We start from the raw sequence: 274,674 nt of genomic DNA, 5'->3' as shown, positions 1-274,674 counted from the left end.
TTTACGTTTTCTCTTATTTGGAGTCCCTCCCCCCTCCTTTTTCTTTCTTTCTTTCTTTTTTTTTTCCTTTTTTCGTTTCCTTTCTTTCTTTTTTTTTTGTGTCAGTATCGCCGGGTTCCCCCCAAGGCCCGGGTCCCTAGTTTCCGACTAGGCTGACATGGCCTCTCGTCGGGCCTTCTTCCGTCATGGCCTCTCGTCGGGCCAGAAATCTTTCTCACTCTTACAAAAAAGTGTTAACGCATAATATGAGACGGAGAAAAGTAAAACTGCATTACGCATAAGTACTAATGCCATAGGGGGGGGGGGTGATTTTCGTTCAACGCATGATTTCAGTTAAATGTAAGTTAGATTTTAAGTATTATTATGTTATGCTATTTTGTCGTTATCATTTTAAAGCTGAAACTATATAAAATTTATTCCTTATTTTCGAAATACGAAACGCAACTTCTTGACGTATGCGCGAACGAACTCGAACAGCAAAGCCCAATGTATGACGCTCTCAAGAAACTTATAGCTGGTGTAATTCACTATTTTATATTAGACTAGCTGCGTCGCCCGGCTTTGCCCGATCTACTTTGAAAATAAAAACTGTGTCAAGTGACGTATATTCAGCAATCAGGCTTAAACAAAAGAAAAAAAAAACATCATGCAAAATTTCCCCTCCAAACAATGATGACAGATATTAAAATATTTTTAAGATATTTAAATGAGAAAGTAAGATATTTAAATGAGAAAGATGGATTTAAAAAGCGTAACCATGGAAACACAAAGTATAATAAGTTTAAGAATTGAAAATGAGAAAAATGGAAATAAACAATGGATTCAAAAAGCGTTACCGTGGAAACGGAAAATAAAATGGTTAAAAACTTGTATAGAGAACAGATTTTTGAACTTCATTCAATTCGCTTGTAACTTTTTTCTAAAGGAGATAGAAAGTTAAACTTTCGACCATAGGTCGGGTTAGATTTGGAGTAAAAAAAAGCCGCTCTTTTCAGTTTTGTGAAAAAAAAAAACTGTCGGACACTTTTTATTTTCACAAAATACTTCACTTTTTATTGATAGATTTAATGAAGAAAGTAGTTCCTAAATTTCAGCTAAGCCTAAAAAAATTCGAGCTAAAAATGCAAATAACTCCCGTAGTAATTTAGATCATTGAAACAAATTGCGTAGAACGCGGAAAGTTCTACTATTTCCAACGATATATAATATTAATATGTGCAAGTAATTTTTCACCCCCATAATCGGGAATTTATGAAAAAATGGGGCCTAAATTGGAATAAAAAAAAGAACTAATTATCGAATTTTTTTTCGACCTGGTCTGCAAACCTTTTCAGGACTTAAAGGAACAAACTGAAAATTTCATCGAAATCGGCCGGGTAGTTTTGTGAGTTCAAACACACAGACGCTTTTTGGGGACTTCATTTTATACTACAAGAGATATATGAGCTAGATGGGTTATTTTTATTGGCAAGATTTTATCCTGCTAATGAGAATGATTTTTCTAATGTTTACTAGAAAATCGCCCGTCAAGATATGACGGGTGAAAATTGCTGCTACATTTGAACGAAGCAATTGCCTGTTTGGTGATATTTTGAGACTTGAAATTTTAGTGGATTAAGCCTAAACTCCAGTAGATAGCGCTCATTGTTTTCCACTTTTTCGTTTCTTCATTTCCCTGAAATGACAGTCTTACCAGTAAAACAGTTAAGCGGCCGGATCCAGTTCGACCTTGTCACAATAAAACCTTTCCCTCCATGTTAAACATTACCAAAACGCATTATCAAATTATCATGCCGTGGCGCGAGCTTCATTGTTGATGACGTCAAGAGAGTTACTCGATCATTGGCTATAATATATATATGAGGATAGTGACGAAAACGTTTTTTAAACTTTTCTCAAGCAAATGCAGATTTAGTTAGCCATGATGAAATTTGCTTCACGAATTCAGTTATATTACCAAGCAGCAATGAGTTCATAACGCTCTTCAAATGTCACGTTATTTGAAGCTTTTGCCTGAGTGAATTATTAGTCATGTGTGTACCTGAAGGAAGGGGAATGGTTGGTTATGGGTGGTTTACGTCATTTTCTTAATTAATTGTTCCTCTCCTCAAATTAACAGCACTTACAGCTAGTTTTTAATATTTGTTCTTTTTTTGTGTAATCGACGGTTAAGAATGAATATGAGTTTTGTTTCATGCCTCAGCAGAAACTGCTTGTAAAAATTCCAAGAGTTTAAAGCAGGATCGAATTAAAACCTACTACACTGTTAAAAAAATTTCCTGAAAATAACGGAGAAAGTACCGGCAGCAAAGTTGCCGTAAATATTACGTTTACGTTCAATGACTTTCCGTGATTTAACAGAAGTTCCATTTCTTATTTCTCCGTAGTTAAAGTTTTCCGTTTATAAATTTCCCGTGACTAAACGAAAATTCCATTTCTTATTTTTCCGTTCATTTACGATCTTTCTGTGTTTTAACAGAATTTACGTTCCTTATTTTTTCATTGTGATATTTTTTCCATTTCTCACTTTCCCGTATTTAAGTAAAAAGATTTTATTTTCAAAAAAATATTTAAAAAGTTATGTCAAATATTGACTTTTCATTTCATCAAAAAAATTTAGTTAGTTAAAATGATATATAATACAGATATAGTTAACTTTCTAAAATTATTACTTTTTTTTATTTCCATTTGTTACTCAAAGATTTTTTAAATTAACAACTGGACAGAGAACTTACCTAACATAACTTCTACTCCGAGCATCCGTGACCAAAACTTTTTATATCAACTTCAGATGAATCAAATTAATCAAATAGTACTAGCAGAAAAATTGATGGATTTGAATATGACACCAATTATCCCTGCTGATACTGTTCGATATTCCCTTCCTCGTACAGTGTCTGGGGTGGCATGGAAAAACATACATAAAAAATATGATATTTTTATTTGCAGAATATGTCAAATGAAATACTATTAAAAGCAGGTTGACGTTATCATTTAATAATATACCTGATAGAGAGTACCGCATATCTATTGTATTTAAAAACAGAATCATTGACATGCACGTGAAGAATTTTTGATTCAGATGCTGCATGCCCTCCCCCCCCCCCCCAACGATATCCCAATTTTTCACTCATTGGAATCGCAACATAGATTTTCAGTACATAATCATCATACTTAAGCATATCAATATCAATCAGTTCGTTTTACCTGAACTGTTTTTCCAAGAAACTTGCAATAATCTCAAATAAGTTGTTGGATAAGAGCCTAACAAATTGAATTAAGTACTTATTGTTGCCAAAACTTTCATTGTATTTTCAAAGATCATTAATACACCTTTATTTAGAGATTTAAAATAGTGACTTTCAGCATTCCAAACTGTGATGCGAAACCCCCCCCCCCCCCCAAAAAAAAAAAAAAACTAAGTGATTTTTCCTATCTTGCTCGCACACCTCTCCGGTAGATACGGCATTTAGCGTTAATGACTTTCAAGAATGCAATGCGTTAGAGCAATAAAAAATAACTTTATAATAGTTCAATAAATTCTAAATAAGCTAACATCGGAATTCTATCAAATGCATATTAACAAGAAAAATACATTTGTATATTAACATGTACAAAGATATTCAACAATACTTACATGTGACCAGCGGTGCTAAATTTAAGTATCTCCATTGCATCTGGATACAAGTAATCCAATAAATAGCCTTTATTTGAAATGGATAACACGAGATCCTAAAACTATTCTCATCGCTCTAGAACACACAATATGACTAACGAATAGAATTGTTCAAAGTAGTGAGCAAAATATTAAAACCACAAGGATATTCTAATACTGACTCAGTAAAACCCACATCAAATCACCAAGACGATCAAAACACATCTGCCAGTCTAAAAATGGCGCCGACATTTTTCCAAACCTACAAAGCTCAAAAGCGTACAAACAATTTTGACATACGAGTACTGTTACTCTCCAGACATGAAATAGCAAGCTATCAATTTTGTCTACAGCAACGGAGTTGTTATTCTAAATATGCTTTTAATTAGCAAAATGTAAAAGTGCGAATTATAAGCACTATCAAAAGTGATGTTTATCATGACTTGAAGGCTAATCAGAGCGAAGTACAGCACAGCGGCAACCCTAGAAATGGAAAAATTCTGTTTTCGTTACTTCTTTTCGTGATGTTTCTGTTATTATAAGGAAAAAATACGTTTTGAAGCATTACGGAAATATTCTGTTAAAATCAGTCAGAAAACCACCTGAATTTTCAGTTTTTTTTAACAGTGTAGGCAGAAGTTAAATAGATGAAGAAAAGCCAAAATTCTCAAGAGTTCTCTCAAGAGGACTTTTCAGGGAAAGAAAATGTGTTTAAAGGTAGGAACTTAAAACTTTTATTAGGTTTTACAATACAAGGTCAAAACTCATTCTTTAACACTAGGATTAAGGATGAGGATATTTGAGTATCCTGCTTTGGAATTGTCATACACAGATAGATTTCTGAGTCGATTCTTCCCTTTCGATAAAACCGTTTCCATAAACAGGATTAACGGACAGTCTCCGAAGCAAGACGAGTTTGACATGTAAGAAAGGCATCAAAACAGCTCAACAGTTTTCAAAACTTTTTCCACATGGTGTAAATTTTAATTAGTGAATTTTATTCATTAATTTTTTTACGAAATACCCTTTCTTTTATTTTATTTTAATATCGCTTTGTTTGATTCATTTATTTTTTAGTAAGGCAATTGACAGGTCTAAAGACGAAAAAAATTGGTTTAATATTTGCGAAACTTAAATATGAAAAGCCAAATATTCATTTGAAAATTGAATTCGCGCTCAATTTCTCAAATGTGTTAGTGAACTTAGAGTTTGAATCCCTTGTCTGAATCATAAAGTAACAGAACTTCTAAAGAAAACTCAAAATTATAACATCCTCAAGCTACAAAACCTAAACAAAATCAGCCAAAAATCAATAATTAATAAAAAGCTATAATATTTTCTTTGGTAAACTCTAGCAATTATATTAACTTGTATAACCCAGTCCGTTGTACGGTGTATTGTTTTCTCATTTATACAGATAGTAAATGAAATGTTCAAGGAAATAAAGAGAAAAGCTCTATCATTTTACAAGATAAATAACTTTATAATTCAATCTTAACTATTCCTAGCTACAAACGGAAAAAAATGCAATTCTTAACTAAATAACGAAGCGAACTCTTTCATCCTTCGGTAAACTTCGGACGCATCCAAGTGTTCCGTTTTTGATACCTTGGGGAATGGAATGAATCATAATTGATGAGGGAGCAATGTTTGGAATTCGAAACGAGGCGTGGGGCATTCATATTCCACCTGTCAGAGGAAAATTCGAAGTGCCTCGAAGATATAAATATTGACGGAGCTTCAAAGTGGCTCTTCGGAAAACTTAAACGAAATAAACGAAATTTCTTGGACAGTTTTACATTTTATCTTCAAATATCAATCAATCAATCTCTCTCTCTCTCTCTCTCTCTCTCTCTCTCTCTCTCTCTCTATATATATATATATATATATATATATATATATATATATATATATATATATATATATATATATACATATATCAGAGATTTTTTAGCACCTCTACAAGCATATTTTCCTATTGGAAAACAACAGGAATATACTTTAAAAATTTGGCTAATCCATGCTTTAAGTTTTAAATACAAATTTAGTATAGTTAGTATGGGAGGGGAGGAGAAACGAATTGAATTTTTTTAACGTTACATTCAGATGTTGTTATTTTTTAATCCGAAATGTCAAACATTCTAAATGCTAAAAACCAAAATAAAGCCTTCAAAACGGGCTTTCTTTTGGTTTTACGAAAGTGAATACGCGTTGTAAAATAGCGTATGCAGATTTTTTTTTCCAGCAGTCTGATGCAAATAAAGAACATAAAAATAGTCTCCCAGATAAACCATCACAATATTTGTAATAACACGTATAAATCATCATCAATGAATGTCTGAAACGCAAATATTAAATTTAAAAATCACACTGTACAGATTTCTGTAATCTTTTCTGTATAAGAAGCTAACCTGCTTTACAACTAGTACCTGAGGATTGCAAACTTAACACCTTGCCCCCGTTCCTCCGTTTTTTCCCCCTCCTGTCTCATATGAACTAATATTTGTCTGCTTCAAATTTGGCAGATTCGTGTAGAAACCCATTTTAAAAAAATATTTCAATTCAGAAATAGTTTGCAGACATTCTCAACAATCTGCGACGAGCGTCGCCGTCGCGCTGTTTCTGCTACCGGACGGTTTGGTACAATGTGGAAGAATTCGACTAATGAACAATTTCTTTCTTTCTGCTGTTTTGTATCAATTTCCAATTTTGTTACGATTTAAAATATTATTTATACATATTATTTTAATTATTGATGTAACAGTTGATACAATTATTGCTTCACAAACAAAAATATGTGTTTCAAACTTCGTTATTCCGTCATTTACTTTCTACCAGATTGTGGAAGCTTCCCACTACGACATTTTAGCTCTCTCTAGGAAGAAATACAAAACGTACTTAAAGCATCTATTTCAAAAAGAAAGAGACAGCATTTTTGTCTCCACTAAAACGAAACCGTAAAGAGCAATAGGAAAAAAAACGCATTGGGAGATTTTATTTCAAAGCACTTTTAGCTGAAAACGAAAATAGTGCTTAGAGAAGCTATTTTCTTGACACATTATGGATGGGATAACGTGTTTGGTGTCAGAATAAGTTTCTGTGAGAGCCTCCAAGACGCTTTAAACTATGGGACCATAAAATGAAGCATTAAGTACCTAACTTTCAGCAAGAAAATGATTTATAAAGAGAATATTAGTCAATGGTGTTCCTAGTGCAGGTGTTACCCAGGCACCGTCATTTCAAAATTTTCAGGAATGGGCGTGGAAGGGGGGCAAAGGGTATATCCTCAATACATTTTCGGGTGAAAAACACCAATATGCATGTAAAATTCATAATTCGAATGAGTTTTTAAAATCTGGGAGGCCAATTGACTACCCCCTGTTCGCCCAAATGACGAACCTGTTGTCTCCCTGGTGCTTTAAGAAAAATTTAATTTTTAAACAATCACGAACTGTTGGCTACTTGAGCATTCCGATTTAGGATCCGATACTGTACTCTATCACACGAATTTCTAATCCTGGGCAACTATTAGTGTTTGACTAGTTTTCATACAACAGTGTGAAAAGAAACCGGGAAATGCGATAATTTTCACATAATTAATATACAATTGGTTTGTCTTTCTGTATCCACCCTCTATCGTTAAACTATATTTTATTTTGCGTTCTTGTTATTTTTGCACTCAGAATAGAATTTCACTCTTTTATCATCAAATTGAAACACAACTCTACTTTTTTTTTTCCGTGATGATAGAGATATTTGGAAAGACTTCGAGAGCGGAGAATAAAAATTTCTCCCGCGTTAGATACTCATGAATCAGTCATACATTTTGTTTTCAAATACGTTCGAAGGGTTTATATTTGAAAACAAAGTCGGGAATAATAGAAAGAAAAATTTCACTGCACGATATTAAAAAAGAACTCGGATATTTTTGAACAAAAGTATTGAGCTTACATTAAATATTTATGATTTCAGCTACAGCAATTTCATGAGCAGATTTTATTTTTTAACAAAAATGATTTCATTCGAGTTACAAATCTTAGTGAAAAAACGAAAACCAGTACGAAGGTATAAATAATAATTATAAAAAAAATAATGATAGTGACGACGATGATGTTGATGATGAAATCTTAATTCAACTGGTGAAATGAACTTCAGTTTTTTATTCAGTGGTTCCTTTTTCTCGTTTGTAGGTTTCCCTCTCTCTCTCTTTTGTTTCAGAACTCAACAAAATGACTGTTTCAATAAAGTTTCATGTCTGTAACTGCAACTTCTAACTCATATCTGAATACTATTACAAACTGCTTAAAGCTGAAAGCTAACGCATATTTTGCTTTTTTTTCCCCTTACAATTCAATAGCATTTACTCGGGGAAGAACACTACTTATTGATCAATTTTATGATTAAGCGACAAACAATTTCATCGTAACAATAAAACGACTAGAAAATCACCTGCCAAGGTATGACGGTGAAAATTGCTTCTACATTTGAACGAATGCATTGCATGTTTGGTGATATTTTGATAGTTGAAATTGTAACCCTAACTCCAGTGGATGAATCCTAAACTCCCATAGGTAGCGTTCATTGTTGACCATTCTTTCGTTTCTTCATTCCCCTGAAGTGACACAGTCTTACCAGTAAAACAGTTAAGTTACCGGATCGAGTTCAGCCTTATCACAATAAAGCCTTTCCCTGCATGTTGAACATTATGAAAACATATTATCCAATTATCATGCTGTGGCGCGAGTTTCACTGTTGAAACTCGCAGGTCACTCGATCACTGGATATTATATATATGAGGATTTAATTCGAAGTCACGCATTATAATTTACAGAAAACATGGAATTTGGGAGCCTCCAAAAATGAAGAGCAATTTTAATGGTTTAAGTCATTTGAGATTGCTGTAAAACAAGTTGCTAGAAACTTTTCGTAAAAGTCGATGCAAAAAAAAAAAGAAAGAAAAGAAAAGAAAAAGTACAAACCCGTCTCTTGAAAATAAAAGGATCAGAGTAATGACAAAAAAAAAAAAAAAAAACACCTCGCAGCAGTGTTGCCAGATGGTCAAATCCAGATTTCCCCAATTCATTTCCAACTTTTCCCCAAAAAGCGATGTTTTCTATCAAAATTCCCCAAAGCCAAGAAGTATTTTTCCACTAATATTTTCATAAAATGAATCGACTTCCTCTAATATTTTTGTCTCTTGAAAAAAAAAAAAAAATTCCCCAAATAACCAAATTTTCTTATAAAATTCCCCAACTTTTTTTTTTCTTCCCATTTTCGCTTTTTTTTTTTTTTTTTTTTGTCTTCTTTATCTTTATCTTTACTAGTAATAAAGCTGAAAGTCTCTCTGTCTGTCAGGATCTCTGGGACGCGCATAGCGCACCGTTCGGCCTATTTTCATGAAATTTGGCAAAGAATTAGTTTGTAGCATGGGGGTGTGCACTTTTAAGCGATTTTTGAAACATTCGATTTTGTTCTTTTTCTATTCCAATTTTAAGAACATTTTCCCGAGCAAAATTATCTTAAGATGGACGAATAAATTACCAAGCTATCATAACGTGGAACCGTAACGTGGGCAAGCCAATTGGCGAGAAATTCATCATGCATGATTTGTAACTATACAGGGGAACCAAAAGACCTTTTAATTTTCTACTACGGGCAAAGACGTGCGTGTGCCACTAGTCATAAATACAAGCGCCTGACCGAGAGATAAGAAATAGTCAAATGTTTTATTTCTACTTGCATTTAACTACTCTGCTTCTGTATGTACATTTAAACTATGATTTTTTGTATATATTTATCCAAGAACATTCTTCATCACATTTATTTTTACCTGTTTCACATATCAACTAGTTACACACGCAGAACATTAATGCGAAATCCGTAGCATAATATTCCACATACGCGAAATGCGAATTCCATAAAGTTGAGCAAAGCAAAACTTACGCTGTTTGATACAAACAATGTAACTACTTCTTGACGTGAATCAAAACAAACAAAAAAAAAATATTTTTTTTCCCCAGAGGGTTTTTCCCCAGGTTTTCCCCAAGAAAAAAATTTTTCCCCAAAGAATTCCCCTCAAAACTCATTTCCCCCAAAATTTCCCCAGCGAGCACCAGATTTCCCCAAAATGGGGAAATTTCCCCCAATCTGGCAACACTGCCTCGCAGCCGGTAGGATTCGAACCTACGCGGGGAAACCCCAATGGATGTCAAGTCCATCGCCTCGGCCACGACTGCTTGCACAGGTGCGAAAGAAAATGCATTTGTGTCTAAAATTCTTACAAGCGTTGTGAATGCGAAAATTGGCTCGGCAGAAAGTCGTTAAACACTACACTGTTGAACATTGAAACTACAACACCAAGAAGGCGTGGTCATGAATTTATGCAAATTTCAGGGTAGACGCACGCCACTGAGTTACGCAAATGATGTGAATGGCGCAGCTCTCCAACGTCCGTGGTGGAACGACGCATCCGCCGACAAGCCACGTGTATTTCCATTCTGATGCATGTGCAAGACACCCTGGATTTTCCCATTTCAAAACCATTTCCCATCGATTGGATGCAAGTGCTAGCACTCACGGCGTCCGTTAAGAAGATTGCCATCCCCCCCCCCCACACACAGCATAGACGTCAACGCTTGGAATGGTGTCGTGCTAGAGCGACTTGGATGACGGAATGGCGGAACGTCGTGTTCTCTGAAGAGTCACGCTTCTGTTTTTCCAGTGACAGTCTCCGCATACGAGTGTGGCGTCGACGTGAAGACAGGTCTAATCTGGCAGCAGCTGTGAAACGCCCCAAAGTTCGACAACGTGGGGCATCATGATTTGGGGCGCTTATGTTACCACGTCACCTCTAGTTTGTATTCAGGATACTGTGACGTTCGAACGATATGTGCTGCGACCGGTGATAGTCCCTTATCTTCAGGTGATGTCCAATGCAATTTTTCTGCATGATAACGCCGGACTACACAGTGCAGGTACTCCCAACAAGGTATACAAGTCTCAACAAGGTGTACAGATGCTTCCGTAGCCACCGCACTCTCCTGATCTCTCACCAACCGAACACGTGGAGGATGTGATTGGACGCCGTTTGCAAACTCTGACCCTGCCTCGTTCAGAAGACGAACTCTGGCAAATAGTTGACAGGGAATGGAGAGCCTTCTCTCAGGACACCATCCGCACTCCTATTGACTCTGTATCTAGACGTGTTTCTTCGTGCATCACCGTTCGCACCTACATCCTGCTGAGTCGACGCCGTTCTCGTTCTATAATCTGAATATCGGTTCGAAATAATGATCACTTATTGTTTCCTGCTGTCTCTGTCTTTTTGCCAAATCTGAACTCCTCCGGACCACCCTTTCTTGGTGTTAGTTTCAATGTCGAACAGTGTATAGGGTCTGGTGGGGTAAAGTGGTCATAAAATCGTAGGTTTTCAACTTAGGTGGATAATAAATACAATAAATTCTTTAAACACTTCAACTTTTTTTGTTGTTATTTTACATTGCATTACTAAAGAACACGGTACATTGCACTTCAGGAAAAAAAAAATACTGCTTTAAGTAGTTTTATAACATTTTCATTTCCCTTTGTATTTATGACCACTTTCCCCCATGAGATGGAGGAAAGTGGTCATAGCATGGGGTAAAGTGGTCATAGTTTAAAAAAAACGGCAAAACCGTTACAAACAACCCTAATTTTGTATATTTCGGTTATTTTTATAGTTACAAATATATGTACGAGTATATACGGGTATACACGAGTATACTATACGTTCGTGTAGACATGAGTAAACATGTTCATATATGAATAGATACATGTATACATCAGATGCATGCACGTGCCTACTCAAGTATATACATGTATACACGAGTATATAAGCATGTATACGTGATAACCACAGGAGTGTATACGTGTCTACCCGAGTATATACGTATCACGTGTATATGCGAGTATATACGCGTATAAACGAGCATCATATGCGTGTTTTGCACTTGTATCTCGAGTATATGCGTGCATAAACGCGTATAAACGAACATCATATGCATGTTTTGCACTTGTATCTCGAGTATATGCGTGCATACCTGAGTATATACGTGTACAGTCGACGTGTATACTCACATATAAGTGTACATACATACTTATACGGGTATACACGAGTTAATTCGTGGATATATCCAGTGCGTGTTTGGTACGTGTCTACTCACGTAAATATATATGGAAGCACGAGATGTATGTTTACGTGTAAACACGATTATATACCCGTTAGACGTATATACGTGCATTTACGTGTATACACCAGTACATGTATCCACGTATATCCACGAGTATATCCGCTAATATACATGTATGCTTATAGAATGAATCCAAGATCTTTTGCAAAATCTAAGTGGTGTGAAAGGGGATGATAAGAAGCAAAGAATCATAAGGAACTTATGGTCGCTGACGCGCTACATGCAAAAAAAGGTTAGAAACTGACGTTAGCAAAACAGGTCACAAATTTGTTACACAAAGATGATTTTACCCGACATTTTAGTTTTTAAGAAATATTTAGAGCAGTTGTCAATAGTTACGGCCTGTAGTAGCTCTAATAAACGCATCGCAACAAAGGCGCAGCTACTAATTGGTGCATTTATGTGAATATATATATATACGTGCCTACACGAGTATATGCGTATGCATACGCATATACTCGTATATTTAATACTGTTTATTGTAAAAACAATACATATTAAGTGAAATTAATATTTAATTTATATCTGCCTTATACTTGAAGATTAAGTGACTTTAGAAGAACAATATTCGTTTAAGCCTAATATTATGACCACTTTACCCCATCTTACTTAAATTGTTCTAAAAAATTATTCAAAATAGATTCAGCTAACTGCAAATGAGTAAGAATTCTTGAGACATGTACACTGTTAAAAAAAACTGAAAATTCAGGTAGTTTTCTGACTGATTTTAACAGAATATTTCCGTAATGCTTCAAAATGTATTTTTTCCTTACAAAAACGTAAACATCCCGACGAAAACGGAATTTTTCCATTTCTAGGGTTGCCGCTGTGCTGTACTTTGCTCCGATTAGTCTTCAAGTCATGATAAACATCACTTATTGATAGTGCTTTTTAATCGCACTGTTACATTTTTTTACAAGCATATTTAGAATAACAACTCAGATGCTGTAGACAAAATAGATTGCTTGCTATTTCATGTCTGGAGAGTAATATACTCGTATGTCGAAATTGTTTATACGCCTTTGAGCTTTGTAGGTTTGAAAAAATGTTCGCGCCATTTTTAGACTGGCAGATGTGTTTTGATCGCCCTAGTGATTTGATGTGGGTTTTACTGAGTCAGTATTAAAATACTTTTGTGGTTTTAATATTTTGCTCAATACTTTGAACAATTCTATTCGTTAGTCATATTGTGTGCTCTAGCAGTGAGAATAGTTTAAGGATCTCGTGTTATCAATTTAAAATAAAGCCTATTGGATTAGCTGTATCCAGATGCATTTAGCACCGCTGGTCATATGTAAGTGTTGTTGAATATCTTTGTGCATGTTAATATATAAATGTATTTTCCTTGTTAATATGCATTTGATAGAATTCCGATGATAGTTTATTTAGAATTTATACAACTATTATAGAGTTATTTTTTATTGCTCTTACGCATTCTTGAAAGTCATTAATACGCTTAATGCCATTTCGTATCTATACCGGAGATTATCGTGTTGTGCGAGCAAAATAGGAAAAATCACTCAGTTTTTTTTTTTTTGGGGGGGGGGGGGTTCGCTTCACAGTTTGGAATACTGAAAATAACTATTTTAAATCTCTAAATAAAGGTGTGTTGTTGATTTTTGATATATACAATGAAAGTTTTGGCAACAATAAGTACTTAATTTAATTTATTAAGATCTTATCCAACAACTTATTTGAGATTATTGCAAGTTTCTTGGAAAAACAGTTCGGGTAAAACGAACTGATTGATATTGATATATGCTTAAGTAATAATGATTATGTACTAAAATCTATGCTGCGATTCCAATGAGTGAAAAATTTGGATATCATTGGGGGGGGGGGGGGGAGGGTGTAGCATCTGAACCAAAAATTCTTCACGTGCATGTCAATGTTTCTGTTTTTAAACACAATAGATATGCGGTACTCTCTATCAGATATATTATGATATGATTACGTCAACCGGTTTTTAATAGCATTTTATTTGACATATTCTGCAAATAAAAATATCATATTTTTCATGTATGTTTTTCCATGCCACCCCAGACAATGTACGACGAAGGGAATATCGAACAGTATCAGCAGGGATAATTGGTGTCCTATTCAAATCCATCAATTTTTCTGCTAGTACTATTTGATTAATTTGACTCATCTGAAGTTGATATAAAAAGTTTTGGTCAGCAAATGGATGCTTGGTATGTTAGGTAAGTTCTCTCTCCAGATGTTAATTTAAAAAATCTTTGAGTAACAAATGCAAATAAAAAAAAGGAATAATTTTAGAACAGTTAACTATATCTGCATTATATATCATTTTAAAGAACTAAATTTTTAATGAAACGAAAAGTCAATACTTGACATAACTTTTTAAAATATTTTTTGAAAATAAAATCTTTTTACTTAAATACGGGAAAGTGAGAAAAGGAAAAAAATATCGCAATGAAAAAATAAGGAACGTAAATTCTGTTGAAACACAGAAAGATCGTAAATGAACGGAAAAATAAGAAATGGAATTTTCGTTCAGTCACGAGAAATTTATAAACGGAAAACTACAACTACGGAGAAATAAGAAATGGAACTTCTGTTAAATCACGGAAAGTCATTGAACGTAAACGTAATATTTACGGCAACTTTGCTGCCGGTACTTTCTCCGTTATTTTCAGGAAATTTTTTTTAACAGTGTAGGAAGCTTCCTGTGCAGTCAATCTGTTCATAATTGTAACAAACAAAATTTCTCAAGGAAGTTAAAAAAGGTGTTTAGAATTTAAGAATTTTCATATTCACACAAAATATTTTTTTTTACCAAATAAAATTTTGCCAGTTGTAAAATTTTGTATTCAAAATATAGTTCCTAAATGCACTACCCTAAAATAAAATTTTCACATTCATTCGAACATTAATTTCCAAGCTATAGCCATTTATTTGAATTATGACCACTTTACCCCATTGACCACTTTCCCCCACCAGACCCTAACAATCGGTTCGTCCAGCCATTAGCGATCGTCAGGGTCCGATTGACCTCAAAAGTTAGGGGAAGCTCAGTCTCAAATTGTCCCGTTCTCCTCCCCCCACCTTTTGTAGGCGGTAATTGTTCTAAATTCTACACAAATTGAATTAAACTCACTATTGTTCATAGGCGGCAAAGGAAGTAACTGCCCTCACTTTCAAAAGTGAAGATCTTCACTTTTCTGATTTTAAAATTAACGATCGATCGAAAAACGATAAAAAATAGATCGATTCACGTGTTTAAAGAGAGACAAATTGACTTAATAAGTCTGTGTTTTATATTTATCTCATGTTATTATTTCACAAAAATGAAAATGGAGCTTTGAATTCGGAAGGGGAATCTACTTTGGTCATCAATCCCAATTTTTTTAAGCAGTGTCCTGACTTTTTTTTAGCTAAGTTTACACAACTTAAATCAATAGTGACGTTAAAATTTAATTCCTCAATTTTACTTTTAAAAAGTCATTTTTATAGGCGCCACTCACTTAACCTAAATTGGCTATTTTCAAAAAATAAGTAACATACTCATTTTAAAATAGACACTATTTCAAAAATATTAAACTGATTTAGTTAATTTTTCCACAAACAAACAAAGCAGCAGATTTCTTTTACAGCGCCATTTTTGAAAATCAAATTGACTGGGTTGACAGAGAAAAAGATATTTTATGTATTTTATATCGATATTATATCAATTTTATAAATGTGGGGGGGGGGGGGGTTCAAAAAGTAAGCAGAAATGAAAATCTAAAGCCCAATTTATGCAACTTTTAGATCATGTTTATTGTGAGTTTAAGGTGGGTACAATCTTATATACTTAATATTTAAATTCGAAAAGTTTTGATTTTTAAAGTGCGATTGTTCAAAAACCAGCATTTTTTTCAGCGCTCAATAAGTAGCTTCTGTACGCTACATAATAACTGTGTCGTTCATGTTACAATAATCCCATTCATATTTCATTTTATGTAACGAGCACTCGATAGTTTATGCATTGATTGTTGGAAATACTGAGACACCTACAAAAAGGGCGTTGCTGTATTGGCTCGTGGCTGTTCGAATGTTCGTCTGCCGTCGAAGTTGAGTTTGAAATATGCTGTTAAATGTCGAAATGAGCCTCTTTTGCTCAACCTTTTTACTGTACATATGTTCAAGTTTCTAATTCAAGTTCTAACAGTTCTAACCAGTTTAAAATGTTGAAATGTCGTTATTTCGTATCGAATAGAAAAACTGCTCTCCGAAATAACCAAGCTATTTCGTTGATGAATTGAACATTATTTTTGGTGCCGAAATCAGGCTCCTTTAGATTGTTGAAAGTCGAAAATTCGGAACTATTTGGATTATCGAAAATTTGGACCTTTCACTATTCTGTCAATCAGAAATTGGATTATTGGACAATTTGAACCCTAGGACAATTTTACTATTGTGCGATTCGGATACCTAAACAATTCTGGATGATTGAACTTTCTGAGAAAAGGGTAAGTAAAAATACCCACTTTTACGTTATTTGATATTTGAACTTGTTTTTCGCCATCTATTATGGATTTAAAAGCATTGAAAGCGATATGAACACCGTATCGAACACTAGCTACGCGCATTTGTAATAAATTAAAAGAAAAACTCTAATACAAGCACATCTATTGAGGACTTTGAGGATTTGAAAATTCAGTTAGACGAAAAAACTGTACTTTTGAGAGATTTAAACGAACAAGTTTTGCCTTTAACAGATGAAAAAGATATTGAAAATGAAATTTTCGGATGTGCAGAATACAGTGATAAAATGCGTACATTAAAGTTAAAAATTGATCGAACGATTTTAAAATTCAATAACAATAGCACCTCTGGTAGTCGAAATGTTTCGGGGTTTGAAAGTGAAATTTAATCAATACTGTGCACTTTATTCTTTTATCCATTTTTCACAAACCTCGAATTTGATCCATTAGTAGCCCTCCAAAATCAGAAGATTTCAGAAGTGGCTATCAGACATTTTCCCATCCGAAGAATTAACATTGCTTACTTTAAATTCAAAAAACTGACGAATGAAGTTCATTCAATATGATAGTTACATTAAGTACCAATATATTAATCGCATTATTATTGTTTATTTCTTTCTTCAAAGTATATAGCTAACTTTGAAGTGGCCATTACTGAAGCACTGGCCACTCCTGTGCGTTTACCTTACGTACCCCCCCCCCCCCCCACGTGTAGACAGTGAGTGCTAGTTTTCCACTCAGTGTTATAAAAATTTCTAAAGTTTTCTTCTCTTTTTCAGTGGCATCATTTCAGTCGTTTAGTCGCTATAATCATTCTGATTAAATTTTTATGCGTTCTCCTTTCCCTTTTTAAGCACACTCAGTGGAGTTGTTATTTCTCTTTGTGAAACAAGTCGGTTTCTTGTTTGATACTCTGTAGAGTCATCAAGAATTCGAATTCGGCTTGAAAAGAATGTTGCTTCCGATTCCCGTTGCCAAGCAACAGGATTAGTGTTACTCGTCTGGGATACAGGTGAAAGTAAATGATGAGACAAGTCGTTTCGAATCTGTCAGCAGCCGAAAACAGTTTAGTAAAATGGATTGCGTTTCAAAATTCAACTTGTTTGTCTAAGTGCTCCTTGGGGAAATTGTGAACATGAGTATTCGGTTTTTACCACAGATTCAGCTGCGTAATTTGGGTGAATATTTACTAGGGTTGTGAAAACGAATATGCTTTGCTGACAGAGTACACAAAATGAATAACTGTGAAAAACGTTGAATGGATGATTAAATAGATCTGTTTTTAACATTAAACAGTCGATTTTTTTACAGCTATAAGCTCCCATCTTTTTGCGCTGCGAGCCTCAGAGGTCATGTCGTCAGAGCGTTAACTTCATATACTTGAGGTAGCGGGTTCTATTCCCTGCCTTCCCCTTGGGTTCAATTTCCTTCAGTTTCAGATGTGGAGATGTGGATCTCTTCTGCGATGTCTTGTACGTAATGAATAAAGCAGTAGATCGAGTAAATAAAAATGTGTAAATACTGAAAATAAACAGCATCAATATACGTAATTACTATTGTCCTTATTATACGTAGTTACTATTGTCTTTAGGCGAAGCGCAGTCTTTTCTAAACGGTGCGAGTGAATTCTACTTAATGTAATGAAGTTTTTTTTTGAGCAATTGCTTATTGTTCTCATTTGACTGTTTTGAATTCCTATGATTTTATTTTCCCACCACCTCCCTCTGCCAGCACCACCATCGCGTCGACGGGCCTCACGATGCTGTTCCTCTTGCGAAAATCGTCTCCAGGTTGCGTCCATATCCTACACACACACGCATACACACACGCACACACACACGCACACACACACGCACTTATGCCTGCGCACAGACACAAACACACACTCCTACTCATACACACACTCATGCCTGCACAGAGACACAAACACATATGCCTACATACACACACACACACACACGTGCGCGCGTACACACACAGCATTGCATACACAGCACGCACACATACGCACCCACACACATGCACACACATGCACACACACGCACCCACACACATGCGCCTACACAAACACACACGCGCATTCATACACACACACGCTCGTGGTTGCGAAAAACATAATTTGAATTCAAGATGCCAAAAATTCAAATTAATATAATTTTTTTTCCATGGAAAAATCCTTTTTTGATTTCCACTGGCCTCCGCATGCAGGTGCACCTCTTGAATGAGGGCCAGGGAGGCTCCCCGTCCATCTCCTCTAGTATTGACTTTATTTGTATCCGACCCTATCGAATTGCAGCATCCAGCACACAACATTCAAAATCTATCACATGAGATCCAACTTTCAGCACATAACATCTAGCCTCCAGCCTACAACATCCAGCATCCAGCCTACAACATCCAACATCCAGCGCACAGCATCCAGCATCCAGCACACAACATCCAGCCTCCAGCACACAACATCCAGCCTCCAGCACACAACATCCAGCCTCCAGTACACAACATCCAGCCTCCAGTACACAACATCCAGCCTCCAGTACACAACATCCAGCCTCCAGCACACAACATCCAGCCTCCAGCACACAACATCCAGCATCCAGCATACAACATCCAGCATCCAGCACACAACATCCAGCATCCAGCACACAACATCCAGCCTCCACACACAACATCCAGAATCCACCACACGACATCCAGCACATAACATCTACTCTCCAACCCACAATATCCAGCATCCAGCACACACAACATCTAGCATTCTGCCGCGGACATTCATTTAAATTTTGACGTCTCGCAACTATGTTTTTCGCAATCACGAATTGCAACAGGACCCTATTCGTTGGGCTTTATGCTTCTACAAATAATGGCTCCAACATAGTGTAACGGATCCGCTTCGACTTCCAACTTTCTTGAAAGGACGACACAGTTCTTGATAAAAACACTGGAGCTTTATTTACACTATGTACAGAAGAAATCGTTAACAACTGCTAAATTAATCATCAGCAATTAAACAAATATCACTCAACACCGTAAACTCAACGGTTACACACGTATTTACTTCCAAATACGAAAACAACACAGCGAAATGCCTCGCAATAAACAGAGCAAATACGCTCTCAGTTCGAATTCTCAATCGAAACTCAACTTTTTATCACGCGGGACGCTTTTATAAACATCGAAAAAAGTTTCCACAACATTCTTACTGCTTCTCGAAATGCGTAGACCGTTATCAAATTTTATCAATGAAAAGAAAAGGAAATAGGGGGTCGTATACTTCAGCCGAATGAAAAGGGGTTGTATATTCATTACGGGAAACTATTTACAGGTTACGTTACTAAAATAATTAATATTTACAGAATTTGTAACATTGCCCCCTTGATAAGGACTGCACGTCCCGGGCAGTACAATCCCCAGAAAGGGTGCAAACTTCTATCACAAGTTCACAAATACACACATTATAAATAACCAATAATGCATAGGAAACACAATAACAAGAAATATTACTAAACATTAAACGCAAAAAAAATATCTACAACTTTTATGTTATCTACCATGGTTGTTTACGTAATACTCATGAACTATGGCCATAGTATGGGGCTAACCGATCATAATGTACAACCCTAGGTTTTGCATTAGGTGATTTTTGGATCCTCACTACGACGTCATTTAGTCGGTTAAGGACTTTGTAGGGTACATCCCAATGCGACTGCAATTTGGGTGACAGACCTTTCCGTCGGATGGGATTCCATAGAATCTCATCCGACGGAAAGGTCTGTCACCCAAATTGCAGTAGTATTGCATAACCAAACCTTGTCGCCTTCGTTGAATTCATGTCCAGTAGACCTTGTGTCGTATCGGGTCTTCATCTTCTCCGCCGCGATGTTGATTCGCTCTCTTGCGAAGTTATGAACGTCTTCCAACCGGGCCTGGAGATCCTGGATGTACTCCTCAGCCGATGCTGGCGCATCCGGAGGACGACCGAAGACGAGATCACAAGGTAGCCGAAGCTCTCGTCCGAAGAGCATCTGAGATGGGGCATATCCGGTAGTCTCGTGGACAGCACTGCGGTAGGCCAGCAGGAACCAAGGTAGCTTCTTGTCCCAATCCTGTTGATTTCTGGAGACCATAAGTGAGAGATTATTCAGGATTGTGCAGTTAAATCTCTCCACCATGCCGTCCGATTGTGGGTGTAGTGGTGTTGTCCTAGTTTTCTCAATTCCGAAAATTTGACATAGGCCCTTAAACACAGCAGAGATGAAATTCCTCCCTTGATCGGAATGAATCTGCAAAGGTGTTCCATATCTCGAGATCCAATGTTGGACTAGAGTCTCTGCTACGGTGGTAGCTTCTTGATCTGGAATGGGATATGCTTTAGGACTCGACCGATGCATCGGCCTGGCCGATGCATCGGCGCCGATGGTTCAACAATTTAGCCATCGGCATCGGCATCGGCGGCCGATGCTAAATTGCAAGAAACATCGGCCCATCGGCCTTAAAAACTTCGAAAAGCCGATGGAATTGGCCGATGTTTTTGAAAAAAAAAAAAAAGACCTTGGATGTTTTACCTTTTAATACAAAGTAAAGGTTGTTTTCATATAAAATTGTTTACTAAATTTCAGTATGAATTTTTACTTGAGTCACCCCTGAAAGAGTTTTTAATACTGCATTCAGGTACCAAACAAGTTAATTATTGCGTTGTTTCTTGCTGCTGGATGTACGTAGTATCTCTCATAAGTCATAACTCCAAAATGGTAAACTGTAGAAGGATAAGTTTTCGCGTGTGGGATGTGCGTACGTTCCAGTTGTGCACTTCCCTTTTTGTTTTCGATCGGGTGTTCTGAAAAGCCTGTTTACTCATTTTTTTGTGGCTATTAATTACTTAATGCAAAACTAAGATAGCGTCTCAGACTGACGGTCATTTGGTGATATATTGCCGAACTGGAGACCATGGAAACAAATATGAGATGGCAAAACCCCGCTATTCATTTTAAAACACTCTGTATTTTAAATCTGCCACTGCAAATCAATACAAACTCGGGTGTAAGTTTCGGAAGGGTTTTTTTTGCTCAATGTTTATGATTATTTTGAACTCTATTTTTTACGACTATTTTGAATTTCCGAGAACACTTGTGTGCCCCTCCTCCCACTCCCTCAATTTCTGAAATTAAACTCTAGTTATACTCCTGAGTTGTTTAAAACTAACACCATTCATAAAATTAGAGATTTTTTTTTCAAACTTTATCTATTGTTTAGAAAGAATTTAGAGCATTAATTTAAGAAATTGATTAAAGAAAGACGTTTTGAATGGTGACACAATTCGGAAATCGAAGGGACTTTTGAATTCTTTCTTCGGAAGTGCTGAAATAGTTTCAGAAACTCTTCCGAGGTGTTGGTTTTAGCGGTTCTGTGCTATAAATATTAGGCCGAGGTTGGGGCCGAAGTGTTAGTTACTGCAAAATCAGAGGGTGACCCCCCCCCCCCCCCACCTCCATTTCGTAAAGCGCCATCTTTTTTGTATCATTAATAGCGATCGATTTTATTTTCTGTTGTAAGTAACTATTTTTATGTATTTATATAAAATCAATGAATAAGTTATTTTCGTTTTTTATAGAAAAGTTTCAAGGATTTTCTATTATGCAATTTTTTAAATTTCAGAAAATTACAGTTAAATTGAACAATTTAATTTGAACTTGTTTGTACAGCTTCATAAAAGATTAAACAATCTAATTGTTCAATATTATGTATGCAAACATCAGATCAAGTTGTCATATGTATTCAGTTATTAACTTTGTGTAAATATTGATTTTGTTTACAGCTGCGTTTTAAGAACCTCGCTCTTTTCATGGCAATTTTTTTCCCAGCAAAATTTATGTCACTGTTTTAGTTTTTTGAAAAATGCAAAATTTTCTATTCATAAATTTTAAATAAGAAAACAATATTTCTTTTATGATTTAGTATTGTAATTTATCTGTTATCTTTTTTTTAATTTGATGACTAAAAAATGTCTGCGTGCAATCTTTCCAATTTAATTGCGTAATTTGTTAACGGTTTCATAGTTTTATTCTTAATTTTTTTTGAATGATTTAACAACATAATTTAATGTTTTTTAACTATGTTTAGTGAACTTAAATCCATACATCATTACAATATTACTGAAATCTTAGTTATATGTTCAATTAAAAAAAAAAATCAATTGTTTATTAAACAGTCTTTTTGTTTTTCTTCCTTTTTTCTTTCTTTCTTTCTTTTCTTTTCTTTTTTTTTTCTTTGGCTGTTGTTCTTTATCTTTCATTGTACAGCAGTCAAAAAAGGAGAAACATAACTACACCCTATATAGATTGCACGTATTACGATCCAAAAGTTCGGGACAAGCTGTATAAAACCTTACCCAGAATAGTTCACATTACAGAAGCACATTCACCTTCAAAAGTTTACCCTGAGGGACTATGTACTTCTGCAAGTGTTCATATAACTTTTGGAAACACTTCTGAAAGTCATTTTTCGCTACCTTCTATGATGCAGCTTTATCTTCTCCTGACGGAGGAAAGCATCGTCCATGCAAATGTTTTTTTGCTGGGAACAGGTAAAAGTCACACGGAGCTAAGTCCGACGAAACGTTATGTTATTTGTTTGTCATATCAGAGTATTGACCAATCGAACCGTGCATCCTCAACATGAAAGTCGCCTTCTTCCCTACGATAAAGTTAAAGCAGCAGCGCAAGAGGCCTTACAGGAAGTTGCGAAAATGTCTTCCAGGAGCGCTTCTAAAAGCTATACGAACATTGGCAGAAGTGCATAGTCGTTCAAGGTGACTATTTTGTAGATAGATTTGCTTCGGTAATGTGAACTATTCAGGGTAAGGTTTTATACAACTTGTCCTCTAACCTTTAGATCATACTACGTACGTATGAGTTTTCAACTTACTATTTCATAACGTTTTTGAGTGACGTAAGTTTACGCGCAAGAAGACATCACAAGAGAATTTGCGATAATTAACTGAGGAAGCGTTCAAAATGGATATTTCGGTCATCTACATGTTCTTAGGTACATATGCATGTACAGATGTGCCGAAAAAACTTGTGAAGTTTAAATTGGGTGATCGTAAAATAAAAATTTAGGTAAAAATCTGATTTTTTTTTTTTTTTTTTTTTTTTTGTGATTGCAATTCCTTATTCGTAGAAAGGAAGTAAAAGACAATTTTATCAATTTATTTCTGTTTGATTTTTTTTTTTCCATCGGCCAACGGCATCGGCCATCGGCCATCGGCAATCGGCCATTTGGAGGAAAACAATCGGCCATCGGCCATCGGCCATCTTTGAACAATCGGCCAACAATCGGCATCGGCCCATCGGCCAAAAAATGCCATCGGTCGAGCCCTAATATGCTTCCGGCCATTTGGTGAAGTAGTCGATGGAAACAAGAATGTATTTATTCCCATCAGCAGTTCTTGGTAGAGGACCCAGGATGTCGATCCCAATTCGTTCGAAAGGAGCTCCAACGTTGTACAGATGTAGCTTCCCTCTGCTTCTTTTCTTCGGTCCTTTACGAGCAGCACAGGCGTCACAAGAATGGCACCACTTCTCCACGTCATCCTTCGCCTTGCTCCAGAAGAAGCGCTCCCAAACTTTATTGAGGGTTTTCAAGACACCAAAATGTCCTCCAGTCGCACTACTATGTATTTCTTTCAGAACATCTGAAATCCTTGATCGGGGAAGTAGTAACTGACACCTAGACGTTTTGCCGTCATCAGATTCCCATTTTCGGTACAGCACGCCGTTCCGTAAATGGAGCGAGTTCCATAAAGCCCAGTATCTTTTTGTTGCAGGACTGAAGATGGAAACGTCCTGCCAGCTAGGTCGCCGACTGTCACTCTCCATGAACTCCAAAATTGGTTTTATATCTGGGTCTTCAAGTTGATCTTTTCGAACTTGGTCGTCACTCCATGGATCAGGTTCTGATGATGTTGGAGTCATTGTCACCTGATAGGCAGTAGGGATAGTCGTTCCATACTGTTTCTCGATTCGGGAACAATAATTGCAGTTCTCAGGACAGGGTCTCCTTGATAAAGCGTCTGCATTACCGTGAGAAAACCCTTTTCGGTGCTTGATCTCCATGTCATATTCCTGGAGCCGCTGTATCCACCTGGCTATCTGGCCTTCTAGATTCTTGAAGTTCAAAAGCCAAGTTAACGAGACATGATCTGTCCGAAGCAGAAACTTTCGGCCGTAGAGGTAATGATGGAAGGGTTCTACAGCTTTCACTAGGCAGTTCACTTCCCGGCGGAACAAATTACATTTGGACGGACTTAACTTCAGATTGGCTTCCTTAAGCTTTTGCAGCACCTTCCTAAGATTTGCCAGATGTTCTTCGAAGCTGCATCCCACGATGATGATATCGTCTAAGTAGACCAGACAGGATTCGTAGGAAAGTCCTCTTAACACTGTCTCCATAAGACGCTCGAACGTAGCTGGTGCATTGCAGAGGCCGAAGGGCATCACTTTAAACTGCCATAAGCCTTGTCCAGTTGTAAACGCTGTCTTCTCTCGGTCATCAGGGTGTGCCTCAACCTGCCAGTAGCCGCTCTTCAAGTCCAGGGTCGAAAACCACTTGTGTCCGGAAAGAGTGTCCAAGGTGTCGTCTATTCGTGGAAGAGGGTAACTGTCTTTCTTGGTGATTTCATTCAGCCGTCGGTAATCGACACAAAATCTAGTGGAGTCATCTTTCTTTCGGACCAAGACGATGGGAGAGGCCCAAGGACTGGATGAGGGTTCGATTACATCATTCTCCTTTATCTCTTTCAGGAGGGTCTCAACCTCTTCCTTCTTGGCGAACGGTAGTCGTCTTGGATGCTGCTTAATAGGGGGTGTTCTCCAGTGTAGATCCAATGCTACGTTAAATTCGTACCGCCAACATCCTCCGATGTAGATGAAAACAGATGCTTGAAGTCATCCACCAATTGTTCCGCAGCAGTTCTTTGATCTTTCGATAAGGGTGCACTCCCGATTAACTTCGATGTCAAGGACTCAGAAGACACAGTCTCGGGGGAATTGATTCTTCTAATGATGCAGTTTACTGGAGTACAAGTTGCTAACACTTCACCTTTCCGGATATTCCTTGGCCTTTCACTCACGTTGGCGACTCTCACAGGAATTACATCCTTAGAAAGGTCCACAAGCGTAGATGCTACGAGCACTCCTTTTTGGTTATTGCTTAGGTTAGGGTATTCAATGAGTCCAAATCGAAAACTATTGCTTTCTTCAATGGAGCCAGGTATTAATGATTCTGACCTTGAGGGAATTTATAAATCTATTTGGGCTATTATTTGATGAGCGGATTTTACATCATTTTCAACGTTGAAGATGGCTATGTCTTCTCTCATCGAGTGCAGTTCATTAGTCTTGAAGTCAAGGGTGAAGTCGTATTTCTTTAAAAAGTCCAATCCGAGAATGAAGGGGTCCGTGATATCAGCAACGAATGCCGTATGATGGTAGGTGGCATTCCCAAACACTATTTCCAAGTCCACTTTACCCTCAATCTCAATTTTGTCACCTGTCACAGTCTGGAGACTTACGCGTGGCGATGTCCACAACAGTTTCAATCCAAATTCACGAGCCACATCTGTTCTAACGATTGTCACATTGGCTCCAGTGTCGACAATCAGTTTGCAAGGATTCCCATTTACATGTGCGTGAATGAAAAGTCCATCACTGCCACTACTAGTAGAGGAAATCTGCAGAGCTCTGGTGGAGGTGATTTCTTTCCCTCGCGTAGCTTGGCGAGCAGGACAACTCCTTCGCAGGTGCCCTTCACTACCGCATTTCCAGCACTTCTGCTCTTGTTTCTTTTGGGCTGTAATGCTGTTCAGATGTCTTGCCAAGTCACCGAGTTGTCTCTCAAGTTCAGCGAGATGGGACGACCTGGAATCAGACTCATCAGCTTCCGGAGTTCGGATGGGATGGCGATCCACACGGGTTGCTTGCTGGGCGGCCTCCAACTTCATCGCATACACAACAGCAGAATTCAAGTCTTTGACATCCGCCATCCGTAGAGCTTTCTGGATTTCCGGATCTCGAACCCCGTCGATGTACTAGTTGAGTGCCTTGTTTCGAACATCCGCAGGACAGTCGCAAAAAGCAAGATGAGACAGTCTCTCGAGGTCCGCCGCAAGCTCTTGCAGGGTTTCCCCGGTTTTCTGGAAACGGGACTTCAACTGGAGTCGGCTGAAATCTTTCTAGCACTTCTCACCGAAGCGAAGCTCCAACGCAGATGTGAGGGCGGCGAAATCCAGGCACTGGCTGTCCGGAAGGGTCTGAAGAATGTCCGCTGCGTCACCTCTCAGGGATGCTGCAAGATGGCAGGCTTTGGTAGCAGAGTCCCATCCGTTCGCTTCCGCCACTATCATGAATTGGGTCTTGTACACCTGCCACAAACTTTTCCTATCAAATGTGGCCAGTTTAATTGACGGTCGAGCAACAGATGTGGGAGCGCCAAACTGTACAGAGCTGCTTTCCGCGGTCGCCAATCTCCTTTCCATGTCTTTAATTATTTCCTCCTTAAATGAAGTAAATTTCTTGTCTTCTTCTTCCAATTTATTTTCCACATTGGCGATACGCTCTTCCACACATCAAATTTTTCTTCCAGAGCATCAACTTTATCTCCCATGGCGGTTAGTTGATTCTCCATCATGGTTTTCATCGACGTTAGGTAACTTTTTAATTCATCTTGACTTGTAGTAATTTTAGCAGTTAAATCACTATTTAACTGTTCTTGGTTAGTCGCCAATTCATTTTTCAATTGTTCTTGGTTAGTCGCCAATTCATTTTTCAATTGTTCTTGGTTAGTCGCCAATTCATTTTTCAATTGTTCTTGGTTAGTCGCCAATTCATTTTTTAATTGTTCTTGGTTAGTCGCCAATTCATTTTTCAATTGCTCTTGATTAGCCGCCAAACTTTCGGTCAAGTCACTTTTCACAGCATTAATTGCTTCCAGAAGTTGTTTTAATTGGTCATCCATTGCGCGAGTAATCACCATAAAAACAAAGTCTATAAATTCAAACAGTCTTTATGAAAAAAAATGTCCAAAGTCACACTTACTCCAAGAAAGTCCAGAAGAAGCCCCACGTTGGGCGCCAATTGTAACGGATCCGCTTCGACTTCCAACTTTCTTGAAAGGACGACACAGTTCTTGATAAAAACACAGGAGCTTTATTTACACTATGTACAGAAGAAATCGTTAACAACTGCTAAATTAATCATCAGCAACAACAAATATCACTCAACACCGTAAACTCAACGGTTACACACGTATTTACTTCCAAATACGAAAACAACACAGCGAAATGCCTCGCAATAAACAGAGCAAAATACACTCTCAGTTCGAATTCTCAATCGAAACTTAACTTTTTATCACGCGGGACGCTTTTATAATCATCGAAAAAAGTTTCCACAACATTCTTACTGCTTCTCGAAATGCGTAGACCGTTATCAAATTTTATCAATGAAAAGAAAAGGAAATAGGGGATCGTATACTTCAGCCGAATGAAAAAAATTGTATATTCATTACGGGAAACTATTTACAGGTTACGTTACTACAATAATTACTATTTACAGAATTTGTAACAATAGTTTGAAATCAAGATATCAAAATTCAAATAAATGCCATGGGCTGGAATCTGGATGTTGTGTGCTGGATGCTCTATGCTGAATGTTGTGTGCTGGATCCTGTATGCTGGACGATGTGTGCTGGATGTTGTTCTTGTCTAAATAGGATTGTGTCAAGTGGAGTGGGTCCGGCATGAAAAAAGTCGATTCTGCATGAAGACCGCACAGAAGAAGAACGTGCTCGCGGAGGTCAGTGGGCTAGAGGAGTTTGCATTATAAACACAGAAAAGCAAAATCAAACGAGCATCAGTGGCATTCAAGTGAAAACAATAAGCAATCGTGATTGCTCAGAAAAGAAAAAGTGTCAGTACTTGGAATCGCGTAAAGAGCATGGAGTTAACTACTCAACTGTAACTGGTATTCTTGACTGTCAAATGAACATTCGGGGCCTCGGTGGCCGAGTGGTTTCGGCAACAGCTTTGTAAGCAGAGAGACGCGGGTTCGATCCCGCCTGTAGCTCTGCGTGTTCTTTCATTCTCTCATGTATTCGTAATTCCAGCGCTCGAATACGCTACCTTGCGGTGATTTACAAAATTAAATAAAAAGGTAAAACATATGCGTTCGACGTGTGTCTGTTGGTAAACATAGGCAGTTTGTTATGAGTATTTATTAACGCATTCGATATGTGTTAGATTGCTCTCAGCATTAAAAATTGTTTCGTCCCGTAATAGTATTCTCAAGCTTCTCAAAATAATGTTAGTTATCATTATTTTCCTCTAAAAAGTGAGTTGATTATCGTAAATGGCGAAAGCGTACACACAAGAAAACTCTGGATTAACAAACTTCGCATTTGCAGGAAATTAAAAACAAATGTGCTCGTCTGTTCGAAACTTTTTTTTTTTTTTTTTTTTTTTGAAAGAAGATAACGTTATACCAGGTAAAATTTTTTATTGTTTTGTGTGAATTTGTAAGAATAGGGTCTTTTTTTAGGCTCCAAAGAAGGATTTAATAACATTAGCAGAAGAATTCGAGCTTTCATCTCTGCCTAGTTTAAAAAAAAATTAATTTAACTAACCTTATTTTACTGCATCATTTAGTTGGAATGGACAGTATGCAAAATATTTTCTTGAATATATTATCGTAGAACGAAACGAAAAATGTTTAACCGAGAAAGAAATTTGAACTCGGAAAAACAAAAGGTGAGAATTTTCATTGCCAAAATAGTGCGCCAACTTTACTTTATTGCTTACATTCTCAGCTGAAGAGTTTCGCCAAAAACGTTTAGGGTTATAGTTTTAGTATCGTGCGAGCAAAGAGCCCTTGGCGAGATTTCGCATGTCAGTCAAACCATTTTTATTTTTTATCATGAGTGGAATAAAATGGTAGAAAGATTACAGAATTCGATAAATTAGAAGAAATAATGGTAGATTAATTAAAAAGAAAACTACCACCATTTATCCATGAGAATTTTGTTAGCGATTGCACAGCATGACAGAATTAAATCATAATTCAGAAATTAGAAACATACGAAACAGAAAATTTTAAGATTAACCTATTCTGCAATTTGAGAAAAATAACTCAGCTACAAATGCAAAACAATTAGTGCTAGATAAGCAAGGCAAAAAAGTATCATCTCCTTCTGATAATAATTCGTAATGTCATATAATTAAATTATCTAGCATTAGTTGTTATTCTTGTCAGTCTTATGGCCACAATGAAAACGTAGTTCCATCAAGAATTGATAAATATCGAATTCATTGTCGTGGAAATGGCTGTTTAGAACTACGAACTACGTAATTTGCATTAATTTCTGAGGCTTAGTAATACTTCTTGAATTCTCATTTCTTTCTACCTGGGCCAGAATATCCACAAGACTTTAAAAATTAATTTTAAAAAATAAAGCAAAAAGACCATGCATACAAACAAAAATTACTAGGCTTATTAGCATTTTCTACGCTACGGCATATGTTTGTTTTACCTTTTTCATCTGCTATTAGATGGTGGCTGCAGTGCCCCCTATAGTTTATTGGAGTTGGAATTGTAAATCTTTCATTTGTGTCCTGAGAATAAAATTTGAAATATATCATGCGTACCTTAAAAATTTGGAAAAGTGTGGCTACAAACCACAAATGGGAGGGGGTAGGGATAAGGAATGCCAATATATGTCATATTAAGCTCCTTGCTAAAACATCCTGCACCAAAAATGTAAAAACCATGGTTCTCCTGTTTCTGAAACATATTACACATTTTTGTGACTCACATGTTTCATATCTTGCAATTTATGTAATTTCGAATGCAGTATTTTGGAAATTATTTTGTTATTGCTTGCTTTTAGCATACTTCTTCTGCATATTGTCAATCTGTTTAGCATGGAAAAAAAAATACACTAGATCTATTCTTTTTCGTTTTCTGCCTCACTTGCAACAGAAACAAAGTTTTTGTCATGAGAAATCTATAGTTTCTTTTTTCTTTTTAATTTAAAATTGCTTCTCTTACAAAGTTAAAACTGGACTGTAAAAATTTACAATCAAGTACTAAAATATCAGAGACTGCAAAGTACAAATGAAGTGCGTTAAATAATTTTAATTGTTCTAGAGTCCTTGAAAATAATTAGATAAGTCTGAAAATCCTAAGCAAAGTGGGCTCCGATTTTATTTCTTATCAAGAGTATACATTATGAATTGTTCAAGTGGGCAGTATGTTACTCTCTTGTTACATATTTTCTGAAACTGTACACCATTTATTTTCAAGCATTTTTTACTTTTGAAATTCAATTCATTGTTGCATTTGTGGGTGGGCTGGAGGGATGTTTAAAACTAATTGTACCAAAAGCCAATGTGAGCAAGTAACAATCCACTGTTTTTTCTCTTCCCGCGCTCTTTCTCTCGTCAACTGCTGTCATTGATGTGTCGAATCAAAAACAATTTTTACTGAGTGTTATCTTAATTTTTTTTTTTTTTTAAGTTTTGTTTGTCTGTTTCTGTCCTGGTATTTTTGGTAGTTCCAACTACATCTTATACGGCTTCAAAATGCCAAGTTTTATATCTATTTTTTAAATTTCTTCCGGGGGAGAAACCCCCGGGCCCAAAGACAATCTAAGCTCCACTTAAAGGGGTGTCCTGAGTCACTCTCTTGATACCATTCCCCCTCTTCAGGTCAATCCAAACAGGACATCGGGGAAAGCACATTAAAACACAACACAACAAAGTGAAAGTATTGCTGTTTGTATCAGAGGAAAGAGACAAACATAGTAAAGAGAAAAAAAATCGCTTCTTACTCCACCGAGATAAACTTTGTTCAAACTACAAAAGGGGCCCTATACCTGAAATAGCTTAGGGCCCCGTTAAGTCGAAATCCGGAACTGGGGTTGAGACAAGGAAAAACCGCCTTCCCCTTGATATTCTGTATCCAAACCAGTATTGACCTGGTAGACATTTCCAGTCCGGAGGAGATAGCGTTGCCACACAGACGCACACAGGTTTAATACTATAGTATCCTCATGGATCTAGATTTTCAGTATTAGCGTACACATTAAATCAAAATATAGAACAAGGCATCGAAAGTCACCTCAGGTGTTACAGTCTAATACTTAAAAACTTTCCCAGGACAAATAGTGGCAGCCCTCTTATTTATGAAAGTGACTGTAAATGCCAACATCACTGGATCCCAGATTACCTCAAATTAATTTTTTAATATGCACAAAATTAAATTATTTGCTGTAAAATTAAATTCTGCACACAAACTATATTCGCATGTTCGTTTAATAATCAACTAATCAACGTTAGCTTCTAATACCGATTATGGTAGTGTACGGAAGATGGGGGCGTGAATTCACATCAGCGTTCAGAGGGGGCGCATAGTCGGAAAGGTTGGGATCCCTTGGTCAGTGGTTTTTGGTCAGTGGTACCCCTGTTCCTCGCCGTACACCCACGAAATTTTCTTACTTAAAGCGATTTTTTGCGTTTTTTGTGATTTTTTTTTTTTTTTTTTGGCTTAATTTTCTCTAAAAAATTCAAAAAGAAAATATATTATCAAATAAAGGCCGGTCATTTGGTTTGTAAGCTTCCTGCTGGCTGGACCAAATCCATTCACTGGACGAATGTGATCCGCAGGCAGTAGGTTAGACCACTATTGTATGCTATGTTAGCGTATGTTACTTCACTCTTTAGAAATAAGGAAAATAATTTAGCATATATCTCTTCCTCCTAGATAAAAATTTGTAAGCTGATTGTTAATATACTTTTCTAACTAATAAATAAAGTCAGCTGGCAGTAAGTCGAGGTAAAACTCGTCAGCTAGTGCATTCTAGTAGGCGATAGATGCTCCCGCTTTTTTTAACTCCTGCGTCAACTTTCAATGTACCAGCTGATCATTTTTCCACCGGAGCACAACCAGCTGACTTGTGTATTTATTCATAGTTGCATATAAGCTGTCATCAGGCAAATTCTTGGCTGAGAGGAAATCAATAATTTCCTTTTAGCCCACTTTCCCAGTAAAAGTCAGAAAAAGAAGAAAAAAGCATGAAAAAAGGCTTAATGCATCTTAAAAATATCGCGAAGAACAAAAAAAAAAGTCAAAAATAAATAAAATAATTAAATAAAAATCGAAAAAATTAGAAATTGGAAAGTAGGGTATTGAGATGGGAAAAAATGTCTGTCGGTCTCTCTGTCTGCCCCCCCCCCCCTAATAACTTTTGAATGAATAGTCCGATTCGAACAAACTTATTTTTTGTTCGAATGATCTCTGTGAGGACACCTCATTCCCATATTTCACTTTTTGATTTGAACTATTTTTTGTTCAATTTTGAACAGTTCAAAAAAACTTAACATTAGCGCCTACGGGGAAATTCAAGACAATTCCGAAATGTGAGGCGAATTTTCTTCAAGCAAACTTTGTAGGAAAATGCTTTTGACGAAAAACTTGTATATTCGGAACTCCAGCCCTCGAATACGCTACCTTGCGGTGATTTACAAAACTGCCGATGGAACTAAAACATTGCCACGTTTTAGTTCCATGTGTGTGTGTTGACGTAAACACAGGCAGTTTGTTCTGAGTATTTATTAACGCAATCGATGTGTCTTAGTTTGCTTTCAGCTACAGAAATTAATTCGTCCCCTAAGAGTATTCTCGAGCTTCTCAAAATAATGTTAGTTTTCCTTATTTCTTTCAAAAAAGTATTAAATGGTGGACGCGTAAACAAGAAAACTCTGGATTAACAAAATTGGATAACGTTATACCAGGTAAAATTTTTTATTGTATGAATTTGTAAGAATATGAGTTTTTTTTAATCTTAAATTAATTTAACTAATCATATTTTACAGCAGCATTTAGTTGGAATGGACAGTATGCAAAATATTTTCTTGGATTTATTATCGTAGAACAAAATGAAAAATGTTTAACCTAGAAAGAATTTACTTTATTCCTTTTATTCTCAGCTGAAAGGTTTCGCCAAATTTGTTTAGGGTTATAATTTTGGTATTGTGCGAGCAAAGTAGCCTTGGCGAGATTTCGCGTTTTTAGTTAAACCATTTTTAATTTTTATCATGAGTGGAATAAAATGGTAGTAAGATTACAGAATTCGATAAGTGAAAAGAAATAATGGTCAATCAACTGAAAAGAAAACTACCACCATATATCCGTGAGAATTTTGTTGATGATTTGCATAACATGACACAATTAAATCGTAACTCAGAAATTAGAAAAATCGAAACAGAAAATTTTTAAATGAACCGATTCGGGAATTCGAGAGAAATAACTCAGCTACAAATGGAAAAAAAATAAGCGCTAGCCAAGCAAGGCAAAGAAGTATCATCTTCTTTCGATAATAATTTGTAATGTCATATTGAATTTTCTAGCATTAATTGTTGTTCTTGTCAGGCCACAATTATTATTTAGTTTTATCAAGAATTGATAAATATCGAATTCAACATCATGAAAATAGCTGCTTAGAACTACGAACTACGTAGTTTGCATTAATCTTTGACGTTTAGTAATGCTTCTTGAATTCTCATTTCTTTCTACGTGGGCCAGAATATCCACAAGACTTTGAAAATTAATTTAAAAAGAATAAAGCGAAAAAATCATACGTACGAACAAAAATCACAACACTTTTAGCATTTTCTTCGTTACCATGTGCGTTTGTTTTAGTTTTCAATTCCGCCATTAAACAGTGACTTCAGTGCCCCCTACAGTTCGTTGGAGTTGCGAATAAAATATCTTTCGATTTGAACAATTTTCAGTTTAATTTTGAACAGTTCAAATCCTTTAACATTAGCGCCTACGGGGAAACTGAAAGTCAATGTAGATTCCGTACTTGAAGGCGGATTTTTTTCAAACAAATTATGTTGGAAATAGCTCTTGACTCCGACTCCGAGAATTTAGGGGCACCTGACTCCGAATCCGACTCCTGTGCCCGACAATTAATCGGAATCCGACTCCCCGACTTCGACTCTGCCTTCGTAACTTTGGCAAAAATTTAGACACGGAGGAAAAATGACAGACTCCGATTCTTGGATATTCGTCTCCGACTCCCAAAATGAGTCCACTCCTGTATCCCAAAATGAGATTGACTCCGACTCTGACTCCGCAGCTATGGTTTTAACTGTGAAATAATTATTGTTGATATGACTTGTTTTTATTTTCACGCTAAAGTTTTAATTTACGTATTCAGTTTTCGGTGGATAAACTCGAAGTCATTTATGTTTCTACATAGAGGTATGCGCAGACGATTTTTTTTTTTTTTTTTTTTGACAATGAAAAGCATTTCTTTAAGTTGACATTTTATTGTTTTTATTTATTTTGATAAGGGCATTAATTCATTTAAAAAATTATTTTTGGCAACAGGGGAAAAAGAAACGATTTTTTTTTTTTTGATATGATGTATTTATTTTAATGAGCTTATTAATTTTAATTATTATTTTTTCGTTTTGAAAGCTGTTAAAGAATTTTTTTTAAAGTGCATTAGCTGCTTTGTTTAAAAGGTGCTGCTCTTTTATTTGTTCGGTTTTTTTTTTTTTTTTAGATGAGTGAGGAATATTTTATTCCTAGAAATTAGCTTAAACTATTAAAAGAATATGTTTGAAATAATTTGTGATTTTAGCTATTTTTGAGTATATTGATCAGGTACTAGAAAGTAGTATGGGTATACGGGAAAGTAGCCTCGTATAGTTCTAGACGGAACTTTTTTTTTTTTTACATGTCCGACTTACCAGCTGACTCATAACCATTGAACTATAAGTAAGGTGGAATGACTGCTGTCGATTCCCGCTTTTGTTAAAGACGTAGTCCAGTTTTGAAACAGGTTCTTGAGGGTACTTGAGAGGTGACAGCAGTCTAGACGGGAAAACATAGCGTTTCTCGTATAGGAGCCATTCAAAAGGTTTGCTGATTTCATCCGAATTAGTTTATAATTAAGCCAAAAATAACAAAATAAAGTTTCAATGGAAGTTTTATAATAAAATACTGTCGGTCCTGCTTAATCGAATATCGCCGGTTCCTTAAAGCGGGGACATTTTTTTTACCTTTCTAAATTGACAACATTTGTCTTAAAATGTGATAATAATAAATCAATAGCTATGTAAAGGAAATAACTAATGTTATTGCGAACGAGTTTTTGAAATAAGCTAAATAAAAAACAAAGTTTAATGATTAGACAAGTACGTATGAAAATTATAAAAAGTAACTTACAACATGAGTTATGAAATCTTTGCTTTAGCATTTTTTTTCAGTACATTATTTTTTTAAAAATTCCATAATAGGGCATTGCTTGCTCAAGGTCTTTTGGAAACACTTTTCTGGCTCCTCCCCCCCCCCTCCCCTAGTATACCGTATCTTATATTTGATATTTATCAATTTATCGTCTAAAATGTGTATATTTGTTTGTGTCATTTAACTTAATTATCTACTGCATTATTATTATTTATTATTATTATTTTGTAATGACAAAAAACAAAAGAATTTGACAGAAGAGTGGAAACGTTTCCATGGAATATAAATGTTTTTTTCGCCCGTTGTCGGCGATAAATATTACTTTATATTTTAACGTCAATAGTTGTTCTTACTCAACTTTTTCTAATTGATTCAAAAATTTTCCCAGCAAAAATATTAGCGTAAGCTGATTAATATAATTCGATTATCAGGGGAAATTATTCGATAAAGCGGGGATCTATTACATTGCGTCTATGGGGAAATATTCGGTTCTGGGAGGTTTTATTCACATAAGCGGGGTATTCGTTTATCCGTTACTCGATTAAGCGGGGCTGACAGTATATTGTTCTTTATAAACCTTAATTTTGAGAACAAATATTCAACCTCATTTTAAAAACAGCTCAGGCATCTTAACTATTTCGCTTTGTCCCGCATTCCCTTACTATGAAAGATGGAGAAAATTATAGATGCATGAAAAATGTTGCATCATTATATATCATTGTATATAAGTATGTATACAATTTTTAATCAACAGATAGATAATAATTAATAATTCTTTGTTTAATCAAAATAATGCAAAGAGTAAGTTGTAAAATGTGTGATGTAATCATATGTCAAGTTAAAAGGAATAAAAAAAACTGCAAAATAATAAAATGTGTCATCAAAAGCTGATGTGAGGCTATAGTAACATAAACTTAGAACATGATCCTTTAACATTTCATTCATTTTTACGAACTTCGTAAATTATTTGTTTTGTAAACTTTCATACTACATGTTTACACGTTATAGTAACGTCATATCGTATGCAGAAAATTACTTTTTTTTGTTAACAAATGATTTCATCACAGTTTATTGTTTAAGGTATGTTAGAAAAAAATATTTTGCAGAATATTTTTCCCGCCTATTAATTGGCAGTACTTGGCCGTTATAAATAGTCGGCAAATTGGCCGATTAATCGGCACATCCCTAATGTATGGTCATCCTGATTTCTCTGATATATCTTCACTGTACAGAGTCCTGATTGAGTGTCAAGTTTAATAAAAAAAAAATGTTGTGAAATTTTAAGTGAAATCTTATGAATGTCGAATACTTTTTTGTAATTTCTATCTTGATTTATTATTATCTTGTATATGGAAAATTAATTTTGTGGAAACATAAAATTTTGCCCTCGGTGATACACTGTGATAGATGGATTTAAAAATTTTCTACTGTAAACACCATTATCATTCATTTTTTTTCACTTATTGTTAAAGTATAAAAGTTCAATTTCACAATTATAGAGTGTGTTACACATTTTTAAAAAAATTTGACAACAGTGCATAAAACGCATAAAACATAATTTCCCCTTTCTAAATATATTGAAAGATTTTAGAAAAAGTTCGGACCTTTTTTGGTTAAAATGAGGAGTGCTTTGTATAAACTATTTTAATATTCCATTTTGAACTATATTGAAACATATTTTTCAAATGGCTTACTAAAAGGAAATAAAATATTTCATTTTTGTTAAAACGCGAAATTATTTTAAGTTTGTTTGTCAAGCCAAACAGAATGAAAACTTTTTGACACTGTAAATAACTTGCGTTGTAATAATTTAATCAGTTTTACAAAACTCTTTCGGTAATATTTTCTGTAGATTCTTTCTTTCAAGGATTCTGAATTTTTCAATCCGTTTTTTTTTTTTTTTTTTACAAACTTATTTTATAATTATGTACTTAAATATCTTCTTAAAACATAAAAATAAAAACTTCATTAATGTTCTTCACTTTTCATTGTTTATTTAAGGTATTTAAATAATGATTCGAAAAGAAAAAACGGCGTGAATCGGTTCATTAAACAAATAGTTTGTTATAAAATCAAGATGCATTTTTTGCGAACCTAAGAGGGATATTATTTTAAATACTGGAGTTGTTCCATATTAATAAACTCCTCGGTATCTTGAGCAAAGCAGATTCCCCTAACCAGATTGTCTTGCCATCTAGACCCCTGTCAAACGGTGAGGAGGAATGCGGGCCTTTTTCGGACTGCGTTTTCTCTCTCAGCAGTCATTCCACCTTTCTTATAGTTCAATGCTCATAACCCATCGCGTTACGTCAGCTGACTTTGTATTTTCCTTCGAGGTATTGTCTTAGCTATAATTCGACAAAATTTCGGCTGGGAGGAAATGACTGACTTTTTAAATATTTTTTACATGATTGGGAGGCTACCGCCGCCCATCCCACCCACGGACGCGCAGCTGACTTTCACAAGGCGTTTTGATACCATTCCCTGATGCCTCTCACCATTTATCGTTCGAGAGGAAATGATTGACCAAATTTGTACCTGGCTCCCGGACTATAAGGGCACAGATTCAACCGGAAGCAATTCGGGAATCATTGTTCGCAAGAATTGCGAAAATTCAACAATTAGAAAGGTACTAGCCAAATTTGATTTACCTTTGATATTTGAAATCGAGCAACTGTAAGTTCATACTTGAAAGCTGTGTGGCTATAGTGAAAAACCTTTAAAGGTTTCTTCACTTTCTAAAATATTTGCTCATGAAATTCATTGCGCAAAACCTGAGATAACCAATGCGTATGAACTAACATTTTCTGAAAATGACTTTCAGTAAAATTGACCACGCTTCTACTAGGGTTAGATGGGGGGGGGGGAGGGGTCATAGCGCAGACTACGCCATTAAAGTTTTTAGGGGGAGTGTTTTTAGGGATATTTTTCTCATTTTTAGAAGGGCTCTTGCTTTTGGGGGGGGGGTGCACCTTGCTCTCAGGGGGGTGAGCACACCTGATTCTACGATCTTGTTTTCGGCATGACCGCTGTAATTCCCACATGCATTTTTTAAGTTTTTTTTTTCCTAGTAGGAATTGTGATTTATTTGTGCATCGCTTTCAGAGCCATTAACAAGGCACCCGGATTGATAACAAAGAACTGACACGTCTCAAATCTTCCGTGATCGAAATTTAAAGCGTTAATAGTACTAATATATCCATCAAAACACATCTATGCATTGAAGCACTAAGGTTGATTGAATCAATTTTGTTGAATCGCTGCTAACTCTTCCACCTTATAACAGTTCGACCTACCGAACCGAGAAAACCATTCGATTGCACTACCTTGCTTTTCGCTGTTGGCGCCAAAAAACAAATTATTATCAGATTTCAGCAGGAACCATCTAATATTTTTTTACAAGAATCTTTGCATTACTTCTTGAGATGTAAAAGTCAAGCTCAACGAAAATATGTTCGATTACTCCATCCATCCTTGTTGCGTTTCGCTTAAAAAAATTAATTAGCATCAATTCAGATGGAATACATATGTGTATCGAATTTCGTATGATTCCACCGATAACATTCTGAGTTAAAATGCACGTAAAAAAGGTGTTTACATGCGTATACAGAGATATTTTGTAAGAATAATCAAAATGATGTCGTCAACACCCGTTATAACGTAAAAATCTGTTAAAATAAAAGAAAGAGAAATAAAATCACGAATCTAATGCATTCTACAACATATCAGATGCAGAAGAAAGTAAAACTTACCTTTTAAAATTGGGGGGGGGGGGACATAAAAATCACTTATGATTACTCTACCCGATTTATGAATATAAAATGCCATTTCAGTGCTTATTGTTCACGATATAAAATCATTCTATTTGCTAGCAACAAAGTTATATTCGAATCTTTAATTTTTCTTCCGGTTCTATAATTACCATTGTTGTTACACCTGACTTCTGAAAACCCTATATCGTTTTACCACTACTATATGAAAAATAATTTTCTTTTTCAACCAACATCAGATTTCGTCAGAGAAAATTTTCGCCAGGCGTTCGCCTATTCAAAAAAAAACCTAAATAGCTTAAAGAAACTTTTGCGAAGATCAAAGTTTTGACATGTTGTTTATGAAGACGGATGCTTTTAAAAGTTTGTTTAGAAGAGAAAGCACGTTTCAGTTGAAGAGGGATTTTCACCGCCATACTTACCCTGCCCCCCCCCCCCCTCTAAAAAAAATAAATTCCTCGAAGCTCCTCAACGACTTGCATGCTGATTTTTTTCAGTCACAAATGCTTTTTCTCTTTTTATTCACGCTAGATATAGAAACGCTACGTCAAAAGGATTCTGTTGATAGCCTTGTTCGTTAAATTCAATTTCGAAATCATTCAGTAAAAACGCAGTACACAGAGTGCTAATTTAAAAAAAAAATACTTTTCTCTTTAGCGTGTTTTTTTTATGCGTCAATTTTCGTCGAAAATTTTAGTTACAACTATACGAAATTAACGTTGTTAGGCTTTCAGTCTGTCATTAATTTTATTTCTCAGATTTTTTTTTACTTTCTTGAACGAAGTAAAAGAAGTATTGCATTCACACGATTAATTTTCCACTCATATTTCAATCAAAATCTCTACTTTTATCACCATTTATTAATCTTTTAACATGTGAGGTTGGGTGTCTAACACTCTAGCAGAATGGGTTTTTTGCATTCAAACGTTGCCTATTTACTTTTTATGGCTTTATATGTACACCTAAACCTCTTTTTATGCGGTCTTTATTTATGCTTTTTTTTTTCCCCTTCATCTTTTTTTTTTTGGTGCGGGTGTTTTTTTTTTTTTTTGCGATATTTTTTATATATTTTGGGGGGGGGGGTGGAAAACAAATTTCAATCAGATTGGGATTTAATTGATGAAATTATTTTTGCACCCCGATAAGAAGTTACTGTAACCTCCCAAAATTTTCCTTATTCGGGAAATATTGTCCGAGAACTCATCAAAAATTATCCACTTGGTTTATTTTGATTTCGTATAAATATTATAATTTTGTAAATTTTTGGGTTATTTTTTATGTGAGACTTTTTTTATGCGGTCCCTATCCACCGCATACAAAAAAATATTTTTCAACTGTGTTTGCGAAAACAACTTTTTAAAGCGACTTGTGAAGTTTCGAACAATTTTTTTTATGTGATTTTTTATGCGACTCCTATCCACTGCATAAAAAACTGTTTGGGTGTATGTTGCTTACGGTACTGTTTCAGCTGTATAAATAAATTATACAAAATCATTGGAATTGTTCCTGCTTAAATTTGCTAAATTTGGCATAGTGCAAAAGAAATATGATGTTGAGCTCAAGACACTCATGCTCTATTTTCTATGCTCAGGTCCCAATCAAGCCGAAGTAATGTCCAGGTTCTGGTAAAATTTGGTGCCCCTCTCACGAGAATATTTTTAAGCAGTTGTTTAAAAACAGGGGGAAGCAGGGGGCAAGAAAGAAAGAAATTTATATTATTTTGTTGTCTCTAAAATTTTGGTTCCCAGGTCCGCGAAACCGCAGAACTTGAACTTGCGTTAATCAGTCCCTGACTACACTGTTAAGAATTCAGGAAACTTTTATAGTAAATATTACTGTAAAATGGAGTGTTTACAGTACAGAAAAAAATACAGTAAATTGCACCGAAAAAAATTAACGATTGCAGCGCCAATTGATACGCCACGTGACTTTCAGTACGAAGCATAAAACACCGTATTTCCCTCCCTCGATGTGTCCCAACGGGTAAAGTCGTCTGGTCAGCAAAGCCGCATGAAGAAACGCAGGTCCTAAGATCGAATCTGCGTTTTTTACCTCTCGTTTCTTCAAGAATAATTTTTTAAATAAAAAAGCATTTTACGGTAAAAGTTATTGGCAACTTGGATGGCAGCAATTTTTAACACAAAATTTCAGAATTTTTTTTAAACAGTGTATGCTTTTGGGCAGCTATGATAAAGAATGACTGTCCCATTAATAATGAAAAACATTTTCGTTTAATTTCATGTAAACTTAAACTACTATTAAATTGAAAAGCTAAAAAAAATCCCATGGCAAATTACTCACAGATCAGTAGTGCGTATACCTTTGCATCCGAAGGAAATCCATTAAGATAAATCTCGCGGGCCAGAACGCATATAACATGCCAATATATTGTTTTAAATTCTTGATAACATGGAGGTACACTGAAACGAGAAAAAAAAACTACAATCAAAGAATTGTTGCTATCTATTTTCTAGTTAAACTAAAAAATTGTCAAAAGAACTGTCTTAAAGCTCAGCAAAAAAAAAAAGCATCAGATACAACATGGGTATTGTCCGTTTTCTACGAGAAGGCACTTGACTCCTCCCTCGTCACGTGGTATCCGATGATTCTGTTTCGCTGTTTTCGGCAGAAGGTATATTAGCTGGGGAACTAAACGACAAAAATCAATGGAAAACTGAAAATTGTGATAAGAAGATGCCACTTGGTAGGAATGTTGTTTATGACTATAAAAGGAAATTAAGACCCAGAGGCACTTTCAAAAACCGTTTAAATCCAAGATGGCGGCGTTTTTCAAAGTGGCTACCCATATTAGAGTTTTTTTAATATATGTCGTACAAAAGAGGTTTTTATATCAAATTATAGGTTTTTTATGTCACAGATTTCATTTTGTATGTTGAAAATAAGCTAAATGTTCATTTTGATGCTTTTGCTTTTAAGTATAACTTTATTACTTACAAAAGAGATTGCGTGTTTTCAAAGTACCAATATTAAAATAGGAAAAATATTAAATGCAAATATGTACAAAAATATTAGTACTATGTCGTTAATCAAACCTTGCTTCATTCTTCGCATTAATTTTTGCATAATAGTGTGCAAGACAGACCAACACTTCTGTAGCTACACTTGTTGTTGCAGATTTTGCAGGTGCACCTAATCAGTGCCTGAATCAGAAATTTCCGGTAACTCCGACCATTTCAGCTGCCAATATTTTTCATCCAACCCTATTCACTTGGAGATGGTGACCGTATGATATGTTTGTGAGCTTGTCCCCAAATGTGTCCAGCCTGGAAAACAGTACGCAATATTTGTTGCTGTAAAGCACCCTTTGTTGGTGGCAAACTTTCAAGTGGTCGATTTTTTGTCATTTACAACTCTTTCCCTTGCATCATTTACAGTTAACGCTATTACTAGTGAAACAGTACGGTAGTACTACTACACAGCTTTCAAAAATGTCAAAAATTTCCCTCGGTACAGAACTTTGAGGTTGCGAAATAAATATAAAATGCCACAGTTGCTTCTTTGAATATCATCCATGTCTTCCAAGTTGATTTTTTGGACTTGGAAGCTAGGAATGCTGTCACAAAATCGATGAAGGCATGAAATCCTGGTAAAGCCTTTCTTTTCCTCTTCTTTCACAATAGCTTCATATGTGGCATGAACTGCAAAAGCGCCCATATAGGGGGGCAAGGGGGGCTCGAGCCCCCCCCCCCCTTTGAAATTAGACCTTTTTTGCTTTTGGTAATTTTTTCTTTGCAAAAATGTAAAAACATTTCTTCTCCAGCCTTTAATGAATAAGTTATAAAAAATGAAATATTTTAATGACTCTAATCTGTCCTGAAATCGGTTTCCATGGCGAAAATACCCTCCTAACCCATGAGGAAAATATCTGAGCCCCCCCCCCCTTTACAATTTTGCATATGGGCGCCGTTGATGAACTGTAATGAATTTGTTGTTGTTTCCTGTTCCAAAAACAATCCAAATATCCAGTATTAATGTTGACAACGAAAAAAAAGGTAAGATATTGCTAAGACTAAGACATCTGTATCAACAATGCACATGACAATATTCCTGAAACCGTTTTCTACTATGTTTTGAAGATGCAATATTATTCTTGAGCCTGTGTAAGTAACATCAATGAGGGAAGTGTTTGTAGCACTATTTTCTTTAACGTCTTCATCTGAAGTCGTTAGAACCTGCACATTTGTTATGGTACTTATCACTTACGTACCTAACAGAGCAAAGAACCCTTCTTTGTTATTTGAATTTCTTAAAAAACCTCGCCGATTTTTAGTTAAAGTACCATGTGAAAGCACTTGTCTTCTTCCTGCTCCCTATTTCTCTCTAGTGGCCATTAGTAGTTGATGTAACATATCTGTCCTAAATAAAATCAATTCTCCGGCATTGGAAAGTTTCCATATCTTTACGAACGTAAGGTTTAAATGTGTTTTTATAGTAATCGATAAATGTTTTAGAAGTTTGTGACTTTAAATTACGCACGTCGATTGTCAGTTCATCTAAAAAGATTTTTATCATGCAGAGATTGAACTACCAGAGCTACATCGATCATTTATTTCTGGACAGTTTGAGATAAGGAAATCTAATAGATTATTCTCAGCAATCAGCGTAGACCTAGCACATGAACAAAATAATGGGAAAAGTTAAAGGAGATGGCGGTGCAATAGGACTGACACAGGATCCATCTGCACTTAGGCGTTGGATGGTTTCTAGATCAGAAATAAGTCGATTAAGAGTTCCAGTTGATATTGAGCTAAAACATGAAGAAAATAGTCGAATTTATCCTGCGCAGTGCCACTCATTTCAAGTTACATTTTTTACTAAGGTTCTTTCTCTTTATAGCACTTTAAAAGAACTTGGAAATTCATTTTTGGAAAATGACCCAGGACCTTATCGTAATCGATTGCAGGGTTATTGTGCACAGTGATGCCAGTTCCCTTTTATGTACTTCTTTTTTTTCAGCTTTTGCTGCCGCAAAATGGTACACTGTTTTTTTTTTTTTTTTTTTTTTTTTTGCCCCCTACTCCGCTTATGAGCCCCAATCGCCGCCACTGCTGTTAGGTAAATCCAGGGCTTTACTGTTAGGTACGTTAGCTGTAAGTACCATGACAAATGTGCAAGTTCTAACAACTTTAGGTGAAGACGTGCAGGGAAATAGTTCTGAAAAAACTTTGCTCATTGATGTTACTTGCCCTGGTCCAGAGGAAACAGGCTCAAGAATGATACTGCATCTTCAAGACATGGTAGAAAACGGTTTCAGGAATATTTTCATGTGCATTGTTGATACAGATGTCTTCATTTTAGCAATATCTTACTTTTTTTCCTTGTCAAAATTAAGTGCGGATAAACTTTGGATTGCTTTTGGAACGGGAAACAACAAATTCATTACAGTTCATGCCATGTATGAAGCTATTGGGAAAGAAAGAGGAAAAGAAGGGCTTTACCAGGATTTAATGCCTACATAGGTTTTGTGACAGCATTCCTAGCTTCACTGAGAAGTCCAAAAAATCAACTTGGAAGGCATAGATGATATTTAAAGTTGCTTTTTATTTATTTCGCAACCTCAAAGTTCTATACCGAGAGAAATATTTTACATTTTTGAAAGGCTGCGTAGTAGTTCTACTGTACTGTTCCACTAGTAATAGCGTAACTGTAAATGATGCAAGGAAAGAGTTGTTAATGACAAAGCATCGGCCACTTGAAAGTTTGCCACCGACAGATTGCCTTACAGCAACAGGTATTGCGAAGTGCTTTCCAGGCTGAGCACATTTGGTGACAAGCTCACAAACATATCATGCATGCACCATCTCCAAGTGAATAGAGTTGGATGACAAATATTGGCATCTGAAATGGTCGGAGTTACCGTATATTTCTGATTCATGCGCCCGATTAAGTACACCTGCAAAATCTGCAACAACAAGTGTCGCTGCAGAAGTGTTGGTCTCTCCTACACACTATTATGCAAAATTAATGCGAAGAATGAAGCAATGTTTGACTAACGACATAGTACTAATATTTTTGTACATATTTGCATTTAATATTTTTCCTATTTTTATATTGGTACTTTGAAAAGCACGTAATCTCTTTTGTAAGTAATAAAATTATATTTAAAAAAGGCATCACAATGAACATTTGGCTTATTTTCAACAAACAAAATGTGACCTGAAAAACCTATAATTCGATATAAAACCCTCTTTTGTACGACATGTACTAAAAAAACTCTAGTATGGGTAGCCATTTTGAAAAACGCTGCCATCTTGGATTTAAAAGGTTTTTGAAAGTGCCTCTGGGTCTTAATTTCATTTTATAGTCATAAACAACATTCCTACCCAGTGGCATCTTCTTATCATAATTTGCAGTTTTCCATCGGTTAGCTCCCCAGCTATATTCGGATCATAGCATTCTGTAGCATTCTGTTGTAAAAGCAGCAGTTTTTTAAATGTAAGAATAACTAAAATGACTACAGGCAAGTAGAGCAAGTGATGTAAAGGACACTAAGACTTCTTTGCGCATTACAATGCACGTCCAAGTTAAGGATGTCTGGTTTCGTCTCCTTTAGAAGCGCGTGGATTGCTTACCGATCACTCCCACGTAAAATGGAACTCTGCGTTCGAGGAGGCGTGGCGAAGTGCCTTCTCGTGAGAAACAGACAATAGCGTTAAGAGTTTCAGAACAATTTTAAAGCTGTTTAAGTGCTAAGAGTAAATGATTTTAGTAATAACACTTGACAGACAAGAATTTTTTTTCTCTGAAATGTTAAACAAATTTAAATCAGAAAATGAATTTTATCATTGACTTGGAACAAATAGTTGATTTGCACAGTCTTTCATTGCCTGAAAAAAAAGCATATTTTTAAAATGTATTTTTGAGGCGAATTCGTGAGCACTCACAAAAGAAATGTGAGGTTGTTAGTTAAAATCAGGGGTGCCTACCGGAAGGGGTCCATGGTGCAGACTGTGCCATTGAAATTTTTATGGGGGTTAATTTGACATGGATTTTGTCTCATTTTGGGGGCTCTCATTCTGGGGCGACTCTGCAGCATTTGAGAGGGTGCGCCATCGTCCTTTGGGGGGGGGGATGGGCACCCAGGATTAAAATTGCTTGATAAAAATTCATTTAGATTTCGAATTGGTGAACAAAAGTTTCCAAAAGGCAGTTTTAGGCTAAATTTGGTTGAGAGAACTTTCTAAACGAAAATATAAATAAAAACAGGTACTAATGTACATAATTTAATACACTTCAAATGTATTCAGCAGTGTAAAAGGAATACCAATACACTGTAGATAAATTTAAAAAATTTAGTGTATAATTTCTAGATTTGATATTGTAATAATTCATAGGTTACATAGTATTCCTCATTCGAAAAAAAAACCAAGTAAACATTTTTACCATTATTTTTATGTACCCATGAATATATCTAAAATACTAGCTTTAAATTCATGAAAAAAAAATTTAAAGTAAATATTTGTTTAACAGTGTAATTAATACTCTCCTATTAAAACGGAAGCATGGGACAGCTGATGCTCTTTTCATGCACTAAAATTGAAAATCCCAGTTCATTTACATCTTAATTTTTGCATCATCATTTGCGTTTTAACTTTATCTTACTGTTTCTAAGTTTGAGGGAAACAATTGAAGTTTGATAAAATTCTACGAAATTTAAAGCAATTAATATTCTAGACAGAAAATGAGCCGCATTTGGAATAGAAATAGAAAGCAAAGATGTTTCAATACGAACTTCGTAGAAGAAAAAGAATTAAATCAATTGTAGTGCCAATAAGATCCATTTGCTTCGAAGATCACTCGGGGCAAGAACTCTGTGTGTGACATTAAAACATCCAATTACTTCGAAATGCAAATCTTGACGGGCTTCGGGGTTAGATTAGATTGTCAGTTACGTTACGTTGCGCGTCATATGCTATGCTTTTCTGTGAATCGTAATATAGACTTCATTTGCTATTAGAATCTATAATGGTAAAATTTGCTTGATAATTAAAGCTGTTTTAATTATGTATGACAACCGAAAGGGTTTCACACTTCTAAGACGCGATTTACTTCCGCTTGCATTGGATACATAAGTTAAATAGGAGCATCGTTGTTTGGTTCAAATTCTCTGCTAAAAATAGCAAAATGAATAAATAACATGATACAAAAATAATTATGTGGTATTAAAATGAATCCATTGCAATTGCGGAGAGCTATACTGCCATGTGCAGGTAAAGGGCAGTAACTGCAAGTTTTTTTATTTTTATTTTTTCTTTTCTTTTCTTTCTTTTTTTTTTCTTTTTGCATTTTTGTCATTTATTGTACGTTATCTTTATTGTACACTATCGGTACCCACACGGCTTTGCCCGTAGTAGAAAATTAAAAGGCCATTTGGTTCGCCTGTATATTTACAAATAATGGATGATGAATTTCTCGCCAATTAGCCAGAGTTGGGCAAATTTTAATTGCATGGATAATTAAAGATTAACAATTGATTAACTGGTAAACGTTTCCACAACAACTAACAATTGATCCATTGTAATTGTGGAAAATTACAACCAACAATTAATTAGTTGTTAATTGTAGTTTACTACAGTTAACAATTGGTTAATTGTAGTTTACTATAGTTAACAATTATCAATTGTTTTGTGAATTTTGATTAAAACTAAAGCGACAGGTTTACCTGGGACGTGGACGCTGGACGGGTACTATAATACTATTTAACTATTGAAATACACATGTTAGCAACAAATAAAATAAAAATGCACAACAGTAAATTTATTACGAGCAATAAATTATTTACTTCAGCATATGAATTTTCTCAAAAAATCTTATTTCTCCAGCAAAATTTCCTCAGAAAAGGAATACTTCACTTAAAAATTCAAAAATATTTTTTTCCGTTCTCTTTAAAGTCCAAAAAACATCTGAGAGAAATTACAGAAATGTATCTTAATTACACGATTAAAAAATAAATAAATAAATAAAACAGAGCGGACTCTGTGACCCTCACGTCCCCTGTTATGTCCTCCTTTCTCACCTCCCCTGTTACGAGTTAAACTAAAACAATGATTTAAACTAACTTAAAACACTTATTTAAAACACAAACATTTACGTGTGGAAAAAGCTTGCCAAGACGAGACTTAGTTCACGCGGCGAACGAGCAATCTCTCTCAGCACTGAATGAAAATACGAAATTGAATAATACTTTGGACTCTGTACCCTGCGCTGTACCTATTGATACATAAAGTTAATTGTTAGTTTTAATTGTTTCATAAAACAATTTAAAACATTAATTGCAATTATTTTAATTGTTAGAAACGATTAACGTACATTAATTCAATTAAATCAATTGCAAAATGCAATTAAATTTAATTGCAATTACTTTAATTGCAATTACTTTTTTAATCAATTAACAAGGCAATTGAAAAGATAATTGATTAATGCCCAACTCTGCAATTAGCTATGTTATTTGCTCGCCCATGGTCGTATATATGCTCGTCCACTTTATTGTAATTTTCTCGTCCACATTAAGGTAATTTGCTCGTCCATGTTATAATAATTTGTTCGGTAAAATGTTCTTAAAATTGGTATGGAAAAAGAACAAAATCGAATTTTCGAAAAAACGCTTCGAGCTGCACACCCCCATGCTACAAACTAGTTTTGTGCCAAATTTCATGAAAATCGGCGGAACGGTCAAGGCGTTATGTGCGTCACAGAGATCCAGACATCCAGACAGAGAGACGTTCAGCTTTATTATTAGTAAAGATAAAGAAGCTCGCTTATTTGGTTTTCATTGAAAAAAAGGCGCAAAAAAGACGTCTAATTCTAACATTTCCCTATTGTTAGTATTGAATCCAAAACGCGTTTCTTCAAATGTCTCGAAAACGCATTTCTGCGATACTGCCGTTTACCTGCACACGGCAATATAACGACCGGCTCTAGTAGTTCTGCCGCCCTAGGAGATAGTGACAAGTGCCCCCCCCCCCCATTGAATAACAATAATTACGGATGTGTCGTTCATGAACGAACGTGTCAAAAAAAATTTTGAAAAAAAAAATAGAACCGACTTCAAAATTGCTCTAAAAAGTGAAAAATAATTTTATCCTTTAAACACCATCGATAATACTTTTAAACATAATTTTTGAAGTTGGCGCAAAAACAAAAAGTAAAATCCATTGTAACCATGCTTCGTTCATATTTTTATCAAAAAATCATCCAAAGTTAGGAACGAAACATTTAATCGTTACTCAAATATGCTGTCATCAATGCGTAATGCATGTGGTAGTGAAGAAACTGGACCTGGTTAAATTTATACTTGTAGTTGAGTTATGGCTGTGAATGATTTTATTGATCGTTTTTTGCGCCAACTTCAAAAATTATGTTTAAAAGTATTATCGATGGTGTTTAAAGAATAAAATTATTTTTCACTTTTTAGAGCAATTTTAAAGTCGGTTCTATTTTTTTTTTTTTTTTTAATTTTTTATGTCTCATCGCATCCAATAACAGATAAGATGAATAAGCTCATATGTATTTTTTGTAAGAACTATAATACCATGTGATATTTATTTTTCACTTTCACCTGCTGTTAGCAATAGATGAAGGATGTACTTACTAACTAGTTCTATAGATACTACATGCACTTCAGATGCTAACGTTTGATGACTAGATGTCATTTGAATGGTGTCATCTATGCGATCGTCAAAATGTGAACTCTTAATAGGAATTCCTTTAACTGATATTAATTCCTTTTCTTTTAGTTCTCTCCCTTTTTCAGAACTTATTTTCCTACTTTGTTTTAATCTAATTATACGTATATTTTTGTTGCTCAGGGAGGGAATCAAAATCAGCGAGAATTGCTGCAATAATTTTGGTCATTGCTTTGCTTGAAGCGCCAGTTAAATTTGCAAAAAATACTGTTTGAAGCATAAAAAAGGAAAGTCTTGTATAGGACAGGTTTTATTTGAATGTGAGCATTCTTTTTAAATCAGCGAATAAATGTCGAGTAAAATTGGTTGAGTTGTGTTTATATTCTAACTAACGCATTGCAATATTTCCGTTGTGTATTTTAGTACTAATTTCAAATATACTTTTTAAATTTTTGTTCTTTGAAGAAAAAAAAACAAACAAATTTTCTTAATTTTTGTCAGTTTTTTAGGGTTAAAGGGACGAATCTAAATATTGGACGAAATTCATATAAGTTTTTGAGGGTTACAGCTGATTAACGTGTTAACATTTCTGCTGCAGGGCAGACCCATTTTCAAGATTTTTCTTAAACTTTTTTTTTTTTTTTGAAAAAAAAGTACATTTTTGTCTTTTTTTTTCCAACTCTTTTAGGCCAAAGGGGCACGGCTAAATATCGAAGGAAATTAGTGAAATTTTTTGAGGGTTTGAACAGACCCAGAAAGCAACTTTTCCGCGCTATCCAAAAACGGATTTGAAAAAAAAAAAAGCTTTTTCGACCCACTCTGAGTACTATCACCCCTTTTAACAACAAAAACAGTTTAGAATCAACCTGCATATCAAAAATGTTACAATGGAATCATGCAAGAATTTTGCAGCCGTTCAGCCTAACCCGCTAGATGATGGCCCTAGGGATAATACTGTGAATATCTTCACGAGTTTTTGAAGTGTAACGGTATTGACATTTTCTCGCGCAATTTAAATTTAAAGCTCATTAAATTTTAATTTTGGATTTTTTTTTCATTGCTGATCATTGATTTGTGTACTTAATGTCTTCATATGTGTCATTCTTCAAAAAGTGTAACTTTTCAGTCACACGCCTTTTACAGAAAAAGCTTTAAAGAACAATTCATTTTACAACACGGTTTAATTTTATCAAACATATATCTATTTAAACCAGCCAAACAATTCTTTAATAATTTTTATTTTAGTACATTTTTGGTGCACAACATGTGCATTCTCACCTCCGTATCATATCACACACCTTGTGTTACTGTTTCTGTTGCTTAGTAACTTGTTTAAAGTATATACTTATTTATTATTCCTTTCACAAGTGTTTTAAATACTAATTGTTTAAGTATATTTTATTTTTTAATATTGTTTTAGTTTGTTTTAATAGGATAAGGAGTTATGTCGCACAAATTCTCAACTCCGTCACCTAAGCACAAAATGCTATCACTCATTAACACGTGGCAGTAATGACGTCAAATTTTATTTTCCATGATACAAGGGAACCCCCTTGTTTATTTTAAGCCACAAAAAAAGTTGAGATTTTTTTCGAAATACAATAAGATGGAATTTGCTTTAAAAACCCCCATGAGTTTGAATTTCAGGGATGTAAATCAATGTAAAAAAAAGTAGTGAACATGTTTTCATATGCTTAACATGTGCGGATTATAGCAACGAAGAAACAAAATATTTCCCTGAAAAATGTATCCATTAGGCCTTTATTAATGGAAAATTCCTCACCTCCGTGAATCTAACCTCCGTGAATCTCACCTCCGTGACAGACCTTATCAATGTCATTATTTCTGAGGCGAAAGTAACTGATGAGGGGAAATACATCAATCTTAAGCATTCTACCAAAATTATAAATTGCCAGTGTATCCTCAAATTTACTAAATACTATTTTTTAACATACATTTTGAACTAAAATGATAACTGCTAATTAAGCCGTACGTTAATTAGGAGAGCTTAATATTAGATTCCCACCAATCACTAATATTGCTCATTGTTTGCACCATTAACAAAATTGCTACTTTGGTATTAAATCGGCCTCGATTTTTAAACATTAAAAGTTTTTTTCTTTTTTTTTATTTCCGTAAACAAGGCATTATTTTATTTTTTTTCTATTTATGAGTAAAATAATTGGAACTTAGCTGGGCCGTTGTTTATGGTTACTTCTAGTAGGTGACACTTTCATTTAAGAATGACAAAAAAAAGATAATAAAATTTTCGAAACTGAAAAATATTTACGTTCAAAAGTTACGTTTTCTGGAGAATGACCCATATAAAAATCAAAAACGGCCAACTAATAATGAGAGGATTTTTTTGTACTTGTCATTGGCCACAGTTAACGTGTTGAGAAAATCCCAGAAAACTCAATTTTTAGAACGCATATTATTTTGACATGAGTACGAAACTGGAAGATAAATAGAAGCAATCTTTTCAGGTGTAAAATTTATGCGTTCAAGACCTATATTTAAAAAAAAAAAAAACAGAAATATGTAAGAAGCATTCATTATTAAGAAACAAACACTTGTAAATGGAAAGTTGAACGCTAAGGAAATAGAATTAGAGTTGAGCGTGTTAACGAATTCCTAACATGAACTCTGTTGATGGTTCAAAAGTGATTTATGTTGAATGCAGTATTGCCGAAACTAACAAAATTTCTAATTAATAAAATGAAACAAATTCATTATTTCATTTTGATAGTCTAGCTCTTTACACGAGTAGTCGGAAGCCTAATGAGCGGCGGAATTTCTCTGTAGCATTGAAGTGATCTGCTTTTCAGTTAGAGCTGATATTTTTAAATTTTGATGGGGGGGGGGGGTGTACACTCTAATGAAGTATTCAATTTGGTTTTGTTTGTAATGATCTCTTCATAGTTTTTTTTTTTTTTTTTGAGTAATCATGGTTACTTATTGTTTTCACGTCCTACTTTAGTTTGCTTCATTTTGTGGAGTGGATAAAAAATATATAATGCTAGGATAAAACACCCTACGCCACTACCCTTACGTAAGAAAAAAATTTGTTCCCCAGCTATGGAAAACGGTTGACTCTCGGTAACTCGAACTGGCATATTCCTTTGTCTCAAAATAATTTAGCGTTTTTGCAAAGTTGATTGCAAAGTTGCAAGCACCAATTATGCATTTTCTGTAACAAGAAACCTGATTTTAAGCTAAGTGAAATTTTCCCTTAAATTAGTGTAAGATTGATAAGTTTTTTTTAACTTAAATTTCACGTAATTAACTCTCCAAGTTCGAAGAATTTAACACTCTGAGGTTAAATATTTTTCAAGATATGTCTGTAGACATAGTAGTGCTGATATGTAAGTTTTCATTTTATTTTCCCTGCAACCCTTGTTTTCAAATTTAATTGCAATGAATTGAAAATTGGCATTTGCTGTACTGTTAATCGCGCTGTCATTAGAATTTCAATATTGAAATATTGAGTTTAATATTTAATAAAGCTTAACTAGTAATGTTTACAGTATTAACTTCAATTGGTTCTTTCAGCATCCACCATGAAATCCCCCCCCCCCCCGATTTGACATTTGCAAATTAAAATCGTACAAGATGTTGCAAAATGCCAAAGAAGAAGAAAAAAAAAATTTATAATTGTAAGTATAATAGCTGTTGCTGTTTGATGTAAAAGAACCAATTAAAATTGTTATAGTACACAAAATAATAATCCAGACGTAAAATAAAATCCCAGAAAAAGGATTCCGGAACATTCAAAAACGTTTTCGAAAATTACAAAGAGGATTCCGTAATACTCGGAAACGTTTTTGAAAATTTCATGAACCGCAGTTGCACAATATATTCAGAAACGTTTTGGAAAATTATAGAAAGAGGATTCCTATATAGTTGGAAACATTTCTAGAAATTACAGAAAGAGAATTCAAAAATACTCAGAAACGTTTTTGAGAATTTCATGAACCACAGCTGCCCGATATACTTAGAAACGCTTCCGGATTTTTTTTACAGTGCGGTGTCACGAATGTGCTCTTTTTAAGTCGAAGTTTTTGCAAAAAATTCGTTTTCATTTTATAAAAAATAAAAAAAAGAAGTTTTTCTTCCTTTAACACATCGCTTTGCTAACCAGTTTGTATGAGGGAGATAATTTATTTACAATAGTGCTCCTTCATGTGCATGCTGTTGCAAGGTTGCGTTACTTTTTACCTTTGCTGACAACGTAAAATTTCATTGCTTGCTAATTTTTGATAGACTTATCTTTGTTGGTGTGGACTGAGCGGAAATTAAATTATTTAGTGAATATTGAGGAAAATGTAACTATGTGTGAATACTTGTTCTACGGAGGGATTATGGAGGGGGGATTATGTGGAATCTTTACCACAGTCAGTATCAGATTTTACGAATATTTTACTGCAGTGTCTGGGAAAACTCCAAAAATAGGGATAAGTCAAATAGTATTTACAAACTTAATGACGTTTTAAGATGAGATACAAAAAAGAAAAAAGATTCAGCAGTCAAAAATATATTCTTTTTTCGAAGCATCTTAATAAAATTTATTCTCTGAGAAGTTTTTTTTTTTTAGAACTAATAACAGATTTATCCAAACAATAATGCGCCAACTTAAAAAATTATGTTTAAAAGCATTATCGATGGTGTTTAAAGAATATAACTATTTTTCACTTTTTAGAGCAATTTTTAAGTCGGTTCTATTTTTTTTTTTCAAAATTTTTTTATTTCATTCTTTTTAGTGTAAATGTAGGTATTTCAGAAATAATAAGAAGTTACCATCACGAAACTTCACATTTTTTTCTTAAAAATGCTCCATACTAAAAAAAAAAAAAATTGACACGCGTTAAACTTTAAGAGATTGGCACTAAAAACTTATCTTTGTTCCTCTCTGGAAATCATGCGTAGTTAATTTAATTATAACCATTTAAGTATTACGTTTTTCCTAACTAATTTACATTCCACAGCATCTAAGTTGCTCATGATGCAATCTTGTATTTTCTTACTTAGCCCCGATCATCTGTTATCGGCATAGATGATAACGATAAAAATACTACAGAGTAGTTGAGTCAAACCTAATGGTAGCATTGTGAAGGCTAAGCAGATCCTAATCACTGCATCACCTCGCTTCCAGGTTAGGTTTACCCCTACTATGGAGCAATAGCACTGAAGAAAGGAAGATTTTGATAAATCACATAGGGTTACTATAAATCAGAAGGGTTAATAAAATAAAATTATTTACGCCAAAAATGAGACGACAGCGCCAGATTCCCCATTATCGAAATATCCCTTGAAGAAATTTGATGCTTGCTTCAGAGAAGCCTTCATTCAAAATTATCATTACAATTAATGTTACTGTTATAGGGCACCAAAGTTTTATAACAATGAGTTTCCTATTGTCGCGTAGATGAAGATAGCGAAGACAACGTGAAAGCCAAATGAAGCGAATACTTGTTGTCTCAACTCGAGATCTTTATTCAGAACCACGAATGAACGTTACATCTCCTTATATACAACTTGAGAAAGTGCTGGAACTTTCCAGACTTGGAAAGATACAGAAATTAATAGAAGATTCGAGAAAATACGGGAAACAGTAGAAACGAAATTTTAGTAAAATTCAGTTTGTCCTAGTCGGGATTTGAACCCGGGTCGCTCGTGTGGGAGGCGAGAATTCTACCACTGAGCCACCGTTATCCACGGATGAAAAGTGCGAACTTCGCTACAAAATCATTTAATAGGGAAATTGCATAAAATTTACTGTTTTTTGCCCATAACTTTTTTTCTACAGAACAAATATGGTCAAACAAAGTAATGGGACCTAAGTTGAGCCATCCCCTATCCATTAAAAAAAGAATCATCAAAATCGGTTCACTAGGTGAGACGCTATGAGTGGACAAACAAAAAAAAAACATACATACGGTATGAATTGATAACCGCCTCCTTTTTGAAGTCGGTTAAAAAGAACGAATCCTTCGCCTAAAAATGAACGACCGTTCTTTTGAACGGTGAACAGTTCGGAACACTGTATTGATGCATTTTATAAAATGTAACCTGAAGTACATTCTCAATATTATTTTTTTGTTTCATTTGTACCTGTGGCCATACTGCACTTGGAGATATGATGCACTATATGACTAAAAGTATTCTGACACTTCCAAAAGTTCACATTTTTACGAATTTCTCGAAGAATAAGAGATTAAGTGCTCTGTATTTTTTTCCCCACACAAAAGGTATACTCCAGTTGTCATTTTCCAATAAAAATTGAATCTTCTATTCATTTCAACAAAAATTGCTTTCTGATCATCCTTCGTTTTAAATAGCTGGGAATGAGCTATAAATTTCATAAATAAATTAAACTATGTAAAATTTATTTTTATATTTTCGTGGAAGTATCTCTTATACACAAGGAAATATATAAGCATTTCTTCCAAAAATACAAATTTTGTTGGAAGGTTTTGATCTTATAACACGCCGAGTTTTTCGTCAAACGTTTCTAAACTTTCAGAATATTTAACAGCATCATGAGAAACATAAAAATAAAATTTGAAGTTAAAACTTTGAAAATTTGATGAAATATGAACGTTTATAGCAATTGAATTTTCAAAGCGCATGCGCGAATGATAGCAGTTCATAATCTTCATAATGCAAAGCACGAGTAGATCCTGCAACTCATAATAAAATTCCAGCTCGATATCTTTAAAATTTAAAAAGTTATCAGTATCTTTGATGAGCCGAATTTCAATAATGGGGTCGTTTCCAAAATTTTAAAAATATATTTTTCTGAAAGAACACGCTTAAAAACATAGGATCTAACCATTTTTTAAATAATTTGTTTAAGTTTAATATTTTTAAAAAATTACTTAAATTGGTGCGCTTTCATTGTTTACATTTCTTGCCGATGGCATCACAAATGATGAAATGTCATTCTGTGTTACCATTCACAGAGCAAAATATTTATTTCGCATCTTTACTCACGTGTATTGGCAACGATATGGTTGATAGCAAGCGTAGAGCGCAATATTTAATTCGCTTCTTGATTATCATAACGTGGAAACGCGGTATAAATGTGCCAAAGAGCATCATTTGTGACATCATCAAGACCACGCCTTGTTTGCAAATTCGGACATTTAAAAAAATTAATTAAAAAATAACTGTTGGGAAAAATGAAAGAATTTTCTGTTAGTTCCATGTTTTTTTTTTTTTTTTTTTTTTTGCTTATTCTATCAATTTCAGTGACTAAAAGTACTACTTTTGACTGAAGGAAACAACCCCATTCTTTTATAGGCAACGAATCGTAAGGGATCGTTTGCAAACTAGCAACACTTTCCTGTTTTCGTGCAGAGTGATTTATGATAAAACGGATAATTTGCGGACGATCCCTCACAATTCGTTGCCTATCCAAGAATTATTGAAATTCGGCTTATTAGATCGCTGATAACTTTTTAATATTTAAAGATATTCGGCTGGAATTTTATTATGAGTTGTAGGATTTATCTGGGTCTTGGTTGATGAAGGTTATAAATTGCTATCTATCGCGCATGCGCAGTAAAAAATTAATTGCTTTAAAACCCTCATATTTCTTTAAATTTTTAATCTTTGAATTTAAAATTTTATTTTTAATTTTCTTCGGTGTCAAATATCTTGAAAGTTAAGAAACGTTTAACGGAAAACTCTGCGTGTTATGAGCCGAAAATCTTCAAATAAAATTTGTATTTTTGAAAGAAATGCTTATACCATTGTGGGTATAAGAGATACTTTGATGAAAATATAAAAATAAATTCTTCATCCATGGACACTTTCGATCCCGGAAAGAACCTGCTTTTCACCACATTCCGGTTATTTGCGGGATATATGTGGAACTTTTCTCCTCCTGCTTCCTTCTGGAGTCAAAGGGGAGTTTTTACCCAGAATGCATTACGCGAAACAAGTTCGTCTACTAGCTTCTAAGGGTACTGGGTAAAAACCGCTTTCTCTGGTACAGTAGGAAACCTCTTTTTACATGGGGAATTTTTCAATCGGTTTTTTGCGGAGCCGTAGCGGAGATTTACGGAGTATAAAAGTGTGTTGTGAACGCGGCTAATGATGCAGGCGCGCGGATTTAAATATGTACCAGCGTTTCTCAACCTTTTCACTAGTGAGGACCACTTGATACTTGGTACCCATCCGAATCCCAAGCGGACCACGCGTGATAGACAAAATATTTTCACAATAATTACTAGATGAAATGAGATGAATCCAAAATCCTTCTTTAATAAGTTTAATTACAGCTATAAAAAGGATATAGATCATTTTCCCCTAGTTGTTAGCGGTCCACATGAAAATCGTTCACGGAACACGGGTTGAGAAGCACTGCAACTTACTGTCTTTTCTTCTTTTTTTTAACCTTGGTCAAATTTCTGAGTAGTTAAAATTAGACTATTAAATATTTGTTTTTAAACTTTTGCGTCTCGATGGCCATTGTGCTAAGCTTGGTTAAATTGCTAAACTGTTTGAATACCACAGTTATAGAATGAGCATCCAATTGAATAATTTGAATGAATTTTAAAGTGTCTTTAATTTTATAGAAAATCGAGAGAGAAAAAGTCGACTTTCAATAAAATTTTGAAAGAATTGAATACGTATTTAGAATAAGGCATAAAAGTAACTCTCGCAGCCGGTAGGATTCGAACCTACGCGGGGAAACCCCAATGGATTTCAAGTCCATCGCCTTAACCGCTCGGCCACGACTGCTTGTGCAGCTGTTTAAGAAAGAAGAATTCTCGCACAAACATAAATCACCAGCTTTAGAGCTATGTTAGATTGTTTAGAAATGCCCTTTTATATACATTATTCATTGCATTCTTAAAGTGACCATACGTTAGTTTTTGAACGAGAACGGGACTACAGCGTTATTAGGTCCCGAACACATTTTCGGACTGCATGCCTCATCTTCCAAAAGATAGTAACCCTGGGGAAAAAAGTCAACCTGCAGGAAAAAAAATAAAAATGGAAAAAGAGAGTTGATTCGAAGACTCGCAATAATTTGAATCATAAAAATTCTAAAATTGTTATTAGCAAAAGCATTTTACTTTTAAATGTATTTTACATTTGCTCTTCCGCCTAATAAATTTGCTCCTCAGAATATGCCAACTACTCCAGTTGCATGCATTTTCCTATCGATGCTATAGTTGTAGAAATGGCCCCCACATGAGGATGCTTGGACTTGAGGGGTTTCTTAGCAATGGGGCCCTGGATGAAAAAGCAGAGATTGAAGCTTTGTATACAGTACTAAATTGACAAAACTGGAAGGGAATCCGCGGCATGATCTGGCTAAGAGGTCCAGTCATAAATGTGTGATCCATGGTTGTAGAGATCAGTGGTTGTAAAGGATGTATAACACGGGCATTTGAAAGGCCTCGAATCCTTACAGAAAGCAAATCTGGCGATTAAATCTTTGCCAAAGAACCAATTTTATTTTCGAGATGCACAAGCAGTCGTGGCCGAGTGGTTAAGGCGATGGACTCGAAATCCATTGGGGTTTCCCCGCGTAGGTTCGAATCCTACCGGCTGCGTAAGCACTTTTTTTTTCTTCTTCTTTTGCTCTCTTAATTCTTGAATTTCAATATTTATGAAAATTGTCCCCAAAACCCTTCTTTAAGAAAAGCAAGTTCGTCTTCCACTACTTTACTTTAAAATGTATCACGTGACTTGGGCGCTTTGCTTCAAGAACTGAAGGCTTCACTCTCTCCACTTTTGCTTCCTTCTCAATGGTTATTGACAGCGGGCCAGTCAGATCTTCTTTCCCTAGGTTGACTATCGCCTCTGCAAAATTATGGCCTCTTTTTCTTGAGGCTTACATAATTTCTTTGTCGTGCTTTAAAGCGGAAGTGTTTCGATCTTTGAATGATTCTAGTTAATTGTAAACAGGCATGCGACGGACTCGCAATGGAATGATTCCAGAGGTACACCGCATCGAAGATTAATGTACTATATTTATTTATGTACCATCGCAGGCGAAAAGAAGGGGCGAAGCCCTGGAAGTACACTGTCGCAGGCGACTAATGAAGCCTCCCTGGCGGCAAGCATGATTCTAAATCGCTTATTTATTTGCAATTTTCATGCTTAGGATCTTCTACATTGTAAAAAATGCAATATTTTAAAATCATTTAAGGGAAATAGAATTTTTTTTTCCCTTTCAATGTTTATCAAGCTTTGCAAATGCAAATAAATGATTTTTTTTCGCAAATAAATGATTTTTTTTTTTTTTTTTTTTTTTTGCAAATAAATGAATGCAAATAAATGATTTTTTTCCTTGAAAAAGCCTTAATTTAAAAATTTGTAAATAAAATTCTATGATCGTTTAGAGCGCGATCGTTTACTACGTAAAATGCTGAAATACTAGTTTTGTTTCAATTCAGGCAAGTCTTGCAATATTTGCATAATATTTCTGATCGCTTTCAAAAAATGACGCACTAAAATTAAAGTTACAATCAAGGGCTTTATATTCCAGAAAAATTCAGTAGCATTCCACTTCAGATTGTCATACATCACATCATAACACCTCCTCAAACCGTCTTATGTAGTTTGCAGACTCTCTAAGTGTTGATGGTTTGAGGCAGGGGCTGACTGGTCCGCCACCCCATCTTTCTTAAACTTTTTTTTTTTCGTCCTCTAACCTGTTGGATTTTTCCTTTTTCTTTTTTTTTTTGAGCAATCACATTGCTAATTGTTCTCATTTGACTGTTTTTATGTCCTATGATTTTATTCCCCCCCCCCCCCCCGCCTCCCTCTGCAGCACCACCGTCGATCGGCCCCTCCCGATGCTGCTGCTCTAGCGAGCAGCGTCTCCAGGTTGCGTCCATTCGAGAGGTTTGGATCTGGAACTTTCTCCCGAACATTTTTCGAAATTGAAGTCCCAAAAATGTAATTTTGACGATCTCCGATGATGTTAGAAGGATAAGAGTTAAAATCCCCACATTTTTTTGTTACTGAATGTTAAAACCGCAGTTTTAGGCTTTTTTCGATAATATTAAGGGAAAGGAGATGGGGGTCAGAGTTCTCATTCGGAAATGTTTCAGAATTGAAGACCGAAGCATTTGTAATCAACATGTGTAACCAAGGTACGTAGTAAAGGTTAAATAATTAAAATCTATAGCCCCTCACTTGAAAAATTTCTGTATCCACTTTTGAGAACGGGCAATTTTTATGATATTGCGCCCCTAGGGTAGGGAGATGCAGACGCGCCCCAAACCTCACTAGTGAATAAAATAAACATACACTTGTGAAAATTGCAACACCACGAAGGACTCACGCGAGTGAGCTGAAAATTGCAGGAAATGTAAAGTAGGGCATGATATGCAAATGATTACAATTGCAGATCCTCTGAACGGTGGATAGAAACGAATATAAATAGACGACTTTACATAAGCGGATTTACGGGGGTGCAAGGGGGTGCGCCGCACCCCCAAAATTTTTGGTTGGGTTTTGAAAAAAAAATAGTTTAGTATATTTCACTCAGAAACGCAGTTGGGGGGAAAAAAATCATAGCTGCTATACTAGTAAATTTACTTGAATCCAGTGTATCACCACACATCGCTAGTGCAAGAAAAACATAACTGTGCTCATATTAAGAATTAAAGTAATTTTATCCATTTTGAAAAAAGAAAAAAAAACATAATGAACAATTTCATGCAAATAAAGAAACTTCTCAAACAATTTATTGTTCAGCGCTGAGTTATTGTATAGAATAATTGCATGTTCTGTAATTGGGTATTTATTCGTAAATCAATACCAATTCTTCTATTTTGGAACAACTTAGGCTAATAAAATAAAATAATAAAAAAAAAAAAAAAATCATGGCTATTGCAAGAAACTTTATCAATAAAACCTACACCTAAATCAATCGAAAACCAACATTTTTTAGTTTAAAGTTTCAAAAATTTTTGAAGGACTCCCCCCGGACATTTTGCTGCAGTGGTGCATCTAGGGGGAGGGGAACGAGACTGATCACCCTCCCCACAAAATGCCGCGTAGATGTTTTTAAAAAAATATTCTTTATTTTTGAAGAGAAGAAAAGATCTCATTTTATGAAAACGCAGTTATTTTACGGAAAAAAAAGAATGTTGGGAAAAAATCTTAATTTCTTTCAAATAGAAATATTAACATTTAAGTTTTTCAACAGCTTCAGATTATTGGCGACGAATTGTATGCCTCCTCCCCCCTCCTCGCAGAATCCTCTTTCATTCATATCCCCCCCCCCTTTTTTTCAATTTTTCTATTTCGTTTTCATTTTTTCTATTAATCCTCAAAATTTTTCTTTTCCAAAGTTATTACAGAGTACCTCAAATTTCGTTTCTTGGGCTTCACTTTCACAAAATATCCAAGAAAGATCTTCTAATCACCAAAATACATCGAAAATCGTTTAAAAGTATCGTCGTCAGTGTCCCTAACGTTACCAAATATGGTCTTACACTCATGTGTTTAAGATTTTTAGTTTTAGAAAATATTCGAACAAGGGCCTCCGACCCCCTTTCTCTAATAAAATCATCAAAGAGTGTTAATATTTTGGTTTTGAAAACTATTATTTCGAAATATTTAAGTGGGAGAATCCTTTTTTTTTAATACCATGAAGTATTGCAGAAGAACTTCATTTTTAGGACTTCAATTTCGAAAATTTTTCAGGGGAGAGCTCCAGAACACTCCGTCCGGTAACAGCACCAAAAATTGTCCTCCGTAGTATTTTTGCAACTTCAGTTATGAAAAGTTAAAGATGTAGCGTGGGGGAGGGGAGGGGGTACGTATTTCTATCTGCTTTTCAAAAAATCGATTGGAGACAGTCTATGAGCCTCATTCCTAAACGCAAACTATAAATATGGATTATAATCACAATTATAAGACTAAAATTTCTAAAAATAGCCTTGGAGCCACGCGTACCTTTCTTGCCCCTAAAATATCACCAAGAACTGTAAAACTGCGTTTTCCAAACTACTATTTCAAATTTTTTCTGGGAAGTGAATCCCATTCCAAACCAGTAGCTAAATCCACTCATTGCTTCTACTTCTAATATCGATTTTCGTTTAAGACTTTTTCTGCAGTTTGAAATATTAAGAATGTCCCGTCCCCTAATCTTACTAAATATTGTTTACATCGCGTTTTTTAGACTTAAAAGTATGTCCCGCCCTAAAATTATTTTTTGATTTCGCCACTGCCTTGTTATTCCGGGAATACCCCCCCCCCCCCTTCCCCAGATCCCTGTTATTGTTGCACCCCCAAATATTTCCGCCTAAATCCGCCTATGCGACTTAAGCGAGGCGTGTATGATTATCGGTAGTTATATGCTAGAGTAAACGTTAACTGAATCGTTACTAGTTTGAACATCGCAGAATCGTCGGCGTTCGTGAAGCTGGATTGTCGTATCGTGCAGTAGCCGCTCGTGTGCAGCGTAACAGTAGCACAACCATGCGTGTTTGGAAGTAGTGGACGGACGAGTGTCGGACAGCTCGGAAATCCGGGAGTGGACCACGAAATGTGACGTCAGCTCGCGATGACAGACACCTGGTGCGTATGGCACTGCGACGGACCGCACAGCTTCTTCTAGACAACAGCTACAGGTGTTTCATTGTGTGCTTCATCAATTCGGAGACGTCTGCTGCAGCGTGGACTGCGCGGAAGGATTCCTTTATACAGGATTGCCTGCTGATTGGCAGCAGGTCGTCTTTTCTGACGAATCCCGCTTCAATTTGTGGCACCATGATGGCCGAATTCGTGTCAGGCGCTATGCCGGTGAACGGCACATTCCGGAGTGCATTATCGAACGCCAGAGTGGACGAACACCCGGAGTTATGGTTCGGGGTGCCATAGCATATCATGGACGATCACAATTGCTACGAATTGTGGGTAATTTGAACAGTACCCGATACGTAAACGAAGTTTTACAGCCCCAAGATATTCCTTTCCTGCAAGGATCGCCAGGGGCTGTTTTCCAGCAGGATAATGCCCGTCCACAAGTCGCCAGGACTGTTAAATCCAACCTTGATTCGCAGCAGGTACAGCTTCTTCCTTGGCCTGCATATTCCCCGGATATGTCAATGATTGAACATGTGTCTGATTTCGTTGGGCGGCGTCTCGCTTGTGATCCTCGTCCTGTTGCTTCGACAGACGAACTTTCGTTGTGCATACAAACAATATGGAATACTCTTCCGCAGACAGATATTCAAACTTTGTTTCACTCCATGCTGAGTCGTTCTTTCTGGCGCCCCCATTCCTCCAGGCCCCCTTGAATCCGCGCCTTGATATTTATAATTTGAAAAAAAAAAAAAAAAATGCAGCGTAGTTTTTGAAGCAGCTTTCAAGAGTTTTCCAGAGATATATACGTATTAGAATTATTCAGTCAAGATTATGCAAAGAACGCGCGAGAGGACGGCAAGTACCAACTTGCTGACGCACTAGAAGCTTTCTTCTTACCCCAGTCAATAAAATGTTTCTATTGGCAGAAATTAGGGAGAAGCTGCATTTTTGTCCGTAATTAGTACCAAATTAGAGGAGTATTATCTCAAAAGACCCCTCCCCTTTTGGCCCCCCAACTAGCCCCTCTCTCCTCAAGTTAGTTAAATAAATTGTCAAATTATGAAACAGTTTTTATTTCAAATGTGTAGTTTCCACCGGTTTTAGAAAACAAGGCCTAAATTTTTGATAACATCTCAAAACAGTTGAAGAAAAGTAGTAACACATACATGTTTTAACCTTTTGGTTAGAACAAACCTTTGTTTTCACTTTTTGGGTAGTTCAGAATGCAGTGCAATGTGTACTTAAATGTGACTAATTTTCGTTAGAAACTTTGCTTGTTTAAAACTTTTCATACTGGGGAACATTAGAACTGGCCAAGTTTTCAGATACTTGTTTTATTGATAATGAAGATTGTTAATGACACTGTCAAAAAGGGTTTTTTAGCGGCATATCGATAAAGTTGTCAATTTCACGCTTGCCTTGATTTTAATTTCTTTTATCGTTCCACATTATAATTTTTTGCTTTTGTGCTTAACATAGGATCTTTAATCCATTATGTAAGATAGCCACATAGCATCACTTACGGAGCAGTTTTGAATAACTATTGCAACTATATCGTTTCTAATTATGGATAAAACGTTGTTGTACTCTTTGAAGGATATCCAGATCATTCAACTACTAAAAACGAAGAGCCAAAAAGAAGAGCTTCAAATAAATATTCATGTGCCTTGCATTTTGAGGACATCACAGTATGCACGACACGAAGGCAAGCGCGGATCTAATGGGGGGGGGTCATGACCCCCCCCCTAGCCAAACCAAACATTACACAACAGGGCCTTTTTAATCTTCCTGTTACTGAATTTTTCGAAGGAGAAATTGAAAACCACCCAGTTTGTGAACAAATATAAAATAAAACCAAGCCCAAAATTATGGGGGGGGGCAAATGTGGGTCAAGGGGGAGGTCATGGGGTCATGACCCCCCCCCCCCCCCAGCTAGACCAAACATAGCCCAACAGAGCCTTTTTAATCTTCCAGTTACAGATTTTTTCGAAAGAGAAATTGAAGATCGCCCACTTTATGAACAAATTTAAATTATATCCAAGTGTAAAATGAAGGGGGGGAGGAGGGGAAAGTGTGGAGCCAAGGGGGGGGTCATGGGGATCATGAGCCTAATCCCCTTAACCAAACCAAACATTACCCACCAGATCCTTTTTATTCTTCCAGTTACAGATTTTTTTGAAGGAGAAATTGAGGATCACTCAGTTTGTATAAAAAATTTAATTATATTCAAGCGCAAAATTTACGTAGGGGAAACGCGTGGGTCCAAGAGGGGGGGATCATGAGGGTCATGACCCCACCCCCCTTAACCAAACCAAACATTACCTACCAGATCTTTTTTAATCTTCCAGTTACAGATTTTTTTCGAAAGAGAAATTGAGGATCACCCAGTTTGTGTACAAATTTAAATTACATCCAAACGCAAAATTAAGGGGGAGGGGGGACATGCGTGGATCCAAGGGGGGGGGGGGGTCATGACCCCACCGCCTTAACTAGAACAAACATTACCCACCAGATCCTTTTTAATCTTCCAGTTACAGATTTTTTCGAAGGAGAAATTGAGGATCACCCAATTTGTGTACAAATTTAAATTATATCCAAGCGCAAAAATAGGGGGTGGGGGAAGCGTTTTTGTATTTAAATTAGAAAGATTTTCGTGCGGAGAACTCTGGCTTTAAGCAGTTTGAAGCAGCATATTGCAGTTATATATAGACTGCAATGCATATCTCAACACAAAATACCTGGTACCTCTAAGAAACGAGACAATGTAGAGACTTTGCTTTAAAAAAAGAAAAGAAAAGAAGGGGGTGGGGCAGGAGTTAAAGTAAAGGGTCGCGAAAGTGGACACGGGAAAAGAATCAAAATCCAGTTAAAGATTTCCCTCCATGTATCATAAAACTTATCGAAGAATGTGACAAGGACATGTATTCTGGAATAAATTGCCTTCTCCGACTCATAGCTACATTGCCAGTTAGTATTGCCACAAGTGAGCGAACCTTCTCGACATTGCGGCGTTTAAAAACAAGGTTAAGAGCCTCAATGTGTGAGGAACGCCTTGTGGGACTTTCTCTCTTAAATATCCACAGAGACATTGATGTAAACATTGACCACATAATCACTAGATTCGCAAAGAAGTCGAAAAGGAAGTTAAACTTTGTCTTGTGAGAAAATGTGTGGAAGAAAACCGTTCAGAAATACTAAAATAATGTTTGGAGGGGACCCCGGAAATTGAAAAGCGCTCACCTTCACCAATGTTATTTTTCATAACAAAGTTTTCATGAATTTATTTTCAAATGTTTTTTAGGATCCCTTAAGGTTAATTAAACTAATTTTTAATACATAAATATTACACACTAACCAACTTTTGATGTGGAGGTAAAATATGTTTAACATTTCAAGTCAATTTAGTAGGGGAATGTGGGGCGAAGTGAAATAGCAGGGCAAAGTGAAATGGTGAAATATCTACTCCGTTTTTAGCGCTACTTAACTAGTAATATTTTAACTATGTAGTAAGATGTCATGTGTAGTCTATTCCAGTCAAGAAAAAAATATCTCCGAAAATCTAATCGTATGATAATACAAGCAATTTTTAAAAAATGATACTCAAATTGTAATATTTTGTTGTAACTCAAAAATTATTTTGATATTATCGAGTGATGAATTGGGACCTTCCAATATTCGGTGCAGTATTTATTTAGTTAATACAGTCGAACCTGTCTATCTCGAAAACCTTTCTATCTCGAAATTTTTTAATTTCCCTGCATTTTCAGCCAAAATTTAATGTATTTTCCATGTTTATCTCGAAAAAAATCCCGAATACCTATATATCTCGAATTCCAGCAATGCTGACATTTTTGAATTCGAAGCCCAGCAATCTTCAAAACAGCAAACAACTTTCCTTAAACACAGAAACGAAGTAGTTCTAAAGGACAGTCATTTCGAGCACTTTCTCGGAAGCAGAGTAGAGGGCAGAGAATGGGACAATGAGGAGAGGGCTGGGCTTGACAGGTTTGACATGCAGTGGCGGATCACCGCATAGGCGCATGAGGCGCTAGCTGGGGCCTCCAGAAAAGCAGGGGGCCTCGGAGCTGCGAACTGGCCTATCCTCAAAACCAACATTTTTTGTTTTGAGAATTTGTCGTGGAAAGCCATAATTTTGTGTGGAAAATGTTCAAAACTCATGAAAATTGATATTTAATCATGAAGTTTAGGCGCGGGCTGATTGCTTCAAATAGGGCACCCTGAGTCTTAGGGGGCCCTGGCTTCAGGTGCCTTTGTTTGGATTTTCCAAGGAGTTTGGATTTTCCTTTTTCTTCCCACAATTTCTGCATAAAATTGTGTTCAATCGACAAAATTATTCTGATAAAATGCACAGTTAGTATTGCCAGCAGGCTCGGATCCGCAAACTACGCAGTGCAGGGGGGGTGGGGGACACGACCTGAAAAGGCCCAACGTCCCAAGAAATTGAAAAAAAAATGAAATAAAAAAAATAACACTAAGTTCTTATTAACGGTACGAATGTACACACTGCTGGCCTCTGGGGAGTGGCCCTATACAGAGTTTTTTCAGGGGGCCCCAAAATTTATACATCTGGGCCTACTTGCCAGAAAACTTTTCCCGTTCCAAGGAGTTCTTTGACCACTTACAAGTCGCCTTCGTCTGAGTAAGGAGTATGCATCTTGTTTTAAAAAAGCACTATTGATATACACATGAAGATATTTGCTTTAAATAGCCATATAGCTAGGAAGTGTCGAAAGGGGGTAGAGAGAGGTGAGACCCCCTCTTCCCAAACAAATGATAACCAGTCGTCATTTTTGTGTCAGTATTATATCAGTCCTCAAAATATACCAATCGTCATTTGTGCGATTATGCCCGAATCGGTGTTTTTCTAAATAAGGGGAGCAGGCAGCAGGATTTACAGCATGGGTTGTAAAACTCGACCTCTTGGAATGGTCACTCTTCTTGACTAACAATTATATTGCCTTTCCTTATCTAGAATGCTGAAGGGAGAAGAGACAGATCTGTGGGAGGTCCAGATCGAAGTTGTTTTCACACGCCGGGCACAGCGCACCGCTGTGTTTTCCTGTGTTTTCTTTCTTTACTTTTTGCTAAATTTCCCACTTTCCCACCAGTGACCTGACCAACCCGTAACAAGATAGTTTTATGACGTATTTAACTAAATAAGCAGTTTGGAAAAGGCGGGAATTTTTTCTTTTTCTTTTTTTTTTTTTTTTTTTTTTTTTTTTTTTTTTGGAGGAAGAACGAAGAAGTTATGTCATTTGCTGTTCGGATTCACTCGTGCTCGTGCTTTTGCTCTGGGTCTTCAATCAACGACAAGACCATTCCTTTCGAGATAAGTTAAATATGTTTTAATAACTATTTAATTTTTAGAATTATGCTGCAATCTTAGTGTTAAATGATAAATTTTGAAATATAATAGACTACAATTAAAGAGGTACAAAGTGCTTTTTAAAAAAATATATACTGCTAATTCTTCTTCAAATTATATTTCCATTACAGAGAAAAGAACCATTTGTCAATTCATTGCAAAAACGCTTTATAAAATTACTATAAAATTTTAAATACCTCTGCTGCGAAAGTAGTTGATTTTGAGTGTTCTCTTTCTTTCACTGGTGCCATTTGTTTGCAATATATTTTACAATTTCAACTTCATTAAGATTGATTTACTTATTAAAGACAAACGTTTTATATAAAAACTGTAGTTGCGGCAAACCTTACCTAACAGCGTCGTAATGCTATAATTAAGATCTGCGTAGCTTTCTTAATGCTGTCAGGTTAGTTTCTCCCCAACTATTGAAGCGTTTCAGTTTTATTTTCAGGAGTGTATATCAACATTTGCCATGTACTAAAAAGTATGTTTTACTGCTTCAAAAGAAAAAAAAATGATGGTAATGATTATAAAAAAACAAAAAAACATAGGCTTTAAGATTTGCTTGAAAACTTCTGAAGAATCAGGATTTTCAAACATGAAAGGAAATTAAATTACGAATTTTGAATTTCAGAAGCATATAAATAATTTCAGGAAAAGTAAAAATATGAGAGTAAGAATTTCACTTGGATTCGTCATAGATGCGCGCGCGCGCAACTATGCTCGCGCGCGAACTTATTATACTTTTCTCTTCATCACTCCACTTCTTAGCGTACGCCTTAGGTCTAGGTGGATAAGTCTTGTGGATATTCTGGCCCACGTAAAAAGAAATTATTGAAAGAAATGAGAATTCAAGAAGCATTATTAAACGTCAAAGATTAATGCAAATTAAAGCAGCTATTTCCACGATGTTGAATTCGATATTTATCAATTCTTGATAAAACTAAATAATAATTGTGGCCTGACAAGAATAACAATTAATGCTAGAAAATTCAATATGACATTACAAATTATTATCGAAAGAAGATAATACTTTTTTGCCTTGCTTGGCTGGCGCTTATTGTTTTCCATTTGTAGCTGAGTTATTTCTCTCGAATTCCCGAATCGGTTAATTTAAAATTTTTCTGTTTCGATTTTTCTAATTTCTGAGTTACGATTTAATTGTGTCATGTTATGCAAATCATCAACAAAATTCTCAAGGAAATATGGTAGTAGTTTTCTTTTCAGTTGAATGACCATTATTTCTTTTAACTTATCGAGTTCTGTAATCCTACTACCATTTTATTCCACTCATGATAAAAATTAAAAATGGTTTATCTAAAAACGCGAAATCTCGCCAAGGATACTTAGCTCGCACAATACTAAAACTATAACCCTAAACAAATTTGGCGAAACCTTTCAGCTGAGAATAAAAGCAACAAAATAAATTCTTTCTCGGTTAAACATTTTTCATTTCGTTCTACGATAATATATTCACGAAAAAATTTTGCATACCGTCTATTCCAACTAAATGCTGCTGTAAAATATGGTTTGTTAAATTAATTTAAGATTTAAAAAAAACAATATTCTTATAAATTCACACAAAACAATAAAATTTTTACCTGGTATAACGTTATCCAAGTTTGTTAATCCAGAGTTTTCTGGTGTTAACGCGCTTTCACCATTTCTCAATCAAATCACTTTTTAGAGGGAAACAATGAAAACTAACATTATTTTGAGGAGCTCGAACACTTTCTGTTGCTGAAAGCAATCCAAGACACATCGATTGCATTAATAAATACTCAGAACAAACTGCCTATGTTTAAGTCAACAGACTTACGTGGAACGCAATGTGGGAATGTTTTAGTTTTTCCGGCAGTTTTGTAAATCACCGCAAGGTAGCGTATTCGAGCGCTGGAGTTGCGAATTCTCGCGATTGATAACCGAATTCATTGTTGTCCGACAAGGAAATTAAAAGCGATGATTTAAAATGTTTATCTGTTTCCAGTTTCTATTTAATTTATACTAATATTATAAAGAAAGAGGGCAAATTTTTATGTGTTTATATGTTCGCGGTAATTTCCAGAGACCATGCAACTATTTGAAAAATTCCTCCACTATATGAAAGGTGCTTTCTTACTGAGTGACATAATAATTCGAAAAAATCCGTTCTTTTTTTATCCCAATTTAGTATTAAATTTAACATAAATTCCCGAATATCGTTGAAAAGGGTAGAATTTTCCGTAATTCTCCTCTAGTACGGTGCGGTCTAGGAAGATTGGGCGCCGACTATTGGGCGCCGGGAACTTTGGGCGCCGAGCATTTTGGGCGCCAGGAACTTTGGGCGCCGAGCACTTTGGGCGCCGGGAACTTTGGGCGCCGAGCACTTTGGGCGCCGGGAACTTTGGGCGCCGAGCATATTGTGCCCAGTATTCCCGGGGCCTAAAATGCTCGGCGCCCAATGTTTCCGGCGTCCAAAATGCTCGGCGGCCAATATTCCCGGCGGCGAAATTTGAAACGCTCTCAATGCTTACGTTACGGTAGTAACCGGTCGACCGGTGAGGTTCGTCGAGCGCAAGGAATGCTTGCGTTCGCCGAGCTCAACTGGTAGCTACCGGTTAATCGATCACGTGACATCTAATGATCACGTGCTTCATATTAATACGATACCGGTTGATGATAGAACGCAGCGGTTAGCAACCGGTTACTCAGTGGTCGACCGGTTAGGATCGCCGAACAAAACCAATTACAGTACATTGGCGAAATGAGAAATAAAAACGAGCGCGTTCTATTAAACAGCATGGTAACCTGGATACATTAAAGCAACCCCGAGTAAAATGTAAACAGAGCCGCACCTTTAAATTGTGAGGTAGAAATTGCAATGCGAAATATTGCTGTTTGAAGTTTTAGTTCGTTTTAATTTCACGATTTACTCTTTTTTGTGTTGTGAAATATTTCTGTTTTCGTAGGGTTTCTTCTGAATCTTAATTTAAATACAAATACAAATACAAATGTGACGACCAGCAACAGGCACTGGGCCCAGCTAGGCTGGTCCTAGTCAATTAATTAGTCCCCAATGAAGATCAATGGCCCTCTTAAAGCTATCCACTCCCTTGCTCATTACCGCCTCTTCCGGTAAGCTATTCCAAGTGCCCTGCTAAAGTAGTAGTTTTTCCTGATTTCCAAGTTAGCCTGAGATTTAAATAGCTTAAAACAATGACCCCTTGTCCTGCTTTCCCCGCAAAAATTTAATCCATTTACATCTTTCATTTTGATAAATTTAAATAACTGAATCATGTCCCCTCTGACTCTCCTTTGCTCCAGGCTATACATGTTAAGCCTATTAAGTCTGGTATCATAATCTAAATCTGAGAGTCCCCTTACTAATTTAGTTACCCTTCTTTGAACCCTTTCCAATACAAAAATATCTTTCTTCAGATAAGGCGACCAAAACTGAACAGCATACTTCAAATGAGGTCTTACTAAACTCCTATATAAAGGCAGAAGAACTTTCTTGGATTTGTTTGAAATAGATCTATTGATGAACCCAAGCCTTTTGTTGGCTTTGTTACTAGCAATACTGCACTGTTGACTAAACTTGAAGTCCTGATTTATAAAGACACCCAGATCCATAACATTTTCTGCCTGATTTATGACTGAACCCTGTAAACGATATCTCATACGCTTATTTCCATGGCCTAAGTGTAGCACTTGACATTTCCCTACATTAACTGCCATACCCCATTTATCTGCGCACTTAGTAATATGATCTAAATCCTCTTGCAGCTGTTTTACTTGTTCTTCATTTTCGACAATCCCCATAACTTTTACATCGTCAGCAAAACAATTCATGCTTCCAGAAATATTTTCATTGATGTCATTCATAAATATAATAAACAAAAGAGGCCCTAAAACTGATCCCTGAGGAACCCCACTTAAAACATCACTCCAATTAGAATGATTTCCTCTCACAACTACTCTTTGCTTCCTACCAGTAAGCCAATTTCTAACCCAAAGTAAAGTTTTTCCTCCTATTCCAATGTCAGCTAACTTGCTGAGAAGAGCAACATGCGGTACCTTGTCAAAAGCTTTTTGAAAATCAATATAAACAACATCCACACATTTTTTGTTATCTAAAGCTGAGGTAACCTTGTCGTAGAAATGCAATAAATTAGTAGTACAGGATTTACCTTTCCTGAAACCATACTGCAAACTAGTCAACAGACTATTAGTCTCTAAGAACATCATGATCTTAATTTTGATCAAAGTTTCGAAAATCTTACAAATCACCGAAGTCAAACTTACAGGTCTATAATTCCCAGCAATACCTTTAGACCCCTTCTTGAAGAGTGGCGTTATGTTAGCCAGCTTCCAGTCCTCTGGCACCGTCCCCGAGTTATAAGAAGCATTGAAAATATTCAAAATAACATCCACTAATTCCTCTGCACATTCAACTAAAATTTTTGGATAAATATTATCTGGTCCCGGAGCTTCAGTTGCTTTAATCTTTTTCAAATGAAATAAAACCTCCTCCCTGGAAAATACAAAATCCTCAAGCTGTATAATAGCTTGTGTCTTGTTAGTGTCAACTGTTGAGATACAGTTATCGTTAAACACACTGGAAAAAAAGTTATTTAGAACATTTGCAATATCCCTATCGTTTTGGATTAAATTTCCATGCTCATCAACCAAGGCCCAATTTGACTGTTTCGAGCTTTCCCAGAATTAGCGTAAGCAAAAAACCTCTTAGGGTTCCCATCAATGTCATCTGCCAGCCTTTGCTCCAATTCCCTTTTCTGAATCCGTACCAAATACTTAAAATTTCGCCTTGCCTTACCATACTGGAGCCTCTCCGCACTCTGACCAGTTTCTTTAAACTTCCGAAAAGTGGCTTGCTTATAATTAAGAGCTTCTTTAGTCTCCCTGGAGAACCACATGGGCCAAATTTTGGTACTAACACCTTTTCTCCTAAATGGAACATAGTCCCCAACGGTTTTAGCAAGTTTATCCTTAAATTCCGTCCACTGCTGATCTACGTCGCTATTTTCCAACCCTGACGAAAAAACCTCTTTCAAGCTCTGCCTAAGTGCAACAAAATCGGTGTTTCTGAAATTGGGCACAAACCTAAAATTATCATCTTTGCACACTACAAATTTAACCCGGAACCTAATGCTGTTATGATCACTATCTCCAATATGCTCCCCTACACTCAACCCCTGAACAAAACTACCTATGTCACAAAAAACTAGATCCAAAATGGCCTCCTCTCGAGTTCCCTGAGTTACAACTTGATCTAAGAAACAGTCACCAATTACTTTTAAAAATTCCTCTTCTTTGCCATTACCAGGATAAAAATTATTCCAATCAATACCCGGAAAATTGAAATCCCCCATTATGATAACGGATCCCATACTGGACATGTCACTAATAATACGGTACATCTGTTCATCTTGTCCCTGGTTTGAATTAGGTGGCCTATAAATGTTTCCAAAGCGTAGCTTTATGCCCTTACTGCTCATCAACTCCAGCCAAACCATATCAATATCAGTAGGCTTATCATTTATGACCAATTCATTGCAAATAAAATTGTCTCTAACATAAAATAAAACCCCACCACCTCTTTTACCTACTCTATCCTGTCTGAATAAATTATACCCAGCAATATGTAATAAATCTGCATCAGATTCGGTAGCCCATGTCTCTGTAATTCCGATAACATCCAACTTCTCATCCATAACTATGCTTTTCAATTCATCCATCTTGTTCCTAATACTGCGAGCATTGGTATAGAAAACTTTAAGCATGCCTAAGTTGCTTTTATTTAACACCCTGAAATTTCCTAAATTACAATTGTTAACATTACTACTCTTGTTTGTCACTTTATTTCCATTTCTAGAAATACCCAAAAACATTTCATTCTCTCGATACCTGGTGCTTGAACCATGCCCCCCATTCCAACTTAGTTTTTTGACTCCGAAGCCCTTAAAATTAATCCACTAACCATTTTGACCCCTGTAGAGCTCAGATGCAGGCCATCCCTAGCAATCCAATCCCGTTTACAGTGACTCCATACATCAATGAACCTGATACTGCGCTTTTCGCAAATTTACTTCAGTAGCAAGTTCATACACCTCGCACGTTGATTTAGCCAGCTCCTATGCACTCCATACCTGGGAAGCAAACCAACCACTTGGACATTCGTCGAAAAGCTGGTTGCTTTAGCCAACAGGGATTCCCATTCCCTAGAAAACTCCTCATTTTTACTGTGGCCTACATCATTTGTTCCCACCCACAAAGTAACCATGTCCTCCTTATTCAATACTCCCTTCTTTTCAGCAACCATATTAACGTCTTTTACCCGAGCCCCTGGTAAACAACACCTAGCCACCTTACGCTTTACTCTCCCAACTGTGTTACCCACCTCCCTTACCATAGAGTCCCCCAAAATTACACCCTTAGTTTCCCAATCTAACTCCTCATTTGAAACTTCCCCCTGAATCTCTGGAACATTTATACCCTCTACAACTGGCTTACACCCTAATGCTAACTGGGCTTCCAAAACTAGCATCTTAAGTCTTAAGTCTGAGAGTTCAGCATATTTAGTGCAAATATAATCCTCTTCAAAAACAGACTCATTTTCCCCCTTATACAGGCAGAACATATGACATAAATCACAAGAGATCCACCTGTCCCCCTTCCCACTCTTTACCTCTTTCATAATGCATATAACACCCATTTCTACTCAGTGAATATGTTCAAAAATGCAAAACGGTAAGATAAAAATGCAAAAAAACACAGAATAAATACTAAAAACAGCAGTAAATAAACAGAGTTGCTACACCCAACAAAGCACACAAGATCAAAAACCAGGAGATCACCACATGTTAGGCTTAGCTCCAAAAAATGCAAAAACACTTCAAGAATACAATAACAGCAAAAATGAGCCCCCAAAACACAATAAAACTAAATTACATGATAAAGTGAAGTAAAAAAACCTAAAACTAGACAGTAATAATGAAAAATTATAGTAAAAAAACACTTATCAAATTAGCAGCAAAAAACACTCCCTGCATCACAGGCGCCCTCTAGTGGCCGAATTTCATTTACGTCTGTATTGTTGTTATGTTTGGAAAATTCTACTTGCTGTAAACATTCGCAATAAACTCACATTGAAAGAGACGCAGAACAGATTTTAACATGGTAGATAATACATCTACCATGTCTTGTACCACCCAGGACTCCGAAAACCGATGAACTCTTTGAATCTCAGAAAATACTCAAGCAAAGGTTCCCGAACAGGCTTTCTTTAATATCATAAAAAAATTAAGTTTTTTAAACTACACTTAGAAAAAATTTAAATGGTATAGCCCCTGAATATAAAATGTTGCTGAAGTTTTTAGGTCCATAATTTTGAAAAAAAAATTTCATGGAAGAGCCCCAGCACCTCTTTCCCGTAAAATTGTTTATCATGTAAATTTTGTCTGCAATATTGTTTTTGAAAGTTCAATTTCGAAATTGGGAAGGGAAGAGAGGCAGAAAATTGATTTCGATCTATTAAAAAAAATATATTGGGGGCACTACCTGGGCTCTATCCCTTACCCTAACTTTACCCTAACGTTAATAAAATAGCCTATAATCGCGTTTTTAAGGCTTCAATTTCTACCACTTTCCGCTGAGACAACTGCACCTTTTTGTCCATAAACATCAGCAAAGAAAGTCTTAAATGGCGTTTTTAAACCTTCAAGTTTCAAAAATTTTCAGGGGGAGAACCCCCGGACCCCCCCCCCTCCCCTTTCCTTATCAGATCACAAGTTTTCTCTCTCTTATTTTTGCTAAGTGCTTCGCCCTCCTTGGACTTTTTTCTGATTGCACTACTGAATTATACTTCCATTGGTAAACTGAGGAAAGCTGGGATTTTGCTAAATGTCCAGGGTTAGGAATTGTCCTAAAATTCCTAAAATTTCTATAATGTTCACATTATATTCCATACTTGTGCAGAAAAATGAAACTTTTCATGCTGATATGCCTGTATTTAAAGACAAGATAAACTTCGTAGACCTTAAGATTTTTTTTTTTTTAAAGGAAGAGAAAAACCTATGCTGCTGCTACTTTTTTTTCTAGAGAACGGAGGGGGATGCAGTTAACAAAAGCAAATGCTCAATATAAAACTGTTTTATCTATACTTTCTAAATCTTGCAGTCATTCCTCTTCTACAAAAAGCTATACAACAAAATAAGAACCCAAATGTAAGCACTTGGTTCAAAAAGCATATTTAGAACAAAGGTTAAATGGTTTGTCCCCAGGTAGGAAGTAATATTTATTTTTATAATACTTATCTTGCGTTGTTGTCTGAGCATTACTTGCTCTTCCAATACAAAGACTCAATTTGCTTTTATTTGTGCTTCTGTTCAGGGAAGTTGGATCATTTCTTGCACATATAATTTTTAAATTTAGTCACTAACTTTTTGTTTTAAAAATGTGAATAATAGTTTGTTTTATTTAAATGCCATGGGAAACGAAATTCTCTTCCTTGTGGTTGAAAAAGTAGAGAGAAATAGATGCAAAATTAGCACATGGTGCCATCAGGGATGAATTTAAAGCATTTTATTTTCACAGGTATTGTCTCATGCTGATGCGGCGAGACAACGAGGTTGACAAGTATCTTGAAAAATCAAGCTGTATTTTAAATTCCATGTTCTTTATCTTCTACTGGAAACATATTGGTTATAATGAAGCAATGCAAAGCTTTTGTTTCAAATTCACTCCAAGATAAAATTTCGTAAGCGGAGGTTTTCTTATAGTTTTAGTTGTGCCATAAAAAACAATTATTCATTTGCATCTTTAAATGATTTATCTAGAATTTACAGGGATATTTTTGATGATTCTGAGATACCAAAAAGTATCAGATTATCTGATAAAAAGAAAAATGCGATAAATTTTGGACTTGCACCTTGCACTCTGCTTTTAATCCCTCCTTCTTAAGGACATTTTTTCAACAACAACAAAGCAAGTTGACAGACGCAATTGGAAATATGTACATTTATTTTTACTTCATACTGATCACTGTGTTAAAGAATAAAAGATGGAATGCCTTGTATTGTAATTTTCAAGATTGAATTTCAAACGTTTTGCCATCCATGCGAAAATCAAACTTATACATTACGTTTAAGTTCAAAAAAAAAAAAAAACTTGTTATCTGTTGTCCTAAAATTTTTGAAATCATCACTCCGACCCCTGTAAATGCCAGAAAGCGGGGCTCGGAGGATCTCTCCCCCTGTACTGACTAAATTACGAACAAATATAGGAGGCAAAATTTTTCACTGTAATGTTTTTTTTTTTTTTTGGTCAGAAATGTCGTTTTTTCCCTTTTAAATAATAATGTAACTGTCCTCCCCCCCCCCCAATGCTTGTTCGTTTATTCAAAAAAATTAAAAAGTTATGATTTCCAGCATTGTTAATATTAGTAAGACTCTATCGTTTTTGTTGTGAGGGCCTCAGGATCAGGCTGCGCCTGGGGCCTCATAATCACATGATCCGCCACTGTTGACATGTGGGGTGACTTTTTCAAGTTCGTAGTTTTAGGTCATTCAAATTAAAACCCGCTTCATTATCTGTTATCTGGTTTAGGTACTGATCCGTGAATGATCTCTTGCTTGAAGTTGTGATTGCGTAGAAAACCGAGATGATAGGCATGAAAAGAAAGCTAAAGATTTTTTCAAATGATGAAAAAGTGAAATTTCCGGAATTTTTGGACGGTAATCCATTAAAGAAGAAAAATGAAATTGCCGCCAAGGTAAGTATGTACAATGTGTACAATAGGGCAAGATGGGTTTTCAGCCATTGCCAACCTCAAGAGAGAATATTTGAAACTAAAAAAAGTCAGGCACCGAAAAACAAAAGACTATTCGGAACTCCAGCGCTCGAATACGCTACCTTGCGGTGATTTACAAAACTGCCGAATGAACTAAAACATTGCCACGTTTTAGCTCCATGTGTGTCTGTTGACGTAAACACAGGCAGTTTGTTCTGAGTATTTATTAACGCAATCGATGTGTCTTAGTTTGCTTTCAGCTACAGAAATTAATTCGTCCCCTAAGAGTATTCTCGAGCTTCTCAAAATAATGTTAGTTTTCCTTATTTCTTTCAAAAAAGTATTAAATGGTGGACGCGTAAACAAGAAAACTCTGGATTAACAAAATTGGATAACGTTATACCAGGTAAAATTTTTTATTGTATGAATTTGTAAGAATATGAGCTTTTTTTAATCTTAAATTAATTTAACTAATCATATTTTACAGCAGCATTTAGTTGGAATGGACAGTATGCAAAATATTTTCTTGGATTTATTATCGTAGAACAAAATGAAAAATGTTTAACCTAGAAAGAATTTACTTTATTCCTTTTATTCTCAGCTGAAAGGTTTCGCCAAATTTGTTTAGGGTTATAATTTTGGTATTGTGCGAGCAAAGTAGCCTTGGCGAGATTTCGCGTTTTTAGTTAAACCATTTTTAATTTTTATCATGAGTGGAATAAAATGGTAGTAAGATTACAGAATTCGATAAGTGAAAAGAAATAATGGTCAATCAACTGAAAAGAAAACTACCACCATATATCCGTGAGAATTTTGTTGATGATTTGCATAACATGACACAATTAAATCGTAACTCAGAAATTAGAAAAATCGAAACAGAAAATTTTTAAATGAACCGATTAGGGAATTCGAGAGAAATAACTCAGCTACAAATGGAAAAAAAATAAGCGCTAACCAAGCAAGGCAAAGAAGTATCATCTTCTTTCGATAATAATTTGTAATGTCATATTGAATTTTCTAGCATTAATTGTTGTTCTTGTCAGGCCACAATTATTATTTAGTTTTATCAAGAATTGATAAATATCGAATTCAACATCATGGAAATAGCTGCTTAGAACTACGAACTACGTAGTTTGCATTAATCTTTGACGTTTAGTAATGCTTCTTGAATTCTCATTTCTTTCTACGTGGGCCAGAATATCCACAAGACTTTGAAAATTAATTTAAAAAGAATAAAGCGAAAAAAATCATACGTACGAACAAAAATCACAACACTTTTAGCATTTTCTTCGTTACCATGTGCGTTTGTTTTAGTTTTCAATTCCGCCATTAGACAGTGACTTCAGTGCCCCCTATAGTTCGTTGGAGTTGCGAATATACTTTTCTTTCAAAAGGTATGCTTAAAATTTCATTACTGTCAAAATGATTCCTTAAACTTGCAATAAAGTGCTTAGTATAAAATAGTAGAATAAATACCTAACAAAACTATTACGGAAGAATTTTAATCTTTCGCATGTTTAGTCCTTGGTATAAAATTCAAAAATGTTCATCATCGGATTCCAAATTTCAATAAGTTTCTCAAAACCTCCGTATCTCGAAACCTCTATATCTCGAATTTTTTTTCCATCCCGTGAAATTCGAGATACACAGGTTCGACTGTATTTAGCTTACTTGTGTTTTTAATATTTCTCACAATTAGTCAAAGTCACTCATTCAATCATCTAATAAATCACCCGCGTTTTATTTACTTAGTAATTTGATCAAAAATATTTTTCTGAATCGAATAGAACATATTTCATTCGAAAAATATTTCAACTTTCTCTTTGCCCCATGGAAAAAAAAGTGAACATTTTCCACTTTTTTACTGCCAAAAATCAAAAATAAGGTTTCAATGCAAGTTTTGTTATAAAATACAATGTTTTTTCTTTATGTACTGTAATTTTCAAAACAAATTTAAAATTTGTTCATTTTGAAAAAGCTCAGTCATGTTAACTATTTTACTTTGCCCCACATTCCCCTACTAAAAACCCTGTATAATTTCACCGAGATGCTATAAAATAAGCGGTTTCAATTAGAAACATTGTCATAATGATTATAACACGAGGGTAAAGTTTTTAATTATACCCATACTTCATTTGAGTTTTTATAAATAACTAAGAAAATCATACCTTCATAACGTGTAAGTTTTATTGTATTTAGTTTATAGTATATTTACATTAGTAGTACTGTATTATATTTTATTTTATGTAGAAATTATTTCTTTCAAAGTAGTTGCCGATTTGTTCTTAATGCCCTGATACAGATGACATACCATTTTGATACTAAATGCCGTTTCTATTAATATTATATGGCTTAGCCAAGAAACTACCATGCGATTTTTTTCATTCTACATTTTTTATAAGCTAAAAAATAAATCTATTGTTTCCAAAATAGCTTCTTCGATAGAAATGACTCTTCAAGGCTACACATTATTTTAAAATGTTAATAGTCGATTCCCTTAAAGAGGAATTAACAGACGAAACGCGGTATTAGGTTCTTCGATGAATTAAATGTATTCTGCCGCTCTGGCCTCTGACTCCTGAAGTACAGTTGACTCTTTTACCTGAACACCCAGATATTCTGAACACATTTTGATGGTCCCGGGAATCACGTATGCATTACTTCCGTCTCCCCCTGTACTGAACACCCTCTTAAACTGAAGACTTTCGTTCGGTCCAATGAGTGTTCAGAATAGAGAGAGTCTATTGTACTTCCTTAGCAAACAAAATACTTTTAATCAAATATGCTTTGTGTGTTTTATGTTTTTCATGACTGAAAGTTTTTTATTTATGTAAAAGAGAAGTCAATTAAAAAATTAAATGAAGTAGTTGCATTAATTTATTCCTTTGGGAGGGGCCTGAACCCCCTGGAAAATCTGCTACTGACTATTCAGTATGGTATTTGTACAATTTAAAATTCTTGTTCGTTTTATAATTTTTTCATTTTCATTTTAGTATAATCTAGTGCGTTGACCAACATAAATAACTGCTGCTTCTCCTAGTTCAAATTAGAAAATTCAGGCCTCCACAAAGTTTAAAAACTGTAACATTTAGAATATACATAGTTTTCTTAGAAGCATACTGTATTTTTTGTTTTATATATGCTAATAATGCAACAACGATTTTTTGGTAAGTAAGAAACAAGCACAAGATTTCAATACCAACGTTTTCAGATTCTTCATACATAACGAAATATGGTAAAACTACGATTTAGACCGAAGAAACCCCCTTTTTTTGACGAGCATGTCGTAACCTTCCCCCTCCCCCCACCCACCAATATACCATTGTTTGTGGGTACACGTTTGGTGACCCCCCCCCCCTCCTTAACCGGAGCCTGGATCCGCCCTTGCACGAAGGGAAATTTTTTAGAAAATACGAGAAAGAAAGAAAAAAAAAGACTGCTGAAAACAATACTTTTAGAGCTAGGCAAAAGAAGAATACCGGAATTGAGAGTGGAAGATGATACTGATGTAAATATAGTAAAATTTACCATTCAAAAGTTCAAAGAATGCTCGAAAGTTGTTGTTTTTGTTTGTAAATCTATCTTACTCCAGAAAAAAAAGAAATCTATTTTTTACAAGATTATAGGTGACAAGGAACCAAGTCTGCTACAACATTGGCATTTTAATCCAGCAACATTAGAAGTCTCTTGACTGCTCCTGCAATCACTGGATGTTACACATCATGCTTTTATGTTTTGGGGAAGAGAAAAACCATTGAAATGGTAAAATTTTCAACGGAAACTCAACGGCAAGCATCAACATTTTTGTTATAAAATATTTCAAAAGACCAACTGCTAACTGAAGGAAATATTTTGCGCTTGGACTTTTCAGAATGAACAGATGGACTTGCATGAAGCTCGTTACTATAAGTTCATGAGCCTACCCAAAAAGAGTAAACCTTGTAATCAAATTTTGAATCCATCAAAGTTACCTCCAACAACCGTGGCATGCCAACATGTACTACTAGTTAACTTGTAAGTTCGGAACTGACTTAGGAACATTTTACCACCAACTGAATGGGATAGAAGTTGCAGTCAATTTAGCGAAAACAGAAAGGAAAAAAAAAAATATCCTGCCAAAACTTCTGTAAAAACTTTTGCACCAAATGAACTATTAAATTTGGTGTCAGGCTCATGTAAAGCTGATTGTGGCAAACAATGTATATATATATATATATATATATATATATATATATATATATATATATATATATATATATATATATATATATATATATATATATATATGAGGGTGGGCTCAGGGTCGCCGAGAGCCAAGACAAGTCCCTCCCTTTATAAAACTTAAAATAAAAACTGATCTGATTCCGAGTTGAGCCCTCCCAAAGGTCGGACCCCTACTTTCCGACTAAGCTGACATGCTCTCTCATTGGCCTTGGGTAAGTCTACGTTCCGCATGATGTGCGAGAACTGTGGCGGATATTTCTTGTCACATCGCATCAATTATGAACTAGGATGAAGAATTAATTCATGATGAATGAGTAATACTACTCTATAAATTACCTATTTTTATTGCTTTAAAGAATTTTATTGCTTCGAATTTTGTTGATGAAAAACAATGGAAGAAAAATCAATTAAACTAATTGGAGGTGAGTGTTAGGTTTGTGATGATGATAACACGGGGACAGTCGCACATTCTCTAGTTCGTATCTGTTGGATTCGGGGATATTTGTAAAGAGAGATGTGCAAAATCACTGTTACAGGGGTTAAAAACAGTGCTTCGATTTCTATTCAATAATTTTTAAAATGGGATATTTTCCTTTAAAATAAAGATGTTTTCTGAAATAATTTTTAAATATATTAGTTTTAAAAAATAGATTTTGAAGAATAAAATGATGCAAAGTTAATGACTTTAAAATAAAAAGTGACAAAAACATAGTCACTATTAGAAATGCTTAAAATAGAACGTTTAAGTTAGCGGGGAGGGGGAGGTAAGTATATAGGCTTAAAAAAAACTTTGATATGTTCAAATATTATATTGTTTGAAAAGTTAAAATATGCTTTACTACTTTTCTCCAATTGTTTTGAGATGTTATCAGAAAATGTAGGCGCAGTTTTCTAAAACCAATAGAAAATACATTTTCAACAAAATCTTTTTGTAATTTAGCAATTTATTGAGTGAATACAATTTTTGCTGAAAAATTCAGGTTGAAGAATAGATTGCTAGGAATTAGTTTAATATTGATGCATTTCAAGGGAACAGTGACCAAGATATGCTCATAATCAGAAACGAGTGAAAAACCATCTTGGTGGGGGGGGGGGGGGCAAAAGGGGAGAGGGATTTTCAATATAATACTCCTCTCATTGGTACTAAATACGAATGAAAAATCAGAATGTTCCTAATTTCTTCCGACATAAAATCTTTTATTGACTGGTGTGAGAAGAAAGTTTCTAGTGCATTAGCAAGTTGGTGCTTGCCATCCTGTCGCGCATTTAATGCGTTAAGTTAATATAATTCTATGTATGGGTCATTCCAACGAAAATGGTACATTTCATGTCCGGCACTTTTGGATTTTTTACAGAAAATTTGATAGTTAATATTAATTAATCATATTTTTTTCTTTATTCTTCATGCATTTTTGTATCATGAGGTATTTTTTGTTTTTAATATTTTGATTTAGGAATTTAAAAAAATATATATGTTAGTCAGAAAGGCAAAATTTTGATGTCCCAGCTTCAAAACAGTGACAGTTAAAAGTGATTTAAGTAATTGCTTAGATGCAATAACAAAAAAAAAAAAAAAAAATCCCAATTATATTGCAACACCTTTATTGTAACAATTTAAACAATAATTTTTTTTAGAAAAATATTTTTTCAATGAAAATGCATGGAATTTACCATTGTCCCTACAGTTTACAAATTTTGAAATGTCCACTCTGTTACAGTCATTAAAGAATAAAAAAATATTTTTACAAAAAAACTAGCAATACTTTTGAGATGACCAGATGGTAAAAACTCCATGTTTAGCTAACCCTAGTGGATTCAACAATCAAAAAGCAAGGAAAGACTCATTCTTTGTCTCAGATAGTAAATTTGAGTAACAAAATGTCCACTATGTTACATTGATTTTGCTAATTAAAATTTAAAAATAAAATCTAAGTTACATATAAAATAGTAATTTTAGAGTTTCTTTTTGCTTTTGTATTACTAATTTAACTGTTACTTTATGTTTAGGTTTAGAAAAAAAATTTTAACAACCTTTTTGTCCACTCTGTTACACTTCTTATCAAACAGAGTGGACAATATTTATGGAAAAAGTAAACAAGTCCCATATGCTATTGATGTTTTTCAAAAAGCATAGCTTAACAAATTTATAGAAAAATTGAATTAAATACAAATTTTAAAAAATGAAACATTGTCTATTTTCTCTGCTTAAACATAGAGATTACTTCTATCTTGAATAACAGTATCCACTCTGTTACAGGTATGTCCACTCTGTTACAGGAATATTTTAACTGATTTGATTGTATTTTTTTTTTAATATTTAATTTAAAGGTTAATTTGCATAGCACTACGCAATTACTAACTAGAATAATCCAACTTCAATCTTTTTTCAAATTTGTTTCATATAATAATCTAACTTTTGCAAATGATTTTTTAAATTTTTGAGCAAGATAATTAGCAATAAAACTTAAATGTGCCTTTTGCAATGACATTTTAAGCATTTGTATGAAAGATATGTTCCATTTGTTTATAAACAAAAAAAAATAATTAAAAATTTTGAATTTGTTGTTGTTTTTAAATGTGTAACAGAGTGGACAAAATCTTTCATTTCTGATAAAAGAACTGAGAAAATTGGATATTAATACCAAGTTGAGCTAGTTAATTTTTATAGATCAGATAAATTAAATCCTTTTGCCATAATTTGACATTAATTTTTGTTGGATTAGATGACTTTGACAAAAAAAGTTCTGAAAACAGAAATGTACAATGTTCACCGGAATGACCCGTTTGTATATATCTTTGGAATTCTTAGGAACTGCTCGAAAAACTATGCAGCGTACTTTTTTTTAAATAATGAATATTAGACATGAGAAGCCCCCAAGTTTACATCACTAAAAATGAAAAAATGATGAAAAATGGGTCGTAATTGCTCAAATTACAAAAAAAGCATTAATTGTATAAAAAAATTAATAGTTATTTCTCATTTGCCATGTTTGTAACGATGAAAAATTTGTTAAGTTTAAGAGATTTGAATTATATTTAGCGGAGATAAAGGTGTTTGCTTAAAAACCAATAATTTTATACTTAAGGGGAGCTAGAGGGGAAAGCTGAAGGGGGTGAGGCGGGGACTTTGGGAAAATACTCCCCTTCCTAGGTGCTAACATTTGACAAAAATTCTGCTTGTCCCTAATTTGGTCATTTTTGACCTTTATTGACTGGGCTAGTATGTAGGGTGAACTCAGGGGTTTCAAAAGATTAGTTAGCACCAGTTTCCATGTGGTATAAGATACACCCTTGCCACATCGAACTTGATTCCATCGTAGTTTGGCCTTTGGCGTAAAAGCATAAGTAATGTAGAGGAGCTACTTAGAGCAATTTGCTTTTTGAAGGAATTACTGGAGTATAAGATAAAAATCTTTTAAACGAAAAATTGATTTCAGCTTTGCGTTTTATTTGTAAAATAAGGCTAAAGAAACAAAGAATTAAAAATGCAGACTTTTATTCATTGCATATCAATAACTTGTAAGTAAACTTTTAATATATTTTTGTAAAACAATAAAAAATGTCAATAAATATCTCTTTTCATTTTTCACATCAAAATTTTTATTGCAACCACAGCTTTGAAGTTTTAAACTTCTAAAAAGTTTATATTTTTTGAATCTTTCAAGGAAAACAATTTGTAAATTTATTTTTTATCTTAAAATAGCAATTTTCTTTCAAATAAATTTTTCTTAAAATAAATTTACGACTGATTCTTAAGTTAGGCATTTTGATATAGAATGTTACCTTTCAGAAAATTGCAACATTAAAAAAATGTTTAAAAACAGTAAGCTACTACATATATTTTGATTGCTTTAAAATGTATGTTATAGTTATTAACAACATAAAGGCAACTAAATCAAATAGAAAGTAAAGAAATAAAGTATACAATGTCAAAGAAAGATAATTTTTTCTGTCATATTTTGATATATTAAATTCTGTAATTGAGATTATTTTGATTTAACTAAAAACAACAAAAAGGTCAACATATAAATATTGTTTGGTCGCATATTCTGTAAAAAATAGTTATAAAATAGCTGTAACAAAATAACAAAAGTTTGATAATTATTTTGTCAATCAATATTTACAAAAATATTTAGAAGGCCAACAAATTCTTCATTTTGATTACTGAAATGAAAAAAAATATTAAAATCTATATTATGGCTCTTGAAAAATGTTCATTCATGCAATAAGTCACGATTATGTACAAACAATACAACATTAATTCTCTAATCAACAACTTTATATACATAAATATTTTTAGAAGCCTTTTTACAAAAAGTTCCAGCTTTACAACAGTTCCAGCTGCAAAGTATATTTGATATTTTAAGGCAGTGCATACAGCCTACGTTCTTTTCATACTTTCTAATTAGTTACAACTTTGAAAACAGTCAAATCATAAAACAGAACAAAAGAAAAAGAGGAATTTTAACCTCGTTATTAATTATTAATTTCAATTATGTATTATTTTTCAGCCCTTAACACTGATTAGTTGTAACATTATTTGAATAATAAGTGTTTTCAAAATTAATTTTGTTTCCCCCCCCCCCCTTTTTTTTTTGAGGCAAAAATTTTTCAGTTGCTTTTAAATAATTCAGTCACCTATGGGCTTAATAGGAATGCAATAATGAATGCTGAGCAATTCCAACTAAAGAAGTCTAACTACTAAAGTTTCAATTTTAACGGCAATGAAATACAAAAGGAAAAACTCATGATGAATTATAGATAAAAAGAATAAGTTGATGTATGCATCAAGGCATACATCACTTAATCATTTGATTAAAGGACAATAGCATGATTGTTTTTGTGCTTTTGTCAAGGACAGAATAAGCAACTAATTATATATGTGTGTTTTTTTCTTTAAATCTTGATGTATTGGACGTTGATCAAGAATTCAACATACATCACAAATACTCTTACCCAAATAAATAAAAAATACAATTGTAAATGTGTGCTATAATAAATCTAATTATTAAATGAGCTAATGATTGATTAAATCTTTTTTTGTTGCCGAAATCCTGCTTTTAAGAAACATCGATGTATCAAGATTTTTGAATTTATTAGCACAAAAGTTGCCCTTCCACTCAAAATAAAACATTGTTACTACAAAAATGTACCTTCCTTCCATACCTATTACGTGCAATTGCAATTAAATATTATTTAATCAACAGATCTGCTCATGAGAAAATAACATTTATACAATTTTTTAAATTTTGGTACATTGTAAGTACATTGAAATTATAGAGTATCGAATAATAAAATATTAAATTAGAATTGATTGTCAAGTTTAATTTCAGAAAACAGAAGTAAAAAACAAAACCCATCATTTATTTTGTAGTGATTAATTCTTTTTGGAATTTTTGCTCATCATAATTGATTTTAAGTTAAGGAGGAGAGTTATTTCCTAATTTCAAAGAAGAATAAACTAAAAAGTCTTTTTTTTCTTTTCCTTTTCTAAGTTTCTCTCTCTAAACGCTTTGATTTTCATTTATTTTTCTTTTTAAATGCATCTTAGTAGAGTTTTTCCCCCTTCCCTCATGAACAGTCAAGGAAACCAAGATTTAGCAGAATAGCTAGTTTGTAAAGAATTTACAATAATTGAAATAATTCATGGTGTTAACATACAATTTATTCTTGGACTCATAGACTTGTACTCTAAGAGTCATTTAAAGTGAAACTCTGGTATAAAACCAAGAGGTATGTTTCAAAACGTGTAAAGACATAAAATTCCTTATTTTATATAACTGGTAAAATTTTCACACCTTAGAATCGCCAACTTCGAGCTTAAAACGGCTTGAAAATGCTTTATTTTATGGCTCTTTCAAAACTCTCATCCTCTAAGAGTAATCTAAACCTAGTTGTATGTGGTGATACTCCAATTGCAAAACCACATGCATGCTCACTTGAGCAGCCAGAATTTTCCTGAAGGGAGGGGGGGGGGGGTGTTCTTGAGCATGCATGCATTCATACATGCATGTATGTTTATACATGCATGTAAATTAACATACTAGGATTGGCAATATGGGTTAAAACAAGGGTTCTAAGTATCTCACAGCTCTTTCTTACAGAGCTCACTTATTTGGAATGTTTTGCAACTAGTCATTACTGTCATAAATTTAATTGATAAAATGAAAAGCATTTCAAAAGTAAAAGTGCAGAAACTCAATTTAAAATGTAACTGAATATTTTTGCAAGCTTGACTCTGAAGCATATGGTTAAATTTATGAAGAACAGTGAATACAATGGAATTTTTATTCACTTTCATTAATACATATTTTTTTCCTCAAAACATTGTGTGTCTTTGGGAGACAGGGTGTTCTTAACGGAAGATGCAAATGTAGTTATTTTGCATTAACACATGTAGCACATTTTTAAAAAGTATTGAGTTACACTGTTTTAGCATGAGTGATTGTTTACACATTGACAATTTTCAACAGATTAAATTTTGATTGTATATAAAATGCTTAACAAACTTTTTAGCAAAATATTTGGTTTCCAAAATATCTATCTATTTGAGGATAAAAGTTCTTTTTACACCAGATATCAAAAACATATCACAATTTCCAACAACAGGCAGACTACTTTTCATGGAACATATTTTGCCTTCTCTTTGCCTATACATGACCAACAGTTGTAACCAACAAGGAAGTATCGCTTTTAAGAATGATTTAAAAAAAAGTTATTTAGCTCTATCAGCATTAGTTAAAGATTGCATTCCCATCTGTGAGCGTGAATCTGGTTTCTTGTACAGTTCGAAAGCACTCCCCCTATTTTCTCGATTAGACAGGTCGATGAGACTGGATGGTGGTGGCTGTGGAGGTGAAGAATGATGGTCATATGGTGGTGGATAAATTGGGTCCCTTCGCGACGGCCCTCGATAAGGCACATTGTGGTAAGGCCCCCCACCATTCATGTGCACGGATGGCCAAGAGGGGGGATTCCCCATGGCTTTTGTATAAGACCGCACGTCATAGTTCCTGTCCAAACTACTTCCACGACCGGAGTCGAATCCGCCGTTATCGTCCGATTTATAATGTCTTCGACTGGGAGAACCGAGATTTGGGTTCCTGTAGCCATCGTGTTGCTCATCTGGCACAGGGGGAGGAGGCGAGTGCTTAGGAGGCAACACGAGCATGTCGTTGGGCGGATAGTTTCTGGGGGTGTAGTACGGTGGAGAGCCCATGAAGTCCAGACTGTTGCGACTTCTCTGGTTGGGAGTGTAGGGAGGAGGCATGGCTTCTGATGAGCGATGATTGGGTGTTGAAAAATCGTGTTGCATGGGACGCATACCACCATGAGGAGGAGGAGGAACATCATCTTCAGGTCTCCATGGCCTTGACTGGTATTGCCCTGGTTTAGGTGGTGGTACAGGTCTTCCATCAGACATCCTATAATAGAGAAATACATTTATGAATCTGTAATGCCTTAATGGAAGGTATTTCCAAAATGTGCAGTTGGCAATCTTATATAATATACAGTAAAACAAGGACTTCTGTTTTTTTGCTGCTGGGTCTGAAGAAATATTGTCATTTTTTTTTCTTTAATACAAAAAAATCAGAAAACTGCAAATAATTAGGAACTAAAAGAACTTACTTTGAATTTAATTTATTACTCAATTATTTATTAAAACATTTTTTAAAAAAATTGCAAAGTTAAAAAAATTTCAATGCTGAAAAAGTAACAATAAAATTTCTGTCCGAAATAAAACTTGTTCAATATAACTGTGCCATCTGATTTTGCTGTAGGATTTGTAGGACTATAGGGGCTATTTGTTGCTCATAAATTAAAATAAAAAATATTAATAGTATTAAAATTATTGAGACAGGTCCAACTTCCACCGTGATCCAGTGAGTTCCAACTCCTCGCAACTATTTTTGTAGTAAAAAAATTTCGATGATGCATATCTTGAGGGGGTGGGGGAAGGTCAGCATTTTTAATACCAACTGTTAATATTTTTTAAAAACTATATTAACCATTTTGTTGATCTTGATTAGAATTTGCTGAAATTCAATACACAATAATTTAAAGAAACAAACTTAATCATGGCATTCTTTATTTAAAACAAACTGCTTAAACCGATGGAAAAGGAAAGATAGTTAAATTGTCAACAAAATGATCCATATTCTGCAGGGGAATAAGCTCATTCAGTCTAGTCAGCATTTAATCCTGAACATTTTATTATCTTCAAGGAGGGAAGAAGGGTCCTTGTTCGAAAGAAATATCAGCAAAATGAAACAAAAACTGCCAAAACTGTTACCTTTGTTGATAACTGGAAGGTTTCGGAGGAGGTGAAGGTGGAGTTGGTCGCTCTTCATGATGTCGACTGAAAAATGTCAAATATTTAGACACAGTAAACTAATATGCGACAGAAAATACTTATTACAGTTGTGATATATAGAAAAGAATGTTCATTACTTTAATGTATAGGTTAACTGAAACTATTTTTAAATGTAATTATTTTTATATTAGAGGAAAAATTATTTATGTTTACTGTGCAGTGGAATCAAGCATGAATCATGAAAAGTTAAATAAAGATGTGATTCTCTAACAAATTAAAAACATTTTGAGTGAAGGTTTGTGCATGAATGACTGATTTATTTGGATTTTTTCAGAGATCAGGTTTTTATAATTAAATTTAAAAACACATATTTTTCTACTAACTATAAGAAAATAATACTTTTCATGTCAGATTAAAATGCTTTTTAAAATATGATTTAAAAAATTGAAAATAAATTTTTATGCTATCAAATATTTAAAAAAAAAGTGTCAAAAAATTAACAATCTTATTTTCATTCTATAGATTACAATTCATTTATCCTTCCAATAGTTGACGTAAATTAGGGAAATACATGTCACAAAATACTGTTCCATAAATTGCAAAAACAAACTCTACCTGTATTTATTGGGAGGTGGCACTCTACCATGGTCTATATTCATAGATTTTTGGGATGGGTGTGCAGTACTTCTAGTGTACTTATAAGGATTATGTGGTGATCGGCTGTTCATGCCAGTATTTGAACCATAGGTGGCCTCTCCTCTGTTTTTGTCATACTGGTTGTAAGAATCACTGCTGTATGATGAACTGTCAAATGTGCCCTGGAACAATGTTTTGTTTTGGAAGTGTGAGAAAGTAATAAGTGTAGTAAAAAAAAAATATTCACTGATACAGAAATTGCTAAAAGAAATTTCTCTACATCCTTCTTGTTAAAATTCTCTAAAGAGCAATGTCATTATAAACTCAAAATAAAACAAAAGTTTTAGTGGCAGCGATTCGCCTCCCCCCCCCCCTTTTTAATGACTAATTTATTTGTTTTATTTTCCAATTTAGGAACCAAAATTAGAAATTATTTAAATAAAAAGCAGAAATGTCAAAATTTTAAGAACGTAATTATTTGTTTTACTTTGTATATCTGTTTATGAAACATCATTTAGCACAAGCAACAACTTTTAGTTTATAGGTTCATTGTTTAGACATCATTAAATCAATTGTTTTACTTAAACTAGCCATACTTGTTAAATAACATTATTACTAAGTGTTAATAAAACCTCAAAATACTTTAGAGTAAAAAATGTAACTCTACCTGTCTAAGTGTTTCTTTGGAGAAAGTTATTGTGCACAAAATTTATCAACATCTTAAGAGAAACATGAGTTAAGTTGTTAGACTTGCATCCATTTCTACTTGTCTGCTTCAATATTCTCAAAAGCAGCCCTAACAAAAATTTGTACTTTTTTTTTTTCATTTTTTGCTGCCGCTAAAAGTCTCATGGCTTTTACTTGTCTCCCCCCTCCCCATCCGCACTTATAACTCCAATCGTCGCCACTGTAATATTAATCATTCAGAAGATAATGCAGTTCATTTTATGATTTTTTTTAACTTTTGAAAGTTTTAGTTGGAATGAAGAATACTCTCTCAATGATTAAAGGAGTAACTCATTGGTTTCTTTTTTTTAGGAACGTTCAACAAATGAACATGCGCAAGTGATAAAACATGCATTATTTTAAAACTGCATAGCAAATTATAAAGCTGTACTGCCGTGGTCGGGTAAAGGGCAGTAAGTGCAGATTTTTCATTTTGCATTTTTGTCATCTATTGTTGTCTTTATAGTACAAGCTTGCTTATTTGGTTTCCGCTGAAAAAAGAGCAAAAAAGAAACGTTTTAATTCCAACATTTCCCTATTCTTAGTATTGAATCCACCACACATTTCTTCAAAATCTCACTCATTTCTGCAGATACTGCCGTTTACCTGCACACGGCAGTGTGGTGATCAACATTTTCTCTTTTTTATTCAGTACATACTTCTTTTTCTTTTCATTTTGATCACTTAGATGATGATATCATAGTTTATTTGACAATTTTACATAAATGATGGCTAAGTAATGATTTTCAAAATATAAACATAAAAAGAAATTACCAGTCTTCCATTTTGTCTTTCCAATGAATGAGGCTGAGCGCCAGTATTTATATAATCTGGAGGTTCACGTTGATCACGACCAGCTATAAATCACAAAGAATTAAATTTAAAACAGGGAAAAGGATATAATTCATCTCTCACAGGGGTACAAAAAATGTCATTGATTCCACAGATATAAATAGCATCAAAAACAATTACCCCAGCATTAAGCAAGCAGAGCGTTAGATAAAATCGGCAGAAAATTGCATTTTAATAACATAAAAAGCAAATAAGCTTCAAGCAATTCCAATAAAATATTAATCACCCTTTTGCTCAGCAAAATAGACGCTAATTATAAATAGTTTTGGCCTAAGCAGTAAATAAAGCAGAGACAAAGCAACAGCAACCACCACCACAGAGCACAAGCTATAACATGATGCCATTATCATTTCAAAAAAAAATTCATTCAAAAATTTTCTGAGGCTGATAAATGTTTATAAAAATACTTAGAAACTAAAATATAACATTAATGCTTCTTCAAAAATAAATTGCACGCATAACCTTTTGAGCAAGACTATCAGAATTAAACTTGTATGCATGATGCAAACAGTATTCTTTCGCTATTTTTATTTTAAAAAGAAATTTTTAACTATATGCACCTCAATTAAGTAATAACATTCATATATTTTGTATATAAAACTTAATAAAAGTTTAACTTTTACAACAGTTTGAAATGTTTAGCATCAGAAAAAGAAATATCCATGCATTTTCAATGTTTAAAACTTATTCTCAGCGCAATGAATCTAGATCAGTGAAGGGCACAACATTTTCTAATTTTCAGTTCTGGGAATCTACATTTATATTTAAAGTTTAACACATTATGTTTTATGCATATTCTGTGTTATTTTTGTTCTATATTCAAAAACTTCATAAATTGGGAAAACTTAAAGAAGTCATAAGCGTGTTAAAATAAAAATTTAATCAAGGTTCGGAAAAATTTGATAAACACAGATTATCAGTATTAATATTTCAATCTTTATTATTCTGGCAAAGAGTTGAAATATGAGAAAACACAGTTGAGTCTTTAAGAAAAGAGATTAAAGTAAGATTATCTATGGAATTTTTTTAAGTAAATGATGCCATCTTTTGGTACATGTAATCCCTGCATTATAAAATATTAAATTTAAAAAGTACAAGTATCTAAACTAAAAATTAACTTTTAATTTTGTTCGTTATGGTCAAAATTCAATAATATGCATTTAAGTTATGACAAAAAGAACGCTGGATATTATGTTTAAATTTTGTTAACTTAGCAATACATAGTATAATGTATATTTATCAACTTGATACCTGTTTGTTTCACATTTAAAGGATTTGAACAAGATTTGGTACTAAGTTCAATCATTACTAGGAAGGATATATTGCAAGACTCCATTCGAAAGTACTAAGTAACTTTTCAGCCTTTCAATTTTAAAAATTCTTCAACAATGTCAAGTAGACAAAATTGCCTACTTTTTGAAATTTTATTCAATTTTAAGATTAGGAAAATATGTGCACAATGATCAAAAAATCAAAATTAATTGGAATTGAAACACTTGTCATCAATTTTGAGAAAAGGCAAACATAAATATTTTAAATTTTTCTATTGAACTTAGAGATTCAAGCTAGGCTGTACAAGATTTTGCAAAAAGAATGAGTTGAAATAGGTTCCCTACTGTAAACAATGTTCAATTGGGACATTAGCTTCATTTTAAATTTTATAATGAATTTTATTTCAAACCTAAAATAAAAGACATTATCTGATCGTTTTTTTTTTTGTTTTTTTTTTTCAAGAACTTATAACAGAGCTTACAATTATTATTAGAAAAAGTTCACAGAGCCTGGTTCTGCTTGTGGTAACTTGGCTTAGTTACTGTGTCGTATTAAGTTCTGATTTGTAAACGCCAAACATAATGAGTATGATTGAACTTGGTAGATGTTCAGCTAATTTAATTTAATGTTAGTAAACATTATGTAAACAGAAAAATATAAATTATTTTGAAATCAACTTCAAACTCATTCTCTCACACTATGATTTTAAAACTTCTGTAAATTTTAACAGTTTTTGATAATGAAACATTGAACTGATGTACCCTGGTAAAGGTTTTATGAAAAAATGAGTTGTTTTACTAATGTCAGACTGTTTATTCAAAAGTTAATAGGTAAGCAGACATCTATTCTATTTCCCCTTCTGATAAGCCAACTTAAATTTTTACAACCTTTTTTAATTGATTCAATAAGCTAATTTTGACTTAGTTTTTTTTCCGTTGGGGGGGGGGGGGGTGCTTTTGAGATACTTGGAGCATTAATCAAAGTTTGATCATGCTTTCTTTCCTTCTTTTTTCCTTTTTTTTTGTAGAAGGGGGGGGGGGAGACTAACTCTTATTTATTCATTTACATACTTATTTATCAATATTTTGGAGGAAAATATGAGGCAATGGAGAATTTTTGTTGATTGGAAATGAAATGTTTTATTGCACCTGGCAAATGGATTACCCACTTTCTTGCAAAATTCAACGCAAGGAATCACTTTTACAGCACTTTTGATCTTAATACTTAAAGCCCAACTGTGTTTTCAATTGAGAGATACATCCGAAAAATATGGAGTCAAATGAGCAATACCTTCAATCAAGAGAGAGTGTCGACCCCGAGCAAAAAGTCTCTCTTGGGCAGTTCGGTAATGAGTAGGCTTGTTCGCTCGGTCCACTCGTGGTGGTGGTTCTGGCTGGTGGGGTGAACGAGCTTTCGAAATGGTTTCACCTCCTGTGAGTGGGGGAGGAGTTTTCAGAAACAAAATACTAGGTCTTACGTTAGCAAATTTGAAACAATTAGGGGTACCCAGTTATATTGTTGATATGTTCTGGAATGACTTTAAAACATTCAGTTAACCGAAATAAAATTTGCAATTCCACTGAATAGCTAGAAATACCATTTATTCAAATACAGTTGGCTCTCTCTTTAACGACACTCTATTTAACGACTTTCTCTAATTAACAACGGCTTTTCATGGTCCCAAATGGTCTACTATAGTGTTAAAAGCATTCTATTTAAGGATGCTTTCTAAATAAGGACAGTTTTTTGTGGTCCCTTGAAAGTCGTTAAACAGAGAGTCAATTGTATAATGCTATCTAATTGCAACAATAGTTTCAGTCCATACCTTATTTTGAGGCTTGTCATTTTAAAATTTTCCAGAGGTTCTGGGAGGGGGGGGGAGTGCAAAGACTTTGTTCATTACACTTATAGGGAAAAAACAACAAAAATGTCTCACTTCAATATGTTTCTAAAATCCAGGGGCCAAAAATCCAATTGACCCCCCTCCCCCTGATTGCTTAAATGATAGGCCTGTTTACTTCAAGAAAGCAAATCTTCTTACAATAAGAACTCAGCAGATAAATCTAAAAACTTGAGCTTTATGATTAAAAAATTATTAATTTTATTCAGAAAGAATTCACTGTTATCGTTGAAAAAATCTATGTTTTAAGATAATGACCATAAAATATCTCTTTTGATTTATTTTCGGCAACAAACTTGAAAAAATCAAAAAATTAGGTTCCAAAAACTTAAACTAAGAGTAACTTCCAGATAATAAGCTGTCATGAATAATGATGAATCTCTTCACTTTTAGGGAAATTAGAAGCAAATATTGTTCATTCACAATCAATCATCAACAAAGAGTCATTAATGAGTATGGAATTTATAAAAATTTCTTGTTATACAAAAAACATAACACTGGCATTTTTTTTTTACCTTAAGTAAGTTAGATGATATGCAGTTATCTCTATATATTAAGAAAAGTTTTATCAAAGAAATAGAAGAAATTGTGTCAGAGACTGCATCAATTTCAGGAGATCCCATGGCAAGATCCTCTTCATTTATACAGCAAAAATACTTCAGACCTTTTAGCATTTTTTATGAATTTAAAGTAAGGTTTTTTTTTTTTTTTTGGTAATTTATATAATTAAGCCAAAATGTCACATAAATTGCCTAATAAGGGGACAAAAGATTTCCCACCCCCATAACATTCTAAATCTTTTGAAACAGCTTTTTTTTTGCAAAAGATGAAGTTAGTTCAATTTTTTCCAATCAATTGAACAGAATATATAATAGTTTCTACTTTAGCAGAAGACTTAGACCTAAACTCAATTCAAGCAAGCAAAAGAGTACAATTGAACTAGAGACTACAAATTTGAAAATGACTTTTCAGCCATACAAAACACTCGTTTTGCTATGCTCAATGGTGCTTTAGCACCTACAGCTGTGAAATTGGGAACAAGTTAGCATAGATTCTGGGGAGGGATGCTCTTCGAAGCATTTCCTTTTAAAAATAATTTTAGTATGCGCATTTTAATAGAATTCTTTTTTTTTCTTTGGGTGTGAGCAGAGTTTTAAAATTGATTAAATTATAGTAAGCTCTTAAATAAAATTATATTTTCTATGAGAAGGGAGCTAAATTTTAATTTTGGTCTAATTGTAACATATTTCAATCTGACCCTTCTTAGCAGATGATTTAAACCTCCACAAACCAAATAAAATTAAGAAGCAATTTTTGGGGGTTGGTGAGTGGCAAAGAGCAGGGGTAGAGCTTTCTAGTATTCAGGTATTACTTAATACTCAGTCCTACATGAAATACACCACCAGCTCAGTCAATTCTAGCCGAGGATTGCAGTCCTCGGCTGGAATTGACTGAGCTGGTGGTGTATTTCATGTATTTCTGCCTTAGCCCTGGCTATAGGGCAATAACTTACTGAATACTCAGTCTTAGTCTTTCTTATTGTTCATCTGACCGTCCCCTATACACTTGATACACCACGGTAATAAAGAACTTCACATGAAATATAAAATTTTATGCCTAATAACGCATTATAAGCATGCTTACAATAAATTTTAAAGTACTTGAAAAGTATTAGGAAATACAACTTTAGCCTTTTTTTTTTTTTTTTTTTTGCCTTAAAGAAGAAGAATTGAGCTTGCTCTGGGCCTGGTAAATTTTTATTAGATTTGATAATTTTTACTTGTTCAAAGCAAACATGCACATCAAAGCTTAAGTTTTAATATACTAAAGCTACTCAATTTTCGCTCTTACTACTTAAATAATTATTGTAAAAAAAAAAAAGAAATATATATATTTTTAAAAAAATCATAGTATATCATGTTGGACTATTATGTTAGAGGTTAAATTTCATGGTTAAGCACTATCAGCAAAATGGAAAAATTTAGGTTTTTTTTTTAATGAATATATTTTTGTTTTAGAGTACGTAGTAACTAAACACCTTTTTGGCATGAGTTGAACACATTTCCAAACTCATTGAAATGACTCCTTTACGAATTTACGTAAAGTCACATCCATGTATATGAGCTCATGAGCATTTTAGACAGTGTTTTAAATTCAAGTTTTGACAAACATTATTACACATAGAGAATCAAAAAGCATGCATAAATTTTAAGATGTACCTGGGTTGTATTTTGATGGGCTAATTGAATCCCTTGCATCGGAGGAAGGTGGTAGTGAATCCTGAAATATTATTCCATTACATTAGAAAGCTTTAAAGATTCAAAAAGTCAGAACAGCAAGTTAACATAGCATATTATGTTTAAGCAGATTAGCTCTCGATCTCACTTTCCAAGAAAATTATTTTATACTGTTAAAATAGTGGAATACTTTATTTTCAGGATTTGTTCTATTGATACAAAACAGCTTAATGTAAACATATATAATTAATTCAAGAGGTGAAGCAAGAGTCTAACTTACCTGTTGCTGCTGTAGGAATTCAAATGGCAACTAAAAAAGTAATAATAACAATAATAAGTTTTAAAAAAGTTAAGAAGCTTAAAAATAAAAATAATCTATTGCAAAATGAACATTTTTTTTTTCAAATAAATGGTGAAATTAGAAAGTATATATACAGTTAGACATCTTTGACAAATCTCCTGATTAACCTTGCATTGTTACTAGTAACATATTTCTTAGGGGGAAAACAAACCTTTAGGAATACATATTGTAACGGATTCGGTGCGACTTCCACTTTCTTGAAATGAAGACACAGTTCTTGATAAAAACACAGGAAATTTATTTACACTATGTACAGGAAAGATCTTCAACAACTGCTAAATTATTCATCAGCAATTAAGCAATTATCACACAACACCGTAAACTCAACGTTTACACACGTATTTACTTCCAAATACGAAAACAACACAGCGAAATGCCTCGCTATAAACAGAGCCAACACACTAACGAATTCTCAATCGAAACTCACTGTTTATCCATCGCTAACGGCTTTTATAAACATCGAAGAATTTTTCCACAACATTCTTTCTGCTTCCAGAAATACGTAGACCGTTTTACAACTACACTTCCATTGATAAAATCAGTGAATGAAATAAGAAAAAAAAGAATAGGGGGTTGTATACTTTAGCCATATGTTAAGGGGTTGTATATTCATTACGGGAAACTATTTACAGGTTACGTTACTACAATAATTACTACAATAATTACTATTTACAGAATTTGTAACATTGCCCCCTTCCTAAGGACTGCACGTCCCGGGCAGTACAATCCCCAGAAAGGGTGCCAAACTTCTATCACAAGTTTACAAATATACACATTAATTAATAACTAACAGATACAGAAAACACAATAATAACAAGAAATATTACTAAACATTAAAAGCAAAAATTATCTACCACTTTTATGTTATCAACCATGGTTGTTTACGTAATACTCATGAACTATGGCCATAGTATGGGGCTAACCGATCATAATGTACAACCCTAGGTTTTGCATTAGGTGATTTTTGGATCCTCACTACGACGTCATTTAGTCGGTTAAGGACTTTGTAGGGTCCATCCCAATGCGACTGCAATTTGGGTGACAGACCTTTCCGTCGGATGGGATTCCATAACCAAACCTTGTCGCCTTCGTTGAATTCATGTCCAGTAGACCTTGTGTCGTATCGGGTCTTCATCTTCTCCGCCGCGATGTTGATTCGCTCTCGTGCGAAGTTATGAACGTCTTCCAACCGGGCCTGTAGATCCTGGATGTACTCCTCAGGCGATGAAGGCGCATCCGGAGGACGACCGAAGACGAGATCACAAGGTAGCCGAAGCTCTCGTCCGAAGAGCATCTGAGATGGGGCGTATCCGGTAGTCTCGTGGACAGCACTGCGGTAGGCCAGCAGGAACAAAGGCAGCTTCTTGTCCCAATCCTGTTGATTTCTGGAGACCATAAGTGAGAGATTATTCAGGATTGTGCGGTTAAATCTCTCCACCATGCCGTCCGATTGTGGGTGTAGTGGTGTTGTCCTAGTTTTCTCAATTCCGAGAATTTGACATAGGCCCTTAAAAACAGCAGAGATGAAATTCCTCCCTTGGTCGGAATGAATCTGCAAAGGTGTTCCATATCTCGAGATCCAATGTTGGACTAGAGTCTCTGCTACGGTGGTAGCTTCTTGATCTGGAATGGGATACGCTTCGGGCCATTTCGTGAAATAGTCGATGGAAACAAGAACGTATTTGTTCCCATCAGCAGTTCTTGGTAGAGGACCCAGGATGTCGATCCCAATTCGTTCGAAAGGAGCTCCAACGTTGTACAGATGTAGCTTCCCTCTGCTTCTCTTCTTCGGTCCTTTACGAGCAGCACAGGCGTCACAAGAATGGCACCACTTCTCCACATCATCCTTCGCCTTGCTCCAGAAGAAGCGCTCCCGAACTTTATTAAGGGTTTTCAAGACACCAAAATGTCCTCCAGTCGCACTACTATGTATTTCTTTCAGAACATCTGAAATCCTTGATCGGGGAAGTAGTAACTGCCACCTAGACGTTTTGCCGTCATCAGATTCCCACTTTCGGTACAGTACGCCGTTCCGTAAATGGAGTGAATTCCATAAAGCCCAGTATCTTTTTGTTGCAGGACTAAAGATGGAAACGTCCTGCCAGCTAGGTCGCCGACTGTCACTTTCCATGAACTCCAAAATTGGTTTTATGTCGGGGTCTTCAAGTTGATCTTTTCGAACTTGGTCGTCACTCCATGGATCAGGTTCTGATGATATTGGAGTCACTGTCACCTGATAGGCGGTAGGGCTAGTCGTTCCATACTGTTTCTCGATTCGGGAACAATAGTGGCAGTTCTCAGGACAGGGTCTCCTTGATAAAGCGTCAGCATTACCGTGAGATAACCCTTTTCGATGCTTGATCTCCATGTCATATTCCTGGAGCCGCTGTATCCATCTGGCTATCTGGCCTTCCGGATTTTTGAAGTTCAAAAGCCAAGTTAATGAGGCATGATCTGTCCGAAGCAGAAATTTTCGGCCGTAGAGGTAATGATGGAAGTGTTCTACAGCTTTCACTATGGCCAGTAACTCCTTTCTGGTGACGCAGTAATTTCGCTCCGACTTTGATAAGCATTTGCTCCAGTAAGCGATGACATGTTCATCTCCGTCAATTTCTTGGGATAAAACAGCTCCGATGCCCTCGTTGCTCGCATCAGTGTCCAGGATGAAGGGTTTTTCAGGCTGAGGATAGGCGAGGATAGGCGTTGATGTTAAAGCCTCCTTCAGTCGTAGAAATGCATCTTCGCATTCTTTGGACCATTCAAACTTTTGCTTGATCTCCGTCAGCTTATGCAAAGGTCGTGCAATGTTGGAAAAACCCTTCACAAACTTCCTATAGTACGTGCAGAGCCCCAGGAAACTTCGCAGCTGATGGATGTTTTCGGGACGACTCCAACTCTTGACCGCAGATACCTTCTCTGGATCGGTTTGCACACCCTCAGAAGAGATGATGTGACCAAGATAGTTCACTTCCCGGCGGAACAAATTACATTTGGACGGACTTAACTTCAGATTGGCTTCCTTAAGCCTTTGCAGCACCTTCCTAAGATTTGCCAGATGTTCTTCAAAGCTGCGTCCCACGATGATGATATCGTCTAAGTAGACCAGACAGGATTCGTAAGAGAGTCCTCTTAACACTGTCTCCATAAGACGCTCGAACGTAGCTGGTGCATTGCAGAGGCCGAAGGGCATCACTTTAAACTGCCATAAGCCTTGTCCAGTTGTAAACGCTGTCTTCTCTCGGTCATCAGGGTGTATCTCAACCTGCCAGTAGCCGCTCTTCAAGTCCAGGGTCGAAAACCACTTGTGTCCGGAAAGAGTGTCCAAGGTGTCGTCTATCCGTGGAAGAGGGTAACTGTCTTTCTTGGTGATTTCATTCAGCCGTCGGTAATCGACACAAAATCTCGGTGGAACCTCCAGGAGAATGTCCGCTGCGTCACCTCTCAGGGATGCTGCAAGATGGCAGGCCTTGGTAGCAGAGTCCCATCCGTTCGCTTCCGCCACTATCATGAATTGAGTTTTGTAAACCTGCCACGAAGTTTTCCCATCAAATGTGGCAAGTTTAATGGACGGTCGAGCAACCGATGTGGGAGCGCCAAACTGTACAGAGTTGCTTTCCGCGGTCGCCAATCTCCTTTCCAGGTCTTTAAAGATGTCTTCTTTAAGTTGATGAAATTTTCTATCTTCTTCTTCCAGTTTATTTTCTACAGCATTGCATCGGCCTTCAACGGAACTCAATTTTTCTTCAAATTTCTCTTCGATTTTATTTTCCACTGCGATGAATCGGCCTTCAACTGCCTCAAACTTTCCTTCAATAGCATCAACTCGATGCTCTATCTCATTAAATTTATTTTCCATCACAGTCTTTACCGAAGTAAGATCGTTTTTAATTTCCTCTTGGTTAGAAACTAGGTCATTTTTCAGCACCGTTAAATCACTTTTCAATTGGTTTTGATTAGCCGCCATATCATTTTTCACAGAGGTGATGGCGTCAAGAAAGTGTTTTAATTGTTCATCCATTGCGCGAGTAATCACCATAAAAATAAAGTCCTAATTCAAAAAAAGTCTTTACGAAAAAATGTCCAAAGTCACACTTACTCCAAGAAAGTCCAGAAGAAGCCCCACGTTGGGCGCCAAATTGTAACGGTTTCGGTGCGACTTCCACTTTCTTGAAATGAAGACACAGTTCTTGATAAAAACACAGGAAATTTATTTACACTATGTACAGGAAAGATCTTCAACAACTGCTAAATTATTCATCAGCAATTAAGCAATTATCACACAACACCGTAAACTCAACGTTTACACACGTATTTACTTCCAAATACGAAAACAACACAGCGAAATGCCTCGCTATAAACAGAGCCAACACACTAACGAATTCTCAATCGAAACTCACTGTTTATCCATCGCTAACGGCTTTTATAAACATCGAAGAATTTTTCCACAACATTCTTTCTGCTTCCAGAAATACGTAGACCGTTTTACAACTACACTTCCATTGATAAAATCAGTGAATGAAATAAGAAAAAAAAGAATAGGGGGTTGTATACTTTAGCCATATGTTAAGGGGTTGTATATTCATTACGGGAAACTATTTACAGGTTACGTTACTACAATAATTACTACAATAATTACTATTTACAGAATTTGTAACATTATACTTTATTTTTTATCAACATTTCTAATCAACAATTTTATTGCACTTAACTATCATCAGGCTTCTAATTCTTCAGAGAACCCTCAAGATGCTCATTAAACATAGATATACAAAATAAATAAATAAGAATATTAAATGCACAAAATAAATATATATAATTGCATATTTGCTCAGGGATATAAGAAACTGATTTTTCAATTTAGAAAGATGCAAGAGTTTGTGGATGAAAAGACATTCGACAAAACATAGCTTAAATGCAACAAAAATCCCTTTTAAAAAATTGAAAATTAAATTTTTTTCCCTACCTGACGAGATCTGGCAGTAGTATAACCAGGCAACTGATTGTACCCAGGAGGGCCAGACATTTCATCCTGCGTGGCTATACTTGGATCACTGGAAGCTTTGACCATGTGCCTATCACTACCAGGCAATCCGAGATCTTGAAGGCCCGAAGGACGACTGTCGGTAGCTAATTCTAAATCACTTTCTGGAGATGAAGCATAACTCAGGCGAGAGGTCATAGGAAAAAGGAAGTCATCAGATATTGCTTCCTCAGGCTACAAGCACAGGTAAAAGAGTGTGAGACACATATTATGAATAGAAAGTGCACTTGCTTTTATGAAGAAAAAAAGGTTCAGTTTTTGTTTAAGAAACTCAATTTAGAGTTGAAATTTCTCTGTCAACTATGGTAGAATTTCATTCATCTGAATTCAATGAAGGAAGATTAATTGCTGAATAACATATAATCCCAGGGTTCATTACAAATGCAACTATTAATTCATTCTCACACATTACAATATAATTATGCCACTTACTATGGAGTGGCATTCTAAGCAGAATAATGCATGAAGCAGAATTACTTTGAAAAAATGTAAATTAGTGTCTTAACCTTTTTTTGACCCACAGACCAGCATAATTTTGTGATCAAAATTTGTAGACCGGCAAATTTCACCTTTTTTTTAAACAAAAAAACTTGATTAAGTACTAAAAAACTGACGAATAAGATAATTGAAAGGTTTTATACTCTGATTTATTAGCAATAAGTTTAAATGTTAAGTTAAGTAAATGAATTAAACTAAGTAACTGAACCTCTGAGAAAAATCGCCAAAAATAGCGAAAAGTTACCATTAACGAAACAAACATTGTAGAGAACGCGTTATTTTGATTTGTTTGTTTATTTGTTTTTTATCTGTTTTTTGAAAAAAAGAGAATTTTAAACATAAACAGGTAAAAATCTCTGAGGGATTGATCAAATTTTTCCAGGTTAAAAAACTTGGGTAAAAAAATAAATAAATAACCCAAATGGCAAAATGAATAAATAGGTAATTTGAAATCAATACTTTTGCTATCACAAGTCATCTACTTGTTATTAATTGGAATATCTTAAGACTAAACTGGCAGAAATTGCTAAGTTTTCCCTTTTTCTGAAATTTACCATATTTGTCTATATATGACATATTTAAAATAAAATAATATGTCATCTTATTGACAGTATTTAATATTACAGAATGAAACAAATTTGCCAAAAAATCAAGTTCACAAGGAGAAATTTGGGGGGGGGGGATGATAAGCATAGATTATTAACAAAAAGAATAGCAAGAATTCTTACTTTAGATTCTGATATCCAGATGGACTGTTGTTGCTGTTTGTCAATAGTCTCTCTTAACTTTTTATACCACATGTCAGCACTTGTTAATGTGATGGTGGCTAAAGTACAGAAAAGAGAGAAAAAGAGTTATTATTACTTTCTAGTACATTAGATTTTCATTTTTAATATTGTTTAATAAAATAATATGGAATCATGATAGGTTTAATTTCTGTAAATTTCATTTAATACACTATTTAATTTAAACACACAGAAGTTATTATGGGTCATATTAGTTACAGTACACTCCCGATTGTCCGCGGAATTAGTTGGCATGAGTGCCGCAGATAATAAAAATCGTGGATAAACCACAAAGAGGCTAAAATGAGGGTCAAATAGGGTTAAAATTGCCATTCCTCAAAAACTTAGTTGCATTGATGCATTATGCTTTCTACAAACAATGAAAATATATACAGTACAGTAGAAATGTTTTGTATTTTGTCCAAAAGAACTTAACATTAATATAGAACAAGTGTATGTACAATGGAGAAAGCACAAAAATTAATAAATAAATAAATAAAACAAAAAACCCCAAGTTTAAATTTTCAATTTTTCTCCAAAAACAGCCATTGGTATTTGCTTTTTGCTGCAGAAATACATGTTTCTGATTGTTTCGATTCACTCGCAGATGATCCTCCCCACAAATAATCCGTTTGCAGATAATCAAGAGTTTACTATATAAGCGATTAATCCCCAACTAGCTCTCCTGCCAAAGGTGCCCATTATTAACTTTTTTTAAATTGTTTAAAACTTAACAAAAAAAAGAAAAAGAAGGAAAAATTAACAAAATCACCCAAAATAAGAAAATAAAATGAGGGACTCGACAGTTCTAAAAAAAAAAAATCCCATTCATTCCAGAGAAGTTATTACTAAATCAAATATCTCACTCAAACGATACTAGATTATAGGGATAAATGTGGACAGACACATATAAGCACCTATTTAAACTGTCTGCTTTTTTTTAAAATTATTTTCGATTTGATTTATTACTAATGTACTTAATTATATTTTACAGAAAATTCAAGCAATTTCCATATTTTCTTATTTTTAAATTATTCTCCACATGAAATTTGAAACAATCTCCACGTGATTTGAACTGCATCATTCAGAACGTGACTTCATCGTTTGAGTGAAAATGAGGTTGTTTTTGTTTGAATTATCAATGATTCAGTTTTAGCAATGAACACTGTACTATTTTAACTCTATAAATCAGAGGCGTAGCTAGACCCGACTTTCGTGGGGGGGGGGGGGTTACTTTATAATATATATGTATGTATGTGTGTATGTGTGTGTAGACTTTATTTAGTATTAAAAGAAATAAGAGGGAGGTGAATCTTACATATTTGGAATGGGGTGCCCCAAGTCCGATGCTTGTGTCAAACAAAACAAAAGCAAAGAATTTTTTTTTTTGTCTTTAATGTTGTGGAAAATTCGACCTTTTTTTCTTTTCCCTACCTTTAATTTAAAGTGAAATTTTCTAGCAACGGGGATCTTGTCAAAAACAGTCGATCCAAATCAGGGGGAAATCAAATATCTGAGCGTGTTCCGTTCATTTCAGTGTGACTGATTAATTTAGAGGGTAACACACTTCTACAAAAGCTGGCCTCCTTGAAAGCTAATACTAGATACTTCTATTTCCGCCTTTAAACTGGATGTTTGGCTTTCAATCTCATCGGTGATCAGACTATAAAGACTATTTTTACTAACTTCGTTTGCACTAAAAGTATGAAATAAAATAAAAAAAGACTTCTTGAATTATAAACCACAAAAAATGAAATTGCTTTTCATATCATTATATTTATATGTTGCTTTTTATGTATTTACATTTGGGCTAATTCTAAAGCAGTTAATAAAACTTGAATTTAAAAAAATTAAGGAAGAAATATAGATGTTAGAAAGTCATTCGCTCAAAGCTGAATACCATCTGTTCTCCTCTCCAGGGCCTGATTACCGCACAGGCCTACTAGGCCTGGGCCTGGGGCCCCTTCTTCCTAAGGGGCCCCAGATTACTTAAATAATTATGCATAGCATTACAACTATACAAAAAATACACACATTTTTAAAATAATAGCCTTCAGGGGCCTCAAAATTATTGTGGGCCTTGGGCCTCACTTTTAGTTAGTCGGGCTCTGCTCCTCTCAAGTTTTTATTTTTATTACCTGCTTTAGAATTTACATAAATATCTATTTGAGAGAGCAACAGCAAATTTCGAGTGTTATAAACAGAAGTCTTTTTTATTTTCTACTTTTTAATGCGAACCAAGCTAACAGAAATAATCTAGATTCATTTCGTTTTTAAAACATTTTATTCGTGTAATGCTATGCAGTTTTTCTTTTGAATTAAAATAAAATTGCCTTTAGAAGGGTCCGATGGCTTTGCAGACTGTACTTCGTTTTCTTCAGACAACGTTAACTTTCTCTTTTTAGAGCAATCCTTTTCGTCATTTTCATTTTCGTCTTTGGGTTTAAAAAAGCTTGTTTTGCTCGCTTCATTATGCAGCAACTTTCACTTAGAATGTACTATTCTAAACAGACTGTACGTTTCCAAAAGAATATTTAGTTAATACTGGTTGAAAAATCAATGTGGATTGCAATGGATACTCTGGTTAGCAAAGGCAGTTTTGACTATGACCTTTGACACACACGAGACCAGATCAACAAAAACTTCTATCGTCTCGCATTCCGGTTATGCTATCATTTTCGGATTCGAAGCCCTGTGATCTTTAAAGCAGCAAAAAAACACATTTTCTTCAACTCAGAAACAGAGGAATTGTCTTCAAGAGCGGATAGCTGAGGAGGCAGTGGAAAAAAGGGAGAAATGCGAGGAAGATTAACAAAAGGACAGTCGTTTCGCGCACTTTCTTGGAAGAGTAAAGGGGTGAAATTCAAAGAAATGACATGTAAAACTTTTCAATTTCATGGTTAAACGTCATTCAAGTTAAAAGCCATTTCGCTCTGTTATCTGGATTAGTACTGTTCTTTGGTTGCTCTCATTCTTAAAATTGTGATTCCTAAGAAAAACTAAATGATAAGAGTGACAAGAAAGTATAATATTTTTTTCAAGTGATGAAAAAAGGAAAATCGTAGAATATTGGCCAAGTTAGATTTGCAGCAATTGCTAACCTCAAGAGGATAAATAATGAATCCAAAAAAAAATCAGGGACCAAAAATCAATAAAAGACTTTTTCTTGAAAAAGATATGCTTAAAGTTTCTTTTACTGTCAAAATGATTCCTTAAACTCGCAATAAAGCACTTAATAATGTAATAAAGGAATAAATACCTAACAAAACTAATACAGAGGAATTTTATATCAAGAGCCCATATTGTCTTTAGTATCGATTTAAAATTTTTACCATCATATTCCAAATTTCTACAAAGTTTCTTAAAGCCCCCGTATCTCCAAACCTCTTTTTCTCGATTTTTTTTTCTTTCCTGTGAAATTCGAAATATACAGATTCGACTGTATGCAATATTCCCACTGTGCCGCTCATAAAATTAAACAAATTTAACGATTTGCAGAATCTATGACAAAGAAAGGCTACATATACATGGATGTAACAAATCAATCTCATTTCTAAAGTAAAGTGTCAAATTTCACTCAATTATCAAAAAATTGTAGCAGTAGAGGGAGGCGTCTTTATACTTGAGAGTCACTCATGGAGCAGATTTTCAATGGCATTGGGAGGGGGGGGAGCGAAGTGAGTTTTTGACCTTTGTTACTCAGAAAAAAGTCGTTTTGATTTTTTTCTTTTTCTTCTTTTTTTTTTCTTTTTTTTTTTTTTTTGAGACAAACGTTTCGGGGGGGGGGGGTTGTCCCCAAAACCCCCCTTAGCTACGCCCCTGCTATTAATCATCTAGTATAGTTCAGGAGAATTTGTGTTGACACAACCCTTTCCTTTCTCATTATTAGGCTGTTGCAGATTAAATTTATCAATAAATCATGTTTCATGTCAACTTTGGGGAAATACAGGATACAATATTTGAAAAGAAAATAAGCAGTACCAGTAAATATGTGAGACCACAGTTTTTCAAGTTTAACAGCATGGTCATACAATTTCTTTGAGCTTTTATGACTTGATTTGGCTAGACGAGATCGTAGTTCTTTGACTGTATGTTTGTTTTCAGCACGCATAAAAATCACAATGGGATAAAACTGAGCATAATTAAGGCGATCCACTGCACTAGGTGTAATGTCTAATATGGCATGTTTTCCCTGAAAGAAAAAAAAAATCATAAAAACAAACTCACAATAAACATTCACGTAAATGTGTGTGTCTTGTAGCAGAAGCAGCACAACGCAATGACAGACACCATTGGAAACATACTTTTTTTTTTTGTTTGCCCTTTCTGCATAAATCTATTGAATTAAAAGTAGAAACATACTGTCAGAATGGAAGAAATTGTAGATGCAAAAAATGAGCCTAAATCTATGTAGGATGTAGGAGTCCTTTGTCATTGGTAAGTCTAAAGCACTTGCACTGGCAGCCTACTTCTCAGTTTTCCATTTTATTTTCCAAGTTTTTTAAGAAACTTTTCTCGTAATTTTTAAATCTAGCTTTTATTTTCAGGTATTCTTTTGATTAGATTTCAGCTACAGACATTTCAGCTATAGAAAATACAGACAAGGGTTTAGTGTAATATGAATCTAAAAATTTTTCTTACCTTTTCAATAATCTCTTTGATTGCACTTAACCGGACGATGCCTGATGACTTTTGACTTTTAGGTATATCATCCAAATGACCATCTAATTCTGCAACATAAAAGAAATTAACTTCAGTTAAATATGTAGGTCTCAAGAAATATATATATATATATATATATATATATTTGTAAAATATAAATTGTAATTTTAAAAAAAAAACACTTTGAAAACATACGTACTTCTAATGATAGCAGCAAAATATAAGTTGAGAAAAACAAAAATAATTAAATTTTTGCAACACAATAGTTCAATTACAAAAAGAAAAAAAAAAGAGGAAAGAAAGAAAGGAAAATAACATGACAATTGAAGAAAGCAAGGTAGGAAATATTATACTAATAAAAAGGTTTTAAGTAAAACATTAAATTTCTAAGAAATAAGCTTATTTTGGTGCTGAATGCTTTATTTTAATGCCATGTGATAGAATGAAAGATAACAAATTGCAAAAATAGGTTGTTACATCATAGCAAATATTTAAATGTCTGAAAACAAAGAACTCTCAATTATATTTGTTTTAACAGTTATATATGATATTAAAATATTTCTCATTCCATGAAATTTGTTTTGTGCCCTTTCATATAAAAGCTCTTATGTATATCCCCTTTTGCTGCTGAGTTAGAAATTTGACGGTGTGACCAGATTTAAATCTTCTTAAAGATGTTTCATTGATTCTTCAATGTTAATAAAAAGTTCAACTTTGAATCTGTTTATTGATATTTTAATCACTATCACTCAAAACAGGTTTTAGGCAATATTTAATTGAAATGCACTGATATTTTAAGTTTAAAATACATACAACATAAACTTTAAAAAAAAATTATTTTTACTAAATATTTATTATATTTAAATTAACAAAATAGTCCTATAAAATATTTCATTTTCATTTTTTTATTTCTTAACTAGCAGTACCTGCACAGCGATGCCCATGCTAAAAATTTAATGGAAGTCTGTTTAATAAAAAACACTGACGCTCCCTCCCTTTGATGTGAAATGATCGTTTTTCTTTGTATAATGCGTACACACTTTTTCAAAAAAAAAAAAAAAACTATTTAGGTTTCTTTGGAATTTAAAAACTTTTTGTCAAATCATTAAATTAGATTTACAGTTGCTTTAAAACTCTATTTAGCGAAAGAACGGTTTTTACTGCAAATTAAAATATTTCGCAAAATAAACAAAAAAAGGCATAAAATAATATCTTTCAAATGAAAAAAAAATCCGAAGCTCTATTGTTTATCGCCAAACTTGTCCAGCAACCACGCTATCATAATCCATCCGTCTAAAAAAAAAAAAAATCCCGTGGAACATTTAAAAATTATCGTCAGAAAAAAAGAAGATGTCGTACATTTCACTCAGATAAAAACAAATCAAAAGTTTCTTTTCTTTCAAAACAAATCGCCAAAAAAAAAAAAAAAAAGAATTACAATAACGGTTGCCTTAAAACAATAATCCTAGACTGAACTGCTCAGCGCCTAACGTGCCAAGCGACCACGCTACCGGAACTCAGCTCTTTTACGAGTGAAGCGGATGTTTTTTCTTTGGCAATAATAAATGTTTCGCCAAATAAACAAAAAGGTATAAAATCACATTAACAGTAGCTTTCAAATCTTTACATATTAAGAGCTGCGTTGCCCGGCTTTGCCCGGTCTACCTTGAAAACAAAAATTGTGTCAAGTGACATATATTAAACAATTAAAAGAATAACTTAATAACTTAAAGAATAACTTAAATAAAAGAAAAAAAACACTATGCAAAATTACCCTTCCAAACAATGACGACAGATATTAAAATACTTTTAAGAAATTAAAATGCGAAAAATGGATTTTAAAAGTGTAACCATGGAAACGCGAAAATAAAATTGTTGACAATCTGAATCAAAATGACATATTTCGAAATTGATTTAAAAACGCTTGTAACTTTTTTCCTTTGAAGATAGAAGCTAATATTTTCGACCATAGGTCAAAAGAGATCTGGAGTAAAAAATCTCGCTTTTTCCAATGCTGTCAGAAAGAAAACTGTGGGACAATTCCTTCAATTTTTATTGATAGATTTAATCAAGAAAGAAGTGCCTAAATTTCAGCCAAGCCTAAAAAAGTTCGAGCTAAAAACGCAAATTACTCTTGCCGTAATTAATTTAGAGCATTGAAATAAATTGTTTAAAATGCAGAAAATTCTACCCTTTTTAACGATATATAATATTAATATGTGCAAGTAATTTTTCACCCCTTTAATAGTGAATAATAGGCAATTTACGTGAAATTTTGGGCCTAAATTTGAATAAAAAAGGAACTATTTATCGGATATTTTCGAATTATAGCCTATGTTACTCAGTAAAAAAGCGTATGTTACTCAGTAATAGTGAAAGAATTTTTCAAATAGGTGCAGTGGTTCCGGAGATTACCTTGAACATATAAACACACAAAAATCCGCCCTCTCTCTTTATAATATTAGTAAAGATGATAAATGATAGACAAATAAAACACAAAACACATTAAAACACCATTAGCTCAAATAAACTTACAAATTCGAAAATCTAAACATCTTTTATTGTAGCTCTAACTCTATGCTAATAATTAATGACAAGTTAAAATTTTGAACTTCAATGAATTCTGCAAATGCAGCTTTTGTGCATAGAAATAGTGCCTGTTTTCTTCATATATCTATTACTTGAGACAGTTGTTTTTTTAGCAGTAAAGCATAGTTCATTTTCTATGTTTTGTACCAAAAACTGGGAAAGTGGCGCTTAAATATTTTCCCGTTAAAGATAAAGTTGCATTTGCAAAACTTTCACATTCACTCTCACTGAGAACAGGAAATTTAACAACACAATTCTCAATGAAAAGAATTTCCACTTTTTCCCCGGCTATATTCTGCGGTAGACATGGGGAATCTATTTATAAAATGAACAAGCAATAAGTGTTAGAAAAGAAAAAACTTCAAGCACTTCTTGACTAAGTTTTTAACATACACAAATTTTGATACATCTCAAAAAAGGGAAGCATTCCTTTTTGCAATTAATGTTGCAATAAAATGTTTTCTAAGAAATAAATGAAACTAAATGATAAAGAAAGAAAAACGCAAGCTTTATACAATTAGAGCAAAAAAAAATTGCTTACGTGGAGAAGCATATTTATCTGGATAATCCTTGAGTAGCTTATCCCTAGCTACATCTGCTAAAGCCCCAAATAATACAACAGGTCGTATAAAACCAGCTGAAATAGAATGCAAAGGTTTACAACAAAATGCTTGATTTTTAGTGCTATTTATAAACAAAATTTTCAAAGTGGAAAAACATTATATAAAACAGATGCTTGAAAAACATAGACTCTGACTCCACAGCCCTGATTTTGGTCTAAGAGTCGGAGTATGACTGATTTTCAAACAAAGGAGTCGACGTTTTTTTTTCACTTTATACGGGCGCTCTTTACCACGACCCCTCCTTCAAAACTACAAAAGTAGATGTAGGAACTGTTCTTCAATCTTTTTGCTGAGGGAGTAGATTACCTTCTTACCACTTACCAGTCACTTCTTAAAACAAGATTTTTTGTCCAAGTCATTATCACTGTTGCGACAAAGAAGGTTGTTTGTTTGGTGGTAAAATCTAGCAATATGTATATTTATATCTATCCCGGGTCCAACTAATACTGGGCCAGGTGACTGAAAAAATACTTTGGCGACTTATTCCATCACAAGAATTTTTCAGAAGCTTTGTTACTCTGTATTTTCCTATAAATTCTGATAAATAATTTGTCTGGTGATTAAGATTTTTTCCAGTGTCCAGCTCCTAAGATATAACAACTTTTGTTCGTCTCTCTTTCTCTCTCTAAATATTTTCAGGGGTGTACAATTAAAGTCCCGATTTCACAACGCTGTAAGTTAAAACTACGGTATCAAATGACAGCCATACATCTCTGGTTATTTGTTGGCAAGAAAGACAACGGTTTCAAAATTAGCCGATAGATGGCGCAGTCATAGTTCAGATTGCTGTTGCTGATAACTACAAGAGGACATGCTGATCACAATCATACAATCAGCACAGATAACCGCTGATCTGCTGTGAAACATGCCCTTTAGAGCTTCTAGTAAACAGTCTGGAGTGGAGCAAGGTAGAGGGCATATTGAACAACTGAGGCAGTGAGAAGCAAAGGGATGCAAGTGGCAAAATTAAAAATTTGGAGGTAACCAGTACAAATGGTACAATAACCAGTACAACAAACTAAATTATTGCTTTTGAATCGTCTCTTTTAATGATGCTTTATAACTTTAAAGAAATTAATGAAAGAAAACTTACGATGCTTAAGAGTAACCCTTTCATAAGCAGGAAATTTTGATATTCCATCAGCTGAAAGAAATGATTTATTAATCTGGAGTTAATTTAGTATAAGCATAATTTATTAAAAATTCACTGTGCATTTCATTTTAATATAGAGAGGTAACTTCAACTACTATAGTAATATTAGAATATTCTTCATTCCATGAAATTATAGTTTTGTGCCCTTTCATGTGAAAGTTCTTATGTATGCCATTTTGCTGCTGAGTTAGAAATCTGAAGGTGTGACCAGATTTAAATCCTCTTAAGGATGTCTCATTGTTTCTTCATTGTTAATAAAAAGTTCAACTTTCAATCTGTTTCTTAATACTTCAATAATTAGCATTTAACAGGTGTTAATGCAATATTTAATTTAACTGTGCTGATATTTTAAGTTTCAAATACATACAATATTAACTCTAAATGAAAATTATTTTTACTGAATATCTATATCATATTAAAATTAACAAAATAGTCAAGTTTAAAACATTAAATTTTTAATTTTAATTTCTTCCTGATAATATAACAGACAGATAAAACACAAAATGCATTAAAACACCAGATACTGAAATGAACTTACCAAAGACCACATCCTCCCAATGATCTTTGCTGAGGGATTTGGAACGACGGGCACTTCTTCTCTTAAAAAAGCTACCCCTACTTTCTGAAGCAGCATCCTTTTTTGCTTGATTTTGTTGCTCTTGTGCCCACTGCTCAGCTCTAAAAGCATACAAATAAACTCGGTATTTAAAAAAAATTGAATTTTGGGCATCATGAATTCAAATTACGTTTATCGCAATCACGAGCGTGTGAGGTGTGTGTGTGTTTATTTATGAGGCTTGTTTGTATGCATGTATGTATGTATGCATGTGTTTGTAAGCGTTCGTGTGTGTATGTACATGTGTGTGTGTAAGCGCTCACTCATGTAGGTATGCATGTACATGTGTGTGTGTAAGCGCTCACTCATGTAGGCGTGCATGTGTGTGTGTATGTACACATGCGTGTAGGATATGGATACAACTTTGCTCGCTAGAAGAGCAGCATCGGGAGGGGCCGGTCGATGGCGGTGCTGCAGAAAAAGGCGGAGGGAAAATCAAAAGACATCATTCAACAGTCAAATGAAAAACAGTAAGCAATTCATAATTGCTCAAAAAAAAAAAAAATCATGTATGTAATAAAGCATAAATTATATTTTTAAAAAAGATTATTTGTGTAAGTTTTTTTTTCTTGTAAAACCAGACTAACAGCAAAATGGTTATTTTTTTAAAGAAATTTATGAACCAATCTTAACAGCAAGTGATGATCAACTCATCGATGATGAAGTGCCAAAACACACATACAACATTAGCACATCTTTTTAAATTTAAACCTTCTCAGAATGGTTATGTAAGTGTCGAAAGTTTGATAAATATCTTTAACAATTGAAGGAACTCGTTTTTTTTTTTTTTTCGATGAAGAAAAGTTTTTTTTTACTACTACAATATTGAGGGAAAAGAAAATATTTATGTCATGCTGCATTAAATATTTTTCTGAGATTTTCAAGACCACATAAGGTACTGAAAAAAATTTCAGCATCAGAATCATTAAGTTTTTACTTTGATTGTTCACTTGTTGATCAACTTTCGGTAGCACACTAAACAATTGTCCATCAGAAGTGATGTAAAAATTTTTAAAACACACATTAAAAATAAACTTAAAAATGTAGTTGCAGTAAAAAATATTGTGCTTCTTAAATATATTTGATGGAGAGTAGAGTTAGGAATTCATTTTACTATGGGTACATACATTTTGTATATGCTACTATAAACATGAGTTCAAAAATAATAATAAGACTTTGTTTTTTCAGTTACCTGTTTCGATTTGGAATAACACCTTTCAAAATCTCTTGATTATTTCTTCCTATCCTGTATACTAACCAAGAACCAACTACACCATTATGCAGAGTATCAATGACATGGAATACCTCTCCAACATGAAATGCAATTTCTCCTTTACCAGATCCTTCATATGAAAAATGTGTCCTGTAAATAAATAAATTAATGTGTAAAGAACCACAAGAATTTATTATATTTTTCCATTTAAATGCATAATAATGCATGTTTTAGCCTCTTTTTGATTTTAGAAAATTAAATTAAAGAAACTTTTAAAATGAAAATATTGTTAATAACTCTAAATAGTGTTTTACAGAAGTCTTGATAGTTTCAACAAGTTCTAATAAAGCAGAACATTAGCAAATAACATAAACTCAAGCATTTAAAAAAGTCTAGATGAAAACAAGATGAGGGGCATATTCACATTTACGAACATTAATAATGAGCAATTTTAATGTTCGTAAATGTTTAATTAAAATTCAGTGCCAAATCTATCAGTGCAGATATAAAAAGAAAAAAAAACGAAATTTATTCAGGTTATTTTGAAACGGAAATTGTTAGTTTCCAAATTTAGACCTGACTACATTTCAAAATATTTACATAAATCATATAATGTCATGATGCACAGTATGGGAACCTAATTTTAGAATCTAGAAATACGGAGAAGACACAAAACTCAATATTTTTCTCCCTAAAATTTTCCTTCTTTTTTCAGTTTTAAATGTTTAAAATTTTTAGCAATCTATTACACGTTGAAAGCATAGTACTTACAGCTTGTTTTTATGTTTCTTCGATGCCATGTGTCATCTGGTATTAATATTTTGCTGTGATTATACAGTACAGAAATTTTTTAGCGTCTGCTTTCAGTTTAGGCTAATTATTTTCTCATTAGCATAAAATACAAAGAACATTGAGCAAAAATACAATGCAATTTTTAGTAAAAATATGATTTATTTATTACATTAATATTGCATTGCAATAAAAAGTCAAAAGTCTGCAAATAATACACCACTGCAAGTTATCTTCAACGTTTTTTTTAGCGTACCAAAGGGTGCTTTCATTGAGATTGATAAAAGAAGAAAAAATTGGTTCAAACATAAGCAAAATCAAGAAAAACGCATGAGTATCGCATGATTAGTGATGTAAAATACCTGGGTATTTATTTTTAGGGGTAAATACCCAGGGTATATACCCAGGTAAATACCCAAAATGGGTATTTACCCGGGTATTTATTTCAAAAATTTATATTCAACTAAAATACTTTTCTGTCTATTCCACTATATATATAACCAACCATATACAAAACAATAAATTTTTGAATCACAAATTTAAAGAATTATTGTGTGAAACAACTTAGCAATCTAATATGATATTCACATTAAATCTGTTGGATATGCCTAATCAATGTCCCCATCTTTCTTTTTTGTTTTTCACTTTTCAAAGCAAAATTTAAAGTTTTACCAGTACAAAAACAAGGTGAGTGACAAACTAACGCCTCCTAAATACTAAATGCCTATCACGTTCTCCCTTTTAACATAGAGCAAAAAGATCCCAGTTAGCATATTTTCGGAGTTGTGGCTACTGCCAACTATCGAAGATCAAAAGCATTAGAAATTAAAAGCGGAGAAAACAATTGGTTAACTTCTAAATTTAAATTTTAAAATTAACCAATTAACGTTTGGAATTGTTTGGATCCATCGTCATAGCAACACCATCCATGTATTGCCGTCAGGTAGTAGCGTTGTTTGTGTACTGGCGGAGGATCACTTTTAAACAAATGTGATAGGCATTTAGTATTTAGGAGGCTTTTTACAAACTGATTATAACTCAGAGCCAAAACTAACTAGTAGCATGATATTATGAAAAATCAAAGATGAAAAGTTGTGCTAGTGCCATCTATGTGACAAAATTAAACTTATATTCCTTTGCTTTACCCCATAAAAAATTAAATTATCCTTCCATCCTATTTAAGTTATAGAATAGTTCATTCTAAATTCTGACAGTTTTTTTGATAAGATTTCATTACGCCTTTAATTAAAGAAATTATAATAAATAAATTTTTATATTTTTAAACTTTCACTTTACAGTTAATGTTAAAGAAAATCATCAACTTTTGATACCACCTTAAGTTTTTTTTTTTGGCAAAATTCGCAATTACTAAGGAATTTACCCTGCCTTCTGATAAATACCCAAAAAATATTTACCTTCCCACATCACTAATTGCGTGTATTAAAAATAGTTTGAATACATTTTCATCATGAAATACCGGGGAGCAAATGCAAATGAGCAAGGCAGCAGAAAACAATATATTTTTTTTTGCTTATTAATGTGAAAACTGTTTCTATATTTGCCACGTTATCATTTAAACAGCAATAAAATAAATAAATAAATAACATCATAGTCTTAATAACGTCTTAGTAAATTCTTCCAAGCATCCCGCATGCTTATTTTTTTTTTTTTTTTTTTTTCATTTTGGATATGACTAACTTAGATTGTGATTTTGAAATCCTGAAGTTCATCATTGAATTGCTTATACTTGCCAATTATGACATTGAAAAGAAAGATTCTTTGGTTCACGATATGTTTCTTTCATAGTTTCATCAAGTCTTCCAATAAAAAAATATTATCAACTGTGTAATATATAATGTATGTATCAATTTTACCAATTATTTCATATTTAGATTTTTAAAAAAAATTCACTCACTTTTTGCATTTTTTTGTAAAATACCCAGTTTTTGGGTATTTACTCAGGCCTTGGGTAAATACCTGGGTAAATACCCAAAAAATATCCCACTGGGTATTTACCCGATCCACATCACTACGCATGATACAAAAATTTTGACTATTTTGGATTTAAAAATCTGAAACCTGGAAAATTCCAAAATTCAGAAAGGTTACAGTCACAAGAATTCTAGATTTGGGTTCCCAGATTATACTTACAAATTTTATAACAAAAAAAAATATGTTTCTGCATTTATATATTTACCTGACGTAAAATGAATCACCTCGTTGATTTGCAACAATTTCATCGTACTCTAAAATAGGAAGTATAGGTTAAAACAAAGTTGCACTTCAAACTTGAAATCTGTACCTCAAAGCAAGACTGACGCAAGTCACATTACCACATGTTATCTTACTTTTCTGGAGAGCATAAAAACATGTCTCTGGTTTATACAAAGGTTGGGACTCATGCTCTTTTAACACTGGTAAATAATCATGGAGGAGGTTTTTTTTTTCTTTTTTAAGAATTACATACTTATGTCTCAATGAAGAACAGAATTCTACATATAATGCAGTAATAACATGAAAATTGTCATTTTTGGACTTACGTTAGTCAGGCTCTGAGATACAGAAATTTTCAAACACAAGAAGAGTGCTAGTCATTGAGATTAACCAGTAGTTAGAGCAGTCTGGGGCAGTTAATTTTTGCTGAATGCTAGAAAAATTTCTTTTAAATAAAAAAAAAGGAAAAAAAAAACCTTGAAAGGATAAAATGCACAAAAACCAACTCTTTTAATATGAAGCACAGTAAAAGTTGCAATCTTCAATTCTTCACTATATCAGATGAAACTCATTTTCAAAATTAAGGGAATCGACATACACTATATAAAACTTCAAAAATACAATAGAATTTGAGTTTGATATGCAGGGGTCTGTCCAGGATTTTTCACAGGGTCCGTTTTTTGTGAAAAATCAAATAATTTTGTGAAAAATCAAATACTTTTGTGAAAAATCAAATAATTTTGCAAAAAATTTTTTTTTTTTTTTGCAAAAACGAAAGTTTAGACTCTTGAGATGGTGGAAACTGCATCATTGACACTTAAAGTTGAGTGTTTTCCCTATTTTCTGTTAAGAATATCATTCTTTAGTGCTTTTCTAGTATTTGGGGGGGGGGGGGAGGCATCGCTCACTGGGAGATGGGCACCCCTCAAGTATCGGTATTTATCTACCATTCTACATCATGTTAAATTATACTAGAAATGTTATTTGTATAGTATTTAAAACAACTGTAAGAAAAAAAAAATCAGTCAGGGGTTCAGCATTTAAATTTTTAACCCAAGACACTGTTTAAGAGCACAGAGTTTCGTTTAAAACTCATAAATTCCGTGATTTTTACAAAAATAAAAAAATATTTTATTTGTTTACTTCTTAACTAAGCGTACTAAACATCGAAAATGCGAAAAATCAGATTCCCATAGCGGATGCAAAGAGATTGCAATCCTCAAAGTGAAGGCATCAAAAGTATAAAAACGGCTTGTAAAATAAATATTTTGGATAAAATTATTTTAGAATTGCATTTTAGAGCCCTATGATAAACATATCATTAATATCTGGACACAGTTGAAGCAATAATAATAATAATAATAATAAATAAATAAAATAAAAAATAAACGATCGATTCAGCATTTTAATTATTGACTCATAAAAGAAAATGGAATTTCGCTTTAAAAACCTGAAATAAGCTTTGTTACAAAAATAAAGAACCCTTTTCATTTATTTGCATCCTAATAAAGCGAAGTTAGCTTGAAAAAAGAATGAAATATGATTCTCATATCGGATGTAAAATGATTTCGTTTTTCAAAATGTAGGCATCTATAGAAAAAAAAGGTAAATAAAAGAGTTTGTTTTAAGTTAATTATCCTTTTTAGCATCGAAAAATCAAACCCATATAACTTTCTCCCAAAATAACAGTTTAACATCGCACCGCCAGACGCTAAGTGGCGATAAACAGTTAAACATCGCACCGCTAGACGCTGACGCTAAGTGGTGATTAGTTTGAATTTGGTAACTCTATCTGAAGCGATCACATCCCCCCCCCCTACTACCCTTTGCAGTTCTAAGTTCATTTCGCTGTATATTATTGATTATTAAATCATGAGTGGGGAGAAAAGTGCTTACTACCCCTGTTCAGAGAATGTTGACGCTTTTTCAAAGAAGTTTACAACAACACCGCTGCATAAAACAAACAAGCAAAATTATAAACCAAACTGACTTTTAGCTGTTAATTTCTTTCAAAGAAACCAACAACAGGCATTATATTTATTTGGCCGTAGTAATTATTTATGGCTTGCAGGAGCATCACAAGAGTGCCGATTTTTTTTTTCTTTTGCGAAATTAGCTGATTTTATATAAGTTGATTCCTTTAATTTAACTTTAAAAAAGGTTCCAACCATTATCGGTTTTATACAGGAAATATGTTCTATTATTTTAATCTGAGATTTGCTCTTTCAATAAACAATTTGTGAAAGATCCGTTTTTGTTTATCAGAATTTTGTGAAGGGTCCGTTTTGGTTGATCGGGATTTTGTGAAAGGTCCGTTTTGGTTGATTGGATTTTTGTGAAAGGTCCGTTTTGGTTGATCGGATTTTTGTGAAGGGTCCGTTAACGGACCCAAATTTGCTCTGGCCAGACCCCTGATATGATAAATATAATTGAATGAGATTAATATAAAATTTAGCATTTGTAAGATTTTTATTTATTTTATTTTAACTAGTGCCTATGTTTAACAAAGCTGCAACTTATTTATCTGACTATTATAGCTGATTATTTTTAGCAGCTTTAAAAATTGAATTATAATTCAAATTTGTATCATACTGTTCTAAGATATTCAAAGGATCATTCGAATTTGCTTAAAAGCTATTGTACACAAAACTATACTCAACCAATATATTTTAAAATTCAACAAAAAATTTTCTAGACTGTACATATTTATTTAGCGCTATTAAAAATAGTTTTGTTTTAAGAATGATTATTTTAAGAAATAATCATCAGTAAAGAAAGGTTTGTCATTGTTATGAAAAATTAAAAACAAATAATTGCATCATTATTTAGCTTAAAAGAACTTGACATAAGAGCTATAGTAGAAACTTAACACATGGTTTTTTGGTATTAGCTGTGGGATATATATTGTGAGTTGATTTTTAAATGGTTCGAATGAAACAAATACTTGTCAGAAGGCAGGGGTTCCTAACTGGGGGAGGGTTCATAGACTGCGCCATTGAAATTTTCAGGGGGTGTTTCAAGGGAAATTTCTCTATTCTTTTCTTTGGAGGGGAAGCCCTAGATTTTGGGGTTTTTGTGGTAATTGGTGAAGGGGCTTTGCTTTTGAGAAAGATGGTCACCTCCACAGAAGGAGCACTAAAAATAGAATAGAAGACCTGCTAAGCATTTAGCTTACAGTTTCTGAAACAGAATATTAAAATCAATAAGAATTTAAGAGGAATATGAAATCTTCTAAACGTTTATCTTAGCAAGGAAGGAATTTGATCACACATCATGCTTTTCCTCATTATTCAAAAGGTGCATCATGTATTCTGCATATGTAATCAACTGTAACATAAAAAGTTTAAATCTTACCTTCTTTTAAGTGCTGTACAACTAAATTTACAAAATCTTGAATATTTAGGAGATACAAAACAGCATCTTCTCTTGTTACACCCCGCATATCCATTTCATTCACCTGAAAATGATATGTCATATTATTAGTTTTAGACAGACTTTTTACAGTTCATTGAAAAATAGTATTATGGAAAAAAAAAAAAAAACACAAATAAAGATATTAACCTTTTTTCATGAATAACTGGAGCTTTCTCAAGCAATCATTATATGATCAAACTGACATTGGAATTAATAGAAAGAAAAAAAAGAAGGAAAATATAATCCAAGTTCAGAAACAGATTTTTTAAACCAAAAAAAAGGTTTGAAATGTGTATGCATGAGTTTTTTTAATGCAAATTTTAACGTTTTATGATCTTGCTTGAATACACTCTATTGACCTTTCAAAATAAAAACACCAAATGTGTCAAGAGAGTTGAGCAACAAAGATTTCAAGATCAGAAGAAAAAAAATGAAAAACCCCTTTCTTGCTCCTCTCTCTCTCGCTCTCTTTTAACACATGTTTTAAGAAATTAATCACAACAAGATAAAATTAAATATTCTCAAAATCATGGCATATACTTTCAAGATGTTCTTTATCTCATTTCCTTGTTGCAAAACAAGATTTGGCAAATATAGCCGAAGTTTCTAAATCTTTCAAAAAAGTTTGAAATGATTTATTTCAGACTTCAACCACTTAAAAGATGACAATTATTAGATTTATTTACCGCATTAAAATAATTAGAAGTTGTAGAACAAAAAATTCATGCAAGATTAATGGATTGTGATTCCATCACATACAGTTTCTGGCCAAATTACTAGAAGCATTAGTTTTCAAGCAAACTCAACTAACAGATACTATAATTTGGTTTCAAACATTTAACTACAATAAATGCAGTCTGTATGCATAGTTTACTTCATCATGTAAGTGCTATCACAAACAAACCACTAAATTCATAGAAAAATAGTTGCTTATTTTCATTCGAACAATTTTGCAAAGAGTGTCTTTTAATGGAACCGTGTGCTAGGAGCTCAGCTCTCTGTGGTATGCAGTTGAGTTACCAAACAATGTTGTCTCCTGCACTCTGATCATGACAAAAATTGACAAAATAACAAAAATATATATGCACCTACAGCACATGACAATGAAACTGAAACAGGTCCATTCTTGTCTACACTCTGAAGTTAGTATCTTACTATTTTAATGAAACATTAACAAAGAAGTATGAAATTAAATTAAACAATAAATTAGAAAATATCTGTCGTGCATCTAATAATTTAGTCAGGGACTAAAAAAATTTTAAAATCAATATATCTAACAAATATGTAATTTTTACTACCCCTACAATGCACTATAGGAACAAGTTTTTCTGTGCTAATAATTCAAGGGATGATACAATACCATCTCTCAATTACTATAATTAATCATGATGATAATAATAGTAAGGTTGAGTTTAGGTTGTGGTTTATATTTCAAAGAAGTTTAAATTAAGAAATTTGCTCCTTACAAATTTCCAGAAAATGTTACTGTTTTCTAAAATAAGCTTATTAATCAGCTACTAAAGGGGGAAATTCCGCCTAAAATTATACTTAAATAAAAAATACCTTAAGTATTTTATCACCAGGTTGTAGTCCTTGGAGTGAAGCTGGACTACCAGGCTGCACAGCTGTCACAAAAACCCCAACTTCATTACCTCCAGTGAGACGTATACCAACACTGCCGTCTTTTTGGAAGGAAATGAAGCGTGGTTCTGGTCTAAAAGAAGAAATTTTTCAAACAGTCAAGGCAATTTTGAAAACATCATTTACAACAATTTCACCCTCAAATGTTGAATGAAAAGCAAGGAAAATATTCCATTGCAACCAAATTTTCAAATAATTAACAAATAGTTAATAACTGTAGTATAAAGAGCATCTTTTTAATTATGAAGAAAACTTTAGCAGTAGAAACAGATACTCTATATAAATCTAAACCAGAAAGAGTAGTTTGAAATAATATTGAAAATTTTATTCATATTTTGAACTGATTCAAGAACTTACTGTATGGCTTTGTTTCTCCTTGAAAGTGGATCTTCATCGAACTGACGTCCTGAGAATTCTGTAATTTTAAAACAGAATTTTTTAAAAAAAATCTGAAGATGCAAAAGTTAATAGAAATAAGAATTAAGCTATGATTTTAATGCATGATACATGACACATGATACATTTTAATACATGAAAAAGCTAATTTTAATGAGGCATCCCAGTAGTTAACTGGTGAAATAGTTTTGTATGATGTTCATGAACTTAGGATACAGCAAAGAGCTGCAGTTATTTACCTAAATAATGTAATGCTAGCTAAAGTCGAGCCAGCTTAATGGAATAACAAATTTTCCTCAAAAAATTATTCTAATAAATGGGACACTCCATTATACAGGACCAAAATAAAGAATTAATGATTTAGTATATTGAAAAATTATTAGATTAAGCTGGATATTCTTTTCATTGACATTCCAAAAGCGACTCGAATCATTAATTTCTAAAACCAGTCAAGCGATAAAATTGCTAATTTTAGGAAAAATCTATATCACCATATTAAATTATTCAATGATAATCACAACATTGTTTATTGAAAGAAATATACCTAAACATGTAACACTTTTAGTTTAAAACACTTATAGAAAAATTTTAATACAAAGGTTAAAATGCTTTTTTGAAGTTTTAGAGTTTGTTGCTTGACTGATTTTTGAAATAAACGGTTCAGTTCTATATTATAAAAACCTAACTATGGTGGTGCAGCAGCCAATAAAAACACAGAAACATTATGAAATAGGAAAATCAGGTTGAATTTACAATTGTCATTTGGCAAATTTTTCTTGACCATTCTGCATAGATGCATATAAATTTAGTTGCACTAAAATTTTTTGACTGACTTTTGATTGCATGTGACCACTGGAGATCAATATCCTGTTTTTTTCCCCTTTGAAGTAAGAAATTAGAACTGAACGTTTAGATGCCTAAATCAAAATCTACATGTGTGGTAAAAATTCAGGAGAACATTTTCTCGGGATTAAAAAATAATGCCTCGCAAAACTATTACTATACCTAGTACTAGAATATTTTTCCCTTGCAAAGTATAAAATATAGAGTAATAAATGTACAAAAATAAGAGCATAAAAAAAAATTTAAAAAGAAGTTTACCATCTATGCGAGGTAGTGGTGGTCTTTGTAAGGGCTCTTCATCATCTAAACCAACTGGAGCTCTAGAATGCCCATGTCCAGTTAGTAATGGAGTTGCTGGTTGATCTAATTGACTTAGAGATATGTCCATAATGGGTCCTCTGTTCCTACCAGACTGCAACCTAATTAGCACATAATATCGACATTACTTTATGTTCCACATCCTTAAAAATTTAATTTATAATGCATAATTAGGGGCTGTCGACAATTGATGTCCGGCTTTGAGAGGGGGAGGAGCAGGGGCACAACCAGAAAATATTTTTAAGGGGGGCACAATTTTTTTTTTCACAACACTCTATCAGCACTCTCTCTCTCTCTCTTTACATCAATATATATTTATTATTATTATTAATATTATTTAGTAAAATTCCTTAAAATTGTATACGTTTTGCAATTTATTCAAAAACTGATGCAAACACATTAATTGTTCTTATGCCAGAATTGAAATCACGTTAAAAATAAACTTTAAAGAACTTGAAACAACAGTATAATGGTAAGATGTTCAAATTAATAAATGGAAATCAATACTTGTTATAACTTCCTTTACTATATTAATGAAATTAATCAAAATGCACACGAATTTTTATCACCAAAAGCTCTAAACTATTCATATTTTTAAGATCATTCACGGAAAGAAAAAAAAGGAACACGTTAAAATGGCACGAAATCACTTAAAAATACAACAAAATAATCAATAAAATCAATTACACTTGATGAGTCCTAAATATCCACATTGCATATGTACACTTATAAAATAATCTTATTATCAATAAGACAATTTTATAAGTGTATTGTACATTGCATATGTACAATACATAGTTTAACCGTCGTTGTTTCTTGGTTAGTTCTTCAATAACTTCATCTGGTTGTACAACTATATCTTTGTTGATACAAAGCTGTGCTAATCCATTTAAGCATTCTTGCATCATTGTGCTTCTTAAATAGGACTTGAGACGGCCCAATGTTGAAAACGATCGCTCTGCGGTAGCAGAAGAAATAGGCAGTGTTATGAACGATTAGTTCCTAACTACAGAAAAAAAAATGCCGAAAAGGAGAGATGGGGAAGTTTTAAATGACCTCTCGTCGTCCCTGCTTACTTTGGAATCACTTCGTTTTCTCAAAGCACGTTCATCTTTGTTCCAATAAAAAAAAAGTATTTTTGAAAATTGTTCAAATTAGCGTTCTGGAGAGGGGAGGGGGGCATGGACCCTGTGGGCCCCCCTCTGGTTGCATCCCTGGGGAGGAGGGTTTGTGAACAAGTTTTTGACAAGGGAGAGGGAACGGCTATCAAGAAGTACGCCATTACTTTTTTTTTTTTGTTATAAAAATATGATTATGAAAAATAGCATGGCATGAGATAAGGTGAAATGTGACTTCATGACAAAAGGGGGGGGGGAGTAAAAAAAATTTTGAAAAAATGTGCAACATCATTTATGGACAGCCCTTTAGCCTAAAATTAGTTTTGTACAAGACATGATCAAGTAGGTCTTACTGTTCACAAGTATAAAAATGCATCAAACTTTAGAAGTCAGAACTGTGTAAAAGCAGTGGTTGGAAAAACTACATTTTTTTTGTAGCTAACTACAACTATTTTGTTACAAATGTAGTTAACTACAACTACAAGTACTTTTCTTAAATGTAGCAATTACAAATTACTTTTGAAATGCAGTTGCTACTTTGCTACTTTTCCAAAATGAAATAAGTAAAGAGCATACACACTTAGGGTGTCTCACAAAAAAATTAAGTCGATTCTTCACGTCACATACTCTTTCGTATTTTTCCTCTTATGTCAAAACAATTGTAAAAAAAGTTTCACGTATTGAACAACGGCAATCTGTGCCGAGTTACATCTAAAAGTGTAAACCAGCACTTGTATTCTAGTCCAAATCGAAAAGAAAAACTGGTATTCCAAACTCCAAATTTCTGTTAATAAAACATTGCCCCTATAACCTACACCCCAGATGCACCACAAAAACATTTATTCAAATTACAAAACATTTAGATATCCCACACTTGACCTAAAATATATAATTTTCTTCAAAATTTGATTTTTTTCTATTTATCTTTTAAAAAATTACATATAAATTTAAATAAAATATCAAGTTCAAAAATTGTTAGCAAACACACTTGACAACATTTGCAGATGAATAATAAAAAAGTATTACATTTAAAATAAAAAATTTAACTTAACCTTGAAAAAATCCATATCTTTTGAGTACTATGTGTGAGACTTAAACATTGCAGGAGAGCAAACGTTTCTATTGGACTTTAATTACCTACTTTACTGTTTTTCAGCTTGATAATTTCGCAAAATTTACCTTATCATTTTTATAAATATGTATCGAAAAAAATCAATTTTTTGAGGGGAATTATAAATTTTAGGCCAAGTGTGGGATACCTAAATATTTTTTTTTAGTTTCAATAAATGTTTTTGTGGTGCATGTGGGAAATAGGGGGACAATGTTTCATCAACAGAAATTTCAAGTTTTAAAAAAAAAGTTTTTTTTTTTTTGTATTTGGCCTAGCATTTTGAGTGCTGGTTCACACTTTCAGATGGAAGTCGGAAAGGATTGCCGGTTGTTCAAATTATACGAAACTTTTTCTTACAATCGTTTTGATGTAAAAGGAAAAATATAAGAGGTTGTGCGACTTGAAAAAACAACTTTCGATTTTTTTGAAACACCCTAATACACGCACACACACCGTAGGAGGATTGAATGAAAAAAGGTTTAAATTGATAAATTAGATCATCTGAATATGGAATATAGCTCTATTATCTATTACTTCTTTTTTTTCCAAAAATGTGCATTATCATTGTATAACACTGTATAGCTCGTATTTAATGTAAGCGGGCTAGAGGGCAGTTCAATATCATCCTCTTAAATAACATTTATAGAAGCTGTTTTATTTGTAAAAGCTTTTATTTTCGCGAAACTTTAATTTTCGTGATTTTTGCTTGCCCGTTGTAATCACGAAAATTTAAGCATAGCAAAACATTTTTGTTTTTCAACTCATATAAAATTCAAAAAATTTTCAACTTGCAAAGTCACCAATAGCTTCATTTTCACCTAAGTAAGTGCTTTTACAGTATTGGGACAATAATCTCTTAGAAATTTTAAACGTTCATCCACAGCACAATCTCGGCAACCAGAAAAAAAACAAAGGTGTAACTAAATTGACGGTTAGCGCTAATTCAGATGTTTTTCTTTTTAAGTCAAGCTCTATTCAATACAAATATTCGTGAAAAATGAGTCAAAATGATATGTCTGAGGTCAGCTCGTATTTTCGAGAGTCTTATTTCTCATTGCATCCGCTCATACACTTGTGTAAAATTTGCGCCAGTTAAATTCGTTTGAACCTTGATTCTTTCTTTTTATATTTTTACGTTTATTATAAAGTAGTTTCCAGAAATCGCTACAAACAACTATTTGATTGTATCGAACTACTCACTACACTACTTTTTTTTTTAAAGTAGTGTGCTACAATACAAACTACTAAAAAATTTAGCTACTACAGTAGCGCCGCCATTTGTAGTTCGCTACTTCCAACTACTGTAAAAGTCAAGTTTAAAACACAACATTTAAAACATTCATGTTTAGTGAATCTTTCTTCGTCTAAAATAGTCATTTTGCTTCAGCAAAGTTTTGGAGAATAGGTGCTAAAAGTTTGAGTTATCAATGAGATATCAGATTGAAATCTGTTAATGGAGCCTTAGCTAAGCAATTGGCCACAAATTTTGAAAGTTTAATAATTTTAAAAATAATTGTGATAGTTTTGAGAAAGTTTAAGAATTGCAAGACTTGCAGTTAAATATATTGATGATTTTCTCCCAAAACCCAAATGTATTGTAGTTGTACGTGACTGAGTTCACAGAAATCATTGAGCTATAGTAGCACAGTTGAATTTCAGAAAGACTTACAAAAACAAATATCAAGATTATGTACTACTAATAATCTTGCCATAATTGTAAAAAAACAAGAATTGAATAAGCTATAAACGGCAATAATGCCATGACACCTGCACATTCCTTGATAAATGTCACTCGTTAATGTTTTTGACAAAAATCTTGTACAATGCATCCATTGTACACGTACAATGAATCCATCATATGAGGCAGAACAAAGAATAAAAGGTGCAACAGAGTTTATTTTCAACTAGTAGCTATAAATATAAGGCTTCTAACTAGTTCTAATAACTTTAAACACAAAAATAAGCTATGTCAACTCTTTAGTTATATATCTAATGCTGTTTAATATGCCTAATACTGTTTAATATGTCTAATGCTGTTTAATGCCTAAAGAAAAAAAGATGAGTTATCAGCTACAATTAAGCTCTCTGCCCACGAATAATACAAACTAGACATTTATTTTGAACGCAGCCTCTTAAGCAAATGCAATTTATTTTGGTGGATATGTCTTACAAAACAAAAAGATAAAAAGGTTAGCACATCCATATCATGACATAACAATGAACATCTCTATGTTCAACTGCTGGTTTAGAAAATTCTACTTTCGGCACAGTTCTTTAAGATTTTAGCATTGTTTTAATAATGAAGAATTTTTATACAAAACATAGTTTTTGACAGTTAAAGAAAATATTGTTTAAACTATAGATTTTTACCAGTTTCTTACCTTCACGTCCAACCAATTTTGATTTGTCTGACTCAAGTTTAATTTTTGCATTTTGTTCAGAAAATAATTATATAACTTCAAATACATCAGAATTTTGTTTATTTTTTCTTTACTTAACAATTTTATTCTGTCATTGTTTTTTTAATACCAGAGTAAATTAATGGGATATTCTCAGAAAGATTTAAAGAGTTTTAAGCGAACAAAGAATTTGACTGTTGAAAATATGTCACAATAGATATCAACTTATAAATTTTGTGAGCTCCAAAAATCATGTATCACACCAAATCAACAATGACAAGGCTAGACTAGGTATGATATTAGCATGCATGCCAATAAAATTTCTATAACATTTTTGATTTAGAGAAATAGGCAAGAATATGATTTAGAAGTTGATATCAATTCTTAATATGATTTTCTATGTCTTCGCCACCGGCAATTAATATTTTACATTTTGCAGCAGATAAAGTGTAAACACTAAAAGTATGTACCATACGTCAATAAATAATATGAAATTTATTTTCAAAGTATTTTCCATTAATTCCAAAATAACCACTTAAGGCATTTGAATTAAAGTAAATTTAAGAATGCTAAAACAGCATTGAGAAAACTAATAGAGCTGAATATTTTTGATAAATTACCTTGCCAAGTTATTTTTTTCTTCACCCCGATCAGGTAAAGGAGGTGGTATTTTGGTTTCACCTTAAAAAGGGAAAAAATATTCATCAATTGAAATAAACTGAAAACAAGCAGGCATGAATGTCATCATTGTATCAACTTAAAAAAAAAAAAAATTGAAAAAAATTTTTTTTATAAGTAAAAAGGAACAATGCTGTAATTAAAATGAAATTTCAATGAAAAATGATTGAATAAGCTTTGTTCAACAACATGATTAAAGTGAAAAACCAACGCAAGCAAAGCACAAATTTTCAAGAAAATATAGCATTTACCCATTTCAAGGCTACAATGGAATCTCTTCATCAATGCAAAAAACTCACTCAACAAGAAAGTTCTCTCACTACTTGTGTGGTGAGTTTTTTGCACTGATGAAGAGGCTCCATTGTAGTCTTGAAATAGCTATACATATATATGCTGTATTATCTTAAAAATTTACTTTATTTATGTTGGTTTTTCACTTTAATCATAAGCAGAATATCATCTTTTATTTCTTTTTTATTTGGACACATTCCAAACATGGCAGCATTTATTTCACCTTAATAAATGAAAATACATTATGCTTTAATACACTTAATTAGATGCAACAGATATATATTTAAAATTAATTCTGAGCCATCAAGATTTAATTAATTGAAAAAAAATACTAAGGGTACAAAGCATATACATATTTTTAAAAAAAATGACTCTCTCAAATCCACACAACTTGGCTTGGGTCCAAAAATTTGTGCAGATTTTGAATTTTGGGAGTTTTAGATATTGATTTGTTTACTCATTTTTTGAAATGTCATATTGTACTATTGCAACATTTTTTTTATCCCATGCAAACAACGTATGCAACAGAAATAAACAAATCAAAAAATGTTTGGTATTATTATTGCAAACATTTTAAAGCGTATTTAGGTTTGTTTGTTGTGTTTATTTATTTATTTTTTAGGTTTCTTACATTGATATGAATTTTTCATATCTTTAAATGAATGCTCAAATCCACTCATTTGCATACTAGAGAGACAAAAACTTAAATTTGTAATAGCATACTAAAATCACATAATAATACAAGGTAAAGCAAAAAGTAGGCATAATAAAAAAGCGAAAGCTATCACATGATTAACATAGGACATAACATCAAAATTATTATTCCTATAACAAAAAATTTTATTTAACACTCAACTGTAAGCTTCATTGTGTCTATGTGGGCTTAAGATGTTTGCATATTTCAGGGCAGAGGATCTGTGAGAGTTGAATGCATTTTTTGTTTCTTTTTAATTATGAATGATTTAAAATGAAAATGATGATGAATCAGAAGTGCTGATGATGATAAAATGACAGGAAGTGAATGAAAACAGGGGAAATATATAATACTCATAAGGGTTTATTTTCTAGATTAAAGTGTAAAGGAGTAGCTGACCTTTTAATCCATTATTCTAAAACAAAAGTTCAAAACTGGCAGATATTTCAGAGTGTTTAATGTTTAGGAAATTGAAATACAGCTTTGTACAAACACAACGTAATTTTTCTTGATATCCATCAAAAGAAAATATATGTTGTAGAAACAAATTTGTCATTTTTAATGAATAAGAATTACTGAGGAAAATACAAATAACAATTGTATGAAGAGCATATTATTATAGTTTTGTTAACGAGCATAAAAACTCAGTGAAATTAAAAACATTTGTCAACATAATTTATGCAAAGTGGGTGTTGTAAATTTAATAAGAACAAAGGGCTTAGATATTAAAGTTAAGGAAAAATTAAGGATTAATAAGAGGCTGACCTCTAGTAGGGGGTTGAACATATAAATTCTGATTGCTCCAGTGAGATCGTTCATTGATGGCATCAAATGAATTAGATGGAGATGATGGTGAATGATCTAAAATAGAATGAGATGCTATTGATGGGTAGAGAATGGATAGTTTTTTTTTTCTTTAATTTTTCAAATCATTGAAACCATCCCTTCTATTACAATGTCAACAAAATTAGTAATCAACTAGAAATCATGCTTAGCTGCATTAGTTGGTGAAAAATAATACATATTCAAATAAATAAATGTCACATAAGCAAATATAGCTCAATGAAATGAGCTATATTTGTGCTTATGTCCTGACCAAATTGTGTAAAAGATTTTTACAGACCTTGCAATAGTGAAGAAAGGGCCCTTTTAAGCCTCCAACAGATTTCATTGCTCAATAATGACATGTTGAAAATGCATCTACCACTTCAGAAAGTTTTCTTAACTTTTGCAAATAATATTTTAAATAAAATGATTCAAAGTGAAAACCAAAATTTATGCAAGATTTGAATTAAATTTTTAAAAAAAAGGTTTTTTTCCAAGCAGTATTTTAAAAATTGAAATGTAAAGTGTGTAGGAGAAGGTTATGCATGAAATAGTATATATAAATGCGGCTGAATTTCATTGATGAAGTGGAATACTCTCCTTCAATGCGCAGGCTCTTGTTGATATAGAATTCAAATAACCCCAAAGAATGGAATCCGATGGTGTTAAATCAGGAGATAAGGGTTCAATTCTGAATATGGAAATGATAGTAATTGCTTTGTTCAACAATGAAACCGCCATGTTTGTCATGCAGTGCTAGATTTTTACTAACACTAAACTGTTCGCTGTCAGACTGTTTCCTTTTTTCAATGCCAAAACTAAATTAATTAATTTTCTATTGAATTCAAAACTTGAAATAATTTTGAGACTTTGGAACTAATTAATTTCTTACCTTACAGAAATTCTTATATCTTTCTTCAACAATTGGAGTAGGGTGTTTTAAAGTTTCCTAAGCTTAAGATATAGCTTTATAGAAAAGGGTTAAAAGAAGGATACTGCACTAGTAACCAGACTCAGCTTTAGATTATTATTCAAAAATCAAAGATTCAAAATATGAAGTCTTGAATGAAGGATTATCAGAGAAGACATAACTGAGAATTTTAAATTTAAATTTAAAAAACAAGAAAGAAAACAAAAAGCCATAAAAACAAAATGAGGGCTGTTATTAATGTACATGTGCAAATCATATTCACACAGAAAGCAGAACTCTAGTTCATTATTTTTAACTGTTCAAATCCCAAACTAATTTTGAAAATTATTAAAAGAATGACTACTTAAAGACAATTTAAAGTATTTAGAATAGCTCCCCTCCCTCCACTCACCCTCTGTGGCATCAGTTTCTCGCAGTATGGTAAATTCTTTTAAGAAGATCTTCATAGGGTATTAATAAATTGACTAAAACTAGTCAAGCCGTGTGAACTCAAATCCGATTTCTGGACGTCATATTTGTATCGCTTTGCATAAATTTTAGTTTAAACATCTAATTTCTTAAAATATTAATATTAAGCTGCATGCACAGCAGTTCTGCTGAACATCAAGGACAGCAAATAAGGCATACTTATTTCTCAGGCTTAAATATTATTAAATTAAGCTGCTCTGAACAACGAAAAAATGAAATATTATTGTTATCATTATTAATACTGCAAAAGCACAAGCAATAGTATATGTATTATTAAAAGCAAAGGACAAGATGAAATAACATTATTCAAGGAAATTTTACAAAAGATTATTTGCCCAGTTCAGCCAGAATCAGCACAATCAAAAGAAATGTTAAGAGATGTAAGCTGAAAATAGACTTTTTCTTTTTCACAACTCAATCTATTCTATAAAGTAATGAAAATAAAAAACTTGGATAGAGAATAAGTTTAAATGAAAGTCAATAACATTTTTTTACATACACAGTAAACTCCTGATTATCCGTGGTCAGATTATCTGCGGGTCTTTTCACATTTTTTTTTTAAACTTGTGATTGTTTCATTGTTTGCTTTTAGATTTTACATATATTTTTAAAATCAATGTTAGTAGATGAAATATAGCAATGTTTTTAGTTATAGTTTAAATTTTATGTGTGCGTGTTATTAATATTTTTTAGCTTTCCTATACACTAAGTTTTTATCTATTATTCGGATAATCCGTAGTTTTCTTTTATCCAGTGATTGTGCCACCTTATTTCGCGGATAATCAGGAGTTTACTAGATTTTACAAATTGATAAACGAAATGAAACTCTTTGATTATAAGGATGCTTTTAGCAACATTATTTAGTGAAGTTTTTTTTAAATGGGATTTTGCAAATCCAGAAAAAAATGAAATTTATGAGAATCAAAAAATTGTGAACATGGAGAAATGTTTAAAAATAAGCTCACATTAATGAAGCATTATGTAGTGATTAAATTAAAGATCAAAACTAATTTTGAGGAGATGAATGTTTCTTATGCTTACCATTGCTAGTAATTTGGTGTCCATTTGTGTTCGTGGTAAATGAATTATTGTTTTCCCGCTTAATCACCAGTTGTAATTTCTCCTTGGTGTTTTCTATTAATTTCCGTGCTTCTTTTAGAGTCATACTATCTGTACTGTTGCTATTTATCTGAAATAATGTAAACAAATAAAAAATGTTTACAAGTTACTAATGTGCTTGAAATACAAATTTTATCATAGAAAATTTCATTAATAATAATTTTTACTCTTTGAACAGCTAAGATTGCATTAAAATCTGTTTTAGAGTAAGGCTTAACTTATGAATATTACATGGATCTCTTTGCATTCAAGTCATGATTTGCTTAATATTCTATATTAAACTTTTAATTAACAAATAAAAATAAATCAGTTGATACTCATAATGAAAAGAAGTCATATTGTATTATAACTATTTACCTTTAATATTATATCACCTTCATGAACAGAACCATCTTTTTCTATACTAGATTGATTTGTAATTTCTTTTACGTAAATTCTACATCCTAAAACAATCCCAAAATCTGCAATAGAAAGAATTAATATCAATCTTAAGTTGACATCAATTTAATACTGTGAAGAAAATCTCATAGATGTTATTCATTTTACTACAAAAAAGTAAACTGCTGTGGAACATTAAGAGATCTATGGTTCAGCGAGAAGCCTATAGAAATCTGTACAACAGTGGTGACACTAGAATTTGTGGCATCCTGTGCAATAGGAGTTTGTGAGGCATTGTATAAAGCGTTCCTGATAGCTTCACATTCTTAGAATGTGCTGAAGCACCCTCTGCAGTCCCAGATTTGACAGATGCCTAGCCCTGCCACTGCTGCACAAATCTTATAAAGGTAAAACACAAAATTGATTGTTATTTTCAGCTATACAAATCAATTCTTAAAGTTTATAAAATTCATTTAGCTGTATTATTTTTTATTTTATTTTTTAACTAATTTATTCACTTTATGAGTTCCAAGGGCTTTTTAATGAAGATGATGTAAGCATTATTTAAAGAAAAAAAACATTAACAAATTAAGGATGCTTTTATTATGTATCCTGTTGATTGTCTAAACAAAAGATCTATTATGAATATCTATAGAGTCTATAAAATTCATGAATGTTTATGAAATGAATGAAAATTTGTTTGAGAAATCTATACAGACTATTGATTTAATCTACTAAAGTTGTTCATGGTTGCAGTACAACTTTTTTCATGCAGGAACAATAGGTGAAAATAAGAAAATAAACTGAGGGCATGGAAATGGCCTCCCAGATGCCAGATAACTTTTCCATTTATTATTTTTGTTTTTTCAGTTTTCGTATTTTGCCTGCTTTCCCCTCTCAGCATAAGTTAGAAATTGTGCCTTTTTAGAAACATGTTTAGTTGTTTAATCAGTATCATAATTTGATTGCTAAGGTGCTTAAGAAGTTAAGCTTGCTCCGATGAAGAACAATAGTGAATCATGTTCTTATGAACCACTGAAACACTTTTATTTTTTTCCTTGCTTTTTCAAATATTTTTACAATATCTGTAGTTAAAATAATTTGGCTGCGGTCAAACTAATGGTACCATTGTACATAAAATACGTTCCGTAACTGTATAACAAATATTCACGTACCTTGCGATATACAAACTATAACCATGAATGACATTAACAAGCATCACTGTAAACATTTGGACATAATGACTACGATTTGAATAAATATTTTTGTGCTTGAAAAGTAAAAGAATATAAAACAACGTAATTTGGTACAAATTTGTGGGAAAACTGTGAGGTTAGAAGGAATCTCTTTTTCAATGCAAAGAAGTGAGCTTGTGGATGAAAAAACATCCGACTTTTAGGGGATCAAAAAAGAATTTTGTGTGATGTCTTTTCATCCATAAGCTTACTTCTTTTGCATTTAAGAAAGAGGTTCCTTGCGACTCTGAAACACATTTTTTGCAATTTTCCTGCAAATTCGTGCCTGATTACGTTGTTTTATATTGCAATTACTCATAGTTTATTATGTCCTTGTAATCAAAGAATTTCAGAGTCAAAAATTTCCTCACCATCTTTCTTTTTACTTTTCGAAAGGGTAACTTTTACTGCTTGTGAACTGTTAGTATTGTTTGATGAGGTTACTTTGCGTTTAATGACCTATAAAAAGAATAAAACCATGCGTTATTGGGGGGAAAACGCCATACACACAACAAATACAGAATAAAAAATACTTTTGAGAATGCATGCTTTGTTAAGAACTTTCCATCAAGGATGCAAATATAGGGGGGCAAGGGGGAGATCAAGCCCCTCCCCCCCTTAGAAATGGGAACTTCCTTGCTTTTAGTGGGTTTTTCTAGGCAAAAATGTATTTTTAAAAAAATGTTGAGCCATTAATGAATAAATTATTAAAAATGTCAAATTTCAATATCTCTAATCTGTACTGAAATCGGTTTCCATGGGGAAAATATTCTGCTAAACCATGGGGGAAGTTTTTGAGCTCTCCTCCCCTTAAAATTTTGCATACGGGCACCCTTGATTTGCATATTTGGACTTTTGTAGATTTTGTAGTCAAATAATGCATGATAATTATAAACTATTTATGCTGTTAATATGCTTAGCTAGTTTGACTAGTAGCATTTTGGTTGGTTAACATTTGCCACTATAACTCCCTGATTTCACTGCTGAGTAGAAACATTTTACTGATCTCAACAGTGTACAAACTTCTGAACATAAATGTTAGTTTCTTACAGTGGCAGATCTAGAAAATTTTTCAAGGAGGGGGCAGTTGTTTTTCACCTGGTCTCTTACTACCTGTCTGATTTACACCTGCTGGAGGTGATGGGTGCCATGTCATTTTTATTCCAAGCAGTTAAAATATAAAAAGAGCCCCATCTCCAAACCTATTTATTTCATTTTCAATCGATAGAGGTATTCTAAAAATGTGTTTTGGAAATTCAATTTTGTAAAATTTCTGGGGAAATGTTGTCAAAATACCTCAAAAACTCCGTTTTTTGGGGCTTCAGTTTCCAAAAAATACCGGTGGAAAGTCGTGAACCCATTCCTTCCTATAACCCGATTTCTTTCCTTAAGGCCATATCAAAGACGGCCAACACTTTCGTTTAAGGACTACAGTTCGGAAAAAAAATTCCGGGTCGGAATCCGTCAAAGGAAGGACGATAACTTTCATTGTTCCTTCCTTGAATCCATCCTTGGTTTCTCATTCAAAATACTATGACAGAAACATTTAAAACATTATCCCAAGACAGACATTTTTCCAAAATTATTTTCAATGAACAACAGTTTACATAATAGAATTTTTTACAGTCATATTTTTGAATTTATAAGAGGGGCTGGGGGGGGGGGGGTAGAGAGCTCATTGTTCAAACATACGTTGCTAATCCTAATAAGGTAGTTTATACACATGTAAGGACTATTAGGACCAAAATACTTTCAATGTATGTGCATTGTGCACTTGCACATATATTGACAAATTTGGTTCAAAAGTATTCAATAAAGGAGAAATTTTTGCATACCAGATTGACAGAATTTCCACATTCTCTTAACACTTGTACAGCTCTTGTGTAATCCACATTTTCTAATGATATTCCATTGGCACTGACTAGTCTATCATTTATTCTAAAAAAGATTTTTTTTAAAGAAAATCACAAACACACACACACACGCAAGCAGTGTAAACAATTACATAAATACAACATACAGATGCAAGTAAAATTTCTGTTGGCATAGATAATCCTACATTTTTTTCCATGCAGCTTTTTCGGTCTAAAATTTACATTGTTTTTAAGTTTTCTTTAGACAAAGCAAAAAACATTCAAAAAAAAGGGGGGGGGGTGTCAAGCTATTTTTATTTTTCTCTAAAAAAAGATACAATTATTTCTCTAAAAAATGAATGAAATTGATGAAAATCTAATCCCATTTGTAATTGTACATTTTACTTCGTTGAATTAAACAAGTAACTTTCATAAAATTAAATATTTTTTCTGAAATGACAGATGAATTAACATCAATCAGAACTGTCAATTCAATGTTGCCATTCACAGAACAAAATATTTAATTCGCATCTTTACTCACGTGTATTGGCAACGATGTGGTTGATAGCAAGCGTAGAGCGCAATTTTAATTCGCTGCTTGATTATCATAACGTGGAACCATGGTAGAAAGATGCGCCAAAATGCATCATTTGTGATGTCATAAAGACCACGCCTTGTTTTCAAAATCGGACATTTTAAAAAATTAATTAAAAAAAAAACTCCATGTAATTTTTTTTGCTCATTCTATCCATTTCAATGACTAAAAGTAGTACTTTTGACTGAAGGAAACCACCCCATTCTATTTTCACTCCTGCTTTAGGTTGGCCAGCGAACAACGAGCATCAGTTTTGAGTAGCAAGTCACGTGCCCAGAGTAGTATTTAATTTTTTTACCAGCAATATACAAAACTATTACTATTCAACAGAATTCGTTTGAATTTCATTTGTCAAAGACATTTTTAACAAACAAGATGCATCTAAAACTATGTTTCAAACTAAAAAAAAAAAGACGAAACTTATCTATCTGGCGGGGGGAGGGTGGGGGTTAAGAGCATAGTTTTAAATGAGCGAAGGAAATTTCTACCAAAATCATTAAAAGCCAATTGCTTTTAAAAATTGAAAAGGCAAAAAAATTTTTTTTAATTTTTACAAACAACCAATTAACATGGTTTAATTGAATCTTGAATGAATTGGCCTGAAAATGGTTTACAACACTAAGCTTTACATCACCAAACTTTTAATCATCAAGTTGGATCAAAAATCATCCAACTTGATGATTAAAAGGTCAGGCGCATGGTTTTCAATGTGCAACGGATTTTTTGGCCAATTGAAAGCCAATTGCTTCAAAATATGAAAGGCCAAAAAAGTATTTTTCAAATTTTATAAGCAACCAATTTTCACATTGTTTAATTAGATCTTGGTTGAATTGGCCAAAAAATATTTACATCACTAAGCTAAACATCACCAAGCTTTTAATCATCAAGTTGGATCAAACATCATTAAGCTTTTAATCACCAAGTTCTATTTCTGAAAAGAGAAAAAGTCGTTCAAACAGAAGACAAAAATAAAATGGGGTATCATACAAAAGAACATGCAGCAATCTTCTCATTATTTTACGCTGGAAGCATCGAAACATTAACTACATCTACATTCATTTATTTTCCAACGCATCCCCCTGAGCGATGAGCCCGTTGGAGCGAAAGCAAAAGCCTGAAGAACTAGAAGATCGGGAAGCCTTACAAAATGATTTACATCATGATTCGTGTAGACTTGAAAGAAAATAGAAATGTGGACAGCTCAGAACAGTTATGGCGCTACAACAATGATTTTTTTCGAAATTGGATTGGAAATACTTCAGGATTTTGTGAAAAGGCGTAAATATAAACTATAGAGTCGTCCCTTTCCCCTACACCGCCAAAACAATGACTTAAAATATCATTCATGACTCTACTTCGTTGAGATACTCATATAAACATAGAATGATTTTAAGTATTTCTCGGCTTCAAAGATATACTTAATCTTTGTACCAAACCTTTACCTTTACCCCCTTAACTTTTGTACCAAAAATATAAAAAGAATCAAATGAACAAATTAATTAAACTAAATGCTTCTCTCGGCGCCCAAAGAAATGTGATGTTTAGTTTAGTGGCTTCTATTTGAAATTGAATTAAAATAAAATATTGTTTTGCCTAAGTGGCGAATCCAGGATTTTGTTCTGGGGGCGGCTGAGGTCATTAAAATTTTATGTCATCTCGGCATCACCAATGTTCATTGAAGCAAACGAACGCATTTTTTAAAGGCAAATTAAAATTTAGGCACTTATGAGATGAAAAGAAAAATATCGTTGACCAAAAGTGGATGTTAAAAGATTGCTGCACAATTACAATAAAACGCTTATTCACGCATAAAACGTACTATCAAAAAACGTTCTGGAAAAAAAAAAAGCTGAACTGTGTGACAGCACTGAAGTGTTTTAACAAGTAATTGCCGAAGGTTTCCAATTTTAAACTTTTAAAGCTAAAAAACAAATGCTATATATATATATATATATATATATATATATATTTGTTTTATTTTTATTTATTTACTTATTTTTAACATTTAAGGGATAAAGTTCCGGATTTCAGGATTCTGAAATTGGGGTCTCGTACTGTAATTTCAACTAAAAAAAAAAAAAAGAGAGAGAGAGAGAGAGAGATTATCTTTCTTATTACTGATATTCGTTCACATAACATCAAAAAATTCTACTTACAGCAGTTTTCCTTCAGCAGGGCCTGCCTTAAGGACGTCTGAGATGGCAATAGCTGGATCTCCACTAGAGAAATGAGGGCTATCTTTGCCCCCACTTACTGCAATGCCAAATCCATATCCCGCAACCTTTCAGACAAGATTTACAGATTCATCACAGAGGAATTCGAAAAATTAAAACACAAGAATGAAATTTTTTCTTTACCTACACTACTACACTAGCGAAAATATTTCGCTTTTGCGCGTACGATCAGGGCCCATTTTACGGAAATGCAGGCCTAAGACTAGCCTACAGATCTTTCTCCTTTTACTCTAAGAAAAATGTTCATTTACTTAAACTGAGACAGTTCCCTGAAAGGTATTTCAAAGATCATTCTTTATTTGATTTCTGATTTAGTGATAATAGAGATAAATGTACCTTTGTGTCAGAAAAATTTCTGCCAAACTTTGGCCTCTTTGTCCACAAATATCACATTTTCAAATTTTTTTAAAAGTTGATTGAAGCTCAACGCAGAACAATCACTGTGTTTATTTTTTGGTGAATTTGTTTTGCATTCAATTTTTAGCGATCATTTTAGTTCGTAGCAATATTTGTATTCTATATTTGGCAATTATGTTTTCGCTCTTGTTATAAACTATTGGGCAGCATCAAACTAAAAAAAAAAAAAAAATCTCCCACTTTTTATTGTCTATGTGCGTGTGTGTGCGCGCACGTTTTTTTTTTTTTTTTTTTTTTTTTTTTTTTTTTTTTTTTTTTGCTTGTTACTTATTTATTACCTAGTAACCAAGCGGTTCGCCAACTTCTTTCGGAGCTTGGAAGGGGTTCGCATGGGGGAAAAGGTTGGGAACCGCTGGCTTAAACCATCAGAACCAATGCAGAGTAAATTCTTTTCGCATAACATTAGCCAGGTATATAAAAACTACACATTATTTGTCCCTAAAATTTTTTAAAGGCTGAAAAAGCTTTTATGGAATCGATTTTATTCAATAGAATGATCAGCGGTAAGTATCTCGTCGATTGTGACCGATAGTCGATCTCGAGCCCGTTTTCAGCCAATCGCGGCCTTGTTTCTTCGTCAGAGAATCATTAATAAACATTATTTTCTAGAAAAAACTAGTCTTAACTTTAAAAAAAAAAGTTATTTAAATATTTTTCAAAACTTTTTATAATCGCAAAAAGTGCCACAATTTTTAATTTTCAATTCTTTTTCGCCTTTTGTTCTTAAAAAATTTCCAGAAAAATTCTATGGATTTACAGATAAAACTTATTAGTTAGTATGCAGGATTCATAAATTTGTAAAACATTGTTCTGAACAGAATTTACCAGAGGCACAACAGCGAAGAGATAATCCCCCCCCCCTGAAGTTGATCGTAATGTGCACTAAACTTGGAAAGTAGATCGGCGATCAATTTAGGTTGCCTGTCGCTGATTTATATGTTTTATGGACATTCATTACTTAAAAAGCATTTTGAACTACTAAGGAAGGAAAAATATCATCGGATTAAATGCTTTCAATGCCAAAAATGAAGTTTGCTCTTAGAGCCGCTACAACTTTATCAAAAAGATAAGTAAAATGTAAATTTCGGGGAATTTGGAGCGCAGTAAACAAAAAATAGTTAGACTCGTTATTTTTAGCCAAGAAACACATGTTTTCATTTGAAGGATGGCTTTTATATTTGCCAGCTTTACTTTATAGCATGCTTATAAAATAAACTCAGCATCAAATTTTGTGTTGCATAGATACGTTTGACTGGAAGAGTGAAAGCTCAATACTCACCCTGCCCAAGGTCACGGTATGGTACTCCCAAACGACACGTTCCCCTCCCTGAAAAAAGAAACATTCAATTTAATAAACAGCAAAACAAGCGATATATAATTTATAAAATGGTCAGCAAGCAGTATACATCACTCATTTCACTTATGAAAGTGTTCATAGTTCATTAGAAAGAAAGGCGAAATTGTACTCCTTATTCATCAAATCGTTAGAGTTAAGCAGTCCAAACTTCACTGCATGGTACTTTCATTATCAATACAATTCATCATGGAAATTACTATGCCAGATTTTTGAGGCAAACGTTAAAAAAAAAAGAAGAAGAAGAAGAAGAAAGAAAGAAACTTTTCTAAATAAGTAATAGTAAAAAGTACTTTAATTCTTATGTTAAACAAAAAATATGCAGCTAAAATGACACGATTTCTTTCGTGACTCCTTATTCCATCTGGGGAAAAAAAAGAAAAAAAAAACATTTAATTTAACAAGTTTTTCGAAAAATTTGGAATTCGCAGAAACAACGTAATTTTATATAATGCCTTTGACAACTTTTTGGCAAAGACAAATCAAGTGTTCAAGATATTTCTTATTTATTTATTTGTTTAATTTTTTAAAATTCAATTTAGAAGCAAAAAAAAAAAAGAAGAAGAAGAAGAAGAGAAAAAAAAACACACACACACACACACACAATTTAAGAATCGCATCTAACTTAAACTGCAGATTATAAGAATCTGATTTCTTAAAACACCTCTTTCATCAGCATCTTTTGTAGAAACATAATATAATTAAGAATCATTTCACGCAGATCTCAATTAAAATTTATGGAGTTTTCGAATACATTGAATTAAATGCAAATTACGAACAGTTAACTCACTGTCAATTAACTGAAGTTATTCAATCGTTTTATTTCTTTCAATGAATAAGAAAATAATTTTCTGGGTTTTAACGCTCGTACTTCCTCAGTTTAATATTTAAAAAAACAATTCAGAAAATATTTTTCTTGAATAAAACCACTATTACTAAAACATAAATCGCAAAATTATTGGACATATAGTGTTTTGGGATTACAAGGAACCCCTTTTTTCAATGCAGAAAATGTTACGAGCTTCCGTCGCTATGCAGCAATCTTCAAAAAAGTAACAATTTTGCGATTTGAGCGTTTTAATAACGATGGATTTCGAACATTTGTTTTTTTTTTTTTTTTTTTTCGTCCCCACAAAGGTGAACAACTTTATTTTTATAAGTTGATGGCTGGATATTTAGATTTCTTTTTATTGATGATTGTTTTCAAGGCCGGACACAGGGGAACGGTCGGGGTCATTAGCCCCCCCCCTCCCCCCCAACAGTCGACAATATCATCCATCCATCATTATTATTTGTATGTGATTATAATTTAATAATTGCAAACGAGGTGGATAGATGTAGAATATCCTATAAATATATTATTATCAGGGTTCGTGATTTTTTTTTTTTTTTTAAATCAGAAAGTTGGATTTCTTTGATTAAAATCAGATTTTTTTAATTTTTTTACGAATCTTCGAAAATTTGTAGATATTAATTACTTTACATTTACAAACATATTTCACACAAAAGATGAATCGATTCAGCTTACTTTTAAAATTAAGATTAGTTCTCTTTATTTTAAATATTCAATACATTTTTAAGTTTTATAAATACGTTATACTAATGTTTAGATAAGATGTGATTTTGTTTTATGCTTTTTGCTTAAAGATAAGGTTTCCATCATCATGTACATTTTAAGTGTAAAATAATATGGTGCACAATTACTTTTCTTAATTATATTAGTCATGGTGTATAAGAAAAATTGATTTTTTTTTCTAAACTGTAATTTTGGAGTAAAAGCAATATTGCAAGAGTGAAAATCTGTCACACACAGAAAAAGGGATCTAAGCAGTTTTGCCTGTTGAAGTTAAGATTGTCTAATGCAGTGTAGTTAACAGTATAGGTAAATTTAGAGCAATACATTCTAAAAATGCAAAATTAATTTATAAAAATAAAATCAACTGACTTTAATTATTGATTTTATTTAAAAAATATCACTTGATTTAAATCAATGTTTTTTTTTTTTAATTCATTTAAATCAGGCTGATTTAAATCAAGGAACCCTGATTATTACACAATTGGTTCAAATGCTTTATGAATAAAGTGCAAGTGTTTTCCGCAATCCTTTTCATTTATTAATTATTTAAGTAGTAAGTTACCGCCTCTAAGGCAGAACGTTATGCAATGCATTGACATAACATCCAGAGACTGAGTTTTGTCCTCGTTTGGACTCATCAGTCTGGAATAATAAATAACCAAGCTGAGGCAGATGTCATCGCAATGAAGCTGGGAGGGCCACCCAAAACTCCATATTCTTCGGCATGAACCCCCTCCCGTAAAACTCTAGGCTAAATCTGCCTCTGACTATTCTGTTGCTGTACATGTTTTTAATTTTCAGCTTCCACTTTCAACAGAATTTTATTCAGTAGCCATAAAGAAGTAACGAGCCAAGTACAAATCTAAACAAGCATCATTAAGAACTGGATGACTAATTCTGCCCGTAACATTCCGTCTTCTTTGTTTGCGACACAATGTCACAATCCTTTCCTTTCCTGTGGATTTGCAAGAACCAGAAAAATGACTTTTTTCGATCGTCGTCTTGGAATAAAAATGCGCCAGGTATAAGGAATCCAACAGGATGTCCCACACCTGCGGAAACACACCTGAGTCGCTCCAGTGAAAGGGAGGAGAGGGAGTCCTCAAGGTGTCTGTTCCGCCCTTTGCTCTCGAAGCGAGCGATCATCGGCTCGTCAGCGGGATTGCCCTCTCGAGCCACCCTCTTTCGCAAGGAGTCCCACGCAGGGCAGGCGGAGGTCGCATAGCTTTGCTTCTCGTATTTTAAAATATCCACGATTAGCGGAAAGCGCCGTCCTCTCAAATTCCGCAAATGTCGCCTATTAGCACATCAAAGGAGCAGACTCAAAGGGCAGTCAAGTGATATACAGCGCCTTTGAACACAATATCAAAATAGTATAGCTACTCTTTATTACCGTACATATAAAAGGTAGAAGTTTGTAAAAAGAGAATCCTTAGTGGAACTAAACACGGTTGCTAACCAACTGAGAAATATTATTAAAAATTTTTGTAAAAAATCCATTTAAATTGTATTTACATTGGGTTGATTACAAACTGGCCCGTTTCACCTCATGACCCATTTTGCCCCACCCCACCCTACTTCAAAAATAGCAAGTACTACATAATGAGCTAAGGGAATTAAAGATGTTTACCTTTGAATACGATAATAGATGTTAACACAGCAAAATATAAACTTAAGAGCATAAAGCGAAATAATTAAATAGAGAAAATTATTACAGAAATACAAAAATTGTTAATTTATATTCAAGGAACCAACTCTGTAACGTTCTTACAGAAGAACTCTTAGAGGGGGGGGGGGGGGGGGGGGGTAAGTATGATCGTATAAATTCTGAATGGATGAAAACCAAGTGCGGAACAGAATTTTAGTTGAAAACGAGTGTGCACAACTATTCTAACAAAAAAGTTTATAAAAAAAAGGCAAAGTAGCCGAATTTTTTTTCAAACCTAGCTTTTTTTTTTTTTTTAAACAATAGAAATAATAAAAAAATTTAAAAGTTTCTTCTCCTTATTGAAGTTTTTAAATTATTTTCATTTACTATATATTTCAGTGCCAACGTTTTATATTAGTAGTAAAGCGAACATTTCAATCAAATTAATAAATTATCACTTCCATAGGCTGAAACATAAGAAGAAATAGCCGAATGCTAAGTACATGCCTTTTAATCACTCAAGAAAGAATATACGCATTCATACATGAAAATAAATATATGAGAATATTGCAACTGATAGAAAGAAGTATCACGCAAAAATATGGAAAATGCAATTTTGTAAACCACAGAAGAAAGAGTTTGATTTCATACAAAAAAAAAAAAGATTGTGTCCTTATTTAATACCATGTTTTAAAGACTATAAGTCGCTCTTTGAGCTCCCCCCCCCCCCCCCGAAAATTGGTCTCCAAAATTTAAGCGGCTTTTATACTAGAGACTGATACGAAAATGTCAAAGAGAAAAAGAAAAAAATGTAGTTCACTTTGATTCTGTAGGGTAATGATTCTAAAGTGGGTGCCGTTGCACCCTGGGGTGCGGCAAGGAGATGTAAGGGGGCATCGCGAATTGTCCATAGTATCAATATAATTTAATAGAGATAGTCTAAGGTTCAGTGAAAAAACTCTAATTCTTCATCTAATCGTTCAAATGGTGCGGCGAATTGGAAAAATTCGGAATTCCTGCCGAAGGGAGTTATCTAAACATTTCTCCTATTCTCCCCAGTTACACATCTGCAGCTGCGTTGCATTAATAGTTATACACACAAAATAAAACTGTTTTGACATAAGCTCAGTGATATATCCAACGAATATAAGAAATAGGGGAAAAATAAGAATCAGTTTCGAACAAATTTAAGTTTTTTGAAAAAAGGGGAGGCACTTTAAAATTTTTTAGGAATTTTAGGAAAATTAGGACAACTCCTAACCTTGAGATAAAGAGAGGAACAACAGAAAGAAATTAACAAATAAAACAATATTTTTACATGCTAACAAAGCAGACAATATTTCTTTCCAAAGATGTGTTTTTTTTTCTCCTCACAACAATTTAGTTTTCATAATTTTCATTGGTCATGCGTCATGTCACAATTAGATCACGTGTCTAACAATAACAAAACATATAGACCTGAAGCCAAAGCTTCAGGTACAGTAAGCAGTTTTCAGGCTCAGTAAGCAATCTCGATTGTTAAAAAAAAAAAAAAAAAGAAGAAGAAGAAGAAAGAGAAAGAAAGAAACGTCCAACATCAAAATATACTTAGAAAATAAATTATTCCAAAAGCCAGAGAGCATGACTAAGCTTTTTATTTTAAATGGTGCGTTAGTTCATTCCGATATCAACAAATAAAAGAAAAAAACCTGAAAATATTATGCATTCAAATGTGTTGAGAGGCATAGTATTAAAATTATTCTTTTAAATCTTGCTTTAAAAATTAGATTAACTTCTTTCTTTCATTTTGTAAATTTTAATTTCGAAAAAAATAATAATAAATGTACCATTTGCTTCATTTTAAAATTATTTTCTTTTGAAATTCTTAGGAATGAAAAGCTAAGACAGGGGTAGTGAAAATTCTTCACGCGTTATTTGGTGTTTTAAAAAAGAATAGGGAAATCGAGAAGTATTGAATGAGAAATAATATGCCATTTCTTGTCCAAGCGCTAAAGTACGCTTGGTTCCGCTCCCCTGTAAAACGCTCTATTCCTTGCATTGAGGGATGCTGAAACGTAGTTTCTATACAGGAGCATTCGAGTCACGGAGTCACTGGTGTCACTGTGCATATTTTTAAAAATAAACATCGCGTAGCGATTGCTCCACAGTCAGTTAGTATCGTATCTAAAACACGATTTATGGATGCTTTATTGAATAAAAAACTGTTTATGTAGAACTTATTTCGAGTGTTTCGTAACACTCAGAAGTTAAATGAATCATCCCGACCTTCAAATGCAACACACGTGTTTGAAACAAAAAAATAAAATAAAAGAATTATAGTAGAATGAAATTGATAAACAACACATCTTTTCAACTATCGAAAAAAAAACATCAATATTTAATGCTAGTGTCATGATTTTGTACTACTGTAAAACTGTAAAAGCTCTTATATTTGCGAGCCGTGATTTTCGCGAATTTTTTATAAACAGTATTAAAGTTAAAATGTATAAAGATGAAATGTTTCGTAAGGATTAAATTTGCGCAATTAAAACGAGATGGAAAAAAACTAACTGGCGAAAATTATATTCTGATTTGTCATCAAAAATATTATCAGAGAAGTGATTTTAATTTCTGCTAAAAATGCGACAAAGGTAAATAAGTAGTTAATGATTCTAGGCGTTGGTTTCCGAGAAAACAACTCAGCACAAAAATGTCCTTGAAAAATACTGAAATTATCGTACCATCTAGCATTGATTCTTTTGCCATAGATAAAACAACTTACGTTGAAATTATGACACATGCAAAAAGCTTGTAACCTATGGCGCCATTTGAAATTAAAGAACTGGTGTGTCTTCCTTCTCTTCAGAAAAATAGTCTGAGTACTAAAAAGATTATTACAGATTTCTCTACGCAGAAAATAACGATAGCCATTCTACTTTTAAGAATTCATTAATTTCCCACACAGCAGTTCACAGACAGGAAGCAAAACAACCGCAAGAATTTGAAGTTTTCATCCAAGTTACAATGCAAGGGCAAAAGTGTTTCACCTCACTCCTCCCCTCCTCCCCCAAGAGGAAATGGCAGAATTGTGACAGAACGCTAAGAATGCATTTACTGGAATTCGTCCCCCACCCCCTTTGTATTTAAATCTAAGTCTCTTTAATTTAATTGTAATTCAGTTACTCAATTCAAAAATAAAACAAACATGTCAATTATTTTGCTGCACTTTAGATTTGATTTTGATGATCATTAAGTTCTGCTAATTAATTCGGCTGATAAAACTTTTATTTAACACTTTTTGATTTTGTTTCTCAATCACGAAGCATCAAATTCTGCATCAAATAAAGCTTGTTCCGATTTTCTCAATGAATTAGAACAGCATATATAAGGGTTTCTTTTAAAAAGGGAAATCCTAGGCTCAACTCAATTCAAGCCCTAAGCTAAAGAGCAAAATATTTTACAAGAGACCACGATAGGGGTGCTTTTCCTTCCAAATGGAACTCGAAACGTGTTTAGAATCTCATTCTTTCTAAATAACAATTTAAATCTTTGCGAACCAAATAAGATTGCGAAGCAATCTTCGGGGGTTGGTGAGCGTCAGCGAGCAGGGGGCGGAGCCTCCTAGTAACTCATAAATAAATAAATAATGATGATGATGATAACAATAGCATTAAAATTTTGTGGGTGCTGAAAAGTTCGCAATGTCAAACATGGGTAAACCGTAGCGGTAGAAACAATATTGGCACAAGAAGCTTCTGAATTGAGAGAGAAAACAATAGAAAATCATCCGGCAACTCAAATTACTCATCAATCCACTGGAGATCCATCTTGCACATCATTGCAACACCGAAATTAGTCACACGTGCTTGAGGATGAAAAGGGAAGTTTTTATCCTATTTAATTCGATAATGTGGACAATAGTCAGGAAGCATGAGTGAGTTGCTTTCTTTTATTATTTTTTTATTTTTTTTTTTGAGTTATTAGTAGCGACCAATGCAATTACAAGGTAAAGAAAACAATGAAGGTTTTTTTTTTTTTTTTTATTTACGACAACTGTTAAGATTAAAGCCTTTTTTTCCTCTCTGAATGCCGTCAGATTATTTGAGCGTACATATCTTCAGTTTTAAAACATAAGTTTCTCAGAATAGTTTGTTTTGGTGAAGTTTCTGTAATGTGGCTCTGGTAATTTGATGCTTGACCTTGGACGAGCTCATTTACTGTTTGGGTTGAAAGGGGAGATATTTTTAGAATGACACGACGCCAAAAAATGGTTATCGCAGTCCAACCAGCTTTCCTAACCCTTGTTTTAAAAAATGGAATTGTTTAAACCTCAACAACGGGAGTCAACTTATCAGAGTCACACTAAAAGGGCTCAACAATTAGACAACGATCAAATGAACGTAAATTAAAGAGTAAGCTCGGTATTTCTACACGTGTTCTGCTGCAGTAATTATACGTGTAATTATAACAGTAATTACACGTGTGATGCTGCAGTAATTATGGAACAGAGCTAATTACTTACTTTCGTATTATTTAAAAACGAACAATTCTTTAAAAAAAACACTAGAAAACAACGTTTGCAGCTAAAAAATACTCACAGATTTACTGGTTGCTCAAAAAAGTCGACCGTAAAACATTAGCAGCCCATTTTCCGGAAACTTTTTTTTTAAATATTTTGCCACCCTGTACCAGTACGGAGTTGCGCGCGATAGAAAATTGAAAGACTAATTAGTTCGCCTATATGTTACCGTGAAAGACTAAATTTGGAGAATGTCCACTTCGATCGGTAATTCACTGGGGAAAAAAAAATAGATATTTCGCCGATGTACTTGGCATGTATTTAAATGTTGATGACAAAAAAATCGAATAAAGCGGGGGAGGGGGGGAGAAGAGAAACTTTTGTTGAAGCTTAAAAAACAAAATAGCTGTAGAGAAAAGAATCGAAAAACTACAAGAAAAGGAGGATATTGCAAATTATAAAGAATATTTTTCCAAAATTTTACATTTATTTTAGAATAACCCTTGCAATAGTGCTTAACAGTGACATTGAATTTTTATTCTTTATCGAAGGTAAGTATACTTCCACTAAAATTGGGAGAGAGAGAAAAGCAAACATTTAACTGGGGAGATATTTCAATTAAATTAATTTTTCACGCTAATTAGCGCACGAAGATGATAAAAACAAATCCAATTTACAAAAGGAAAAAAAACGAAAAAGGAAGAAAGAAGGAGAGAAAGAGGTAGTTAATGTACTTGAGAAAAGTCCTTCAAATTCAAACACCTATAACTTTATTTCTAACTAAATTAGAAGTTTCAAACAAATTCCACTTTAAAACAGAAAAACCCGCTGATTAGGCTGGGATGAAATTTTTAAATGTATGAGAATGTTTTCTCCACCAATTTGCAAAATAATATTGTTTGCTTTTTAAATTCATGTTAGTTACAGTCCTATGGAGGTGAGACTAGGATGATGAGCAATTAGGAAGATTCTAAATGTTTTGACATTTGACACCAAACTGATTCGACCCTAACTTTCAGCCGTTCTCGATACAAATAGCACTGGATTACGATAACGTGGTTGCTCGGCGATAAATAGCGGAGCTTTTAACGTGATGTAATGTAGTTCACGAATTATTTTAAATTTCCATGGAACTTCTATTGGTTTATGATGGTCCATTTCATCTACTTAATGGGGTTTTTGTACTTTAATAGGATTTTTAAAAGGGCTGTTGCACCAAGATTTTGGAAAATTCGCCATGAACACGTTACCATAACTCTGTCGCTTAATTTATTCATTTGGGGCATTTTTTTAACACTTTACTACGACCTATAAGAGAATTATCAAACGTGGAACATTTGACGCGGTTTGAAAAATATTTCGCCAAACTAGTCTGAACAAAGTGGTCTCTAATCATAAATGTTGCCAAAAACAATTTGATGAAATTCAAATGCTAAATTTTTAAACAAAAGACGCCATTAAACAAGATTCTAAGTTTCATTAAAATGAAAAATAATCCGCCAAACAATTGAAATAAGCCTATAAAAGATAAAATAATCCTTGAAATAGATAAAAATAACATCATTATAAAGCAATTAAAGTCCGATTTAAATGCAAAATTACGCATGAGGAGCAGAAAAAATGGCAACAGCAATTTCAGCAATGGGAATTTTTTCACCAATTCGCAAAACAAACGTTCACTGGTCGAACTTTAAAATTCATTAATAATTTAAAATTCTTAAAAAAAATTAAACTTTGATTTTTTTTTCTCGAAGCTTCGAATTATTTATTTGAACTAAAATAAAAGATCTATCATCAGTTTTTAAGTTTAACTTTTTACACTTTCCACAACGATGGGTTTAATGATGGACTTTTGCCTTTTGTTTCCATGCCGATTTTTATTTGAAACATGCATTTATATAGCAGGATGCTTCTGCGTTTTCTGTGTAGTTGTTGGTTTATACGCATGGTACGAAGCAGAAAAAGAATAATTTTGAAAGGAGAAAGTTTAGAAGTTATCGAAATGGAAGAAGATGGAATCAAATAAACCGTAAGAGGTATGAAATAAGTAATTTTAGTATTGTTTCGGGAAAGCTTAAATGCTTGGTATAATTTGTTAAATTTTGTTACTGATGTAAAGTTCGGTACTGATGTTTAACACAGAAAAGTGAAAAATTGTCAAGGTCCGTAAGCGTAAGCGGAAATTTAGTGGGGCCATGGATAAACTCCGAATGACAACATTTGATTTTGGCAATATTGTTTCATTTATGTGGTAGTTTCGAGCTGTTACTAAGGGTTGTTCTTGGCTTCATGAGAAATAACTGTCGGCAATAATGAAACATAGCCTATATGAATATTCTTGGGGGAGTTTTTTATTTTTTATTTGACGCTAAGGATAAAATCGAAGAGAGATTTCGATAACTAGAATCCTATAGTTGGAACAAACCTTACCGGGCAGCATCGTGAAGGCTACGCAGATCCAAATCGACTGCCAGGTTAGGTTTGCGCCAACTACAGCCAGTTTTTTCAATTGTCACCAAATGATTTGATGCGAAAGATTAGGTGCTAATATTTTTCGGCCTTGTGGTCAATTACTAACTGAAGTACTCAGGAACTAATTTAGGGAGGTGAATCCGGTGACTGAGCCTCTTTAAGAGAGTGCTCCAAATTAAACAACTTTAATCAAGATGCCCAAACACTTACAATTTTTTTTAATTATTTTCAGTATTTTATGCTTTTCTCATCACTACTGAGATAAAGCATTTAGTTTTTTTTTTTCCAAAAGTTTGTTCTTAAATAAAATAAAGTTTTCAGAATTAATGTGCTCTATTAGAACGGAAAAAAAAATCACCATTTTAATTTTGTTCATTGTAAACTACGAAATAAACTAACTTCTAAGCATTTTGTTTTCATATCAAATACGTTAGCAATGCAATAGTTTTTACTACTTAATTATTGCAATTAATAATAATATTTACTTATGCTGATCAAAACGACATTTTTAACTGGAATGTGTCGCTACTGTGCTTATGTACATTGTGTATTTAACTGTTAACCAACAAATAATAATTACGAAGAAGTCAGGCACTCTAACAGCAAAATAAAAGGGCATGGCCTCGGTGACCTAAAAGAAATGAACAAAACCTGTACTTTTAATTAAAATTGTTACATCTTATAGGTAGGGTTCCGCCCCATTGGGGAGCATGCATGAGCCTAGTCTCCCACCCGTCGAAATCGTCCCTAGAAGTACTCTGCAGCCACCAATTCTATACATAAGGCCGTAGAGCTTTAAGAATAAAAATGAGTTTTGAATTTCTTCCTAGGTATCACATCTCGATTAAAATTCCACAATATTTATTTCAGGAAACGAAATTGCTCTAGGTAGAAGTTCTAATTAAAATCATGCTCATTGTTGTTGGTCTGACCTCCTGGTACAAATGTGAAACTATTAATTCATTGCTTTATGCTGCAGAGAATGAGTTCCTCAAAATTTGCGAGCGGAAAAAATTAAACTTCCGAATTATTTCAGAGAGAAAAAAAATATAAATTCGAGAATTCTTTAATGAAATAGAAAGTTCCATTTTATTGGAAGCAGCATCGTTTTGAAAATCCCCAGAAATATAAGTTAATGTTATATTAAATATCAATATTATATTAAATATTAAATATATTATATTAAATATCAATATATTATAATCTGATCCCTCTAATTTGACTTAAAAAAAGGTTCAAAAAATTATCGGTTTATACACAGAAATATATGCGTTATTTTACTTTCAGATTTGCTCTTTCAATAAACAATTTGTGAAAGATCCGATCTTGTTTATCAGAATTTTGTGAAGGGTCCGTTTTGTTTGATTGGGATTTTGTGAAAGGTCCGTTTTGGTTGATCGGATTTTTGTGAAGGGTCCGTTTTGGTTGATCGGATTTTTGTGAAGGGTCCGTTAACGGACCCAAATATCCTCTGGCCAGACCCCTGTAAGTATTAGCGCAAAAGACAAATCACTTGTTTTGACTGTGCCAGCTAAAACAAAAGAAAGAAGTATGAAAACGTACTTTACATAAGAACTCAAAATCAGGATCAAGGATGCGGAGTAGGAGGAAAAATTACCGACTCCGGCTCCGACTCTCGCTCCGGGAATTTTGAAGAATTCGACTTCGGCTCCAGCTCTGATTCTCACTCCAGGAGTTTTGAAACCTTCGACTCCGACTCCTTCATCCCAAAATCAGTCTTACTCCGACAATAATTTCGACTTCGCAAGTACTGGTAGAGTTGCGAACTTTGAGGGGGAAATGACCAACACCTGAAATTTTGAACTTTCGACTCCTGACTCCGACTCCTTTACCCCAAAATCAATCTGACTCCGACTCCGCAACCCTGAACAGGATACTAAAACACAACTTTAGCCATGCTCGTTATAAATTAGTTCTGTTGCTTGGTCGCCATTTTTTGTCTTCAGAAGTCAGGAAAAAGCAAAGTACTATACAGCTTTTATTAAGAGAGAACAAAATATCTTTCATTCCCATCAATCAGAGACACTTATTTTTCAGCGGCAATAAATTTTAACGCAAGCTAAAAGCAAAACCAAGAAAGGCAATTAAGCGATACATACGTGCGATCATGCTCGTCATTTAACATCGAACTTAGCTGATTCCCACCCTTTTACAATTAAGCTCATCAACAGAACAATGGAATTTTCAGCAAGCACGTTCAGCAGAAAAATAAAATGACGCATAGCAGAAAATAAAGGAAAGCGAACATTGCGAAGTGCTAATACGAGGAGAAAGCTTGGGGCTTTTTAAAAGGAAAAATGGCATACGTCGGGAAAAAAGAATAATTTTAAATTTTACAAGAAACAGAAATGGATTTGTTTCGGAGATTATAGATATCATTCATGTAAAAACGAGTAAATAAAAAAGCGAGCATTTCACTTGATTCAAAATGAATATTTTTTACTGCGTTCAAGGGACAGATAGACCAAAATAAACAAACAGATTGCCCGAAGGTTTGCCACTGTGTCACTTTTTCGGATTTTCTCTCGGAATACGCAAAATAGTTAACTCTGAAAAGCGATGACAAAAATGTTCATAGAAATCAACTTTCTTAAGTTTTTCAACAACAACAAAAAATTTGTAATTAAAATAACAAAATGGGTTCCCACGACGCTCTCCAAACTCTCCGTAGTTTTTCACAACTGTGCGCCCCTACATGGGAGTTCACTGTGACCTCCCTCCCAAAAAGTCCTTATTCGGCAAATTTTCCTGGTCGATTCTGCATCTTTGGAAACAGTACTACAACTGTTTTTTCTATTGTTATTGTTATTTATTAAAGGATGTCCAATGCCTTTCCTCATTAGATGTAGATAGGTGTGCATGCTCGAATTTAATTATTCGGTGAAATTCGGAGTTTTATTCAGTAAATTAAGAATTATTTCTCCCTCCCAAATGTTCCAGCTCGAGGCGCTTTTACTCAAAACAAATGTTTCTCATTGTGAAAGAAAATATGAAGATAAAAGATTTAAATATATATAAAACGCAGTTTAAAAAATAGAAGGTTAATAATCCAAAATGCAGGGCGAGTTGTAGATACAAAATGCACTTAAAAGTACCACAGCATTCACAAAATTAATTACAATCTTCTTCCGAACAAAGGTGAGCAATAAATTTACATAAGCCAGATTACAATTAAAAAAAAAAAAACCTTTGTCATTGCTTGCAGTAATTCAAACAAATACAGAATAATAGAAATAACAGTTATAATCTAGGAAGATTTTCAACAGGTGCTAATCCTTTGAAGTTATGAACGCGCGTCATTTAATTAAAACACACGTTCCCCCTCCCCCTACCATCTGCACAGTTAACGGAACTCTCCCTACATCCAGTTAATGATATCCGTTAATTACAAGCTGGAGCCCAGAATTCCAAGTGCACAATCGTTCTTGACTCATACCAATGTCCAACGAAAATACTTCCCAACGTTTGTTTGTCCCCCCATTAACGGCAAATTGTTGATGAGGCTTTGGCCTTATTGTGGCTAACATCTGCCCCCCCCCCCCCCCCAAAAAATATGACTACCCCCTCTTCCCCCCGTTAGTGATAGCGTCACGGTACGTCGCACACTGGTATCTTTCCTAATGGGGTGTGTGTGCATTCTCATGGAGAGGGAGAAACGTTACGATTAGCTGATTAAAATAATTCCAACCAAAAGAATTCGAAGATACTAATCAGTGGGAAGGTCTCAGCAGGATGGAAAGTGGCTCCGATACAAAGAGAAAGCGGTTCGTCTCCTCTGCGCTGGAGCAAATGCCACGCTCATTAGAGATCAGCCGAGCGCGACCGAAAATAAAAAAAGAACTTTTCATTTCGATGATAAAAGAAAAGATTTCTTGGAAAATGGACGGCAGAAATTCTGTCGAAAGTAACTGTTCTGGTATTCAAAAGACAAATGTACGCATGAGTCCTCCACCCCTTTCCAATTTGTCTGTTCTCGTAGACTGTTTTAAGAAAGAAGAAAAGAGGAACAATGGACAAGAGTTTAAACCTCATTCAAGGTTTTTTCTTTCCACAACAAAATGGCTCTTTTTTCCCCCTTTTGTGCGTTATGACAGCCAAGAGTTGATTGCCCGTCAATTAAATACTCATCTACCCCGATTGTTTCTTGAACAGGAGAAAAGCCGCTGAACATTATTATCAGAAAATTGTGGACTGAAAGACTGGAGGCTCATTATTTCAACGCAAAATAGACAGCGGAAAAACATGTTTTAGGAAGCACGGAAAAGAATTTATCTCATAATAAATTAACTGCATTTTTGTCTCTGAACTATATGTACCAAAACAAAGAACGGGACGGAAAGTACAATCTAACATTACTCACTGAAAAATAATTTCAAGTGGAACACAGTCGAAGCACGCCAGGAAAAGAATATCATTCCAAGGAGGATCATTCCAGGAAAAGGAGAAAAGAACATAAAGTATAAATCGTCGTTATGCACAAATCCAAGATGTCAATATGAATCTAAGCCCAAAACAATTGTCTAAGACAGACACAATTTATTCATGGTTCTAGTTCTCTACTTTTAAAATTTCATTATTCCACCTTGAGGGCAGTGAAACTGATTTGTAACGTACGAGACATTTCACAGAAATTTTGGAAGAGTTGCCTTCTTTAATTGTGAAAATAAGATTTAAGATTTCCAAGTATTTTTAGCACACATTTTACTCTTTGATCAACATTAATATTTCAATAAAAATCTTCTTAAACAGTCCAGCAGTTCCTCATTAAAATATTATAGTTAGGTTACGTTCGGGGGATAACAAAAAAAAAAAAAAAATCACTAAAACAGAATTACATTTAACATTTAGACTTTCCTCCATGAAGTTAAGAAAGTTTTTGCAATGAAATTTCACTCCTTGGGGGCTGTCAATAAATGATGTATTTTTCTCCTCAACATTGTGACCCCCCCCCCGCTTTGTCACAAAGTGTCACACTTCACCTTTCCCTTTACCCTTGTCACATGTCACAACATTTTTCATAAACATTCTTATAAAAAATACGTGATGTCATACCTCTTGTTACCCCCCCCCCCCGTCACAGACTTTCCTCCATGAAGTTAAGAAAGTTTTCGCAATGAAATTTCACTCCTTGGGGGCTGTCAATAAATGATGTATTTTTCTCCTCAACATTGTGACCTCCCCCTCCGCTTTGTCACAAAGTGTCACACTTCACCTTTCCCTTTACCCTTGTCACATGTCACAACATTTTTCATAAACATTCTTATAAAAAATACGTGATGTCACACCTCTTGTTACCCCCCCCCCCCCCCCCCGTCACAAACTGACTGTCGCAATTTCCAGAACCCCCTCCCCCTTCAAAGTATGACATCATTTCTGGATGGCTCCTCGCCATCGCTTGGTACAAAAATATATTCTTTCAATGGACTTCAAAAATAATTCTTAAATTTTCTCTTCAACTAATGGAAATGAACAATTTCTGGTACGTTCGAAACGAACATGACAGATGTAACCCGAAAACACTTGTATCCAATGATTTCGTAATTTTTACAACAGCGTTGGTACAAATAAAGTTGATGTTATTGATGGGGAGGGGAGAAAAAGTAATATTTTTATTCATTTTTCTCTTTCCTACAGTATCGTAGTTGTATGTCCTGATAAAAGAAATTTAATACGATATAAACGTTCAGTTCAACCCCCCCCCCACACACACAGTTATTTTAAATATATAATGTCCCATACGTAACAGATGTTTCATAACATGACAAACAAGTTTTAGACTTCCTTTTGTTGAAAAAAAAAACCTTGTTTTCTTTCTTGAATCCGAACAGAAGACATGAATACTCTGAAAATATTTTAATAGATTCTCCCCTCCCCCCCCCCCCCAGAAGTGGTGAGGTCAGATAATATGATATAACTTATACGGTGGCTGATACATCCAGCAGAATCATTCAGCACACCACAGTCAATCATTCACTCAATAATCAGCAATTGTTTATTTTAAGTTGTCAGATGGTCATCACCGATACCGATTTCTACTCGCGCCTAGTTGTCATCACTCCTTTGAGAGAGTCAATTCTCACATGTCATCAATGGAGATACAATCGCAGATTCATCAGTGCATTCATCGATCAGCATGTTCGACTATTAATCCAGATATATAATTAGCCGATTGTTTAGATATCAATTTTGACCCTGAATTGCCGATAATTTTCATGGAAAGCATTCTAAGACTCCCCCCTCCCCCCCCCCCCCGCCCGAAAAGAAATTCAACTTTGAATGCGATAGAATCTGCCTTTCGTAAATAACTACAAATTTGCGGCATTCAAAACCTCAATAAAAAGAGCAATAGCATATACTAAATTATGTTTATTATATATAAGTGCTGTGACTTTCTTCTAATTTCTTTTATGGGTATCTGATACGGCTCGTTGTACTGGCAACTCGCTTAGAAAGCTTATGAAAGAAAAGTATGTCAACGTGATCAATATTTTTTTTTTTTTTTTCATAATTTAGTTGCAACAAGTAATCAAAACATGTTTTTAAGTCAATTTCTACTTCGGTCAACAAAGAAAATTTTTAATTTAGTAACTTTTTATAAAATAATTAATTATTATGAATATGTATATAAACGAATGAGACTCACAATATTAAGAGGCAAAATATAAATTTAATTAAATTAATGAATTAATGTTTGAAAAATCTGTATTCACATCAAGTGTCATCCACTACAAGTTTGAAATGTATTTGAACTTAAGTGGAAGAATAAAAAGTATTTCATTAACGATTGAAAATTTGAACAAGATATATAAATATATATAGCAGGAGGGAGAATGAGAAATAATAGCAGGGTTTGAAAAATAGAGACCTACACTGTTGAAAAAAGAAAGAAAAAAAGGCTTTGTAAAAAGAACAGGGATTTTAAGCACAATGAGTGGTCTCTTTTTTCATTTACTGTTTATTCATAGTTTGGGGAAAGAAATAGTCAAATCAACTTTTACCGAATGGGATCGTTTCCAAAATTTTAAAAGTATTTTTTTCTGAAAGAGCATGCTTAAAAACATAGGATCTGACCATCTTTTAAATAATTTGTTTTTAAGTTTAATATTTTTAAAAAATTACTTAAATCGATGCTCTTTTATCGTTTAACGCTTCTGCGGATGACATCACAAATGATGAAATGCCATTTAGTGTTGCCATTTACGATCCAAAATATTTAATTCGCATTTTTACTCACGTGTACTGGCAACGATATGGTTGGTAGCAAGCGTAGAGCGCAATTTTAATTCGCTGCTTGATTATCATAACGTGAAAACGTAGTAGAAAGATGCGGCAAAGTGCATCATTTGTGATGTCATAAAGACCATGCCTTGTTTGAAAAATCGGACATTTAAAAAAATTAATTAAAAAAAACTGTTGGGAAAATGAAAGTATTTTCTGGGTCTATGTTTTTTTTTTTTTTGCTCATTCTATCCATTTCAATGACTAAAAGTAGTACTTTTGACTGAAGGAAACCACTCCATTATCATTAAGCATAAGCAGACAATTTTTATTTTTATTTTATTATCAGGAGTTCCAACATTTTTTGGTTCACGGCATCCGTTGAGGAATTAGAATTTTCTCACGAGACCCCTGCCAATCTCTGTCTATCATATATAGTACAATTGATACCATGGACACTTCGCGGCACTCCTCGCCTCTTACTGTGGCACCCAGTTTAGAAACCTCTCTCTGCTAAATATAATTGATTCTACCAGACTGATTTTGAAAAAAGGAAACTTGAACTTAGTGATTATACGAGTATTTATTTTATTAGCATAAGAATCGGAGAAATCTTCTGCAAACACTATTGTGTTTCAACTTCATTCAACGTTAACTTGGTTTTTCGCGATTTAACTCAATCGACCTACATTTACTAAAACAAATTATTTAGATTAATTTAAAAATTAATTCGAAACTCAAAGTGCAGACTCCATGCTGTCTCTTTATTTCTTACTGATATTTATCTATATTTTAAATAAAATAGTTTTTTTTTTCCTTGGAAAAAAAATTCAATTCTTCAATTATTTTCAACGCTTCCGTTTGTTGTAAAATAAGAGGTTAATGTTTAGTGTCCACCAATGATTAGATAAAATAACGCCAAACGGATGCGATTTTTCAATGTTGAATATCGATGAAAAAAAAGCATGTTTGAAGAGAAGTTTGCTAAACAAAAGCTACAAATTACAGCCTAAAACATAAAGTAATTAAGAATGCAAAAGGCCAATTATATAAGACGATAGGAAACCCAAAGAACAAAACAGGATAAGCCACAAAGCATTATTGAAGACAATGGAGAAACAGAATGCAATGTGATTCCCAGAATGAAACAATGCTATATATGTACAGTAAGAAGCAAATAAGGATTAAAAAAAAAAAAAAAATTCGCGAAACTAATATAGTTTCGTTAATTTCTCTTGTTCTATTTTTTTTTAATATCATCTTTAAAACATTAATTTAAAAAAAAAACATGTCATTTTAACAATATTTATATCTTATTCGAATTTGATAAGGATTTCAACTTTTTTGCTTCTCATTATATGTTCAGAAATCCTTCAGTCAGTGACAAAATTATTATTCGGCTCAATAGTTGAATCTGGCAAATACAGCATTGTTGTCATGTTTTACAGATTCTAAAGTTTTGTAAAAAGACTGATTGCTTATATTATGCAGAAAATAATGAACCGTCGGAATTGAAATCGATTTTTTTTCCCCTGTTTGAAATGTTTTTTCTTCTAAAGAACACAATGTTTTTTTTTTCCTTCTTTAAACAAGAAAGTCCGTCCAGAACTAAACGAGCCTATTTTCCTGTCATACTAACATCAACTTTCTAGCACTCGGTAAATATTCTCTTTGACTAGCTAAGACTGCACCTTTTTAACATTTAAAGCTGATTTCTAAAAACAAAATACGCCTCTCTCATCTATACTTTTCTCAGCTATATTTTTAAGATGCAGTAAGCCTTCTTTCATGCTCTTTTCTTATACCTTTGTGAAGTGGATCAGCAGGCCAAAAAGAAATTCTTTTATGCTATGAAGATAAATTTATAAAAAAAGATAAAGTAACAAAGAAGTAGGTATACAATTAATGTTTCGCCGCAATGATGATTCAGTGGCTAACTAAATGATAACTAAGTGTGACAGTAAAATATGCCAAAAGAAAAAAAAAAAACCTAAATTACGAAACAATTACGAATAACTGACAAAATTTGAGATAGACTTAGAAAAGTTCTAAAACAGTTAACACATTCTAATAAATTCTGAATTTTTTAAATAAGTTTTCTAACTAATTCTTTATAAGTTCTAAAGAGACAACAAAACATAGCTTCTAAAATTGGGGTAAATTAGGTATTTGGTTTTTTAAAATCTGGAGGTACGAAGTTTCATTAAGTGAGCTAATAACTAATTCTGTTTCTCAAAAGAGATGCGTGTCTCTAAACAAATGTTATAAGTCACAGCGAAACTACTGAAATCCAATTTTCAGTGATATGCGTAGCAAGCATGCATGATATAAAATGAAAGGAAGAAATTTGTATCCATCTCATTTTCACAAATCTATACTAATATTATAAAGAGAGAGGGCGGATTTTTGTGTGTTTATATGTTCGAGGTTATTTCCGGAACCATTGCAGCTATTTGAGAAATTATTTCACTAATGAAAGGTGCATTCTTACTGAGTGACATAGACTATAAATTATGCATATATGTACTTATACTAATTTATTAAACCAATAGTTTGTCTTCGCTACCAGTTTATGTTTCGCACTGATCTATTGTTATATAAGTACACACAAGCACTGTTTGTCTCGCGCTTGCATTTTTAAAATAGTTGAAGGTTCCGTATGAACTTAATACTAAGGAATAGATACAAGTGAAAAAAAAAATAACGATGATGGCATTAGAACCGCCATAACCTACACATGTATTTAGGGCTGCAGAGGATAAGGTATACAGCATTCTATTAGCCTTGGACATCGCGAAACATTTTGAGCCGCAGAATGTTAACGCATCAAAATTTATTCAAATGAATTATAACTGAGACTCGCTTCGAGCAAATTAATTTTTGAACTCAAGCAGTGCAGATAGATGATATTAATCAGTGATTCTAAAAGCTGTAATTTAGCAGGCATTTTGGGCTACCCTATGAGGTTTTTTATCTATACTAATATTATAAAGAAAGAGGGTTTATTTTGTATGCTTATATGTTCCAGACAAGATTAATACATGATTGCAACCTAATGAATGAGTACGTTTCCAATCAAGCAATTAATTTAGTAACCGATCAGCGAGTCGCCTGTGACACCAGAACGCAAATTAATATTTATCAGCATACCCGGTGGAACTGAAAAAAGTTTATTAAATTTAACCAAAATCAACAGGCAGACTGTAGTTTTTGTAGTATTTTTTTTTTTTTTAACTTAACTGCAGCAATTTTTCTTTCGAAAAACTGGCCACTCCAGGTTTAAACTACTTCTTCAGATAGACTCCGTACGTTTCATAAGAAAAAAAATGGATCATTTGGATAGCGTCTTCAAAAGGACAACATTGAGATAGGCGTCATCTTCGCATTTGCCGGTGACTTTTACCAAACTGTTCCTGTGGTTCCCTTGATAAACGCGTGCAGATATACTTTAAGCCTGTTTGAAGTCGTCTTCTTTTAGGGATTCTGTACGATCTCTGCATCTCAAGAATACTTTTAAGAGCCCTATTCTTTCTATTAAAGTTAAAGGCGGTATTCCAACAATTTCGTAGAGAAAATTTAATTTGTCTTATGTTTGCAATGGAACTGGACCCCAAGTAAAATCAATATAGACTAATATGATTTACCGTATTATTCTTACCGGATCAGTAGCAAGTCAGTCAGGAATATTTCTCGAAATCCCATGGTACTTACACATTTCCATTTCTAATATAATTAATTGCAATTTCCAAGGAAAATTTTTTATGCCATCACCATCATCAAGACTGAAGGTCAAACGTACAACGTAACATATGGGAAGATTAAATTGTTCACGGGGGAGTAAAGGTTGGTCTCATTAGGAAATGAAGTGCATCAATTTCTTTCAAAACCTCATAAAAACGAAACAAAAAGCGTATATACGAGTATACCATGATAACATGTATACCATGATAGTTTAAAACAAAAAATCTGCAGAATATTTATTTAAGACAGATAATCTTTCAACCCGAACAAGTTCGGGACGGGCCCCTAGTAAATCTTTACTAATAATAAAGCTGAAAGTCTCTCTGTCTGGATGTCTGTGACGCGCATAGCGCCTGGACTGTTCGCTCGATTTTCATGAAATTTGGCGCAAAGTTAGTCTGTAGCATGGGAGTGGGCATCTCGAAGCGATTTTTCGAAAATTCGATTTCGTTCTTTTTCAATTCCAATTTTAAGCAAATTTTACCCAGCAAATTATCACAACGTGGACGAACAAATTACGGAATTATCATAACGTGGAACAGTAGCATGGGCAAGCAAATGAATATAGCAAGTTGGCGAGAAAATCACCTTTAATTATTTGTAAATATACAAGCGAACCGAATGACCTTTTAATTTTCTACTACGGGCAAAGCCGTGCGGGTACCACTAGTAAATAAATAAATGCAAAACAAATTACAGTACACTCCCGATTGTACATTAAGTAAGTTCTTTTGCGCCGCGCGCGCGTTTCATTTTGTATTCTATCTTCAATCTTCATCGTTCCTACCGACTCCTACACATGACTCTTGATTGGTGTTAAGTTCTATAGTGCGTAAAATACAAAACATTTTTACAGTACTGAAAATATTTTCACTTTCTACCAAGTTTTATTTATCAATATAGTCAAGTTTTTGAGCAAGAGCACTTTTTACCTTGAACTTAATTTTAGCCTTTTTGCGGGTCATCCGCGATTTTTATTATCACGGTACCAGTGCCACCCAATTCAGCAGATAATCGGATTTGTTGCGATATATATATATATATATATATATATATATATATATATATATATATATATATATATATATAATGTTCAAGTTTTGTTTTAAGCCTGCTTCAGTATAATTTTGTATTAATTACCCCAGCTTAATTTTTTGGGGGAAATTTTGCATTTAATGACTTTTAAAATGCACTTAGTGAGTTTTTTCTCAAAATCGACGATATATAGAATTGAAATTGAAAAAAAAAAATACTAAAAGTTATTAACTTTTCAAGTATACACTGTATTTTGTTGCAGGGGTCCCAAAATTCATATATCTGAATATACTTTTGATTTAGGAAAAACTTTTCAATGAAAGTATAAATAGGTTTTGAACTTTGCATGCATTTTACTCATAACTTGGAAAAGTCGCCTTACATCAGTTTGTTTGTAACTGTTGCGTTTGAAGTGCAAATATACGGGGCAAATAAATATCGAATGAAAAAGATACAATTGTCTTGACAAAAATGCATCTTATAGATTTGCATAGAGGCGAAAAATAATCAGCGTTACAAATAATGGAATTTCAATTTATCAATGAAGTTTTCAGATTATTGAAGAGAAAGATGCCAATGTTGGCAGAAGAAAATTAACCTATTAAGAACTTGAATTGCTTTTAAAATAATTTGGCGTCGAGAACAATTAATTAGAGCAGAGTTGACTCCTCCCTTACCTCTGTTTCTTCATCATTCTGTGCATCATCAGAAGCCGAAGTAATCCAACCTTTAAGGCAGGCGCACAAACTATGCATGATCCATAACATTCCGATCAGAAATTATTCCTTGAGAGCAGATGCACGGGCAAAGAAGAGATCACACACGCGAAAAACAGCGCGATCGCATCAGCAGCTCTCGCTGACTGCTGCAGCCGATACGGAATCCAAATTATTTTCTGTCACTCTCCTGCATTGTTTTCCTTATCGCAGCGGAAGGAGGGATGTGTTTTTTGATTTTTCCATTCTCAAAAACTTCTCTCTGTCTCATTCTCGTTTTCTTTTCTTTTTTCTCTTTTCCTGCTTACCTGTGTGACAGAGCGAAGGATCTCCGGGGTTGCCACTGCTGGCGAGATTATCGCTCATTTGAAGAAGATGAAAGAGCTTGAATAATACAAGACGGAGTAGCTCATGAACCACTTTAGCTGTTTACTATTTTTTTTCCAATAAAATTAATTCTAATTTAACTAGTTCATTTCTTTCTCTTAGTTTTTTAGATATTCTTTAATACGTACTAATGAAATGTAGAAACAACTGCTCTAATTTTTAAAAAATATATATGCTACTATTTTTGACAATTCGAAGTAGCATAAAATTTTAAAAAAATTAAAAAACACCGTTCAAATCGGATATGTGACTAATTATGTTTTTATTTTTGAATACTTGAATTTAAAAAAATCATACCGACTCAAAAAGATTGATTTTACGTCAACAATGGTAAGGAGGAAAGTTAAATTATGGTAAAAACTTGATTCCTGATAAATATTTTTGGTAACCATTCGGTGGTTTAGAAGGGTGCTTATGTATTGCATTCAAGTTTTTTGCTACCTTCAAGTTCGCAATGTAAAAAATAATTCAATAAACGTAATAACCAAGTTTCAAAGCAAAACCCATTTCTCTTTGAAATATGGGATGTAAAATGTGGAATTTTATACTTTGATTCCTTGTACATTCAAATAGATAGTTTCATTCAAAGGATAGCAACAACATAATTTAATTTTGAGTCAAAGCGATTAGTACTTTAGACTTCATTGGGAAAAAAGTAACGCTTTTTTTTTTTTTTTTTAATTTTCCCTGTCATAGATAAAATTGAAATCAAGAGAAATTTAATGCTAAAATTTATTTTCTACTTTGAAACAAAACGAAATCCCTTAAAATCTTATCCAAAAGCAATGATTCCTAACAATTAAAAAAAGAGAAGCAAGAACATAATAAATTCACACAATATGCAATATACAACGGGACCTTTTAATTGTCCGACGAAACTATGTCGCCAAATACTAGAATCAATGGCGACTTTTCCACCTGACCAACGTCGGGCAACCTGCGCATGCCATCTCGGGTCGGTAGCCAATGGGCGACCGGTTCAGTGGCAGCAGTCAGGAAGTGACGTCAAATTGCCGGGAGTTACAGAAAGTTAGAAGAAAACGCTTTCCAAGTACACAGCATTAAAGACATATTTGGACACAAACATCCAGATAAATACTTATAATGTCAAATTGTGATTTGACACACCAGTTGATTTTTTGCTTTCAACCAAACAATTTGCCCCATTATTTTTAAAAGTTCCTGTCTATCAGTTCAAATTGGCGCAATTTATGCCAAAATTGTTGTGTAAAATGCATGTTGTCAACAGCAAAGAAACACAGCTAATTAACCTCATCATAAAATTAATTACCTCGAATATTTTTCAGTAAAAGGCTTGTAATCCATTTTAATTGAGTCAAATGTTGATTGACGCGTCAGAGTTGTTTAATTTTAACAGAAAAGTGTCTCGGTGTTTAGAATTCTTGTTTATAATTCAAATTAGGGTAATTTAAGCCAAAATTGTTATGAAAAACTCTAGTAAACAACACGAAACGCAACTAATTAGGGTCATTATAAAATAAATGAATCCAAATATACTGCAAAAAAAAAAAAAGCCTGCCAATCAATATTAATAGTGTTAAATATTAATACGCCAGATGATTTTTAACTTGAAAAAAAAAAAAAACTTCGCCTCATATTTTTACAACGTCATTGTTTAAAATGCAGATTAATGTTAAATCAAAATAGCAATGGAAAATATTTGTTGTTTACAGCACAAAACACAGCTAATTAATCTTTATCTTTAGTAATAATAAAGCTGAAAGTCTCTCTGTCTGGATATCTCTCTCTGTCTGTCAGGATCTCTGTCCGCCTGTCAGAATCTCTGTGACGCGCATAGCGCCTAGACCGTTCGGCCGATTTTCATGATAGTTGGTAGAAAGTTAGTTTGGTGCATGGGAGTGTGCACCTCGAAAAGACTTTTCGAAAATTCGATGTGGTGTTTTTTCTGATGCAATTTTAAGAACATTTTCCAGAGCAAAATTATTATAAGATGGACGAGTAAACTACGAAATTATCATTACGTGGAACTGTAACATGAGCACAAGCCAATTGGCGAGAAAATCCACCATAAATTATTTGTAGATATACAGGCGAACCAAAAGATTTTTTAAATTTTCTATTACGTGCAAAGCCGTGCGGGTACAACTAGTATTATTATAAAAGGTAATGAACTCAAATATTTTGCAAGAAAAGGCGTGTCAATCAATATTTATAGTATCAAATATCGTTTGACACGCCAGAGGGTTTTTAATTTTAACAGAAAACTTAGCATCATTATTTTGAAAAAATCTTGTTTATATTTTAAATTAGTGTAATTTAAGTCCAAATTGTTATGTAAAACTCGAGCTGATGATGCAGCTGATTTTTTCATTCAGTCATTTTCATATAAAAATTAAGGAACCTAAATATTTTCCCTTTATATTAAAAAAAAAGTAAGGGCAAAGAAATTCTGAAAGGAAGTCTGTTTCATCAATTTCATCAAAATGATGAAACATGAAAATGTTTCATCACTTTATTAACAGTATGTTGTTAAAAAACGCAGGATTTTTTGAACAAGAAAAAACAAAAGCAATTAACCAAGTGTACTACTCCAAGTAACCAAGTAACCGAATCAATGGAGACCGGACCCATTCGGACAATCAAAAATTCGGAAAATTGGATTTTTTCAAAAAAAAAAAAAAAACGGGTATATTTTAATGAATTACTGTTTGCACGCTGAAAATATGAGAAAAAAGCTATTCCAAAAAAAAAAGAAGAAGAAATTTTAATTAATCAAATGAAAAGGCAATACTTCAATAGAAGAGTAGGTAGGTATCGCACTTTTTAAACGAAACACATTGCCTGGTGAATATCTCGGCCGAAGTAAACTGCTTGACTAGTTTAGAGAAGCCAATAGAGAGTAAACACAATCATTATTACTGAGAATCACAGTACGTCTCCGTCTTTTTTTTCCCCTGAAATTCTAAAAGTGATTCGGACAGTAGGATTTCGTATAATTGCAGTTCTAACGTACTTTTTTGTAGAATGAAAAATACAGGTATAATCAAAGAAAGAACAACTTAACCTGAAAACATTGATTGATAAAGACTTTTTTGCGTTTGGACACGTTTGAGTTGATATTCTTCTGCATCTTTTCAGCTAATTTATGCGCGAAAATTACCCGCGATATTCGTTCATCCGTGGGTAAACGTGCCACCCTATTCTGCTGATAACCGGGAATTCATTACAACATTTATCACATATTTTAGCTTTAAATCTTTAAAAATTTTCCCCTTCGATTTATTTTTTGTCCATTTATTTTCCGTCAGAATTATGCTATTTTACAGCGTCAGATATCTGCCTCCTGAGAATCAACTGCGTGTTATTTTAAGGATTCCTTCGATACTACTTTGTGTAATGTGTGTAATATTAGTATAGTAGAGCCAACATATAAGTGTTCCTGGGGCCTGACTGTCTGTGACTTAGGTAAATTGGAAAAACACTACCTCACCCAATAATTTGCCCTTCCGGGTCACTGATTTTTTATAATTCTGTTGTGTTGTTATTTTATTTTACTTAGCCTTTTAGCGCTCGCATTTCACTTTACAAAGCATTAAAAAATATTTGATTTTAAAAGCAGTACGATACATAAGAGCAATGAAAGTTCTTTCAACAAGCATTTCCAAAAAGAAGAAGAAGAAGAATGCAGTGATTTATTTATCTCCTTTGATTCTTTGATTGGTAGTGTTATGAAAGCATTATCGCAAATCAGAGGCGGCGATTGGGACTTACTAGTAGGGGAGGGGGGGGGGGCCAAAAAAAAGGCCTTATGAATTTTAGCGGCAGTACAAAAAAAAAAGTACAACATTGTTGCGGCTGCTTTTGAGAGTTGTTGAGTAGTAATTGATAAAAATCTAACAAAACTTAACTCACGTTTTTCTTAAGATTTTGATGAATTATGTACACAAAAACTTTCCCCAAAGAAACACATAGACATGAATTCGACTTATTAACCCCAAAGTATTTCGGTGTGTCACAAATACTTAGTTACAATAATATCATTAAAGAACTGTGGCTTGTTTAAGTAAAACAATTGATTTACTAAAAACAATGAATACATAAGCTAAAAGTTACTGCTTGTGCTAAATAATGTATCGTAAACAGATATACAAAATAAAAAAAAAATCTATGTTCTGAAAATGTTGACATTTCTGCTTTTTTTATAATTCCTCGTTTTGGCTCCTAAACTGGAAAATAAAATAAATAAATCAACCATAAAAAGTAGGAGGTGGTCTCCCCCTACTCCCCCCCCCCCGAAACGCCTCCACTGTCGCAAATGTAAGGCGATAACCTCTTAAAAATATGATTGGATAAAATCAATGCTTTATACTTCAGTTCAAAAGATTACAGCCTGATTACTTTGTCACATTTATTCCCTCAAATTAAAGAGAAAGGTGGCGATATTATTTCACCAAAAATTTTTCGCACTCACCCAACATTTTGCATAAGTTGGCACCTCTGCTTGTGTCTCGCACACCTGTAATTTTTTTTAAGGTAGAAAAGGAGATACAACAGTTATCATAAGCGCAAATTAAATAATTGCTTAACGTATCATGGGAAGACGAGTACCACAGAGACCTTGACTTACATAAAAAAATAATTAATTTTCGGACTGAGTTAGCACCTATTAATTAATAAGACACCAAATGAACGTCTCCTACATTTTCCTCTTCGCATCAGTTCATCAAAAAAAAAAAAAAAATGTTTGAATAAATTAAGTTCTAACTAAAAGGTGACGCTTTTGCAGTTAGGTTTAGTTTTATCTATTTGTGTAACATGCTGGTGGAATGGAAGAATTTCCGACCTTGTTTCAGAGCGAAACCCGGTTCAGTGTGCTACGTTTTTTTTTTTTTAAATTATGATTATTATTATTATTATTTTTTTTTTTTAGAAGCTTGACGTTTTTACTGCTTTAACAAAGACGCCCATAGTGCTCTGAATCGTACCATACGCCAGACTTCCAGACTTTTAATCCTTTGTCATGCTTGCATTTGTTGGGTATTTTTTAACTGTTTTGTATTCATATTTCGCAAAGTTTTAAATCTTTATCAACTCTTAGTAAAGATATTGGTGTTTTTTCCCTTGTGAATTACATTGTTTCACTAGATAAAAACCGCAAAAGGTTTCAAAAAACTGTAACCACCAACGGTTTGCTTACGCTACATTATTATTCACGACACTTTCTAGAGCTAACGTTTTACGGATAACTTTAATTTATATTCTGACAAAAGCAACGATAACGAAATTGCGTACCGATATCTGAAATTAATACTTTGGGCCACACTATGTTTCTCTAATTAGTATTTACTTAACTTCATCTATTATTTATTTCATTTTAACCAATTATACTTTACTTTAACCAGGCCCGGCTCCAGGGGTAGGAAACCTATGCGGCCGCCTAGGGCGGCAGATTTCAGGGGCGGCAAATTTCGAAATTGAAATACTTTTTTAAAGTATGAATATCTGTTTCAGATCAGAGCCATATAAAATTCACTGCTTTAATGCTAAAAAATAACAATAATTTAGAGTGTGTACCAGCGTTTGGATAAGCAAAACATTGTTCGGAATTTAACTAGAAATCCAATTTAATTTTGGAGATGACAAATTGCGTGACTTAAAAGTCTTTTGAAAATATTAATATTTGTTGTTAAAATGTTAAAAAAGAAATTTTCAAGTGTGTATCAGTGCTTGGATATGCGAAACCCAGTTCGGATTTTAACTAGAAACTCACTATAATTTTAAGCACTTTAACTGTTATTTTTATTTTATTAATATACAGTCGAACCTTGATATCTCGAACCTCCTTATCTCGAAACCCTTGATGTCACGAAAAAATATTTTTCCCCTGCATTTTCTATAAAAACCTCAATGTATTTTCCATAGTTATCTCGAAATTTATTTTTCGAAACCCTTGATATGTCGAAATTTTTGCACAAAAGCAAATTTTAGTCGTCGTTTTTCTTAGGCAATTTTTGTAGTAAAACCAGTTCCAGGGACCAGTTTTCATTTCTCTTCTTGGAAACTTTGATTAGGGGATTGAAGCAAGATAATAGGGAAGTGTTGGTATGAAAAGGGTGCTGTATTTTCCCCAGAGTTTAGAATCTTTGTGCATTTCCCTCGAACATGTTGTCCACTATGAGGAAAGGGGGTTGATTTTTCACCAGTCAGATTTCAAGTGAAAACGGAAAATGCGTTTCTCATTTTCATCATTCTGCTTTTTTAACTCCTACACAATGGCTACTAAAAACTTTTTTGAATGTGGGGAGCTACTAGTTAAAGATAAGGATTTTTGAATTTTTAGGTGAAAAACCAAGTTGGAGTTGTTGTTCATTTCAAATTCTCTTCCTGTGCACTTTCGACAATTATAAAATTTCAAATCTAGAAAAATATTGAAGACTACTTTATTGATCGTAATTCAAAGTGGTCTCATATTACATATATAAATGCATATAGCGTATGTGTATGTAATTGTGAGAATTTCTAGTGAATTTTTTTCAAAACCTTGAAAACTCAATAAACTCGATTTCTCGATTTTTTTTTCTGTCCTGGGAGATTTGAAATATCGAGGTTGTATTGTACTAGCAAAAATACCCGGCGTTGCCTGGGTCAGTAATAATTGTGGGAAACAATCGCTACATTCATTCGTTTTCTGTTTCAACTGAAAGAACTAAAAAGACCATGCTTTGATGTGATTCAAAATCAAGTTTCTTCCTTACCCATAAAAGTAAAATAGGAATAAGTATAAAGAGTGAAATAGTATTCAGATATAAACAATAGCACGACATTTAAGCATATAAAAATTTGAAGACTTCCTAAAATATGAAATTTCACTTGTTTAAAAAGATTTATCAGTTTTTTTCCCTCTAAAACTTTTTCTATATGGCTACCGAAATACAAACGGTTTTAAAAAATGTAGCCTCCCGTAATCCTGCTGTACTTGCCTTAGTTATTGCGGGGAATTTCAATTATTGTGGGTTCTTGGTGCGATTTAAAATGCTACCAAATTTGTGGTAATCGTTTTGGCATACTTAGGATAATGCTCCCCCTCCCTACTTTGTAAAATTTTCTCTTACTAATTTTCGCCAATGAGATACTGCCGCCAAATAGTGAGATATTTTTGCTGACCATAAAATGATGCTTAACATTTTCATCCGAAATGTTTCCGAAATAAGTAGTAAGACTTGACGAGTGTTTGAAATTGTGCACAAAGCCAAAGTAATGGAAGTTTTTGTGCTGTTAATAGAATTGCATAATCTAGTTAGCGGATTATTTTACATTTTAACAAAAGTTTTAAAGATTCTTTTAATGGCGATATTTTGGTTATATGGTTAAACCGAGAAACTTTATTACGTAGTCTTTGGCTGCAAAAACAGCGCCAGTTGAATAAATTGCCCTTTTTTTATATAATTGAACCGTTATAATTAATTATTACTAAGTTCTTGTTTCTATGAAATTAATATATATATTTAGCAAATGATTTCCAATAGTATGTTTGATGCATAAACTCGTTTGTAAGTAATAAACTTGCAGATATTTTGAAAAGAACTTGCAGATATTTTGAATTTTCTTATTCTTTCTCCCAGAATAGGAAAAAATAGGCTTTTCTGTCTATATGTTAAAGCCCAACTGGTGAAAAATCTCTCGAGTTTTTGAGAAAAATGGATGTCATATATGAAATGAGCGCACCCAATAGAATAAAAGTCACTCATTACCGTATCAATGAATCAATTAATTAAATAATATTCGAATTAAATGCATCATCTAAAACCAAAATTAATGTATTGGAAATGCTGAATCATTAAGAAATTTTAAAAATACTCATCAATCAATTTTTGCAATGAGTTTCGTATAAATTTATGGAATAAAACATACAAAGTTAAAAAGCTAACGTTCAAAAAATCAGGTATTTAAAATATTAAAAATAATGCACTTAGTATCATTTTATTTTCATCCTATTATTACCATCCACATGTTTACAAATTTTGCGCCGAATGGTAATGACCTTTTAAGCTATTTCACCTGACAAGACACAAAATATGGCTACCTTCTTTAAAATTGTGTATATTTTGAATAAAGGTTCACTTAACATAAGCGTAAAAAGAACGGACTTGTACAATACTGCTAAAAGTAGCTCATAATAAGGGTGGTAATGACAGCCGTTCGTAAAAAGAACGGACTTGTACAATAATGCTAAAAGTAACTCATAATAAGGGTGGTAATGACAGCCGTTTTTTTTTTTTTTTCTTCTTTTTTTTCTTTTGTAATACTTTGATATTAAATACTCCTAATCAGAAATCAAAGAAATTTCTACACATAAAATTCTTATTCTATTTACAATGTTATGATGGTTGTTGTTGAAAACTTTAAGTTATTTAAGTTGCTAGTTGTTCCAAAAATATTAAGGACTTTGGTTGTACCTAGTAGTCACGAAAAAATGTTGGATGGTAATGATGCAAAACGGTGGGGAGAAGTTTTATCTATGCAAAAAACATATTAATGTATGCAATCAAGCAAAAAAAAAAAAACTCGATTTCAAATTAGGATACTTGAAGCATTGTAGAAATGTATTTTAACGATACATTTTTTATCTTTATGCTGTGTTTTTGCAGACCATTAAAGACAGAAATTCCTATTAGGGATAGTGAGTGGTAGTGGTAATGACATATTATTAGTAATAATATTAAGCCTCCAGCGAAATAATTATTGTTTATCACTGTTAAATACCTGTTATTTTGTTCTGCAGAAAGTTCTAAACAGTAAATAATAATAATAATAATAAATTAATGGAAAATGTTTTTTTAAAGTTGCTATGAGTCAGGGACAAGAAATTGCACCTTTTCTGAGATCTTGCCCAAATGCGTCCTAATGGAAAATTTAGCTGTGCAAAAAAAAAAATCGTATCATGCCTTAAAAAAGGAAAACAACATTCACAAGTCATTTTGAATACATCCCTAAATATTTTACCCTGATATTAAAGTTTAAAAAATATGTTTAAAAAATCGAAGGATTATTGGAAGATTATTTTGATTTTAATTCACTTTTTCTCTCCAGGTTTCTCTTTTTCTTTTTATTTATTTATTTATTTATTTTATTTTATTTATTTATTCATTTATTTTTGTAGTAATTGAACATTCCGAATTCTTAGTCACACCCCCTCTGGCATTTCCAAGTGCTTCCGGATGATAGCACAACAGTAATAATTAGCACTAACTCATGCAATCCAAGCCAAACATGTCGCCCCGATGGGCCTTGCTTTAATAGTTGCTCCAAAGAAAGAGGCGCAGGAATGCCGCTTAGCAGAAGAAGGCCAAAGGCTCACACACAAAAACGAAGGTAGAGCCGTCACCTGTTGAGCGAAAAGCGGAGACCACGTGGCACGTAACAGCTCAGACTGCGCATTAAGTGGGGGATTCAGAACAACACCCCCTTTTGAGAGCGAGTAAAGAGTTGGGATCCGCCCACAATTTTATCTGAACAAGTTTGATTTAGGAACAGTAATTTGAAAAGCTACTGAATGGCGGTTGTGTGTTCTATTTGCTCAAGAGCTTTTTTTTCTTTTCTTTTCTTTCTTTCTTTTATTAATTTGTGTTTCAATGCAAAGAAAAAAAAGGAGAAAAGAAAAAGTCTAAGTATAAGAAACGTAATTATGTAGACAGAAAAGTCATCCGCTACATTTTTTTCTTAAATAATTTTACTTTAAGACAAAACAAATGTGTAGAAGTTTTCTGTGATTGTTCGAGTTATGTATTAGGGGCTGTGCACATATAACGTTATCATTTTAGGGGGGGGAGGGGGTAAAGCCAAATGATATCGTATGATATCGAGAGGGGGAGGGGGGGTTTTAAGTTTGATAACGTTATCACTTTTTTAAATTTTCGTATAATATTGCAATTTTCGTATTTTTCGTGCAATATTCGCGAGTTTATTTCTAATTTAAGGCACAAAACACATACAGTAACGATTGATTGAAATAACACCAGAAATATCACACCTGCACTCCAGAGCCAAATCCTCCTCCCCCACGGTTATTCCGAGAATTCGCCTGGGATACATCTTTTTGTTCTATCGACCAAGGTCGCCCAATGTCACCTTTGTTCCATTCCCTCGCTTTTTTTTTCTACCTATTGACCAATGAAGTTATGCGAATTGCGAACTGATAAGGAATGAAGACGGCAACTTGTGGAGTCACACTCATCGATGCAATCGTTCTTGTTGTGTGAAGACGTTTTCTAAATCTCTTGAAATGGATAAAAATAAAATGTTTTTAGAACTACATAAAAGCATTCAAACTGCAAATCCAGATAAAACAAAACAAGTTTGTCAGAGAGAGGCAACCATATTTTGGAATGCTCACAAGTTTGATCCAGAATTCAACACTGTTTTACAGAGAAAGCTTGAAGAATTGAACAAAATTGCAAAGAAAAAGAGAGCAGGGCTTTTATCCTTTTGGACAAAGGTAAGTTTTTTCTAAAAATTTGATAATGCATGCGTTGGTATTAACATGGGGATGTAAACTATTGCGTCCACTCTACTCTAAAACCGTTTCACTAGAAAATTGGAGCATTATGGAGGAGATTTTTTTTCTTAGCGGGGAGAATTTTTAATTTAATTTTTTTTTTTCAGTTTCCTTTCTTTTATACACATCTGCTTTTTTTTATCGTTTGGAATTATAGATGAATGTTATATTTTTTTAGTTTCTTTTTTGACCATGGTTGATTATTCTATTTTTGATTTTACATTTTTTTTGAAGTTTTTTTTTATTAGAGAATATTTATTTTTTTAGTTATGATTTTATATTTTTTTTTTTTTTTTTTGTCATTTCCAATGAACTTCTGTTTTTTTTGTTTTCCTTAGCAGACAGGAAGATTTTTTTTTCATCAGAACATTTTTTCTAATGAAATCGAAACTGAATCGTGTTTGCTTTAGAAAAATGATTATTTTTCTTTTATTCTGCATTCTTATATACGTTAGAAATTTGTTAAATGTAAATTGTACTTTTCGTTTTTATTTAGTCCCCTTTACAACTGCGGAACAGGCTAGTCATCCTTTTAAAATAAAAATATCAAAACAAAAGTTAGAACTTATCAAAGATTAGCATAGTGATTTTGATTGTTGGTTTTGAATTGCAGTTTCTGAATATTTGATAAAATGGATTTCTGACTTTTCTTACACTTGTCAGATTTTTCTTTATTAGGATCACGTAGTGTATACTAAGATCGTAATGTTAGTACGGACGTACGGACGTTTCTTCGCACGATAACTCTCGAACCGATGCGAATTTTCGAATGGAATTTTTTTAATCGATTGGTATTCTTAATATCTCGGTCAAGAGTTTATTATAATTCTTTTTAGTGAATGTAATATTTTGTTTGAAAATATAACATTCACTCCAAAGGCGCTCACTAAACAACATTTATTTTTACACAGGTACCTTCAACGGAGAAGAAAGCACAGATTGCAGCGTCAACAGCTATGAATGACAGTACCAGTTCTGGAAGTAGCGAAATAACGAATTCGAAACCCGAACCTGAAGTTATTCCGAAAGATTCATCTGAGAAGCCCATCAACAATGCCCGAGAAGCACCAGCACAAAAGACACTGATTTCAAAAATTGCCCTAGCGAAAGATCGGCTTTTCTTGATTTTGCGTCAAAGGGATGTTGGGCTCGCTGAAGTGAGCCACTCTGATATTCAAAAGGCCAGAGATGATGTGAAAAATCTAGAAAAGCAATTAAAACGGCTAATAAATGTAGCTGAAGCCAATAGGAAAGCGCGAGAAAAAAAGAGAAAACTTTTTGAGGCATTGGAAGAGAAATATCCTGAAGATAATATGAAGTTAGTTAAGAAAATAGGGAGACCAGCTCTGGAAAATGACCAACCAGAGATTTTGAAAGTGATTTGTGAACTGGCGAAGCAGGGAGCTGGTGCAGATGGACGACGACGTTGTGAAGCCCTTAATTCATGTATGACATTAGACGACTTGCACAACGAACTGAAGGAAAATCACGGATTAATGCTAAGTAGAACAGCTACTTACTTGCGATTACTGCCGCGAAATTATTCTACAGTCGAAGGAAAGCGCCATGTTACTACTGTGCCGGTCCGTTTATGCCAACCACAAAACAATCAAAGAAGAGCTCACGCAGACAGCGAGTTTTGTAAAATGACAATCAATCACCTGAAAGAATTATCCGCAACGTTAACCAGTCAAGATGTTGTCTTTCTGTCAGTTGATGATAAATGTAGGGTACCAATTGGCATTACAGCTGCTAAAAATCAAAGCCCATTGATAATGCACTTAGACTATCGTGTTCGACTTCCAGACCATGATTTTGTGAAAGCAGCTAGACACAAACTAATACCAAGTGTTTATGCCGGACTAGTAATTAAAGATGGTAAACCATGCGATCCGACAAGAGTATCATATTCCGGTCCAACTTATATAGCGATTCGCTCTGCTAAACACGATTCTTCAACTGCTGAAACTCATGCATTTGACTTAGACAATGTGATGACTCTGCCAGAATTTTCAAAATTAGTTCGAAGGGAAGATTCTACTGTAAAACCAGTATTAATCATCACAAGTGATGGTGGCCCCGACGAAAATCCTCGGTATGAAAAAGTACAGCTTGCCGCAATTGAGACTTTTAAAAAGTTTGATTTGGATGCCGTATTCCTAGCCACAAATGCCCCTGGTCGTTCGGCCTACAATGCAGTAGAGAGGCGAATGGCACCCCTTAGCCGCCAACTCTCAGGTTTAGTTTTGCCACATGATCACTTCGGAAATCACTTGGATTCGAGTGGTAAGACTGTTGATGTCGAGAAAGAGAAGAAAAACTTCGAAGCAGCTGCAAATGTGCTCTCTGAAGTATGGAATTCAACAGTAATTGATGACTACCCTGTAGTAGCAAAGTATCAGGCACCTGGAAGTGAACGTATAAGTTCAGAAGTTTGTCAGAGTTGGAAAAGAACACATATGAGATGTTCCACATATTTGTGTCAAATAGTAAAATGTGACGATCGATCGTGCTGTACACCAAAACGATCAAATATTGGTTCAATCTTAAAGAACCATTTCTTGCCAGTTCCTGTTCCAGTCAGTGAGGGATTGACCATTCAAAAGGGAGGAGCATATCTTCCTTTGTGTGCCGCGCAATTGATGCAGGATGCTGCCAAGCTGAAGCAGACATCTTCAAATGTTAGTGAAATTGCATATGATTTGTTCTTGCCATCAATAAACGACGAAATCTTGAAAAAACGCATTTGTGTGAAGTGTGATATATATCATTGCACCTTAAAGGCTTTAAAAGATCATTCAAAAGTATGCGGAAAAGCCATGATCATTGAGAAAATGAAACCAAAGCGTATTGCTGCTCGCAGGCGGACAGAACTTTTGGCTTGTTTTAGGGATGATGATGATCTACAGTGGATTGATAAAGATGAGTGTGATTGCAGTGCAGATTTGAAAAGTGATCTTCCAAACATTTCAGACGAGATACCTATAATAGAACTAATGGAACCAACATGGGAAGAATTGTGACATTATTTCATTATTCATCACTGTATTCCACTTAATTTTTGTTCATTTTTCCTTATCTTAATTATTGTAAATTCTTAAATTTCCTTTTTTAAATGTCAATTTATACGTGATAAAATAATTATAACAAATACATTTTTTAATTTATCACATATTAGTCGTAATATTAAAATTATTCTATTTTTAATACCTTTGTTAATTATACCTCGATTTTATAAAAACATTACTGATAATTATGGTATTGATATTGACTGTACACAAATTATTTTATAAATTAATGGGTGGGATATAGAATTAAAAACTTAATTTTTTTGTACCTGATAACGATATCATAGAGTGAGGGGGGGGGGTCGTGTAATGATAACGTTTGATATCGTAGGGGAGGGGGGGGGGTCAAAAATATGTGAAAAATTGATAACGTTATATGTGCACAGCCCCTTATTTAACTGAAGTTCAGTTACAAATTATCACATCTACCATCTTTTTTAACGTAGACTAGCTTTAAAAAAATAAATTAAGCTTGCAGCTGCTAACCTGCCTTTAAATTTTTGTTGCTTCAATAAACAACTTTTGGATAAAAGACAAAAAAAAAAAAAAAAACACTTAATTCTTAAAACTAAAATTTGCAAGTAAAATTAGAACGACTCATTTTTCTACTGTGTTTCTAAAGTAAGCATATCATTATCTCTCAGTCGGAGTTTGGCAGATTTTAATCTAGGACTTGCTCGGTATTATTTTATTAGTTTCCCGAGCTATATATGAAGTACATGAAATACACCGTCAGCTCAGTCCATTCCAGCCGAGGACTGCAGTTCCGTGCTTATTAGCACTCATCAGCCCGGCATAGGAGTAAATGAGCTGGAGGTGGAAAACCTCTTAAGGAAGCCAAGAGTGCCAAACAAACTGGTAGATAATACATACCGGTCAGTGCTAATTCTGTATTAGCTACCAGTTTGTTTGGGATGCTAATAAGCACGAAACTGCAGTCCTCGGCTGGAATTGACTGAGCTGACGGTGTATTTCATGTATTTCTGCCTTAGCCCTGGCTATAGGGTGGTAACTTACTGAATATGCATGAAGTGTAGACGATATTTGTACAAGCTGTAATTGCGAAAAAGCGCAAATAATCCCCCCCCCCCCAAAAAAAAAACAAAAAAAAAATCTACACTAAAACAGAAAATGCAAATAAAGCAAGAATGACTCATATGTATAATATGTTACTAAAATAAGAGCATCCTTATTCAATCCCTCCTTAGCCAATCGGAGCTTGACGAATTTCAAAATTCTGTCTGCTTGTGGTAACTTTTCAGTAACGGTACCATACAGTATTAACACGCACGCCGACTTGTCAGCCTAGCTGAAAGACAACAACTATGAGCTGAAACCTTGAAAACATGGAAGTAATCCCATCCCTGATTTATGTCATATGCAGCAGCGGATTTAAAGGGGGGAGGGGCAGGGGGGCCCGTGCCCAAAAGGATAAATTAATCTAAACTATCCCATTAATTTTTTTAAATTCATTTTTCTATGGCATAAATAAAACATTTAATAATTCATAAACACACAAACGAAGCATAAAAACTGTATGGGGAGGGGGGAAGAGGCACTTTTTACTATCTAGTGCTCCTCCCAAAAACTACCCTGGTCATATTCAAACTGAAACTGGCTGGTGCGTTTTTCGACACACCCCCTGCGCAACGACTTACGAAAAAATAAACGATTAAATTTAATATAGATAGCGATTATCAAGAGAAATGTAAAAAAGGAAATTATTTTTTAAAAAATTATTGAAAACTTAATTTTTAAGAAAATTCGACATTAATTATCGAAAAGGGAGAAAAGGATTTTCTAAGGTTTCAAAATAAGAATATATATGTATATATACTTTTTTTTTTTTTATAAATTTTAGCGAAATACATCGCGAAATTGAAATACTTTTTGTTCTGTCTTAGTTACTGTAGTTAGCACAAGGGAAGTTGAAGTTAAAATAGCATTTAAATGGTTGTTTCAAGTTTTCTAATCACTTCCAGTTTATATAACAACAGAAATGAAAAATAACGAACAGTCAGGAAACATTCCTCTTAAAATAACAAAGAATATCTGACATTTTTTAAATATTATTACAAAAAAGAAAAATAACGATTACAACTTTGAAAATAACCTTTCCTGGAAAACAATTTAGTGAGAAAGCTTTGTTTTAAAATTGAGGTTTGTTTTGATAACAATGCAGGCAATAAAGAACACGAAGTATTGTAGATGGAAAGCATTTAGTAACAACAGACGTGCCTCAAAAAATGGTAGAGATGCTTTTATTTTTATGCATTCATTTGCTTGATTTCAAGTTGATGCACGTTTCATCCAATTTTTATCAAAAATGCGTAAGTTGCAAAAGGACAGGAATGTCTTGTGTTTAAGAACAGTAGAACCTGTTAACTCGAACCCCCTGAATCCGAAGGCGCATTAATCAGAACGCCACAGAGATGAAATGCATGCATTGTATATAAAAATTAAGAAATAACACACAGTACATCGTACAGTACTGTACTGTAATGTGTAATGTATGTTTATTGATACCTTTTTTCCTGTTGTAATACTGTTTATATTCTGTATGTTTACTTTTTAGTTAATAAACAATATGTTTTGCCCAACAAAGCATTTCTCTCTCTTTTGTAACACTTATAATCCGTTTTAGCCATGTTCTAATTGTTGTTGGTGTACATTGTACAGAGTATGTGAAACGCAGAATAAGGTTTGTAATCCAAACGACTTAATATTTACCCCCCCCCCCCCCCCCACCCCGTCCCAATTAGTTCACTAACTGCACAAGTTCTACGAACGACTAGGGGAATGCGAAGAATTTCAATGATGTATTTTCTTTCCACTCAAGCTCAACGTTCTAACGGAAAATGTTTATCAGTATTGGATATGGACTCGATGGTTCTTATCTAGTAAACACAAAACATTCTCAGTTCTATTTGTTTTCTACCTGAGTTGTGTAAGCATCGGTTAAGAACAACAGAACAACCCCTCCCCCTTCACCCCCGTTTTAAAGATTCCTGATAGCATTTTTTTGGTATGTGAATTCTGGTATGTGAATCATGCTGAAAAAATCCTACGGAACCATGGATGAATGTTTCTTCCAAGAGCACTACCGAGTGAAAACTGGGAATCATGCAGACCCCGAAGTGGTTTTTTGAGGGGAAAAAGTAGGAAATAAGGAATCAAAAATTAAAAAAGTAGGAAAAGTAGGAAAAAAATCACTTTAAAAAGTGGGAAAAAATAGGAAGAGATCGGACTACACACACGTTAAGATGACTGACAATCATTAGGATGAAAAATAAACTGGTGGAAACAAAGATGTTAATTACAAAAATATGAAAATAAAATCTAAACAAAGAAACACCTTTCACCAATACAGTAATAAAATTTTTAAGTGTGAAAGAATAAAATGCAATATAGCAATCGCAAAAAAAAAAAAATAAAAAAAAAATAAATAAATAAATAAATAAAATAAAATAAAATAATAATAATAATAATAAAATTCCTATTTTGGTTCAATAAAACCATTTTTGTTAAAGATTTGTTTTGTCGAAAACGAAAACATTCCTTCGAGAGCATCCATTTATCATTTAAAAATACTATCACTTTCAGCTCCTGTTATCAAAAACTATGATACAAAAGCAAAGCAAATATTAAATTAGTTTTAGTTAAAAATAATCAGCAGCTGACATGTATTCTTGCATAAACAGAGGCAGATGTTTGAATTTGAAAAAAAAATTAATTTGAATTTTGACGCCTTGAATTCAAAATATACTTTTCGCAATCACGAGTGTGTTTGTGTGTGGGGGTATGTGTGTTTGTGTGTAGGGGGTATGTGTATGTGTGTAGGCATGTGTGTTTGTGTGTAGGGGTATGTGTATGTGTGTGTAGGCATGTGTGTTTGTGTCTGTGTGTGGGGGGTATGTGTATGTGTGTAGGCATATGTTTGTGTCTGTGTGCAGGTATGAATGTGTGGGTAGTATAGTTGTGTGTATGTGTATGTGTTTGTGTGTGTGTGTGTGTAGTTGTGTATGTATGCGCGTGTGTGTAGGACATGGATGCAACCTGGAGACGGCTTTCGCTATAGGAGCAGCATCGTGAGGAGCCGGTCGACGGTGATGGTGCGGAGGGTGGCGGTGGGAAAGTAAAATTATAGGACGCCAAAAACAGTCAAGTGAAGCAATCGTGATTGCTCAAAAAAAAAAAAAAAAAAAAAAAAAGGAAAACGACTGAAAATGCAGAACTAAAATAAAATGTGTTCTTAAATATGGGACATAAAATTTATAATAAAATAATTAAACTAAATAAATAACGAAATAAGTCAACTAAATAGTTTGTACTATGTTATGTATTTTTAGCATTCAACATACATTTTTGTTCCAGGCACGTCATTTATGGGGGTCAATTTCTCCCCTCCCTGGCTTTGGAAAATTAATGCTTGTGCGGTTTTTGTTTGTTTGCAGATAAAATTTTCATTCAGTATACATCCTTCGCTAGCCACCTCCGGGGGGGGGGGTCAAAGTGATGAGTCAGTTCTAATTTAAATCAAGCAATAAAAACGAATATTGTTTCAATGGTTTGATGATTTTTACCTCCTTCTTGTTCCAAATTTTTTGTCACGAAAATAAATGGAAACATCCATGCATGGTAAACATAACATTTTTATCAAAGACAAAGATCAGTTACTAACGTTTCTCTGTGCAAAAAAAGGGAAGGCATGTAGTTTATCTCAATCCTCACCATACAACAAAAATATTCATTCGGAAATTGTTCTCGAAATTGAGAGTTAGGGGGGAGCACCTGACATCAAATGCCTGCATATATCTCTTTCTCCCCCTCCCTTTGATCAGGTGCACTAAGTAAAATAACTTACAGTAGATACGCCGCATCGGTATAATTGCCGCACCCCGAAAAGAGTAAGAGTCTGCCAAAAAAATTTCAAATGCTCAGAAATGTCGCATTGCCATAAACACAGCACATAAAAATGATGTGCAACTCCTCGATATTGATGATATATCAAAGTAGAAAATACCCATTAAAAAGAAAAAAAATACATATTAGTTAGTAGCTCTATCCCCCAACTTTTAAAAATATGAAGAAATAAAAACAAAATATTGCATTTAAATTGATTTCCGAATTTTCTCCAAAAATCGGGAACGTTTTGCCCATCCAGGTTTTGCTACTTTTTTTTTTTGCAAATACACTCTTTGCAAGGAAAGAAAATGAAATTTTATAAATTTTATAATCATGTTTACGATTGAGAATGAACAATAATCATACTTATGCACGAAAAAAGTTTCCGCGATTATTTTTGAAGTAGTCAGTTTTTGCAAATTTGTTATCTGTCGCTTTTATGTTGTATAAAATATGTATAGTGTACAAGTTTTTCATTTTTTGCTTCCTTATGTTCCTTTCAAGGTTTTACATTGCCTTTTTGTTTAAATTGAGATCCATTTCACTTGTAATCATACAAAAAATTGGCGAATAGGAAATTCGGTTTTTCCCGCATTTTTTGAACAGTCGGCCGTTTACTTTACTTAAAGCTTCTAATTGATGGGTAAATAATACGTGATTGCATCAGAATGTGCCAGTATCTATTTTTTTTTAGTTTCGTTAATACAGTGGGACTGAAGTCAGGGCAATAAAAAAAAAAGTCGATCATAAACGGCCCAACGGCAAAAAAAGTCACTTACGAAAATTTCACTTTTAAACACACAAACGCCGCGGCGTTCCTTCCAGAAATTACTGTAGTCATTCAAGGAAAAGCTAAGGATCCGTTTGTTCCTTTTACTTTTCAAAATCAAAACATGCAGAAAATTATCGGTGCGGCATTGTAAAAATAAGAATCAATGCACAATTAGAAGTGCTATATTAAAGAAAGAAAAAGTAGGGAAAAAAAGGAAAAAGTAGGAAAATAAGGAGAGAGCTCTAAAAAGTAGGAAAAATAGGAACTCTTCGGGGTCTGATCATGTAATGCTGCCCATGGCAGCTGTAGGAGGTCCAAGAACATATGAGACAGAGAAAAGCAAAGGGATGTAAGTGGACGTTTTTCAAATTTTGAGAAAACGCGTTTAAAGATTAGCTCCTAGGTAGGCTTTCATTGACAAGTTTTTCTAAACCATGCTATATAACAGAACCTGCCAGGGCTATTAGTACTAGCTCTTTCTCCAAAACAGAGGAGAAGTTCACCTGCCATTTTTACGGGTTATCTCCAAATTTTTAATTTTGCACTTACATCCCTTTGCTTCTTACTGCCTCATACGAGGCAGCGACTAGCAAAGGGATGTAGTGCCAAATTCAAAATTTGGAGATAACCAGAACAAATGATAGGTGACCTTTCTTCTGTTTTGGGACAGAAATAGTACTAGTAGTCCTAGTCCTAGTAGGTGCTGCAGTACAGCATGATTTAGAAAAAATTTTCAATAAAAGTGACCTAGGACCAGAACTTAAACACATTTTACTCAAAACTTGAAGATGTCCACTTACATCCCTTTGCTTACTCAACTCCTTTGCTCAAATATTCATTCAACGCAAGTTTCCGTTTCCAAGACATTCTTCACATGCTTCAAAAATGCGATGTACTCCAACAGTCGATGAACACATTAACTTGAGATGAAGAACAAAACACAAAGGAGAGAAAGTAGAACCCAAAGTGAGAGTAAAAAAGGATGCCTTTGTCGCCATGTGAGTCACGCAATGGATTTCTCTCGCTCAGTGGATCCGAGAAAGTCAGGATGTCAATGGTATCGGTGGTCTTCACACCATACAGGCGTGAAGGTCACTACAAACAAAGAGGACCTTTCACAGACAAAGACGCCAAACTGCAAAGACAATTGCTATTTTGCACGCACGGTAGCTTCAGAACTTGGACAGAGCTCTGCTGTTACAATGTTTCTATGTGGGTTAACGGAATAATGTGATCTTTGTTGAATAACAACGACTGAAATACATGTGAGGCAACTCAATAGTGAGAATTCTCATAGTCTTCGATTTTTATGTAAAGGAATTAAGGAAACAAAAGTTTACTCCACTCAGTTTTTGTCAAAAAAGACTTAAGAAAAGTGAACTAAAGTCATATTTAAAAATAGAAAAGTCATATTAAAAGGTTGAAAAACGGATCGTACGAACTTCCTCAAGGTAACTGCATTTATCGCCTTTTGCGGGAGTCGACAATTAGTACCGGCACGTTGTAGATCGCTCTAAATTTACTAAAATCAGGTAGATTTCCAACCCACGATTTGTTGAGCAGAGTCGCTGATTAGCTTCATGTAGGCTGCCTGTAATATGCCGCCCCTTTAGCCTTAAAACAATGCTGGTACGCGTACCCCTTGGGGCGCGTGAAAATCTATAAGAAGGTACACAGTAAACTACCAAAAAGGAAACAATAGAATATTGATAATTTTAGAATTAAGTTCTGACAAAAGTTTGGGTAATAACGTTTGATCCAACGTTGAAACAAACGTACTGCACAGTCAGTACCTTGTTATTGAACTGCCTGATGACAAAAAAAGAATAGGAAACACTAGCAGACAATGCTGTGAAGTACATTCTGGGGTTTACGACAACTTGTGCGAAAAAGGGTTTTTAATCCATGGGCAGAGTTGGAGGAAGGAGGGGGGTGGGTGGGGTTAAGAGATCGTTTGAAAGCTCCCTCAAAGAAAAGAAAAATACAAAAAAATTTTCAGGGAGGAGCCACCAGATCTCCTGGAGTCACCAAAGACAGTCTAAAATTCTGGCTCAAAGACTTCAATTTCGAAAAATTTAAAAGGACTTTCCTCCCTCACTCAGCGTCAGAAAAGGTGGCCTACTATTACTTTAATGTCGAAATTTTAAATAAGAGCCCTCGACATCCTTGCATCATAAAAGATTACCTAGAACCAACTTCTATGAGGGTTTAGCCCCCCTTAGGCGCGAAAGTTTGACTCCGCCCATATTTTAACCTTAACTTAACTGGGAGCCAAACATTAATGAAAACTTGGTAAACAAATACGAATAAAACGTTCCCACTAATTATTTCCATAATACATTGCAAAAAAAACTTGTTTCTAATTTAAATTACCTTTTTGTAATTGAACTTTAACAATTAAATTTAAACTAATGTGAAAAAATTTAATAAAACTGATCTTTTTTTGGGGGGGAGGGGTACGTATAGTTAATTGTACACAGAAAGGTGCGCGTTAGAGAAGCGGATCTGTTTGAATGTCAAATACTAACTAAAGCTCGTTTGAATTTTTCAAACCACTTCTTTTGCGATTTCACTTCATACTTCCAGTACTTTATTAATGCATTTAATCTACTATGTGATGAAAATATTTTCCCACGCATAAATAATACTTAAACTTGAATATTATTTTATTTTCATTGTATGGAAGAAAATAAACATTAAATAAACTCTCTGAACGCGCGTAAACGTTTCGGTTACATAACATGAGGCGGGGAGATTCGTTAATAATAATTTCAAATAGTATATTAATAACAGCGGGATTTTTTGAAATTTTTTTATTATTATTTCATGAAAAAGATTCTTTTTTTTTTTTTTTTTTCAATAAGTTTGAAATTACTATTTGGCTTTTAATTTATGATTAAAGATATAAATCAGAAAATTACAAGCACATGAGAAATTTTTTCTTCGATCTAATTAAGTGTTTTAGATCTCATCTTTTTTTTTTTTTTTTTTGCATTGGAACTCTATTTACCACCCAAATAAATAGACTTGTGCTTCTGAAAAAACCTATTAAAGCATGGTTTGAAATGAAGTGCAAAATAATTGAGATTCTTGGAAGCCCTTGAAAAGAATAAGCAATTTCAGTTTGAATAAATAAAACATATTCACGAAATAAATCACTTTACAAAGTAAGGAGAGGGCGGTGTAGTTGTTATTAAAACAAAAATTAAAATGCATATTAAAAGACATACAATTTTCTACACACTTTGGGAGGCGGGGGGGGGGGGAGGTTGAATTTCTTCTGAATGCTAAACCTGTTCCAAACCCAAAAAAGAAATTCGTCAACATGCAGATGGAAAAGGCTTCGCTAGTTTATTAAAATAAACGTAGACGATATTAAAGTGATTCGTACTTCGCTCTCTTCTCTCTTTTAGAAAGCTCTAAACATACAAGCAAATAAAAAATGAAACCTGGGGCGAAATCTGATAGAAACACTTAATTGTAAAGATACTTATTTTTGCATTTATTTGCTTTTTTTAATCTGCTTTTCACCTTGGTAGTCATATTTCAAATGATATTGTAATTTGTTGTAAAAAAAAAGATTTGATCGTCGTAATACTCCTTTAAATTTAAACAAAAATCGGGTTTTTTTTTTTTTTTTTTTTTTTCAGAAGTGGATATGAAAGTGCCCTAGATATAAATGTATGTAGAGTGCTGTACTTGGGGCGGGGAGGGGGATTATGTAAAAATAATTCAGACGTAATATCAATTGGTTTCAAACACCTTTTCTTTTGGCGAGTCCCCCCAAACTCGTAGGTGAGTTCTTCCAACAATTTTCTTTTTCTAGTACAGCGTTGAGTATCTACGTAATGGTATGAGTGTATGTGTAACGGTATGGGTGTAATGTATTGTATATGTAATGGTATGGGTGTGGGTGTAGAGAGAGAGAGAGAAAGATGAAATTGACGGAGAAAGAAATGAACTTCAATCATGAAAATTACAGTATCACATTGCCTAACGTTATCTAATTATGGAGAACCTTTAAAATTAACCATTGTGTGCATATTACAATTTTCGAATCTAATTGAACAAATTTGATTGTCCTTTGTACAGAATTAGGTTTACACCCCCCCCCCCCCCCCCCCCCCCCCCCATTAAACTTTGAACTATATTCATATTCAACCAATTAAACGCACAACACATTATTCTATTTTCAATATTACTTCCATCACACTTCAGCTTAAAAAATTGCTTCCTTTCATCTTTTAAAATAATAATTATTACCTGTTGGGGTTAATCTCACACTGTTGTAGAATGCGACAGACTAAAGCTACGGTTTCAAAACTGTTGGATTTATTTTTGTTTTTCTGGAGCTTTTCCGATTGTTTAAGATGTATCACATGTTAGTGTCAGACAAATCTGTTTCCTCTCCACTCTCCACTTCTTATGAAGTGGGGAAGAAATTAAAAAGCACCCTGAGTTACACATATCTTCCAAAAAAAGTAATAGCACTTGAATACTGATACCATTTTCTTCAACGTAGTACTTTCTATTTCATCATGTTTGAATTCCACAGAATGGTATTTCTTCAGAAAGAACAAACTTAAAATATTTCCTTCTAAAAGCGCGTAAAATATTTTTTTAATCACATGAAATGGAAAACATGGCGATGTCATCCTACACAAAATACAGAATAACTCTTCGTGGATGACATGACGTTTTGTTGTTAATGTTAAAAATTTCCAGAGATTGCATCATGCGTAGGAGGCTCTAATACAGACAGATCACTGGCCTCAAAACTTGCCCTTGGAATAAAATTATTCTTTTCAGAATATATAGCAGATGTAGAACATCGGAATTATCTTAGTTAACATGCTGAGAAAACAACGATCAGGTGTGAGGATTGACATATATATGAATACTTTTTTTCAGTTTACTGAAGAAGTATTACAATTCGTATTAATGTGTATGTTCTGCAGCTTTTAAATGCTTTCTCAAAAAGGGTTTTGTTACTTTATTTTGCTGTAACCTAGTTTTCAAGACTGAATTGTATTAGCACGTTGTTATTTCTACGTATTTTTGACTCTTGCGTGCCTTTTTCAGTTATTAGTCATTCAGTCAAGGTTCTTGACTGAGTTTGTTTAATGCATTGTTAAGCCAAATGCATGTGCGTGCCAGGGAGGAGGGGATCCCCGATCATTTAAAATAACACTATATTCTGCTGAATCCAAAAAAAAAAAATCCCAATTTGAAATTCCGATCTTTTCGCTATGATAACTATATAAGGCATTCCATGCATGACGTCACAACCGTTATTTTGATTAGTTGGAAGGTAAAATTTGGTCAACAAAAAAGTTGGACACGTCTTCTAGTCTCAAGAATTATTGGTCATGGGAGAAAATGTTCGTTTTGAGAAAGTTGTGTCACAAAGGTGGTTGATGTACAACTGTAATAGTACAACAACCAGAAGTTAAAAAAAAAAAAAACATAATTGAAGAACAAATCGATAAATAAACTTGAAGAACAAAATTAGTAAAAATTCAAAATTTATTTCTCAGATTACACAAAACTAAATTTTACAGAAAATTAAGACAGATTATTTTAACCTTAGCCTTTATTGATTCAGCCTCGTGGAATAATTACAATGAGAACCTTCATTAAAGCTTTCTTTTAGAAGGCTATATACACTTAAATTTCAAAAGTATGGGTTAATTAGTAGTAAAAGGTTTAATCTAGTAGTAGTAAGGAATATAGTATATTTTTAGTAGTAAAGGTATATCATTGAAAATAGCAATAATGCAACCGAAATTGGTTGCGAAAAATAATTTTTGGACGAGAAAATAACGGGTAAAAAGCTACTTTGCATCAAAGGATTGAAGTGAAAAGGAGAAAAGCAAAAAAAAAAAAAAATCAAAACTTTAAAAAAGGGACACGATATTTCAGATAAATTGTGCAATCTTTACACAGTTGATCTACACAAAAAATGAAAAAAATATATATATAAATAAATTAATAATAATAATATTTACTAATAATAAAGCGAAAGTCTCTCTGTCTGGATCTCTCTTGTCCGGATCTCTGTCTGTCTGTCAGGATCTCTGTGACGCGCCTTAGCGCCTAGATCGTTAGGCCTATTTTCATGAAATTTGGCACAGAATTAGTTTGTAGCACGGGAGTGTGCACTTCGAAGCGATTTTTCGAAAATTCGATTTTGCTCTTTTTCTATTCCAATTTTAAGAAAATTTTCCCGAGCAAAATTATCATAAGATGGACGAGTAAATTACCAAGTTATCATAACGTGGAACAGTAACATGGGCAAGCCAATTGGCTAGAAATTCATCATACATTATTTGTAAATATTTAGGCGAACCAAAACACCTTTTAATTTTTCTACTACGGGCAAAGCCGTGCTGGTGCCACTAGTAAATAAATAAGAGAAAAGGAAAGGACTACAGTTGAAGATGCTTCTTTATTTTCAAATGCATTAATAATTTAAAATCTGCTTTAAAAAGTATTTTAACATACTTTAGTCTTCGAGAGAATTTGCTAAATACTAATCGAGTTTAAAATCTTTTGTGAAAGATATTGCTTTCGAAAAACTTCATTTTGAACGATAACGAAAATAATCCAATCATTTATTATTAAGCTTATTACAAAGTTCAACAAGTAGTTTAGTTGAAGTAACTTGTATTATTACAAATAAAAAAAATATTTTTTTCGTTCGTTGTTTACACTTTGTTTTATATAAAAGGGAGGTCAATAGTTTTTCTGCCAGCAAACGTTATCTTTATATTTTATTTCTCCGTAGAGATTTGTACATTTATCAATTACAGCTTACTTACCAGGGCTGCGGAGTCGGAAGGAAAATGGCCGACTCCAATTCCTGGATTTTCAAACGTCCGACTCCAACTCCTTTAAATTTTTATTTATGTATTTATTTTTTCACCCCCCCCCCCTCATGGGAAGGGGGGAAAACCCCTAAACAGACATTGAAATAGTAATTCCTTTTTATGAAATTTTTTCGTTGTATTTTATTGTAAACCTAAGATGATTACAACGTTAAAAATTCAATTTGAAAATCAAATTTTCTAATAGTTGATATTTTAATAGTGAGATTATTTAAAAATATCATTTTTAAAAAAAATGAAAAGGATTAATTTGCTCCCCTTTAATATTTTACTAATAGATTTTTGATCAAATCGTATGCGTTCAATTTTTGAAAGCTGTAAAGAGAGCTACTTGAGAAAAAAAAAACTTTTTTGCTAAGTCAAAAAATCTTTCTTGAGAGGGGGCGGATCACCCCGGGTGACATGCATCTGATGGGTGATACTCCAAGTTAATTTCAGAGTATGTGAAAAATATAATTACTTTAATTCTGAAAAATTGCCCCCAATGAATCTTACAATTATATTTCATCTATAAACTTTCAACGAAAATAGGGCACTATATAACGGAGAGAGACCGGGTACATGTACATCTAGAGCAAATTTTACACAAAATGCGACGGTATACATGTTTTGTACGAATAGCTTTTACACCTTTAATTCTTCTTTTATACCTTTAATTCTTCTTCGCTATATTTTTAATTTTAATTTTATTGGCTGCTTTAGAATTAACATTAATATGAAGATTTTAAGATTAACTGCATTTATTGAGTGTCGTAATCAAGAAATCATATACTTATTTTATTTATTACTTTTTACTGAGAATCAGGCTTACAGATATAGTCTTTAGATTTAAAAAACAGATATATTATATTGGATCTTTTCAATTCGTGCCAACACTTATTTGAATTTACCTAACACCTTCAGGAGAAGTCTTCCCCTCCCGCAAAACTCAAAAAAAAAAAAAAAAAAAAACTAGTTTGATTTCAAGAATTACCACTTTCCGGGTAAAATTTCAAAGAAAACTTCCAACAAGATCAACAAGGGTGGAAGTTACTGATCCTCTGTTAATTTTTATAGATGTCAGTTGGGACGGGTGGCTAATGGAATGTCACGACTTGGCTATACATCGAGTTAGGGTAGTTTTCTAACAATGTCACAAATAGTAGTTATGCTGAGAGCGAACACAATCGTATATTTTGCTTCTCAGCAGAGATTTTATAAATATTACTTCAGTCTAATTAGCATAAAAAAATGACAAACAGCGTTACAATGAATAGCAAAACACTCCATGTACTTTATGTTGCCGAATCTGTAGGTAACAACATCAAATCTGGACGGTTCTCGTATCTCGCAAACTAGCAATTTTCAGAAGAAAAAATAGTTTGGTTTTCGAAATTCTTTCACTGTCTGTCACGTAAAACCTCAAAAGAAGCTATCAACAAGAAGTCGTTCTCTGTTTATCCTCGCATCTCAGTTGGTGCGGGTAGGTAATGGAATGTCACGACTGGTAATGGTATTTTTCTAGCGAAGTCAACAATTTTAGTAAAAAAAGGATGCAGGGGAGGGGGGGAGGGGAAGAAACGAGATGGAAAGAAATACAAGGAATTCAGCAAATTAATGGAAATTTAATGTACATAAAAATGCACTTTTCAAAATCAGCAGAGTTTCATAAACTCTTGGAACTACTTCGAATGCGAATCCGCCACCAAGAGGGCCTGGTTAGTGTTTACTTTCCATTTCTCTATTTCAACTACGCAGGGTTCAACTATTTGGGAACGAAACATCAATCACGACTTCTAACACCCAAGACAAGTCCTTCCTTCCTTTCCCTCCAAAAAGGGGTGTCCCCTTGGTGATGTCTCTTTTTTTCCCCTGCCAAAGGAGATTATCCGTAGGGTGCTCACAGCTGTGACGCCAATAATGAGCTACCACAGGTGTTCAAGGACCCCCACCTTTCTTCAATGAGAAGGAAGAATTTAGAAAGGAAAAAAAAATCCGGAAAAGATATGTCTGGTGGAATGAGATGCAGGAGGAGGATTTTCAGAAGCGGGAGGATGTCAGTTAAACGCCTCCATGTGGTGTGAAACGAAACACACGTGTGGACCTTCTCCCCTCTCTTTTTTAGTTAAGATAATTATTTTACAGAGTTAAAAAAAATTTCAAGTCTGTGTAAAGAAAACAAACATTACTTGAGCAGCGCTAATAAGGATGCGAGTTTGGTATCTCTGTATCTATAAAGCTTTAAAAGAGAGAGGGAGAAAAAAAACTAATTAAATACTTAATGCGGAATGAACACGAAACAAATAACTGAATGTTAGTAATTATATGAACAGATTGTTCTAAGATGAAATTTTTACGAAATTCTTAAAAGGCTTACAAGGCAACAAAATATTTCTGTTATCGTGAGATTCTTCCGAAAGAGGAGAGCTTGATCCTACATAGCCTCTGATCAATAATGTTTTTGATTCGTGATATCCAAATACAATGGGTACGAACGGAGTTGTTTCTTATGACAGTTTGAAAGTAGAATTACATTTCGAAAATCCTTTTGTTGAAATTGACCAGAAATTGAATATCAAACATAAGAAAGTTATGTAAACAACATATACCACTTTTATTTAAATTTTTATTGCCTTCCTCAAATGTTTGCTATTTTTTTGTTTATTTATTTTACTTTATTCATTAATTTATTACATTTATTATTTTTCTTAATTAATTAATTTGTTTTTGATTCATAGCGAGACACTAAAGAATTTTTAGACAAAAAGCGAACAACAAGCAGACAAACACATATTTCTCCCGTCTCATATACTAAGTTTATTATTTTTTGAAATTTACTATTATTTTTTGATATTATCAATCAATCCTATTAGTATTGAATTTTTCATTTTCAACCACATTTTGCCTTTCCACAACCCCAGCCCCCCCCCCCCCCCCTCTGATTTTACTTAATTTTTTTAAAAAGTAGGTTTTAAACAACTATACGATAGTTGTTTATAGCAGATATAACTTTGGAGGAAACACTGAGAATAAAATTAAAGCGTTATACTACAACAAAGATTTCTCACAAAACTGATGGAATTGGCAAAAAACCATTGTAAACCCTTATTCAAGTCAAATAGAACAATATCTAATGTTTCATATTATCATTTTAATAATTTTATGAAATTATAATAATAAACATTTTTACAATACATTTTAATTTTTTAAAACAAATCAGAAAATAAAACAGGTAATTGATTACAAAAGAATCTCTGAATATGAGTCGATATCTTCATTGCAGAAAACATTTATGTAATGCAATGTATTTTTAGTATAAAATATCATATAAACTGCATCACATTCTCATTGATTAAGAAACAAAAATTAAAAAAAAAATCGAAAGGGCAACGAAAATAATTGTATCGGGTGCAACAACAACAAAAAAAAAAAGCGCTTTGTAAGAAAAATGCATGCAAAATATTAATTTAAAGTTTATCAACACTAGTTATTGCTTACCATTTTCAAAATTCGAAGTACAGACTCCCACAAATCTTCCATTTTTATCTTCACAAAATATTTCCACGACATAAATCACACAAATTGAATGAGCGAATTTTCAGTTGTTTCTTTTTCCCCCGAGTATGTGTAAACATATCCCTCTTCAACTTATCGAACACAATATCATATCAATGCACCAATGACAGTTCACGTGAATTGTCTAAATTTATTCCTCAATTTTAGTCATGAGAAAAAATCTTCGTTCTGATGACAGGAGACAGACGACTCTAGAATGAAATTGAATAAACGACTCCAAAAAATCGAATAGTAGATTCTTCTTCAGAAAAAAGTTTCTGGAAACTATTCACTCCTTTTGAATTCGCGGTGAACTGACCTTCCTGAGAAATGGGAGGAAGCGACATACTTCGACAAGCAAGCAGAGCAAGACAACTTCTGGGGATAATTCTTCCCTGCGCATTAATTGTTCCCCTCTTCCGGGGCAGGTATTCCCTCCCAACCCTTCACACATTTTTATTTTTTCGTTTTCCTTTGATTACTGTGGCACAGCGAAGGGATGGATATGGAAGTACTCGTGAACGTAAAGTGTTAAAATCTACTACACAGCAGAGCATTTCTCAAAATTATGATTTTTACTCTCACAATTCCACGAACTCCCCTCCCCCCTCAAAGCGTGACATCATTTGTGGACAGCCCCTTAGTACATCTCTGCTACTTAAGTGTGTTTACGAGTGAGTGCATATTTATCATAAGTCGAAACCCCTCCATGAAAACTATCGCTTATTATGCTTCCATATCGATGCTAGTGTGCTCTTTAACTATAGAATGGAAGTTAAAATAAATTTTTATGGATTTACAAGTTTGTATCACTTTGTTTCATGCAAATTAAAACAAAAATTGTTAATACGTTTAAGCGCTTAAACAATGAACAGTTCTTTTAATATGTGATACAGAGTTTAAAGCTTACATGTAAAAATAAAACACATCACTGGCATTCCAGTTTGACATTTGTTCAAACAGTCGCTAAAGAATAACTCTAAAAAATTACACATCAATTTTTTTCACTTATTTTTTATTTGCTTTGAGTTTCCGTCTTCATTTTTTGTTTAATTAAAGAATTTAATCAAAATAATGTTGCATAATTAAATTAGTTCTGAAGTTTCAACATTAAGTCTCACTTTTTAATTTCTCGGTGTTTTTTGAACAATCACATTGCTTATTAATTTCATTTGGCCTTTGAATGGCGTTCCTTTGATTTTATTTTCCCATTTTCCCCCCACCTCTCTCTGCAGCACCACCGTCGACCGGCCCCTTCCGATGCTGCTCCAATAGCGAGCTAAGTCTCCAGGTTGCGTCGATATCCCATACACACACCTATACACTCACACCTACTCACACACACGAATACATACACACACCATCACACATACACACACATATACATAATAACACATACACATGCGCACCCACACAATCATGCCTGCACACAGACACAAACACACACATACAAACACACTCACATACCCACCACGCCTATATATACACACACACACACACTCGTGATTGCGAAAAAACATAATTTGCATTCAAAATGTCAAAATTCAAATTAATTTTCTTTTCTTTTTTGGTCAATTACCTGCACGTAATTTATAATTTTGAAGAGATAAAAAAAAAAAAAAAAATAGCAAGCGCTAAATTTCAAAATTCGTTTTTGTAAAACATAATTATCAAAATTTAAAGAAACTGTACAGTAGAGAAAAAAAAAGAATACACAAAACATGATGAAATATCCCTAAAGCTTAGCCCACAAATCCCCAAAAGTTGAGAGGAAGCTCTCTCTCTCTCTTATCTTGAATAGAGATTACAGTAATTACCTATCAGAGTCATGTCACCGAATTCTTATCTTGCACCATACGAAAAGCTACTCTTTAATCTTGCAGACGACTTTAGGAATATTATCTTTTCGTAACCAACAAATATCAAAAAAGTGAGTGATATGCCAAGAATATTGACTTCCTAATACATGCATGAGTAAGAGGTCTCCCCGTTCCCACACTAGATCCTAATAATTCAGAAAACGGTCTCCTGTTTTTCCTAAAATAATTCTTTCTAAACAAAGATACTGAAACTGCAGTAAATCTCATCATGGCTAATTTTACACTTATAGGATTTGAAACTTTTTCAGGGAAGGGGGTGCCATTCTGCTTTGTTGTCTTCCCCTAAAGTGATAGGAATCTGTCAAGAACATTATGTTGCCCAAGTTCCATATCCTCTTTTTCATTTTTGTATTATTTAAAAACAAAAAATAAAAAAACAATTCAGAATTAAATTTGTAGCTTTAGCAGTTTAGTGGGGAAAATGATGCCTGATTAAACATAAAATAGAAATGAATGGGAAATGACAGCCTATTTTGAAATCGACAACATGAAAATGAAATAATAGCATTATGTCAGGAAATGTTAGCCCATTAGAAATCAATTATTACACAAGAATGACTTTAAGAAATATAGTTTTGCTCCAAAGAAGGAAAAAGCATTTGATGACAAATCTTTTTTTCTGTTGAAATTTTCAAGAAGGTCAAGTTTTTACGACCGAGGTTCCTTTGGTTATAGTTTCATTACTATTATTTTTTGTTTTACTCAGAAAATACATCTTGGCGTCAAAAATAATGTTATAATATTGTGTGATGAGTAAAACTAGAGGTGCCTCTTCGAGTTGAAATTCTTCTTCGTAGCAATTAACCCTCAACCAGTACCTCTCTACTGCAGGGGCGTAGCTAAGGGGGGGGGTTGGGGGACAACCCCCCCCCCGAAATGTTTGTCTCAAAAAAAAAGGAGAGAGAGAAAGAAAGAAAAGAAAGGAGAAAAAAAAGAGAAGAAAAAAAAAATCAAAACTACTTTTTCTGAAAAATAATGGTCAAAAATTCACTTCCCTCCCTCCCCTCCCCCAGTGCCATTGAAAATCAGCTCCATGAGTGACCCTCAAGCGTAAAGACTCCTCACTCTGCTGCGACATTTTTATGATAATGGAGTAAAATTCTACACTTCGCTTTAGAAATGAGATTGATTTGTTAAATCCACGTATATATAGCCTTTCTTTGTCATAGATTCTGCAAATTGTTAAATATGTTTAATTTTATGAGCGGCGCAGTGGGAATATTACATACAGTTGAATCTGTATATTTCGAATTTCACGGGAAGGAAAAAATCGAGATAAAGAGGTTTTAAGATACGGGGGCTTTAAGAAACTTTATAGAAATTTGGAATATGATGGTGAAAATTTGAAATCGGTACTAAAGAGAGTATGGGCTCTTGATCAAAATTACTCGGTATTAGTTTTCTTAGGTCTGTATTCTATTATTACATTATTAAGGGGAGTCAGAGTATGAATCCAGAGCTCATCAGCCGTGGAGGATTCATTAAATATGCTCAAAAGACCAAAATTTTTTAACTATGAACTAAAAGAGAATTTTTAAGCTCATGCAATATAGAGTAACATTGGGCAAATTGTACTGGACTGGAGCTTAAACATTCTCTTTTAGTTCATAGTTAAAAAATTTTGGTCTTTTGACCATATTTAATGAATCCTCCACGGCTGATGAGCTCTGGATTCATGCTTTATCTTTTCCTATTTAATAGCTATTTGCAATTTTCCTTTTTATCAACATTATTTTTATATAATTTGTTTAATATTTGGAATTTGGCTTGCTTATTTTATATTTACTTGGCTTTTTAGTTTTGCTGCGTTGTGCATCTATGGGCTTTTGGTGTGGTCTTTTCAATATTTTTCACTTTTATATATATATATATATATATATATATATATATATATATATATAAAATAAAAAAAGTAAACCCACCCCCCCCCCCCCCCCCCCCCCGAAACTCGGGTCTAGCTACGCCTCTGCTCTACTGCGATTTTGAACTTTATCATCCATTCTATAAGAAACTAAATATCATCGCAATCTATTTTGAACTAAAATTACCGATCGCCAACTCTTAAGAACGATGTTTCATTGACTTTTTTCTGCCAACAATCATATGATATTTTGGTGGGTCATTCCATGCGAAATGAGCAAAATTCGCAAAAAAGTGGTGGCCGCATGGTAACAGATTTTTATGAAATTTGGTATACAGGTTCCTTTTATGCCTATATAAAAATATCTAAAATATTTTTGCTTAAAATTTTTTATTTAAATAGTTACATGCGATTGAAAATTGGTCAAATTGAACAGCATTCTCATCAATGCTAAATGTTGCACTTTTGAAGGCTTGTATCTTGTTAACTATTTAATGAAAACATAAAAGTTATATGTTTTTGCAATCTATGGAGTAGGGTAATCAATCTGATATCAGTAAAATTTTCAAAGTTACTATAGTTAACTTTTAACCGAGTCTCAAAAACTGAAAATATTTCAATTTTCTCATAATTAAACATTTTATTTTTTAATCTCAATCTTTAAGGAATGCATTAGCTTTGATGAAATTAATACCCAATAATGTGCTAAGTATCATAAAAGAAATACCTTACTTTTGAAGTTGTATTTTAACTCATTTGTCTTCAAAATCAGTTTTAAACTTAGTGACATTTTGTAAAATGATGATTTTCCCCTTCATGTACACACAAAAATTCAAATGAGGGAAAATTCAGACAACTTTAAAATTTTTCAAGAATATAGAGCTGTGTTTCTACTATTTGCTTGAAGAAACTCGAAATTGGTTTTTGATTTCCAAACGTAAAATAAATTTCAGAAAAATAGCATTCTTTCTGTTTTATGGGTCAATCCATACAGGTTCGACGGATGGTTGCGCTCGACCATTTTTAATTTTTTTGAAATTCATATCCCTAAAAGCTGCATATGAAAGATGTTTAAAACCTCTTTTATTTTTTCTCTCAACTTTGATTTTTTGGAGGTCATCAAAAGTGATTTTCGTATTCAAAAATGGGACTTTTAGACCTTTGCATTTTGGCCAAAATCTATTTGAATTACATTTATGGCAGTTAATTTAACGCTTTGATGTTAAAGTGCATAAGTTGATAGTCTTACATGCTGAGTTACGTAGCTGTACATTAATAATTAAAATAATGGCAACAGGTTAGTTCAAGACCAAATGTAAAAATTTTACTCATTTCAAAGGGGGATAACTCGCGTAGGGGACGGAAACACAAAATTAAATACGGCAAAAACTAATCACTGGAACCATGCTAAAAAGAATATGTAACTGTTGCTGTGTGTTTGTGCGCCCTTTATAGATTACAGCCCCTCAAGAATCGGAAAAATGACAAAAATGACATTTTTAGACCCCTGTAAACCAAAAGGGGATGGAATTAAAAATAAAATTTCTTGGCCAATTGAATATTCCATTCAAGTACTATACATGTTATACATATTGTCTTTTGTATTTGGTTTGTAAAAAAGATACAGGTCTTTGAAATTGAGCAATTTTGAATATTCCATTCAAGTACTATACATGTTATATATATATTGTTTTTTGTATTTGCTTTGTAAAAAAGATACAGGTCTTTGAAATTGAGCAATTTTGCTAGTCAATTCACACCCTAAAACAGAAATTAAAAGTGTGAAAACTTCATTGCACCTTCTTAAATTACATGTATTGTGCCCTACATAATACGTTATACTGAAAAAACATATTGTAATTTTCAAAATAATTATTTTAATTTTATCACTTAGAAATATTTGAACATGAATGAGTAGTTTACACTGTATGAAACCTGTATGGATTGACCCTTATGTGAAATTACGAGAATTCAAAACACTAGATAAAAGACTCAATGATGCAAAAGCAAGTATATCTAACATTTATTTCGATTTTTAAAAAATGTACATTTTAGCAAATACTTCATAAACACGCTTTTGAGAAAATGAATGAAAAAAAACACGAAAGAAATTGTTAGTTTTGCTAAACCTTCAATAAAAAGAACTAACTAATGAAATTTTGCCTAAGTTCAAGTTACTCTAGTAACAAAAATACGCTGATACCAATGATTAAAATTTAATAGCATCTGAAAGACACTTCAATATATTACATAAAAAAACTTGAGTGAATTTAGAGCATTCCTCATCTTCAAAAAAACATCTGAAATAGAGGAAAAACTGAAATTTTCGATTTTTTAAAGTACGATTTCGTCATCAAGAAATTCATAAACAATAACTAAATTAGAGCAGATAGTTAGTTACAGATAGTTTTTCAATCTGAATCATTTTTACTCTTATATTTTCAATAAAAGAGCTAGAAGAGTGATTTGAAATCTGAAGTAAATTGGCAACATTTCAATATTTGTTAATATCTCAGATTCAAAAAAAGATCCGAATAAATTTTATTTTGCTTTTTCCCAATAGAGATTTGTTTATAGAATGCGGAAATATTTATTTTTTAAGTGTACGTTTATAACTTATGGAGTTATTGAGTCACAAACTGGCAGCAATGAACTCTGAAAATTTAGGCTTAGCGTAAGCATCAACTTCTAATGTCAATAACAAAGCAACAAACAGTTTTTAAACTTCCATACTTTGCATTCCCTCATAGATATGCATAGTTTACCTAAATAAAAATTTTCATTGAAATCTGTGACATGTCAGCCACAGCTGATTTGCTCATTTCGCATGGAATGACCCTGGTCTTTAGAAGCGGCGAAATGTTCTTACCACTGCACTTCCAGCAATTTCAAACTATGGTCTTATTATCTTTAGAGTGTTACGCTTTGTTTTGGTCTGGTAAAAGAAACTGAGTGCTTCTGAAAAAGAGTCAATACACAGGGTTGCCAACTGCTCCGCATCTAGAGGAGTTGCACCGCAAAAACAGCGAAACTCCGCAGCTCCGCTAGTGCTTAAAATGATCATCAAAGCTCAAAAACAATTTTAGACAAGTGGTTCTCGTTTTATAAATTGAATTTTATGTAAAATACCGAGCTGCTCCTCAAATTTTCAAAATGCTCCTCAAAATCACCACAGATGCTCCTCAAATTGTTTCTTCAAGGTTGAAAAACCCTGCAATACATCTTTTAAATTGCCGACTTCTTTACCTCAAAATCAATCCGACTCCATGACCCTTATTACTTGGCAGAACGGATGATTCGGGGGTGAAATAACCGATCCCGATTCCTCTGCTCTGATTCCGACAGCGCAGCCCTGAAAACAAATTCACTGCAGAAAATTCATCCACTGAAGAATTAATGCATTTGTTCAAAATATATCGGTAAACTATAACGGGTACAAAGTGGATGATGTGTCAGAAGTCCTATTTATTTATATAACGAGCTGATGTGTGCATCATATGACTTCCTTTTACGCCAATTTTAATGTCATTTTCCCATTATTGGCAATTTTAATGTGATTAATAGTTTACTCTCTAAATATCACCACCAGTGGCCAAGCTGAAACCAGATTTTTAAAAAAAGGTCAAATTTGTCGCCAAAGTAGCGACAAAACTTGGCGACCAAAAAACTGGAGATATATCGCCAAGTGCCCGCCAAATTATAACACCACTTGAGTATACATTGAAATTAATAATGATTTCCCCACAAAAAGGGGCGAAAGACCCCTTTAGAAGCACCCGAATGCAACCAAAAGAGGAGGTGCGCAACTAGACCCCACTAGGAGTCTACGTACCAAATTTCAACTTTCTAGGACATACCGTTCTTGAGTTATGCGACGTCAAAATGGATATTTCGAGTGTTTATACGTTCTCAGGCACTTATCCGCGTGTGGTCGAGTTGAAAAAAAAAAACTCAATAGTAATTCGGGGGTGAGCAGAATGGAAATTAAGGCCGAATTTTGAGTGAAAATTTTTTCACGAATACAATACTTCCTTTTTTTTTTTTTTTTTGTAAAAGGAAGTAAAAATTAATTGAAGATAGAGCGAAATGCATACAGTACACTCATACATATCCCCATGACAACACTCTGAGAGCAGAATATTTTGCAGAATATTTCATCCACTAAAACCACAAAAATAGTCTGCAAGATGAACCGACATTACATCAATCGTAAAATACATGCAAATAAAATGCTAAACTAGTACATACTAAGAGGGCAATTTATCCCAGAGCCTAGGAAATACAGTACAAGTCTTCATCCACTGGAATTCAAATTTTTTGTTTATTTAGTTTTTTCTTCCCAATTAAAATATCTGATGACTCCATTGAAATTAAGAAAACTTGATAATTAACAAATAATCAAAAACATGAAGTCAAAAGGAATTGTAACTAGGCAAAGCTCTATTTCTGCGTAAATATTTATTCAGAAAAAGCTGTTAATCGACGAATGAGAAATAGTTGCATTGATGAAACCCAAAAATTATATATATATGTAAAATTTTTTGGGGCTCATGGGGGGGGGGTTCTAACCCCCTATCCCCCCATGGCTACGCCACTGCAGTCAAGATATTTTACAACTCGATTTTTGGTCCCCAATTTATAGTTATGTATTTAGTCAGAACTGTCCCAAAAAACAGAAACACTACTGACAAGTTATACTAATGCTCTAACTGAAGTAATATTAAGCATTATGAAGTTTTTGGACTAGTGATAAGACAGCTTAAAGTGCATATCGTAGGCGTTCTGGCAAAAGTCATCAAGTTCATAGAAAAATTCACTGCCATAAAAGTTACATGATGTAAACCAATCATACAATTTAAAAGTTACACCAATAAACTTACTGTAAGAGTGAGGAAGAGGTCTGTAAAATGGTCTTAGCTGTTTTTCACAGCGATTTCGAGGAATAAATGGACAATGTTTCTACCTAGAGTAACTTAACTGTAAGGCTTACTGATTTTTGATTCGGTAGAACACCGATGATGTACAGTGAAACCCCGACTTTACACGTACCTCAAATGTACGTTTTCCCAGCATTTTACGCTTTTTCATCACGTCTCAGTTTTTTTTTTTTTTTTTTTTTTGTATAACAATAATGTTAATTTAATCTGAATTACAATTTTTTTTATTGAATCTTTCGCATTTTACGTTTTATCCTAAGGTACGTAGATTTCACTTAGAGTTCAACGACTAAAAAACAACCCACTACTACGGACTATTTTTAATCTTAACGCTAGAATTTGCAACTAAATGTGCTAAAATGATCTTAAAATGGCATGTATAATAATGTTCTTTTCATAACATATAGATATTCTCTCTTTTGAAAGAGTCATCTTTACTATCTTTAGTACAGTATAACCCCGATTTAACTAGTGGTGAAGGGACTGGGAAAAGTTATCGTTAAATCAAGGATATCGTTAAATCAAGGAGCATATAGACATTCAATGCAGTCAAATCCGGACCAGTGAAATGTATCATTCAATTGAGGAAATCGTTAAATCGAAGTTATAGTATATTTTTTCTATTTGATTTTTTCTTTCTATGTATTTCTCGTATTTTACGTCTTTCAAACCCCGTCCCTTGAGAAACGTCAAGTCCGGGTTTCACTGTATCTGCTAAAAAATACTTTTTAGCAAACTACATCTTGAAACATTCCAGTGCACATCAAGGGCGCCCATAAGCAAAATTGTAAGAGGGGGGGGGGGGGGGGGCGGGGGGCTCAGATATTTCCGCATGGTTTAGCAGGGTATTTTCTCCATGGAAACCGATTTCAGAACAGATTAGAGTCATTAAAGTTTGTCATTTTTAATAACTGATTCATTATAGGTTGGAGAATAAATGTTTTTACATTTTTTCAAAGAAAAAAGTACCAAAAGAAAGGAAGTTCTAATTTCAAAGGGGGCTTGAGTCCCCCCCTTGCCCTACTGTATGGGCGCCCTTGTGCACATGTTTTCTTCACCACCATGCGCGGTACGGAATCCTCACGTCTGCCCCGTGCCATTGCCTTTCGATGCAGATTTCCGAAGAAAGGAACCCGTTAATCTAATTGAAGATGCCGAACAGCGATGACTGCCAGTCGTTCTGGAGTCAACAACTCCGCTTTTCCCACGGCCCGAGGCTCCGGGCTCTTTCTGTCTTTAAAAATGACACTCATCAGGAGCAGGGAAAGGGTATCGACAAAGTGGCCTGTTTCGCAACTTTCCTTCGTGGTTCTTTAAACCGCGATACGGGTCAGAGCTAGACTAATATCTGGAAAGCCTGGAGGCTAACAGAAACTACTGCATAATGTTGTTATAACAGTTTTCTAAACTGCATAACAGTTTTCTAAATTAATAAATATTAGCCATAGCCCTAAGCTGGAATGTTTGATTGAAAATTTTGAAGCTACGAGCTTGTTCGGAAAGTAAACACCGAATTGAAAAAAAAACCGCATAAATATCTTTTTTTCAAAACAAAAGCTACGTTTGCAAGGAACGACATTTTAGGAAGTACTAATGGTACCCGCGCGGCTTTGCCCGTAGTAGAAAAAATAAAAGGTCATTTGATTCGCCTGTATATTTACAAATAATGGATGATGAATTTCTCGCCAATTTGCTATTTTAATTTGCTCGCTTATGGGTCGCATATGATAGCTTGCTCGTCCACGTTATGGCAATTTGCTAGTCCACGTTACGGTAATTTGTTCGTCCACGTTTCGATAATGTGCTCGATAAAATGTTCTTAAAATTGGAATGGAAAAGGAACAAAAGAGGAATTTTCGAAAAATCGCTTCGAGGTGCACCCCCCCCCCCCCCCATGCTACAAACTAATTCTGTGCCAAATTTCCTGAAAATCGGCCGAACGGTCTAGGCGCTAGGCGCGTCACAGAGATCCAGACAGAGATATCCCGATATCCAGAGAGAGAGACTTTCAGCTTTTTTATTAGTAAAGAAAGATAAAGAACATAACTCACTGCCAAAAGTAAAGTACGGAAAGTAAAATGTTAATTTCCGGAAGCCAATCTGAATTCGCAAGATAGGGGCTTCGAAAAGGACCTGTTTCCCACACTTATTTTAAGTTTGATAGACAAAGAGGTCTCCATGTCTCATATTTTACAGGCCAATTTTTACCACTTCATGCTGCGGGAACCCTTAAAGTTTCTAGGCATTTACATTTAAAAATAAGTTTTGTCTCACTTTTTTCATACCGGCTCCCTTTTCCGCCCGGCCCTTGTTGCTGTTGTACCCCTTAGCCACCCCAATTATTTTATGTCTTGTCAGGTGAAATGCGTTAAAATGCCATTACCATCCAGCGCAAAAGTTATAAACAAGTGGAATGTTAAGATAGACTGAGAATAAAATGATATTATTTCTTCATGCTTTATTTTTAATAGTGCATTATTTCTAATATATTAGATACTTGATTTTTTGGAAGTTCGTTTTTTTAAACTATGGATGCTTTAACCCATAAGGGCATAAGTTTAATCGAAACACATTTAAGAAATTAGTTGAGATTTTTTTTAAAAGTTCCATATTTTAAAATTTTTAGTATATTTGTTTTGATTTTAGATTTATTGTTTCATTTAATGAAACATTAAGTAATCAATTGATTCATTAACCAAAACCAAGGAAAACTAAAGAAAAAAAGCACCCATAAAAATTTGTCAAATTTATGAGTTGAATCCTCAGTTTCAAAATCTCTAAAATAAATGAAATTATTTCGTTAACTTTTGCTGCTTAGCAAAAATCTTGCTCTTCTTAATAATGCTAAAATGCACCCCCAGTCAAGTGTTGCAAACTGATTAGTTTGGGGTGCAAAATAACACCTTTCTAGAGAATTGCTCATATATAAATAATTAGATTTTGAAAAACTCAAGCAAATTTTCAACTTTAAAGAATTTATCTTAGTTATTATTGTGACGCTTAGATTTAAATTCGTTATTTTTAACACTATAACCACTATCCACTATTTTCTGGATAATTTATAAACTACTCGTAATATACAAAATAAAGATGACTACGGACAAAATTCCTTCTGCAACAGAAATATTTCTCCTCGACTGCAACCCCTAAACATTCCATTCTTGCGTTTCTTCTGGACAAGTCACACGGGCAAAATGAATCAACGAGAAGGAATAGCCCAACAATAGGCACTCTGGACAACCAATGTAATTTCGACATTTTTACGACACAGGATTTGACATTACAGCATGGATGAACAGAACAGTGAAATACCTGACATTCTTGGTGGGAAGCGTGACCGTTCCAGAATGTTATTCATTTGACAGTTATCTTATATACACTAGCGAAAAAATCGACTAGGCTCGAAATCAAATTTCATAAATCGTTTATTTCCAAACACTCCTGAGTGTTTACTTGAAGCTATGTGAAAAGGATTTTAAAAAAGTTGTGACTGAGTCTCTTCAAACTTTTTTCTCAAAATTTGTGCTACGTTTTAATGCAGGCAGAGTCTATCGCTTTTTAAAAACTTGTACAATACGAATAGAAACAACTAGAGTAAACAAACTAAGACATTTAAAAATAGATAGATTTTTCCTTTCAACTCTATTTGCTTACAAATAAAGTAGAAGAAAAAAAATAAAACGAATACAAAATGATAAAATAAACAAGAATGGCTTAACCTGCTAAGAAATAATTGAAAGAAGTCAAAAGATGAAATAATTTAATCAATACTTAAGAATAAAGTGCTTTAAACAAAACTCATGAGTGGAAAAATATCTCAATCGCAAAAAATTTTGAAGCAATTATATCAGTCAAACAAGGTTTATTTTGTTAGGTTAGTTTTCCTTCTGTGTCTTGAATAATTTTTCATTCAGAGTTGAACAGTTCAACAAAACTTAACATTAGGGCACACTTAATCAGACAGTTTTTGATGTTAGCACCGCCTACACGCCATTAACTAATATTGTACCAATGGAGAAAAAAAAAAAAAACTTCATGAGATGAAGACCAAAATTAAGATTATGTATAAATCCTAAATAATAGTTTTTTTATCAGAAAAAAAATCTTCGTCAGTGCAAGGTTTTACAAACACCCTGTAGTTTTAAAATATTCATTTCTAAAAAAATATCTTTGGTAGATATCGTTCAAAAATTTCAATAAATAACATAATACTAGTTATCTTACCCAGGAGAAAAAAGCATGGCAGACATAATGATCAGGCAACATAATGATCAGGAAAAAATATTCTTACTTACCTAAAAAAGAGAGAAATGGAAATCAGATATTTTATTTTTTGACACAAAAGTAATAAGTGACAAAATTTAAAAAATAATAAAATAAAGTAAAACACACGCATGTTAATCTTTCAAGAAAAAGATTTAAAATTAAAAAATAATAGTAAACTAATTAAAAAATCCTTTCATCATTTTCATTTCGATGGATTCAAACAGCATTTTCTTACGAGGAGTCCCCGTAATTTTCGTGTGTGCTGTAAAACATTGTTAAGAGATCCGCAAGAAATCGAGAAACTTCCTTGTACAGATCTCAAAAAAAATAAATAAATAAATAAAAATAAATAAATAAAAAAATACTGGTAACTCTTTATTTAGGAGTAAACGAAAAACTAAGCTATTTTTAATTGAAAAAATAACTTTTAAATGTTGCTCTGAATTACGGGGAAAACATTTTTCTGATGTCTTTAAAACAGTTTGAGTGTAGGGTACACTGTAAAAACGATTCAGAAACGTTCCTGGGAAATAATGGGCAGCTGATGTGCCCAATTTCTGAAAGTAACATATCTTGTATAAACCAGGAACGTTTTCCGCTAAAACTCTGTAATCGCCCATACATTGGAAACCTCCTGAAAAATTCAGAAATCTTCCCGTTTAAAAACAGTTATGTCTCTGGAAAATTAGAGCAAGCATAAAAAGGTATAATATAATAACTTGCCACCTTACTGGTTTATCACGGCAGTTCCAAAAGCAAAATTGTAAACACGGCCAAAGTTAAGACAGAATCGCAAGTAAGCAGTAAGAAGCATACTCGCCTGCAATTCTTGCAAAGCTACGTAATCCATGGACTTATTTGCTCCCTTTGGGAGCTTAATCAGTCTGCGGGCCGTAATCGAAATAAAGTTGATACTATTTATAAATATGCTCAGTTAATCTTTAAACTGAAAGCTAAAAATATTTTTCACTACAGTGTCTGCGCTAGTGCAACTTGTAGCAATTCAGGAATCTTTTTGACAATGATACTTGATTTTTTCCAGATAGTGGATAAAAACCATTGAAATCCCGACACTTAACACGGAAGTACTCAGTAACGTTTTAGAATTTTTTTACAGTGTTGACTGACCAGTGAATAAACACTTAAGCGCATTTTCATTTTCAAAAATTCATAGCATCATTAAAAATTGTAGTTTCTGCCACATGACAGTAAAAACGCATTGAATAATGTATGTAGTTATTTTTAAAAACTGAGAATTTTTACGGTTCCGCATCTAGGCTTTTTGGGGAGTTGAAGTGAAAAAAAGTGCCCTGATCCAATGAATGAACACCCCAACAGTCGTTTTCTTTCTGGAAATGGGTAGAAGGGAGTTACTTATGACAATTCATCGGAACAAAAAGCTTTAAAACCTTATTTTTTCACAAAAAATACGAGGTGTTCATTCATTGGTTGGTCTATCCTATATGCCCCCCCCCTTAAGGCTAAGAAGGGAAATATGTGATCAGGAAGTTCAGGGACACAAAAAGGGATATTATGTGGAGCAGCCTTGGGGGGGGGGGGGGTCATGGCGCAGACCGCAGACTGCACCATTGAAATTTTTAGGGGGGTTTGAGGGGTATTTTTCACTTTTGGGGGAAGGGCTCTTGCTTTTTGGAGGATGTCTTCGCGATATCGAGGGGGTGCGCCCTTGTCCTAAGGGGGCTTGGCACCCCTGATGTGGAGAGGCAGTGACACAGCGAGAAATTTTTCATGGGGGAGGGGGTTCTTTCGACCTTCAACCAAGCAGATAGACATAAAGCGATAGTTTGACATAAACGGATAACTCTAAATCGATTAGAGAGAATAGACATGGGTAAATGTAAATAGATTGATAAGTGATAAATAAATAGATATGTAGGGTATAGGTAGAGCGACACATGTGGAAATTGTATTTTTTCCTCTCTCTCTCTCTCTCTTTTTTAAAGCATTTTTTTGTTTGGCGATGTACTGTTATAAATATCCTTGCAAATCTCGCTACTACATTTACTACTCGTTACTAAAATTATCACAGTACACTAAAAATTTTAATGGAAGGGTTTATACTTTCCTATCCCGCCATTACTACGGCTCCCCCTCGCCCCTTAATGTGTATTATTGGTGGAGGGAGAAAACATTTTTAATTTAAAAAGAAAAATATTTGGGGGAACTCATCTTTGGGTTTCGGGGGACTAACCAAAGGAAGGGGTGGTCTGAAACCAGTTCACCCCCAAGTTTACATTGCATTTGCGTTACTTTTACGATTTTATAAACCTAATATTTCGTCCCCCCCCCCCATACAGCACTGAGTACGAAGCTGAAATGTGATGGTCGAATTCCAGGCACTGACTCGCGTATCCCTCAAGAGACGAGGCAAACAAGCGTGCGAGCAATAAGACAGTTGCAAACCGGTCATGGTTTTTCAGAATGAGAGCTTTTAGCCACGACGGTCACATCAAGGTCTCGATTGAATAAGAATACGCCTGCCGGCTAAAAATAATAATAAAAAGAGCATGACTGGAGTGGAGAACCCCCTGATTTTTTATGTAATCATTCGCAAAAAAAAAAAAAAAAAAAAGCAGATGTCCAGCGTTTGGAACTTAGGATGAGAGGACATTTTAATGGAACAGCTCTTGTCACTTCTGAAGGCCTTTTTTTTTTCTTTTATCTCGAGCTACGAGTGTCCACGTTAACTGATGAGATTTACGTAAACTGAGTTAACTTATTGTTTTTATTAAGTCTTTTTTTTTAACCTCTCTATATTAAAAAAAAGTAAGGTTTAAAGATTGTAAAAAGAAATCTGTGGTGGACCTGCGTCCAGGAATCCCCTTAGTACCTATAGCCTTGATTTGTTTTACAAACTTACATCCAACACCGGTGGTTTGTACTTGGGATTTTGTTTTTTAAATTTCGAATTAGTTTTTTTTTTTTTTTTTTGTAATTCCTTCAGCTATGAAATTTAATACAAGTTAGTTTGGACCCTGGAGGAGGGGTGTTATTTGAAGTGTTACTTTAAAAACAATTTTGTTACACGCATTTGTATTAAGTTCTTTTTGTCTTCGGGTTGAAGTAAGATTTTAATATTTTTCTATGTTTAATGAGTGTTTCACTAAAACTCTATTTTCTACGGGAAGGGGAGCGTAATTTTTATTTCATTCTAATTCGAACGCGTATAGTAACTGATTCTTCTTAACAGGTACTTGAAGTCTTTGTGAACCATACAAGATTGTGAAGCAATCTGCGGGGGTTGGTACGAGGGGAGGGGGGAATGGCAGCGAACAGAGGGCGGAGCCCCCTAGTATATTAAATATTTCTATTTATTTTCTCATGTTATTCAATTCGGAAGGCATTAATTATTGTTGAATGTTTGCAATTTAAATCTCCGTGTTCAATCTCTCAACTCGGAAATGAAAAAATGTTTCGAATATGTTGCTATCAATTTGTCTGACGTTTCAATATTTGGTACTTCAAATATACATCACAGTTTATTCATTTGTTTCACATAATTTGAAAATAGCGTGGGTAACTTAATGGATAGGCCGAAATTGATCGGAGTTTTGAGCACGGCAACGTTAAATACCCACAGAATACGCGTGAAGAACAAGTCGCCTAATTCATGGTCCGTCCAAAAGTCCTGTACTCGGTCACTTACAGTTACCATGGGTGCACATTTCCTGAGTCCGTTTCCACTCTTTCAAAACCATGCCTAAATATTTTGTAGATGAAGACAAATGGCGCAGCCTTTAATCGATTGAGGCAAGCCTTACTCGCTTACAATTGTCGATTCTTTCTGCCTTAATTCCTATTTGTTTTGCGAAAAGGTTATATGGATATCCTAAGAGACGTATGACAGTAACAACATGATTCGAAGAGGAGAAGGGGGATACATCATTTGACAACATTTCAAAATAAACCTACAAACATAAGTCCTTTCATTCCAGGGGTGTTTCTAATCCGAAAATTTTGAAAATTTTGGATTGCAGTTTCCGAAAACTTTAGGCTGACAACACTATCTAAAATTAAAAAAATATTTTAAAAAAATTAATCTATATTTTTCAATTTTTTCAATGATTTTTTTACGCATATTTGAAGAACATTTACAAAGGAGCGGGGGGGGGGAGAGGGGGGTTCAAGCTTTCTCATATCTTCCGAAAGTTTCAGTCTTCAGAAAATTTTACTTGAATCCACTATCACCTCTGTTTGATTCGCAGAACAAAATCGCAATTTGTTTCACTGGAAGCAACCCATTTTTTTCTTATTTTGTGTGAAAAGTTTTATGAATGTTTGACAACAAAAAATACGGCAAAAGGGAAAGAAAAACGACTTGGCTTAGCAATTATAACTTAATTTCTGTCTATAAACGCTACGCACACATCTAAAAATCACTCCATTTGATCTAGAACATGGAAAATATTACTTTTTACCTTGAGCAAATTGTCGAAAAACGTCAATAAACACAAGCCGACCTCAATGTTGCTATTCAACATTTCCTTGTTTATTCCAATGTCAAGCTGACACTTAATAATGCAACGGACGTTCCAGTTTAAGACAGAATGCGTTGACACAGTATCTTTTGTCTGTACTGGCGACAAAATTGACCAAAAAAAAAACAACCAAAAACATGTTTTTATTAGTAACTTAAAAGAAGCAATCTGCAAAATATGGAATGAACAAACGAAGAACAACATTAATCTTCTCTTGACAAACGCAAATACGAACATTTCTAGTATGGTTTCTAATTTTAATTTGAATTCAGAGTTATTTAACTTAAGATTCTAAAATCAATAAGCATGCGGCTTAGGGTGTCCCCCCCCCCCCAAAAAAAAAAGCAAAGAAAGTCGATTTTTTACGTCGCAAACCCTCTTATTTTTTCCTTAAAGGTCAAAATAATTGTAAAAAAGGGTTTCCTATACTTTGAACAACTATAATTGCCGATGGAATTTTGAAATTTCATGTCGATAAAACGTTGCCCCTATGGCCCCACATGAACCACAAAAATATTTATCCAAATTAAAAAATATTTAGGTGTCCAGCAAGAGGCCTAAATTTGAAATTTTCTTCAAAACATTGATGTGCTCTGTGAGGAACTATTACACAGTAATTGAACAATGGCAAATTGAATGAACTTCTGAAAAATACACAAAAAAAATTTGAACTAATTTCTGTAAAGAAAGCTGACTTTAACTCATTTTAAAAAGTCACTGATTTTCGACTGAGAGAGCTTGCTAATTCTTATGAGCTTGTTAAAACTTCATGCGAGTGGGTTCAGATTTTCGACGCTCTTCTCTCTTCTGTGATATATATACATGTGTTTAAATTAGATTTCCCATGCGTACTCACAAATGCTGCATACAGTGGAACGTTTAAAATCCGAACGTACATTTCAAAGCTCTCTAAGCCTCAAATTTATTTATTTATTTATTTATTTATTTATTTATTTTTTTTATTTTTTTTTTTTTTTTGAATGAGTTTAAGTCAATTTTTTCATACAGAAGTTAATTCAACTTTCTTTGTGTGAAGTCGGTGTATTTTCCAGAAATTGATTTAATTTCCATTCTTCAATTACAGTACAATAGTCCCTCACGGAGTATTTAGAGTACTGTAAATATTTTTCATTTTTCTTTTGTACTCAGAAAACAGTGAAAATTAATTGTTGTTAAAAATATAATTACATGTTGTAGCGTTATTTACAGTTGTATGTTGTACTCATGGATAGTGTTTCACGACTTTTATTGATTAAACCGCATACTCTTGTTCTCCTAAACGATAATGAATCCGAACAATTGGCAAATCCGAGCTACCTATTGTCCCAATCCCAATTAGTTCAAATTTTTGACGTTCTACTATCTCGGAGTTATCATGTAAATAACTAAATAATTTAGTATTTATAATTACATAAAATAATTTAGTAAGGCGAAGTGAACAACTAACAAATAAACAACAAGAGATGAAGGGCTTTGGTGGAAAACGAAACAATTCTCAGTCTAAGAAGACTGCAGTGGCTCTCTTCAGACGTCTCACAATGGACATGACTGCTTACAAGACCATCTCTACAGAGTCAGAGTGGATTCCTCAGAATGTTTTATGTGTGATTCCAAACACTCAATGACTTTTGAAAATTTAGAAATCTGTAATCTCTTAATACAACTGGAAAATTCTGCTTCAGTAGTTAATGGTTTGACGAGTACGCCCCCTTTCCCTGGTGTTTGGAAATCTTATCTTTACAAAATGTTTCGTCCATGACGCTTTTCCTCAGTCTAGGCGTCCTTGCTGTTCTAGTAACGTAATAGTTTCCGGTTCCTTGTCTATTTACTTTGCTTCCTTTCATTTTTCGTTCATTTGTCGTTTGGTTTGCATTGGTGAACCATTTCTTCTTTTTATGCAGTGATGAAGGGGCTTGCATTTGATAGCCCCGAAACAGCTGTTTGCTGAGTTTTTAACTCTCTTTCAAATGCTTTTATTTGCACTTTATACACGCTGTGTCATTTTACTTATTCCACAGTACTAAGTTTTCGACTGTTTTTTTACAATTTTTACAATTTGTATTGTATTATCTCAATATGAGGACACTGCCGAAAAATATAGGAGAGCCCGTGAACTAACGGCTTAAGCGCCAATGTTCGGCATTTGTAAATTGAAAACTGACTTGGAGTATAAACCTCGGGAGCGAGAGAGAGAAACGTGTTTTCTCTCCGAGGCATAAGAGCGAAAATCGGGCTCATCTCGGAACGAGAGTAGGAAGTGGGACGAACGCCGCTCGAGGCTCCGACGGATCGGATCGGGCCACATTCCCAGGCACGATGGCCTGGCTCAAGGGGACCATTTCGGGCTCATGACGTTTTGTTTTCGTTTCCCCGCATAATTGAAGGATGGAGAACTGATTATTAACCAAAATGATTGCCGGTCCAGTCTGTTCGAGTCACTCAATGTATGGAAAGAAGTAATTCCGAATTTTTATTTTGAAAAAAAATCATTTGCGTTTTTCTCTAAATTTCTTGAGTTAACTCCATTCGCAATAAGCGAGAGAGGTCACGTCGGAGTGCGAATTAAACAAGAACCTTATATCGGAGCAGAGTTGCGGAGTCTGAGTCGGACTGAATTTGGGGCAAAGGAATCGGAGGCTTCAAAACTCTCGGAGTTGGTCACTTTTCTTCCGATTCAGGACGGAAAACTGACTCGGTGGTAGTGTATTTCAGGAGGGCAGGGGAAAGTCTCCCTCCCAAAGGGATAAACTTACTTTACCTAACCTATTAAATAATTTTTAATTCTTTTCTCCATAATACAAATGATTTTTTTAAACCATAATAATATATCTTTTCTAATAATAAAGCTAAAAGTATGTGTGTCTGGATGTCTGGATCTCTGTTACGCGCATAGCGCCTCGACCATTCAGCCGATTTTCATGAAATTTCGCACAAAATTAGTTCGTAGCATAGCCAAGAACATCTCGAAGCGATTTTTCGAAAATTCGATTTTGTTTTTTTCTATTCCAATTTTAAAAACATTTTACCTAGCAAATTATCATAACGTGGAACCTTAACATGGGCAAGTCATTTTACATAGCAATACTCTCAAACATTTTTTTTTAGACATATAGCACATACCCTCAAGCTTCAAAAATTTTCATATTATAACACATTATGCATATGATCGCATACACACATTGTGCATAACTGATTACTGTGAGTATACCTTCAGAAAAATTGATGAGAATATCACTGCGGAACACCAATCAAGTACCTGAAAAAAAGGGGTCGAACAAATTTTTATATATCCATACGTAGATTCCAACAACAATCTTCCCAATCACGACAACTCACGCGCTAATTAAAAAAACATTTTGAAGTGAATTGGCTGCATTAATACCGCGATCCAGTTCCTAAAGGTCCTGCAGGCCTCATTCGTTGCTTGCAAACGATGAATATTGACAGCATTTTCCCACTCCCGCCAGAGGGCATCTCTTTCGATTTCCTCCATAACATTCCTTCGTGCGGTAAACAAACAAGTTTTGTTGTCTGATTCAGGCCGTGAAGGCACGCTCCAATCTCATTAAACATTTAAATAAACCATTGCTGGAAAGATTTTCCTGATTAATGATGTTGATTTCGATAAAACGTTAATGAGAAAAAAAAACGGCAAAGGCAGCTATTTTTCTTTTTTTTATTCCTTTTTTATCGAATGTAACGTAATGAACCTTTTTTTTTTTTTTTTGGAAAATAGTACTGTAAAGCTTTAAGAGGGGAAACCAGTTTAGACGGGTCAAAAAATGCAATTTTTTTTTAATGTCATAAAATGTTAGTAAATCTATTCAAGAATATGTTGCCAAAATTTCAATTCAAAATTCCGTTTAGTTCCAATGCCATGAGCACTTAAAAAACTGAAGATTCGAAAATGTTCACAGCAGTTTTTTTCATTTGCGTTTTTCTCGAAACGATTTTTTCAACTGAAATGCATTCTAGTACAAAACGTTATAAGCCAGTCGTTCTGAAATTTTGTGTGACTATTCTTTATTCAATTACACTCTATATGAACCTAATTCTAGGATGATATCATTATTAAAAAAAAAAGCATGCAAAAGAGATGAACAAAAATGGTAGAAACACGTTAATTTTGTGATCAAACGCCTCAAAAGCATGAAATATTATTTTTTTTAAACCAGAATTAGGTTCATATTCTAAGGGAATATGTTGTTCCAGATTTTTAAAAAATTGTAATGATTACAGATAAAAATTGTGACTTCAGGAATGCACACCAGCAACAAGCTCTGATGGCGACAATCCATGGACATCAGCTTCTAACTATTCTATTTGTGGCAGAAGTAACTTGAAAAAATTAAAAAGTGTACTTCAAAATATGAATAAAATATCCTTCAAGTTTGAACAAATTTTAATTATTCTTTCCCTGTTGAAAAAAATCACAAATAACAGTAAAATTTCCGCCTCCTAAACTGGTTCCCCCTTAATCTTTTTAATGATAATAATAATAATATTAATAAAAACTTTACAGGGCTAAATGGGAGGTCGGTTGAATGTCCACTATGTATCCCGTATTGATGAATCAATCTAGACAAAAAAAAATCACACACACACACACACACACACACAACACGACACGATACGGAGTCTGTGCGCCACGTCCAGAAGAATTTGTTGCATTTACCGTAACGAAATCTGGTGCATAAGTTGTTGGTGAATAACAATAAGTTGGGCGGGTCATTGCACTTTGAATTCTAAAATTTCTCCGTATTAAAATTTCACCGTACTCTTTCACGATGGACTATCTGAAGTTTCTGTCTGTCACATAACTTCTAATGATTATTTATAAAATAATAATAAAAAAGAGATTGCATAACTCAGAAAGAATAAGTGTCTGTTTCTTTACCGGTGTTTGTTTTGCACTTCCAACGTAGCCAAATGCTCAGATCTTTTTTAAAAAGATCTTTTTTTTTCTTTTTTGAGGTAGGTATTTTAAATCCTCCTCTCCATCTGCGTTTGTTATTCGATTAAATTTCTTTAAACCTTCAGTTAAAGCAATTTTGTTTACGCATTCTTGTTTCATTTATTTGTAACGAGAGTTTTCGTAGAATCATCAGGAAATCGACTATCGCACTGATGTTTGACGTGTGACTAAGGGTTCACACACACACACAAAAAAAAATATTTCTGTATTCTTTCAAACATTTTTTTCTGCAGTATTCCTAGCTTTATTACAATAGCGCTTCGAAAAGCCGTGCCGGAGGGAATTATGAATAAACACTGCAGCAACAGATGCAGACTAGCAACTAAGAGGTGGGGAGGGGGGCGTATGCTGTAAAATACAGTTTTGGGTTAGAAAAATTTCTAGAACTATTTGGGTGTCAATAAAAAGCACCAAATCGGCCAGGAATAAGGCGCCTAGCAGGGCATAGAATTGAATAGCTATTTTCAGAAGCATTGAAAGTATTATTTCAAATATTTCCTTGAACAAATAATATTAAAAAAAATAATAAAATAATTACGGAAACCACTTACATTTTATTCAGAAAGTATTTGAATACAACGTGTAATAATATATTTGCATGATGCTTTACTTCCATCCATCTTGTATGCAATTATTAAATTTAAATCACAAGCAATAATGATGGATGAATAACGTTGCCAACGCTTTGGGAGGGGGGGATGTCATGACCCCCATGACCTTCCTCTTGTATCCGTCCCTGTAACCCCGTACATATATATTTCTATGAAAATGAATTAGAGCATTACGCGAATTTTGTTTTAAACAGCACCCACAAAAAGACAAATGTTTCTCGATCAAGCTGTACACACATGCTTTTAGTGGATAAGTTTTACGTCCATTCAGGAGAAAATTCATTCTTATCGCTCCAAAGCATCGGAACGAAGCGTGATGACTCACGGAAAAATGTTTCTGTGTGAATGAAGACAAGTCCGCCCACAAGCTATAGTTTTCGAAGATAGCACGCCCGAGAAAGAGTACCAAACGACACAAAGCAATGCTATTGCATACGAAATGAGGTGGAATTAGAATCTAGTATGCGGTTGATAAGCGAACCTAGCTGAAATACACCGCGGAAGGAAAAAGAATCAGTTTTTGAGAAATTACGAAAGAAAATGGTATTTTAGATGTTGTGAAACAGCTGGATGCATTCTTAAAAACAAAAAATAAATAACAATAATGGTGTTAAATGAAAAAATGAAGTGAGACTTGATCAGAGAGTTGGAAGTTGAAATTATTATCAACTTCTTTACCAAACACACACACACACACACACACACACACACACACAAAGTCAAATTTCAAATCCTGATAAAAGCTTTATCAACTAAAAGCAAAAAGTACAATGAAAAAGAACCGTCACCAGTATAAATGTGTTTAAACCATATATGTAGTATAACTAGATAGTATCTAGTAGATACACAACTCCGTACCGACAACTACAGGTCGCCATCGATCGAGCGAACCTTGAAGTAAACAGACAAAATTGTAGCCAACGAGGATGCAATCACTGATCTCCAGTGGATGCAACGTTGTTTGCATCTACGTAGGCTATGGCTAAAGTTGTTTGCACACATGCGCTTTTCGGACGCTTGCCCGTTTACAAGGTGGTCTCGGTTGCCCAAGGAACAGGCTTATCGTTGTCGTTGCGTATCTATTTAATACTGCATCTATGGTCTGAAATTTCTTTCTAACTGCAATTGCAAACACATTCCACGGAGAGCGTAGATAGCTGTTTTATTGGCACAACTAACACACATAGTTTACCCTCAATCAATTCATTTGCGTGTCAGTAGTTGTCTACTAACTTAATTTTAAATCCTTATAGAAAAGTAGTGGAGAACAAATTCCCACAAAGTTCAAGAAATGTTGGTGTTGGTATAAATAAACCATTTGACCATTTCTGATTAGTTTTTCTGTTGTAGGTCATAGCTTAGGAAAGCATGATATATCATTGTTTAAATATAGAAAGTAAAGCTCTAGATTAGCGGTCGCCAATTGGCAACTGACGACCATTTCATTGAGAATGGCTTCCAAAAATCCAAGTCCTAGTTGCAAGATGTGTTGACCATGTTTTTGTTTATTTGTTAAAGGCAATATCGCGCCATGGAAATACTCTTCCAATCCCATCTTTGACACATTAAAAATTTGAAAATTATTATTTTTCGCTGCATGTTTATATTTTTAGGTTAAAAATTTTTTATTAAAATTTTGTTTGTTGCTTTTATAAAATTTGTTGTTAGTATTACAAACAGCGAATAAGTTATTCACTTTTTGCGCAATGGATGTACTTTATGTACTTTGCAAAAAATGGCTACGAAAAGTGCAAAAGTGGCGACCATTTTTTGTGACTATAGTCGCCAATGGCTACCATTCAGAAATCCTAGTCTAATAGAAAGCCCCCCCCCCCCATTCTCCCCAATGAAGAAATAAATCTACGTAATAAATGGTTGCATGTGTCTGTGTGTATGTTCCTTATACAAATCCACTGTTTACGTCGAATCGTTGCCAAATTTGCAAATGTCCTTTGATGCTCAGGAATTCACACATTGGAATTAAAAAAAAAAAAAAAAATCCAATAAGGTCCGAATTTCAATTTTGAGCTATAAAACTGCTCTTTTCTACACGTTGACGGGAAATTTTACGCTCTTTTAAAATTAGTATTAGTGAGTATAATTATATTATTATTATTATTTGTCTGATTGTTAAACATGCGTCACTTGACACAACTTTCATTTTCGAGGCAGACCATGCAACGCCTGACGACGCAGCTAGTGCAGTAAAAAAAAAAAAAAAAAAAAAAAAAAAACAGAAAGCGCAGTGCTAAAATTTAAGTTAAATATATTTTGGCATAGCAGAAAGATCAAATTGAACTGCTGTTCTTTAACCAAGATTATCTGAAAATATAATTTTAATTTAGGATTAGTATATAAAAAAAAATCGCTCTGAAAAGGGTTAAACTGGGTCACAATGAATGAATAATGCAATTCTGAAATCAGCATTGACGAAACCAACAATATGTTTTCATTTTTTTAATTTATTTTTCCCTTGGTTTGTTGTTGTTCCAACAACCGTCATTACACGACGATATATAAAGCGAAAATTTTACAAGGAACGGATGGTGCCTGCATTCAAAAACAGACATCATTTAAATAAGTATCTTTTATTTATGATAATAATGTACACAAATAGAACAGTAGAGAATTTGAACAAGAACAGAAAACAAATAAATTTACGCTGCGAAGATATTAAGGTTAACATGTATGCCACGCGTTTGTTTCATTTTTTCCATTGAATGTGAGTACTGTAAAACACGTTTGTTCCGCACGTATTTCTGGCTTAAAACAAAAGAAAAATAAAATAAGCAGTCATATTTCATTTTGCGCACAATCAAAGGCAGTGGAAAACGCAAAAGGAATTTAGATCAAAAAACAAATATTCACAAAGAAAATTTTGGAGCTAAAGTAGAAAATATCTAGCTAAACGAAACCTGTTTGTCGTTCAGTTAGCGACATGAAAACGGAATTAATTTATCGCTAAATATAAGAAAATGATTGAGTTCAACACCAGTTGCCATTTCACACTCAAAAAAGTAACGTGTTATTGCAACGTGACATTTCATCAAAATGATGAATACTCAAATATATTTTTGCCGCTCTTTCTCTCTCTCTCCCTCTTTAACAAACAAATGCAAATACAAAATAATAATAATAATAATAATAATAATAATAATAATAATAATTTGAATTCTGAAATTTTGAATTCAAATTATGTTATTATTTGAATTCAATCGTATTCAAATAATAACATATTCAGTTCAGAAAGTTGAATTCAATGACCTGTCGTATTTTCGCAATCACGACAGGTCCCTACTCATTGGACTTATTGTTACTAGAAACGGCTCCTGTCCCCCCAAGCCTGCCCTTCCTCCTGGAGGTTACGTGTGTATATTTGGGTATGTGCGTGCAGGCGCACGTGCGTGCATGTGTAGGCTTGTGTGTGTGCGTAGACCTATGTGTATGCTCTTAGGCGTGTGTGTATGTGTGTAACGGCTTATGTGTGGGAGTGTATGTGCGTAACGATGCGTGTGTGTCATCGTGTGTGTGTGTGTGGGACATGGATGCCACCGACCAGGAGAAGCGGCTACCGGGGTACAGTGCTCAGGGCCGGAGGCCGGTGGTGCTGTAGAGGCTCCTGGTTCGAGCTGAAAAAGGAATCACAACGCCAAGAACCGTCAAATGAGAACAATAAGCAATCGTGATTGCTCAAAAAACAGGGGGCTGTAAAAACGGATTTAATAGTTTTTCATAACTAGTTTCATAGAGCGCTAAAAAAATAAATTAAAAAAAAAAGGAACATAAAAGATAAACGAAGAGAAAAATTCTCAAGAAACTTTCATTCTCTTCATTTCACTTAAGTTGCCAATATTATTCATCAAGTTTCACTTTTGAAACTTAAAGACCTTCGAGAATTTTTACGTAACATAGAATTATTTTTACAAAAAAAATCTCCAAAAATTTACCCAAACCAACCTTGTTTTTTCTTCTGTTTAGAGCAAATGGTAACAGAATAATCACGTCAACAACTCTGAAATTCTTTCAACTTCTCAAAATACAAGAACATTATTCTTATCCCAAAGGATTCGGTATTTCTGACTCCGGTTCTTGAGCGCAAATGCTGTCCTAACGTTCGAACACGTTTTTTTTTTTTTAACTTTAGTGTTACTGAAGGGACAGACAGACCACCACGGAGAGAGAGAGAGAGAGAGAGACATTCCCTCCATCTCAAGCTTTACTTGAGCATACTCTCAAACTTATCGCTACTCATTCACCTCAGACCATTTCAGCGAAATGTTTTAGAGTAACGTTGCCCAACCTACGGCCTGCTGGCCACACGTGGCCCGCGAAACTGATCCTGATGTTCTTATCAATTTTTCTGAGGATATACTTCTAGTAATCCATTATGCACAATATGTGTATGCGATTATAAGGCGTTCAAAAGGCGTCGATTTATTAAGTGTTAAGAAATATAAAGAAAAGAGCTTACTTGTAGGAAAATGTGGTTAACATAAATATATTATTTTTGCTTTAGGAGAATTTAAAAATGCAATGATAGAATCTGAATTATAAATGAAAATTTTTGAAGCTTGAGAGTATACGCTATTATTCTAAAAAATGTTTTAGAGTATACGGCGAAAACGGAGTATACCCTATGAGAACTGGAGTCCCGTTCCTCTATTCAATATTACGAATCGAAAACTATGGTCTAGAAATTTTTAAACAGCGAATCATCTTCATTCGGTACTAAGAATGATTGCAACACATTTATGGTCGGATTCTAAAAGACTGATAAAATAATCATTCAGTGAAATCCCGTTACAACGAATATACCAATACAGCGAAACTTCCGTTTCAGCGAAATGAATTTTTAGTCCTAATGTAATTGGTGTTATATTGTTTGAATTCCATTACAACGAAATTCTCTTTACAGCGAACAAAATTTATGGTCCTTTAAAGTTCGTTGTGATGGGATTTCAATGTTTATGACAACAATTCGTGGTTTGTAATTTTCCTTCATTTTCCGTGCGTTCCCTTGTTATCTAGGAAAAAAATTCAAATATATTTCAATTTTATATGCGTTTTGCCCCTTATATTGAAGTGCGGCCCTCGGGTGAAAAAAGGTTGGGCAACACTGTTTTAGATGATAGTAGAGGATTTAAAGAAAATTAAGAGTTCAAAAAAAAAAAAAATATATATATATATATATATATATATATATATATATATATATATATATATATATATATATATATATATATATATATATATATATATATATATATATATATATATATATATAAATCATGACTTAAAATTATAGAAAACATAAACAGAGGGAAGTTTTCCTCTGAATCTGAGCAAATTCTTCAGAATCAATCATTTTACCTACCGTAAAGTGGGGCTACTTGGACCCGAAATTTCATACTTTTTGCGAGTTTTACACTGAGTGCTTTGTTAAACCCATAATGTTAACTGATAACCTTGTTTTTACCACTTATCAGACGTTCTGCTACCACCTAAAGCCCCCCCCCCTTTTTAAACAACAATTTTAATATTTATATTTTTTTTTTTCTATTTTTAAAAATTGGGTTCAAGTAGCCCCGCGCTGGGGCTACTTGGTCCCACTCAGCAAATCCATTAGAAAAAACTATAAAACAGGTGTTGGGATCAAGAAGGACCAATGATTTTGAAAAATAAACTCTAAACGTACATTCTAGTCAGCAAACATTTATATAAATTGAAAATTATTCATATAAATTAATATAAAATCAACGTATACATAAAAACATAGTTTTAGGCAAACACAATTTCTCAAATAGAAAAATAATCTAACAACAGCTAAAACCAATTGAAATGCTCATTATTTAAACGTTAGAAAGAATGAAAACCCCCTCAATTTAATGGCTTGTGTGGATTTTTTTCTCTGATATTATTTCTCTGGTATTATTGATAAAGTTTTTTAAGTCTATACATTGAGTTATCTAGGACCAGGAGGGATTTTAAACATTTTTTTCCTCATGGGTTCAAGTAGCCCCTGGAAGCTCAAGTATCCCCACTTTACGGTACATGTAATTTTTTTTAAACAGAAATGTTCGTCAACATTATATCCAAACAATTTTATGAAGAATTATTTTATCAATCTAATTAAACAATAGCAAATACATACTTTATCAAAATACATGTTTTTTGAATAATTTTCAATCTTTATTCCTTACTAGTGGTACCCGCACGGCTTTGCCCGTAATAGAACCCATTAATAGGTCTTTTGTTTGCCTGTATATTTACAAATAATGTATGGTGAATTTTCTCGCCAAATGGCTTGTGGCCATGCTATGGATCCATGTTATGATAATTTCGCAATTTACTCGTCCATCTTATGGTAATTTTGTTCTTAAAATTGGAATAGAAAAAGAACCACATCGATTTTTCGAAAAATCGCTTCGAGGTGCACACCCCCATGCTACAAACTAACTTTGTGCCAAATTTCATGAAAATCGGCCGAACGGTCTAGGCGCGATGCGCGTCACAGAGATCCTGACAGACAGAGATCCTGGCATACAGAGAGACTTTCAGCTTTATTGTTAGTAAAGATAAAGACTATCAAGTAGGGCTTAGCCTTACACTGTTCAGAACTTATTTTCATGCGTAAATAGTCTGAATTCTGTCCAATATGTGAAAATTCACATCAAACTGAAAATATGTGCAGGAGCTCAACTCATGTGAGCTCCCATTCAAAGTAAGCCCTACTATCAACCAATAACTTTTGCAGTCTTAAAGTTCCCATTTCTGAATCTTTTTTTCCCTCATAGGATCAGAACAGTTTTTTTTTTTTTTTTTTTTGATTTTTTTGGGACTACTTTCAGAAAGCTGAAAGATGTTGCTCTAAGGATACTAATAAACAGCAGAATAGAACTGCATTTATTTGCAAAATAAACAGTACGTAGTTTTCCATGATTCCTCAAAATTACTTATTCATGATCGAAAGAGTAAATAATTTTTTTAATCGGGAAAAATAATTAAGCTTTTTGATAACGTAATTTACAGCAGTGTAGTTAATTACTTTACTTAAAGCAATTAATTTTTATAACTCTCAATCTTGAAAGAAACTTAAACAGTTATATTTTTCTATTTGAATAGAGAAGAGAGAAAAAACAGTGGATTTTTTACATTGAAAATATTTTAAAAACACCTTTTTCCATTATTATTTTATTCTTTATTTATTTATTTATTTTTTGGCACAAAGCTTTTAAATTAATGACATTCGAAAAGTTCATATCCCAACACAGTTGCAAAAAGATGGCATTTCTCATCAAAAGAATGAAAATGGAAAGTAATAGAACCATTTAATGGATAAAACAATTTTTGATTTGCATTTTATTCTGGCCATTGTGAACGATATTAATAATTACAGAAATTATAGTTGGAACTTTGGGTTAAATTCAAAAATAATGGAAAGAAAATTTTCTGTTTGGGGTAAGTTCTGCAAAATTTATCATTTTTTGTCGCACATCGACCTCTTGAGGTTCTGTAGCATTTTTTAAAAAATAATTTTAGCTTAATCATTTTTTAAAAGTCACTTAAGCTAAAAAAGCGGGAAGCACCAGCAAAAAAACAATATATTCAGTAGGTATGAAATTTTTGTTTACAATTTGATATTTAGGAATTGAGCAATGATGTATGGCAGTGTCCACACATGTGGACCTCAGTTATAAATAGAGTGAAAGGACAGCTCAAAAGAGCTGCATAATTTTGCATAATTAACTGCTGTGCCTTTTTTGATGTACGTATTATAGAGTTCTTAAGCTTAATACTTGTGTTTCTCTTTCCTTTTTTAAATATATTTCAAGTCAAGAGGCAATTTTTTTTTTCTAAGTGACTTATCTGTTGTATCTGGTGAGGGATGGTCTAGGGAAAGAGAGCATTAATTATGATAAACATCTTCACATAGTGATGAAGAAGATGTGACGAATAAACCTTCCACAAGCAGAAATAAAATATCTGTTCCGAAAAAAAAAACGAACGAAAACATATTTGAAACATTGAGAGAGAAGTTTATAAAACAAATGAGAAAAGCAAAGTTTTTTTTTTTTTTTCATTTAAATATTACTACAGAACTTTCTAAGGACAAAGAAAACTATATTTCTCCCATATTTAAAGAACTCTTCCTAAATCGTATTGTCGTTTTTAGAAGCAATACTTTTACACAATGAAGAAAAATCTGAAATTAAAAGCTAAAACATAGAATGTTTTTTGCTAAAATCAAAAAAAACCTTGTTTTAATGCAAAAAAAAATTTGTATTCTGAAAACTTTGTTCAGATGATATTCGTCAAAGCAAACTTACTTAAAATTAAAAATATAGAAAGAAAGTCTTTGAATCACAAATTTTGATATTTTGAAAAATGCTTTCAACCGACATTCATTTTGAAAAGATTACATTAGAAACATGCCAAATTTTCAATTTAAAAAGTTTTTCATCAATAATTTGAAATTGAAATTATAAAAAGTTTTGAAATGGCTAATACAGAAATGGAATCGTTCATGTTATAAGAAAGTATAATAAATAATAATTTCAGACATTAAGTTTTCGCTTCGTTTTGAAACTGCAATAAAAATAATCAGAATATAAAGTAAAATTTACAGGCACCTCCCCACTTCCCGCCACACAAAAATCCTTTTTTGTCCCAAAATTTGATAGAGAAAAAACTTTAGGGGCTACATAAGACACGGGATTTTTTCCTTAAGTAAGATCTTTGTGTCGTTAGTTGAAACAAACAATAACAAACAAATATTCCTTTTCATTTAGCATGAGTTTTGAAACAATTATCATTGAAATAATGACAATTATCAAAAATACGTCGAAAAATACCACACCCATCGGGTAATGCTTTCATTAATGCTTTCCGTAAAAATTAATCAGGTAGAAAAGCATGATAAGCTTCTAATTCTTGTTAATGAGTTACTTGGAATTTTAATCCCTTGCACTGAAAAAAATGTTTGCTTTCTTTTAATGGCTTTACTTTCACTTATACGGTTCTAGTATCGCTTCAAATAAATTAATAAATGCATAGTATTTTGGTTTTGAATCAGTAAAGAAGATTATATCCAAGAATAAATGCAAAGCACTTTTAGAATTCAAGCGTGAACTTTTTGGTACTCAGATAAGGAAGAGTGCATATTCATTATCATTGTACAACAATACAGGATGACAGGAGCACACTGTCACAAAGAGAGTGACGAATAACAAGATGCGACGGTGCAGCTAGATATTCCCTATTAGGATATGACTAATGAAATAATTTAATACTTCCTACTATTTATATGGACAAGGGCAGGGCGTTTTTACAAGGTTCCACGGAAACATGACCACGAGGCATTAAAAAACCATAATAGACTGGTCTCTCCCACCCCCACCCCTCTTTTAGTGAACTGTGGAGAGCTTATATGACTTATAATTCACATTGGGAGAAAATAGATAAAAAAAAGTTTTTTTTTATGGAAAGGCTAACAAGAAAGAAAATCCTGTAATGTCATATGTTTGAACCAAGTGTAAATTTTTTTCCCCCTTTGTGCATATGTCTCTGTCTGCGCGCTAACGCTCACTCCATAAGCCCACTCATAATTAGCCATTTTTTATGTTCACATTATTAATACTAAAGGAACTTTTTCACAAAAATATAAATAATAATGCTTTAGAAAGGAAATTTTATATTTTCTGAGTATCAAATGGAGGTATTTTGACTCCAGGGTTCATACTCTATTTGGATGAAAAAAATTTCATAAATTTTCCAAGACTTTTTCATGATTTCATAAAAATTGTCATGACCTTGTTATACGAAGAGAACAGTACTATTTGCCAATTTTCTGCAATGGGTATTAGCAAAACTATTATGTGAATGCCACTACCTTATCAAAGCATTTACTTGACTAAAAAAACATCATCGCATAGTACAGAAATTAATAAAAATTCTTATTTATCTTTTTAATTTAAGAAAGGTAAAAATGTAGTAAGTGCAATACATAGATGTTTAATTTAATAAATATTTAATAAACAGAACATAATAGCAATAAATGAGGCCAAATATTAATGAATAGGACAAAGGTTGAATGAGTCATTGCAAAGTTTTCAAAAATAAATTTACTTCATAAAAATATTGCCCTTTGGTGTCACCAGTGTATCTAATAATCTATGTAACTTGACAGTATTTTCGTTCATTGAAGTAAAGCCTCGCTTTTCAGTAAATTCATTTTTTTAAGTATTAGAATTCCCAATTTCTTTGCTCTATCGCCTGACTAAATGTTTATTTTCTAAAACCTTAACAAGTTAAGCTTGGGCGCAATTGAATTATACTTTTTGTGAGGGTGTGGCAAAATCTAGAATGTGCAAATCCAGATTTAAAAAACTTAAAATATAAGAAAATAATCGTGATTTTCAAATAAGTGATGTTCCAGCAGTAAAACCACATTTAAAAAAAAGGCCGTTACAGAAGCGGATGCAATAGGATTCCAAAACTCAGATTTGTTTTTAGGATGGTTCAGTTTTTCAGTGTAAATAGCTTTTACATGCAATACTGTTAAATCACTGAAGATTGCTAATGTTCTTTTAGCTTCTGTTACTTTCTTACAGCCTAAGACATTTTTCCATGATTTGAAATAAATTTCCATGACTTTTAATGAAAATATTAATTTTCCATGACTTTTCCAGGTCTGAAATCTGTTTTTTTTTTTTTTTTTTTTCCATGACTTTCCAGGATTTCCATAACCCGTACGAATCCTGTGACTCATACTTTTGACTATTTTTAAGATATTCCTTGCAAGTACATAATACAAAAATATAAGAAAATAATTGTGACTTTCAAATAAGTGATGTTCCAGCAGTAAAACCACATTACAAAAAAAAAAAAAAAAAGGCCGTTACAGAAGCGGATGCAATAGGATTCCAAAACTCAGATTAATTTTTGGGATGGTTCAGTTTTTCAGTGTAAATAGTTTTTACATGCAATACTGTTAAATCACTGAAGATTACTAATGTTCTTTTAGCTTCTGTTACTTTCTTACAGCCTAAGACATTTTTCCATGACTTGAAATAAATTTTCATGACTTTTTATGAAAATATTAATTTTCCATTACTTTTCCAGGTCTGAAATCTGTCCCCCCCCCCCCCATGACTTTCCAGGATTTCCACAACCCGTACGAATCTTGTGACTCTTACTTTTGACAATTTTTAAGATATTCCTTGCAAGTACATAATACAAAAATCTCATCAGTTTTTAAAAAAAGAAAGAAAATTAAGAAACTTGAACAGTATTTAGTTATTTTAATGCATAAGGTTTTTATAGAATGTCATGCACACGTATGGGAAATATTTCTCATTAAAATAAATACATTTTAATAATTTCCTTAAGAAATTATTGCAACAATTTTCATTAACTTTTTAAAAATATTTTTTTAAGGGGGAAGGGAGGGAGAAAAAAAGAAGAGAAAATAAAAAACATTAGGTTAAAAAAACTTTTTTTTTTTTTTTGTTTCGTAAGGATGATGCGTAAATTAAATTCGGAAAATAAACTGATATGGAAAAAAAAGGTCTCCGAATTCAGTTATTAAACAGGGATACATCATACTTTTCTCTCATCTCTATCTTTTAACATAATATAGTTGGCATTAATTTGAAACAAATGAAAAAAAAAAAACACTTTTCCAGATAAATGCAGTTTACAAAAATGTATTCCTTTTTTTTTTCAGGATTTTTCATTGATGTCCAAAAATGAAATTTTAGGAACTTTGAATGTTACGAAGAACGAACCTTAAACATTTTCAAACTTGAATGGGTTTTGTTTCTTTTATTAACGAATTTAGAAAACTCGTAATTCATGAAGCAAGCAATAAAATTAAAGAAGTTGAAGGAAACAAAAAAAAAAAAAAAGTACCATCCCAACAGTGAGGTTGTGATTAAACAAATATTTTCTTGCTATGTTTTGAGCATTTTTGCACTGTTGAAGAGGCTCCATTGTAGCCTTGAAATAGCTATAGTTGGGGAGGAAAACCTAACCTGGCTGCATTGTAAAGGGTACAACGATTCTAACCACAGCACTACGACGCTGCTAGGTTAGGTTTGTCCTAGATGCTGCAATTTCTGGACAATTTATGATTTATTCACTTTTTTTTTTTTTTTTCATAATATCTGAGCACGAAGAATTTTCGATATCTTTGACCATTTCATCTTCCTTTTTCATTTTTTTTTACAAAAATATTTAATTTAAGAAATTAGTTATATTTCTTTGAATGTACATACTAATATTTAGATTACAGTGTGCGCATTTGCAATAATAAACAATAGTAACTCTTGTTTAAATACTGTAAGTATTTCTTTGTTTTTCACGGTATCTGTTATTACGAATAACTGCTAATGCGGACAAATTCGTGAATTTTAGACAATTAGTATCAAAACACTAGCTTTAACTCAAAGTATATTCCTTAAATTATTTACACTACACAAAACATGTTTTTCAACATTAATTCAGGTTGTTTAACTGGGTATAGATTTTCAATAAAAGTTTTGAAAAACGGTGTAAATATTTACGTAACGCAACTTACAGTATACAATAACAATTGTTATTAACCCTTTCAAAAAAAAAAAAAAAAAAAAAGAATAGCCATTCTGTGATGACAATTGAAACCAAAGGGTCAAGAAAAGGTTTTGAAAAATTGATGGAGATAATTTTATGTAATTTACAATGAAAGCTAAAAAATGTCGTGAACGTACCACTGGGGGATGGCTGCTATCAGCAAAATAACAAATTAATAAGACGAAATAAGACTCATTGAATGTGAATGAATATTTCGTCATCATCTTCTTTCCCAGTGCAATCAAAACTTATTCAACAAAACAGTAAAAACTTCAGTAGAGCTATTGCTTTTTTTCGCAATAAGATTTCACAACATGGGTCTCTAGTCTTTCACTTAATCTAGCAAACTACACGCTGTAAGATCAGAATCGCAAACATTCAACTCTTCCGCTAGCCGTTACTATTTTTTAGTTAATGCCAATGTACTATGACTGTCAATCCAGCTCACGGGAGCTCAGTTTCTGCCCTTACTTTCAATTTTGTGTGATTGTTTACGTATTGGACTAAGTTCAGAAAATTTATGCATTAAAATAAGTTTGAACTACTATAATAGGGCTCCCGCACTTCTTAGTCAGAAATTAAATCCTGAGTATACCATAATAAGTTTTTAAAATTAATGTAATGTTAGTATAGAATCAATCGAGGAAAAAAAATGATGCTGATTTTAACTTCAACGAATTTCATTACAAGAGTTAATATAATACCATACAATAAAAAAAACATTTCCTTCAGGATTAAATCAGATTATTGCGTCATTTTATCACTTTATTAAGTCGTGTTTCCATACATACTATAATCCTGTAGGGTTTTGATAGCAGAGCCAGTCCATTTGAAACTAAAAAATTGGGAAACGTTTACATAAGTTTCGCTCATGCAAAAACGACGTAGTCTTCACAGGTAATTATTATTAATCAACTTAAAATCGCCCCCCCCCCCCGCAAAAAAAAGGACTATAAATTCCAAAGTTTTGAAAAATCGCCGGCGGTGAAAGCTACACTTTGAAAGTTCATAGCAACAAAATCTTGGAAAAAATTCAGACAAAACTTTCTCAGCAATTTTAAAGACTAAAATAAGAGGGAGCTATTTTATCATTTTTTTCTTCAAGGTAAATTTACCTGGGTCTGTGTGACGTTGGAGTCCATATCCAATAATCCAAAGCATAGAGTCTTCATGCATCCAGTGTTGCGGCCAACATCCAAAGCAAAAAAAGGAACACAATGACACAACAAAACAAACAACAAAAGATCGCGAAAAGAATAAAAAATGTCACAATTTCTGAGGTATTTCGTGTAACAAGAAGAGAAGTTCACCGGAGAATTATATTCCTTCGGCGATGAAACGCATCGCTCGCGGCGTATACCGCGTGTCCGCACGATACTCCTCCTGCATTTCTACACCAGTGGACGAAGATGAACAGCAGGGTTACAACGGAGCCGCATACAGCGATAAAGATTGCCAAATGGAAGCATTCTCAACTGAAAGGATGCGGAGGAGGCATTGTGGTTAGTCTTGTGGAGAAGAAAAATAACATACAAAGATGTTCTCACAGACGCAGGGTTCAACAAATACCGTGCGCCGAGTTGCACTGGCGACTAAAAAATAAACAGGAGGCTAATTTTTCAGAGCAAGAGTCATTCAGAAGTCATTTTACACTGAATTTTCCTATTAGCTCTGAGAAATAATTCGTCTGGCGTCTAAAACTTTTCCTTGACTCGCAAAGATTTTCCAATTTTTGTACGTATAGGGATGTTTTGTTTTAAATGGAACCCGTAATAATTAAGGATAAAATGGATATTTATAAGTAATGTAAGTTGCTTTTCGTCGCACGTAATTAATTTTTAGGGTTGAAAAAGGAGAAAATTGCAGTTATTCTACATAACAATGTAGTGCTTGTTGCCATAAATAGAAAAAAGTTGTTAACCAAAATGGAAATGTTGTTTTCTGTAGACTAAAACATTGTAAGAAATTAGAGATTGATTGAATAAAAAGTGAATTGAACTCAAAAAGCAAAGGATTTTATTGTGCCCATAAATGTTCTTGAGATAAAAAATGTTTACTTTCAATCCAAAGTTTTTTTTATATAATTATTTATTTAATTTTATTTTATTTTATTTTACTTATTTATTTATTTATTTATTTATTTATTTTTATTTATTTATTTTATTTATTTATTTTTTTTTTTTTTTTTGACGTTTGGAAACAAAAAAAAAATTAATTCGTGTGCGTGTGTGTGGCGCTTTATTTTCTTATACATAAAAAAGAGCTTCAAAATGTTTTATTTTTGTTGTAAGTACTTTATTTTTATGTACTACTTTTTATTGATGCTCCTTTTCTTTCTATCGTTGGGAGGGGGGGGGAGAGAACCGTTAAATAAGTTTTCACACAAAAAAGTTTTATCATCCATTCAGAATCGAGGTTTTTCATTGAAAGACAATCAATTTTAATCTAAACGAAAAGTTTCCTTTTTACATAAAAAAGACAATTTTATTTTTCGAACACTATTTTAAATTTTTAAAAGATATATTTAAGATAATTTGCAGCCTAAGCATATTGAGAGATTGTTTGAAAATCGATGATGATGTACGGAAAAATAAGCTCGTTTAGTTAAAGACAGACCTTGTTTGATTGTGTTTAGATACATGAGTAAAACGTTTTATAAATAACGCAAACTCAAGGAAATATCATTATATGTAAGTTCCTAACACTTAGTTTAAGCAATGAACTTGTTATAAAATTATTTTGTTTTCATAAGTGTTTCCACACATGAAGTTTCTCTCTTTCTCCTAAATGCTTGAAATCGCAACTCCGATGTTTTTCTCTCTCTCTCCCCCCCCCCCCAGTGGATCGAAAAAAGACCTTTAAGATTAAATTCATTATTGAAATGCTCTTCAAACAGTTGTCAAAAAGTCCCTTCACAACATTCCCAACGTTAGAAAAAATTGATTTTATTACAAATGCTTAAAACATCTAAATTTTATTATCAATATCCAACAAATAAACTCGATACACGTTTCCTTGTATTTATGCGTGTGTTACGCTTTTGCAACGATTTGCCTGTTGTATTTTTGGAAGAAAGTTAGTAAATTTCTCAAATTGTTTACATTTTCTGCACTAAAAATATACAGAAAACATCGCAAAATGAGTAAAAATGCTGCATAAACTCCTGTCAAGGTACCAAAAATCTACAGTCTCATCAGGTTAAAATCACAGTAAGGCACATGGCAGTTGTAAGTAAAGCGCCGAGAGTAATTACGATAAAATTAAATTTTAAAGAAAGAAAAAAATAAATAAAACGTTAAAGAATAAGAAAATAGATCAAGTTCTTAAGCATAACGGCTAAAAATGTGAATTCTTATTAAAATTAGATAGAAATGATTCGTGTTGAGCCTAAATAGCAGAGCTACAACTAAGTTCTGCTACTATAAATAAATAAAATATCAAAAATAGTCTCCAAAATAATCGCCACATGCTCAAAATAGTTTCTAAATAGTCTCTCAGCTTTTTTTAAAACAGCATTTTTACCATAATAATGCAATGTTTCGAGAAATACAAATCTTGGCTGCTGGGTATGTAACACTCAAAGCGGCGCACTAGATCTACAAAGGCGGCAAATTTTACGAAAATTTTCCATGGACAACTAACTTTGGGGGGGGGGGAGTTTAAAACACATTTTCCAGACTTGGGTCCAACCCTTTTAAATGTACACTAAAGTAACAAGTACTGACACATTCTGGTATAATTTCACCTCGTCTGACAGTACATTAAAGACAGTAGTAGATGATTAAAGACATAAGATGTGCTAAAAACGCCAGCTTCGGGATAGCTTCAAACGCGTAGAAATTAGTTCTCGTTTTCAAAAAATTAACTAATTTGGCTACAAGAAATTAGAAAAATTTCACCAACATTCATTCAGCATCAAAACAACAACTAACAAAAATCGCAACAACGGAAACGAACTCTTTTCAAAAATCATGATTGCAAAAGCTTAAAAACAAATGCTTAAAAGATCTAAAACCCTTTACAAAAACCGTGATTGCAAACACGAACCTTTTGCAAAATTGTGATCGCAGAAACGAAACTTCTCGTGCAAAATATGAACATCAAAAATTTCTGGTAGTTAATATGTTTATTACATTTCAACTTTGTACTTTCTAATTTTCAGTAAAATAAATGATGCAAAACGTTTCCATTTTTTTTCCTTTCAGAGAATAGAGGAATACTAAAAGCGAATTTTCTTCTTCTTCTTCTTCTTCTTTTTTTTTTTTTCGCCCGATGAAAAAAGAGAAGAAAAACGGAAATTTTTATTTTTTGGTTATTTTTTTACTAAAATAGTTGTTTCCAATTGAATGCAAAATAGTCCTTTTTGCCCATACTTAGGCGAATATAGTCGCATGATCAACTTTAATTCAAAACAGTCGCTTTAGTAGCCAGTGGCAGCCTTGAAATAATGAAACACCAAGTATTCAAGTAAAAATATGGAGTAAAAACGGAATAATAACATAAAATAATTGAAACTTGTAAACGTGAAAAAAAAAATGATTAAAAAAAAAAACTTTCTGGAATATCAGTGCCAAAAAAGCGGCAAAAAGTTGCTATTCAAATCAATCAAAATCGTAAGACAGGATAAATAGAAATCCAAAAATAGAAACAAACATGTTTTGTCGCAGAAAATTCCACCAAACAACCGTGTCTCATATCTGCCCATCAGATTTACCTAACAACCGGAGCTGACACGAAATACGGTAGCTCTCGAAGGGTAAACCAGATGACACGATTCAAAATTGCGGTTCGAATGTGGACTAAAACAAGAAGAAAGGCAACAAGTGAGAGATTGAGAGCACAGCGTCAAGCCGAACTTCTCGCAGCTGACAGAGTTCATAGTGGAAAAAAAGCGTAAGACGGTCACGGCCTCCAGAAGGACTCCTTGGCTGGTGGAAAAAGAAAGAAAGAAAGAAAAAAAAAGCAACAGACGCAAGTGATTTCAGAGAGTTCAAAAAACCGCATTTAGGAGTGGAAAACCGGCAAAATAACTATCATGTTTGGAAAGCAGCTTTTAGTATTCTATCTGCGCGTTTGACTTCGTAGGCACATTCTTGAGCGCCGATTAGAACTCGCATTGTCTTGAATACGGAAACAAACTTGAAGATGAACTTTAGCAATTATACCATTTTTTTTTTATTTGGTAGGAATACTGGATGCCATATTTATAAAAGCTCCAAAATAGTTTGGTATTCCGCACCGAAAACAACCATTTATATGTATGTCAAGAGCTGCATGTATTTCTGCATATTGTAGCTGATTAGTGGTCTTTTTGAGAATAACAAACAAATAACTATCAGGTCACGACAGTGTAACTTGCACAAAAAGTCAATCCACACAAGACTTTGCAATTAAATTAAATTAATAAATTGCTTAATTAAATAACAATAATAACAAGAACAGTTCGATAAATCTTATTCTGCAGCTAAAAATTACGATATTCAGGCATGCGCTTTTGAAAATAAAATTACTGCTGCAGAATATTTCTGAACTTTACATTTTTTAAAAAGAATACTTAAAGAATGCTTTACAGAAGCTTTTTAAAGTAATTTCATAGCAACAAATTCTTGGTCGTCTATTATCATACTGTAAATATAAATTGTTCACTAAAGAAGCTGTTCAAGAAAGTAGCCAAATTTAAAATTGGTGAGATTTAGAGTGCAATCTTGGCTAAGTCTATCTTACTTAGTGCGAGTTTTGCTTTTACAAAAAATGAAAAAAATGGGCAAACGTTAAATTTTTTTAAATAGTTGAAAGTCTGAAACTTCTTCAAGAAAAGTCTGAAATTAAGACAATACCTCAAAGAATCTCATCCCAGAAATATATAAACCAAGAGAGTATTTGAGCCTTTATTTTAATTATTGTTTTGGTAGTCTGTAAAGGTAGGCGGGCCAGATTTCTGAAATGTTCAACCGGGACACCAGAATGTCCTCTCCCCCACCTCCAACCACCCCTAGCGTCGCTAGCATTCAAGAGGTTACAAACCTGTGGCTGATTTTTGGAGTGTTTTATAGGGTAATTTATTCTCAATGCTATGAATAAATGACTACTAATTATGAAATTATGACCTAAAACAGGGGCAATAAAAATGACAAAAGCAAATAAAATTTGAACATTTCACTTCTTAGATGTAAATTATTTACAACTTATTTTAGTGAGAAAAAACACTTTGAATGAGGAATAAAAAATTTAACAATATTTATATATACTTTTCATTCTATAGGACTTTTTTAGATAAGTCTTTTCTCGGTTTAAATCTTGTAAAAATCTTCACAAGCTAATCCGGTATTAATTTTACAAGTTAATGTCTCAAATGATAAATTAATCATCCAAAATAACCTGTCACAGTAATTATTTTTAGACATTTTAGGTCTTTTAATAAAATTTATCTTTTTCCGGGACACGAAGTCAACTGGCCAGGACATCGGGATTTCTTCTGGACAGTAGCGTACCAAGGGGTTGGAATGAGGGGCTCTCGCCAGGGGCGCAGCAGCCAGGAGACGGCATTTCGACTGATTTAAAAAAAGTAATAATAATAACTTTTCTAAAAATTTGAACATGTAAGTAGAAAATGCTTTTATAAATAAAAACAAACATAAATACTCGCAAGAAAAACAGCTCGAGGAAAAAAATGAAACAATTCTTAAATTTTCAAAAAAAAAAAAAAAAAAAAAAGGAGGGGGGGATTTTACCCGTGGTGTGAAATTCTATTCCGATTCATTTAGTTAGCTAAAGGCTTACACAATTTGTGTACCAGGGAGCGGTGGTGGAGGGGGTTCTATGCTGGATGATTTTTGTTTTCATGGAGGGGGCAGCATTTTGTTGTGTATCGTTTGAAGTGTCTAGTTTTTCTTAGGCTAAGTATTTGTTTTCATTATAATGTAAAGCAGCAAGATAATGTAAGCAGAAAAAATCATATTTCAAGTAGGGCTTGAAGATATAGTGTTGAAGTAACTCCCACCTGTTCTAGGATCTTCAGACCGTTAATCTCACCTGTTTTCATTTGAAATCGACTTTTCTAGATTTTTGTTTATTTAATCTAAACTGAGTTTTTTGTGATGGTTTAATTTTGGTTAAAAATTTCAATTTGCATATAAATTGAAGTTATTATGTAGGTACAAAGCGAGCCATACTATCATGAATCTAGTTATTTTTTTTAAACATATTAATTATTCATAACATCACCAACTCTCTTAAGACTAATAACTTTTTTTTAAGAGTTCACTAATGTTAATGAGGAAGAAAAATTTAAAAAAAGGGGGAAAAAACTTCGATTGATTTTCAAAGTTTAATTTCTGTTGCATATTTTATTCAATGTTATTTTCAATGAATGTTTGAAGTATTTCAACATAAAATGGCTTACGAAAATGTATTGAGTATAACTGCGTTCCTCAGACCTCGTTATATATTATTTTTTTATTTGTCTATGGGTACAAAGGCACCTGTCCGCGGGGTGAACGGGTTGTTGTACCCACGGACAAAAAAGATGGTTTTTAAGATTTTTTTTTTTTTTTTTTTTTGGAGGTTGAAAGCTTTGAGATTTTTACCTGACAAAAATTGCCAAATTAGATGATAAGCTGTAGATTCTGCCAGGAAATTTTCCCGATCGATTATCCATTCCCAGAGACCAGCAAAAATTGAAAAGTAAATTTTGTCCGTGGGTACAGCAGTCTCCCCTACACAGTACACACATCTGGCTGGTGATTGGTGTTTTATGGCGATGGAGTGGCTCAGACTTTCAGATCTCTTTATTAGGAGGGAGATGTTCGCCACGTGACAAGCTTATCTTGATATGTTTGACAGTTTGGGCCAGTTGGAACCTCACCGAATGTATAGAGAGCAGTTGATTTTCAATGCTATGAATAAATGGTTACTAATTAACCTAAACCAGGAGTAATAATAAGTGACACAAGCAGATAAATGTAAGCATTTTATTTCTTATACGTAAATATTTGTTAGTTACTTTAGTAAGAAGAAACACTTTGAAAAGTTTTTTTTTTAATTTTATTTTACTCTCATTGTAAAAAACCTCACAAGCTAATCCGAGAGCAATACAAGTAACAAAGAAACTATCCTAAATAATCCTTCCCAGTTAATTATTTTTATACTTTTTTGGACATCTGAAATAAAATTCATCTTTTCCCGGGACATGAAGTAAACCGGCCTGGACACCGGGATTTTATCTGAAAACCGACACTATCCCGGTCAAACTGGGACGTCTGGCAAGTCTATATTTGAACAAAATATTGGGAGGCCTGAATTAGCGAATATACGTATAGTACTTTTATTTTGCCTGTATGTAAATGGTTGGGTCTTTTAGTCACTTTCAGACCAGCAATGCTTTTTGTATTTGCTTTGCATTATAACAGATAATTATAACAGATTTTTTTTTAATGCTTTTATTTTTAATTTTAAAAAATATAATAATAATCGCATTTAAGGTTTCTTTCTTCCTTTTAGTAAATGTGCAAATTATGTTTATTGTACATTATCCTAGTGGTTTGGGACAAATTCTATTAAAAGCTAAAGCTGGTTGAAAAAAAAAAAATGCGTTGCTATAAACGGAACTGAAAAATGTTTGTTCTCATTTGGTCCTAGAACGTACAGTATTTTTATTTATTAACGGATTGCAAATATTATTGTTTTCTTTTTTTTTTTTTTTTTTTTTCGAATTTTTGTGAAATGATGGGGTTAAGGGGGGGGGACTAGCATTTTTGGGAAAGGGAAAATTCTCTATTTGCCGAATGAAATCCCAATTTTATCGAATGATGAAATTCGAGCATGCACACATATACATACATAACATCTACTGCGATGGGACATTTGGCATCATTGAAAACAATTAAAAAAATGAAAATAGGAATATTAAAGTTGCAATAATGTCTCCTAATTTGTCAAATTAATTAGTAACCCCCCCCCCCCCCCAAAAAAAAAAAAAAATGAGGAGGTCACAGTGACCTTTGGTGACTTTCCATCGGGGCAATACTGGGGGGGGGGGAGGACACAATTTCTTAAGTTCGCCAGGGGCGACAGAACTCGTAGGTACGCTACTGCGTCTGAAAACCGGGAAGTCTGGCAAGCCTATGTAAAGGAGAGTGGATATTTCACAAAAAAAAAAAAAAGGCGATCACGAAATGTATACTTCAATGCAATTTCTTTGAATGCCGTAATTTTTTATCATGTCAACTTTGCATTGAATTTCTAATTCCAGTGTATGACTAGTTGTTTGTAACGTTATTATGTAATCTGTCCAATAAATACGCGAACTGAGGCCATAAACAATTAATTTTTCAAAATTTAGCCTACATCGATTTTGTAGGTTGACCCCTTCAGAGTACTCTCTATTCGTTGCTACCCAATTATCCCATCTTCTTTTCTACTCTTTAAAGCACCTTTGAAAGTCCTCAGCAGTTAGGCTCTTTAGTTGTCCCGTCGTTTCTCGCTTATTGAGTACAAATCTTCCCTGTGATGCCCGCTCATCACATTTTTGTATTTTGGGAATAGCAAAAAGTCGCAGGGTGCGAGATCTGGCGAATAAGGAGGAGGATCAAGAATGGCGATTGAATTTTTTACCAGAAACTGACGAACAATCACTGCTGAATGTGCTGGTGCATTGTCATGGTGAAGGATACATCCATCGCCTTGAGTCAAATTTAGTCGCACACAACCTCTCACACGCTAATTGATTAGTTGCTGCGTGATTTTGTCAATTTCCATTTTTGACGAATAGTAAAAAACAAGGGCAACAGTAACTAACATAACTTGCAACATACGCGCAGTTTGGCGATCTGCCAAGCAGTGACAACTCATTGGGTGTCAGGCAACTATCGCTGTCAGTTGGCGAGACTGCAGTCCACGTCATGGCCGCTAGATTGCATGAGTTCGCGTATTTATAGGACAAACTACGTATACTGCAAAATTTTTAAACATTACTTCAAGAAACCTTATTTCTTTTAAACTTTCAACGTTCATCGTCAAATAGAATATTTTTAAATAAAGCAATATAATAGCACAAAATAGAATTAAAAGTTGAAGATTTATTACTATTAAAAAATTTTGATTAACATAATACTTATTACAGAGAATGTCAAAAACAAAACAGTAGGTGAGCCAGATTTCTAAACTGTTCAACCGGGACGCCGGAATGCCCCCCCCCCCCCCCGACAGTGTTGCGCGTATTCAAAAGGGTACACACCCTTGACTGGTTTTCAGACTGTTTTAGAGTGCAATTCATTCTTAATGCTATGAATAAATCGTTACTAATTATTAACCTAAACCAGGGGTAAATAATAAATGACACAAGCAGATAAATTTAAACCATTTTATTTCTTACATTTTAATATTTATAAGCTACTTAAGTAAGAAGAAACACTTTGAATGAAGAATAAAAATGTGAACAATGTATCTACACGCATTTTTCATTCGCCAGGACTTTTTTTTAGAAATACCTTTTAATTTATCAACTTTTTTTGGTCATCAAATTTATCTTTTACCAAGACGTGAAGTAAACCGGTCGAGACACCGGGATTTTGCAGTTCTGTATGGGACTGTGCCGATCAAAACAAGTCATCTGGTAAGCTTACTTAAAAGATACCTGCTGGTCTCTTTAAAACTTTGACTATGTTCCGTACATTGTTTTTACATTGATTAAAAATTACGCAAAGAAGTTAGAATAGCAAAACAGTTGAAAATAGAATATCTGCAAACGCTACTGCGGTTATTATTAATATCACAGTTTCAATCATCATCATAATATCTATTACTATGCAAATACTAGCTCTGACAATTTAACAATGCACTGTTATAGCATATCACCAAAAAATAAAACTCTCCCCCCCCCCCCCCCTTCCTCTTTACAATGTAGGTTAAAACCTGTGTTATGGTAATTCGATTTAAAATGTAATGATACAAATCATAGGACATCTGAAAAATGATCATTTTAAGATGTAGTTACTGTAATTACAAAGTACTTCATAATAATAATTACGATTTTGATTATTACAATAAACACTGTCTTTTAATCTGCAGACGTAATTTTTTTTTACTAACATCATTATTGTGGACAACTTAAAATAGAATATCTGAAAATTCAACCTATCAGTATGATATTTGTTATGGATATTTTAAAACAGATGGTCTGAAAACACTATTAACTTTTTCTTATCAATAATATGTAATTATTACCATTACACATTATTGATTACTATTGCACTGCATTTTTTGTTTTATTTATTTGCTAATTTTTGAGCTTTTTAAAATTTTACAATTCGATCGGATTACATCACGGATATAGCCAAAAATGTCTTGGATATGCAGTTGAAATATCTTAGCAAGACCACTGTTTATACGAAATCAGGGCTAAAATGAACTTCTTTTTTTTTTTTTGTCAAGTTCACTTTGCTATTAACTATGTTAAAAATCTCCCGCATAATACGCGCATTAAAATATTACGGCTACGACAAACAAAATTTTCTCTTCTCTTTATTGAAAGCTTTCGCTATTGAATACTGTAATTTCCTTTTTTTTTTTTTTAGAAATCATTTATCATTTTGTGTTGTAGGAGAAACATCACACATCGAGAAGTAAATGTTGAATCTCTAGTCCAATTAACAGAATAATGCCCATGCAGCTGTTTACCTGTGGGCATTTCAACTCGTTTGGAGGTATATACCCTTATTAATCCAGACCCTATTACATCGGACTTCGTTTAATCTGGACAGCCATTTAGATGTAGGGGAATATGGGGCAAAGTGAAATAGTTAAAATGACTGAGCTTTTTCAAAATGAACTAATTGGAAATTTTCAGTAAGTTACCGCCCTACCGCCGGGGCTAAGGCAGAAATACGTGAAATACACCGCCAGCTCAGTCAATTCCAACCGAGGACTGCAGTTTTGTGCTTATTAGCACTCGTCAGCCCGGCAAAGGAGTGACTGAGCTGGACATGGAAAACCTCTTAAGGAAGCCAAGAGTGCATAACAAACTGGCAGCTAATAATACAGAATTAGCACTGACCAGACGAGTGACCGGCTCAGTGACTCCTATGCCGGGCTGACGAGTGCTAATAAGCACGAAACTGCAGTTCTCGGCTGGAATTGACTGAGCTGGCAGTGTATTTCACGTATATCTGCTTTAGCCCTGGTTATAGGGCGGTAACTTACTGAATATACCTGCCTTGCCTTCAATATTCGAGTTGAACCGAACCATTGCTTCGGTCACTCGTCTGGTCAGTGCTAATTCTGTATTAGCTACCAGTTTGTTAGGCACTCTTGGCTTCCTTATGAGGTTTTCCAAATCCAGCTCAGTCACTCCTATGCCGGGCAGACGAGTGCTAATGAGCACGAAACTGCAGTCCTCGGCTGGAATTGACTGAGCTGGCGGTGTATTTCACGTAATTGGAAATTTGTTTTGAAAATTTATTAAATAAAGAATATTCATTTTTTTTATGATATTTACATTGAAATAGTATTTTTTATTTTTGGCAGTAAATTTTCGTTTTCAAAAATATTTTTGTAATGAAATATTTTTCATTCAATTATAAAAAATATTTTAATCAAAAAAATCAGTAAATAAAAAGTTGAATAATGAAAGAAAAATGAAAAGATACTGAAAAAATAAACGACTATTTAAGTAAATTAATTTATGTATGAGGACAAATAAATGAGTGAGTAAAAGAGTGAATGGATAAGAAAATAAGTGAGTGAATGAATAAATAAGTGAATTACTAAATATAAAGTACGTTAATTAAGTAATTAATAAAGGATACGTAAAAGATTTAATAAATGATTGAATAATTAAACAGAATTAACTGTTTCACTTTGCCCCGCAGGTATTTGTCTAATTGTACAAAATATTAAAATACAAATAAGCTTAACATTAACTAAGTAAATATTTCACCGAATGTTAGAAGGTCACAATTAATATTTCAAAGGTTAATAACAAGAACTTTATCATTTAATAATACAAAATAATTTTCGACTACAACAAAATATTACAAAACGAGTATCAACTTTTGAAAATTGCTTGTGTTATCATATTCTATGATTTTCGGAGAAAATTTTTTCTTGACTGCAATAGACTACATGTATTAATACAAGTTAAAATATTATTAGATATGTGGCGCTAAAAGCAGAGTAAATATTTCACCATTTCACTTTGCTCCCGCAATTTCACTTTATCCCAGGCGAACTGTCCCAATAATGTATTTTTGTAGGCCGTATTTTCTATTTTTCTCTTGTGCAGTTTTATATTTCATTCTTTTGAATCAAAAATACAATTTTTACTGGGTATAGCATAGTTTGTTTTTGAACCTGGGTTCAATTTATAGGTTATTTTGTTTAATCCGTACTTTCATTGATTCGGACGACCTGGAACCCTTATTAGTCCGGGTTAAGTCACTGCAAAATTGTCTATCTTCCATTTCTCATTACCACCTGTCCCACCATAGTCAATTACCTTCTTTCTTTCTCAATTTTTTTTCAAAATCATTACATTTTAAGAAATTTAAAATTTTCTGAACGTACTGTAAATTAGATTACAATATGCGTGTTAGTATTAATAGTAACTCGTTTTAAAACATAGATAAGCACTTTATTTTTTCACAAAAATCACTTATTCAAGGCTTGTGACGAGCAACGACTTAATAAAATACGAACAAATTCATGGCTTTTTGACATTTCGTGCTACAAGAGTTCAACTGTATTTCGGGGTTTTGTACATAGCTGTGTCTTTAACCAAGTTCAAACAACACCGAAGCTTGGAATAAACAAGCAGCGTTCACAAAAGAAATAAAACATATTTTGCCCCGACATGTTTTGGTCTACCTCCGTTAACCTACGAGAAAGGTGCCGTGACCTGCATGTCGAACACATCCTTTCTGCCCTCGTTGGGTGAAAACATTACAACATGACATCGAAGAGAGACACACGAAAACGTCGCAATCGAAAGAAACTGAATATATTTCACGCGTGAGCTACTACTCTGAGAGATTTGCCACCCGAGTCAAATTTTGGGAGCCACATGAAATGTATAATCTGCAGACGACAAAATGTAAAAAGATGCGAAGACAAAAAGGGTTTTAAAAATTTGAAGCAAGTTATATACTGGATTAACCAACGCTGTTGTTGGGGGGAAATATTTGGGGGATCTCATCTCTCTTATTATAGGATAGATGTTCATGATCGATAGATTTTTGTTGGGACAAAACTTAGATTACGTAGCCAGCTTTGATTTTAAAAGCAGACCTTTCCTTTGGGGGGGGGGGGGGGGAAGTGGTGTGAAACCAATTTACGCTAATTTCTCTGCTTCATTTGAACAACAACAAAACTGAGTATTTCGAGAAACACGGTTTTTCCGCCTCCACCCCCTCCTACCCTGTGGGAATAACCTCCAGTACTTTACACACAGTTAATTTTATGCGGAGTAACTTAAAATCGTTTATTTCATACGTTTCTCATAAAAATTTCATGAGAAGCGTTTTTTTCTCTTAAAATCGCGGCCAAGAAATTTAAATTATATGAGTATCTAATAAAAAAATTTAAGAATGAAAATAAGAGATGTTATCTGAGTAGTTCGTCTTCATCTACGCCAGTGGTTCGCAAACTTTTTAAGCCCATCGCCCCCCTCTAGAGGTTGACTGAGAAGAATCGCTCCCCCCCTTCCATGATAGAACCATACATTGGCGATAGTGAACATCGGTACTGTTGAAAATAATTTGATTTTAATTTGAAGTAAAACATACAAAAAAAAGCAATTTTCTTCCATCACTTTATATATATATATATTTATAAATATACAAAAAAAAATCCTTTTTTACGGCATTTTTCCCCATTCATTTTTCAAAACGACTTAATAGCTATTTGAAGTGAAATACTTAACTAAGATCATTAACATAATTTTCAAAACAAAAGTACATTTTTATGAAATTATTTTCTTTTTTAAATTGAAACCAGAGGGAGAAATAAAAACATTGACAACTAAAATTAGAAATATAATAAAAATAAAAATTTAAAAAGGCATAAACTTTGAAATAGTTTATTATCATTATTATTATTTTACTTTTTAAATACTCATTGCTCCCCTGTCCTATCGCACCTCAAGAATTTATCAACTCCTTGAGGAGTCAAATCACACTTTAGGGGCCGATCGCTCCCAGGTTGGGAACCGCTGGTCTACTCGAACCAAATAATAACCAAAGGGAATAAAATCGATATAAGTTTTGAAAACGTTCTTTACCTTGTTATTTAATTTAAAAAACAACTTTTTAAACTTATTTTCCATTCATTTATTTATTCATTTTTTAAATGACATAGTTATTTCGGTAGCACGGCAGCGAGTGTTACAGATTGATTTTCAAACTTGCAGCTAAAATTCACGAAAAAAGAAAAAGAAAAAGAACAAAAAAAAAAAAAAGAGAGAGAAGTGCAAAAAGAAAAAAAAAAACCTTTTAAGTTAGCAATGTACAAAAGAAGTAAAAATTACTCTTTATTCTAAATTTGTTTATGTTTTGTATTCATATTCTCCTCTTAAAGGTCATTCGTTAAGGATCAGTAACTACCAATGTCATGCAAATAAGACCTTATTGAGCTTATTGCAATACGGTGGCATAGCTGATGTGATATGCTTGTGTTTACTATGCTTAATGGTCCTGGAAGAGGAGTTAATCATATTTGTAAATGTTTGAAATCTGCATTGATTGAGAAATATGGAGTGTCTTTTAACATTTTAAGCATATATCTGCAAATTAAGATTGCTGTAACTTCTGCTGTAGTAGATTAAGTTATTAATGACTCAGGTACAGGCTAACCTTGGTCTTCTTAATAAGTAAGGAGTAGGGGAAAAAATGAAAGATTAAATGCTGCTTTAGTTGTTTTCCTTGGTTTTGATCTTTCTGCTTTCGCTTAGTACAGAATGATTATGAAATAATGCGAGGCGTTCAGAGCTTTCTTGCAAGTGAAATAATGGACGAAACATTCCCAAATTTCATGGGCGTAAATAGCAGATCATGGGATTTCGATTTCAAAAATAAAAAAAATAGCACAAAAGTCACCAGCAAGGGGAATTTTGGCGCTGCAAAAGTGTATTACTTGTGAATACCGAAGAATTAAATGCCAAAAAATGCAGCACACATCAAGTTTTTTGCACCATTTTTTTTTTTTTTTTGCTTACAAATGAGGTTCAATAAAACGAACAAGAAAATACAATTTGTAGCAAGAGAAGAATAATACCAAAAGTTGTCTGGAAGAAATTTCGGAGCGGCAGCAAGGATTCTTGAATAATATTCATGTAAGATGGTGCACCCCACGTTGGTCTTTAGGTACTGAGTGTATGGCGGAAACATTTTTTTTTTTTTTTTTTTTTGATGGCAGTTTTATTATCGTGGTCGCCCAATCTTTCACCTTGTGACGTTCGGCCATGGGGATTTCTTAACGGTGTTGTGTACCTAGTTCCTGATATCTCAACGTTGAAAACTTGAATAACGTTACAGGTAGAAGAAATTAATCCCCTCCCCCCCCCCCGGATGTGTGGAAAATATTGTGCATTGTATGCAGTACCTGGAAAATCCCGATGTTAGTCATATTGTCAGTTAAAATCATATTTTGTGAATAAAATTGATGCATATTTTGTCAGTTAGCGTTTAATCCTTCAGTATCCACAGTAATACACCTTTTCAACGCCAAAATATCCCCTGGTGGCAATTTTTGGTACTTTTTTTTCTAAAATATAATTATTATTATTTCAGCAATCGAAATCCCATGACTTACTGTGTACGCTCATGAAATTTGGCAATGTTTCGTCCAACACTTCACTCGCTAGAGGGCTAGGAACACCTCACGCTATTTTATAACCATCCTGTAGTTTGCACTAATTGCTGTTTCAGTTTTAAAGTAAATATAATATATTTTTTTATTTACTGCTTACATACAACCAGTGATGTTCCCATCAATTTTTCTGAGGGTATACTCCCAGTAATCCATTACGCACAATATGTGTATGTAATCATATATATAGTATGTCATAATATGAAAATTTATGAAGCTTGAGGGTATACGCTATGTATCTAAAAAATGTTTGAGAGTATACGGCGTATATGGAGTATACCCCAATATGCAGTGGTGTTCCCATAGGAGCACCACTGCATACAACCTATGCATCGGTCAAAATTTCGGTAAATAATTATAATTTTTAATAATTATACGTTTAGTTTCGCATCGTTGGGAGTGCGGAGAAATAATGAAATGATATTTTACAATTGTAATGAAAAGAGATGCTTTTAACATTTCCACCAAACTCAGATCTTAGTGCTCTTGGTTTCGAAATTAACGTTACATAAGATGAATTGAAAACGAACTTTAGAAAACTAGTGGATTTTAGGAGCATTTAGGACTTTTTCAAGATAGCTTTTTTTTTTCCCCTGAAAGTACAGTAATCGAAAGAAATAAATGAAAGATACCAGTTTTACTTTAGAAATACATCGAAGAGTAGTTGCTCAATATCATAATAGCTATTAAAAGAAACATGGCGACTAACGGGGAATTTACAATTTAATTTCTATGATATTGAAAACTGCAACCCCGACTACGCACATAGTGTGGTTTTCTGTCACGTCTTCAGCAGTTCCTAAAGAAAATTAAAACTATATTCGTCTGCAAAAGCAAGTAAAGGAAATCTACAATTCAATAAACAAAAGATGAGAAAATGTTGAAAAGTTTAAGCTCCCTTCCCTATTGCCAATATCGAGCCTCAATCACGATGAGTTAAGAAAGAAATGCATACAGATGTGATCCAAAACTTCAGGCATCTAATTTGGCGCCTAGGTTTCCAAATTTAAGCGACAAACAAAAATGTTTGATCTCACATTGCGACTGACGACCGCTTATTTCCAACACTGCTACCCCTGTAATTTAGTTTTTGCCACGCCTTCCGCAGCTGCACAGAAGAAGCGTCAAAAAGTAGAAGTAACTGCACAAGCAAATCTATGCAACCTACAGATCTCTTCACGAAACGAAAAAAAAAAAGCTAGATTTTGTCAAAGCATACAAAATCTCGAAATTATTCATTCCCCCTCGCCTAAGGTGGGGTTACATATTCACAGCAAGGCAGGAAGATGAGAACAAGAAATTTTGTCAATTGAAATTCTTTCTCCTTCAAGGCTTGTTTCAAGGTCGAGGAAGAGTTATCCTTGGAGAGCAACAGGTAATCGTCTAGAGACGACGATTACGAAAGCGACATGCTGTTATAATTTATAAATATTCAACGATTTCTTTTTGCCACGTGGCTACATGAAGCAACTGAGTAAATGTGTCAAACGCTGTTCTCGTAAAATACTCTTACAGCATCCATTGTTTGGAAAAGCAAAAAGATTCAATCGTGCTTAAAGATGTAAAAGTTCGAAAGAAAAAATCTAATTTCAATCAAATTTGCAAAAAATAAAGTATGTTTTTGTAACTAGTGTGAAAACATCTGCTCTTAAAACGCTTATATCGAGACATGTTTTTGGTAATTGGGATGACAGCTTTATAAAAAGTAAATATAAGTGCACTTTTCTTCAATGGATTAGTTAAAACTATATTTATGTATTCTAAAAGTAAATTATCTTCAGTGTTGTCTCTTCATCCAACAGGATATCTTGATCGATTTGGAGGGGGGGGGGACAAATAATGAAAACCAATAATCAGGGCCGGACATATCCCAGATAAACAGGTCGCCCGGGTGTGCAACATTTATGACACTCCCAAAAGGAAGGAAATGAGCAGCTTTTTTATGGTGAAAAACTAAGTCTACAGGACAGGGCTGTGGAATCGGAGTAGGGGTTGGAGTCGGACTGATTTTGGAGTACAGGGGTCGGAGTCGGAAGTCGCAAATTTCAAATTCCAAGAGTCGGCGTCGGTCACTTTCTCTCTAAGTCCGCAACTCTGTCAGTGCTTGCGGAGACGGAGTCAGAGTCGGGGATTGAATTCATGGGCCCCCATATGCAAAATTCTAAGGGGGGGGGGCGCTTAGAAATTTTCAAAATGGTTTAGCAGAACATTTTCCCCATGAAAGTCGATTTCAGTACAGATTAAAGATACTAAAATTTAACATTTTTAATAACTTATTCATTGATGGATAGAAAAGAATTTTTTTTTTACATTTTTGCTAAGAAAAAAGCACTAAAATCAAGAAAATTCTCATCTCAAAGGGGGGGGGGGGCTTGAGCCTCCCTTGTCCCCCTATATGGGCGCCCTTGATTGAATTGATTTTGGGGTAAAGGAGTGGGAGTGAGAGTCGGAGCCGATCATTTTTCCTTCGACGCTGCAGCCCTATTACAAGAGAATTCTAAAAATAAGATTAAAAACAAAATCTGTATCGAAGAGACGAGTGATAAAATCCGAATTGGAACCCTGGCGATATCGGAATTGAAATCTACTTCATGGACAAAACTACTCTAACGACACACTTTAAATGCTCGCAGACGTCGATTGAAAAAGCTCTTACATTAAAACATACAAAAAACTTGTGAGTGTCATATTAAAGCTTAGAAATTCAAAAAAAAATACCGAATTTGAGATCAAAATAAGAGAAGCTGCATTATTAATAAAAAAGGTTTTTAACTATCTTAAAAAAAAAAAAAAGATATGCTCTAAGGGAGATGAGTATTTCAGTAATACGTTTATACTTTTCCTTTATTAAAATTAAATGTGTGGCTAGAGCTAATAATTCTACAAATGTGTTACTCGACGAACTTAATTTCAGGGGTACTGGGCATGGGCGCTCATATGCAAAATTGTAAGGGAGACGGGATCAGATATTTCCCCCATGATTTAGCAGGATATTTTCCCCACAGAAACCGATTTCAGTGCAGATTAGAGTTATTAAAAAATATTCATTAATGGCTGGAGAAGAAATGTATTAGCATTAGCATTTTTGCAAAGAAAAAAGTACTAAAAACAAGGAAGTTCTAATTTCTAAGTGCGAAGGGGGAGGGTGCTTGAGCCCCCACTTGCCCCCTATATGGGCGCCCTTGGTACTGGGGTATCTAATAATTCCGGAAAACGAATAATACGAAACGAATTTTTGCTGCTCTAATATGTTTGGATACCAGTGTAAAACTCAAATTTTCATCTTTAAAATCCGCGAACAACTGCGAAAGAAAAAGGTTTTGGTAAGCAGCGAAGGATTTTTTTATGACAATAAATCAAATTATTTATTTGTTTATTTCAAAGCACAGAGTACTATATAGAGTCAATTTAAAATAAATAAATAGCACCATTCCTACAGTGTATTTGAATGCAGAGAAAGTGTCGAAGGTAAAAATAATATAACAAGTCTTGAATTCGAACTGGAATAATCAAGAAAATAAATGAATAGATTCTTAGAAACAAATAAATAAGTCTTCAAATATGGCCAAAGTCAAGGTCAACCAGCCAGGTTGTTCAGTGACCGCACGCCTTAAAAATGTGAAGAATGTGGTCCCCAGAAAAGTATGAAAGAGAAAGGGAAAGACTCCCACTCTAAAACAGGAAACAGGTTAAATATTCTTTTGACTGCTAGATGATGAGAGAAATCCACTACACAGAAATTGAAAACCTTTTCTTCAGATATGTAGTAGACATTTCTTTAAATGCTACTTAAAATATAATTGACAATGTCTTTCACGTGCAAGTGCTGCCATCTGTTGAAGTTTAAACTAGAATATTCAAGGATTTGAAATTTTAATTTTCAGAGGAGAACGCTTATATTAGCAGTGTTGTCCATTCTGATGAGCATGTAGAGCCCGATTAACGCCACATAGAGCTTGAGTGTTTCATACGTCGTAAATTTTCATACAACGTACCTGAAACGAAAGTCGGACTCGCACCTCTTTTCTATTTACACGGCTTTGCCCGTAGTAGAAAATTAAAAGGTCATTTGGTTCGCCTGTATATTCACAAATAATGGATGATGAATTTCTCACCAATTTGCTATGTTAATTTGCTCGCCTATGGTCGCATATGGTAATTTGCTCGTCCAATTTGCTACCCCACGTTATGGCAATTTGTTCATTCACGTTATGATAATTCGCTCGTTAAAATATTCTTAAAATTGGAATAGAAAAAGAACAAAATCGAATTTTCGAAAAATCGCTTCGAGGAGCTCCCCTCTATGCTACGAGCTTAGTTATTAAAATTTGACATTTTTAATAACTTATTCATTAATTGCTGGAGAAGAAATGTTTTTACATTTTTGCAAAGAAAAAGTACTAAAAGCAAGGAAGTTCTAATTTCAAGGGGGTTTGAGCCCCCCCCCCTTGCCCTCCCCCCCCATTTGGGCTCCCTTGGCCAATAACGTCCGATCGGCTGAAAAGATTCCATTTGTTATGATAGGGGTAAGAAAGCAGTTACCTTTTTTTTTTTTTTTCAAATTACGACTTTGAGTTATCGGAAAGAATTATTGTGCTTGTAAGCAATTTATTTTTCGATAACAACTTTAATATTTTACGATTTAGTAAAAATCACAGCACAAGAAAGTAAAATGTGATTTTTATATAAAAAAAATGTTGATGCCAAAAAGAAATTAAATCGCAATATTTAAGGCATTTCTTTAAGATCTTTTAGCCAACTTTCCTGTAAAAGTAAAAGAAAAGAATTTAAAAAAATACATGAAAGAAGGCTTAATGCACCTAAAAAACACCACTTAAAAAAAACGAAAGAAAGAAAAAAAGAAAAAGAAAATAAATAAATAAATAAATAAAAAAGACATAGTAAATACTGTGTAAGTTCTGTAACTGTGTAAGTTGACCACTTGCGGTGCACTACTTTAGAGGTCAACTTAAACAGGTGGTCAACTTACAGAGGTTGATTTATATGATAAGGGCTAATTCCGTGCGTGAAAAAAGCGGTCAACTTAGACAGGTGGTCAACTTACAAGGGTGATCAATTTCACAGGTTTTACTGTACTTAAAAAATGAAAAGTAGAGGTTTCAGATCGGAAAGTGTGTTTGACAACTGTGTATGTTGTATGAAACCAACTTCAGTTTTTGACGAAGAATATGCTCAAAACTAATCGTTCAAAATGAATACTTTAAAAACGTTTGGTATTTAACGCCAACGGGAGAATTTCAGACTTCATAAAAGTCGAAAAACCATTTCTCGCAGACTTAACATTGACCAAAGTTAGTAAAGATTGATTCACTAAATCAAAATTACATGAATTCAAAGCGTAAATGATATTCTAGTTTCAAAATTGGAAAAGAAAATCAAGATTTCTAATACTACATGAGAAAATTAATTTATATAAAAATACAAACCAAAATATTTCCCAAAACTATTTCAATTAGAAAACATCATAAATATTTTACCTTTTTTCTACGGCCCATTGCTTCAGTTTCAAATGTTTAAAAAAACCTTGAAGTCTACTTCGTCATAAGTGACGAAGACTTGCACACACACAGCTAATATGCAATTTTCTACTAAATATCCGTGGTTATGTTTCCAGAATGTTATACAATAATTTGTTCACCAATAAAAATATACTCAAAAGGTAAATTTCTAAATGTGCGCAATCAAGCGATATTAAGTAGACATCAGACAAAAATATGCACTATATTTTGTTGAGTTATGTTTTTCTCGAAATCAAACAAGGATTCCCTATTTATTAGCGAAAAAAATTTCACTAACATAAGACATACGAGTTTTACTTTTCACTTTGCTTAACGTGTCCTTCTGAATTTTTCCCAAGAAATGATAATCGTTTTCAATCTTCGGAATCCACATATTTTACATAAGCTTTCATCAGAATTTTATCATTACCTCAAATACATCCTAGTCAATATTAACACTGAAAATATTTTATCTCAACTTTTCACCAAATGCAGATTACTCGTCAGAATACATTTCAGATATTACGTTTAAAAAATTTCACCGCAACAGAACATTATTCACACTTTTACGAATTCTGTATTTTACATTTACAATCCACGAATTTCTTCTGAATTTTTGCACTATTTCAAATGCTGCCTACTCCAAATTAACATTCAAAATATTTCATCTAATTTTTTTCACCAAATCCAAATAAATAACTTGTCAGAATACACAACGCAAAAATATTCCTCGACTTTTGTTGGAAACTTGATATTTTACACTTGCAACCATAAGTTTGAGTAAGCCTTTTTTTTCACCTAACAGGATATTCAATCACTTTGCAATTCAGTCTAATGCAAAACTCTTTGAAGAAAGCTTAAAATGTCGTTTAATTTGCCGGAGCATGTCAAAAAGCATTCTCCATAACACCAAGTAATAGCTTCTAAATCTTAGTCTGTTACGCGTTTGCAACAAAGTAGATCCTGATACATCTCAAATGAGTTTTAATGAAAACAAAATTTTCATTTGACGTCATTAACATCTAGAATAAACTGCTTGAATATGCAGAAAGAAAACCAACTAAACTGTCCGCGAATAGCCGATCCCACTTATGAAGTGTAAGTCAGCTGCTCAGAGAATACAAGTGACAAAGTTTCTGTGAAAGGATCTTTTCTTCCCTTTCAACTTGCAACGTCATTTGAAATCGACACCATGGAGATGGGGGTTGCGAAAACAGAAGCGGGATCTGTTCAGCTTCCAAAATAATCAACCATATGTGAGAATAAACTGCAATAAACTTATGCTCCTGCTGCTATCTTGATGGCGAACGATATAAATATGCTTGGGGTGATCCTTCCGTGGGGATAACACCAATTAATTTCACCAGGAATAAGAATAATGCTTAACAATAAAAACATAACAAACTAAAAGCATAGGACTTCTCTCGTTAAAGAAAGAAATGAGCAAAGCGTGCAACAAATCACATTTAATTGTACCACGTACCTCCTTTCGTTTATTTTTTATTCACAAAAGTTAGGATTTATCTCGTAAAAACTAAATAATGAACGGAAATGTTAGAAATCTATAAATTTTACGCCACATCACAATTTTTTAATTCAATAAATTTTACGCCATATCAGAATTTTTTTAATTCACTCCAATTGAAGAAAAACATCATAAAAAGAAAAATAAGTAACATCAAAAAGCTGTTTTACTATGATAGTCTTGTAGATAGTGCTGTAGTTTGGACGGAGGACACTGTCCCCCGAATTATTTGTGTGTGTGTGTGTGTCTTTTTTTTTTTTTTTTTGTAAAATTGATGCAAATCACCCCACTTGAACCTCAAAGTCAGCACCCCCCATATTATTTTTACAGCTACAGCAGTGTTTATGGGCATCATTTCTTCAAAACGAAAATGCTATTGATTTTGAAAAAAATAAATAAATAAAAAACTGAAATATCAGCATTCCACTTAATTGATATTTCCATACAATTTTAAAACGTAATTTTCCTAAAGTGTTAGTAAAATTTTAACGAGAAATTCCGTAATTGGATTTTTATTCCCTACCTTGTCTGGACTGAAAGAAAATATGATTTATTGGTTTCAATATATGGAAAATCTAAGGCGCAGAGAAGGAGACTTAGAGCTTAACCTTCCTCCAAAGCCTAATGTTGCAAGGACTATTTCTTTTAAAGCAAACGATCAAACGTGTTCTTTGACTGACTTAAATAGTGTTTAAGTTGTCATATAATTTAACTAAATCACTTGAAACAACATACAATTTGTTAAACGAAAATCATTGACAGAAGAGACATTAATATGTACTGGTAGACTGGTACTAAATTATAACATGTTAGTAAAATAAAATAATTGTCCACAGTGTCCACAGGGTTCCAATAGGAGAGAAAAAAGTAAAAGTAGGGGAGACCGGGGATTGTTGGCGAACTTTTTAAACTTTATTTTTTTAAAGGTTGCAAATTAAGTAGAATTTTTTTCTTTTATTACTTGGATAATCAGTATGGTATCAGCAATAATGCCGTATTTTTGTTTTGACAGTACTATGCTTTGTCTACTTTTTACAAAAAATTTTGCGAACCTTCGAAGAGTTCGCACACTTGCCCCGTCACGGGGTAAGTTGGCGAGCCGTATGGGGTAAGTTAGCGAGTTGAGAAAAACTCATAATAGACACAAAATATTTCACATAAAGCCTCAATGATTCTTTAAATAAGCAAGTAAAACTTACCAATGAATGAAAAAAGGCGAAATAAGTATTGTATTTAAAATTAGATACGTTACCTTAACATTACATATGTTACATCATATAAAAGGTTAACTGATTTTAGAAGTGAATGCTGACAAATGCAAACATTATTTGATATGAACTATTTTATTTTCCTCTGTTCTTCTTTTTTATGTTTCTTTTAGATTTATATTCCTTTTTTTTCTTGGATTCAGAGATTTCTTGTATGTTTTGTGGACTTTTTGTGATGGATCAGCGTTTTTCTGCTAAGATTCTTTCTTCCTGAAGAGCCATTTTGACTGGAGTATTAAAGAGTTTTGTTGTGTAGACTTCTTCGTTTCTATCCTTTTTTGATCTGACTCTCTGCAGCTTTAGTATAATTTCGTATATCCAGGGCTGCGGAGTCGGAAGGAAAATGGTCGACTCCGACTCCGATTCCAGGATTTTGAAACGTCCGACTCCAACTCCGACTCTTTTTTTTTTCTTTTTTTTTCAAATCACCCCCCTCAGGGAAGGTGGGAAAACCCCTAAACAGAGATTGAAATATTAATTCCTTTTAATGAAATTTTCGCGCTCTAATTTATTGTAAACCTAAGATGCATACAATGTTAGAAATTCAATTTGAAAATCAAATTATCTAATAGGCGAGATTTTTAAAGAGAGATAACTAAAAAGTCCCACTTAAAAAAATTGAAAATGATTAATTTGCTCCCCTTTAATGTTTAACAAATAGATGCTGATCAAATCCTGTGCTTCCAATTTTTGAAAGCACAGAGAAGAGTGAGACAAAGAGTTTTGAGAGAAAAAAAAATTTTTTTGCTAAGTCAAAAAACTTTTCTTGAGAGGGGGCGCCCCTCCACCCCATTAGCTGTCACTTTCTGTATGAAAAACAGTAAAGACATGTTATTTTAACTTTATTGTAAAGTTTTGTTGAATTTATATTAAAATTTATGTTGTTTTGTTGGTCTAACACGCAGAAACTAATTTTTAAAAAAATGTAATTTACATAATTTGTTTAAATACTTATTTATGTAACAGAGGACAAAGTTTTCTATTTTGTATACTTATGTAAAAGAGTGAACATACCTGTTACAATTCGACTATTACGATTAATCCAAGGAAATAGACAAACATACTAATATTGCGTCTACACATTTGCTCAACTGTTACTTTAATACATTAAATTTTCTTAAAAACATCAAAAGCATTCGGAAATTTTAAATGTAAAGGTCTTTATTCGAACGCAGACGATTTATTCTCAAAATGTATACACATAAATGTATACATATAAAATAAGCTGTTTGCCGCTATTGCACGGATGTATTTCCGTGGACAATGGTAGAATCTCGAGCTGAAATTCGGACTTTGAGCAATTTTTCGGTGTTTTAGGGAAGTTTTTGCCTTTTGAACTTTGGAAAATGATTGAAAACTTGTAGATTAGAATTAAAATATATATTTGTTCTTGCGAGGGCGATGTGTGAAGACCGTTAAAACCCATTTTTTCAACGGAAAAACCTGAAAAATAATGTTTTTAATGACCTCTACGGTGGAAAAAAGCATTTCTAAGCACCCGGCAGCGATCAAAAGTTGTGTTTTATCATCCAATTCCTCGATTTATACTAAGCATTGAGCCACATATCAGGGAAAAAATATGGTCATACTTTTTAGTTTTCAAAATCGCGACTTGGGTCCATTCTGAGCTCTGCGGGGCTTAAGGGGTTAAGAAATTCAAAATTGTAGCACCACTACGAAATAGTCGAAGAATTGTGCCGAATTTTGAGCCATAATAGAAGATCCTAGCTCAAAACCCGCGAGTTCGGTGGATTTTTGCCCACTATGCCACACTGTGCGTCATTTGTTGCGTAGAAGCATGGGCTATTCAGTATTAATAAGTTTTGGTAAATTACTCTATTATCATACGTTTTATAAGAAAATAACTAAGGATGAAACAAATTACTTAACATCGCGAAAAAACTTTCTCTCGTGCAACACGTTTGGTTTGGTCCCTAAGAGCTGTCAAACCAAAAACGAGAAAGTTATTTAACATTCGCACACTTACCTCTTTGCATACTAGTCCTGGTCTCCCCTACATAAGGTAAACACACTGGTCCGGACAAGACACACTGTATAGTGGTCCGGGCTTCAGAGTGCTTCAGTAGTGGACACTTCAAGGTTTATATTTGAAAAAATAGTATTCCAGGCTTCCCTCAGTGGGTTAAACGTGCAGGAGGAACCCTGATCATGTACTTGAATTATTTTATTTTCAACGCACATTCAGTCTGACCACCGATGAGATGGGAAGACTAACATCCGGTTTACAGGCAGAAATGGACTCGTCTATTAGTTTTCAGGGATGCCAGCTTTCACAGATGTGTGTAAGCCTCTAAATTAAGCAGAGTAGCATTCAAATGAGCGGAAACCGCGCATCAAATTTTTACTTTTCGCCCTCATTCAGGTCTTGCCTTAACTGGACGTTTAACAGCTATACAGCAACCGTGGGCAGACAGTAGGTCAGGTCATCTCATAATTTTATTTATTTATTTTTTATTTTTTAAGTTGATTGATACCAAAGGTTGCGGAACGATGCTTAAATTGATACTGGATTTTTCCAAGTTCAATTTAAGTCGTGACAAATGTTTTTTACATAGAATTAGAATGTCTGTTAAATATATATTATATGTATAAATGGAATGCCGCTAAAAAATAATCCCCAAAAGTAGAATGTCGATATGCAATTTTCTGAAAAATAGATACTAAAATAAAAACCTGGTTTGGCTCTTAAAAATGTACTAGTCAGTAGGGCCGTTTCCATGCACACTTTCGACTCCGGAAAAAACCTGCTTTTCACCGCATTCCGGTTATTAGCGGGTTTTATGTGGAATCTTTCTACTCCTGCTAGCTTCTAGAGTGAAAGCGGTGTTTTTACCCGGAATGCATTACGTGAAACAAGTTCGTCTACTAGCCGCTAAGGATGCTGGATAAAAACCGCTTTCTCTGGTACAATGGGAGAACCTCTTTTTTTATGGAAACGGGCAATTTTTCAATCGTTTTTTTTTTGCGGAGCCAGAGCGGAGATTTACCGGGTCGAAAAGTAAGTTGTGAACGCGGCTAATGATACTGAATCCCAACACGTTTTTCAAGATGGTGTTGCTCTTCAAAAGCAAAACATAATACAAAAGAGAATATAAAAAAATAATACTTTTATTACGTTTTATACACGTGATACTTTTCTAGAATATTTACATCAGAAAAGAAATTTTTAACGCCTCTAGAAGCTTATTTCACAAATTGAAATTAAGAAATAAGCCTTAGAAATTTAATCACACGTATTTTCACTTGTTTTTAAAGAAAAAATTTAGCATCGTGGAAAATAGGGAAAGAGAGCATTTCTAAAATATTACATTAGAATATTTTGTTTTCTCTTCAAAAACAAAATGTTAAACATTTTAAATGTTAAAAATCAAAACAGCACACAACCCTTCTTTCCCTGCCATCAACCAGTTCATCCTCAGAAAATTAAGTCTTTCATAGTGAAATGGATCACTATTATGGTCTTCACTGTTTTCGCACCTTTCATTAAAAATTAATTTCACTCCTCTAAACAGGGACGGATACAAGTCCCCTGAGGGACTTTCCAACGGTAATTTTTCGAAAATGAATTTCAAAAAACGCAAATTTAGACAACTTTTATTGTTACTGGGAGAAGGGTCATTTTGGGTTAAAGTCCAAAACTTTTGTGATTAATATTTTAAAACCTGTATACATAGTGAAAAGTAAGTAATAAAAATCAATTGCCCCTCCCTTGAAAAATTTCTGGATCCGTCCTTGCCTCTAAAAAAATGTCAAGGAGTATTTTCACGTCTTGGGAGGAAAAAAAAAAAAAACAGCTATATCTCTGCATTACAAGATATCAAAAACTGGGTTGTCCCACTTACGTTTGATACGGTTGTCGGGGAGGATGCAGAGAAGAGAGGACCGGGATCAGCGAATCGAGCAAAAGCCTGCGACAACCTGTTCCGGACGGTGCGACTCAGGGATTGGTGATCGGCTGTCAGGGAGCCGGTGCTCGAGGCTCCATGACGACGGAAGTCTTGAGGTTCCCTAGGTAAAACAAACATTTTTACTCGCATCAAGTTGGACAGCATTTTGAGTGAAAATAGGAGCAATTTGAAAAGTGAACTGAAAAAGGTGCTTGTGATTGCGCTTGGACATACACTACAACCTCGTTTCTCCGGACTAACTGGGATCAAAGGTAACCCGGTTGATCGAAAGTCTGGATAATTCGTGTAGTAAGGGCAATAAACAATGTAAACTCTTAAATAAAGAGATTTATCTTTCATTACAACGAAAAACCATGTTTTTCGGCAAAATTACATAGAAATGTTTGAAAGGAATTAAAAAAATCAAAAGAATTTTTCACATAATTTCTTAACAAAGAATTGCTCTACTATCTTCAGGTTAAGACACTTGTTTTGTTTGAATAAAGCACGGTCAAACTAACACTTTATCACTAGAAATCAGTTGCAGTGGAGTTTGCTACGTGATGTACAACCTATGCAGGTGTTGTGCACAGATAAAAAAAAATAAAAAGCGAATGTTCGGCACTAGTTACGTTCTTGTTTTCGTAATTTAAAGTTATCTATGTAGACATAAACACCTTTTTAAAAGCTACAAATTTGATCTAGATAATCCAGGGAGCCGGATATACGAGAACCGAATAAGCGAGGTTCTGCAGTATAGCTTAATATCACTAAATGCGATGGTGTCAATGCGATTACGACGTCTGTTCGGAATGTAATGTCTGTGAATCGATTAAAAGACATTTAATGATCCCTTCGTTAAAATACAGTAAAAGGTTTAAAAATAGACTCCTCTCAAGTTAATTTATCGCTTCCAGAAAATATCATTGAAAGAGCCACAGTTGGTCTGTTACGGGATGTTGTTCAGAGCCTTGGTGCAAGACTCTTTGACCTTTTCAAATTTCTCAAAAGGATCATATTAGTTTTCAAGTAAGAATAAGAAAAAGTAGAGGGGAGTCATGTCAGGAATGTAGGAGGCTGGGAAATTCCTGACACTTTTTAATATCGCCTAACAGGTTAATCACCAGCTTCAAATGACCTTCACACCTACTGATTTGTTCATCATTATATTCGGAATAGCACTGTTTAGAATCTTTAATGTCTGTGCCGTTCAAGAAACACTCAAATGACACTATGAATTAACGATTTCAGTCGTACATTTTCGTCTATGGCAGTTGTCCATGGCAGCATTGCCTACCCTCCGGTTTGTTGGAAATCTCGCCAAAGCTTACAACTTAGGAGGAGTCTATTTTAAAATCTTTTCCTATATTTTACCAGTCAGATCAATAAATGTCTTTGAATCGATTCACTGACATTACTTTCCTGACACATACTTTTATATATGGCGAAATGAAAAAACAGTCTGACATAATGTAAGAAAACAAATACAGATGTATAAAAGACATAAGCGCGAGGCACCCGTTGTCTTTCTTACCTATTCGATATCTTGGGATGTGCTAAGGATTCTAGGCTCACGATGCCTCCTCTATCTGGTGCTGTACTGTGGCGCCATCCACTGACCCAAGAGTCTCGCTGATGGCCATGCTGAGCTGCATTACCTGGAAAAAATTTAACAGGATCAGTCCTATAGCAGCTTATTTAGGTTTCTGATGGTATGACGTTTCTGAAAATTCGACTGTTTGCAATGGTGTATAGAAGGCTGGCTATTGAAACAGATCTATGCCATGCCCATTCGTAGACTCAAATAGTGCACCAATAGTTCTTTTCTTAGGGTCAAAATCACGACAGTTCAACATGTACAGCGACAGGAAACAAAATTCCAGCAGCAAAAAGCGATTAGCTTAAAAGGTTGAAATTTGGAAAGAAAGATTGAAAGTTAGTTCGTATAGGTCAGAGTTCCTAAAGTAGGTGCTGTGGTACCCTGGGATGCCAGAGAGAGAGAGAGGCGAAGGTAGCCGTGAAGTGTCCAGGCTATTAATAGTACATGTTAGTGATGGGCATAATCGAGTTCTCATAATCGAATCACTCGATTATCAAAGATCACTCGAGAACTCGATTATTACGAGTTCTCGATTAACGTATCTCGAGTTCTCGATTATCACATCTCGAGTTCTCGATTATCACATCTCGAGTTCTCGATTATCGCATCTCGAGTTCTCGTTATCCCTTCGCGAGTTCTCGAGCGATGACTGCTCGAGTGCTCGATTATTCACTTTCCGAGATCTCGAGCGATGGACTGCTCGAGTGCTCGATTATCACTTTCCGAGTTCTCGAGTGATGGACTGCTCGAGTTCTCGCTTTGTGAACTCCTCGAGATGTTGAGTTCTCGAGTTCTCGAGAAGTCAATCACTCGAGCAGTGTACTTTTCAAACGATTTGATAATCTGAACTTTGACTTCTGAAAGGATTCAGTTACCTGGACAGATCTGTCATTTAGTGGGTCAGAGGCAGGGGTGCCTACAGGTGGGGGGAAGGGGGGTCATGGCGCAGACTACGCCATTGAAATTTTTAGGGGCGCTGTTTTGAGGGGTATTTCTTACTTTTTTGGAGAGCTCTTGTTTTTTTTGGGGGGGGGGGGGGATCTTTGCAAAATTTAGGAGAGGGGTGCGCCCCTGCTCTTAGGGGGTGGGCACTCCTGTCAGAGGGCTGGCTTTGAAAAATTAATGTTTTGACATATAAATGTGCGTGGTTTTTTTTTTTTCCGAAAAAAAAAAATGCACAGGAAAAGGGGATCATGGCGCTCTTAAGGAGGGGGGGGGGGGAGGTTCGTTTTTAAGAGGTGCGCCAGCACACTTGAGGAATGGATACCCCTGCGGTCTAAATGATTTTATGATTAAAGATTTGTCTCTCGAATATTTGTTGTAGAAGTTTGTGTGTTGTGCTTGCATTCGAATAGTATTGTAATTAGTTACATGTATGCTGCCGAATGCCTGATTATCAAATGATTCTCTGGGATGATTTGGTAGCACAATGATATATTTTTAGGAGAAATATGTTAGCGAATCAACACATGGACGGGTCTATGGGTGACATGGGTGGTGTGTCCCGGTGGTGGAAGCAAAGGGTGGGGAGCGCTAAAAAGGTTCTAACTTGAGGGGCATTAAAACTAAAACTGTATATCATGTCAAAAGGGGGAATACTTTAGTTAAAACATGAGAGAACCTCTCCCCCCTTACGTCCACCTTCGACTAAATCATTGGGTAATCAAACTCGAGACACGTGTCTGCAGTAATCTATATATTTGTGCTAAAAAAGTTAGTTATTTCCTGTTACTTCTTGGCACAAAGGTATTTATTTATTTCTTAATGAAGCAAGTAGCCTAGTTCTCGTGTAATTCATTCGCAGGGGGGTGACAACGAGGAGAAGGGGACGGGAGTTAAGACGCAAACTGCGGGATTGTAATTTTCAGGAGATTTTCTCTTTTCGGGATAGCACTCTTGGGGGAGAACTCCATTCGTGCAGGGGCGTGCACAGGGCGAGGGGGAGAAAAGGGACACCTGTTGGCCCGGGCCCGAGATTTTTAAAATGAGAGGTGAAATGTGTTAGAGACGTAGGGGTAAACAATATAGAGGGGGGCCCGTCAAAGTCATTTGTGACGAGCCCCGAAATTTCTGTGCACGCCCCTGCATTTGTGGTGCGTCATCGCTCTTGGAATTGATGGATTTGGAATGGTTTTAAAATCGAATGATTGCTTCTTGCGTGCTTTATTTCTGATGGGGTTATATTTGAATGTTTGGTGTCGAATTTTCGATTATCGAGAGATCTCTTTATAATCGAACGATATATTTTCGAATGAAAATAATTAAGGAATTATATTATATGAGCGCGTGAAGGAGGGGGGGGGGGCATGGGTTGTGTATTCCGTTGATGAAATCTTGAAATAACAGGTAGAGAAATGCTTTCCATATTGTTTTGCCCTTGACAGTTATTTAGATCAAAAAAATTTTAAAAAGTGGGGGATAATGATAATATGGACATGTGATTGGGCAACACAAACAGGTTTGAACTTGAGAGTTGTTTACATTAATAATGTATTGAAACTAAAAAGTGGGAACAGTTTAGCTAAAAATCGGAGGGGACCCCTTCCTCCTACGTGCCCCCCACCCCTCGAATGTGACCCTGAGAAATTGAACAAACCTTTTGAGTGGTTAACCTTTCGAGTGATTCATTCGCAGAGGTTATCGCGAGTAGGGAGACGTTATGGCTCAAACCAGGTAATTAAAATTTTTGAGGGGGTCTTTGCTCTTTTTGGGACTATCGTACTTGGAGGGGGAAGGTGATTGTCACGAGGGGTCCCGTTGCTCACAAGAACGAACGGACATCCTAATTTAGTTTCGAATAAGAGCTTCTCGGGTGCTTTTTTCGAATGGGGTTAACCAGATAGTACATTTTGTTGAGTTAAACGTTTTAAAACGGTTGTTACGCTGTAACAACCATTTTAAAACGTGTATGAAACATTTAAACTATGTGTGTTTATAATACAAGGCTGCCTATCTTCCTAAGGGTGAGGAAACCCACTCCTCTAATGCGACGGAGAACCCCCAGATCAAGAGCCTCCTAAAGTAAGACCAAAAGCCTTCTAGAGTTACCCATTCCACATTTAAACTTCATTTTGGCGCGGTCTGCACCATGGACCTCCCCCTACCCTCTACTACGGATGATTTGAAAATCGAATAATCTGAATTTTTAGAGAAACTTGGTAATCAGTTAACCCTTTTTGAGGACCAACGCAAGGAAAATGTAGCGAAGCCACGAGACCCAAAGTTTCGAAATGGACCGCTGCCAGCCCAAACAGTTTTCAGCAGTTAAAAAAAAAAAAAATTATAAAATAAGCATCTCAATTAGAATTACTCCAAATTTTTTAAGTTGAGTAAATAATGTACTACTAATCAACATTTTAAAAGTAAAATGAATATAACATTATTAGAGTATGCACACGCGAAAATAAATGATACGCAAACAAGAATAGTTACAAATATCATACGTATGGAATGAAAAAAAAAAAAGACAATAATGATCTGCATATAATGTAATTTCAATTAAAAAAATTGGACCAAAGAATGTGAGCTAAAATTAATTCCACACGACAAGCATCAAAACTTCTTTAACAGAAACATCTCAAATTCCCTTCCTGCACCCCATTGTTATTAGATTTTCCCCTAATCAATAAAAAGTGAAAAATAAAAATAAAAAAAGAGCGAATCATGAAAGAAGCAAAAGAATGGATTCCACTTAAAGTTGCACTATTATTAATGCGCCGGGAATCCTAATGCCCCGTAAAACATAGCGAGAAATATTTTACCCTTCCTCCCTTCCTCTTATATAAGTCAGATACTAACCCTACTACCAACAGCAGCAGCAAAAAAAAAAAAAAAAAAAGCAAAGCTATAAACAAGAACAAATGAGCCCTTTTGTGCAGAGCTGCGATTCCTCGACTTGTTTACATTATTAACTTCTTGCTTAATAAGCGTCCGAAATCTTTCGAAATAATCACGTGGTAGAAGAGAATCAAACATCCCCTGAAGGCCTCCGAAATCAATCTCTCGTTGAATCTGCATTTCCCAAGAATTGAGACCCACAATGAAGACTATTAAATGTATCTATTAAATGTATCCCCCAAAACAGACTCAATTAATTACTATGCAACTTTTATCGGAAAACAACAAAAACTAGTTCCACTTGAATGTAAAATATAAAATTTTTCAAGGAGGGGGCGAGGGCAATTGAACTCCGTAAATTTAAGTTTCAGTGGCTATGTATGCGTCATAACTCTCAGGCCCATATTTCAAATTTTACACTTTAGGGGGAGAAGGGGTTAAAGGGCATATAATCAATGCATAGTATTCCTACTAACAGCAAAAACTTCATTTGAATGTAAATAATAATTTCTAAAAGCCAGGATGGGTCGTTCCTTCTAGATGTTACCCCTGTAAAAAAAACTCGATGTTTTAAAAGTCGAGGGCATTCCCTTCCCCCAGGGCGATGGCACACCCTCTCAAATGTTACGAAGCATCTGTCTAGGAAGAGAGTCCACGAACACCCCCCCCCCCCCCCCCCCCCGAAAATTGAGATAAAGGAAGTCTCAAAATGACCCCTAAAAATTTTAATGCCTCAGATTACGCAAAAGTACAGCCCCACATCCCTCCCCTCTAAGGTGTGAAACCCTTCTCCTTAAAAAGAGACTAAAACCTACCAAATTGACCCCCATAAACTGGTCCATCCAGGGTGAAACTTGAGGGGAGGGGAGCAAAGGGTATGTACCCAGTGCAAAATTAAACGAAAAACTACAAAAAGCACGTTCCCGTACATAAAGAAGCATTAATTTTCAAAACCGGGGAGGCGATTGACCCCTCTGGTCCAGAGGGGTCAATCGTCTACTCATCGGGCCTAACCTCAAAGTTGCAGTGACAGAAATACGCGTCATGACACTCAGGTCCTTTATTTCAAATTTTCCAGGACACGGTCGGTGGGGGAGGGGGGGGATAAAAGAATATATATACTCAGTGTATATTGTACAAATTAATAACAAAACCTACGCCCACATATATGTCAGAACCATTATTTCGAGAACCCGGGGGGGGGGGGAATTGCCCCTTCCTGACCCCTGAAATACGAGCTTGATGGTACACCTTCCCCTCGTGCGCAGCCCTACAGAAACAATTCGTGAAGTCGACTGTTCTAGAAGTCAGAAATGCCCACTCCCACGACCCCTCAAGAGCGACGGCGCACCCTCTCAAATATTACGGAGCAACTCCTAGGACAAGAGCCCCCTACCCCCAATGCGATTTAAAAGACACTATCAGCCCCCTCTCCTCTTAAAATTTTATTCGCGTTGTGTGCGCCATGGACACCCTTAGCGGGCACCCCTGTAAAAGTAAACTTGATTCTGGAACTCAGGAAGTCTAGATACTGGTCGAGAACTCGATTCAAACATCTCGAGATCTCGATTTAAAACATATCGAGATCTCGATTCAAAAGATCTCGAGAAGTAAATTGCTCGAGTACTCGATTCAAAAGATCTCGAAAAGTAAATTGCTCGAGTACTCGATTCAAAAGATCTCGAGAAGTAAATTGCTCGAGTACTCGATTCAAAAGATCTCGAGAAGTCAATCGCTCGAGTGCTCGATTCGGAAGATCTCGAGAAGTCAATCGCTCGAGTACTCGATTTGGAAGATCTCGAGAAGTCAATCGCTCGAGTACTCGATTCGGAAGATCTCGAGAAGTCAATCGCTCGAGTACTCGATTCGGAAGATCTCGAGAAGTCAATCGCTCGAGTTCTCGAATTAAAAAGATCTCGATTATCAATCACTCGATTATCAGAAGCACTCGATTCCCGATATCTCGATTATCAAAAGATCTCGATTATGCCCATCACTAGTACATGTTACGAGTATAATAGGGATTGGCTAGGGTGCAGGAGAAAATTATAATTCTTCAAAGGGTGTCGCGAATCGAAAGTGTTTGGAAACCCATGGTCTACGTAATGTATTCATTTGATAAAAGAGAGAGAGACAGAGAATTACTTACAAGCTAAACCCTTTCCAACCGGGGGGGGGGGATGTACCTTCGCCTGTCTTAGACATCACCAAGACAATTGGAACGACTTAATAGGAGAAATAAATCGAGTGAAACTTTGAAAGATATGAGTTATGACATAAAGCATTGCACTTTTGCTTTCATGAAAGGCCAGGACAGCCGACAGCCAAGCCAGGCCCCTAGTCATTTTGGTCCCCGGGTCCCTTACCCTCATAAAACGAAAAAAAAAAAAAATGCTCCGATTCCGAGCCGACTTCCAAGGACCGGGCCGATAGTTTCCGACTAGGTTGACATGGCCTCTCGTTGGCCCAGTGAAAGGCCGCCACGAAGTTTGAAACATCGTCAAAAAAATTTCTTTACAAGCGCATTTTAACAGTTTCAACTTGTATATTCAGTAAATTACCGCCCATTAGCCAGGGCTAAAGCAGAAATACATGGAATACACCGCCAGCTCAGTCATTTCCAGCCGAGGACTGCAGTTTCGTGCTTATTAGCACTCATCAGCCCGGCATAGGAATATACCTTGCCTCGCGTTCAATCTTCGAGTTGAACCGAACCATTGCTTCGGTCTCTCGTCTGGTCTGCTAATCCTGTATTAGCTACCAGTTTGTTTCGCACTCTTGGCTTCCTTAAGAGGTTTTCCATCTCCAGCTCAGTCACTTTCCTATGCCGGGCACGAAACTGCAGTCCTCGGCTGGAAATGACTGAGCTGGCGGTGTATTCCATGTAGTTTCAACTTGGATTTTTTAAATGTTCTTATGGAGACTTGTTAACGGAAGTGAACAAAGAGGGTTGCTGTTTAGCGCCAACAGTTGCCAATTTCATGAATTACTCTTTGAATTGGCGATTCTTCTGAAGAACATTTCGCTTGTCTGATTGTCGCTGTTTTCGCCATCCGATCGGCAATCAGACATCGGCGCTAAGTGTCACGTTGCTTTGTTTACTTCCACTATCAGTTCTCGCTAAATTCACTATAGTTCAAATGAATATTGCGAAAGATTGATTTCTAAAAATGAAGAAAATTTTTATGAAAAGGTCACATTGAAATTTTTCTTTTCGATAATCATTACGATATCAATCCTTTCTTACTATCTGAATATATTATTAATTTATTTCATCATCCTGTCTGAACACAGAATGCAAACTTTAATGCGATTTCCCCACCCCTGTCCTAAAATATCAACCAGAGGGAGTTAGCCTGTCCATGGCAAAGTGTACAAGCCACTCGAAAAGAGTATTTCACGACTTATTATGATTGATATAGTTGATATACTGAATGATTTTGAATATGATATTATGAATATCATTATGCAAGACAGATTTTTAGAAACCTTTCCTATTCGCGGCAACTTTTGAAGCATTAGAATTTTTTCACAGCACCCTAGTTGATCTATAATATATATGAATATATTGAAACCATGGACACTTCGCGGCGCCCTTCGCCCCCTCCCTGGGGCACCCCAGAGTGACGCGGCAACCACTTTGGGTACCTCTGTTTAAAAGGGAAAGAGATAAACTACGGTTTTATAAAGATTCATCAATTTCAGTTAAATAAAAGTTTTTTTTTTTTTTTTTTTTTTTTTTTTTTTTTTTTTTTTTTTTTTTTTAAATCTATACCTCAAACTACGGTGCGAATAGCCGTCCACAAATGATGTCACGCTTTAGCAGAACTGAAAGTTTGTGACAAGGAGGAGAGAGAGAAAATAAGAATGGTGAAATCACGCAGTTTTTATTTCGATGTATTAGTGTAAAATGTGGCGTGATATATGACTAGGGGAGAGGAGGGGTGAGGTATGACGTTTTGTGATAAAGGGGGGAAGAGGAGATCAAATTGTGGGAAAATGCGGCTTTTACGATATCTCTTCAAATCATGCAACAAAATAAATTATAATTCAATTCATATTTCCTATTATAAAGAGTGAAACAATGGCCCGAATATTTCATTCATTGAAATTGAGACTTCCCTTATAAACGGAAGTCTCGTCATTACATTTTAACTACAAGTTATCTCGGCAGATGGCAGCAGTAAATATTTTTCTCTGTGTGAGTCTAATATTAAAAAAATTACTTGGGCAAAATAAAAATACGTAACGTACGTATACAATATTTTTAACTTTTTAATCAACAGGTATTTTTATTACTTTTAGTTGTTATATCAACTGTAACGTGTCTTTTTTTTTTCGGCTTTAAAAGGAGAAGATTATCATTTTTTTTTTTTTTTTTTTGAGCAATCACGATTGCTTATTGTTCTCACTTGACTGTTTTGGCGTCCTATCATTTTATTTTCCCACCAGCACCCTCTGCAGCACCACCGTCGACCGGCTCCTCACGATGCTGCTCCTATAGCGAAAATAGTCTCCAAGTTGCGACAATATCCTACACTTACACGCATACATACACGTACCTACACATACACACACATATATACATATATACACCTACACACACAAACACATACACACACATACATACACCTACACACACACACCTACACACTCACATGCACACAACTACCCACCCACTCATGCCTGCACACAGACTCAAACACATATGCCTACACACACATACACATACCTCCCTCCCCACGCACCTACACACATACACACAGACACAAACACACATGCTTATATACACATACTCCCTACACACAAACACACATACCCAACACACACACCTACATACCCAACACACACACCTACATACACACACATTCGTGATTGTAGATCGCGAAACACACACACTCGTGATCGCGAAAAACATAATTTAAATTCAAAATGACAAAATTCAAATTATTATTATTATTATTTTATTTTTTATTTATTTATTTATTTTTTATTTTATTTTTTTTTTTGTCCATATATAAACTTCTCACTGGATGGACCGATTTGGACGTGCGGATAATTATTGTTTGTTTTAATCGATAGAAGGTAGTATCAAAGACAGTGCCGCACTATCGTACTGAGATCATGGCTCGATTTAGAAATTTTGGGATGTAAGCATAACAAACCTGTTCGGGCCCCCTAGACTTGCAGAACCGGACAACATGCTCAATTGCACATCTTTTTGTCACTACAGAGGTTCCCATCCACTAAGAAAAATGGCGCACCATCCAAAAAAAACTAATATTTCCCCCTTCCCATAAAAAAAAAAAAAATGGTGCAACTTGCATCATGGATATTTACTTTAGGTTGACCCTATTGACATTTGCATGGCTATAGACTGCAATAAACCAAGTGCATAAAAAGTTACATATATAATATGTTTTGATAATATCACTGTAACGTATTTGTCATTTGAAACTCACATAAATAGTTATAAAAGATTCAAACATCTTGAAATATTGTAAATCAACAGAAACAAAATAAATGCCTCATTTAAGCAATAATAGTGAGTTCCGTACTAACATGGAGTGACATCTGAGTGGTCTCATTCTACGCCACATGTCACTCCAGACAGTTTTCTCATTCCATAAGACAGAGTTAGTTTTCTGCTGAACTCATAAACGTTGCTAAAACAGAGCCAGCAATAACAATTTTAATTTTTAAACTTTTAAGCTGGAATAAAAAATATTTAGAAAAATTTTAGTGCAAAACAAATGAAAACATTCATTATGAAAAAAAATATGTTTTGTAATTTTTGGGGGCCCCCAAGCTAGGGGGCCCCAAAACCCATTATTCTCGGGCTTACACTTAAATCAGGCCCTTACTGAGATTCCGAATTTTCGTTAGACATCTGTTGTTCATCACGATAATTATGGGAGGAAAATCAAAAATTGCCAAGAAAATTAGCAAGACTTATTTTAATATTTTCTTACGAATTATATTTTTAAAAAACTCATTGTTTAAAAGAACTGGTTTCCAAAATTAGAGCTGGATTTTTAATTCTTTGCTGATTCGAGAGAAATAGGCCAGCTCCGTTGAATATTTTATGAATTTTTTGAAAATATGCAGGTTCGTCATTACGAGTTTTTACTTGGGGAGGAGGGGGGATTGACTCTCTAAAAGACAGGTCTGATGATATGAAATATAGCAATGATATGGAGTACTGTAATTTGATTGCGCAAGTAATAAGTTGGTTTGTGATGTACAACTAAAAATTTCTCTTTCAAGCCTTATTGTTCCATATTGCAATGGTTGCCTAATAATTTGCTTGCACGACATATGTTAAATGCTTTTATTGACTGTTTTAGAATGAGCTTTAACATTTCTTTTTCGATGCCCAAAACCCCAAAGTATTGCGAAAATCGACATATTTCTTTTTTACCCCCCACACGTATTATTGAGAAATATGATTTTTCATTGAAGGAGTAGCTATGTTTTCTAAGAATTAATTTACGGAGAAAATGATACAGCTTACAACAGGCTGGTAATGTACATGATCTTCAAAAAGCGATTTGTTCGTTTTAGTAGAATAAAATTGTGCTTGAGTTTTTCATCATAATAAGTTACTTTCGGCGATCGATTAGTAGTTGTTTTTTCCCTTTAATTCTTTTTCGAAGTCGGGGTTATTTTTTTTTTTTGAGCAATCACGATTGCTTATTGTTCTCACTTGACCGTTTTTGGCGTCCGTGCCTTTTTCAGCTTGGACCAGGCCTGCAGCACCACCGTCCACCGGCGGCGGCGCGGCTGGTCCTGAGCACTGTCCCCCGAAATCCACTTTTGCTGGGCGGTGGCGTCCATGTCCCACACACACGAACGCCTACACACACACACACACGCGAACGCCTACACACACACACGAACACCTACACAGACACACACACGAACACCTACACGCACACGCACGTACACAACACTCACTCACACACATGCATACATACACTTACGCACCCACGCACCCACACACATGCGCCTACACAAACACACACGCTCGTGATTGCGAAAAACATAATTTGAATTCAAAATGCCAAAAATTCAAATTAATTTTTTTTTTTTTTGCTAACAAACACACGTTTTTATTTCTGTATCATAGTTGTACGATTCTTCTATGTTCAAAAAGTAATTTTAATGCAGTATTAACTTCAATAAAAGCCAATTTTCGTTCACACAGCTCTAAATTTCTATATGAAAGCTTTAAGAAAATTAAACATTTTTTTCCGTTACAAATGACATTTTCTAAGGCAGTTGAAAATTAAACGAGACGAAAACCCTCATTTAGTCCTGGCCCCACAATGTAGTCCCGTAAAAATTTTTAGGTCCAGAGATTTTCTCTTTAGAATCTTGATCTGTAGGTGTTCTAATGTGAGAATATCTTGGGTAGACATGTTGAATCCTGCGCGAAATAATTTTACAGGCCATCAAATATAGCGGCCATTTTGGTTCACTTGCTCATTACGTTTTTCGCAACGGGCGTACCTACAAATTTATTTTTAGTTTTGAACTGCAGTTTTTGGAGTTAAGGAGGTCAATTAATGTATTAATTATGTCATAAAATCCGGTCTAGCTGTTTCTTCAATTTTACGTGGAGATATCTTCGACATTTGTTGTTGAATATTCTGGTTACT

At 33.9% G+C, this 274,674-nt stretch overlaps 1 protein-coding gene and 2 non-coding genes across 3 annotated transcripts; 1 reads left to right on the top strand and 2 right to left on the bottom strand.

Moving 5' to 3' along the window:
* Positions 1-58,756: 58,756 nt before the first annotated feature.
* Positions 58,757-58,838, bottom strand: Trnas-uga (transfer RNA serine (anticodon UGA)). The gene has a single exon. It is a non-coding gene; the product is annotated as a tRNA-Ser (tRNA).
* A 739-nt stretch (positions 58,839-59,577) lies between these two features.
* On the top strand, positions 59,578-59,659 carry Trnas-cga (transfer RNA serine (anticodon CGA)). The gene has a single exon. It is a non-coding gene; the product is annotated as a tRNA-Ser (tRNA).
* Positions 59,660-89,002: 29,343 nt separating this feature from the next.
* LOC129235246 (tight junction protein ZO-1-like) lies at positions 89,003-233,839 on the bottom strand. The gene is made up of 29 exons (XM_054868956.1): positions 233,615-233,839; positions 143,772-143,819; positions 141,998-142,122; positions 139,229-139,331; positions 137,765-137,852; positions 136,138-136,241; positions 135,703-135,850; positions 133,203-133,298; positions 131,395-131,455; positions 126,087-126,247; positions 124,947-125,004; positions 124,512-124,662; positions 122,889-122,991; positions 119,518-119,566; positions 116,511-116,681; positions 115,241-115,380; positions 114,643-114,693; positions 113,468-113,563; positions 110,317-110,405; positions 109,657-109,867; positions 105,619-105,716; positions 104,315-104,566; positions 99,271-99,300; positions 98,973-99,033; positions 96,144-96,284; positions 93,504-93,586; positions 91,983-92,185; positions 91,347-91,412; positions 89,003-90,477 (listed from the first exon to the last, which is right to left on the bottom strand). The coding sequence occupies exons 1-29, from the start codon at positions 233,669-233,671 to the stop codon at positions 89,769-89,771; spliced, it is 3,753 nt and encodes a 1,250-aa protein (XP_054724931.1). The 5' UTR covers positions 233,672-233,839; the 3' UTR covers positions 89,003-89,768.
* Between the last annotated feature and the right edge of the window lie 40,835 nt (positions 233,840-274,674).

The sequence above is a fragment of the Uloborus diversus genome, chromosome 2 (genome assembly GCF_026930045.1).
Source record: "Uloborus diversus isolate 005 chromosome 2, Udiv.v.3.1, whole genome shotgun sequence".
NCBI lineage: Eukaryota > Metazoa > Arthropoda > Arachnida > Araneae > Uloboridae > Uloborus > Uloborus diversus.
This window is presented reverse-complemented; position numbering and strand designations above follow the sequence as displayed.

What these genes read in the sequence shown, in the direction of transcription:
- LOC129235246 (XM_054868956.1), bottom strand. Translation starts at nt 233,671, where the DNA reads ATGAAGACTCTATGCTTTGGATTATTGGATATGGACTCCAACGTCACA. An exon ending in ACCACTACCTCGCATAGATG is followed by an intron (nt 125,005 to 126,086) that starts GTAAACTTCTTT and finishes TTAAAATTACAG; the next exon opens with AATTCTCAGGACGTCAGTTC. An exon ending in CCCATCAAAATACAACCCAG is followed by an intron (nt 96,285 to 98,972) that starts GTACATCTTAAA and finishes CCCCACTCACAG; the next exon opens with GAGGTGAAACCATTTCGAAA.